At 40.6% G+C, this 288,358-nt stretch overlaps 1 protein-coding gene across 2 annotated transcripts; it reads left to right on the top strand.

The window, feature by feature from the left end:
• Nucleotides 1–63,983: 63,983 nt before the first annotated feature.
• On the top strand, nucleotides 63,984–267,279 carry lingo2 (leucine rich repeat and Ig domain containing 2). Of its 2 annotated transcripts, none has more exons than XM_070962111.1 (5): nucleotides 63,984–64,551; nucleotides 100,679–100,751; nucleotides 130,260–130,358; nucleotides 185,453–185,539; nucleotides 264,261–267,279. In XM_070962111.1, the coding sequence occupies exon 5, from the start codon at nucleotides 264,273–264,275 to the stop codon at nucleotides 266,112–266,114; it is 1,842 nt and encodes a 613-aa protein (XP_070818212.1). In that variant the 5' UTR covers nucleotides 63,984–64,551; nucleotides 100,679–100,751; nucleotides 130,260–130,358; nucleotides 185,453–185,539; nucleotides 264,261–264,272; the 3' UTR covers nucleotides 266,115–267,279. The 2 variants fall into 2 exon arrangements, with proteins under 2 accessions (XP_070818212.1, XP_070818211.1); XM_070962110.1 differs by having other exon boundaries at nucleotides 63,990–64,694; nucleotides 264,261–267,273.
• The last annotated feature ends 21,079 nt before the right edge of the window (nucleotides 267,280–288,358 follow it).

Here is a 288,358-nt window from a genome sequence, read left to right as displayed (position 1 = left end):
AAATGATTGAAAGTACTGTGTGCAAAAACAACAATTGTACCTTCACATCGATTTAAAACCATGATTGCAAACACCTCAGTGTTTGATGGGACTGTTTAAACCGTAACATTGTTTATTTGTTGTTTTGTTAATTACTTTTGTGTGTATTTATTCTCTTTTAAACTGTGCTCTTGGCGACTTTGGAAATGAGGGCATGCCCTCAATGATTTTTTGAGATTTCAAATAAAGGTTGAATGAATGGAAAAATAACCCTTTGCTGCTGCCCCCAATCAACAGCTGTATACTGCTTGCAGCGCCAAGGTAGCTCACCTGGTAGACATAGTGAGCCATGTCCCCAAATCTGTGTCCTTACAGCACCAGCCCAGGTTCAGTTCCAACCTGTGGCCCCCCTCTCTTTCTCTCCCCTGACTATTGATGAGTACCTCGTACAGCCCCACTTCAGATAATCTAAACTATCCCTTTAAGTAGTTATATGTTATGACAACATAGAAAAGTCTCTGTCTTTCTGTCTTGGTGATGCAAAATAATGACACACAGACACTCCATACTCAAATAGATGCAAAACACATTAGTCTCATAGTTTTACTGAACTGCTGTGGCTGAATTTGAAAGTGTAATTAAACATATTGTTTTGTGTTTTAGAGTAGAGCCTGCTTTCTGCATCATGATATAAGCTGCAGTGGACTGAGATAACCCGTCTGCACTCTGTACCTGAGCTTTAATGAGCGAGTGGCTCTTAACACCTCAGGTTGAACCAGCATCTTAGGAACATATTGCGTCACTTTAGTGTTGCATGTCAAGAGGACATAATGTGAATTAAGTGCAACTTAATTGCAACTTGCAAACTAATTAGCAGGCCATCAACATGTGGGCATATACAGTATATGGGCTTTGGGCATTTAAGTCATCCATAAATGGTCTTTGGGAGTAGAGGTCCCCAAACGGCCTGTGCAATTCTTCTCAGTATCTCTACAAGCCTGTGTTAAAAGAATTGTTCCTCAAGTTTAAAAGACACCGTTAAAAGAAGTGCTCATCAAGTTTTTTTAAGAAGCCTAAGGATTTGGGGCACTCACTAGAGAGCCATCAAGATAGAGCCTCAGTCTCCTTCCCTTTGAAAGTGCTGTATCTGTTTCACAGGTACAACAATTAAATTGCAGCTGTCAGCAGTGGAGATATTAAACTCGTTCCGGTTCTGTCTGCCTTTCTGCTGACGTTGACCTTGGTGGAGAGACGGAGGCTGGCCGCCGAAGCCTCATGCTGGTTGAGAGGGTTTCGCTCGCTCTGTCTCGTGGAGAGCCAGCCATCTGGGAAAGGGATATTCATCACACTGAAACAGTACACACACAGCCACTGGCACAGACACTATCATCATCATCACCACCATCATCATCATCAACACTCGCCAGCATCATCACATGTTCCCGGGCTCTGTGAAAATCCTGGACCGCCAGCCCTGCTGTCTCACGAACTGATGTCATGCAATGTCATCTAATCACCCAAGGTGATAAACTGGCTGACTGCCAGGATTATCTTTAGCAGTTGTTTTTTTTGTTTTTTTTTTAATTGAAAACGGGAAAGAGAAACACTGCTCATGAATATACGCTCAATGGCTGCTCGAGGTTTTGTGTCAAACTACAGACCAGTGACCAGGTTTTAATATCAAGAGCCAAAGATTAAAGACCTCATACATTTATTTATCATATAATCTCATAAATGTTGCCTATTGGTCTGCTAACTTCGCAGCCATTACCTTTGTGTAGAGAAATGGGGAAATGAGGACTCTCAGAAATCTACATCTGGGCTGCATGAGCCAGAAAAACTAATGTCCCCTCACCCTTGGCCATGTACAGTATACAGATTTCCAAATGCTTGCTATTGACCTAATTTAAATGGTCAGCACCAAAGTCTCTTGATTCATTAAAGTATCTGCGCTTTGTTTGCCTGTGCTCTCTTTTCGGTTTAAATTCTTCTCTGATCTTCCACCCATGTGACTAAGGTATGCTTAGATTTAGGTAACTCAACTGCTTGGGTTAGGGAAGGCTTGACTTCACAATATAAAGAAACTAACACTGACTGATGCAGATTGCTGTTTCCAGTGTTGGAGTCTCACATATTTTTCATCCAAGCCTTCTTTTCATGCTTATAAATTAAAACCATCCTCTAGCCTTGACTACATCTGCTCATTGAGCGTTTCATACGTCAGTTTATTGTTGTTGCAACAGTCGTTATAGATTTGTTGTGTTTTGGGCTGTTTTCGCCCCCCTGAGTGTGTTTGTGAGGCCAGTAATTATTGATTGACATTTGTCAGGTGTGTGGGTCCCTGATTGACTGGGTGACACTTGGCAATTGGTCCATTAGCTGGAGGCACTGGCAGCCAATTGGTTGCCCAGACAACATCAGGCTATATACAGAGCCGGGCTGATTTGTGATGCTGGGGAAGCGCTCAGTCTTCCTCACCTCTTGACCTGGTTTCACTGCAGGTATAACATGTCTATAATGTTGTCTTTGTTTTCTCATATTAGTTTGGTTGGTCAGAAACAGTTATTTGGTTTGCTTTGTTTTTTTGCTCTTTCTCTGCACTGTGCCTTGGCTTTATCTACCCTAAAATTGAATTCTCCCCCCTCCAAATGTGTAAAAAAAAAAAAAACTGTAAACAAACAAGCAAATCATTGTGTTCCAGCTACTCTGTTGTGGTGTCCTTTTGGGAATTGAACAAAAAGAGTCGCTTTCATGTTGAGCGTGAGCCTCCCCCAGACGGTGAACAATGATCATATCATTACGAAATGCTAATAGTTCATGAATCAAATGCTATTTTGTGAAAAAATAAGTGAGTGCACTCAAAGTGCAGTGAGAATTATACAAAGCATTTTATAAACTATAATTTATGCTCGAAATATCAAAGTATGACAGCATGCACAACAAGGGAAACGGTAAAGATGGTTATAAATAGATATGTCATCAGATTTTGGTGCTGTTCTTCCATGCGCTTTCAGCTCACACTTATGAAGGCAAATGTTTGTACATTATTTCTCTGAAGAATGCACAGTAACACGTCATAGCACAGTCTGCAATGTACAATGTCATTCTTCCAAGGTAATTACAGCAAAGCAGAACAGTAACGGTATGTAGCGAAGGAACAAGATGAGAAGTTGTGGAAAAAGGGAGTCTCTAGGTATGTTTTAACGTATGCTTATTCTAGTACAGTATGAGCTAGTGCACAACAATCCGGCATTTGGAAGGACTGCTTCAGTTTGAGTGGGGAGTTCATGTTCTCCCCGTGCCTGCATGAGTTTTATCCGGGTGCTCCGGTTTCTTCCCACACTCTTCATGCAGGTTAATTGGCGGCTCTAAATGAATGTGTCACTGTGATTGACTGGCGGCCTGTCCGAGGCGTACCCCGCCTGTGGCCCAGCGTCTGCTGGGATCGACTCCAGCCCCCGATATCCTTCAAAGGATGAATGCAGAAGGCGCTTTGAGGGTGAATGCCACCCCCCTTTTTAGCAAAATGACTCAAATGTATCCCCCTCATTAACCTGCTATCCCCCCTCTTCATCTCCTAGCAGCAGAGAGTGAGGGAGCAGAGAGTTGTTTAGTTGAATACACAATATTCTGGTCTGCCTGACTCATTGATCCTTCATCTGACTGAGGTTCATGTAAGTTGGGGCCATAGATTAAGTTAGACTCTATGGCTCCGACCATGCCTCTGAAATATCAGCAGTCTAACTGTGCTGTGTATTGATAAATCCATGGTGCTGTCTGCGGTGCTGAAGCAGCAGATGGATTTGTAACTGTGCCTTTTTCTCTCAATCCTGCTCTCTGTCAGTTTGATCTTAGATCTATAACATTCTCTAAACAATAAACTGTAAATACTTGGTTCTATACTATTCTGCAGCCTAGATACTCTGTGGAGTCGAGTCACCTTCATGATCAAAGTGACAAGTAGCAACGTGTAGTCACAGCTTGTCCAGACAGAACAGAGATATTGGCAATAGGATGTTGATGAATTGTTATGGACGACACCAAGGTCTGATGACGCAAGTACCCGTGCTGTACAATGCACAAAGCGAGCATACAATGTCAGACAGGTTTCAGGTTCCAGAAGTAAGTTCTGAGGATGGTAGTTCATCTAAGGAAATGGACAGCAAAGCCCGGAAACAGGCTTCTTCAGAGAGACTGATGAAAGAAATGCTGAATGAGAGATTGCACTGAATTACAGTCGTTAGTGCAACAGTGGCGAGCCCGGATGTGACATCATGACCTGGGCTCTCTGTTGTCCTCAAGGGACAATTTGATGCTTGCAGCCAGTGTTGCGGCGCTGTGTGACATGATGAAAGCAGCACACTGATGTTTTCTGGGGAAAAAAAGAAACTGTCCATACATATTTCACTGACCCTTCTCTCCCGGTGAGCCCACTCTGTCTGCTTGACTGGGCGGCTCTGAAGGATGTTTACTGGTGAATGACAACGACTCCAAAGGAATGGCACCCTGAATCACATGCATTATTAAAAAAATGTCAGCTCTGGCTGTGTGTTTGCACCCCCAAACCCTGTGACAGCCTGAGCGCAGAGATGTACTTGTCATGCATGATCATGAGCTCGTTATGAAATGACCAGAGAAAGAAAGCCAGGGGAAGACAATTCCCTGAATAAAACATTCATCGAAATGGATATGTGCTTTTCAGTTGTCTGCCATGTTTTCAGCCTAAGCAGCAAATCTGTTTATTATAATTCCCTGGTCTGGATCTAATGTGTATTTGGCAGAATTAAATGTAATTTCATTTTGTCCTGATGTTTCTGCACTTCCACATTTAGAGCACATTATCTTTTGTCAGTGACATTTATAGGGAGTAATTGTTTGCTGGCCCACCAGCCGCAGATTGGTTTTAGTGGAGGAAGAGGTTGTGAGAAGAACTAATTCAAAGAAGTAAGTAGTATGTCTCGACCAACGCTGCTGAGTGATGGAGCCAAAGCAGAAATAGCATGTGACACTTTATGACCATGTGATGCAATCTCCCAAACAACTTGAGCTGAAATACAACAGGATAACTCAAAATGATGCTAGTGGCTGCAGTACTCATAAATACAAGGAGCGCAAAATCTTACACCAGAAGTTAGGCTCTCTACACGTGATCAGAAGCAGAATGGCTTTGTGTCGGTGTGATCCGTTACTTTTCAATGATGAGAGCAAAGACAGCAAATCTTGCAGCGGTGGTGCCTCGACTGCTACTCCCCTCTGTGATTTAATGTTTCACCGCTGCACTCAAATTACAACCATTCACAACCTTTATCTTGTTTGTCGTGACCTTTTAACGCTCAAACAATGAGCTGACATCTGTTTGTGACCTAACCACCGGGCGACTTAAAGAAGGGAAGGGGTGAAAAAAGGCTTCATGCCCTCAAACTGTTTTTAATTGTGGGTTAGACTCCTGCCTGTCTTATTCTGTGTTACACTGACATAGATTATACATACTGATAGGCCTGTTTTTCACATTTCCCAGCACTTTCCTGCTACCTGACACATGTCGGTGACGTATAACTATGCTGCACTTTGCTGTGCTGTCACTCTGCCATGATGTCTGCTGCTTGCAGGTTCCACCCAGGCTCCGCCACTCTGCCCGGATTTTGATTTTTCTGGTGCCAAACATCTGCCAAGTTAGCAGCGAGCGGGAAACCAAAACAGAGACATCACAGCATTCCCTCCGAAACCTTTAGGCCACAAAGCAGGCATCCATTTTATCTCTGCAGTCTGTGGGTGCTCCTCATATTTTCCAGTGGCACAGTGAGAGTATGAGCAGGTGATGCAGGCCTGCTCATAGCTTCTCAATGACAAATGTGTTTTAATACTGCAGAGCACTTACACCATTTCCCTGAATTTTGTCCATGTCGCGTGTGGTATATGGTATATTCTCCAAATGTATTAGAGTTTCTATTTTAAAGTTGTTGAAATTCATGGAGGATACTGATTTGTTGTGGAGCTCTGGGTGAGAGGTAATTTCTGAGATGCATGACTTTATTTGTCCATGCAGACATGTAGTGTGTGCTTCATTAATACAGGTGTCACACCTGAGGTGCAGTATGTCAGATGTTAACATTTATAGTAAATGACTTTATTTAGAATGGGAAGTTCTGCCGTGGCTGCACCTGGCTGCAGTCAGCAGTCTCTGGTGACATATTTCAAGATATGAAATCAGTCAGAGGATGATTCATGGAGATGATTGCTGTTGGATTCTTTTTAATTGGGTTCTCTTGCAAGTTTGTTGCATCATTGTGGCTAATCTGGATTGTTGAGAAATTCTGTAATTAGTGAAAATGTTTGTTATATCTTATGCAGACGGCCTGTCTGAGGGTCCCAGAAGCTTTGTACAGCTTTGATACAAACAACCAAACTGAGTTTGTTAATTTTCATGAACAAATCAGTTTAGTCACACATTGTGAATATTTTACATTGCAGTAAAGTTCAATTTCAGTATCCTCTTATTGCTCCATATCGCCGAAATATTTACACTGTTCTCCTGACTGAGCTAAAAGTTTGCATGGTCATTTAAAATTTGAGTCACTTTTGTAACCTTTTGACCCTTACATCCTGTGACTGTGCGTGTATTTTAAAGCACACATGAAAGGTGATTTTCACCTGGGAACTGTGTTGCATTGTCTATGATTCCCTGATTACCATGATCAGTAATCCCCTATTTGATTGTGCTGCAGCTAACTATTATGATCAGTTGTGCATTGTACTCCGTAGCAAGCTCTGTTGAATGATGGATTATTAAGCCATACTATAGTGTATCAGTCAGAAACTGTGTTCTGTGATCTTGCACACTGAAATGAATGCTGGGGTTTTGTGTGTGAGAGCAAGAGGAAATCAGTAAACTCAAACAAAATATACGCTTCATCATGTGAGAAAGGAGTGAACATTAAATGTCTTTGTATATGATATGAGTCACTGATTTTGTTTACAGCCTGATGCCATTGATTGATGGCGTTATACATACTTGGTGTTAAACAACACATCTGGTGAAATTCTAAATTCTCTTATAATGAACAACTAACAGACTCTAAGAGCCATACGAGCAGCTCTGTGAGACTGTAATTATACACAGGGGCGCTTTGAGCAAAATGCTAACGTCAGCATGCCGAGATGCATGTTCACCATCTTAGTTTGTTGTGTTAGCATGCTAAAACACATTACTGCACAGTAAACAGAGGGTACGTCTGGGCCTGATGAGATATTTATGTTTTTAGAAACCAAAGTCTTGGACAAACTGAAATTTTGATCTGATGATGATGATGATGAAGAGGAAAAGTCTGTCTACTTCTGCTCAGTTTCTTCTGTTCATCAGACAGCCTTTCCATATACAATTTGGAATTAGCATCATGGATATTGCACAGTAAGCTACACTTAAACTCATATAAATAAGAATAAGTTGATTTGTTTGCTGCCTGACATCGTTTGATTGTCGAGTATTAAGAGCAGGTGTGAGTCACACTGTGTTGTTTCTATATTTCGCATGAAAATCATATCATCTTTCATGGAAAAAGACTGAAAGCTACAGACAAACACTCATTAACATTTTGTTTTTCTGACATCTGTGGAGAAGATTGGCACTGTACTGTAAGCCACTTGTTTCCTTTAGAGAAGAGAAGGCTCTACAGCACAAACACACCTAATAACAGGGGCACTCAGAGGCTCTCCTGCCATGATGTTGGAAAAATATTCTACTTGAGTGCCCACACTGCTCTTGCTCTCAAACCCCCCCATCTGTCCAGTGCACTTTCCTTGCTCCATTCTCTCTCCATTTCCTGTGTCACTGCTTCCCCAGCTTCTCTTTCTCTCTCCCCCCTCTGACACCCCATCTTCATTTCCTCTCTTTCCTTCATCTCTCTCTGCCGTCTCTCTCTGTCTCTGTCCAAACTTCTGCCTCGCTCTCTCAGAAGGATGCTTTGAACTTACATCGTATGTGGGTGAGCGACCCCTAAAAGCAAAGGTCTCCTCTTGCCACAGGTGAATCACTTTGCCTTGCTTTTATCTGGCTGCCATCGAGTCCCACTAAGTCAGACATTTGTGCATGAGCAGGAGCAGAGGGTTTCGGATGTCCACGCTGTATAGCCAAACAGCGATGAAGAATGAAGCAGAGGTGAGACATAAGAGGTAAACGCAAAGAGGAGACGTTCAACACGCACTTTCCAACAGGTTTTCAACCAGAAATACATGTTTTTACAGGTTATTAAACCTCCAGTGTGTAGCATTTATGAGGCTCTTTTGGCAGAAATTCATAATTATGTTCTCAGTGTATAATCACCCGAAAATAAGAATCACTGTGTCTTAATTTTGTTAAGATGAGCTTCCAGAGGCAGCAGGTCCTCTTCCACAGTCTGTCATGTTCTGCTGCCATGTTTATACAGTAGTCCAGAAAGGATAAGTTAAACGCTGGCACCTTTCATATTTCTTGAGCCACTGTAGGTTCTCCTGCACTGGGGGCCATCAGCTACATTTATCCAAGGGCAGGAGTTTTTGCAAGCAGACAATGTGGGGGCCGGACTTTCAAATAAAAAATTACAATCATTTAGGTCTAATTTTCCCTAAAACACATCCTCTCAGACCTCCTCAGAGCTTAATACAAAACCCACAGTTAAACTACCACTGAATGAGTCCTTATCTCAACAAAAACACCTCTTCAGGATCCCAGGAAACAAAAATACTCAGTTTGAGACTCAATAGAAGTTGGCATAGTAGTTGGCCAATGAAAATAATACTAATAGACAACAGGCAGTTTGTTGGTGGATGTCCACAGAGCAGACAGTCCGGTTTCTTTGTTAGATGTGCACATTTTGTGAATTCATTAATATTCTTCAGAACTGGAAGCTTTTCAGCCCACAGGCCCCCAGTTGATGATCACTGTCCTACACGCTGGCACAGGGAGAGTGAGGTGAGGTGTTTTCCATTAGTTGCAATCTGCAACCACACTGCTGTATGCCCACTAAATCCTACACACTGGTCCTTTAAATAGTTAGTGAGGCTTTTTTTTAAATGTTGCTTGAACAAGACACACAGTACCAATAATGTACAGCGTGTTTCGAACAATTTGATCTTAAAACTACTGTGAATATTCATTGGATTACATGATGAAAAGTCATTTTGGAGCTGAGGGGCACATCATTTTTCTTCTGCTAAAGTGAAGATTCCATGGTGGCCTATTTAAGAATCCTATCCCAAATTCATTCACTCCCCAAAATTCTGATTCATCCCATCAACTTGCCCTGACACTTTTCTGATTTTAAAAAAAAAAAAAAATCCTGAGTCCCAGTGAGCTTCCAAACAGTAATACTTGCCTGCGATATTATGGGAGACATCTCAAGGTCTTCCAGAGCAGCTCTCTAGGGTTGCCTAGCTACCAGGCAATTGCATGTCTCACAGCTCCCACTCTTTTCTTGTGTCTTGTTCAACATTAACTGAATGTTTGCATCTCTACACAGAGACAGAGGCTAGCTGCCAAACACTACAAAGGCAGGCACATCAACACATGTTAATCATGCCCAAGAAAAATCCATAGTCCCGATCATACAAAAAGGAGCCTTTCACTAAATAATTAAAGGCTGACTGGGATTGATGAAGTCAGTATAATGTCAGTGCAGCCTTTAATAAAGTCTCATTTTCATGTTATGTAACTGAGTGGCTCAGCGGCACATGTCAGGGAGCATGATTGCTATTAAATCGACACAATGATTTTTAAAATGAAGCTGTCATTGTGTCATGTTATCTATGTACTGTATCTATCCATCTGGTGGCAACAGCCTCATGACTTCATAATAAATCATATTTAAAAATTCCTGCTTTGGTCAGTGCACCATACGTATGCTACAAAGCGATAACACGAAGTCAGCAGACTTTTAAAAGAAACAGCACTAAAAACAGGTTTTCTCACAGGATGTTTAAATAAGTAAAATAAGTAAAACGTGAGCTGCCATAATCCATATTTTCAGTATAAATAATGTATTATACAACAATAATGGTTTACATCAGTAGAGTCTTCAGCAGCAGCAGGCAGCTGTTTTCAGAAAAAAGAAAAAATCCTTTGTGTGCTAACCGCCCACCCCCAAACACAAGACAAACAAAGCTAGCAACTAGCAGGTGAACATAGTGGAGCATGTAGCAGCTTAAGAGACACATATTTCCTTCAGGAAGGTGGCGAGAACAAAATGGACTGATTACATTTATCATGTAACCAGAAAAATGAAATGAATGCTAATTTTACCGGCTGAGTGTGGACATCTACTCAATGTCCACCACTGTGGACAAAGCGTGCACTGGCCAGCCCAAGCGATCGAGCAGCTTAGAGAGACGCCATGTTCACACATTCAGTGAGAGAGAGAGTGGCGAGTGCAGCAGAGAGGCAGAGACAAACAGCCACAGTGACAGCAGTGCAAGAGATGACACAACTCTGACCCTTCATATCATCAACATCATCATATCATCAACCTGCAGCGTGACAATCAAAACCTCCTCACTGACAGCAAAACTTCTGGTGCTGAATGGACAGTTCCTGTAAAGTCCAAAGGAACTGTCTATTCAGCACCACAAATCCACAACACGAGGCAGAAGACCAGCAAAGAAATAGGCCAGCAGTTATAGTTTATATACTGTGGTCCAACATATAAATCACATCATTTGAGTTTTTGAAATTGTACTTTTTCCTGGCATTTAGCAGTAAAATCCCCCCAGTTTCAGTTCGTTTCTTTGGTCCAAACCTGTGTCATGAGACTAAAGACCCTCTCATAGTATGCATTAGATTCAAGGAGTGCAAATGAAACCCATATTTTAATATGTGAGCTTCCATTTGTAAGTGCTTCAAAATCTTCCATCTCTGAACAATGCAATCTTGCGTTTTTACCTCTGAAAATTCTTGTGCAACAACACAGTGCACATCACACAAACTTTCCATGCTGATGCCTGTTTGTTGCAGAGCACCAGCAAGGCTCTCGAGTTCAGGACACGTCACAGGCGCTCCAAGTGACAGAACTGACAAAGCTTCAAAAAAATGAACCATCATAGTCTCACAGCTTCTCTAAACAGGTAATGCATTATCACTGTGGCTGCTGCTTCCTGCTGGGGGACTCTTTCTGAGAGTTGTGTTGGCATCATTCCCATGAAACTCATCCTGTTTCCTTCTGATGGGTTTGGAGCGAAGGTCAACCATGACAGAATGTAATTCTTTCCAACTTCAAGACTGTTGTTAGGAACAAACACGTCAAGCTGTGCAGAAAATACACGTAACATAAAGGCAGTGAGTCAGCTGCCTTCAGTGAGCAGGCTCGTGACAACACCTTCCTGCACTGCTCTTCTCCTTCTGAGGGGATGTGGGAGCGAAGAGCAGGCCAGCTGTGCATGATGAGCTCAACAGCTGGCAAAAGTGACAGCCAAACTGTGACAGCGTGCCTTAGCACTTTATAATCCATTTCCAGAAAATCAAAGAATGAAGCTTGGCTTGTCATATTGTTGGCCGACGATGAAATTTCACTGTAGGTTTTCATCACAAGTATTTCGACATCAAACCTCAAGGCTTTTTTTTTTTTTTTTTTAAATGCAGCTGTGAATGATGTCAAATTTGCATCCACGCTGTGTCAGCCTTGTGTTTGCCTGCTTTAATTTCTGGTAAAACAAATTATGCTTTCCAAAATTAACTGAATTATGTGCTACATACGGAGAGTCATTGTTCAGACCCAGACTATTGTTGCTCAGAATATCCGTGACGCACGCTTCAATCAACATCTGCTCGGAAAACCAAGTTTCACTGGCTCCAGTTTTAGACCTATCTGTATACTGCTACTGCTACTTTATACAAAAGCACAGCATGCTTATAGATTAGGGCACTCTATTAGCACTGCATTAGCCATCATAAATAAAACATAATGTGATAATTTGCTAAACCTTTTTGACAAATACTCAGCTGAAAAAAGCACAAAGACAATAAATTTAATGTTCGAGCTCATCAGTGTAAATATCTGCTTATTCTGAATTTGATGCAGCAACACATTGCAAAAAAAGTTGGGACAGGAGAAAGATGTGGAACGCTCCAAAAACACCTGTTTGGAACCTTACACAGGTAAACAGGTTCATTAGTAACAGGTGATAGCATCATGACTGGGTATGAAAGGGGCATCCTGGAAAGGCTCAGTCGTTCACAAGCCAAGATGGTTGACCACTTTGTGAACACATGATTGATAAAGGATATTATTGCATACTACTTCAGTATTCTTTGTGCCAAACTGCTGTTGCAGTGTTACATGAGAGAGTTACTTTGTTCCATTTTTCTCATCTTTTCGAGGCAAATTTTGAAGTTGGTGGGAAATTGCACTGATGGTAATAACTTTTTGTTGTTTTTCATTTAAACCTTCTGAGACTCAAGAGTTAAACATCAGTTCTGTTTTAAAACCAGCAGGAAACTAATTTACCTCGTAGCATAAGTGATAAATTTAGCTTCTTTTTTTTTTTTTTTTGAGACCTGTGCAAAAATGGCAACTTTGCCAGGACTGTAGGACAAGATTAAAGGTCATGGAGGATATTAAAAGTAAAGATTGTGTTTTAAAATAGCTCATTCTGTCCAACAAACAGTCCAAAACCAAAATATATATATTTACAATGATAAAAGACAGAGAAGGTTTGCCATTGGATGAGTTTTCCTCATAGTTTTACAAACTTACAAACATAGTTTTATAAGATTGTTATCCAATTCTCCATCTGTAGTACGTATTTTTTTAGATTATAACAGTCATACATACTTAGTCGGCTTCTTTCTTGACAAATTCAGTGTTTTCTTGACCCTGGCCTTTGTTCTATTAACTTAATTTGGTTGCTTTAACTGCATAGAGAGTGAATGCTATGTGAATTCAGCTTGTGTTCATGCCCGTATCCTGTGAGACTCGTTTATAAGTTTGTAACGTTCAAAATAACAATTGGATTTAGTTTAACAAAATGTCGAGATACAGGCCTGCTATGTATTTTGAAGGTTTCTTACACCCTTTAAAGTAAAGAAGGCCTCATGACCCCCTGTGCTGTTGTGGTGGCCACTAGTGGGGGATGGGTCCCCCAGGTTGGGAACCAGAGCATGAAATAACTACTTTTACAGTATAGGTGGGCTTATATATTGCACTTTTACTTTGTGTCTCAGAACAGCCAAATAAATAAAACACATTTTGAGTGCGTCACAGTCAACAGACCATCAGAAAAAGCTCAACTGTAAAACCTTCTAAAAGGCTGAAAAACTATAATCCACACAAATTACAACCCTCTGCAACCTCATGAAACACTCGCCTGCAGATCTTTGCTTCCTGCTCTGCCCTTTCATTTTTTGTGTTTGTTTTCACCTTGTGGCTGCTTCTGAATTCACCCTTTCATCAAAGGAATAAGATACACACCAGTGAAATTGCTTGAGATCACCCGACTCTATTTTCAGTGACTTCAGGTAACCCAGCTTGAAGATAATTTGTACTAAATGCAGCTATTGTGCTGCAAACCCCAGAGGAGTCCTGGCTACCAAGTGTTTAATGTCATCATCTAATTTCTTTGGTCATTTTGTCATGTTCTTGGTGTCAAGGTAATTTAAAGTTGACTGTGTTTGTGCTTCTTCTCCATTGGCGGTTTTAATGTCCTCCTTGATATATTTTAGGTAAACAGATTTTAAAACACTATTAAATAAAGATGTTTTGCAGCAAATAAAATAACTGCTATTTGAAATTGATTACTGTTCCCTGCTTCCAGATTCAAAGAGTTAAGAGTGCTGAATTTGTGCGTGTGTGCTCATTTGTGTGTGTGGTGTCAACACGATAAATTGCCACTATTTTCTGCACAATCTCCTTCTGAGCTTCCACCATTTAAAATCCACACAGGCATCCGGCTCTCTTCCATTTGTTTGTAGATCCGCCTTACCATTTGCAGATCATGTGACACAAATTGCTGTCACTATGATGGGCAGCCTCAAATTGCATGCTGGCAGTCACTCCTCACCTTCATTCTGTGGCAGGCTAAGTGGCCTTTTCAGTTCGAGTAAACATTTCCAAAGGGATACCCAATCATCTTAACGAATAATCCAGGGCAGCAAAGACCAATCAAGGGCCCTCCTTTGATAACATGGCTTTTAGCTGACTTTCACTTCCTCTGTCATCCACAAACTGTGAAAGACAGAAGCCTCAGAATAAATTGGAAATGGCAACAACTAATATTTTTACTGCCCTGCAGTCCAAAATGACCACAGTGTATTTCCAGGGGGTTCATAGAGTTATTAATCTATAACAGTGACTTGACAAATTGACCAGCAGCTGAGAATTGTTGGCTTTCAACAGACTCTCTAAACTGCAATCAGTTTGGAGAAAAAAAAGCATTCAATAGTGCTGGAGTTTCAAGATATTCCCAATCTGCAGTAGATCAACTGCTGAAAAAACAACAATAGAAGACATGTGAGGAAAGGCAGTTTTGGATTTTTGATTGTAAAGTAAAGTCAGACAAAAGCTTTGATTTCAGGGTTCATTATGGCCAAGAGACTGATGTTAAAGTTCAACTGAAACTCAATAGCATTTTTTGTCTGCTACAGCACACACATCTGCTCCGTGCTTGTATTGGGTTCTCATTCCAGAACAAACAAAAGGAAATCAGAAAGATATTGTATCTTTTGGTTTCATGATGGCGCCCCTTAGTTTTGCATTAATTCAGAGTACCATCAGGCATTCCCTACCTAGATGGAGACATGATCCAGCCAATCAAATCTTGCATAAAGCAGTAGCGTAAGGATAGACACAGCAGATGTATGAACATGCTCAAACATGCTCATGTTTTTGGTTACCTGGACGCATCTGTTGCAACTAATGGAAGCGAACATTTGAGTCATTAATTCCCACGAGAGTTAACAACACTCACTCACTGTTATACAGCAACCAGTGTGCCAGATGATGAAGTCATGGCCCACCCTACTCTGCCTCTGATTGGCTAGTACTCATTTCCTTCCATGGTTGGGTTCGTTAGGTTTAGGCATGAGAAGTGAGACTGGTTTGGATTGAAGGTATAATATCAGGGTGTCAATCAGAGGCTTATGACTTCACCATCCTAGGGAAAAAAAAAAGATGCACATGTAGACATGGTTAGTGCAACTAGCATTTCAGACATTTTTTCAGAAAAAAAAATTGCAATTTTTACACAAATTGCGAGCACCGGTCTGAAAAACAAGTCTGAACATTGGCCACAATGGCAATTATTTTAAATGACAAATTGAGATGACGCATCTAACGATTTTTGGGAAATATCTGTGAGGGAATGATGATCACAAGAAATCACAAATGAAGGGTAAGACCCCAAGCCAATAGAAACATTTTTACTCCAACCGAGTCAAACTCACAGCAGTTTGTAAAGGACCAGTTACCCTCATTTCCCAAGTAGACAAACTTCTAACTTATTAGACTACATTGTAGGAGATCGGCATCCTTTTCAGCTCATTCGTAACATGAACGTCAACTAGTTCATTTTTATCTGTGTGGACTGAACTTGGAGCTCGCTTTTGTGAAGAGTAAACTTGCAGAACAATGACAATAACTCACATCAGCTTTCCTGCTAAATTCTCCTTCTTATCTAAGCTGCAGTCACGAGCACGTGTCTAGCCCTGCACCTTTGCCTGTTGATTGAGCAACCAAACAAACATTCACAGGGGAATAGTGCACTGCTAACATCAGTTTGCAAGCTAGACATCTAATTAGGTGCTAAGCTTCAGCACATTAAACAGCATGTAAACGAACCTGCAGACGTCTCTGTGGTCCACTTAGATGCTGTTGTGGTCCTTACTCTTCAATACCATCTTTCATGGCAAGTAGGCTGCAGCGTGTTTACTTTGTGTGTCATTGCATTTGATGACTTTAATGTTTAAAACATGTGACTTAACCTCCCTAATAACCTCCTACCAAATAGGATCGCACTTTCTGTGTATATTCACATAGCAGCAGTCTCTTTTTATGTGCTTGTTTACCTGCTGTGTATTGTCATTTCTTTCTTTGTCTTTGTTTGCCATCCCGTCTCCTACAAGTTCTGTTTATATAACACTAATTTGTCTCTCCCAATTACATTGTGGTGACAAGTGTAACTGCTGCCTGGATTCTGTTCACACGCTGTATTTTTCAGAGTGAATGAAATGCTACATCCATGCGGTCTCATGGAAGTGTTTGGGGTGAATGGTGGGCGTACAAAGAACAGGACTTTAATACTGTATACCAGTGTTACAGTGTGGTTAATAAGCACAGCGTATCTTGTCTTTCAAGACACTGCAGGACTTTTTCTGTATTAAACTACAATCTTTCCCTCACCACAACCAAGTGCTACATATAACCATAAAACAGTTTATCCAGGCTGTGGTTGCTATGAGTGGACATTGTGTTGCTAGAGCAGATATTCTTGGAATACATTGTCAGTAAACATTTTCATGACACATTCAGTTTTAATGTTTTGTGACTTGGCATGAACATTAATTAACATCTCCACAAAAGCAATCCAAGAAGCATTATGTTTCCTTCTAATTTCTAAATGTATTTGCTGCTGCAAATTGGTAGTATGCGAACACAGTTTCTTGCAGGCAGAGTTGTTGTTTGCTAATTAGTGAAAACTCAACAAAAATCCTGAAGTGTGAAAGGTGTGCAAGATGTTTCAGTGACAAAGCAGCCGTCATGTAACACAGGTCTCAGGTTTTAATTAGCTATGCCTCTCAATCACCTGTACTTGTGAGAGGAGAGATGGACAAAACAACATTTTGCATCATGATGGATCTTTACAAGACACTTAGGCGTTGCTAAAGGAAATGTGCTGAAATCTTCTATTAATATTGCGTTGTTACAGTTCACAGAAAATGGTCAATAATGTAACTGAGTACAATAAATGTTTCACAAATCATCTCTGTGGCACTGATGCAAAGACACTTAAAAGATGTGCAGCACATTCAAGATACTGCATATGCATGATTCAAGTTTGATCTTCCAATTTAGAGACAGAGGCTGCAGCAAAGGCCACTATTATCAGTGGCACTGAAATTAATCTGGGTTTCTATCTGCTGCCAAAGTGATTTACTGGGACAGACTGTTTGCTCTGACTTACACATTAAATTAGATCTATTTTCCACCTTTTGTAAGCCCTCAGAGAACACACACAGAAGGCAGACATCATGGTTATGAGTGGATTTGAAAGGTACATCAAAAGAGTGTATTTAAATCCCTAAAAAATAACAATGAGATGCCTGAGATCCGTATAGCTTTGATGTGAAATGTGTTGATGTTCCCTCATATTTTTGTCTTGTAATGCAGAATATCTGCATAGTGAGAGACTGGTTAGATGGTGTATGCCTTTTGTCAACCTGTAATAATCTCAAACCTTAGCTCTTCGGTAATTTTGTGAAAATATGGCACCTGCTCATACTGGTGTTCATTATTAGCAGCAAAAAAATTAACTCCAACTTGTTCAACCTCAGGTAACAATCATGTTTAAAAACATATTCACAACAGATGGTGATCTGGTGACTGCTCAGCAGGCTTTAACAAACTTTTTTAAATTCTATCATATTAGAGTTTTTAATTGGGCACTTGATATAAAATCGTGAAATAAGGATATAAATATTTATTAACCACCCATCTCCCATCCCTAAACGTACACAGTGGAAATGAGATTTGAATGATTAATCAATCAAACAGATCTTGATGGAGAAGAAATGGTTTGGTAGTGAAGATAATATCATTGAGTCATTATAAGCTCATGAATTGATAATGGAGCAGGCCAGTTTTCAGCTGAAGATTTTCTCACTTCCAATAAACCCGTGGAATGACCTTGGTCACACACTCAAGATAATTATCTCCCAAAATCAATGGTGGGGCCTTTGACAAATGTGATCATCAAGACAACTCAGTGGGCTTGAGTACCACTTCCTATTTCAATCACATCTTTATCACATCTCTATAGTTTTAACACAAGGCCAAAATAGTCAGTGTGTTGTACTTTTTAGCTTGGCTGTTAAAGGAATTCTGCTCCTGAAAAGATGACAATAAAAATAATCATATTAATAACAATAATACATTTTATTTATGTAGCAGTGTTCTTAACAATGTTACAAAGTGCTCCACAAAATAAAAACAAAACCAAATAAAGCAGATAGAACGCTAAAAAGGCCAAGGACATGCGCACAGAGGAAATAAAGACGATAAAATGAAGTTAATAAGATCAAATAAATAGGTCTAAAAACAGTATAAACATATATCAAACATTTCCAAGAGCTTTCACAGAAAAAAAAAAAAAAATTAACATGTGATTTACGAGAACCCAGAGACTTAATGTGTCTGAGTTCAGTGGGCAGACAGTTCATAGTGTGTCGGCTCTAATAGCAAAATCCCTCAGTCACAAACCGTGACCTGGCAGTAACCAGCAGGGCTCCATCCGAGGATCTTAATGGTCCAGAGGGCCCATACCAGGTCAACAGAAGAAATGTTTTAGGGGCAAGACCATTTCAGGCTTTAAAAGTAAGCAATAAAATTTTAAAATCAATTTGAAATCTAACACGGAGCCAATGTAGGGATGCAAGCACAGGGGTGATGCGGTCATGCCTCTTTGTTCCAGTAATGAGTTGAGCAGCAACATTTTGGCGGCGAGGGAGTCCTGGCTGATGCCTGAGTAAAAGTGCTGAACAATTGATGAAAATGAACTAATTTTAGAGATTAACTTGAGCTGGAAAAAAAAAGCAGTGAACAGCATTTTTGAAAACAGAGCTTAGCATCAAATATTTCTTCTAGCAGCCTGTATAATGTTACATGAGAGACCAAAAATATTAGCATCAAACTGAATTTGGGGGACCAAACAGAATGTGTGCAGACTTATCATCATTAAATGTATAGGAATTTTAGGACATCTGGGATTTGATGTCAGAGATGCAGGTTGTGAGATTAGCGAGGCTGACAGGACCTGTGGGTTTTAACTGCATGTATAAGTGAGTGTCATCTGCATAAAAATGAGAGACTGTTAGGATTACAGAGAGAAAGATTGGTAGAAAATGGGACAAAAGATGCAGATATACACATACTGTATGATCCCCTCATCTGTCATTTTTACTGGAGGTTCATGTTAATTGATTATCTTTTTTACCCCATGCAACCAAGAATTTGATTGGATGACATTCCTATAAACACAATATAATTAGTCTCACAGTCCATTCAATGCACATGAATTTCCACATTCAATCCCTGCATTACGCTGTTGCTTTGAGCAGAGATGATAAGAGCCGGTGTTCTTTACAACTGGAACGGCATGACTTGAGGTGTTATGTCTCCCGATGGCATGTTGAAGGTTTAAGATCACCCACACTGAGAGGCGCACTTGAGACTTAGACCACTTTGTACCCAACAAAAAGCTATTTTATCAAACCTCTTACCTGTTAAATGAAAGGAAGAATAACATGGAAGGTGTTACACAGCTGCAGTAAAATCAAGCCTCGCAAGCCTAACAGTCTCTCCACTGCTTCACAGTCACTTTATTACACAAAGCTATGCACTGTTATGGTCTGGCCCTAATATCGGAAGTCACAGCGTTCAGATGTTGCAGTTAGGCTGAAGCAGTTTCTTGCTGCCTCTGGGAAAAGCTGTGATCCTCTCCTACGAAGTGTAAACTGACAGTAGAAATCGTAAGGGAAGTAAGCTCTCTCACAAGTGAACATAAAGTGTGTGTGACACATCTCAACCAAACGACAGTGTGATTAACAGGTAGCTTTAATTCACCAGCTGCTACAAACAGTGTGAGCCCAAAGAGCATCCTGGTAAGCTTCTTGTTTTCAGTGTGTGTTTCTATTCTTAATTATGGTGTACGTGCGCTTATTTCAGTCAGTAAATAAGCATTTAAAACCACTGCATCAAAGCTGTGGCGCTCTGGAGGCCATTTTTTGAGGATAACTAAAGGTACTTCAGTACGACTGTGTCTTTTACATAGTCACATCACCATTGTAGTCGTAATGTCAGCAAAGACTGCCCTCCAAGGTACAGTATTGTTGCTGTAATCTGCAGTACTCAGCATGTGACGGAGCCAACACACTGTAAGGGCCACATTCTGCCCTTAATCATCTACAAGGCTTTTAACATTTCTGTGGTTGTTGTGACTGATGTTGCTCCTTCTGACCATTCCTGTTTCCTTTGAGATGACTATCTCGGTTGCGCACAAATGTTCAAACAAAAGTAGTCACAAAACGGTATCCCACAGTATTCACCAACACATTCTCCACTCAGGCTTTCTCTTCTGCACCTGATGTTATTGATATCAATGCCCCCACTAAGGTAAAGGTTGTTTCCAGTAAGGAAAGAACACCATGGAGAAAAGGAGCATGAACACAGGTGGTGAAAAACAAATCTGCCACCTCAGGCCTGAAATCTGATTGGCCACCCGAAGTGCCACCCCATTATTCTTAAGTATGACTGGCTGTTTGCTCAGCGAGAGGCAGAAAATTACTTTGAACCAAGTGTTTGATGAGTATTTTTGAATGTGCATTGCTTTCTTTAGCCTGCTTTTAGAGGTACACTTTCTTTATGAGCACTAAAATGATAAAGTATGGAAGCTTTATATTATATTTATAAGGTGCTCCTCTGTTGTATTGTGACAGGAAGGACTTTTTATCTTTTGAATGAAAAAATTTAACCACCAGAAACTGTAAGTTACTAGTTAAAATACATATGAGAAATGGTAAGTTAATGCCATTCCAACATGAGTGTGTGTGCACATACAACATCCCTGCATAAGTCAGTGCCCCACTTGGACCAAAAAAGTCCACTGACACTGCCACCAAGTCATGCAACGCATTTGCTTCCTTTCTCACTGACAAAATGCAGAGCTAAGACTGGGAGAGTGGATCACATCACTCCATTTCTCAGATCTGTACACTGGCTTCCTGTGTATCAAATAATTGCCTTAAAAATACCTCTGTTAGTTTAGAAAGCATTCATCTGATCTGCTGCTGAGTTTATGAACCATCTAGACTTCACTGATCAAAACTAACCGCGGAGAAGCAGCATTTAGTTTTTATGCCCCACACATCACAAACTTGAGATCTGCTCCAACTCTCGATTTTTTTAAATCAGGACTTGAGACTTTCATGTTTGCCACTGGGACTACTTATTCAAATCTTGCACTGTGCTGTAGCTGCACTGTAATGTCAGTCTATTTTTATCTTCGATTTCATTTCACTTTTTTAAATCCCATTTAAATGTGATCTTTTTACATTGCCTTGCATGTCTTATGTAAAGCACTTTGAATTGCCATGTTTTTGAAAGTTGCTATGCAAATAAATGTGCCTGGGCTTAACATGGATGAATTCTGAGTTATTAACATTAATAAGTGTCTGAAATCTGTGTTTAGTTGTAAATAAAAACAAGGAGGGTTACTTACAAAAAAAAAGGAAGCGCAGCTCATCTGTGAGGTTCCATGTCTGTTTTTCAGGACTGAGCGAGACAATAGTTCCCCTAAAAAGAATGAATTTTATAACTCCTTTTATTGGCAGCACTTTCGTTTTTATTGTTTTGTTACTGAAGTATCTTTACAGCTTGAGAAAATGCAATCAACCGTCCAATCCAATTACTGTCATCATTATGATATATTAAAGGCAATTCTGTGTGCTTGGCTTATTACAGAGGATTTTAAGGGTCATTTGCTGCTTAATTGACTCACCAAAGAACAGGAAACCACATAGCCGAAGGGTTTTCTCGCTGTTTACGTTTCCCCTGTGGCAGTCTTGCTGTTGATCATGGCAGCAGGTGCATATCACAGTATTACTTTCAGGTGATATGGATTGCCCTGGGAAAGTGGGGAAGAAATGGGCTTTGAGAGAACAAGGAGTAACTGTGCAGTTAAGTCGACAGAGGAGTGAGAGAGCAGCGAGGAGTCCTGTGCTTTGCTTAGCAGGGTCAAGTAGAAAATGCTGAAATAGCTCAGTGACAGTCGGAAGTAATTTACTGCGAGTGGCAAAGTTGTTGTAGTAAGTGATAGGATTTTGAGAGAATGCAATTGGTGTGCAGGAAATTACAAAGGTTGGTATAGCTAGTCTTGCAAGATTTAAGGACAATTTAAATTAACCATGATTCAAACGTCAGGTAATGAATTCCGGCCAGTAATAGTGTTTGTAGCAATAAAGATTTTGAAGTTGACAAGGCTGCATATTGAACAGTGACTTAACAGGCTTTAACAGTCGGCTGGATTTTGGAGGATATGTGGCAAGAAAGCGTCAGTTTATGAAACCTAAAAATGACCATCTTTCCTTGAGAAGCTATTTGCAATGCAAATAGAAGGACTGCCAAGTGTGGAAATATTGACTGTTTATCAGGTTAACAATTCTATCCTCAGTGTAATTGTTGCGTAATGCCTCTTAGGATATCTGAACAGTATCTGATGCTGTTTTTCGTGGGAGAGAAATTAATTACAAAGAGGATGAGATATCAACCAGTGGGACGCTCCACACAAACTCTGGGGTCCTCCAGAAGCCTAATCACATTACTTAAAACATCTTCAGATAAGATTTTTAATGAACTTCTGAGAATCACTCCAGAAAACCCTACTGGCTTCATGTTATGGTTTTCAGTCAAGTATCACTGATGCCTCCAAGGGGAGTATTGTCAAAGGCAGTGAGAGTGAGAATCTTCAGACAGAAAACAGGACCATGCAATACAAACAACAGGGTACTACCTTTTTCAATTAGCGTGTGACTCTGCTCCCTCATTGCATTTCTACTCTGGCGCCGTGATGTGCATTTTCTGTCTTACCAAGCTGCGTGGGCAACAGTTGAATACAGTAAGCTTAAGCTGAAAATACAGTTCCAGTACGTACAGTAGCTTTAAGAAAGAAAACGTTTCAGTTTAAAGAAAAACATTTCAGTTGAGAGCAAAGAGAAAAAGCAAAGGGGAAATTACCCCTTGTGATGAGACATGGATGCAGCTGGCTTTGCATTCGTTTTCCCTCTGGGAGTAGCTCTTACATCCTCAGACAGGCCAAGATCCACTCAGCACTGAGCATACTGAGCTGTGCTGAGTGATCTTATCTAAGACTATAAGCCTTATAAGCAGCACTGAATTGGGATGCTACCCTGCCAAATGGAAAGAAAAAACAAATTCCACCTTGAATCCTATATATGTTACTAAAATATTTGGATATTGCTTTGAAAAAATAACAAGTGCTGCATTGCTAATCCTTATGCAAAACACGGAAGAGGGAAAATTCAAAAGGAATGGTTTGAATAATAAATGCCCACAGCTGGAGAAAAAAAATGGAGGAAAAAAAGAGGAAGAGGACTGCATCAGCAGATCTGGGACAAACAAGTAGGACAGGGGGGCTTGGCACAGGCTGCAAATTTTGACTAGTCACCCTGTTTTCCTACAGGCTATATGAGCAACTGGAAAACAAAGAACTCAGCACTCGACTTGTACCGCTGAAGCCCCCTCAGACTAATTTGCACTCTGCTTACTGCATCATATTCATGTGCTCTCTCTCCACGCCAAGAGCCGCCCCTCTCCTATCACTTCCTGTGTCTTTACCTCACTCTCTCCGGCTTCCAGTCCTTCAGAGCCACTTGAGAGGCAGCTTACACTAGCCCTGTCCCAGTTGTCCCAGATAAATGTGTTTGTACCTCATAAATCTCTGCCTGCTTGTCGCTTTTGTTCACAGGCAGGAAAGCACAAGTGACGCTGTTTGCTGTTGGCCCCACTGCTGTTCCCTCCCGCACATTGCAAAGGGACGTGCAAAACATCTGCAAATCCAAAGCTATGCACTGCGAGGAACAGCTGTGGACCTCAAACAAGAAGAAGGATTAAAAAGCCACCATGCAGATCAGAGCTGCCATGATCAATGGGTGATGTTTGTTATTTTTAGAAAAATTATAAAGACTGTAACACCAGGTGCCAGTATGGATAGAATTGTGTTCAGAGGTAATGTGTAATTGCATGAATATTTACCCATTCCTATGCGACTGTTTTATCTCCATTTGGAGGTCAACTGGACAATCAAAGGGATTCCAACTCTATTTTCTTTTTCAGACAGTAATGTATGTAAGTGTTCAAAGCAGCATGTGCTAATATAGCAGGGGTGGGGGACCCCAAGGCAATTCATAAATATAAAAAAGCAGTTGCTTTATTTTTTTTTTCCTCAGCGATATACAAAATCACATAAAAATGAAAAATTTCACATTTTTTCAAGCGGTCCCTGAACGCACCACAAACGTAGCCGCTGATATCACGTTGATGTATCATGGCGCCAATCAACACAATGGAAGTTGATGCAGAATGTCATGCTTTCGAATAAAAATTGACAAACAACTGTTATTGTTATTATTGTAATTATGCTAACGATTATTTTTATGATGATGATTTGCTGAAGTATAGGTAAACCAGTGTTTGAGTTAGTTTGTGGGGACGAGCTCGCAGTGATGAAAAAGGCTTATCACGAACGTCATTACAGCTGCAAACTAAACTGGATGAGCTACAGGGACAAATGTGTTTGGATGAAGTTAATGCTGGAGTTTGGATGCCAAATAAGAAGTTTTCAAAAGATTCCATTCTGACAGAGACAGTGGTGTGCAGGGAAGTTTTGTGGTGAGTGAGCTAACAGTTAAGAAGCTAAAACCTCATTCAGGAGGAGAATTTGTGAAGTTGTGCCTTGTTGCTGCTGCAGAGCTGCTGACACCAGGCAAATGAAATTGTTCCAGAGTGTCAGTTTGTCTGGAAGAATTCATAGAGATGAAGGAAGACATGACATGGACACTCTGTGATGGCACGTGTCTCTGTGGTTTGGCCTCCATGGTGCCTCCTCAAGCTCCAGCAGCTTCTCAGCTCTCTGCTTTCAAATGTGAAATCATTGAAGCAATTAAAGCTGTGGCGAGGCCAACTGAAAAGAGGAATCTCTGCATTTTCCTGCTCTGCAGGAACAAAAGCTGCTGTGACGTCTGAATCTGCTGCTGACGTGAAAACCCCTTCAGACTTTTGATGAGAGGTTTCAGGACATGAAAAGTAAACAAAGGGAACTGAACATATTTGCTTCAGCATTTAATGTGGAACCTGCTGATGTGCCTGACAACCTACAACATGAAATCACTGAGCTGCAAAGGAACGGTCGACCACTCTGAGTTCTTTTCAAAACTGGCTCTTGCAAAGCTTCAGTTCCTCTCAATACTGACAGACCCAAAACTGGAAAACCAGCAGTGAGTATCGTCACCCTCATCAGATGCCTCACCAAAGAGAAGCAGTTCCAGTCATCACAGAGGTTAGTGTCATATTGCATATGCATAATAAGCTTCTCAGGTGGCAATCCATCCAGTAGTTGCTGAGATATTTCAGTCTAGACCAGAGTGATGGGCCAGCTGACGGACTGATATTACCACCCCTGGAGCCACGTTGCCAGCATGGCAAAACACAAACTAAACAGAGAGCTTTTGCAGTAAAGTTGTGCGGACAGATATGTTAAGTGTTTGCTTCTACTGTATGTGACTGACAGATTGGTAGTTTTTGTGGAAAGTGAACTACTTTACATTGTGCTCTCTGAATTGGCATGTTTGTCAGTGTTCAGAATGAATGCCGAGACAGAGAGGCATGCAGGCAATAACAGCAACAGTTTTCCAGCAAATGATGCCAGTCAGACTTGTGGAGTGGCAGGCCACTTGTATGCAGTAGAAAAACTGACAATAGACACTCACAAATAAATAAATAAATAACAAAAGCCTAAAAGAAGGATGATGCAGAGCCACTCATTCCCTTTGAATGCCCCTACATTGACTCTTTTTCACCATGTTTATATTCATGCTGACCACTGCGTTTAGTGTGGATTCAGGCCCTCAAAGTGCTTCAGAAGACTCCACTCTCCATTGAATTCCTCAGCTAACCAGTATCTGGCTCTACTAGCACTCAATCAAATACTTTAAACAAATTTACAGATAATTGTCCAATGAATGGTTCAATTTGATGATTTTCATTAAAATCATCATTTTACCCCTCTGCTCTGGGCCACACTTAGCTAATAGTCATTAGATGGGCGTCATTAATTACATCTTTCCGCCAGACTGAAAACCATTTGCAGCTGGTAGGCTTCCTGCCAATGGACCATGTTTTTTAAAGAGCTGCTAAGTCTTCCTTCAGTCTGAATAAAATTGCTTGAGTAATGGAAAGGTTCATGATAGTCCAAAGCCTAACTTGGTCCAATGCAATCCCTCCTTTGTCTTTTAATCACATTGGTGCTTTCCATTCTCCATCTGGAAAGGCGAGAGGATTTTGAGGGTTTAAGACAAGGCCACCGAGCCACCAGTTGAATACGCTAAAAATAATTATAACTGTTTGCCTGTGGGATTTTGAAAATCCTACACTACTAATTTGAATCAGTCTTGAGTTTGATCCTCCTTCAGTGATTTCCATAATGACAGTGAGTGGCCAACCAAAGAGAACAAGTAGAAATCTGCAGTCTTGTACAGCTTGGATAAGCAATACATTTTGTTAAGTTACTATAATTTAATTGTGTGTACACATCATCTTGAGCAAGTTGCTGTTTAGTATTGCACTCTCTCCTCTTATGAAATATATAAAATAAATTCACCAGCAACAATCTACTAATCACAGGCTGGATGAAAACTTCTGTCTCCAAGGAAATTCAACAAAGTGTGTCTTTATGATTAATGAGTACAAGGCAGCTATCATCAAAGCGTTGACCTTAATAGACGTGGGTTAGAGGAATATCCCCCGTTAAAATTAAAAATGATAGTGATAAACAGCAGCCACCTGTGTGAAGCTTCACACTACTTTTTACTCTCATGTCAACGTCAGACATGGATTGAATCTTTGCTGTGCTGCTGCTGTGCATACCACTTACTTCCCATCATTCACAGTCCACACATTCTCATCCCAGGTTGTGTCTCGCAGTCCTCAGCAACTCTTACAGACACACAAGGTACTCTTGACAAGCAAAACCTTTCTAACATGTGGTTAATGTAGCGAAACGGTCACAGATTTGAAACGCTTGTAGTTCAGTGAGGTTTAGGCACCAAGATTACTTTAGGTTTTAGGAAAAGATCTTTAACCTTTGGTCAGATGCAGAAGGGCACCTTGTGTGTCTGTATGAGACGCAGAGGGGTGTGAGAAAACATTGGTGTTTGACACCCTGGGAATATGACTGAGCTCTCACAGCTGGAAAAGCAAACTTTATAGTCTGATTCACACCGTGAGAATCAAGGACAACAATGAGAGAAAATCTTAATTTATCACACAGTAACCACTGCATACTCACAGTAAACCTGACAATGAAAATGAGTGGACTTGCACCAAATATAGTCTGACATATGTTTGACATATTCATTATCTTTGGAGACTTTGCCATCACAAACAACATTTAAAAAATGGGTCTATTTATGGATGGCATGATGTTCATGGGTCTTAAATGGCTGCAAAGATAAATGAGAATTATTCAAAAAAACATCTTATAGGACTCAGCTTTGACTGGTGTGTCATGCATTAAACAGCCAGTATATTGCTGAATACTTCATGTTGTTTGCAGTTTGTATGTGTGTTGTTCTCATTTGTTCACTTTCACTAACAGGGTTCAGACCTGGAGGATTTGTCTTGGAGATGGAGTACTTCATACACAGTGTTTTATGTTGACAGTTTTGCTCGGCAACATCAGTGTATTATTCAAATCTGGTAAATATTAAATGACAACTCACCCCTTGCAGAGTGAGCATGTTTCTGAGCCAGTTTCTGTCCATAAGCTTATTAGCAGTGAGAGGAGACACAAGTTTGTTTATGTTATTTTTTTATTTTATTTTTTTTAACCAAGCTTGTGGTTCCTCTTGTTTTGATTTCTGTGAAGAAACAGCAGATTAAACATATCAAGCCAGTTAAATAAAATGTTTTTTGATTGTAAGGTCACTGGTTCAAACCAGACACCTGATTGTAAAACCAGTGAAAGAGAAGAAGAAATATTCTCTGCTAATCAGCTGCCAGTGATGAGTCCCTGAACATGGCACAGAAACCAAAGCTGCTCAGTGGTCTCTCACTACAGTAGATGTCAGTGATTGCTCATAGCAGCTCACATGTATACGTTTGTTAACCTGGACACTATAAAATGTTTTGAAATATTTCAACTGCAACCACAAAAAATACTTTGAGGGAAGCAGCAGAGACCGAGATATCTGTAAATGTGTCGTTCCTAGATGTTGGGTAACATCATCATTGATTCATGCTCGACCTTCTGATCTGCACTTGGCCCTCTGTTCATCCCCTTGAGAACAAGATAGTACTCCTCATTAAGAGTCGGCTGATCTTTAAGTGTAAAACTCCCCCTTTAAGAAATCCTTTATAAAAATCCAACTGTATATAATGCGTTTGGATATAAATCTACTAAAGATCAAATTATTCCTTTTTTAGATTTTTTTTACAGCCTCCTTCGTGGAGCAGCAAATCTTAAATACAAAATATGTCACTACATCAGCAATTAACCACCTTATGAGGGTTTTCTGATCTGTTGTGGTCATGGAAGTCAATACTGACAGTCGGCACCGGTGTCCTGCATCAAAGTCTGATGTTTGGTTGATTCATCTACCCTGACCTCCTTCCTTTGGTGGACTTCGTGGCTCTATAACATTACACTAACCATTTGCTGAAACGACTGATGATGTTGTTTTTCTCGGTCTGGTGGAAGCTAAATGTATCTGGAAATGTTTCATGTGGTAATCTATTTTCTAAAGTACAATTTCACCTACTAAAGTATGACTGGTGCTAAAAACCAAGTGGCTTACATGCAGTCTCAGCGGGAAAAGATTTTTATTTTCGTTCTGGACTGACATGCTACTTTAAGCACAGGTATAATCATGTTCGGTGTGTTTAAGCAGTGTAATTTCCCCTGGAAACTCTTGGAACTTGAAATGAACTTTGAGGGAGGGGGTTTGTTTTTTAAATTTATTACTGTCATTACACGACCAGCAGCACGCTACGATAAGACTTGATTGAGTGACCGAGAAATGCTGATAACAGGAGAATTAGGTGGCTTCGTTCTGTATCTCTCGCCATGCAAATCAATGATACCCAGCTGTGAGACACAACAACCCCATAACAAAGAGAAGCTGCAAAATAAAAGACATTCCCCATGTAGTATTTCATCAGGAGCACAGCAAACAGGCTCAAGCAACACCGCATTCACTGTTGCTTTGCATTGCAGATGTAATTGCATCCTTAAAAAACATAATGATTCAAGGAGGAAGAGAATGAGTATGCATATTGTTGGAGGTCTGAGGATAAGTGGAATACAATTAGACATTTGAGTAGAGTGGCACACTGAGAAACATCTAGTGCCTTATCTGTATAACAACATGTAGAAATGTCTTGATAAATATCAATTATCTGAACCCACTGCCTCACCTTACCAAACCGATGTGACTGTGAAGCATTGGAAATGCCATTCTCTGTTTTCTAAAAGTGAGAGCAATACTTTCATCTCCCCGAAAAGGATAATGACACAATTTGAAACAAGCTGCAGTTTGGCACAGAAGATAAGTCTGAGGTTGTTTTGTTTGGTCGTTCTGATGCGTCTGCTGCAATTCATGAAAATCTTTCCAAGCTAACAGCTGATAGTCTATCAAGCCAGCCGCCACCAATCTGACAGTTATTTCTGAGTCTGGAGTGAAATTTGAGGAGTCAAAAGTACTGGACGTTCAACTCATGTGAAGTTTTCATTATTTCACTTTTTTATTTTCTTTCATCCATCAGCCTCTACCTAACGCTAACTCTACTGACACAACCCTGTCTCCCTAAAATATATTAAAATGTTTTATTGAACACATCCTTAATTGTGTTTTTATCAAACCTTTCTGCAAAGTCACTGTCAGTTGTGATAGGATCTGTGACCTGTCTGTTTCTGATGTTTTCCTTTTCCCCTTTTTCTCCTGGTGTCTGTCTGTCTGTCTGTCTGTCTGTCTGTCTGTCTGTCTGTCTGTCTGTCTGTCTGTCTGTCTGTCTGTCTGTCTGTCTGTCTGTCTGTCTGTCTGTCTAGGCTGGGTGGCTGGCTGGCTTCACCTACAGTAATCAGCTGCGCACCTGTGGCACATCAGGCTGATTAGGTATGGAGTATTTAAGGAAGACTCTCGGCTCTACTGGTTGCTGAATTATCCCAATCTCTTCTGTGAGTTTTGAGAGTAGTCTTGTTGCCAGTATCTTCTTCATGTGCTTTAGTTTATGTGGGGACATAAATCTGTTTAAACAGTCACATTGTGGGGACTCACCATCCTTATGGGGACAAAATGCAAGTCCCCATAATGTAAATCACTAGATTTAGGGTGAAGACTGGGGTTGAGGTTAGGGTTACGGTTAGGGTTAGCCAAGCAGTGGTTATGGTTATGGTTAGAGTCCAGGATATGAATGTAAGTCTATGTAATGTTCCAAAGTTAGCTTACAGTGAAACCCAACTGTGACATGAAGTATTTCAGACACAGACAGACACATGTAGTGCTTTTGCCATTTTTTTTCCCTTTATGGTTTAATGTCACCTCCTGGATCATTCTGCAAATGGATCTTGCGAGGCTTTACCCTCACAGACGTAATTGAGTGTCATTTCAACAGCTCGCCTCATACAACTGGAAGTGTCCTGTAGCTTGACCTGTTTAGTGCCTCCTGTGCCAGACCTGGCAGGGTTGGGGTGTGTTAGTCAGGGTTAGGGGTGGGGAGATTGCTCAGTGGTGTGTGGAAATTGACATTTTGTGAAGCCGTATTTAAAGCCATTTGCACCCTGTTGATGGTGCGGTCACCCGCTGGTTGCTGTGGCTCGAGTGATTTGATGGCTTGTCAGCAGTTGCTCCATTCGTGACTGATTGACCGCAGAGGTGGTGCACGAAAATCCAACTGCTGTCATATTAAGGTATTAGCGCAAATACTAACCTGACCTAACCTTTAATCGAGGCAAATTTTAAAATTATTGAATATCATCATACAGAGATGATGGTGCTACAGTGCATTTAACTTCACATAATCACATCTGTCACTCACAGCCTTTTGAAGCAAGTCAATCAATACCAGTCACATTTCTGAGAGACATAATTTTTTTGATAATGTATAAATTACTGTTTGTTTAGTATTTACTATCTTGTTCCTTTAATGTTGTATACAAAGCTTATTATCAGGCTGACAAAATGCCTAATTTTCCTCCTCACTGATTAATAATGCTGGTAATGAATGTAATGAATCTGTCTGACAAATTGGCTGTGATTTTGTCTTCTTTTTTCTCCACACAAGGATTATGTCAGACTATAGTAATGGTACAATCTATAAAGGAGCATATTCAATGTATTTTTAGCCAAAGTTCCCATTTAACTAAATCAGGAAACGAGTATTCATGAAGTCTTTACATTATAATCTAGTTAAAAACTTGACAATGCACTGGAAACATAGAGGATACAGCATATGAAATCATCAGTGAGCATTACGTCTGCCACTGTTTGGTCATGTAATGGTCAAGCTGACCACCACCAGCGAAACATTTAAAAGAAAGAAAAACACAAAAGAAGGGATGTAAGTGCACTTTCAAGACCGAACTGTTGAGTCATATTTTTCTTTGGGGTTTGAGTGAGCACCCAACCGGGTTTTAGTATGATCAGCCAAACTTGCTTTACATTCTTCACCACAATCACCCTTTTCTCCCCTTGCAAGATTCAATACTTGGACCTCTTAACATAAAACACAGAAAAATCCAATTTAACAATGGGATTGCCATTCCTGCTCTCTGTAATAAATCTATTTTCACATTGACAGAGCAGCAATTTTAGCAGCAAACCTCCAAACTATAATTATCAACTATTACAAGGTGACAAAAGAGACACCCACATAACTTGAGATTGGGCATGCCTTTATAACTTTAAACCTTTTCAGAAATGCTTTTTTCTTTCTGTAACTGTTTCTGTTTTGACAGAAATAGTTCAGCAGCTACACTATTGGTCTACAGCTATGATCATCAACTGGCAGCCTCATGCGGCACACACACTAAAGCTTCCCACCCAGCCTGCAGAATATTAATAAATTCATGAAATACATACATCGAACATTACTCATCACTGGAAGAGGCCCAGTCCTTACAAAGAGTGATCATTGATTATCTTGCTAATGCCTGGAAACAAGGCAAAAAGTCCATATTCTTAGTTCACCTTTTACAGAATCAGATTATTTTCAAACTCCATCCTCTCTGCTCTGTGGACCCACTACCCAGCCTCTCAGCTCCCAGGCTGGATGTTCCCTGGAGCCGACAGCAGCGAGGGACGTAACAAGACCTCAGATTGGCTTAGGCCTGGTTCAGACTACACAAGTTTTTGGTCTTAAACACTTGTCACCATGGCAGATTTAACAATCACACTACCAGAAACCCGTGCCGTGTCATGGTCGGATGAATGGCCAGACTACATGAATGACCCAAACTGATCACTAATCATGGTCATGCACGACATCAGATGTCATCGGGGAGGCAGGTGAAGTAACTGTCAATCAAACTGACAGAAGCATTGTGTGTTGTGTGTGTCTTGTGTACAAAAAAGAAAATAAAAGAAATAATAAACAGCTGTGGATTTGCTATGACATTTAAAGCAAATGCAAGAGGTGTGGTGTCCCATACGGTCATTATTTATACATCTACTGTGTTGCATCCAGATAGCAATTAGAAACTCTGAGCTAGCACATCTGTGGACTTGCACTGGTCACAGACATTTTACTCAAAACCACAAATATCAAGCACCAGAGGGAAAGCATAGGGTTAAATAAGTCATTGTCATCGAACTATGGATATCTCTGTAAAATGCTGTGCTAATCCATTCAGTAGATGTTGACACATTTAGCTGGATAATTGAAAATTTGGACCTGCTGGTGGCACCAGAGAATGATTCAAGGGAACACAAAGACACCAGGATTCATCTCTTCTGGGAACCATGAATGTCTCTACAATATCTCATGACAGTCTATTCAATATTTACTGGGATGTTTTAGTCATACTGACATTGGTTTCTCTAGACACAGCTAGCATGGCAACTTTCACAGTTTACAAAGGTTGTTAATCTCAACCAAAAGTGAAAATCAGAGCATCAGGAGTTTACACATTTCAGGCAGAAAAGTAGGTAGATAATCTGCTCTATGTACCAGGGGTCCTACCTTACCTGATCACTTGCCAACAGAAACTATTACGTTCATACCCCTCGCTAAGTAAATTATCTGTTCTGTCGGCTGTTAATGTGTCATTATGAAAATCTCCATTGGCAGACAGCCTCAGCTACAGGGCATGTGGAGTGTGGGTTTTCATGAAGAGTGGCTATTTAAAGGAGTTTAAAAAACACATATACTGTAGCTCTCCCAAGGGACTATGCAAATGAGATTACAGAGTTTTACTCATCCAATAACAAGATATTTTTTCAACCAAATATTTACTGTCTTTCCCTGAAGGTTGTTGCATGTGTTTGAGCTAATATGCTCAATTGGGCCTCCTTCCTGGACTGCTGAATATGCATTTTCAAGCTGTCACATGAGCCTGTTAGGTCTGAGATGGATGGGGATCTGAGATCTTATGTTTCAATGTGCAGTCAGACATAAAGGTCAGTATGATTGGTCTGAACCACAATTGAATAGTTAATGGTTCATATGCATATTTGGGGGGTTAATGATCACTGCGACAAATTATAAAGGACCATTCTTTGCAAGGCTGTCAAACAAAAGTCACATTACCTCTTAGGTAGCTCATGTATTGATCTGAGTTGGAGGTTTGCAGTTTCAGACATGTTGAAACCATTATTTGATGAACTCCCCACTTTAAAGGCTATTGTTCTGAATATAGCTCCAAACGAGATTGATGTTTATTGGCACACTTCGTAACCCCATACATGGTTCTAGATAAGCATTGGACCATACCAAGGGCTGATTATAGATTGGAAAATGAAACAAATTGAATGAAATTAATTAAACAATGCATATAACCAACAGAAGCCTCAAAATGGTGGTGATTGGTGTTAAACCTGCCATTCCTAGATTTGGCCACTTGGGGCTGGTACAAGGATCTGTAAGCTTAACAGAAAACATATCACCTTTTGAAGTTGTTCAGGCAAACATGTTCAGAAACAGTTGACTATTTACACATTCATCGGACACATTAAAATTCATCTGGAGTCATGTTTGTTTGAAATATTCACTCCTCTTTTAGCTCTGCTTTGGTCTCCACCAACTTCTGAGAAAAGTCTGGTCCTTTAGCTGTTAAATCTTCCACTTTCTTCCTCAGTTAGCTCCTAACTTTGTCTGTCTGCCATTTTGTGCTGAGCAGGTAACATAATGTGGGTTTGTCAGAGCTTTGTCATGGAAAGTAGCTGCCAGCTGCAACTGTCATTAGAGACTAAACCAAAAAAAGTAAAGTTGTGAGCCTTCAGTTTTATAAAAGATGCTTTAAAAAAAAAAGCTAAATAGAGCTGAGGGGAACTGAAGAGTTGGGTAATACTCCATCACTACAAGTGACCCCTTTCACATACACGCTGTCTTTTGGCTCATTGTTAATATAAAACGAGTGATTAAAGAAGTTCAAGTTGTTTTTTCTAAAGTGGTTGGCAATTTGCAACTTGAATCTGTCTTGAATCGAGGTTTTTGTGATTCGAGCTATTTTAGGTCGTTTGAGCTGTCAGCGGTGTTGAGCCACAGTGTCGCTTGTTTTCAGGCGGACAGTCCACTGGAGCTTTTTTTTTTTTTTTTCATTAAGATGGCAGGAAGCCTAAGAGGCCTAAACAGTGTAAACAAGACACAGGACACTGTGATGCGAAACAGTAAATACAAAGCCAGCGCTGTACCAGCAGCGTGATAATTTGAAGCTGGTTTGATAAATCAGACATTTATTTACCCGCTCACAATTACCTCAGCTGTGTACTCCGTACTGCCTGAGAGTCATTTAGAGAGCACTAACAGCTAAATCCATGACGACACCAAAATAAAAATGTGGAAAGTACATCTGACAATAAGACTCAAAGGCATGGATGATCTTCATTTGTTCCTGACTTTTAGAAGTCATTCTACATGATTTTCAAAATGAGAAATAATGTTAATCCACACATTCACCTTTGATTCCCTATTATAAGGAACCAGGGAGAAGTGACAGATATATAAAGATACTGAGATGACACAATCGCCCATGAATTCACTGGGAACAAATTTTCTTCCAACATTCAGTCCCACTATGAATTTGTACAAATCACAGCAAATTCCACTTTGTGTCATCAGCAGTCAAAGAACATGTACAAGACTGTATGCCAGCACATGTTAAGCCAAATCATATTACCAGTACATTTTGGAAGAAAAGGAAAAGGCAGATGGAAAAGCATTTTGTGTACTTCTTATAATTCATGATTTCTGGTACTCAAGGAACATCCAATTCGCATCCCCCACTGAGTATTTCATCCATTGTGCACAGCAGCAAATCTCTGCCCCACTTGTCTGGAAGTGATTCAGCTTACAAAGACTTTTCAGAGTGGTAGGGTTTTCCTGGGGGTAGTGCTCCGTACATGCGGATAGGGCTGAATAGGAGACTAGGAAGCATAGCCAGAGATTTCTTCTTCTTCTTTTTTTTTTGTCTGTGAGAGCATTTGAAGTGTCTGTGTGGTAGCCAGAACATATATAACAAATATAATCTAACCTAAAAGATTTGAGACCTTACATTTAAGCCAACAATTATTCTGGATAATTCCTTGAGAAAGCACTTTGCCAGTCCCTCATCCCTCACCAACACAATGCTTAACAGGATATATGATACTAGAAAACCAAGCAGAACTTTATTTATACAGGAAAATACACTGCACTCCACAGAGAAAAAAATTACTAATGTCATCGATCCTGGGGCCCATCATAGGGCCATAGGGCCCATCCGAAATTCATTACTATGCTCAATATGTGTGCTATCATTCGAGATACTTTTGTGTAGATAAATAGTAATCCCTTATCCAGAGGTAATCATAATGGTTAAAGTAAGTTTATGGCAATCATGTGTTCAACGATTTCTCTTGTCGTCAATGCTGCATTGCATACCTTTGTCGTGAGGTGGTGACCTCTAGTGGCTGTAGTAATTAAGATGGAAGTCAGGTGACTTCATAGTATAAAGAACAAAGAAATTCCACATCTGGAGGGAGGTGAAGTGGATGGATGAGTCAAACAAACACAGGACTTAGAGCACTGTTCATGTCCTGTGTGAAACCAAAAATCAGTATTGACCCACCTTTCTCATTGGCTTGTATGTTGTTTTGGGAGACACTGGCAATCGATCTATTCAGTCGTTTATGTTGATGTTCAAGTTCCCTTGTAAAATCAAGAAGGAAGGACAGAAAAGAAGCAATCTCTTGCACACAGACACATACACACAGAGACTGGTTGACGTCCCTGTTCTGCATCACCTGTTTCCAAAACCTTGAGTGACGAGTGTCCTAGCATGAAGCGCTGACAGCAGACAGACTCAGAGATCCACCAAAGTGACATGCTTTAGTGTATTATGATCAGACAATAGTTTGAGAAAAGCTATTGTATGTGGTGGTGAGGCTTCAGCCTTGGATCAAAGCCACAAAAGGAAAAATAACACTGGGGTGGGTTATTGTACTGCTGTCATGAGAAAAATCTGAAAAATTCTGATGTCTTTTACTTTCTTGGATGGAATTTTTCATTATGTGCAAATACAAAGCTTTCATCCTTAGCTCTGTCTGTCTATCTATCTATCTATCTATCTATCTATCTATCTATCTATCTATCTATCTATCTATCTATCTATCTATCTATCTATCTATCTACTTGACTTTGCAGTATTTTCTTTATCTAGAGCACTGGATGCTTCCTGTTCAAAAATGTAATCAGCATTTAACAGGACCCATTTAACCTTTAGTTGCAGTTCAATACTCCGTGCTGATATAAACAAAAATTGCCACTATGACTCTTCATATATCTACTTAATACTATGTGGTTGCTGGTTACGGATGTGTTCCAGGTTTAGATATGAATTGTCGTCCTCCACAAAATAAGACCAGTATTGCAAATTTCAGTTTTGATTTATTCAGCCGAGTGCGCTGTGGGAGGGTTTTTACACTGTCAGATGGTAAAATCACTGACTTGAAAAATAACCTATATTGTGATGAACACAATGAAGTCCACAGACAGGCAGGAGGTTCAATATCTAGTAGGAGGTAATTTAATTGCATCCCCAACCCCCAACCCCCATATCTAATGGATCTTTTAAAACATAAGCATTATTAGAATCCTAATCATTTTTAATGATAATGTAAGTGTCAGAAAACGCTACGGGGGAGTCCATGTGCTGTGTTTTTTTTTTTCAAGATGACCATCGACCTGAGCTGAATTAATGAGGAGAGGTTGCAGGAAAACTTGGCACGCCAGCTGTCAGCATCAGGGTGCAGCACTGTTACGTTTATCCCTGTCAGAACAGGTCACTGTTTCAGAGACCAATATGCGACCGAAATTGTCAAAAGATCTGCAAATGGCAGAACGTGGTCCCCTGCAGTCAGGATATATAAGGCCTTATTAGCATTGATGACTTTGTTTAATGGTACTGCATTCACAATTTGTGTGCATAATATATGTAATGTAAGCCATGTTTCACGGTTAGATTACAGTTGGTGGTTACTCACAAGAAAAATAGATAAGAAATGTACAATTTTGGGACAAGACAACTATATTCCTTTTTTTGTTTAAAACCATTCAAAGTGCAAGAAAATGACATAAAATGTATATACTGTGGGTGCTTGTGAGCAGTCTTGATATCTGTCAGTCGAGGCTTATCCTCATTCAAAACACATTTTGGTACGTGAGTGGGTGTTTCTTCCTGGATAAAACATAATGTGAGGCTTGTACGTACATCTCTGCTGTATGTAAGATAACCCTCTCTTTCAATGTCAGTTCGGTGAAAGGCAGGAGATAGAACAGCATGCAAGTCATAACATCTTTATATTTGTAATTTTGTCCAATTTCTGGCACTGATGATGACTTTTAACAGTAAATCCAGCAATTCTATATGATCATCTGTTGAAGCAATGTAATGATTACAAAATTTACACAAAAGAAGTGAGAAATGTGCAACCAATTACTGCCTCTGTGCTTAAGATAAGAAGCGATCATAATGCCTGTACATATGTAACATCTTATTTTAAAAGCAGCTATAGCTGCAGCTGCCAAACACAGTGGAGCTAAAAGTACAGTATTTGCACACCTTTTCATCATCACATATCAGCTCTGATAAGATTTTCATAGTTAAGTATTTAAGTGGAGAATTCACTTAGTTGCATTTTGTGCAGCAAGATTTATATTAAAATCACACCTAAGGACAATTTCTCTGATTTTCAGGAATCTCTATCCATATTTCTGTAGCGAGCATGACTGATCTTAAATACATTTTAGGTTTAATTCTGGGTTAGCAGCCTGACTGTCTTTGACATATTCTAATGCAGTTTCCACTATATGCAGGAGGGCTCACTGGGTTGCCTGAAATCTAAGAAAGTCTACTACTATTATTATTATGTTTAGTGAGGATGTCCTACCTGCAGTACAAATCTAAACAGAAGAAGAATATCAACACAGTAAATGTCCGTTTTGTGAATTAGTGAATTGTGAAGAGGCCACTATAAAGCTGCCTGAATAAATATTAAAGTTCTCTCGACTGCAACAGATTCTAAATAAAAAGTAGGTTGAGAAACCTTCACTGTTAAAAGTTAGCTCACCATTAGTCAACTATGTGTGATGCCTTTTTCCATTCTGTCAAAGAGAAGGTGACCTTTTCGCAGGCAGATACTGAAAGACAGCCAACAAATGAAGATGCCCCACACAAAGGTCATGTGCTTCTTTAAAAAGGACATCAGAGGAAAACATCTGACTGCAGTCATGAAAAAAGGGGTTTGGGACTGACTAAAACCAGTTTTTCTGTGGCAAACCGGTTTCACAAGCGTGATAAGTATTATTTAGGGCTGAATGCCAGACAGATGCTGACAAAAATGGTGACGATGCCTCAGTCTTTTTTTATTTATTTTTTATTTTTTGCAAGAAGGGACTGTGTGTCTGTGTCTGTTTGCATGTGTGTGTGTGGATGTGCAATCTTGATATGATTTAGTGTGACAAGTGACAGTGATGCTTTACTACTCCAACAACCCACAACAGTGCTTGAATAATAAATTTTGAAAGGGTTGTATGGGAATTTCTGGAAGAAATCTTTAGCACTAGTCTCCCGACCATGTGATCCTGCCATCTGGCTCTTGAAATAACTTACATGGCTGCATGGTTTTGGAAGCATCCATCTTTCCTTCCTACTGTCTTTTAGTCAAAAGCTACTGTTTTCTAAAGTGATGAGAGTGCATCCAGCCTGGAGGGGGACCGGAGGGCTCTCATGAGGAGCCATCATGTTGATCTGCTGAATTGGAGCGACTGTGAGTGACAAGGGTGCCTTCTTAGCATAGACAGAAAGCGAAGGTCTTCACACCAAACTTAGCTTTCCACCGAGGGGGCCACAGAGAGCAGGGAACGTCATGTTTGATTTGGATTTGCTCAACCCAGGTACTGTTTGTTTATGACATAATGCTTATATAGAGGTAGTGCATATATATATATATATTCAACCGCTATGTACCAACATATAGTGATTTAAATATGAAAAGCTAAGCAATGCGTGTTAAATAGAGGGGGAAGCATGCTGTGCCAATTGCAGTTTTCTCACTGAAATTAGTCTTCGCATTTAGCAGGTGTTTATATTCAACACAAGTGAAATGTATATTCACTTCTAAGAAAAGAAATAGAACTCAGTTGAAGCATATTCGCTGTTCATTCGCTATCACATAAACTCTATATGAACCTGTCCGCTCTTTTGTGAAGATTTACGTGCATAGAGATTGGCAACCATTGTCAAGAATGCACCATTAAATTAGTCCTCTATAATTTCTGAAAAAGAGCTGCTATGTCCAATTTAATCAGTAAGTTTGGGAGTGTTGCCAATTCAAATTTACTATAAGCTGGAGAGCGATTATGCAAATGCCATTTGAGAAAATTGAAGAAAATGCTATACTGTCACTAAATGGAGTTTATGTGGAGCACATACTGTATATTTCAAGGTGTCTTGTGTGTGGGCATGTTGGGCAGCAGTCCATGTTGTTTGAATATATAGATTAACAAATGGAGAAGTTAATTTAAGCTTTATTTGGATGTTTAAACTGATATCTACTGAAGGAAGATACATATTATCCGTAAACGTTAAGGAAGATTAAAAAGAATAATGCTTTCTTGAAGGGATCTGGCCTCCATTTTGGCTCCAGTTTATCTGAGACAGTTCCCGCTTGCATCGTGAATTCTTGGCAGGGTCATCCTGTACAGGTCTGGCTTGAAACGGATTTTTAAGTGTTGTACTCAGCATCTGCAGTGCTGAGGTTCTCTGCTGACCTTGGCAGAGTTTTGCATGAAATCTGTGATCTCTCCTTGCAACTCTCACCACATCAGACTGACCTCTTTCAGACTGTCAGTCCAAGGAGGCCTCATTAAAATGGGTGGTGTGGCGAGGTTAGATGCAAAGCCCCCACCTCTCAGTCCCATTGTCTCAACATCAAAACCTGTCATCAGATATAGACTAAATAACATAACATCTTGTCAGTGCTGCTCATCTACGGATGAAATGTATGTGCTTTGACTCAAGATCTTCTATAAACACATGAAATTTTATGTCAGGAAGCATAATGGTGCACAGCAGCCCACACGGAAATGTTTTTTATGAAACATCATAAAGGACTTTTATTATAGGCTCTATGGCACTTTGGATCAAAGCATACAGTAATTAGAATATTTGATATAGTGGAATCTTATCAATTTTTGTGCAACGCTGAGCTGATTTATCAGCACAGAATTAACTGAAGGGCATCAGTCAATTAGCCTGTTGATGCCTTTGGAATCAAAGCAACTTTGTACAAAAAGGAGGACTTCCTGAGGAGAACCTGGACACGTGTTGATTCTCACATCCAAAGCTGTCAACTTAGCATTACATGCCCTACATTAGCCAGCAATACTCTATAGGACGGTTTGCCATGTACGCGTTTCCTGGAAGTTAAATTTGTATGCAGCTAATTTGCAAATGCAAATATGTTTGAAGGACACATGATGTCGACCGGATTATGGTTTCTATTAGCATAATGATGAAATGTTGTTAATTAACATATCCGGCAAGTCGAAAAAATGTTCAAACTGAATGTGTCATAAATTGTTCACTGATAATGTTCTTCACTTGTTTCCTGCCTGAATATTGAATCTCAGTGTCAGTTTGTAGCGATGACAGGATTATTATACTTGCTCTGGGAGCATTTGGTTATGGTTACAGAAAGCTCTCGGTCTGGTTTAAAACAGTAAAACAGTGACATAAAACATGTGTTTATTTTTTTTGGTGCCTAAATCAAACCACAGGCAGGACACAGGATGTAAAATCCAGACGCTGAGGTCAAAGTCCACTTTGACCACCCCCTGTGACTCCATTATGGTAGATAAAAATAGCGATCATGAGCATAGTCCAGGCAGTGATTATGTTTCCCAGCACAACAGATTTTAGAAAAACAAGTTAGTACTATATGAAAATCTAGGAGAAAAGATTGGAAGCCAACAAAGGTTATGAGATTTTATGGACATACCAGTACATTGATGTAAATGTGAGTCTAATAATACAGCAACTGTGATATGTAATTTGAACTCCCCAGTCTTGTCGTATTACTTTGCATCAAGGCAAATGAAGTTATTTCACACTATGTTTAGCCTTTCATCACAAAGCTTTTCTCCAAGGACTGTGCCAGTAAACAATCAGCAGGCAAAACAACAAAGTGACGCAATACAGAATGAAAAACCAAAGCACAAGACATAAAACGGTGACAAGACAGTGTGATGAGGTTGAAACTCTGAGCTGAGAATTTTTTTCATTACTAATGTTTTCTCATTCATTATTGCACACGACCATCATCAAATATTAAGGTAATTTCTGCGGAGAGGTTGTTCAAAAGACATAAAAGCCCATTCTAATTAGTCTAGTTGATGTCCCCAGCCACTAGTGAAGACAAGGAATATAAATTAAGGTAATTAAAGTTATATATACAATTTTAACGCTCAACTTTAGGAGTATTAAAAGTGTAAGTAAAACTTTCACAGTCCCAAATCACAAAATACCTATAATATACGGTATCTGCAGGGATTTGATCAAATTGTCAAAATATCAGTGCTCAACGTACTTTGCCAGTGTCTGGGATTTCTGGCTTTCAAAGGGCTCATTTTAAAAGTGCATGAAATTACAGTCACTGGTACTTTCTGCAACCATGCGTGTGCACTGTGGGGACAGCTCAATCTGAATGTGTCTTTTGAATATCACAGTCCTCAAGGTATTATTGAGAACAGAGAGATGTGTTTAAAATTCATATACCTAAAAAGGAACAAAACCAAACTTGGTATCAGTATCAAAACTTTGCGGTATAAAAGGTGTGCAGTGTAATCCCTGCTTTCATGTCCCACTCTACAAGTCTGTTCCAATCCATTTCCCTAACTTTAGAAATAAGCCTCTCTCATTGGAGCATGAGCGCCAGTGATTGGCTGCTTCATATGTTTGTTTGTTGTTTGCTTTGACCAGAGAGACACTCTTTGAGTACCTTTGATGTGAGGACCGTCTGTGATTTGAAATGGGAGCATAGGCACTGGTGAATGTCCCAGCTGACTTATCCCTTCTTCAGTGTTATTGGAGGCTCATCCTATCAAACAGTAGGAAACAAAATCATAATTAAGGACATTTGTAGTGGGGATTCAACTTTCATTATAGCACAAGCCAGCAAAAAGCCCCCAAGCCTGGTACATGCTCAGCCAACAATGTCATAAAGGACAATATGGCTGCTGTAAGGTCCACAGTGACAAGACCAAATGACTCTCTAGCCAGAGATAATCAGCTTTGTATGTCATGTTGACATGAACAGAGTGTTAAGGCATATTGCACTTTGATGCTGGCAACGCCGGCACAAAGCTGATTTCGAAAAATGCAATAGGACAACACAATGGGAGACATTCCCGCAGTGCCTAACTGGCATCTGCATTAAACAACAATCAGGGAGCATAAGCTGGTTAGGAGTGGCTTGGTGCATTAGGACTTAAATGAGTGAGGGCACTTAGCGTCCATCCTGCAAAGCTCCAGGCTGATACTGCATCCAATCAAGGAGTTCTGCCTTCTGGCTCATGCCTCTAGAAAGGTAGACAAATGGCTGGCATGGTTACCAAGAAATGAGAAGCACTTATGTACTCCTCCACAAGTCACCAAATGAACAGCAGCTAATTTTGAGAACAGCCAGGGCCCAGGCACTGGTTGTTCTCAACATAAGCAATGTTTAATAGGTGGTATTTGGGGCATTTCTTTTCTTTATGGGGAGCAAGTACAGAGTGGAAAGAAGGGGAAATCACATGCAGCCAAGGTTTTGAGTCAGATTTTATCCACTTTGTCATGAGCATATGATGTAGTATACACTCCAGCCTCCTGAGCCACAAGAGTAGGGTTTGAGAATTGTTTTGGTAGCAATGATAATGAGACAGAAACCTTAACATTTTCAGTAGTTTTTAAAGAAAAATGACAAAGCCACCTCACATAGCAGTAGTGGTTAATCTATTCCACCCACAGACTGCTGAGGAATGTATTATACAACCTGTAGTTGACGCTCTGGGTTCAAAGCAGTGTTTCAAAAATTGCCTGAACCAACCTTGACTGCATTCTTTATTCTAGGACTGTATTTGAAACCAAGACAACACATATTAATATTGTATGTGCACATATATATCTGCACAGACTCGCACATAAACCCTCGGCACCCAGCTGCACAAATCAATATCAAGACCCAGTTTCTTAATTTCAGCAGTCATTTGACAAATGAGGGGATGGGGTAACAGGAACATGCAGCGGGGAGAAAAAAAATCACAGAGAATATCAGAACACACTGCAGGAAATGGAACTGTTATCTTGGGAGGACCTGAACGGGGCAATGGGTCATTAAATTATCGGTGAACAGAATGTGATTTCCTGCGGGCAGGCTTGTAAAATGTGATTATCATCTTCTCTTTGCCTCATACATAAATTTGTCTTACCTCCAGAGATGATGAAGTGTGGGATAGTTGCTGATAAATGTTCATTGATTCAACATGTGCTCTAAGTTTGCATTTTCTTTCCAGGCTGAGGGGAAAACACTGAGGGGCGACACTGGAAAGTCTGGAGAGCACAGCGATGTTGACAAAGCATCAGTTTTAAATCTGTCATAAGTCTCTTTACATAATGATGAGAGCGACCATATTATGAAATCATAATTTAAAATAAACTCTTGATAACATTTCCATAGATAGCTGAGAACCCCACCTCTCTTCCCCTCCTCATGAGGCACAAACAGAGGGCGAAGTAATGTCTGATAGGCGGCGTTTAATTCCAATCCATTATTAAGAGCAGGTATGTATATGATCCTGCAGCACAGCAGCCCACACTTTGTATTCAAAACCGTTTTCTGGCCCCATGCAGTTGTATTACTTTCAGTTACAGCTCATGAATAACATCAAACAGACCATGAAGTGCATAGAAATAGAAAATGTGATAACTACGAGGGTGTATCCAGCCACTGTTTGAAGTACCTTTGAGCCTCCGGATCTTGAAATGTGGTTACAAGGAAATGCACATTGCTGTAGTGCTGTGTTATAAAAATCACTGGGTAAATTGGTTGATTAGAAGATTATGGACATAGTATGAGAGAAGAAATAGCCAAAGGCATTATAATAATAAAATCAGAGGCTGCAGCTTTCTAATGTTGGCTCTAAACCAATATTTATTCAAAACCCACATCAGCTTGCCTTCTGCCTTTCTGAGGATCTTAGAAAAGAGATTTTAACATTTAGTGTATTTCATTATCTATCTCCACCACTTATGTGAGGCGCACATGCTTGTAAGTGTGATTTGGAATTCCTGCATTTGGAGCAGATTATCTATTGTACACCTACCACTGAAGCATGCCAAAAGGTTGTAGAAATGCAAATGAGTGTTTTGTAAAGACCATATTCTGCATTTCAGCAAAGGCGCCATCAAGCTCATCCCTGAACACAAAGTAGAGGGCTTGCTCATCAAATTCTTTGAGCTCTGTGAGGTTAAATTCATTACATATTCAAGGATAACAAAGCACTTAGCTGTATGGTCGGACTAACTATTCCCTGTCAAACATGGATTGGGAAGGCTTACCCTCAGTGAAAAAAATTAATCATGACTGTGGAATTCAACTCCAAATTCATGGTGACAGTTATAATTCTATTAATGTGAAAAACACTGTTTTGACCCCCTGAATGGCAGCAGGTGGACATGCATTCAAAGGGGTGTATTTTTAAACATATTCATTCAGAGATCTCACATGCTTGTTATAGCTCCAATCGCAGCAGTTCAGTAGTTAATCCACCCACTTTACCCTTAGGGCCATGCAACTTCCACTACATACATATAAGCCAATTAAAATGCTTCTACAGGAAAACAAGAAAAGGAACGAATGTGGGCACCTCATGCTGATTTCGGTTTCCTACATTTTATATCTTTTGTGTTTCTGCCATTGCAGTTTCAAATATGTTTTTAATTGAAGAAGATCCTCTGATAAAGTGAAATGAATTTGAGTCGCTGCAATATACAGTAATAGCTGTTCAGTCGATCTTTGATGATGTTGAGAAACACAGATTCTTAATCGTTTAAAATGAAAGCGAATATCTAGATTAAACTTGACAGGATTTAGTCATGCATTTAACTAAATGCGTTGTATACTTGAGGCTGCTCAAATTGATGTTTTAGAAAAACAATGGATCAAATGATAAAGCTTGTCTGACAGGGGTTGCGTGCAGTACAGAAAATAGACCCAGAAAATAAGCACCTGACTCTGCAGTACCCTTTTGAACTTTGGTTTTACCCGCACAGTTTAGGTTCACTCTGACTGCTCTCAGTAGCATCGTTTGCTGTGGTTCTAAAAACCAACTGTGTGTTATCTTTCCAGCACCAAATGAGACACAGCCAAAGTTAGCAATTAGCTGGTAAAGATAGTGGAGGACTGAGCAGCTACAGAGCCAAATACAGTAATTTATTCAGGACTTGGTGCAGAACAAATCAAAGCTTACACACAAGCGGTAACTGGGCTTACATTAGCCAGGTGAGCAGACACACAACACCATATGAATGCCAATGTTGCTCCATGTGGATTAGGTTAGGTTAGGTTAGGTTAGGTTAGGTTAGGTTAGGTTAGGTTAGGTTAGGTTAGGTTAGGTTAGGTTAGGTTTCAGCTTGGTCTCCAAGTGGCCAAAACAGTTGTTGATGCAAGAGTTAAATTTGACCTTGGGAAGTGTAGTGCAGCAAAATAATCACAAAGGGCTACTTATTAGCTTTTAGCATGTTTCAAACTTTCAAACTTCACAGTTTTCTTCAATGAACAGACCCAGGTGGGCTTCACTGCAGGATAGAACTCTGAAATATATGAATATAGGTAACACCTTACATTGTTTTACTTCATTTTGGCCAATATTTCATTCAAACTGAGCACATCTGGTGTAGGCTTTCAGCTGTGGTCAATGTGAGGGTTTATAATTTATAGAGAGATGATACATATATGAGCTTCAATGGAATCACAGCAACATATAACATTTCATGAAATTTATTTGCAGATTTCTTCTGCACTGAATAAAGCATTAGAGAAGCCCACCGTTTCATCTTTGCAAAGAATTATCATAAAGCATTGCAGTGATAGGGGTTTAACATCATCTGGCTCTATCGGAACCTCGGTCTAAAGCTTGGAAGCTGGATCTGATGGAGAAAATCTCCATTGAAGACTGGAGGGCTCAAACATTGAATAGTAAGTTACAGCTACTTCAGTACAACTGGATGATGCAGGCTTATGCAACTCCTGTTAGACTTTCCTGACATTTGTTTAAAATGTAAAGAGTGACATGGTAGTCTTAGTCATTGTTTGTGTGGGGTGTCCTAAAATACAAGTGTTTTGGCAGGAAGTTATTAAAATGATCTCAAAAATCTGATTTGTAAATATCCCTTTAGAATATTTTTATTTTACTTAAACCTCCTGGATCTTATTTTGAGGCCAAAAGAGTATGCATTTATAGATATGCACAAGCAAAGCTACTTATTGCTCTGAGCTGGGGAAAAAAAAGTGATAAGCCAAATATTGACATCTGGGTTAAAAATACAGCTCATTGTATGGGGTTAGTAAGCTGGGTGTATATGAAGGAATCTGTAAAAGCAGTCAGTCTTTATTTAAGATGCCTGGAAACTCCTCATGAACTATTGGGTCATGTTTTCATGTCAATGTTAAGGTATACCTTATACTTTTATGTTGTTGTTTGTAGAGAATTGTTGACAATCCCCTTTTAATATAAATTATTTAGGTGAGTGTATAAAGAGAGAAACACAGGAAGAAAGTGAGGAAAACAGGAGAAAAGGGTATTTGTTATGCAAGTAGTCTCTTTTTTCTTTTTTTTTTTGCCACATTCTATTTATATGCTGTTTAAAAATATATGAGAGGTGTAGATCTTAACCCTATCACGCTAAAATAATGATCTTGTCTAATATAAATGCCTCCTCGATCAATGTGTGGAGAAAAATCCCAGAGGTCATTCACATCCAATGCCATTCAAATCCTTGAGCCAGGATAGGGTTATGATCTCCCCTTTCGTATCCCTGTTATCATGTGTGTGAAGCTCCACACTCATGTAACAACACCTGAGCCCCTTCCATCCACTGAAAAAGAAAATGAAAAAACACAGGTGGCCCTTTGAGTCACAAACTGTATGGTGTCTTTGATTGTAAACTACTGTAGTCTGTAGGAAATTTCTGTATATTTGTGCTGTTTTGCTCTTGTTTTTAGGACAGACAGAATTAAAGTCAACATGCAGGATGTGCCATTACGTGTGACCGATAAACAGATTGTCACTCTGTATTCCATAACCTCTCATTCATCCCCACAGGTTGGATAACGGTATGTGTACTTTGTTTAATCCAGTAATTTGACAGAAAATAATTTCTTCCCTTCTATGTTTAACACCCGCTCTCCCAGAGAGGTTTGAGAATACAGACTGCGTGAAGAACGAATATGTTTTTCCACCGCTTCAGAAAATATTTAAGCTATTAAAAATGAGAGCAGAATAGAACTTGCGTGCTGTACTTCTTATAATTTATTATTTATTATAATTCAGCTTTTATGTTTATCTCTCCAGAGTCAAGACTGAACTTGTGTTGACTGAACTCGTATCAGCCTTGCAGGTCTTCACTCTTGCTATGTCAGCTCTGATCCAAACAAAAGCCGTCTCTGACTAATCACTACACCCCGGCACTAATACAGATCAAATAAGGGCTGAAGGTGAGCCTGATTCAAATGCAATTTTTCTTCACTTCACAGAGTGGTGAGGCACACTCTGTATTCAACAAACACTGACACATTTAATATGAAGCACTTTCACAGCCACTTTTTCTTATTGAACGCATTCCGACTTGGCAGGCGTGCGGTTATTAAGCCATAATAAATAACGGCAGGCGTCTCCCATAGCCTGTCCTGAGTGCCACCGGTGATGAGAATGAAGTGGAAATGAGAATGTATGTGGAAGTAATGTAAAATTGCACATAAAGAAAACCCCAATATTGTTATATTTTCATTTTTGGCATATGCTATGTGTGGGTTCCTGTGGGCTACTGAACCACACAGAAGATTCAAAGGTAAAGACTGAATTCGCTGCCTCTGATCCACAGATACCTTGCCACACCGGTCTCATTTTTCATTGTATAACCTCACTCTGACAAATGAGCCTCAATGATAGCTGGGAATTTGTGCAAGGCAATTGATCATCCCATGGAGCTGTGCTGAACCCGCATGAAAACCTTGATCTATTGGCTCAAGTGGTGTGAGGAGAGCAGTTAATGTTTGAGGCAGTAATTGGTGATCTAAATCTTCATTATTCACTTGTTTAGCAGACAACAGTTTATGACACCGCTTGATCCTGTTTGTGCAATCAAAGGCATGAACACCAGTTGCAAGATGCCTGCTCATTCATTTGGCCGTTCAGACAAAATAAACGAAATGAGTAATAGAGGCACCTTTGAGCACTGCACCACTTTAGCTTCCGTAATTGTGGTCATAACTTATTTCAGGCATTTCAACCCACACAAGCAGCCTACCTGATGGCACATTTCTTAATCGCTCTGCTTGAGACACGCTAAGCCATGTGCACTCATATTGCATGTTACCTGAGTGCCCATAGTGGCCAGATGCTTAAGGTACAGTATATGCTTAATTCATATGCATAGTCTACAGTATTGTGTAACCTGCTCTGACACTGCTGTGCATGTGTGGTGGCTCAGCTGTCCCTGTTCTGTATGTGTCTTGTGCGTCGCAAGGCAACTTGTTCTGCATATTGGAAATATCAAACAGCATATACCTGCTCTCGTAAGTCTGATTCAGATTACATTCTCAAATGCGGTGAAGTCACAGGATACGTATAGAATCTTAATGTGGTAATGTAACATTTTTACCACAGTGCTGCACTTTCTCCAAATGTATATAGCTCTCTAGATTAAAAAAATAGTGAAAAATCAAATGTACATTTTGCAGTGTAGCTGTAATTGGAGGATGTGGTGTTGAATGTGTGGGTGGAGAAGCTGTTTGAATTCTGCCGCTTGACAAGAATTGAAATAGCCAACATACAGAATCCACTTTCCCTGATTACGTGGCATTGTTCCTGCCATAGACACAGATCATGTCTGCATTAATATTTATAAGATAGGGTTAACCATACATCTGTAAGCTTGTGTAATTGAATACCTTTCCCTGTATGTGTGGCTTTTTTCATTGCTTGTTTTGGGGTAACGTGTTCAAGTGACACATTTATGCATTATGCTCCTAATAAATCTCTGTCACAAAGAGCAATTTTGCATCAGTGCCCTTTTGATTATTCTGTGCACTGTGCACAAATTAACTATGTGCCAAATCTGCAGCTGTACTCAGGTGTGATACATAAAGATTCTGCTCAGTGTTTTGCTGTTATACCAATGTGAACCTGTTACACTTTGAGTTCACCACAGTGAGCCTTGGTTTGCTGTTGTTTTTCTAGTGAATGCTCTTGATTTCATCATGATCACCATGCTGATTAATATCCATGTCAGCGACAGCAACAAGTGAAAGAGGGCGGGAGGGAGGGAGGGAGCTCTCCACGAAAACAGACACTCACCCTTGTCCTGATGATGAAGAAGTGGCATTTGTAAAGCTGCTGGGCATCTCTCCATCACTGCAGGGGTGCAGGGCTGAGCTCCCGTGAAAGCATCATGTTTCCATTGATATTCTTTAAGAACATGGTACAAGTGTTGGATTCCATTCAATCTCAGATGAGTGTGCCAAGCGATTGCAGATGCCAGGGAACCAAAGTTCGCTTTTTATGATGTCAAACTTTTTTAAAATCACACCTGCTGTCAAATGTATTTGCCTTAAAAGAATTCTGCTGCTCTTGTAAATTTATTTTTCTTCTTTTCAGTTTGCTTTTTCCAGCTTCTTTGACAAATCTCACTTGTGCTGGTGCTCTGCTATCTTAAGCAAGTCTGTTTCGGTTTTCCCTGGGTCTCCATTAAAAGTTATTACAACCAGGTTATTTCTAGCTGCATCCTTGCCATTTCTAAAACTAATGTAACAGTTTTCTTTCAAGAACAGTTATACAGTTATATAAATATACTTCCAACATGGATAACAATGTGTCTGCTGAGTTTTCAGATTGAGATGGCGCACAGGGAACAGTAACACATTTTGATAAGCTCATTCATTATCGGGCAAAAGTGATAAACTCTGACAAAAAGTGAGTGAAAAAAAAAAGCAACAGAATAGAATTTCGACTCAATTTTATGTCCACATACAATCAAATGTTTTTTTCATCATGTTTTTGATGCTGAAGTGAAGGGAACAGTAACATTAATGTAATGGGAAATGCAAAAGGAAAATATATGATGATGTAAACATTCCTATTTCTGAAGAAACTGGGATTTATATCAATACTAGACACACACTAGGTTGACCAGCACATATCTTGTTATAGCTGCAGTAAAGTAAAGGTAACAGCAGGAGGAAAGCTTCTCTGCAAACAGGACAATAGGCGTTGTTTTTAGTTGTGAGCTGCCATTCCCAATTCTCCAGCCATTCTTAAGTGACTGCGAAAGTGTTGCAGTAAAAGCTCCCATGATGATTGCTGAATTTTGATCTTCTTCTTCTCATTATTATTATTATTATTATTATTATTATTATTATTATTATTATTATTATTATTATTATTATTAGCGATACAGAAAATAACATACACTGCGACGTTTTTCCGAGCGGCCCTGAACGCACCATACGCGTAGCAGTTGATACCACGTCGACGCATAATGGCGCCAGTCAACGACACGGAAGCAAGTTCGGAGTGTTGCGCTTTCCAAGAAAAATGGACAAACGAGTATTTTTATTTTTTGGTGAAGTAAAAGAGTGTGTCTAAGTTAGTTTGTGAAGACGAGCTGGCAGTGATAAAAAAAAGGCTAATCACGAGCGCCATTACGGTTACCGACATGCTAAACTGGACGCGCTACAGGGACAAATGAGTTCGGATGAAGTTAACGCTCCTCCGTGGAGTTTGGATACCTAGCAAGCAGCTTCCGAAAGACCGCATTCTGACACAGACAGTGGTATGCAGGCAAGTCCTGTGGTGAGTGAGCTAACACTTAAGAAGCTAAAGCCGCATTCAGAAGGAGAATTTGTGAAGTTGTGCCTTATTGTTGCTGTGGAGCTGCTAGCATGGTACGACGTAAAATCGTTCCAGAATGTCAGTTTGCCCGGTATAATTCATAGAGATGAAGGAAAACCTGACATGGTGATAGCACGTCTTTGTGATTTGGCCTTCATGGTGGACATTATCAAGAACCTTTCTGAGCTGAACCTCAAGCTCTAGCAGCTTCTCAGCTCTCTGGTTTCTAAGGTGAAATAATTGAAGCTAAATTAAAGCTGCGGCGAGTCCAACTGAAAAGAGGAAACTGAATTTTCCTGCTCTGGAGGAACAAAAGCTGCTGTGACGCCTGAATCTGCTGCTGACATGAAAACTCCCTCAGACTTTTGGTGAGAAGTGTAAAGAAACAAAAGAAACAGAAAATATTTGCGTCATCACTTAATGTGGGACCTGCTGATGACAACCTACAGCATGAAATCACTGAGCTGCAAAGGAACAGTTGACTACTGTGAGTAGCTCTTCTCAAAACTGAGTCTTCCTGAGGCTCAATTCCTCTTAAGACTGACTCACCCACATCTGGGAAACCAGGTGCGAGTACCATCACCATCATCATCACTACCATCCGACATGAAATGCCTCATCAAAGAGAAGCAGTTCCAGCCGTCGCATTAGAGGTTAGTGTGATAAATGATCAATTATTTAGCATGGCCAGGGGCACCACCCTGATATAGCTGCTGACCCCCAAGTGAGCCCCCTCCTCCCTACCATTGCATATGCATAATGAGCTTCTCAGGTGCTGCCCCAATCACCAGAGACACCACCCCCCCACCCCAGAAGGACGTTCTATAAAAAATGTAAATAATGACAGGAAAAAGGTTCCTCCCCTGTCTTAAACCAACACAGTAAGATCCAGATCACCACAGGGATGATTCTGTGCAGGGTTGGATAACAATATAATACACATCAGATTGAATCAAATAAGCAATACAAATAAATAGAAATGGAACGGACAACGTGATAACGGTCCGTATGTAAAACCCCGGAACTGTCAGACAAGAATCTTATTATATTTTGTATTGGACTCAGATTACTTCACTCATCTTAAAACCACTTGAAGATGATAAATATGTTGTAATATTTTCCCTCACTGGTTGCTGGCTCATTACAAAACGCAAATGAAAAGACTTTTATTTTTGACAAATAATGTGAGCTATGTTACTTTTTTATTTTTCCTGACATTAACACACAGACAGAAACAGTCTTTGTCCCTCCTCTCACCATTAGATTATGTTTGATGCCTCTCATGTCTCATTAAACCATACCACTGTTTGATTCTATGGAAGGTACACCTTATACCACCTAAAGTAATAAACTATACCTCATAAAAGATATATGTATACCTTCTTGTAATATCCTTGTGGTCAGTGAATGAAGATTTAATCTCCTTTCTCTGTACACTTATACAATTCACTCTTAATGGTCCCGCATACGGTTCAGATGAGTTTAGATGTATTATACAGATTGATGTTGAAATTACCTTGTTCTCGTTTACAGTTAAACGTCATGTTTTCCAAGAGTTACATTCATATCTAGCTATTCAGCCTTCTTATATTCGACTGCAGAGCTCAGTGTCAAAGTTGTAAGCAGTGTGTCTTTCATAAAGTGCAGTGCAAAGTATGAGTGAGGCCACGGCAGTGGGTGGGTTTTATAAAAAGTTGCATGTTATCGCACATCTTTAGTGAGTGTATGAGTTCAGTATCTGTGGGAAACAATTAAAATGAATTAACCCTATATTTAATTAGAACTTGGACTTCTGCGTTTCCCATGTACAGTCAGGAAAAACTCCTGTATTAGTAGTGTTGGACAGGTTACTTTCAAAACATATTACATTTCATATTATTGGTTACTTTTATTTTCAAGTGATAAGTTTCTTTACAATATTACTGTCTATGTAGAGTGCACGCACAGGCCTCTTTTGCAAGTTTGTTGAAAGCTGGAGCAATGGCGACCTCCAACATTTCCCATCATGCCATGCTGGACTGAGTAGTTTGCTGCGTTTTCTGTTCCAAAATGCAAATATTAACTCCATGTTTGTCAGTGTTTGTAATGTGTGTGTTCAGGACTTGGTGGTTTATGTTGGTAATTGTCATTTTTGTAGCCATCATTGAGCTGGCTGTTACATTTCAAGCTGATTAAGTTTATTTATTATTCTTCACTCGAACATTATCAAAGAGATGGTTACTTTGTTACCGCTGAAAGTAATATATTACTGTTAACACTGCCCATTAACTCGATCTCCTTCTTGAGAGGTTATGTTTTCTCAAGTACCAACTTGCAAAATATCAAATTAATTAATTATAGTCACGGCACAGCATCAGTGTCAGTTAACTGCTCCAATATTAGTGCAAATGACTGCACACCAAGATATCTTGTTAGGTGAAGGATGGATTATAAGCACAACACTTCCTCTCAGTATCAGTTTTCCACGTACTGTATATTCTGCATTATCTCTGAGTCATGCAGTTGCTAATAAACCCAATACAGAATTGAAAGTCAGTAATAGTCTTCATTCTGGCAATAAAGGGACTTTGCTATCACAATTCTTAGGTGAATTTATGCATACTACTAATACACTGTGTGTATTAAATGGCAAAAAGTCAGAGAGGATTATTGCAGTATTATGTGTGCCTGTGAGCAGACAGCAGGGAGTTGTGAAGGACAGGACAGTCTTCAGGGCTTACTTGTCCATTCACTTGTAATTTTAAATGTTTAATCCTTAATGACCACCACATTATATTCGTTTTATTATCTATGAAGCCATTATCTCCCTGGATAAGTCTTGATTAAAGAAACATACTTAGAAACATCAAAGCACCCAGGGCTTCAGTATACACTTATTCAGCAATTGTTGACAGCCTAACACAGCACTTCAGGCAGAATCTTATACACAAGAGAGCAGGACAACCTCTTTCAAGGTTTGAGAGATAATTATAGATTATTATATAGTAAGTCGGTGAGTTGGGTGGGATCCAGCCAGTGCCAGGTGGTTAATGCTGGGGTCACATTGGGGTCAGGTTGACTGAGCGCCAAGGCTGTGCAGGATGACTTTTAAATATTACACTCTTTGAATATTCAGCACATACTCTTCACTGATGGCTCAGGGCTTTGTATGCATTTTAGCTATGGTGCGACAGAATGACCGATGTCTTGTAACAGTTGTTCTGGAGCACTAGAATGCTAATTTAATTAATAACAGCAATGCATGTACAGGTCCAGTATGGAGACAGCTTAATGGAAAATAACTTGCTGTAGCAGAGTGTTATTGCATTTGTGGCATCTGCTGTTACAGTTCAAAGTTGCATTGGGTGCAGATGACGCACAAGAGTTAAAAATGTAATGTTACAGATTTACAGAAAAAACATTTCATTATAATTTCACAATGTGGTTTACTGTTGAATTTTTGCACAAATTGGATGTACAGTCATCGTATGCTAAAAACTTTTCCATTGCAGGTAGACAGTGCTGGACAGGTAATCCGACATACAGTGCGTGTTCCCAGTGGACTGATGCACCTTGTGGCCAATAGTATTTAAAATTTCAACTTTAAATATTAACAAAAATATGTGTAGCTAAAAACAGGCCCATAAAGCTGGACCACGGGCACATTGGTTGATTTTCTTTAATGACACTCAGCTGTAGGTCTGGGCCAAAAATGCCAGCCCTGCTGTTGAACTAATATTCACAGGTAACATTTTTGTCTAAGGACATGTCTTTATCTGATTCACTGCTGTGCACCTTAGGTTTAGATTCCTGTCTGCATGTGTATTTCCCTGACCTTCATGACAGAATAGAAACCTTGCTAACATTCTTGTGAATTTTCCCCAATTTTGAGATGATTTTGCTGTGGCCAAAGAATTACCAGCCTTGTGGCTGATTATGAACGACAATCAGCTGTCTATACCCGTGTAGTTTCACGCGCCCCACAACACCCTCAAAAGTCTAGCATGTCCGAATTTTTTGTCTTGATATGCCTAGTATGACATCTCCCACGACATGTTCCTTAGCCTTGACCAATCAGGGGCTCACCATGATGCTTCACCCACCCCCTCAATGACCTCTGAACTTGTGCGTGATTGTGAAATAAGACATGCTGTGATTGGTCAGGGTAAAACGTGTAATTCTGCCCGTCACGCAACCAGGACATGGCAAGAGTTTATGGCACTTTGATCGTTAGATCTGACGTGGTGACAATCGTCAAAGACAAGAATATCGTACACTCTGACCCAGAGTTAGACATTATCTTTCAACATCCAGTGTATCTGTGCTGACAAAGAACCATTCCAGCATCATTCAAGAGCTCATTAGCTCATTGCTTACACCTTTACTGTTTGTATGGTAAGGCAAAAGTTATTAAGAACATATATATCATCTATGTGAATCACAAGATCTTTATTTAACTTAACTGACATATCTCAGTCACCATGTGAAAATACTCATTTCTCCACAGCTTGTGGCATTTTCACTTTGTTTCCAGAGGTAATACATTCAGTTGTCTGTCAGTGAAGCAGTGGGGGAAAAAAAACATTGTTTGCATAAAACAAGCCTCAAAAGAACACAGAAAATAAGAACAAGCTTATCAGAGAGAAAAGTTTCCTGAGACGAGTCTACATTTTACTGTGTGCTCAGGATGTCTAACTTTACGCTCTCCTTTTCATCAAGTAAATGAAACACCAGTCTTCTCTCTCTCTTTCTCTCTCTCTATCTGTCTCTCTCTTTCTCTCTCTCTCACACACACACACACACACACACACACTCACACACACTCACACACACACACGGAAAGAAAGGTCATTCATCACTCCAAGTTTCTTTGTCACACCTATCACAGTCACTGGTAAGAAGGTGTGCCAGTTCGAACACCTGCTATCTATTTTGCATTAAAATATTGCCTCACTGTTTTTTATTTATTTATTTTTTTATCCACTTGCCCTCATTTTTGCATTCATCAAACCTCTGAAAGCAAAGCATCTGAAATATATTTTAATCGCTTATTTCCAGCATCTCAGTCATAAGTGCATTTATGTTTTTGCTCAGCCCCAAAATGTTTTCCACGTTCACCTCAAACATTAAAACCAAGAGGGAACGAAAAGATCATGCTGCAAAAAAACACACAGTCAAACCGAAGAAATTTTTCTAGATATGTGAATATTTATAACAAAATACAGTAAAGGAGCACCAATCACCTACATGTCCCTTACAAGCACATAAATGTACTGTACATTTATTCCCAACTGTAGAATATATGCAGTTTGTAAATACATAAAGGACTGTTAAATTAATTATTGTTATCCATTTAATAATGCACATTGCATTCTTTTCTAATATTACTGACACCATACATACTGCATCTACGTATATGAAAAGTAGCATCATTTGTAAATATTGTTTTGCTGCTTCATTGCTACCTACAAGGATACAACTTAACATAGTGACTGGAAAACTGACAGTGCATCGTTGATATTTGACTATACTTAATCATGCTGGGTAAACTGCAGTATGTGTGTGGCTAAACTTGATGCACAGTAATGATTGCAGTTGTTCTTGACAGCGTTTTACAACACATGAATTCCAGCAGGTAAAACAAACCTGCAACAGAGCAGATGTTCTGACAATAGCAATCCAGTCAGTTTAGACTTATGGCTACTTTAACTGACTGGTATTGACTGCAAAGGTATGTGAAGCTTATGTACAACAAATTCATTAGCAGCTGTATTCAATCGGAAACATATTAGCTGATCAGTAATGAATTTCTGTATGATATAAACACACATGAATGGAGTCAAGTCCAACAATAGCTTGCTGTTATTGACCTTTCTGGTCACAGTGGGAGACCATAGTTGAGTGGGCCAGTATATCACACGAGATAGAGTCATTAAGCTGGTACCAGAAAACATGAATCAAATGACTATTTTTTACAAGAACAGATTGAGAAAAAATATATTTTAATGCTGTTGCTGTTCTGCCAAGTATGATTGGCTCAACAAGCTGTATTTGCACCAAAGCACCATCTCTAAAAGCATTTTTGTGTTTAAATTACAAACAGTAAGCCTCCGTACCAATCAGTAATGCCAGAATAAATGAGTTGAGGGTAAATTGAGCAGGATTTCATGGACAAATAATTTCTCTCTAGGTGGTACAGGTTAAACCCACGTGAACCTTTAGACCCCTCAGGAACGTTCAAATGTCCCAATTATTATTCACATTTGCTCCGCTGAGTATGTCACAGATGTGCTGAAAGGCTGATAGAAATGCTTGGACATGGCAGGCAGAAAGCTCAACTCAAGAGCTAAAGTTAAAATCAACATGATTACATAACCTTAGGTTGGAGCTTAGGCCACTCCACTGGAGATGCTACTTGAGTTACATCAGTGTCCAAATCTGTGGAGGACTGGACACTGGACAGCCCATTCTCCTCTCAATCTCCCTTATTATTGTAGATATAGAGGAGTAACATTCAGATTCATTTACACGTCAGTTATATTTTTCTTTCTTGTTGGGAATCACACTTACATGTCTGAACCACTGACATACTCCATATGAGCTGAACTGATTTTAATTTATGACATCAAACACCAACATACTGTATGTAGGATGATGTTGTACATAATATTAGCACATTTTACATGTGCTCATTCCCTGAGTGCAGTTCAGTGTATGGGGGACTTGAAATAGTCCAGACTGTGCATTGCATCTGAGATATTTTCTTTTTTACATTGTTTGCTTAATTTTAAAACTTTTTTTTTTTAAATCAGGAAAATCGCTCATTCTGTTTTTAATTTTTCAAAATCCTGAAATTATTTTCCTGCCAGTACACCAATCTTTCCCTCTTACTATGCTAACCATGAAAGCAATTCAAATTAACATTTTTATTCATCTACTCCAATTCTTCATTGAGAATAAAGCATAAAGTTTGTCCCTACCTGTTGAGGTATACCTGAGCACATACTGTGACGCCCCTGTTGCCAGAGAGTGAGGAGAATTTCCTGCTCGGAAGTCGTGTTAAGTGAAGTGAAAATAGAGACGTGTATCTCAGAATCAATTAGACTGGGTATTTATTATCATATAATGGGGCAGATAAAACTTCTGGATCACAGGAATGTGCTGGGTGTCTTTCTGATCTTTATTTTAATGAGGCTTAATGAGGTATGCCCCTCTAATTAGTTCTCCCTTAACATGTCAGAGTTTCAATTCCACTGTTGATCAATGGGGTGGAGACGAGCCATTTCATTTACCTCAAGGCTAAAAGTGTCAGACAACATTTTGTGGGAATCCCAAGCTTTAATGATTCCAAATGCTAAGGCTGACTGTGCATCCAGAGCCACTAGACCCACAGTCAACAAACAGCTAGAAAAGAGGCCATGCTGCTAATAATACATGAATGAGTGGCCAGGCAGGTTCACAAATGCCTTTTCACTAATGGTGTCAGACTTAAGGCTGTGGATGTGAGGGTTACAGACGCTACCTATGTACACCGAGATCACCTGATCACAGAGAGAGGCCTGGCAGAGTGTCTTTCGTCTAACATGTTGGACTGTAAACAGATGAAACATTCCCAGGGGCATCTTGGACTGACATACAGAGATTGGAAAAATCCGTGCTCTCTAGGATCAGCACATAAGATGGTGAGGCTGGTTCATCTTTGGACTGCAAAAGAGGATGATAATCGCAGGGTGTTTTCAGAGCTCAGCTCCACTAAAGGCATGAGATCTGTGGGGAAAGCACAAATTTTGTGTTGGAAAGTAACACACATTTACTGAAATACTGCAGTGACTTTGCACAGTTTTGAAAATTGCAGGAGATGATTTATTAGCGAAATTAAGGGCAATAATTGCCTAATCAAGGTGTCATAGACTGTGACAGAGCAAATGTTGCCTTATTGACTTTGAATAATGATAATGATAATAATAATAATAAGAAGAAGAAGAAGAAGAAGAAAATAATATTCAAATGTTCTGTTTGATTGTGAGGGTTCATAGCCAGAACAGTCCGAAAATAATGTTTCCAACGTTCTTGTAAGTGTGTAAGATTTTATCTATTTAATGGGATGAATGTGTGGAATTCATGACTCAACCACACCGCTGTGGTGTGACTCAGAGAAACACACTCGTAAAATAATGATGCTACAGAAAAAGTCCATGTCAAAGTGCAGCAGCGACTGGAGCAGCAAGCTTTGATTGAGCTCACTGAAGCCTGGGCACTTCAAACCAAAATACACTGACTGCCTCATCATAGCTGTACATAACACGTTGCTTCAGTAATATTAATGATGATGATTATAATGATGATAATTATCTTTATTGTAGCAGCTTACATATCCCTGCAACTAAATATGTTGGATAGTAGCATTTTTCTTTGGGTATTTTGCTTAAGCCTGTTCACTTTGTTATTTTACAGTGAAAGTTAAGCTAATGGTAACTTGCATACTAGCTTTCCAGCTAATGCTAACTGTTATTTCAGTTAAGCAATTTTGGTATTTAAAGTTATGTTGAAATGACATTTGTGAACATGTCCAGTGTCCAGAGAAGTACTGGTCATTTTAGAGACATAAAAACAGCATTTCAGACACATTTTTACAGTTAATGGTATACAGAAGTTTAGTTAGATGGGGTTTATAAAAGATTAAAGGATGCAGCTTAGCAAAATGTGGAAAAAACAGTCAACACACATTCAGACATGTTAATCTACATGAGCTCTATGGTTTAACGTTCACATTCCCATATACAGTACATGCAGTGGGCAACGTTTAAAATGTAATACAGATTTTTTTTTTCCCTCTTTTGTTTGAAACTGGATATGCCAAAGAGATTGCCAGTTTAGTTTCTCTCATTGTTTAAGGTTCTGTAAGAAAAACTTTGCTTTGTGAAAAAAATTTAAGTGTGCTATGTTTTTTTTTTTTTTTTTTTTTCTTTTTCTGTCTTTAATTGTAAATTATGGTAGTAAGGAGGGAAACACTGTTGCCAGTCAGTGTTGGTCAAATTGTATCACTATCACTAAATGTAGGTTTGCCTGGATTACTAATTTTGCAGTTGGTTTTTGGTGATACATACATGTTAAAAGCGACAAAAAGGATAAACAAGGGGATACATCATTTGTATAACTTTTGGTAGTCTTTCTGAAGTTACGAAGAAGTCTAGTTTATGGTAGCAGTGGAACGGCAAATGACTTGTAGTTGCTGACTGGTTTGGAACACACGCCTGTGGACAGTTGGTTGGAAACTGTGCTACCTCGACAATGAGATTCAGGGAGGGCCGTGCTGGCGCCTCAGCCATAGGGCTTACCCAGGCTTATCTGCAAGCTGTACCACAAAGGGAGAGAGCGGGAGAAAAGGAGAGAGGGCTATTTAAGTAGAGACGCTTGCCTTTCACATTAAACACTTGTGATGAATATTGAGGGTTGCTTTAAGTCCTAGAACATTCCTGCTGTGTATCTGACAAGCATTCAGCCACACATTGTTCCATCTGGCAGTCGTCATGCACCAGCCACCATTTAAAAACAGCAGTGAGAAGATGAGGTGCATGTGTTTTGTCAGTAGTTTTCTTTTAAAAGGTGATCCTCTCATGTTAAGGGTGGAATATTCTTCTATGACCTGTGGCTGTGACACAAGCAGCTGCGGGAGCTGCTCCACAGCTCTGGTGACTTCTGAATGCAGATGGAAAAAAAATTCACAATGTTTCAAATTTTGATTTCAGCCATCTCAGTGGGTAATAAATCCAATTACTTGTTATGGCATTGGACACTCAGAATAGGAATATTTTAGTATGGAATGAAGATCAGTTATTAAATGAACGTCCCCTGCGGTTAGAACATGAAAAAATTAACAATGTTTAAAATTTTGAATCCCCTCCATGCCTCCCTCTCTACCACCCTGACAAACTGACTTACATTTTGATGTACATATTTTAGTTTCACACGTGTGTGTGATAATTGGAATAATGAAGTCCATTCAAACTAGTTTTGTAGCACATTTTTGACACTTACGGTCTACATAGTATTCGGTAATTCTTGAGAAATATGGAAAGGGACAAACTTAAGAACTGACATGGCTGTTTTTTACTAACTTGACCATCTTGGAAGTCATCCTTGGAAACCTTTCTTAAAATACCTGGCTGATGAATGGATGTCTATCACCATCTGTCACAGGGTCACTTCAACAATTCACATCAACAGACCTTATGACATGTGACAAACTCTTGCCAAAGCCAGTTGGAGAAGAGCGAAAACATCTTCTCCATCAAAAACAGCCCTCAGTATCATTCTTTGCTCTTCTTTCCTTGAAGAATCACATCTACCTTAACCTCTTCAGGAGTTGCCATGGTTGATTTGTAATGAGCAGTTGCTTCTCACTGTCACACCTAAACCACACCTGTAGCTGCCAGTAATTCCTTAATGGGACTCTAATTGGGCCAAATGACTTTGGTTTGGCACAGATACGAAGTGCTCAGAGGTTTCATGACAAAACACCTTCAACATTGTCAAAGCTGTAACTCATCCCAGATCATACGGAGATGATTTGTGGGCTTATAATTAGTTTAATGATGCCAGTTTTGCTCCAGTAATACATATGCACACATTTGAAATATGGGAGTAACAGCCAGAGGTCTTGTAGAAGCACATAGATATAACAAACTGGCCACGTCACAAAGCATCGCATCAATAGATGCCTGTCCAGACAGAAGCAGTCAAGCTAAAGTAGCAGAGATTTGCCATTCAGGCAGCAACAAATGCTCATTTTCTGGAGAGTTAAGGTGCTAATTGGGCCGAACGAATGTTGATGTTGGGAAATATGACAGTGGCTTCTTGTCACATGGTGACACGTGACAATTCATGATGACGCAGATTATATACCATTGTGGTGCGCTGATCTTTAGACTTTAGTTTTTGAGGAAAAGGAAAAACTAGACAATACCCCTGCGTGAGATGATTTGTTTCTAAAACTGCACTTTTTCTCTGGTGAGGAAACATAATGACATTGTTGACATGACTACCCAAGATAGACGCACATGATGGATGGGACATAGTAGGCAAGTGACACTGCCAGAGGCCCTTTAACATTTGGCTCAGAGCTTTGGTGACAAGGTGCTGATGAGATGCGACCTTGCTTTGATAATATCAAGGTCAGCATCATCTTATCAAGACCAAGTGCAAATGGAACCAATATGTAATCAATATACTCTTTGTGTCCTGTTGCAGTTATGTATGACTGACAGGTTTAATTCTGATTCTGTGGGAGATTCTAATTGATGAGCTTGTGGTTAAGTCCAGCCTAATATTGCCCAGCTTTAGTAATGTTGGTTGTTTATAGTCGGTGTGTGAAAACAGCATGTATTGTTGACATCAGCTCTTAGTACATGACAAATTGAGTGTGCCATGAATGGTCTCTCAGTAAATACATGTGGGGAGGTGAGATACTATATATATGTGTGGGAGGCTTTTCCAGAAACGTTTCAGAATTTTATTTTGCTTCCAATTGTTCATCACGTTGTTTGTTATTGTGCTATACCTCTGGGCTAGTAATCACTGTGTATGTATACACAATGATAACAGAATTTCTGGCAGTTTGTTTAGGTGGCTAATTATATAATTATGCAGCTGCTACTGCACATGTATTGTCCTTGTTTCTGTGCAGTGTGTTGCTCTCTTGCTTGCTATTTTTGTCTTCCTCGTCAGTCACTCTTGACAGTTGGCCAGCATCAACCACAGAACAGACTTCATGAAACGAAAAAGTTATGACTAAAAAGAGATGGAAAACAGAGCAAACTCTAGGGATATTTAGTAATCAGGTAACAAGGGTGAAGAAAGGAGATTAGATTGCCACTTGGCTCAGTGCTCTTTTTCATGCTGCTGCTCCCTTTCTTCATATCTATTTAACTTTACATATTTATCGAGCATTATTTGTTTCTCTGAGGAGTATGGGCGGTGAACCTTTCTGTCTGACATGGCTGGCAATGGCACAGCAGTAATTGTGAAAAGCCAGAGCTAGAGAGGTGCATATCTCTGTGTGTATGAGAGGAAAGGAGAGGAGGAGAGAGAAAACGAAAGGGTGGGGAGGTGCAGTGAGAAGCAGGGAGGGGGCATGTAGGAGGGAGGGTGAAGGCGAGAGAGAGGGAGAGAGAGAGGGAGAGACGGAGCGGGAGAACAAGCGGCTCGCCTCATTCCGCTTCTTTCTCAGCATCCATTCTGTGAGACCCTATTCCGGAGCAGAGACAGCTACATAACAGGCAAATTGGAGAAGGAAAAGGAGGAAAAATCCATTGAGGAGGGAGGATATCGAGGAAAATAACACATAATCAGGGCTTACTGGCATCCACTATCACCTCTTCTAGCTTTGGGAGAGGTGTCTGAAAGTTTTCATCCGGGGGGGAAACCCTCCCCTTGTTGCGGGGATGAACAGCGGATGCTGAATTTCATTCCTGAAGGCAGGAGGAGATCTGTGAAGACTGGCTGGATTCACTTTCAGTGGAGCTGGTAGTGCGCACCAGAAGAGATCCTACAGTGCCTCTTTCCCTCTCTCGCTCAGTCTCTCACACACACATTTTCCAGTAGAATACATAACACTGTTTCACTGTGCCAAGGTGGAATATCAGGGGAAAGCATCCCAAAAGAAATTCTCCTGAACCACGGAACGGATTATGTACAGAATCAATGAAGGACATCCTGTTCACAAAAAGTAAGTTCTAACCTGGAAAGGCTTTGAATTTGGTTCTGATTCTGAGAGAGTTGGAGGATTTTTGCCCTTTTTCTGTTGTGGAGCAGCACCGAGCTTCAGCCAGCTTGTCTTGTGGACTGTAGGTTTCTGGATGTTATTTCAAGGTAAGGACGCATCCACGGGCTCTCGCACATTAATGGCACCCTCCAGGTTTTTGAGAAAAGGGCAGATTAGAGACCCGAAAAGCTCAGCATGAAAGATACTGTGACATGGGAAGGAGAACGGAAGATGGAAAAGGTGTGTGAGTCTTATCCTAGAACGTATTTAGTCAGTTTTATAGAAAGTATGAAGTTGAGCTAAATATCTGAATAATACAATAAAATATCAGAGGGCTTACAGAGAAAATCATTGTTTTTTTCCACGGCTATTGGATCAATACTCCCCTCTGCAGAGAAGAATGTTTCCATGTGTATCTGCATACTTGTGCATGTGTGTTTGCTGAGAGGGGAGATGCCTGTCTGCAAAGCAATTCATCTCTTTGCTTCCTCGCTACATAGCAGTTATCACCAGGGGAGGCTGCTAGTGGAAGGGGCATAATTGCGGTGGCTGTTTGTCCTCGTCTTTGCAACAGCTAGTATCTGAGAGCGCAGGGAATTACTTTTGTACAGTAGCCACATTTTATTCATAATGGTGAGTGCCTCTGCATTTTAACAGCTACGCTGTCCCTTTTATCTCTGCTTGCAGAGAACTGATTGTGTCCAGTATTACACTACTAAGACAGCCTACATTATACCCTCACCTTCAGTTTCTGTGTATAAGTTTGTCGGTATGATTGTGGTACAGCAATGCATCTCTTTCATGTCTCTTTATCTCTCTTTTTTTTTCGTGCTCTTCCTCTCCAAGTGAGAAAGTGATGATACAGTAATTTCTTTGTATCTTCTGCTTGTCAAGGTCCTTTCCTGATGGAAAGACTGTTTTAGGAGACAGTGCAGACGAACAGACAGAAGGATAAGGGTGTACTATTGTGCTCTTTTGTGGGAAGAGTGAATATGCTGCCCTCTTGATCAATACCAGACAAGTGCAAGGCTACCTCCTTTTGTAAGACGGTTGAAATATTAATGATTGCATGAGCATCCTGTTGGTCCCCTGAAATATTTAAAATAATTGAATAATAAATAGCCTGTCTAAGCTGTCAAAGCCCAACTTTGTCCTGGGCAGATGATTATAATGCCACCTCCTCATGTAACATGCAAAGCAGTGACCATTAAATGCCTTTGCCTCTGGATATAAAAATTTCAAAAGAAGTGTCTCTCCTCTTGCAGAACATCCACTGGGGGGAAGTGGAGCCTGATGGGAAGTTGATGACAGCTCCTGTGTATCTGGTGTTGACTGGCTATAGGTGGCTCAAATCGCCAATTGTGCCCCTGCATACATAGATTGATTGCAAGAAGCTGCTGTGCACAAATGTTCTATTGAAATCACATTTTGCATTCAAGAGACATAGTATGCAATTGCTTCCTCTTGAAAGAGATGCAAAGCTCTCATCTGCTCTTCCTGCTGTATTCGTTTAATCTAATGAGCTACATCCAGAGTATGTATATGTTAAATATGTGCATGCGTGTACATACGTGCATATGTGTTTGTGAGAGCGTGTGAGAGTGAAGGGGAGTTTCTGAGTGTATCTGGTATCTGCGTGGGTGTGTATTTGTCCAGAGCTCTGAGCTTCATCCCTTTTGATGTTTTATTGAGTGTTAACCATGGTTGGACTGACGCATTGCCTCTGATATGGAGTGGCATGGTTAAAGGAAAGCACTAAGACGGACTTGGCTCTTCCTTGTAGTTCTTTTAACTCTGAATTAGCAATGCTGTGTCTGCCTCTTTCAGCCCTTTGGATTTGGTAAATGATTTGGTTCAGCACTGTATATGTGCATCAGTGCAAGACTGTGTGTGCGCTTGTATACATCTGTCTATGTGTATAATCAAGAGGGGTAGATGTGCACTGTGGCCATGCATACAGGATGTGTGTGTGCTCAGGTCTATGTATGCAGGCCTGACTGTGTGTGTATAATCTCCTTCTCTCTGTGTAAAAGGGGATATACAGTATACAGCCTGTTTTTCTCCCATTTCTGGTGTCAGCAGAGCAGTCAAAGACAAGGCCCTCCATTTTCAGTGATATTATGCATCCTATGAATCACCGTATGGACGGAACAGAGGGAAGGAGCCCTCTTCTACCTCGTGATTATTCAGCGTCATGGACAGCATGTTCACATGCGGCAGAAATCAGAGGAAACGACTTTGATGGCAGAAATGTTGTGGTTTTGATTTATTAGTCAGAATCGGAGTTTGAATCAGTCTGCGTGCATGCCAGTAGGCAGCTGAAATCTGACACACCTGCTTCCAAATATGATATATCATTTGCAATCATGTGTGTCTTTTTGGTTGGTATCAGCAAAATATGAGGCAATTATAGGAGTTGTAAATCAGACCTAGTATTTTAATATCAGATTTTTATATTGCAAGTGGTACTATGATGCTCAACATTGTTGTGTAAGGGATCATTGATATGACTATTCCATGGATATCATCAGTTGTTATAGCTTTTCTAAAAATGTCCAACCTTATCACATGGTTAGCTTTCAGAGAGTGGCGTACTGTTACAAAGTCACAGCACATGTGAGATATCATTGCTTTGGTTGTTGTAAAGGTAAATGTAAACTAAATATTCTCTTGTTGTATGTCAGTGAGGTGTCAAATTATCTCTGTTAATGGAAGAAATGAAACAGAGCAGACACATATACTGGAATTTTTCAGAAAGATAAAAAGTGTGTGGGGGCAGTCCCAACTTCCCTCTGCCTAGATTAAAGAGTTATCTGCTATTAAGTTTGAGTTTGTCAAGATTTGCAAATGTCTTATTTCATTGCATGAATATTACCTATCTATTGAAAGAAAAAGGCGACATGTCTGCACGCACAATGGCAGAAATCCAGTATATTTGATCTTAATATGCATTTAAAGCTGTGAAAAGTGAAGATGAGATTGAAATTAAATGTAATTTGATCCAGAGTTCAAAGATCAGCTGTATTTTAGCACAGCCATTTAAATACCTTTCAGGCTCTTATTGCTGCAGAATATATATGAAAATCATTTGAAATGACTAAGACTGTTTCTTTATTGATCCCAATTTGGGAAATGATTCCATTGAAATAGTTTGTGTAACATATAACATTTGTATATCATGAAAATAGTAAAACCACATTCCTGTTGTTTGAGGACAGAGAGCTCTGTCAAAAACGAGCCCTGTACCAGAAGCAGAACAGCGTATTTTTAGCCTGTCCATTAAGGACATGGAAGAAAAATCAATGATCACAGACTGAAACACTGGGTTTCAAATTTAAGTTTTTTTTTTCTTCTGTGACCTTTGGATACAGTTGGGATTGTGTACTTTGTAAATATCAGGTTCTGACATGGTCAATGAAAGTCCCATAAATGTAAATGAAACAAGGTTTTTGTCTCATTTGTTAATATGATTTATATATTTAAACTTAATATATTAGGTAACTAATACATTCATAGATTTATTTCTCACTAGCGTCTTATCAGAAGCAGTACTTTATTCCCATTTCTGTCACACAGTGTGGCTTCATCACATTCCTTTTACAGGCTTCATATGTTTAACTCTTTTTTTACTTTAAAACACATTAACACACTCAAGCTAGCAATCATCAGCCACACATCTGTAACATATACTGTACATCACCAGCTGGCTGGCACAAACAAAAGACCTTATTTTAAAAGGAGGTCTGGTCAGCTGGAGACCAAGCCGTGAACGGATTTGGCTGATCTGTTGTCAGCCCCTTTGAATCCCTGATGAGGCGAAACACAATATGCTCGAACAGCTGTGTCATTTATGGAATATGCTTACTCATCATGGCTGACTGTCGCTGAAAGGGGTAAAGAATTCTGTTTTGATAGAGCATACTTCACAGAAGAAAAATTCATTGAAGCTTATTTATTAATTTGCTAAACAAATGTAGCTCTTTCTTAAAAGACATGTGTGGGAAGACCTTTGGATAAACTGGACAGCTGCTGCACTCACCATAAATAAAAATCACATGAACAAAAACATTGGACAAGTATAATAAGGGCATACTGTATGTGTGTTTCATTGTGTAGCTCTTGTTTTGTGTGTGTATTTGAGGCAGGCAGCTGACAGCATCACTGAAAATAACTTAGACTGAAATGAATTGGAAGTATGGCCACAGTTTCTTTTATTTACAAAGAGAAACACTTGGCGAAAGAGATGAGGAAAAGAAGCACAAAGGATTTCTGTCTGGTGTCTGTTGTAAATGTGATGTGCTAAATGACTGCTGGTGGCAGTGTAGTCCTTCTGGGATACAGTAAGCAGGAAGTGGCTGTCTGGGGCATGAGGACTGATCTACTGATCTACTAGCTTCTATTGACAGTGACCTTGCTGTCTGTGTCACTTTGCAGTGTGACCTTGCCGGGCAAGCTACCGAGGGCAATAAGTGTCGTACCACCTTTGGAAAAGTCCCTTTCCATGTGTGTCGACAAGGAGCATTAGTAAGGGTCAGGGGTGAGGTAGCTGACGAAGAATCGGGGGCAGAGGGTGTCGCACCATGTGACAGTTGAGATAGAACAAGAGGAAAAGAGAAAAAAATAGGTCTTTTGGGCTAGTTCTCCTGAAAAAAACACAAAAGAAAGATCAAATGCCGTCAAGTAGTGTCCACAGTTTAAATGAACCTTGATCTCAACTTTTGCTTCACTTAGTACATCTTTTTACACCCATAAACCTAGCAAGTGCATAGTGCAGAACACATGCATACAGCCTGCGAGCTGTTTCTTCCTTGATTATGATGGGAGACATCAGAGAATGTATCACTACTACAAGCTCAGCTGTTGGAAATCTGAATGAAATTATATATTAGATCTGAGATTTGGTGGTTTTCCCCTTTGAGCAAAATTACTCTTTGTCAGTGAAACTAATTTTAAATGGAAAAGGGACCCAAAACCAAAACATGATTCATGGGTGATGTGCTTTCCTGTCACTGTAGTTGTTGTATTCTGTATTCAGAAGGAACTATGAAGCTTTCTTGGACTTACCTGAGTCACCAAGTGCCACCTGGAAAAGGCCCAAAAGTGAATTGAAAGCATCTGAATTTCACTTGCAAAACTTTCATATTCCAGCATTTTGCAGATATAATAAAGTTTTTTTCAATGAAACAAATCCCCTGTTGTGATAGGTCGTGTTGTTTTACCCGTGCAAGGTTTTGCCTTAATGGCTTATTACCACCAGTGTATATGTAAATATGCTGACATCCAGTTCACTTGCAGTTGCTTGTATGAACAGAGGCCTTGCAGTGAAGTACAAATGTGACATGTGCTGTCACATCCTTGGCCGTGATGTTGTACAAAGCCCCTTTGCTGTATGTAAAGGGACACTGTGTCCTGTGTGGCCCTGTGCTATGCATGTTTTCTTAAACTATGTAATTCAGTCAGTATTCATCAATTGACCAACTACTCATTTGAGCCAAAAACAAGCAAATGCAACAACCAAACCACTTATATGGTACTACTGACCTGTCCTGTTTTAAAACCTAATTAAGGATCATTAAATATTCACACAGTAGAATAACCTGCCTATATCTTAATAGCAAGCAGTGATTGATACTGGTTCTTTTTTTAGCGAGGCCAATTTTGGGGCCATCCATTTTGTGTTTTGCCTCCATCAGCCTCTTCAGGGTGTCCTTACAGCGACTTTGCCACCTGCATCCTCTGTCTGCACCCTTAGTTTTCAGCTGTGAAACAGGGTATTTAGAGTATTGACCGCTTTGCTCTTTAGATGATAACAGAAATGCTGCGTCTCTTGTATCAAGGTGAGTGCCTACTTACATATTCATCTCTTTGTTGCGTGCATTGTTTTGTTTATCTTTATCTATAGTCCCATTAAATGATGGGTATTTGTAGAGCAGATCAAGGGCTGAATATCAAGGGTATCGAAATGATTTATTCAGCATGTGCACTTTTGGAAAACGTAAAATGAATTTAATCCAAGATTCATACTAAAGCATAAGTGTGTGCATGGATTTGACAAGAACAAAATTTGCTTGTGTTGCTTTTAGCAAAAAATTGTCACTTAAAGAGATCATACTAATGGCATTAGACAGGCAGCAGTTTAAAATGTATTCTTGAGCTGTGAGCGGACAGGCTGGTGTCCAGAAAGGTTTGGTCGTTATGTACATAACAGTATCCCCTCTAATGCTTCACAGGTAGATCTGGATGTGTCAGAGTGTCAGATGTGCCTTTTCATTTCAACAATAGAGGAAATGTCAGTACATGGATAGTTCCTCTGCCTCTGAGGGGACTCTGACTCTCCAACAGCACTTGTGCCTCTTGCATTGGACAAGCTCCCATAACCCCACTTCTACCAGACTATGAAAGGCTCTCAGCAGGACACTGGCCTTGCACTTGTTAGTGCAGGTCACTGATCCTGGCCTCCTCTGGGTTTACTGCTCATATGGGCTGAAGTACAGCTTGGATGTTTGTTAGTTGCTTATGTCTTAACGAGTCAGTGGGGAGGAGTAAGAATGCCGACACACCTTAAAACCCCTGTAACAGCACAGGACTTGAGGTTGTTTTGGGAGAGTGAAGTGGCTCGTCTGGACAGGTGTCGAAGGTTCACACGACGCTGTGCCGCGGCTTGTTGAGGAGGTTTAATCTCCTGGTGGAAAAAGATCCTTGTAGAAAGCAGTGTGTTCCAAAGAGCGCCTAAAGAGTGAAGCAAGTCATGAATGAATAAAGGAGGACTAGTATATGTAGTAGTTAGGCTCAGGATTCCTGTAATTGGTGGTCCTGCTTTTTATTGGGTTTCAGAGCCTAAATGTCAATCCTAACTTTTCTATTGGTGCACAAGAAGAAGATGACATGAGATTCATTTCTGTATGAGAACAAAAAGTTCCTTTTGTATCTGCAGCACTCTTTTAAGACAGTGACAGTTGGCTGCTCTCCAGTAAGCACAACCAGCCCAGTTTCATAACAGCACTGCTCCTGAGCTCACATATACTGCAGTCACCTCCTGCTCTATATCAGGCTTCTGCATAAACTGCCAATAAATTGGGAGGAGGGGTTGTGATTCAGCGTTAGCCTTTTAATTTATTGCCTGATTCTTTCTTATATTTGTATAATCTCAGATTATACTGGATGGGAGACTCATTAGAACCTTTGTCATGCCGTTGCTCCTGGGCTGGGGAGCATACTGAGTAGATAAGAACTCGTCCTCCCAGCTTCTCTCCCGCTCTCCTTATCACTCAGGCTCGCTCCTTTCCTCTTCTCAGCTTGCTCAGTATGTTACCAGAGGTTTGACTGTCAAGTGGAAGCTCTAGACATTTTGGAGTCTTTCAGGGAGGCGATGGAGGTTCTGACGGCGGCACATAATCTTCTGCCTGCTGCGGTCTTACTCCTGTTCGCCTTTTGGTTGCAGAGGGATGTTGTCTGATGATTCAGTTGTTTGTCTGGAGCAAATGTGGGCTATTGTGTGTGTGTGTGTGTGTGTGTGTGTGTGTGTGTGTGTGTGTGTGTGTGTGTGTGTGTGTGTGTGTGTGTGTGTGTGTGTGTGTGTGTGTGTGTGTGTGTGCGCGAGAGACTATGAGTTTGCTGGTTTATGCATAGCTACTGGGTACATGGAGAGAAAAAAGGTTTGAAGGGATTCACAGTGTAAGAACTCATCAGATTTCAGGACTTGTTACAATGTCTCCTTTAATCAGTTGTAAATAAATAATGTGCAAAAAATCCAAACATTATTTTTGTTTTTTAATTTATCACTTCACTAATAATTGCATCGGCTGTTGCAGGGTTTAAACTCTTACAATAATAACACAGACTAATTATGTTATTAGCTGATGACTTACTTTAGATTAGTCAGTAAATAGATTTCCGAAAGATCTTATTACCACATTACTTAAAATATGTCACTGTAAACCCATCTGTAGTAGTAATTGCATTTTAGATTTTAGAGTTTATTACATTACCATGAATTTTTTAAGAAGGTTTTATCATGTTTTTTGCCCATTCAGATTGGTATTAATAATCTTTTTCATTATGAACATACCCTCAGTTACTGCAGGATTTACTAACATGAGAGAAAAGTAGAATGTTTATTCTCACTTACATTTGTAATCTGTTATTACTGTTTGACATTTTGTCATCATGAAAATACTGCTTGCCCACGAGGGGCTTTGTTTACTTAGTGACTCATCGGATTGAAGACCTGAGTTCACTCTGATATTTGTTTGTGCTGCTGACATTTTTACAAATGAGTCTGTATGTCACGACAATATTTGTGGATGTAGTAAAGGATTTAAATTGGCATTATATCGAAACAATGAAGTGAAATAGAAAGTAGTGTTAAGCTACACTGTGGAGTACTTTGTAGTTTGTTGACTTTGTAGTTTATGTTGGGACACGAAGGCACAGATACTTATCAAAACACTGAGAGATGACACCATCACGCTGTAACATTATCAAAACGATGATGATTATTCTATGTGCCTCTGCAGGCAGTCCATGATGGAACACCCTGCCTGCCATGGTTAGCCGACCCATTCCACTTAGTATTTTTGCTTTATAAATATATGTATTCATTCACAGAACTGTAAGCCACACTTTATAAAGGTCACTAAATGGCACATGCCGGCTGCATTACAAATGGGTCTGTATATACACAAACATGCAGGCTATGGGATATAAATTACATCACATGCCTTTTTGAATAAAACTGTGGATGATAGCACCACAACAAGTAGCTCCCCCCGCTACCCTTATAATGTGGGCAATGCATGACAAAGATTAAATATACATGTCCTCAGAAATACTCACACGTAGTGCGAATTCAGCTCGACTGCCACATTAGATATTGCAGGCCTGTATTGCCCACTCCTATTTGATGAGCCGGGAATTAAACCTCCAAATTTAAACATTGACCTTTACTTCCAAGTATACAAGTGCCACTGCTATTGTCAACATGTGTAATTCCCAGTCCTGGATGCCGGCATGCTCACTGTGAATTATAAATCAATGAGCATGTATTAGTGTAAAATCCTCCAGCACTTGGGGCTTTGCATGTGAAGGAGGAATGAATAGGAGGGAAACGGGGCCTCCTCAGGGGATGCCAGGCTGTCCAACTCTGGGTCTGCTGGTCACAGCCTGGAGCTCATCCATACAGATGCACAGAGACAGGGGGCTCATATAGCACTGGCTCTGAAAAGTCTGTTTCTTTGTGTGTCTGTGTGAGTGTGTTTTGATTAGCTTCAGGGAGCTTCAGTTACAGCCTATGTATTGAACAAAGGAAAAGGTACTGTTGCATGATACATAATATTGAACAAAAAATCCCCATGATTTTATATATGTCTATGTTTGTGACACTAGCGATTCTACCCGTGGATTCACATTCACTGAAATTCATTTGGTTCTGTTTGGCAGCAGCAACAGCGGTGTGGAGTCATAGCAGGAGGAGCTGGCTTGGTTGAGCAGACACTGTAAAGCTCATCAGCTTCAAAAACCTCAGACTCCATCTACAAAAGAGAGAAATACATCACAGTGCTGGAAATGGGCCTACCACTTGATCAAGATGTGATCTGTGTGATGTGCAATGCAAATACATTGCAGAAATGGGTGCTTAGCAACAAAGATGCTGCCCCTGCCAAGAAAGGGGAATAAGGCTGTTTAACACCAAGTTTTTACTTTGATAGACTGCTTAATCAGTGAGCATGAGAAATGTTTGTAGAAAAGCTTTGGTGTGGATATGACCCACACTTTCTGTATCGTAGCAGTTCATGGGCCTTGAACAGCCATAATGCGTTTGGTCCTGTCTGTCTTCAGTAAAACAGAGGAGATAGTGTGGGAGTTACAGAGAGAAAGAGGCCTTGAGTGAGAACATTCCGTTAACTTGGTTTACCTATGTCCGTATGAAGTGCTTCAGACCTTCTTAGAAATGTTGCACATGTTAATTAATATTAATATTTCCAGCAATGCACTGTATTATTGGTATGAACTCCGCTGTGTCTTAAAGCGGTGGAGTGACTTATTTAAGACATATGTGTACCCTAAAGGCATCCCACAAACACCCACGCCAACACAGCACACACGTGCATAAACACTTGGACACAAAGAAATTTGAATAATTTAGATGGTATGAACATGTTAAGATGCATTATTTCTAAAAGCATTCAGCAGAAAGTAATGGGATTATTTTACATGACTGCATCAGGAAGCCTGTTCAACATGTTACTTAAGAAAAGGAGAGCACTTTGCTCCGTTCAGCTAATTAGCAACTTAATGACCTGAGACACTAAAAATGCTAAAACAAAATCACCGCATTTATTGTTTTATCTTTTGCAATTTATATGGTTACACGATGAAAGCACGACCACATAAACGTTCCACATGAGGTAAACTGAGAGGCAGATTGCACAGCTGATGATCACACAGTTACTTATTTGCCCCGCAGGAAGAAAAAGAAATGACTTTTAACAGCTTACTGCAGGGGTATATGATTAGCTCATCGAGGTTTAAGAGGTTGTTTAAAGCATTTTCAGAGCCCATGCTAATGATGACATGGGACCCTGTATACAGAGAGGTTGAGAAGTACATTATCTTGACAATTACTGTTCTGTTGGGAGATGAAAGCCTTCTAACATGCTGTTCTGTGGCCGCTGCCTTTAGTCCACTGCGTTGCCCATACACTCTGCGGCCTTGGTGTCCTCTCTTCCGGTGCATCACCCATCTAATCCGGTTACTGTTTGTGACTCACTACTTTCAACTGTCGGGAGAAAAAAAAAAGTGCATAAATAATGTATTCCTTGGGTGTATCCACCCCCGGATCAATGGCAATACAAAGACCATCTACAAAGACGGTTGGCTCAAGGCCATATTTGATCACTTCCACCACGCACGATCACTGCTCCCTTTTTTGTCAGCCCGCTGAGACTCAATTATTTCCAAGTGTTTGTAAGCTATTGTTGAAAGAACACGAAGTGAATATTTAAAGTTGGTGAGGGGAAGAAAAATCTTTGATGAGACATGAAAACAGCAGATGGATGGTAATAGTGAACTGTTAAACAGAGAGAGAGGAGGTGAAAGAAAGAGGAGAAAAGAAAATGATGTGATGCAGCATCCTTTTCCTCACAGGGATTCTGGGAAATGTTGCATGCATGGCAGCAGGCTAGTCTCTGCTGTGTTCACACAATATGACAGAGGAAAAAAGACTTGCTGTAGAACACTTGATCATTTGAAAGCAGCTGATAGAGCAGGTCATACCATTTAACCGAAACTGGAGCGCACCTCCATCCCCTACCTACAGAGGACATAACGTTTCGCGAGCTAGTCTACTTTAACATCTAAAGCACTGGTCAGTGCTTTTCTTCGGGTGAACCAGAACAGGAAACAACCAAAGCCACATCGCAGATTTTAGAAATGAAGTCATAAACGTCCACACGATCCAGAAGGTGAGATCATTATGTGCAGCTTTGTGGTCCAAGCAACAAGTGACAGCAAACTTCTTGCCACAGAAGCACAGATTTATTTTCCCCTCATATTCCTTGCTGGGTTTGTTCCTCCCCAACCCAGATGGCTGGGCTCATAGCCCAAGATTTTCATCATGAAAAAAAAAAATCTATTTTTTTTTTTCATTTCCTACAGCACAAAATCTTCACGACTTCAGCAAGAATTGATGGTACATCTGATTGGCAATGTACCACCAGTCCGGCTGTGCCATGGATAATGAGTATTTCTGTGAAGGGCAAGGCACACACTAAAATTAGATCAAAGGTTTGAACTCTATAGGCATCAAACGATGGGCCGAAGTCATGCTCCGGCAAGGGTAGTGCCATGCCTGTTCAGTCACTCAGATGTCACACCACTGGTAATGACAGGATCCGCTTAAGAAGATGTCTTTTGATGTGCAGTTCTTGAGTGAGCATATCTTGGTTTCATCAGTGTAATTTACATTCCAGACAATATTTGAGGGATTAAAACTGTGTAGCTAATCAGGGAACTGTTGCAGTGTGACTCTGCAATCATTGATCAGTGTTCTCTGTACAGTGGCACAGGACAAGACTCCACCTGCTACAAGAGTCCTTAGTCACACTTGAGTTTTTATTTTTTTATTTAGCTTACATTACATCCGCGAACTAAATGTATGGAATAAGGAGGGAATGATAGCACCTGGGCCATGGAGACTGAGAACGTTGAGCAGAATGAGAATGTGAGAAAGGCCCTTGCTCACCCATTGTTTTAAATTCCATGCATTTCATATTGTAGGAGGAGTAAAACAGATCACCATTTTTTTTTTACAGAAAAGCAGATTTGTACAATGTGCTGTCTGACTGATGTAGAAGATGAGTTCATTTTGTTTTGCAACCTCTTTTTTGCTGGGAACTGTGCAATACTTTGTACGGTGAGAAAAACAGATATTGGAATATATCGCTGTCTTTTAATCTCATGTGGGATGAACCAGATGTTTGGCATAATGCAGATATAATAACTAAACTAAAACTGCTACATTTAGCCCATACCACCTTTTCTTAAGCTACATGGCTCTCAGCTATTCTATGATACGACAAATCAAAGACAGTCTAAATTATATAATAAATGCATGCTCTTCATTTGATAAAGGATGATATAAATGCAATTTGGGTGTCGGATCATTCACATAAAAACACAAAGATGAGGCGTAGCCTTGAAAAGTTAACAGAAGCTTTGGGTTGTGCATGAAAATGTAAAATAGGGAGCCATATGATGACTCATTGTTCCAACAGTGTACGGTTTCAGAAGCTGAGGTAATGACTGCTGTGTTTTAGAATATAATTTTTATCACTTTGCTTTGCCATCCACTTGACTTACACCTCACTGTCAACCACAGAAAAAAATCAATCCGTATAATCAGTGAAAATGTGGCCCAGATTGTGAGTTGATAAGCATGAGGCTGGCTTGTCTCATCGAGGATTTGGGTGGAAAAGACTGTGACGTTGGCAGGAGAGTCTCCTCTTGTCACTGCAGTCTGATTAAGTGGAGTTAACACCTTAGTAATGGAGTCAACCTTTCAGCATGTTGAACTGGCAGTGTGTCATGGGATCCGCGCTCACCACCCACTGTATACGAGTGGGTCATCGTCTTTTAATCTTTCTAAAATGGAAAATGTGGATTGAATGCTATTAACAGGTGATGAATTCATTCATTATCTGGTCAACCAAAGTGAAAATAAAGGCATCTACATCATGCGTGAGGAAAACAGGTAAGATTTTAAGTGGGAGCCCTGCTGATAAACGGGCAAAAGGGTTCGCTTTGTTTTCATCTTGTTGTCTCGATCAAGCATGATAAAATGCCACTAATCTGATTGTTGCAGTATACTTCACTGAAAACGTGGTGCCTTACAGGCTTATCTGCTTTTGGAAAATGTTCAAAACGACTTCTTGTTGACACTGAGCTCAGGTAACCTTGTGTGTACTACTTTGATGAGAGAGGGGGGTGAACTTTCATTAGAGTTTAAGTAGGTCACTGTCTGTGCGGGAGCAAGATACAGTAGATTATATGCCTGCTAGCAGGGAGCACACCTGGGAGACAGGGCTTGGCCTTGGAAGTAGAGCACAAGCTTTATGTTCGATTATATTTAAGACATTAATCTAGGCCAGTGTTATTACCTTGGCTTGATTATTTTTCAGAAGGTTATAAGATTCAGCATTCTTGTGCTGCTAGTTGTTGCGATGGGTACAACACTGAGGAACACTCCAGATTTTAGGTTAGGTTATACAGCCTGATTAACTGCTGTCTAATGGCGCATTTCCATTACACAGTTCCAGCTCTACTCGACTCGGTTCTACTCTACTCTACTTGGTTTGGTTGAGTTTCCATTACAATTGAGTACTTCATAGTACCTCCTCAACGTAGGCGGGGTCGTCATACCACGGCTGCGCGAAACTGCCATGACGTCAATTTGTACGCGACGCAAACAGAGCCGACAAACAATGGAGGACATCGAGGCGATGTTATATTCTTTCATCTGCCACCAAACCCAGAAAAGTCTGGACCTCGTCGACGGACCACGGTGATATTTTACGAGCAGCCATTTCCCTCAAGTGAGAAAAAAGAATAAAGCCAGCGGTTGCTGTTGCCTGGCGTTACAATGGAGGGGGCAGGATTGTTTTTCCGGTGTTGGACGTCGCAGACCAGTGACGACACTCTCCGGCCAATCAGTGGCCAACAGGCTGTTAACGTCACACATATAGTATCGCTTCTACTCGCTTGGAACCTCGCCAGAGCAGGTACTAAAAATAGTACCAGGTACCAGGTACTATCCCTAATGGAAACACAAAACGACCGAGTAGAGTAGAGTCGAGTCGAGCCGCGCTAGTGGAAATGTGGCATAAATGTTGGTGTGGGCAGTCCAGACTGTAGAGTATTGTAGAAAATAGTGGAGTATTGTTCTTAAAACATGAAAATCTTTGTGGATAAGTCTCAACAATTGATATCGAGCTGAAACTAAAGGGGTGGTACCCCAAGTTTTTAATGTAACTGACTTGTTTGTTGGCAGTTTGTAGTAAATTATTTTAATGTCTACCCCTTCTGTGCCTTTGGAAATGAACATTCAGCTTCCATCTGGGTTTATTTTTACCAGCATACTCCAAGAGAGAGGCTGTAATCTCACTGATATTGAGTCATACTTACAGTAGGTACTTAATGTGTGTCTATACTCACTTATTCCAATAAGATTACACCTTGAGTCTTTCCTCATTGGGTTGACCATCAGTGTGGTGTACTGTAGAACTAACACATGCACAGACAAACACTTATTGTCACATCAACTGAGAGTTTCAGTTTATTTGAACTTAATATCCTTGGACTGTGGGAGGAAACTTGGGGAGAACTTGCCCACAGAAAGTACCCAGATTAAGGTCTGAGCACAGGGATTGTCAGGTCAGGTGACAGTTCCAGTGTGTAGGCTGGAGCACTGAGTTATAGCCCTTAGGGTTCAGGAGCTTACTCCATAGATCCTTTGTGGGTTGTATCAGACTGTCTGACCCTCTAAAGCAAGAACTTTGATCTCTCAGCCACTCTGGGAGGTGGTGGCATTTGGCTAGCTTTGACCTTTCAACGCAGATTTTTGTTTCTGAAATTAGAATTAGAGGAAAAAGTATACAGTGTCTGAGGATTGGTCATATAGTAACTTTATCCAAGTGTCCATTAGCTTTGTAACATGTAAACAGTCTTTTACAATAGCAACACAGGGATGCAATAAATTACATTTACTTATCAAACTTGTTTGAGGGCTTTCAGAGCAGAAGCTTATGAAATGTAATATGTGAATTGATTTTGGTTGAAATAAGATTACAAGTGTACGTCAGCAGATGTTGTGGCAGTTAATGAAATTTGAAGTTGCTTTTAAAAATTCTTTTTATGTGTAATTCCCATAACAAAGCTGCAGTGTGCTGCTGTGTTATCTTTGTTGCATATATTGCCTCTTTGTCCTCTTTAACTGTATATATAGAATTTTGATCGAAATAAGGTAACACTTGTGCACAGCAGACCTGCAACACAAGGCACAAGGATTTGTATCTTTTTTTGATAAGCCTGGTAGAGGTAATGCTGTTTCCAAGAGACAACACCTTCATGCTGACTTTCTGGAATTGAGTACATAATGTACTGCACTTATAATTAAACAAACAAGTGTCAGTTCAGTTGTTCAGTTCATTTCATATAATCAGGAAAAGACTTTGTACTACCAGACTGCAATATGCTCTGCATCCAATTAACCAAAGTATTTCCTCCATTGATTACAGAAACGAGCAGGAGGATGATAATTTGATTTGTCGATGAAAGGGCAACGTTTGAAATGGAATTGTTTGAGAGGAGTGGCTGTTTTTTCCTTCTGAATGGTCATCTGAGCTGAGATCTGAGCTGTGGTTATTTACCAGAAATGAATCAGCTAATGTAACCATTTCCTTTACTTTAGAAATGGATTGGCATTAAGAAGCTGCTGAGTGCTTGTAAAGTCGGCCATGATGGGAGAGATCTAAAACTTTGCAACTACTTCAGTCATATACATTTATCAGAGGCAGTATGGATGTGTTCAACATCCAAAGAATGGAGCGCTGTGACCAAACAAACCAGCCCAATTAGAGAGTTAGTCCAAATTACAGCCAGCAGTTTAATGAAGATATTCAAATTAACAGTGAGCTTTAATGAGAAAAAGAGGTGAAAAATCCCACTTTCAGTAAAAAACAATTGAAGTTTTTTTCAGAAGTTTTTGCAGATGTATCCTGGAGCTAAAGTGCTGCTGTTGTTTAAAAAGCTCATTTGAACTGAAAAGTGTTTTGTTCATGCTATGAATGAAAAATAAGTTCCTGTCACAACACTCAGTTTTATACTTTTATACTGAGCACAAAGCAGTATAGGACAGTAATGATTAAGCTTAAAAGACTAAACATGTATATTCAATAATGTATGTAAAGGGGATAAGGATTGTGAAACTTTTCTAATGTGCTCTGTTGTGCTTTCAGAACCGTAATAAAGCTTTGTTATGCCATTTATTTGGCATGCACAAAGACTGTTATTAAGGACATATTGTGAGGGTTTCCTTAAGTGGAAAGTACAGTTCTCTAAATACCTTTCAAGTACTGGGAATGACAAGGAATTATCTCTCACTCGTGGCGAAAGCTGTTTGAGCATCGCAATAGGCAGTAATTGAGATCAAATTATTTGTTAACTTATAGATTTTGGATGTTTTCCCTTACATCCTTAACCCCAGACCACAATCCTCACCTCTGTTTTTGTTCTGTGGGGAGCATACTGGCCTTCAGAACTCAAAAAAGTGTTCAATCACTTTGGCTGGTGTTTGGATTTCCAGAGACTTGCACTCTTTGCCTGCTGCATGGAGGAGCAATTTCATCAGAGCCATATATGAAACTCTCCCATTTCATCAGTCATTTTTAAACATGTATGAAAATTTAAAAGAGCCACTCCGTGAACTCAACACTTAGTTCTTTTCACTCAGCGACTGTGTATCAGCATTTTTGTCTGAGTGTGCAAGCGTGCCGTTGTTTCTAACCATTTACTTAAAGGTTGAAAAATAATGCACCTGCCTTCCATTGTTGGCTTTTAAAATGCTTTGAAATCCAGGTTTTGATTTTTATCCTAATTCATTGTTGAAGGATTAATGTGAAGAAAATTACAGTTTACAGAACTCACAAAAGGATACATTTACCAGAGAGTCAGAAAGTAGTTGTGAATAATTGAAATCATACACTTATTGTAAAAGCTGCGGTGAATAGGATGTCAAATGTTGACCTATTAGAAGAATTTTAGCATGAAATTTCAGGGATAAGGTAACACAATGGAATAATGTGCTTTGTAAAGAAAGCAAATAATACTAAAATATGTCTGCTTTTATGCAAAACCTGTTCTCTACCTCAGACCACAGCATTCTTACACCAATAAAGCAAAATTCAAAACACCAGATTTACTTTTCAATATATGCTCATATCATTGTAATATGACACGATATTGACATGTGCAATGTTTAGTAGCTTATTTCAAAACAAACCATCTTCATGGGTGTAGCAGCGAGGAAAACAGGAATGCTTGAAAGGACTGGTTAGTGCTACCTGTCAGAGCTCCACACACAAGTCCACTTGGACATATCTGGCCTGTAGTGATGAAAGACATTAAGCGTCTTTGCGTGGGCATGAGTTTGCTAGCCAAGTCATTGACCTAGCCACTGTTATAATTGCATGCAAAGGATTTTTTTTTTCTGCCTCTGCTCATTTTATGATTTATTGCTGAACCACAGCTGTCAGAACTCTGGCTTCACTGATTGGCTTTTAAATAGGAATGTTATTAAAATGCAAGTGCAATGGCACTGAGCGGCCCAATGGTTAAACAGAGGCTCCCCGTGGTAAGCTGTAACCAGGGTTGAGCCAGACAGCTGTTTCTGCATGGTAAAACAGGGTGTTAATGAGTAGAATAGGTCGCAGATGAGGATCACGACACTGTGACATGTTGTTTCTTCACCTGAGACAGCTATGCATCATCTCCAAAAATGATTGCTCAATCCACTGTTGTGGGCTAAGTTATAAATACGTTCTAATGTGATTTTTACAGGGCCGTGTCCTCTCCACTTGGATCAACATATGATTGTCTATAGATATAGCACACAGCTGCACAGTTGTGGCTTTTCTATAGCTGAGATCGAGGTACACCAAGAATACAGATCCCAAATGTCTGCTATTTTAAATCCATTGTGGAAAAAGTTGCCTTTTCCTTTTGTCTGGAGTGCAACATTTTTTCTTTTGCACAATGCAGACATCCAAAGCTTCTGTACGCTATCAGCAAATTAATTCCAAGTTCAGCATCAGCATGAAATTTCAACCTATGCCTGATCTGGCCAATCCCAGTCCAAACTTAAAGCCAAGGTACTTAGATTTCCCTCTCTCTTTCGTACACACATACAGTAGAAAACTACAAACAAATGCTGATACACTGCTATCCATCATGATTAAGTAAACAGACTATAAATATTAAGATATAAATAGTAGTAATGTAGCTCTCATTCAGGATTAGTCAGCCAACACTCACGCACAGACAAAATCTATAGACCTCTCCCCACACATAAATCACACACTAAAAGAACAAGAATGATAAAGCAGCGAGCGACTACATAACAAATCAGAAATTTGCTTTCATGTCGGAAGAACGGTTTCACAGTTGTTCTCCAAAATTTTGCCTTCTGGATGAGTCCACCAGGAATGTTTGTGTGTTTGTTTTTGTGAGAGGTGAATGGATGGTGCATTCCCTTTCTACTTGGTACTTATGGTCTATCCTGCACTTGAAAATCATGTCCCTGGCTGTGTACAGTGCATTCATAAATAACATTACAAAACCCAGTCAAAATGTTTAGCTAGCTGGTAAATCAAAACCTGCTGGCACCAATCTTCACTCCTGTTGCTGTGAAGCAGGATGGAGAGCAGACCGATTGTGTGAGGAAGTGAGACAAGGGCAAAATTGTTAGTCTGGATGTCAGTGTATTGTTGTGATTTGAATGTCTGCAGAAATCATAGGTTTCAGTCTCATCTGCTCTAGTTACCAGTGCTAGTTCCTGTGTATGTGAAATTCTTGCCAATGGCAGGAATATACAGTGGCAAGCACTTCTGCTTTCCATAGCCAAATGCATGTTGAGCTTGCTCAGATTCAGATTTTATTTTTCACATACATACAATGCATTGAATTGTTGCAGTCGCCTCCATGCCTCCATCCAAGTAAAAACACAACGGACACAGAAACAACCCACGAAGACAGTAACAGACAAGAAAACAATACATTCAAGATGTCAGGAGGTTATTGCGGATAGGGGAAAGTGGTGAACTCCATCCATCCATCCATCCATTGTCTATACGCGACTCCCTTCTCAGGGTTGCCCAGCTGTCAACAGGCGAGAGGCAGGGTACACCCTGAACCGGTTGCCAGTCAATCGCAGGGCAATATATATAGACAGACAACCATTCATGCTCACACTCACACCTAAGGAGGCACCAATTAACCTAATGAGCATGTTTTTGGTCTGTGGGAGGAAGCCGGAGTGCCCGGAGAGAACCCAGGCATGCACAGGAAGAACATGCAAACTTCACACAGAAAGGCCCTGCCCAACCCGGGGAGCGAACCGGTGACCTTCTTGCTGTGAGGCACGCACACTACCTGCTGCCCCACCGTGCCACCAGTGGTGAACTCAAATACAATAAATACTTGTGCCTATTTTCCAAAAGTGCTTAATCAGTGCCATTCAGAAAGCAGACGGCTCGGAGGAAGAAACTCTTCCTGAGGCAGAGAGAACATACCATAGTCTGGGTGGCTGGGGTCTCTCAGGATTTTGGTGGTCTTGTCCTTGCACCGCTTGATAGTGATGTCCCCTAGGTTAGGGAGTTGCCCCCCTATGGTGCGTTCAGCTGGTGATTAGCAGCTTTAGGATCCTGTCTTTTACATGAATGCATGAACACAGTGACCATGGAATAAGGTGCCTGGCGTGCACTCGGTCATACAAACAAGCTAATACATGTACAGAAACAACAGAGCTCTAATTAGCTGCGCAACAGAGCAGCAGCTCAATAAATGCCTTCTGTTAGACTGGACAGCAGTTACAGCCAGAAACCTAATGGTTCATTGAGAATGAGTGATTACTAGACCTCGAGTCTTTGGCAGTTGGGACTCATTGAACCTTTATTGGAGAGGCATCTTGGAAACACAGTGCAGAGAAGAGAACATGAGTTACCATACCTGCCCACATTAAAGGTCCACTCCAGCTTCCCAAGGTTTAATTTTAAGAGATAATTGGTCTGGGTCGCTAACCCTACCTTGTGCTATGCATGACAGGAGTTAAAAGGGAAACTAGAAATGCTGCCAGTTGTATGCTGCTGCCAATCAGTCAAGGTTCAACTTTACATCCATGTCTGTCCAGAGCCATATATGTCGTGAGTACTTTGAAGGAATTCAATGAAAGATATTAAGTGTATTTTTTGGGCAAAATGGAAGTTACCACAATATTGATGTGTATTATTACAGTGAATAATTTCCTGTGAGAAACATGCTGTCTTCACTCAAAGACTATTTTTACAAAGGAGCACAGAAGATTGATAGAGAGCTTCATCACATGATGCAATGACAATCACCTGAAGCTCTATATCATTAAACCAATGAGCATGTGGTGGACTATGATGCTTCAAATGTGGATGTTACTGCAAAGAAGCTACACATTGTACATTGTGGATGCTTCATACACATCTTCAACCTGACAGTCACCACAGCTTCAAGGTGGACACCCAAGACATGTGTTACAAATTTAGTATTTGACCAAATGTGAAATATGGTCACAATCTGCCCTTCTGTTCCTGAGTTATGGCATTGAATAATGGCCAGAAAAGTGTTTCTGTAGAGCATTATGTTGCTATAGTGAAGTTGACCTTTTGGACATGAAATGTCATCACTTCAGCATTTTATACTATGAGACATGTGAAATTTTGTCATAAATAGCATATCAGTTCTTGAGTTAATGGCCAATGTGTGTTTTGTGCGCACATAGTGGCCTTTAACCAGCAAAATCTAATCAGTTATCATTGATCTAAGTCAATATCACGGTCTTCCTGAGATACCTTGTTCACAAGAATATGTACGTATGTGCATCCAAATGGACAAACAGTCAGAAAATGAATGCCTCCAGTCATGGCTTTCACCCATGCGGAGGCATAAAAATGTTAATGTGCATAAACTCAGTGGATGCTGTATTGCTGGTACTGTGGTGTTGGTTGAATAAGGCAGTGGTTTCCACCCCAGCATTTTAAAACCTCCTGGACATTTTAAAACCTCTAGAGAGAATAGGGCATTTGCATGGCTTGAGATGTTAAACATAAACACAGTTATTTCTGACTTTCCTTATGTTGGCTCTTCAGAGGTTATTCCTGGCAGTCAGCACTAGCAGTCGCAACCTTTTTCATCCCTCCATCCTCTGCTCAGATCTTTATCTTAGGGCAAACAGACACTGAAAACTCATAAGGGACTTAAGTCAGTGATTTCCAATGGCCCCTCAGCCATCAAGCTCCAGCCGTCTCTACTTTGTATGCAGCAGCATGTGTTTACCATCCTCTAGGTGAAACCCATGAGGTTATTTTATGGTAATTGGTTTTATGGTTAACCAAGCCTTGCACTAGACTTTGAAGGGGTTTTCTGGTTCCAAAGGTTTGTACCAGACATGGGAAATGTGACATCCTGGTTTTAGCTCTGCTCCTGACCTTGGTAGAAGGGCAATGCCCTCCTTAAATTTTACATTTTGCAAAGCCATCCAAGACCTGGAGTACAGCAGCAGTGGGGAGCAAGCACTAGCCATGGGATGTCATTGCACCTTTGTTGCAGTAGATGGGACTGGAGCTGAAGAATCTGACAGCTTGACAGCTACTTCAGCACAGGAGAAAATGGAGTCAGCCTTCCTTTGGATTTGCCTTTTCACATGATGACCATGATCTGCTTTTCAAAGAAAAGATTTTTCATGGCATTTTTAACCTGATTATAAAATATGAATAAGGAAATGAGCTAAGGGTGCATTTAAAACATGAGAATTAATAGCCCCAAAAGAAAATGATTAGTCATTTAATATGATTTTGTTCAGACGTCATGTAACCACTGAAGGGACGAGGAATTATACATCTTACTACATTTCAACAGCTCAATCAATAATTCTGTAAGCACAGACATTAACATATATAGATGTTTTTTCTCACAAATGTGCATCAGACTGCCCATGCGTGACCACTATGAAAGGAAGAACTGATAACTTCCACATGAACACATGTCAATATACGAGCCAACTCAGCAAGTCATCATTTCATCCTCACATAGAAATGTTAATCAGAGTGGAAGAGTAGGCAGGTTACTGTGCAGGGGAGGTGGCATGGCAGAGGTGACAGAAGGTTTCCTGTCTCTGACAAGGCCTTTCCATAATCTCTTGGCATTCATTGGGCGGCTTGGCTGTGGGCATAGTGTAGCTCCAGGCTACTTCTCTGTACTCCCGCAGTTTTGCATTCCATAAATAACAAGGGGCAGACGGAGGCAAAGACAATGAGCAAGTGAGGACAATGTGGCAAGGAGGCTGAGAGTCTGAATAAGAAACAGACAGTTGGTTGTCCTGAAGACAAAAAGAGCCAAACGGTGATTTGTTGTTCAGAACACAGGCAGATTGGGGATGAATAGTAGCATGACATTGGGAGAACAAAAAAAGAAAACACTGCAGGAGAGAGATAAGGCTCCCCATATAAAGGTATGGGGAGAATAAGACAAGATGCTCTTTCTCACCCTGAAAAAGGGTTTAAGCAAATTTACTTGCATTATTCTTGCCTATTTATGTGGTTACTGTGCAGGGGATGACTAAAAATACTGAAAAGTAGCAACATTTCTAAGCAGTAAACAATGCACCATATCAAATTATAGGAAACATTAATTAGCAAGTCCAAGAATGACAACATGGCGCAGAATAGAAGTGAAATAATGTTTATGCATGCTGCCAGTACACTTTTAATCAGAATATAGTATCTCCCTATTGTTAAATTAGCCACTGTAGTGTGGACTACTCAGAATTCTCTCTCTCTCTCTCTCTCTCTCTCTCTCTCTCCCTCTCTCTCTCTCTCTCTCTCTCTCTCTCTATATATATATATATATATATATATATAAAGGGAATACTGTCCCACCAGGGTAAAGTATGTTTAAGTTACACTCAATGCTGTAGGCCTGTGGAGTGTGGTAATGTTTAGCATCTTCTGTATTCTGTTGACATTTGAATTCTAAATGAGTATGTTTGTGAAGTAAAACCAAAAACAAACTGTAATGTAGCAGTTAGGTGAGAGAAAAAAATAGATTTGCATAGTTGAAGTGTGCAATGAAAGAACGCTTTTGGCACATACTGTATATGTGCATTCTAAATGTCTGCCGTCCCACTGGCTCGCTTACCGCAGGTTGTTTTCATAGTGGATGTTTGCATTTGGTGTTGAGATGTTTTAGCTTTAAATTCATTATTATTTAATTTGAATACGTCATTCATGTGGTGGAGCTCTGTGGAGATCTCATCAGGCACTCGTTTCTGCACTAAATCCCAGAATCAAAATAATGGTAACTCTGATTTATAGGAGGAAATAGTGCCACAGGAAACCATCAGGGGAGGGGAAGCTGCAGAGTTTGCATTGTGGAGTGAACCCTTTTGAATGACATGTTTTATTCATTCAAATATGTACACAGGGAGCATTAAGAGCATACATGCACTGCTACCTCCACACAGCCAACACTAGGACATTGCTAGTTTTGTTGGGTCAGTGAACAAACTGGGTCTGAGTATGATAGCTAAAGCAGGCGTACAGTGAATACAACACTTTTTGCTGTGCTAAAATGCCATTTAACTATGGTGATAGACTAATAAAGGCAAGAATTTTTCAACCCAATTTTCAGAAAAATAATCATCTTTTTGTGGTATGACTTTTTGCACAGTCACAATTTACAGAAAGGTGGAACTTCACCTTAATACATAAATTTTGTGACTCATATACAGAGGATGAACTGGTCTAAAAAAGGGTGATGCTGCAGCAGATACTGCAGTAGATTTGGATTTACTGGCATGTAAATTTCAGTAATTGATAGATGTGTTAAGACACTATTGTGTTATGCAATGACATTTAAAATGTCTTCTGTAAGGTCGGGAAAGAATATCACTGCAAACACAAGGTTCGGTGTGTGATGATGCTGAACTTGGGAAGTCCTGCACACTTATAGCCTGACGTAGTTGATCCTCTGTAAATATTGTACAAAACACCCTTTTGTGCAAAGGTTTTGATGATAAAAAAGATTAACTTTGCATTCAACAACTTGCACCAACATTGACAGGTGACAAAAGTCAATTAGCTTGAACATGTATCACACATGACCACCAAGTGGAGAGGTAATGGTATTGTACAGAACTTTCACTTGCTTTATGGCTTTTTAAAAAGTCTGTATTGTTTTGTGAATTACTGGATTAAAAAAATAATCATGGTACATGAAGGAATCAGTAACAAGCTCTCCAAGTTTTGAGGAAGGCATTCATGAATAAATCATGCTCGTTCAGCAGCATTAACCCAAGACTGTGCCATCCTAACTTTAACAGCTCAGTGCTCTAATAATCCATGCTCTATCATTCATTAAAGGTCCAATGTGTAACATTTAGGGGATCTATTAACAGAATAAATTAGAAATGGAATATAATATTCATGAGCATTCATTAATGTATAATCATCTGAAATTTAGAAATGTTGTTTCCATTACCTTTGAATGAACTCCTTACATCTGCAGAGAAGTCTTCTGTGGAGTCCACCAGTTACACCGGCACATTTCTGCAATAGCCCAGAACAGACAAACCAAACAGTAGCTTTTCAGGCCTCACTTGGATTGGGAGAGTGAGGCAAGGGGAACACAGTTGGTTGTGACCTGCAACCTCACCACTACACACTGGAAAAGTCTCATTGGCTATTTGGCCACATCATTTGGATAGGATCCAGTAAAAAACAAAGTCTGTATTATTTGTTTTTTACACTAAAACGTATCTAAAGTGGCTTATTAGTTCAGGGTGTATTGTGTGAATTACGTTTGTGGGTTACATCATTGAGCACACTTGTTATGTGAATATTGGCTGTCAGTTTGTGGCCACCGTGTTTGGTTTGCCGTTCCCTTTATTCCTTCCTTGTCTTCCAATGTTCACACCTAGTCGTGACGGTGCTTCGCTCTCTCTCCCTAGAGGCCATTTTCCAGGGCTTGGTCTTTAGATTCGCTCTACTGCCACAGCAGGCATCCTCAAGTTTCTGCACAAATATCTGCAGGCATACAAATCAGATTGCTGCCCTGCAAGGACTGCAATCATGAATGTTACTTTTGTAATTTCCCTATTCCTCTCGGGTGACCAGAGGCTCACAATTTTCATAATGAGACCCTCATTCTCTGAGTTGGACCTGAACATGGTCTTGCATGCACCCTGGGTAAAAGTGGCAAAAGTTGGTTCATTCAAATTGGCTTGTCCATGAAACCAGATTTCTATCAGCCATCAGTTCTGCCATAGATGTAGGTGAGCTTCACAGTGACTGATGATTTCCACATGGAGTGGAAGGCGCAGTCCACTTTCCTGGCTCTGGATTTCTTCCAAAACTCCTGTCTGAGTTCTATTTAACCCAGTCAGCTGAGCTGCAGTCACTCTCTTTCCTGAGGGAAAGTAGGAGATTGAGTAGCTGAGGTCTAATTGTGCCTTGTCAGGGCCCTAGCCCAGTACAATCAGCACTCTGAGGATTTGAGGCAAACTGATCAGTTGTCCATGTTTTTAAAATTCAGTCATTTGGACGGTTAAACTATGGCTGTGTGTCTGTGGAGACAGTTCAGCAGTATTACTAGTGTGTTTTACCCATTGGTGTTTCATGGCTCATGGCAGAGAACTGTTCTTTCTGACTTTTGGAGGGAAACCAGTCCACATTTTAGAGGCTCTTTGACTTGAATCCCACTTGTGGCTTAATCCTTTTCGTTTGTCTCCTGTAATTAGTTTGGCATACTGTGGTTGACCTGTTCATCCCTTTGGTCTCACAGGTGTGGTCTTCACATCTTGTGGGGATTTCACCTGTTCTTGACTTCAAGACTGTCTGCCAAATAATGCAGCAATATGGCAACAAAAGCACTTGTAAGCACTAGTAAATGTAAATGTGAAGTATGCAGGCTTTAAAATACTTTCAGCTTCATGTTTTGTGAGGAAGGAAATGCAATCAACATGCAAACAAAAAAACTTGCAATCTAAAATTCACTGCATTTCCTCATCAGGGTATTAAAAGCATTGATTATCCAGTTAGCGGCATACAACCTTCTCTAAGGCATCCTGCGAGCTAGCGTAGGATGGAAGCAAATTTATGAATTCTGGCAGAAACATAACTGTAGTTGAAAATTCTGTCAGAAATAGATATGTGCATAATTAGAAGAAGAGGTGGGAAGGGGAAACCAACAGTCACTTACTGCCATAAACATTGGGAGTGTGGTGATTCTCTCGGGACCATGCTTTTGACGATGTGACCTCATGGCAGGAGTGGGAAAGAAACACTGACTACACTAAAATAATGGCTCTCAGCATTAGTTTGAGGGTTCGTACACACATCAGGTGCAGGGATTGGAGTGCTATGTTGACATCGACCCCAATATCAGGAAACATGAGCGCAGAAGTCCTTTGCAGTCAATAACTGCCTGAAGCCTACAACCCATAGGCATCAGCAGATCCTTGATATCTTCTCTGATGACGATATCCTAGGTCTGTACTGCAGACATCTCTTTCTTCCTGCTTGTTTCAGCAGCTTTATGCCACTTGCTGCTCACACGTACATGTGCACCCCCACATGCAAACAAAGGCGACCCTTTGGAGACCCTTTGGAGACCCACTAGCAAAAAAATTGCTCCAGAGCGATACTGCTGGTCAACACCTTCACAGGAGAGAACGACACAGACTACAGTACAGAATAGTTTAATAAGGGCAGCCTTTATTGGTGGCAATAGAGGAAATTACTGGGAGCACAAAATGTACACAAAAAAATCACTTTTTACATAATAGACTCCAATTACAGTGAATTTCTTAACATTCAGGCTCTGTCAGAAACACAGAAATATGTTCTTTATAAATGGATGGACAAAACAATCACATAACCCAAGCTTTGTCTGAAGCCCCAATTAAAGAAAAGTATCGACTCTGCAGTGAATCTCAGAGCATTTTTAAGATATATTTATAGGGTGATGATTTCAGATATATTGTCCATTTGCTTTATTCATTCTTTTCTTTGATACAATACTGTCTGAAGTAATTAAAATGAGTCCAGTGGAAGTACTGTTCAGAAATTAATTAGACTTACACTCTGTCTGGAAGTTTGAAATGTTCTTCAGTTATTTTCATAAGTAATAGACGCAAGTTGATACAAGTGATGCATTTTTTGGAAGATCATAGTATATTTGAAATAATGTCCAACAAATCTCATCAAAATGAAAGATCTTCACAAAAGCAAACGGGAAACATAATCATTTACAGTGTGTTTTTCGCAGCATGTGATGATTCTGATTAGACTTTATGCTCTGATGGCTATGCAGATCTGTTGTATATTAATATTGCAATGGCAGTGTTGTGTTGAAATTACCATTTCAACACAGGCGCTTCTCAGACATTAACTTGCTTAATGTATACGTAGGCTGAATGATCATCTCATCTAGTACATCCAATTCATGCCGTATAAGAAAGGGATTTTAAATGCAAATGTTACAGTATTCTTGCTTCAGCTGGAAGCAGTTGGTAGTAGTTTGTAAAAAACTTTTCATTGATTACAGGAAGCCAACATAGGGCTGAGCAATAAAATGATGATTTCTGATCCAGACCTGAGTGGAAAACCTCTAAATCATCCATGACATATTCTTTGCTGGGCAGTACAATGTTGCTGTTGCAGCTTCTCCACCACCGTCTGGTTGCAGCACCTTTGCAGGTTTCTCCAGGGAAGCACACAGTGTGCTTCACCTCAACCCAACATACTGTTCTCTTTCCTGCCACCGGGAGTTACAAAGTGGCGTCCTCATGCCACTCTATTTGTATGTGATGAGGAGTCCCAAAGCAGTATCAGTGCTTTTGAATCGATGTATTTCATGTCATATAGGGGCTTTGCTTGATTAATAACCATAATCAGTTCCAAATCTATCTACTGGATCATGTTTAACACAGTGTGAGAAAATATTGTAGAAGTTAAAAGACAAATTCTATGTGGACATTCATTTTAAATGTTGATACTTCTTCGGTCATTAACCTGCATTTATGTTGACTTCATCAGCGTATTTCACGGTCATAAAATTTGGATTTGATGAGTAGCTTGCAAGCACTGCTGGTTAACAATAGCTGTTTACGAGCCATGACCACCTATTTTGATCTGCTTCTAAGTCACTCTGTTGTCTGACAACTGAAACACAAAAACACGTAAATAAGATCATCTTAACTGTGAATTAGGCTGAAATTCATGCACAGTATAGGTGACCACAGAGAGACAGATGGTGTCGCGATCATAAAATAATGATTCAATTACCACCATGATGCAGCATCTTAGGTGACATTTGAGCTGTGATTAAATCACAGGTTAGATTAGATTGAATTAGCCTTTATTATCTCCCTTACAAGAAATTTGTCCAGGGCATTTGAAAAACACAGTCGATGTACCAACCCACATGTACAGTCAAACAGTCAGAAAGGGTGAGATTTAATGTTTTAAAAAAAACAAAGAAAGAGAGAAAAATATAGCTGAACCAAATGATTTTGTGCACGCCTCTGCACGTAAAGGTGCGTCACCTTTGAGAAACAATATAGACCTGGGTCGTAATGCGTAATTATTAATGGTTGAATGTTATCTCTTCACAGAGCATAACCTTTTCTCACCTGCAGTAGCTCCATCTCCATTTTGCATCTTAACAGAAACTATATTAAAATATAAAATGTCCCATGAAGGGATCCTATGCTATAATTCAAATTCAGCGTCACAGCTTTTTCTACAAATGTATGAATTTAAATGAAACATGCTGACTGTGGCTGTTCACAGATTGGCATTTTAAAATGATCAGTTCAATAATGCAGCATGTGATCTGCAGTCACACATTGCAGGATTAAGCGTCATGTAACTGGTTTAGTTATAAAACATAAATATCAGGCTGTAACATCATCTGATCTAATTAATCTTCATACTTATTATTTGGAATCTAAGATGAGGCAACAAAAACTGCAAATACTAATTATACATTTGAACTCTGCAGCTCCCCTGTGCATATTTAACAGGCCTTTCTTTAAGCCCTTTAATAATCCTTTTATCATTTAACAAATACAAAATGGGATTTGGACAAGCACACAACTTCAGTAACCTCTAAATGCTGGTGCCTGTCGAAAGATATAAATAATGAATGTGTCCACGCTGTGCCAGCTGTGTATGTGGTTCGCTGGATTTTGGAGAGGTCTGAGGTCTGTGATCCTCTGTCAACGAGTCAGTCTGAGCAGCACGAATCACAGGTGAACATAATCCACTGAAAACATCGAGGGAGCTTCTGTCTGGGGTTAAGAGGACAACCCTCTGTGTCTCTCCAACTTCATCTGATTTTTATGTTGATTTTATCTGAAGCAGACATTATCAAATCATGATTTGCCGCAGCACAGCAGCAAGCTGTAACTAATTAGGACTGATTCTGAGTTGGATAAATGAGTAAGTTCTGTTCATTTCTGTGGAAATGTTTTGGCTAACTTTACCTCTGGTTTAGGCTACGTTGCAGAGAGTTCGAATGGAACATACAAGATGGGATTATTATTATTAGAAATGGAATCCTTAATGTGATGAAGCTTAATGACAATAATCATGAGCACATATCAGAGGAAAGCTGGATCTCCTTGACTTTCACATCAGATTTTGGGACGCTGAATATAGCCTTCATTTTGGACTTTTAAGCAGCTCATCTCAGTTTTGACTGAGTGTTGAACACAGTCAGTGTAAGTCAGTCACAGTCTGGAGCAACCAGACACCAAACCAAGAGATTAACAAAGTTTACTGTCCACATGGAGCCTTTACTTTATGGTTTTCATTTCCTGCTGAATTGGTGATTGTTTCTCATCTACCATGACACTCTGCCACTGTGGGAAGGACAGTCGACGTGGCCGGCTTTGCCTCTCTTTCCTCTCCACAGTACAGTATTTTTTTCATAGACTGGTGATGAAAAAGCTTATTAAACCAAGAATCAGAGCCTTTTCTGTGCGTCCATAGGCTGTTATAGGTTATAGGCTGCTTGATAGTGCCAGTGGTATGCTGAACAATCTCAATGCAGCGTGATATGCCATCACACCCCAAGTCTAACGTCTGTTTACCTATGTAAAGCTGTCTTTAAAATACGAGCTCCCTCTTGACATAATACTGTAAAACATGCCATGCACTTAAACATCCCCTCCAGCATGTTTTAAGGTGTATATATATGCTCTGCTTTGAATAATAATCTGTGTCCAGTGTTTTTTCTACGATAAAAGTTTTAGTAAAATCCTTAAAATAACATCTACTCCTTCTGCGTCATTTAAAATTCAAGAATCTATGAATGTGTGATTACTCCTCCAAATTTTAGCTGCTGGACACAAGGTGTCTTCACTGAAAAGTCACTTCTCAATGTATGTGTACTGGAGGCTTTAAGTTTGCACATCACACTTCAAAATTCAACCGCAAGAGCAAAAAGAAAAATGCATTTTTGAGTGGAGCATGACTTCGGTACCATTTAATCATTTATTTTCACTTTATTTTCCTCTTAACAAAGTGTAAGATTTGTTTAGCAGAATGTGTAAATGTTTGACTGCAACCCTGCACAGCCCTGCTGATACACTGGTCATATAGTTTGTATACATAATGTGTGACTTAAACATGAGCAAAATGGGAATGTTTCACTTTAAATGTAATTAAAACAGAATTATGAAGCCTGCTGCAAATGTAGCTGTAACACACAGGCGCCACTGCAGTCATTCTTTGCACAGACCTTCTGCTTTCCAGAACACCTGTGTCGTATATATGTTGCACTGTACAGCCCTGATTTCCACCATTTTCCCTCAGCAGTGTGCAGATCTCTCCAACACTGCCTGTCTGTGCTGTGACATTTAGAAACCTTGACGTGAATCTCGTGTTCACTTTGTCTTCTAAAACCTTTGTGCTGTGGCCTACATACTGATTCTTCAGATTTAAAACCTCCCAAAAGTACCTGCAAAGGTCCCAGTGGGAAAGGTGACACTGTTTACAAGACTGCTCCAGATGTTATATTGAATTATATGATTATCTCAATCAGGACTGGTTAAGCTTTTTTCAGGGCAAGATGCTTTAGAACTTATGAGGCCAACCGTGATTGAATGCTGTTTTAATGTGAATGTCAGCTATAAAAAAAACATTTCTTTGTCAGAACTTGGGACAGTTGAGTCTAGATTTCTAAATATGAAGAAGTTGTTGCCAAAGTTTGCAACACAAGAGCCACGCTCACGAGGACACACAGCTCGCAGCTACATGATTGATAATTAATGGAAGCCCAACTTGTACTCAGTTGTTTTTACGATGAGCTCCTGTCTCAGAACAGATTGTTTTGTAAAAGTAAAAGAGGAAGTAAAAAATACATAGTTTCACAAACCAGTCATTACACGCTATTGATGGACTTGTTCCAGCATGTTTGGGTTCTCTTGTTTCTTGTAGTTTTCCACCTCAAGGTGCATGCTATACAAATCATTATTTCAGAACTTTGCATGTTCTTAATGAAACTGTCAGTAGCACTCTTTGAAATTAGCCTTAACTATATCTCTATCTCTTCATTGTCTTGAAAAACCAAGCAAACCAGGCCTTTGATGTTTCTGCCTGCGAGGCTCCGTCATTGTAATGAAACTGTATTGCATTGTCTCAGCACCAAATGTTTGGCATGACAGAACACAATGCTAATTCTAACTGAGGCTTGCCTGCTTCCGCTGGTTTCAAAGCTGCTGGTGCTTTTTGTTTCCCAAGGGAGTTGCAGACACTCCCTCACAGAGCCAAACAGCTTTCAGGCCCATCAATTATTAAGCGCCTGTTGCCTTCAGGGAACTCCAGAGAAATTATGGTGATGAGTACAATCAGGCGACAGGAAATACAAAATTATGAATCTATATTTTTCATAGTAGTTTTAATATGCTTTGATCAAGAGTTAGAAGGCAGTGATTGATTGAAATGCTATGCTAAAATCAGACTGTTTTGCAGAACACCCTATCCGTATTAGCACAAAAAATGCACATCACAAAAAGCACTTCGGTAGTTAAGGGAGGCCTTTGAAAGGATTACAAAAGGCACTCTGTTTATGGTGGGTAAATACCCACAGTGATGTTGAAATGTTTCCCCTTTTCTCCCTGTCTGCACTGAGTCCTTTATTATGAATAAACATTAATGTTTTAAGACTGATAACTAGTTCAACATGCAGCCAAACAAGAACATTGTTTTTGTCTCTCATTGAAATTTTATAAGAGGACTAAAGGATGAGTCTTTAATGGACTATATGGATTATATTGAAACACTAAATAACCTTTTAGAGTACACTTTGGGACATTCCTTCCGGAGCATGACTGCAGTGTACAGCTTGGGAGTTTTCCTTGTGTTTACCACAAAATAAAAGGGAGACTCTGAAATGGCATGGATGAAGAAGGAACATGAGGGTCAGAAGTGCGTATCCTTTGCAGTTTTGCTAAAGGGAAGGAAGGTGGTAGCATAATGTGTGGGATGTGAGCTCCAAACCAACAGTATAACAAAGTGTTACCAAAATTATAGTGAGAATTCAGTCATAGAGAAAGGATTCGTGTCACTTCACAGTTGCATGAATCCTGGCATATACTGTCCGTACAGGCTGTCCTACCTGGCAGGGCTGGACTGGCATAATATTCCAGGCCAATGTTAGCTCGGGCCAGTCTTCCACTGCATTCACGACAAACCCCGTATACTCACTGTTTATGCCAGTAACAGATTTTTTACTTTTACTTTTCAAAAGCATCCTGTATAATTAGAAATAGCCAATTGTCTTCAGTTGTAAGAGTTAGTTAGTTGCACCATAATTAAGGCAACAGGAATAAATATTCATATATATCATTCTTGTGCGCTCTCTGGGTGTTTGTTTTGCACCTGGCATTTCCTCAGAGGTCTGACTGGATTTATGTTTATCATCATGAAGCTACGGTAGCTCTGAGGAACTGGAGATGCTTCCACCTGACAGAAAACAGTATACAGGTTTTTATTTCCCTGCATACACGTCTCCTGTTTTTTAAAAACATAATCTAGTCATTTCATAGTGTGATGGAAACTTTCTTTGCACTGTATATCCTGTCATTATCTAACTGTTTTCAGAAACACCCAGTTAATTCAGCAAACACAACATAAAACTTACCACTTGATCGGCAACACGGTAGAAAATATAAGTGATATTCACAAAAATAAATAGCAGTTGCAAGTGGGAGGGAGAATGTAATGTCCTCTGACGTGCAGCAGAAGGTGTAATTTTAGCTAAATGGAAGCTTATCTGGTTGGCAAAAGAAATGGGGAATATGCCAGTGTAGCAGTGCGTTAAATTCCGCATTAATCCAGCTTCTGTTAGAGACAAGCAATTGGTGAATGTATACAGGAGGTGAAAAAAAAGAAAAAAAGTGAGACCTGTATTTTATTTAGACTCTTTTTTTTGTCAGCGATGTTTGGTTAAAGCTTTTATGTGTGAAGCGTGTTATTGTGTAGAGCCAAGCTTCTCTTAAAAGCATTTGTTCAAAGTAGCCAAAGGAAAGGCATTTTGAAGTCAGCAGCGCTGATACTCGCTCGTGCTCTGGGTGAAATAAACAGCGCGACAAGCCCAGTTCACACCGTATGTGACCCCAACAGGTATGGAATCACCTGAGCTAAGTCGAACAAAGGCAGAAGAGTTTTAACAAGGTCCTGGCATGAGGGGGCTCGCCATCATATGAAAGCCTGAGTATTTTGGCATTCACAGAGAAGGATAGACCTCATCTCAATGCAGCGAGAGCCGGGGGGAAAGGTGAATGTCTCAAAATGACCAGAGACCACAGTAATAACGTGAGGGAGAGACAGAGAGAGTGTGTATGTTTGTCTGTGTAGGTGTACCGGCACATATAGGCGAGTGCGAGCCCAGTGGTAATTTAGCAGTTCTCAGCAGGTTGTCTTCAGGGAAGAGCTAATATGGGCAATGGGTTGCTGTGTGTCTGTGTGTGCGTGTGCGTGTATGTGTATGTGTGTGTTTGGCAGTGTTTCATTTCACAGCCTGTGTGAGTTCTGCTGACCTTGGCATACTCAAGATTTCATCCCAGCGGTGTCTCATCCCCCCTCCTCTCCTTCTCTTTCTCCTCATCCTCTCACCCTTACTCCACCCAAATCCGCTTCCAGGGCAGCACCATTCTTCTGCCTTTTGTGAAGAAGGGCCAGAATCACCCAGCACATCCAGGAAAAAAGGCGGCGGTGGCACTCTTTCACCTGAATAATCCTCACAAGGCTGTGATTAAAACAGACAGGACAGTGGTTAGACCTATAGAATGTGAAGACTACAGCCAATACTAAGCCCAGATGCAATCATTAAATGTTAAAAACTCTTGTGGCTGTTTGACTTTTCCTGTCATCCTCATTTCTGCTGCCTCATAGCTTTCAGGGTAAACCATGCCAGAGATCTCATTATTTCAAAACACTGCTGTCAGACAGGCAGAGATGCAGTCAATGGCAGATTGAGGTTTTTCTTTACTTGTTATTTTTCTCTTCCCTTCAAACACAATTTCATCAAATATAGCAGACATAATGAAACATATAAAAGTTAAAAATTTGATTATTAAGTCTTTGGAAACGATCATGCAAACCAAAAGCTGCGTCTCTGTTAGACTTGGAAAGCATTTTTCCGAACAAAAGTTCAACATTCCACAGTGAGCAGCAACTGTTTGCTGCTGCCACACGCAGGCATATTTCTTAGTGTTTAAAGTGCTTCAGGTTGACAGCAGTCGAAGCCAACCAGTGCTGCTGCTAGTCTTCCTATGGGAAAACAACTGGCAAAGCAACTCAATTGAAATGACAACAAGTGCTTTTTGTGTTGTTTGTAAAACACTTGACAGTCTGTGTACATGCGTACGCTGAATGTGTACAAAATATCCATGAGGCTTTCGTAAAAGGGATTGGTGACATAATTTCAGACGGGTTGGGCGTGATGGATACGATTTTTCAACGAGGTATATGTAATTTTCTCTCCTGATCCAGTGAATCAAATCAAGACATTTCAGCACATTGATGCAAAAATATGATAAATCCAATATTGCCCGTCCTGCTCATTGTTCTGTAATGCAATGTTCCAATGCAGCTGGAGACATGGCAGGTATTACACCTTATATTAACATTACAGCAAAATAAATCCAGATAGAGAAACTTTCATTGTCTCAGAATACATCATCATGTCACCCAACCAGCAATCCAGTTGAAGGGTATTTTTATGTAATAATTTCTCATAAAATCAATCACAAACCAAAAGATGTTGGAGCTGATGGGTTTCAAATGATTCGGAGGCTACAAACTGGGGTGTGACTGTGCTACACAGTATATCTCTGATTTTTCCACATTGAAAAGAGTGTGTGTCTAGGCTCATATAACAGGATGTTCAGCAGAATTGAGTCAAGGCCTTCCTGGAGTCCTGCAGGATATTGTCTCAATAAATATACAGACTCTTATGTTCTGCTGTACTATGTTAACAGTGTCCTCTCTTTGTTAATATACAGTACAGGGGAGCATGGATGGGAGTTACATAAAGTCTCAGATTTATATCTGTGTTTTAGACATCCAGCTGACGCTCTCACCCAATGTGACGTAGAGTACAATGAGTGGATGACACAAGCTTCCTGCGTGCTGACATCCCAAATGTTTTTGATGTGTCTGTCTCAGTGAATAACACAAGTCATTATTGCGTGTCCTTACAGAAGTCTTTTCTTTTTGTCTTCCAGAGTGAATCTGTGTAGGCACCTATCCACTCTCCTGGCAGAAAGTAGACATGTTCTTTGCCTCAGTTCCAGTATGGTAAGTTAATCTTTTGTGTCTGCATTAGCATGACTAAATGTGTTCCTCGGGGAAAAACAGCAGGGCTTCATGCATCACTTGCTAAAGATTTTGATAACCACATGTTGGCGATGAATATACTTAGTGTCATGAACGCACACAAGTCAAGGAGGGCCAGACACTACCTGCTTAACAGAAAAGCTGTTCCGAAAATACGAATGCCTTTCATTTAGGGAAATGGATGTGGAAAGCGAGATAGCAGTCAAAGATGATAACCTGACTCTTTCTTCCTTCTTCTTCCTGTTTATCTGTGCATATTTTATAAGGAAGAGAGGCAGTTTGGACACTGTGGGAGCTCTGACATGATTGAAAGAGCTTCTGGCATCTTTGCACTATGTCAGATTCCCTCTTGAAGATGGTAGTTATATACAAACTCACCCGCAGGTGCACTGATAGCGGGTGAATCCGTGGGTGGCGTTTCAAAATAGGCCAGCAGAACACACTGTTCTTTTCACATACAGCTTTTTTGAGTCTGCCGACAGTCAGTACAGATTAAAAGAATAACATTGCTTTTGACGTTTCTTTGTCAACTCAGCACCACAGAAAGATGCGATAAAGAGCTAATGATTGTTAGCACTGAATTTCTGACGCACTACTGTACACCCCTCTTGGAAGTTTTCAATCTGTAGTATTTAGAGCAGCCATATGCTATATGCCATCATTCTGTGGCATTGAAAATCTGATAGTAGTAGCAGTAATTCTGTACTGATATACAAAAGCTTGCAGGATTATGGCTGCATAAGCCGACTAGTTAGTACACTTGTAAGATATGATTGCCTCAGTAAAAATTAGTGACACGGTTTATAAATGTTACATTAAGGTGTTGCACAATGATACGACAGGTCTCTATTTGTTGTTCAAGAATGGTCTCAAAATGGAGGCACACACACTTGTGGCCTGAGGGCTAAACATGCATGTACAAGGTTTGGTTAGGGTGACTGCAGCTCAAGGGCACAAACCCAGAATCATTAAAGCCTTTCTCTTGTACCAATACCAGTCATTGTGCTTAACATGATAAGAGCAGCTCACAGGTCCATGCCAACGCTGTGCCCATTCAGCAGTCCCAGATTGGACTGGCTGCATTATAGGGGAGAGCGTGGCACAGTGGAACGGAAAGCACTGGAGCATGATGCAGCCAGTTATTGCATCTCTTGTTAATTATCTTTTTTCCCTTTTTTAAATAGTCTAAGTGGGAGCTACATGGATGCTGTTTGTATTAAAGATATGAACAGGTTGTTTCAGTTTAATTGCCAACACGACTAATCAAAGAGAGGGTGGAAATGTTGCCTGGGGTTTATGAGGATCTAGTAAAAACCTGATGGCTCTGGCGAGAGTGACGAAATGGAAGCAGGCGTTGGTGTTACTAGCCTGAAGTTACTGGTATTGTGACGACAATAAAAATGATCTATACGAACTGTAGCGTTTCAGGCAGCTTGTGAGTCTTCGAAGACGTATGAAATGCTGAGCGCGGAACACAGAATGGAGGTGCAACCGACAATTTATCGTCCGCCATCAAAAGAAAATCACATGTGGAATATTCGTGCTGTTGCTACTCTCTTGGAAATGGACATGTTAGATTAGTGAAACGCAAACAGCAGGCGTTAAAGTGGGTTTGATTGTGTGCAGTGAAAGAGGGAGGGAAGGGTCAACAGTGTGCCTGAAATTATCCAAAGAACCTCTTTTTTCGGTCTTCAAGAGAGACTATTATGTATCATTTCTTAGAAATGGAAAACAGACATTTCAAGTAATTGTACAGCTTGAAAAGTAATTGTAAGCGCATGCTGAGGGATTTACTGGGGGCGTGATGTTGCATGCATTAAGTCCTAATCAATGCCAAATAAAGCTAGTTTTGCTGTACACGTTCAAACCATTAATCTTTTAGTAGCTCAGCAAGTGTCACTTGATAACATAATGAATTTGAAAAGATGGTTCTCTAGATTTTATTTTTGGGTATCGACCTCAGGTTCATTTCCACAGACACCGACTGCCGCGTCAGGTTGTCACTTGAAGGCTATCAAGTGATGTTTGTTGCCAGCAGAGTTTGTTTTTTGATGGCAAAGTGGATATGGATCAAAAATAAAATAAATGGGATTTTATGCATTGACAGATAAAACTGGAACAAAGAACTGTTTATTTGATGATCTCACTGAAACCCTTCAGTGTTTGAGGATTCTATTAAAAGATTTCCTGAGGCGAAGGTGACTTCCCTTAAAGATGCAAATACCGCCCCAATTATCTGAGCCATACCCCTTATCTTTTGATATGCGCTTTTTAAAAAGAAATAAATCTTGCAGTTTGAGTCAGCAAAGTTTCTTTTAATGAAGGAATATAACATTTTTGTTATCTTTATCATTGAAGAAGCAGAAAACCGAGATATTACCAATATGCTAAAATGAACACAGGCCCGAAATGTTTAGCACTGTTTTGAAGCATTACTGAGTTTATTTATAGACGTCTCTGGCTTGACACAGTTTACGAGGTGCAACACAGATAGCTGATACGAGGAGGTTCTCTACATAACACTGTACATGACTCCTCAAACTGACAAATGACATAAAGAAACTGTGTATCATTTCTGTGAAGCTGCAGAGAAAATGTTTCCCTGGTTTCAGACCCTGGAATCACAACCCACATCTCAGATTTGCTCATTGATTCGAGTAGGTCTGGTGTTGTGCCCAGTGACTGTCATTTCTGCCAGCTGAAAGAGCAGTTTTTTGTAAGAGCTTTGTAGGTGGCATGAAAGATGCATTCAGACAGCGAGACAGCAGGCCACGTGCCACCACTGGCTACCTCCGATCCCACCAGCCTGTAGGCCACAGGCAGCTGCCTTCCACTGTCTGTAATCTCATCACGCAGCTAATTAGAGCGGGTTGCACTTCAAAATGGAGGAAATGGTTAGCAATATGACATGATTAATATGCAAGTTTTGCTAACTAGTATATAAACATGGTTTATTATCGCAGAAGTAATCAGAATAAAGATGATTTAAAGATAATTTCTCTCCAAAACCATTTCTCCTCATTGCTTGCTCTCTGCTGATGTAAATGTGTGTGACTGTGGGAACTCAGATGCAGAAAAATCAGCTCATGTGTTGTTTCCCTCGCTGGTGTATCTCAGTTGCTTTGGTCATATGGGAAGCAAGTACAAGCTGAACCCTCATGAACTGTAAATGCCCCCCCTCCAAAAAAAGCTCTTTCTTGTAAACTGTGTGTTTCTTTCCAAATGCATTGTTCATCGCTCATTTTTTTGGACACACAATAAATTAATGGGCCAACTGTTGAAACGTGTTTATCACATAGAAGATCGAGTGAAATTTGGTGAAATGTGGTGATTTTTTTTTTAAGGTTTTGTAGTATTTACATACTGTATGTCAGTTACTTGGATTAACCTTGAATTTAGATGAACCTGACATCGAAAGTGACAGCCAGAGGCTCTGGAATTAAGAGGTACTTCTTTAAATTGCTAATCCTGCTTCACTGATTCACCATCCTGAACACCTGCAGTGTAATATTTGGTAAACAAATAAACTTTTGACAAATTTTTAATTGCAGTTGGTATTTAAACCCATGGTTGAAACAATGCAATATAATGATACTGGACATACTGCATGACATCCTGCATTCCTCTCTGATGAAAAATAAACCATATCCAACACATTGAGTTGCTTTGACGAATCGTAAATTTACACATAGACACACAATGTAAAAGAAACCACGGCTGCTGTTGAAAGCATTAACCATTTTCATATAAACCATCTGCTTTGCTGCTTTGATAGATGTAGCTCAATAAGCAGTACATGAGATATTAACATTGAATTGCTGTGTATTGATGTAATGTGAAAGGGTTTCTAACCATGCTAATGTGAGGCAACACCTTATTCTGCAGCTAATTTTTTTCCACTAGATCTTCCAGCTCATTGCTTTGGCTCTTGGCCCCACACATTACCTGTATGGTTGAGCATCACCCTGACTGCATACAGCATCTAGCAATTTTTTCAGGAAGTAAACAGCGACTCCATATTGGACTTAACATTTGTCAGGTGGCCAGGAATACCCATATTGCACATCTTTCTCTGTGCCATTAAAAAAGTCTTCAGAAAAAGGTCTTGATAAAATACTAAATATGCATTCCTCTACACCTTATATTACTTATCAGCCACCCATCTGCTTTCCTGCCTGTCGTCCATATGTATTTTCCACTGAATTCACCCTTACTCCTGTTTCTTGCTTTTTATTCAATTCATGCTATTCCCAGCACATACACCAGCAATACATTACCAACAAGACCTCAGGCCTCCTGCAATAATCCAAATCACAAATCAAACTGTGGGCTTCATATCACCATCACATCAGGTCACATGAGCAATTGAGTAGTCACACAAGTAGGGACCACTACCTGCAGTGGCTTCTGCCAGAGAACTATTGTTTTGCTGTTTTTGTTCAATCCCTAGCTTTGTGTGTCATGGTGGGTCTACTGTGTGTTTATTGACAATCAATATATTAACGTTGTCATCACATGTCACAAAAGTGGAAACCCAAAAAGGACAGCCTTAAAGGTTCAAAATCAACCTTTGACATGATGAGACGTTTTCCTTCCACCTTGTGTTTTCTCCTGAAGATCAGACATTATGTTACAGATATCCTCTTAAAGTAAATAATGACAGGCTGAAGTGGTACATTTTGAAAGCCCTGCATAATTTGTCTACCTTCTCTCATCAAGATCGAGTAGAAATTCAACTTGGTACGGCTGATTAGGTCCAGTTTAAGTACCTTTTTCAAGAGGAGGTGAGGTAATCAATACTGGCAATGGTTTCTAAATGGGTGATGTGTGATTCACATTGCAAAAAGACCCCACACCGTGCTTGGCCTGTCCCTATCCTAGAAGTACTTGTTTTACATTTCCTACAGCCTTCCATTTAAGTGTCCCTGTTGTTCCATGATGCACGATGCAGCTTGTTTTTCTGTCTCTGGATTGGCACACATGCCTTTGTGCACTCAATGAAGACTGAAGATCTTACATTTTTCTTTGAGATGGGTTTAATGAAGCCCTGGGCACAAGCAAAAAGGCAGCTGCAAGATACAGACAGGCCTGTCTGGAGTTGTAATCCTGTTGAAAGAAAACAAGTTTTTTTATCAAAGTGGATTTAGCATGTCTGCACTGCAGTGAAGACAATACAACAAAATACTTCACAGGAACATTCATGGTTCAGGTTTTGTCAAAAGATTAAAGTCAGGATTAGTTATAGCCATATTTTGCAATGTGCACATTCTCAACAGGCACACAGAACATGTTTCAGTACATCTAAAACCTTGGAGCCTACCTTGCCACCAGCTGCATACCTCCTGCTCATGCAGACCTGTGTGTTGCATTGGAGTCTCTCTCTCTCAATACGTCATCGTCACTTTTCAACCTCAGTCCCACCAGGTGCCCAGCAACATCTGTAGAGCCACACCAGACGCTTTTCCATAGAGCAGACATTCAGCACCATCCTGCCATAGGGTAAAGACTTGGCAGAGCATGAAATGCACTAGACTGTATACAGATCAGCAGATCAGAAACCTGAATAGGTTTAGACTTTATTTTACGTTGTCACCGAGCTGTAAGCAGCAGATCAAGACGATTGTGACATGAGCCAGAGAATCAAAAGACGCTATGCTCAGAAATGTCCATGTCAACATGCTCACCTTTAAAAAGTAGATTAGATATCTTTACTTCTCGCAGTTCAAGTTAACATTCACCTTTTTAATTATTATTTTGGGTTGTACCTCACGACCACCCAGTAACACTGTTTCCAAAAACAGTTTTAACACAAGAAAGGATAGTTTGTTGAGCACAAGTTGGAGCCATTGACAGTTGTTCTCAGCGGGGTGAATGTGAAAGACAAGTGATAATAGATCTCATCGATCTGACACGGTGGAATTTGCGCTGGTGCTTCTTGTTGTTTTCTCTCAGATGTTAGAGCTGCCGGTGCTGCGGTGTCGCTCTGTGCCGCTGACAGAGTATGGCAGAACCCTCTTGCCTGTTGGGTTAGACGTGAATGTGTAGATAGCAAGTAATGCATAAATTTGAGCTGAAGTGATAACAGAGTGGAGCCACGTTGTGACAATGCTGGGGCGTTGTGACAACATAATCAATCATTGCAGAGAGTTGCAGCGGACACAGAGATGATGCATGCTTTGTTGGAACTTTTCAAATCACCCACTGAGACACATTTCAACTGTATGTCTGTTATTACTGTATCACTCATCTGAGAATATATAACAGCTATTCATCAGATTGAGGCAGTCTTGCTCAACCTTTGCATCCTAGTGTTTTCAAACTGCATCAATTTTTGTTCAAATTGGAAATTGATAGATTGTAGGCCATTTGTCACAACTAATCTGTGGTGCTTTTATCACTGACTCGTTCGGCTATCTCCAAGTCCCTCCTCTGTCTTCCTAATGCCAGTTGATTTCTATTCCCAGCGCATTTGTTGTTTTTGTTGCCAGGGCAGTAAGGGGACTTTGACAGCAAGGACAGAATGGCTGGCGTTTGATTGACAGTGCAATGTTCCAGGAGAGCGGCAGGGAAATTATCTGAATATTCAACATAAGGATTAATCCTTCTCCCCGTGTCCTCCTGAGTGGCTTGAGCTGTGAACAAGGGATGGAAAAAGTGTTTAAACATTATTCTGGAAGTTGGAGTTAATTGAAGCACATTGTTGAGTATCTGTCAACAATGCTGACAGTCTGTCGAGGGCAGGTTTGAGTTTCTGTGAATTTTGGGCAAATTGAATACAGTTACTCACACACAACTGGCTTCACCAGCAGTGAACTCAAAGGTTATATCCTGTATTTATGTTGAGAAAGCTGCTTGTTAAAACACTGCAGTTGATGCTCATGTAGAACAGCCAAATGCATAGTTTTAATTTACATGGAAACATATGAGGTTTCTGCTGCTTAACAGCAGTTGCTGAAAACTGAAAGAAACGGACTGACTGGGAGTGAGAGATGCTTTGCTGAAGCAACAGTGCATGACACAGTGTTGGAGATCTTCAATGGTAGTATAAAAATATTTCGGGTTCATTATGAAACTGGCAGGACAAATAAGGCAGTGGCGGGCCGGTAATTAATGGAAAACACTGCATCCCGTTCAGTTCACTTCAGATGTTTTAACAAGAGATAGAGCAATTCACTCAATGAGCTCCACTGCACTGAGCAGCACCACCTTAAGTAAGATGTAAGGGCATCTCAGTCAGCCGTCTAACATCTCAGTCTCTGAAGCCATTGCTCTGTGTCTCATTTCCCAGAGTATTGATGTCTTTAAGTGAGCTTCCCAAGTGCCTAAAGGGAGTGGATCCTATATAGATTGCTTTCAGGATGTTGGGACACAGCCGACTGGCGTAGCTCAACAGTAGACCCATGGTCACTCTTTCATAAAGTAGAAAGATTTTTGGATGAGAGGGTCTTGGGGAAAAAAGAAAAGAGAAGCGAGCTTGTTCCTGGAGCAACACACAAGAAACAAAATACAAACTCATTTTCGCCCCTCGACTGAAGCTACATATTGTTAAGGTGATTTAGATATTTTTGTTTCTCTTTTACTTTACGGTATAATCCAAACAAGAACTGTGTGCAGGTAATGACTTTCAGGCATCGCTGGTGGATCTCTTTCATACAAACAAGATGAAAGCGCTGTTTCAATAAGATGAAAAAAAAGAAAGGTTGAGATGGAGAGATGGTTCACTATAAAGGAAAGTAAAAAAAATGGAAACATAAGAAGAATCAATACTATTGCTCTGCAGCATGGCCATGCGGGCAAGTGAATTAGATAGAGAACTTGGATGGATAGGTATAGAGTCCCTGGAACTAGGAACAAATTGTGTGATGCTGGTCCTCTCTTTTGAGCTGCAGCCCACTCCCAGACTGCCCCTTCCACTTCAGATAGGCAGTATTTCATCTTCAGACCTCTGCTGATTTCTGCTGAATAGTACTGAAAATGGGCTCCATATAATTGAAAACAGTAAAATTAGTATTCCTGTCTTCAACAGACCTCTCTCTGGCTAATGTGTATTTGTTGAAACTAATCAAATAATGGCTCTGACCTCAACCTTGTAGCCTATTAAGCAAAGAATTTCATTTGAATTAAGCGTCATGTTGAGGCAAGACGTATGAATGCCTTCATTTACTGTCAGCCATGTACACACTTCACAAAAACAGTGAATTAGTTTGACTTTCCAACATAAAGACAGACATTAATTCTGCAACCTCAATGGCTTTCTATGGTGTGTAAATGAGTCTTTCTTTATATCCCATTAAACTGATATTTTGGATTTTATCTTTTTAGTTGACTCATTATTTTTCAGTGGCAATTTAACAGAGGAACTGATGTTAGGTTAACTCAAAACTACATTTCTAAGCAGAAACACTCTGTAGGAGGCATGATCTCAACAAAACCCAATGGTCTTACCCAACTGGATAAGGACTGACGGTGATTGCAGAAGAGACTAGAAAAGAAGTGCTTGGATAGAGAAGCCGGGAGAGTGCTCAGGAGAGTGTAGGCAGCTGGACTGCAGTAATTAGTCAGTGCAGCTCTTTGTGGTTAAGGGGCAGCTGACCACTAGCCTTGCTTGCTGAAAAGAATGACAGAGTTCCTCTCTCTCTCAAATATGACTGTGATTAACATCAGCAATTACCTGCAGAAATTGCACCCCCTTTCTTCTTTTAGACAAAGAGAAGTGAATCGCCTGTGTAGATAGCCTCAATCTCAATGGGCTTTCTATGCTACAGTGTACTCAGGCCTACAATAAATGGATAACTATCTAACCGTAAAATGTATCATTGTGTGCTTGCTTATTTTATGCCACCTTTCCAGTCCCACAGGTTTCGCCCACGTTTTTAATCAATTAATCCTGCAGAGAAATAGTTATTCAAATTTGTGAAATTCACAACATTGACATGACTGCTACTTTACTTAACATTAATAAAACAAAAATACAGCAAAGCAGTGAGGCAGATCTGAACAGAGGCAAACCCATGTGGCATGAAGACACAATGGAGTTTTCAGTAGAGCAGGAAGCCTGTTTTCCACAGATCCAGATGAAGGAAAATCAAGATGACTTTTTCTTTTTGAGCATGAAGCAATTTATCCGTTTTTTTTTTTTTTTTTTTATGAAATGACAAGGTGAAGGTCTGAAAATGAGCTCTCTAATTTCTATTTTTATGTCTGTTGTCATTTATGGATGAGCTAATGAGCTAACCCCTCAACACCTTGAGAATTTGTTGATGTTTACCTCCTCAGAATTGGGAAAGGTGGGGGACAGGGGTGTAATATGCACATTAATGAGCATGTCACGCGGACAGCATCTAATTACAATGACGCATTTGGGGCCTCATTTGATGATGGTGTCAGCAGTAACAGCCTCCCGGCAAGTCCCTCTGCAAGTTCATCTTGTCTGAAAGTGTACGTGTCTGTCAGAGAATGGAGGCAGAAAAGCTTTACATTTGTTTTTTTTCCTCAACTTTGTACCAGAGAGAGTTGCTAGAGCATGTTCCTTTGAGGTGAGACAGAGAGGCTTTTATCAGCTCCTGTGTGGGCTAACCTGAGATTCGTGAGATCAAGCCAGTGTGTTGGAAGATCTAATAGTAATAGCATTGTTACCCACGGTTTTGTTGTTCCTTTAGTGGTGGTATTCTGTTGCAGATTACAAAGACCTCTATTGCTGCATTCATAGCAAAAGTAGAAATGGTAATGAAGTCACCTTTAATTTACGTCTACACATCTTGTTTACATGATGCTACGTGTGTTTTTCAAGGTTAGAAAAAGGCTCTTGTCGTGAAGTGACAATGCTCACCTCCACTGTCTTTCTGCCATTGTTGGAATTCCATTTTTTGCAGGGCTGTACGATAACTGCCCATAGCACTGAGAGACAGAGCAATAGATCGAGTTCTGTATTACAATACAGTACAATACATTACAATGTTCCTCAGCAATTCACGTCACAAAGTATACAAAAAGAGACATATGGCTAGCTAAGGATGTTAATGTTGCTTACAGGTACCATTCAGATCTTAACAAGAAATATTTTCTGACAAGCGTTTTCTTCATTTGCCCGTAATGGTAAATTATACGTACATAACAGCTCTTGCTCTACCAAATGTCCATCTGTTATGCTTTAGATGAACAGTACAGATTTCAGTCAGTTTATATCATCATATGTTCAGTGTCAAATATGTTGAATTCATATTGATCATACGGAATAAATCCAGGCCAAGGTTTGAAAATATCGAGCAATAATCATCCAGCTTTAGTTGTTAGTTTATTATTAGAATATGTAGCTGCCAACCCTGCTGATACTCAGGAGATTAGTGGTGGGTGGATTAATCAATCGGCTGATTAATTTGGTCGATATCTGACAATTTGAGATAATCTGTCAATACCTTCACTCACAAGACTAACGCCACAAAAAATGCCTGCAGACACAACAGGGATGATTAGCTTTTTTTTTCATTCATTCTGAATTCATATTTTTTTGTATTTAAGTTAATACTGCAGTGGTGTTAAATAAATGTTCACTGAGGCACAAAACAAAGAGATGCTGCTGGGTGCTGTTCTGTGCACCAACATTATTTATTATTGATTTATTTATGTAATTTCATAAATGTTTGTTTTTCTCAGGAAAAACAGGAAAATGCTGTTATCTGCTGATAAATACTGTTGTTCAATGCAGTAGAAATGTATTTTTCATTCATGTTTACTCAATTCAAGTTTTTTCATTAATGTGGACATTTCTTTAGTCATTAATTTTTCTAATTTAAATTATAGCACTGCAGACACTGCAGAGCTGCTTGAATGTGTTAAATAAATGCTGATTTAAGTTCAGCAATTATGTCTCATTTTTTATTATTATTGAATTGTGACTATTTTTTTTTATTTCATTTAGTCTTAATTTATTTCCAAGTTAAAAAAAATCACATCCTTGTAGCCACTTTACTCTGAGGCAAGAACAGTGACTTAAAATTTTGGCATTGAAAATAAATCAGCAATTAAAAAAAAAAATCTCTGCAGTATTATTCAGAAAATCATACAATTCTATCTGAAAAGAATAAAATGTATGCATACTACACATTAAATGTTTGAGATGAGTTTTCTTTCACTGTAGCCAATCAAATGCTCCAGCCCACCTCCTGACCATCCACCGATTGGTCACCCAATCAATGATAAGATCTGATAAATTGTTAACATTTTCGTGGTCCCCTGATTCTTACTTTAGCTGCAATAACATGTTCAGTTTCTTGAATACACAGGTTTATGACCACGTGTCTGCAAAGCTAAAAACATGACGTACAGCTGAGGCTACTGGGAATATGCAGGGCTAGTTAGCAAATGTTAGCTTGCTAAGAAACCAAACTCAGATGGTGAACAATATGAGATGGCAGACTTAATACCTGTTAAACATCAGCAAACAACTGGATGAAATGCAGAGATTTCCTTGTATATGTACCTTTGGGACTGACAGGCCGGCATAGACTGAGAGACAAATGTCTACTGAGGGTGCTAAATCTAGAATGCACATGAGAGAAACACACAATGTGAAAAAAGCTAACTGCAATTATGTGTAAAAAAAAAAAAAATGAAAGCTCTATGTGTCATAAATGTATCTGGGAGCACTGATACGCTGAAGCCTGCAGCTGTTTTTCTATGATTCACTCCCACCTTTTGCCTTATCCAAGCTGTTTGAATCAATGTTGCTGTATCTTAAATGTTAAGGCTGGCTTGGATCAGTGAATCGTCACACCATTATAACAAGTTGCCTAAAGCATTTCAGAAGATCTTTTTTTCACAGGTCATACAAATTCTGACAAGTTATTCATTAATATATGGAAAGTTCAGTTGTTAGAGGTTTCTAAAGCATTAGATCCTCGTGGCAGCTGTAGCATTAGTCATAAGTATTATGGACAATTTAGCTGACAAACACACTCCACCGATGAGTACAACCAGCAATAATTATGCTCCTTGGCTGGATAATGAGTTAAAATCCTTAATGGCAGAGTGAGAAAGTGAAATTGTTCATCTGGCAGCACCACACACTGATTTACAGATAGAAGTGGAAAACATACTCCTATTCATACTGTATGTTATCGGATTTGGGCTCGAAATTTCCAAGTATCTGTGGTCAGCAAATGTGGTTTAATACTACAGGTGACAAAGAAAGAAGTCAGGGAGTAATTGACCTTTTTCTATCAGTCTGTAGGCAACTGTGATCTGATTTTATGCTGCACGCGGCACAAGTCTGCAGACAGCAGGGCTCACTGGAACTGAAAGGAGTTTGTTACCTCAGCCTGTCGCCTGTAGCTCTTCATCTAACATCTCACTGTGGCTGCTCGTTCTTGTTCTGTTACTCCCTGTCAATTTCTAACTGATCTGCGGTCAAGAAATGACAAAAATGACCATTGTCTTGGTTAGTGCTTATGTCACTGACAAGCTTAGCATTTCCTGTGACTACTTACATAATAAAAGACAACTTGTGCTTTGCCATTTAAACGGTTTTAATGTGAAGCTGCAGCAGTAGGAAATGCTCGATTTGCATTAGCAGCAACTTAATAAAGCATTTCTTCCTGCAGTGTAGGACACCTAGTTTGTAATACTGCAAGTATATAAATATTTTAGCACTTTCATCAGTTGGCCATAGGATCAATCACCATTGTGTTAACTCATTTGGCGATGAATAGTCATAAAGCAATAAAAAGGAAACAAGCTGGTTTTTATCTTTTTACAGCTTGAACAGATTTGTTTGGTCATGTATTCATTGTCAGTTTTCAACATTAACATTAATGTTCCTCTAGGGTTTTTTTTTTAGTATTAATATAAAATTTACTCACACTGGCTGTGGTTATGTAGTTCACCATCCTGGTTTCTTTTTAATGATTTACTTACTTATCTATTTGGTCATTCAGGTACCACCTCACTGTTGTGTTTTTTGCCATTATTATAGAATTATTTTGGTAAATGCCATGTTCAGTGAAGTCAATAGGTGAAATCAAACGTTGCATAAAGTGGAAGAATCAATGCATTTCCTCCCTATTATTATGAGAACTGGAGTGAAGCCCCATTGGCTTTCAGTCATGCTTACTATTGATTGTGGGCCATAATTTACTTTTGTCCCAAAGCAAGCTTTTCAGCCCATTAAGCTCTGCTCATGGCCCTTTGGCCAGAGCCAGTCTTGGTCTCCATCATCATTAACACCTGTCTGGTCATTAAATTGAGCAGCCAGATAAAGGGACAGAGATTATAGATTCCATCATTGCTCTTCACATCACCTTGGCTAATGATTTTTGTAAAGGTCTAATGGTAAGCATGACAAAAGGCCAAACGGCACCAAAAAGTCACAAGCTACGGCACTGGAACAAGTGTTAATGTGTTGGATTGTTTTATACCTCCACCTTTGACATTCATTATAAAGCAGAGCCCCCAAGTGATCACTGAAGCCTGAGGTTGAATATGCAGTTCATTCTTTAAAACGATCCAGCTGAAGTAATGCAGGATGTGTTTACTCACCTGAAACACATCAAGATATCCTCAGTAACGACTCAACATATTTGATTAGCAGTTACCTTTAAAACGTACAGGTACCTCCTGGTGATTCAACTCATTTTGATGCCTTTTGGTAATTGCGTGTATATGTGTATATATTTATTTAAATTCATTTCATATTTGTATGTATTTTTGCCTCCATCTGCTTATTCCCCTGCAGCGGCATTTCCTTTCCTTGGCCCAAAGCACTTCTGATATTTTGCCATTTAGAGCCATCATTGAAATGGGCTTCCAAGCAAACCTTAAATAATTGTTAAAGTTGCTCTCATGGACTCGTGGAACTTTGGGATACAAAGGGGTTTGTCACTTGTCCATTTTTGGCCTTGATGTAGTTTTGTCCCTCATACAAACTGGGGTTGAAGCCCAGGAATTGCCAGTCCCATTATTTATTTCCATTTCTTGCCAGAATCCACCTCCTGTCACTGAGAAAAACAACTGTGGGAAACTGGAAAATTCAGCATGTGTGTCCACATTCATCTCTGTTTGTGCTGACTTCGATAGACATAATGTAGCTCTTTTAACTACCAGACAAAACCTTGTATATACAGATATTTTGTAACATCCTACACCTGTTTCTTCCAAATACTTTTCATGCTGAAGTGGTGTATTACAGTTCACCTGTTTTGAAATAAATTTGTTAGAATAAGCGTCACCAAATGAAAATGTAGGAGCTGTGAGGTAAGAATTTGCTTTTAACTCAACAAAATCCAACTATGTGTCTGGACCTCAAACCAATACCTCAAACCACAGAAACAACTGGATGCAGTTGTTGCCAGTAGGGTCACTGTTGATCTGCACTACAAAAAGACCATTCAACAGCTATGCACAATAATGGCTTGCACTGTTTTACATATTACAACATATAAATACTTTGGTTTTAAAGACTATTTTCAGTATTGTTGGTGCCGTTGTTTTTAATTCCTCAATGAACACCTTTGATATGTTCAGCTGGAGCACGCTAACACTTCAAATGACACCCTACAGAATTTTCTTACTCCAGAAATTATCTGATGGATTCAAAAATAGCAAAGGCTCAATCAATACATTTTGGTCTGCAAAACATCCCTGCAAAAATGGCAATGGATAGCCTGAAGACTAGAGCACTGACACCTCAGGAAATAAATTAGGCTCATCATCTAGATGGACTTAGCCCCATGTATCATTCAGGAGTTGGATATCACAATGAGTAGCTTGAGAAAAGGTCAAGCTTAGGAAGATTGCCACTTCTCACAGTCTAATCCCTGGCTAAATAAGTGCAACCTCTTGTCAAATGAAACCAAGTGGAATAAAAATGTATGTGTTTTAAAAGGACAAGGTGAAACCTAACAAAAGAAACAAAAGGAAGTTAGTCATGTAAAGAAGTAATCAGTTGGTAAATAGATTACATACACAGATAGTCCACTCCACCAGAAAAGAAGCACTGGAACAGGAGATTATAGATATTTATGGTTGCAGAAATGTTGTCGAGCTGCATAGATTCACAAATAATAAAGGTTAGAAAATTTGAAACGCTGTTCTGTCTGTAGCCTAAACCAGCTGCACAGGTTTGACTGCTCTAATTTTCAAGAGCGTGTGGACAAAGGGTGTTTCAGCAAGCCTTATTTTTCCCTACACAGTAATACTGAAGTGTGATTGAATGTGAGTAATTTTAAATATGGCAGTAGCCTCGCTGAACAGCTGCAAATGAGTAGTGTTCGTCAATACCAAGCGTCAGACTTGACAAAAAGACCATATAAACGCAGATTAAAAGGGACTTGTGGATCAGATGTACCCCAATGTTAGAGTATTTTTCTTCAAGACTGAGGTATTTGTATGTAGTGGAAGACAAAAAAAGAATGGAAACACAAAAAGCAGAATAACTGGATCTATCCCCAGTTACATAACAGTTGCCAGTCGTCGATTTAAGACGTAGCTGTTGCCGTAAAGATTCAATCCCCTATTGATCCACAAAGTGTCAAGTTCATGTCAAAGAGGCCTACACCATTTCCTGATGCATTGCCATGGCAGGGCAAAGAATAAGTCTGAGCAAAGCAGAGAAAAGAGGGGAAAGGGAGAGAGAGGCTGAAGTTACTGTCTGTGCATACTTTGTGTGTGGACGTGGGGAATGAAAGGAGGAAGTAATGTCACTAATATGCACTTGGTTGTGGAAGTAGTGTCATATTGTTTTCTCCCTAAAAGTTTTATGCACTGTTCACACATGTGCTGGAGGCTGACATCCATTGTAAATGAGACCTGGCATTGCAAGTAGAAGTTGAGATGGGCTAAACTTTGTGCAGATGTCCTCTGACACAATTCGAGTTTGGAGTTGATTCCTAATTTACTCCTACTACATTGACCACTTGGAGTTTGCTGCCAGCGTAGATACAGAACCGCAGCGTCAATCAGTCCAATCAGTTCTATTTCTTGCATTGAAAAGCACTGACAAACGGACTGTCCTGCCATCGAGGTATAACAACTTGTATTTAATGAGTGAAGAGTGGCGTAAAGATCAAACGAAACCAGTTTCAGACTGGGAATGAGAATGAGCAGTGAGGACACGCATAAAAGATGGATACTGTGGCTGTCTGCTGGTTTTTCTAAATATAACCCATCATCTGATACACTCCATGTTTTAACATCGTTTTTTTCTTCATAATGCACCCAATCACCTTAAGTTCACTGCACTTATTTGGCTCCCGTCTCTCACCACACTGAGAGATTAAGGCCCCTACTTCACCTTCACCTTCCTCTCTGACTCTGTTGTGCTTCAGTGGGAGCTTTATGCAAGCGCAGTTGATTAGCTGACTGAAGGCAGCTGTGCTCTTCCTCTCCAGGGTCAGGCTCAGATCTGCACAAATATAAAAAAAACATGGTTGGTATTGGATTTCACCTCAAACGCACCAACCAAACAGGTGTAAACATACCAAAAAGCTGTGGCAAAATGTTGTGCAGCAATACTAAATGCTTTCACGTGTCATGCAACCCAATATCTGCAGCATTTTTACTAGCAAACATCCCATGCTCTGTAAAAGGGGCATCCTATTCACTCATATGGAGCATATTCTACTCAACAGCAAATTGCTTAAAGAATTGAGTTATTTTTAAACTGTTTTTACAAAGAAATATATTGAATATATTTTCACACAAAAGAAAAACACTCAATACAATGGGACGTGCCATTTATCCATTTCCTGACACAGCATGTGTTATTGGCAAGTGGTCTGTTGATGACACAGCATGTGTTATTGGCAAGTAGCCTGTTGATGCTGTGTTCTCTGATGTTCTGTAAATATGAACTGCCTGCTACAATAACCGTACATGTCAATCTACTAGTGGTAGCTGCAAGTAGCACATGTAGGGGCTACTGATACCTTCCTACTGGCATCACAGATTTTTGAAGTGTGGCAGGACAAGCAGCGGTGTCATCAGTCCGAAGTATTGAAATCACAAGTAACAGATCACAATACTAGAGTTAACCACTCTCTCAAAAACTGAGAAGTATCAGTCTTAAAATCCTAGAAATCACTTGGGATGTTGGCATACATACAAATAAGTAAGTCACATAAAGAACACTTACAACTTAAAGAGGTATTTCAACGCTGGAAAGACAAGAAAAGGGGTTGTGTTGAGTTCCCTTTTGTTCAAAAGGTAGAAAGCCTACAACAACCAGAATGCACTGGGCACCCCAACACTCCCATTGGTAGGTGACATGGTGGTTTGGCGTTGCTGTCCTGGTCAGAAACACTGTCATATTACAGCTAAACAGTACACTGAAATGTCTGAAAACATTCGAGGCAATAAAAAGGCAATGCAGTAACACAGTCTTCAGGACTGCATAGTTTGAGTTTGCTGCTCCTCTTGAAGTTCTTTTTTATAGGATGGCTTTGGAAATGTCATGTTTGTTCATCCAATCATAGTGAACATTCGTTCTTGACGTCAAACCCAGGAAAGTTAAGGTTAGGGTAAGGAGCTGGGGTGAGCTGTGTTTGCTATGATTGGATTATTCTATCACCATCCCAGGAAAAAAAAACATTGTGCCCCTCGCTCTAGTCGGCTGTCCGCCCGTTGCCTGCACCCAGAGCTCCAAGTGAGGTATCAAAAGAGGAAAGGAGGGCTGTGTCAGAGTTTACAGGGGGAAAGACGTAAATAGACTTGATATCTTGACTTGACATAGATTTCTTTTTGTGTTGTGCTGTCTGCTCAAATATTTTTTATTTTAGTCTTATGTCATTGCATACTACTGTCTGTCTGTGTTGAATGGTTATTCTTGCCCCAGTTTCTTGCCCCAGACGTCAAGTATTGATGAAATATTTGATGAATACCTGTAAAAGGACAATGTGTAGAAAAAAAAAAAAAACGAAATAAAACATGACAGTCATGACAAGAAGTCACAGCAATCTGACATCAAACAGGACAACCTACCAACCTACCAATTATTGTCTGACAAATGAGAAAATAAGAAACGAAAATTCCCACAGTTTCTCCAGTTGGCAGGTCAACCTCTTCAGCCCATCACCTTACCTGATTCTGTGCCTTCTTCCACAAACTGCAATGACACAGAGGCTTTCGCAAACTGCAAACACTTTTAAATACAGTCAGAACAGTCGCAGGGACCAAACCACTTACTCTCAGCTTGCTTTACCCCAGCTGGGATTTTACACTTCTGCAAGGAAGACCATCATGCCATGTAAGTTATTGTCATTTATGCAAAGTCGGGAACAAGGAAGAACAACTCACACAAATGGTCCATAGTGTAGAAGATAATACAGACGGTGGAGATGAATGTACTGTTTTCTTATTGAAATGGAAGGAGATATTGTATTCTAACCTTTAACCACAGTGTAGTAAACAAGTAGTTGTTAGCAGTAAAAGGAAATAGCTATAATGATCACACAGTGAAATACATGATTACATATACTGAATGCTTATGATTGTGGCCACAAATATTTCATAGAACATGAAAAAACTAAACAAGCATACGACACACAACGTTTGTTATCCATACACACAATAACAACAATACTAACAACAATACTAACAGCAAGCAAAACACTTTTCTGGTGTGACGGCAAAAAGATAAAGCTCTAACCAACAGCAGATGAGGCAATTTAAAATCATTCTTTAGTGATTGTAAGCACACTGAAAAAAAAAGCGTCTTTTGTGCGATACTAAAGGAGTTACAGAAAGTAAACAATGAAATTACTTGCAGCTTCATCGTTGAGTATTTGTCTTATCACATCAGCCAAAAACAATCGGCATTGCTCCTGGTGATAAGCCAATTGATTTCCACCTAGGATAACAGAAATTAAAAAAATGCCAACATGTCTGTTTCACAGCAATATTAAATACATTAAATGTATTTAACAGACATGAATCAATGGACTCATTTTGTATCTTGTTGACTTGCGAATGCACAACTTGCGGCTGCCGTCAGTGGTAATAAGCAGAGTGGACTGAGAGAGTGGCAAAGAAATACCTGTCTAGATGGAAAACAGAGAGAAATCAATTAGAAAGGATGCAGATAACGCCTGACATTTCTGCTAACACCAAAGAGATTTTTATCTACGAGATGAATGCTTGAGCTGGTGCTGTTTGATTGGACTGTCCTCTTTGACAGCTGGGGCTGCAGAGAGGCCAGGTTATACATACATTCGTTGATAGAAAAGCTTCTTATAGGGCTTCTTTGTCATTAGTCAGTATGATTGTGTTGATTTAGCTTCTGTTTTTATGGTTGCCCATGCAGACACTGTCTACAAGTTATCTTTCTACTGTCTATTACATACATGTTTTAAATTATATGAAAGTGTAACCCCATATTGTTATGCTGTTTTTGTTTTACATTCAATTCAATTTCAATCACGAAACGTCATGATAACTTACTGCATGCAAACTGTATCATATAAGTATTTTTTCAAGTGTTTTCTAATGTGTTTTTCATTTACATTTAATCATCTAAACATGATTATATCTTCAGTTTTAAGAGCTTAATTGTCTATGTATAAAATGTAATAAGAATGGTTTCACTAATTTGAAAGTAGAGGAATGAAGCAATGAAACATGACATGCATTTACTGCGTGATGCACTTGTATTCCATTGCGTGACTCAAACTGTTCCTCTCATTTGTCGTTGAGGCAAAAGTACATATACTTAATTCATATGCCTGAGTCATTTTGTCAGACTTTGTCAGATGAAAGAAACATTCAGCAAGTTGAATAAAATAAAATAATGGTGGATTCCCGAGGGCACAGTGCCGCACAAATGGTTGGGATTTGCATGAAACAGATGAAATATGATAATAGTAGATATGTATAATTGTTCATGGGTCACACAGATGGGCAGAGTCGAAGCAGACATTTGCTAAGGCACTTAGATCAAGAATAACTCATCGTAGCACAGAGCACACTGTGGCACAGGCACACATGCAAAATGTCGTGCTGAATTTGTTGATTATTTGGGCAAAGCTAACTCCTTTTTTTTTGAGAAAGAAGCAGTTGTTTATATAAAACACTATCACACACTGTGCTAAGGGACAAATCGGGTTGTCACTTAGAGACAGATTTATTTGAGAAATAACATAATTCTAATTGTCCGGAAACCAGCATCCCATCAGTATCATCGTCACCCATGAAATTAAATTTTCACTAGACTAGCTCTGAGTTGATAGAAAATGCTTCAGGTACAAAGGAAGGAAAAAAGCTCTAGTTTGATTCCTTTTCACAGTGGTCAGGAGTTTTTTTTTTTTTTTTTTTCCGGGGGGGGGGGGGGGCTGCTGCAATCTTCAGATGATATTTAATATACATTTAACGTAAATTCTGTGTTTTTTCAACTTTCAGCTGCATGGTCCATAAGGGTAGTTGAGTCAGTGTGGACCACATTGCCTTGCTGCCCTTGCTGCCCTCACCCTTAATGTCAAGATAACAGCGATGGACTGGATGAAACTAATGTACCTCTAACCTCTAATTGACCCCTTCGATGCAGACCGACAAATAAAATAAATCCTGCCCTTTATTTCCAGGAGTAGCTCGAAACTGATTGCTTTGCGACGGCTGCTTCAGACCATTGATGTGCCCTCAGTTTGAACGTTGATATACTCTGTATGTGATCTACATGTCTGATACTGGAGATATTGAAAGGTAGTTTACCAATACTGAAGTCACTGAGTAATTAAATGTCTATTTTAGATTGATTTCCTGGTTGATTGATAGCCTCACATAGATAAACCAAAACTTTCCAATAAATTGTGGGCCTAATTAACACAATCATGTCTTGGAAGAAGCCGTCTGCTTCTTTATACAAATGATTCCAGTCTTAGATTCCAGTTTCTTTCAGGTCACCTTCTTCTGTGGATCTGTTTGTGTTTTCCATGCAGTTTGAAGGTGTAAGGACTCCAGTGAGTTGTACATGTACAGCTGTATATATATGTATGTATATATGTGTGTGTGTGTGTGTGTGTGTGTGTGTGTGTGTGTGTGTGTGTGTGTGTGTGTGTGTGTGTGTGTGTGTGTGTGTGTACACACACACACACACACACATATATGTATATATGTGTGTGTAGCTGATGGCAGCTGCTGATGGCAGCAGCGATGCCTCCTTTCACTGTTGGCCCTGTGAGGCAGGTGTGGAAAAATTAATAGGCACCATTGTGGGTGACAAAATAATGCTACCCTCACCTCCTCCAACCTTTAATTTGATACAAAATCTCATATCAGTATTGATGAGATTATGGCATACCTGGCTCATCACTGTTTAGTCAACATGTTATCCTAAATTACTGACACTGTATTCAGAGTTGATTCGTTAAAACCTGTCTGCTTTAACGTACATGGAAACAAATAGGAAACTAATTTGTAAAATACCACAGGCATATGCAGATTTTGTTCTGCAGGATCACAGTCTGAAGAGGTGTTTGTCATCTTGTCATCCGGTCGTACAAATGCCATCATTAAAAAAGACTGTATTATGCTCTTTCCAGGCTCATGCTTTCATTTGAAGTGTCTCAGCAGAGAGGTTTACATACTACATACATTTTTAAAAAACATTTTTTTCATGCTGTCTATTGCTGCAACGTTCTAGACCTCCTTAAGGCCCACCTCCCAAAAATCCCAGTCTGCTCTGCTCTTCCTTTGGCGTGGACTTTGGGCTTTGGACATTTCACATGCACAAACAAAAGCTATATAACACACTAAAGGAAAGTGGAAGAGCCAAAACATAACACAGCCTTTTTAATTACTAGCTTCCAAATTGTTTCATCATCATCAGAAAAAAAAAATCATGATCATCTTTGGCATCTTTGGCTTTCTGTAGAGGCATGTTCAAACTTTGATACAGCTTGCTGCCATCTTGGCCATCACCACAGGCAGAAATTCTGAATTTCAGCAGAGCTGCACCTGTGAAGTAATCTTACAGAGTGGAATATGTCAGATATTCACTTGCTTTTCGGCCCACAATGTTTGGAGACTCTTTGTTTCCCTTTGGCTTGCCTGATGTTTGACATTCTTCACCAGCAACTCCTTTACCTCAGCTGGAATTCATTTCTGGTGAGCTGGAGAGCTCTCTAAACCCTCACATCTTCCAGCAGTGAAACAACCACATGTGGACTGGCTCATGAAAATTGAGACATCGAGCACAATGCAGTGCTATATTTCCATAAGTCTTCTTTCTCTCAATCTGCTTCCATGAAATCCTTTTTGATCATGTGCAATCCCTCCTCAGTACCTGGCTGCTGACCATTTTCTACACACAAATGTCCATTTGGCACGAAGAATGCAGCAGACATGATTCTGCTTAACATTTCCAAGCCGGACAAATTGGGCTAAGATACCAGCTGTTAAGCATGGGAAGGCTAATCAGTTTAGCAGAATGCTGAGGATTATGCAGTCAAAGAAAAGTTGTTCTAAACACAATATACTGCAGAGGACAACACATCTGCTGTGGGTTTTGTTATCTGAGATATTTCCTCTTGTTCACTCTGGAAGCTCGTCTTTGCCTTGTTATTTGCTTGCTGCTGTTTACCACAGGCCTGTTGTGAAGAAAGTGTCCAATTAACTGTGGATTTGGTGGCATGTGCTATCACATCAGGGTTCCCAGAGTCTCGCGTCATATGCGCTTGTGTGGCAGGGTGTGAGGGCTTCAGGCCAGCAGTTTTAAATCACTTCCCTCAGCTAAATGTAGTGCATAAAGCATTGCATGTCTGCTTGTGATAAAAAGAAAGAGACACAGGGAGCGTTTCAGAGAGACTGTCAGTAAGACAGAGTTTATGTGCTCTGTATAAACTAAGCCTAACATTACAAAATGGTAACTACAATAATAAATATAGCAGCAAGCAGTGATTCAGATTTCAAGCCCTTCTGTGCTCAACAGAAGGAAGCAGCTCAGTGGGCAAAAATTAAAGCCATGAGCAGCAAAGAATGAGGCTCAGCCTTCACAAAGGTGAGTAAAGTCACTTCAGCTCGTCCGAGTCTGTTTAAAGAAGGAGTGAGACCAATCACACACTTATTCATCATCTTCAGGATTTCAATAATTGCACACTCAAAGTTCCTCCATTTGTCCCCCCTTTATCAGATTTGAACAAAACTAGGTGTGCATATTCAGGAGGTGGCGCAGGATGTCCCCAATGAATTCAGGCAGGATTGCTCAAAGCCATCTTGAGTTATGAGCAAATGCGTGATAGGCCACACCCCCTGGCACCAATCAATAAGGTACTTCAGATTTTGGTCAACACTTGCCCCATAGAATGGACTCCGGTTTTGAGGTAGATATTTTGGGTATTTGCGGCTCCCTTTCAGGTCAGGCTCAAAGTCCTTTGGTTAGCCTATGTCCAAACACAATTTTTTTTTTTTTTTTCTGGGGTGGGGGTGGGGGGGTTGTCAAAAAGTTCTATTCATATTACTGTTTTTACAAAAAATTCAAGATGGTGGAAAATCCATCATGGCAGACTTTTATGGTTGAAGAGGCTTTTTTGCAGTGCAGGTTGAGCTGGACCTGTGTGTCCAATTTCAAGTCAGTCAGACTTACGGTGTGAGGTGTGGGCCCTTTCCAAAGTTGGATTTTTGGGCCTTGATTGCAGCACCAACATCTGGCTGGTTGGGTTCGCATTTGCACATTATTTCCTGTTATTGGATTCCAGTCATGTTTCATATTTCTAGCTCATTCCACCTTGTGGCCATTTCAGCTGCAGCACAAGGCTACTGCAACTACTACTACTACTACTACTACCACTACTAAAATACAGAATTGGAAGGAATTAAGAAGCAGTCCTTGAAATCTCCGGTTTTGACACTTCCATAACTTTTGCACTGGGCATGAGAGGGTGGGGTAGGCTCCTTTTTTGGTTTTCTCTCTGCAAATTGTTCAAGACTGGCCTCATAAAACAAGGTCCCAAGGTTCAGACACTGTCGGAGTCTGACTCAGGCGCTGTGTGCTACAAGCAATGATGCAATAAACCTTTGTTTAGGGAAGTACTCACACAGCATTAGACTGTGGTGGTCACTGAGCTCTCAGCATGGGGCCAAAGGCACAAGTATTTCCATGCTCCAGCCTTTTTTAATCGTTTCCAAAAGGGACGTTTTTTGATGCAGTCTGGCAGGTGGGTTTGCCTTTATCTTCTCCTTCTGTTTATGTTTAAAGCGCTGACACTTTCATGACACTGTTTCCTTTTTTGTTTCATCTAAGGCGCATATAGATCTGCTTGCAAGGATATGCCTGTGACCCAAAAGTTTCTGTGCATTTCTTTGTGACATTTTAGCGACCTTTTGAACTAATAGTCTCCATGTTGCTATGCAGTCTGTTTTATTCACTTTTCCTTTGTGTGTAAAAATGTAAGAGAGCTGAATTTGCTTTTTGTCCATTCTGTTTTATTCTCTTTGAAGAGAGACAGTTGAAAAGAGGATGGGGGAGGTTGTTAGTACTTTTGATAAAGCTACTCCAAGCAATATGGTTTGGAGGCTGGTAGGGTGTCTACATGCAAATACTGAGCTATAGAGTCTAATTGGATGTCAGAATATGTGCTATGCTGTCATCTCCATCAACCACTTCACCAGTTAGTTGAAGATCCCATCATACTCTGGTGGTAATGTAAATTCAATGCATTGGAATGTAATTTAGCATGGAGCCAAAAGACATTTTGAAAAAAAATAGACCTATGTGTCACATCATCAGTTTGAACTGTAGAACACCCGATTTGTTAATTTTACAGGCTACTGTTCTCCTCTTTAAGATGTTGCAATGAGCTATGATCTACAAAGACACTAATAGGCACTTTAACAGCTCTGTATTTGAGACGCTGTGATGGAAGAGAAGCATTATATTATATTATTTGTAAAATAAAATGTGGGAATGGTTGTGAATAAGCTGTATCTACAGTAAATAGTACACATTTCCAAGAGATCTGCAAATCAGGATCACCCCTATATTCACTCAGCATGCAGCCATTAAGTAATTTATGACCTGCGCTAATGTGTAACTTGAAATTGTTAGTTCGGTCAGTGCAAGAACATACTTCGGGCACAATGTAGTGGCAGGACCAGAAGTTACTGTTGTTTGTGCTCCTTGCTGTGCATGTAATTTTATTGAGCTTTGGATCATTGCGACTGGGCCCAAAAGCCTCCTTTGGCATGTTTATGTCATCAATTGAATTGAATACACAAAGTTCGACTTTCCCTTCATGTCTTGCTCTATAATGAAATCGCTGCCTGGAGTGTGGGTTGAGTAACACTGTTGCAGATGATGACTCCAGCCCTGTTTTGAGTCTGGCTGAGTTCAGACCTTGAAACCCACAGAATTGAAATGTGAAATAATTCATGATAGAGGATGTAAAAGCTGGTCATAAATCCAGCAGAGAAATTGTGATGTGCTACAAAGGCTTAAGGAAACAAGCCAGTGATTGAAAGGATTTTATTGCACATTTGAAACCGTGTAGCCTGCAGGGCTGAAGAAAAACAACAACAAAAAGCAACTGAAAACTCCAGCTGCAGGGATATAAATTAGCTAAACTAATTTCAGTGATTGCCAATGTTACCTGGTCAGCTTTGGAAAGCAGGACATTCATAGTTTGTGGTATTTACATAACAAGGCAAAAAGAGAATGAATACGCAGTGAAGTGAGTTGAGCCTTGTTGACAGCGTGCCCTTTTGTTCCTGGTGAGGACAGTTGCTAGATTGAATTGATCTGACTTTAGAGCCTAACCATTTATCTTGGTCAGTCATATCTGATCTGTGGCTGTCAAGTGCAGACAGGCTCCTCTGAGAAATAAACTGCTTGGAGAGCTACTGAAGGATCTACTTTACCTCTCTACCATGGCAGTAGCATTTCCTTTACATGTCATGGGTGTTTGTTTCTCGGGAATGACCGAGTCTTTCAATAATAACATATTTTGATTTGAAACAGTTAGTCAATTAAGCGATTAGTCAATTAACTGTAAAATAAGTATCAATTATTATGAATTTTTATTATTATTAAATGTAGACTTTCGTATTTGATGGCAAACTGAATATTAGAAGCTTTCATACTGTTTTTATACTGTACGGATGATATTACACTGGGCTGCTACTCCCGTCCAGTTACACTTTTCACGGCTTTAATTTCACATTTGAAAGGGGAGAGCTGAGGAGTCGGTTGGAGCCTGACGTTCAGCTCTGAGAAGCACTTGGTAGAGGCACTCCTTCTCAAATTCTCCATCAGAATGAGGTTTTAGCTTCTTAGCTATTAGCTCGCTCACCACAAAACTTGCTTGCACATCACTGTCTCTGTCAGAATGTGGTCTTATGCAAGCTGCTTGTTGGGCATCCAGACTCCGCCAGAGAGTGTTAACTTTGTCCAAGCACATTTGTCCTTGCAGCTCACCCAGTTTAGCACGTTTGTAGCTGTATTAACGCTCGAGGCTTTTTTTTATTGCACGCTGGCATCTACTTTTCTTTTCTTGATAGTCGCCATGTTGTATGTCATCCATAACATGTAACCACTATGTGTGTTGCGTCCACCCTGACTGTGACCCGGACAGGCATATAGCTGGACGGATGTGTTGGTCTACTATTATGTGTTATGCTTTTATATCACAGAAAAAAAAATTATGAATGGCCTTGTGGGCTGAATCAAGCAGTCATGGAGGTTGCATATGGCCTGGAAACCAGATGTTCCCCATCCCTGATCCAGAACATAACTATCAGATTTAAAAAAGATAATGAAAAGAATTGTTAGTTGTAGTTGTAATAATGTTATGATAAAATAGCACAGATTTTATGATGACGTGTGATTTTGGTTCCGATTATAATGAAAAAAACTACTTAGCCAAAATAATTTCAGTAAAGTTTCATCGCAGTGATAACAGTAGTAACATTTGGTAGATGATGGGGTTAAAAAAGCCTTAATTTCCAATCAGTTTAGCAGAAACATCGTAACGTAAATAAGAGAATGCTCCATTACTTTGCTCCGGCTCTAGCAGAATGCTGTTGGTCCTGCAGCCATATTTTCCTTGGAGATTTTCACTTTAGTTCACTTCTCTCCAAGGACCCCACTGGTAAAAAAGCAAAAAATGATTCTATTGGCACAGTTGCAGCTCAGCACTGTCACTCCAATTTAGAAGGCTGTGAGCTGATCCTTTTGACCGTGTCTTCCGCTACCTGGGCCATTTCTAAGCCACAGATGATCATCCTCAAGGGACCCTCATTAAGTCTTTGCTCCAATTAAGCCACACTCATTTTGCCGCAGCACAATTGCTCTGTACCGCAGTGCACAAATCCTCCAACAGTGGATTAGGCTGATCAGTGGGTGGGATGAAAATAGCAGCATTGGTAAGTCGGTGGAAGATGTAGGCATTTCTCAGGTGTCAGCAGTCACTGCTCACACGTCCGGTGGTGTGCATCAAACAATTTGAGTTCAAGGAAGCCATATCAGATGTGGAATTATACTAAATTTGTAGCTACAGTAGATATGGCCTATTTAAGTGGCTCAAATGTGGCTTAGCGAGTGAAAGCACTGAGCAAGCTAGTACTGCTGAACTTTGATATAGTGAGTAAATTCCTGCAGGCATTAAGAGTTTGGGGGCCTAAATTTTTCTTATCCTTCACAGTTTTATAATCTGTTATGAATCCAGCTGCAGTACGCATGACAGTGGCTGGGTAAGTTGTCTTCAAGTCTTTTTTGTCTCAAGATAGAAGTATTGATTTGTAGTCATGACATTCATATAAACTATTATCATCAAGTAGGTAAACATTCGGTTGTGATGTTTATAGGTAATTTAAAAAATGGGAAATTCACATTTTGCGGTTTATTATTAAACTCTACTGTATATGTTTCCTGACACTGCTTCCCAACTGAAAGCGATGCAAATGAGTGAACGTCAAAATGTTTCAGTTTTTCACAAACAGCTCACAAAATAAAAATAAAATTCATCCCCTCCCAGGCTGCAATATCACTCATAGTATATCTGGAGAATTTTTCACAGTCCATCTGCTAGAGGTCAAGTACAGTGATGGAAAAAAATCAACACAGCAATGCACAAACAAGAACTAATAGAATATTTTACAGCGTCTTTAAGTTGATGCATTCACTCTCAGGGAATTTAAATAGGAAAAAATGAGTAGTTAACAAAAGAATATACATAGGTTTTATTATAAGGATGATGTTCAACAGAACTAATCCTGTGTGGGGGCACTTCAGAGTCCAGTGACATCAACACTATGCCCCCATTACACCCAGCACTACAAGTTTCTGCATCGTCATGTATTTTGAGTTGCCTAAAACTGCTGAACTCTACCAGTGAAAGGAATCGATTTTATTGGTAAGCTTTCAAACTCCAGTCAGCACATCATTTTGAACATCGATGGTGCTGGTATAACTTCTGACAGACCACGTTGTCAGTGACAGCACCCTGACAAGGTGATGACCAGTGGATCTGACTGCCAAATTTTAGCTGACAGCTGACTTACGCTGACTGAAATAACTTCCAGCCATCATTTGATTTGATTTGTCAGAATTCTTCACTAACTCCTCATAGTGCTACTTTTAAATTGGCACAGTCATTCCTATCCATATCATTACCTTCTTTCTGTTCAGCATGCTTTTACTATCAATGGTTTTTGGTTGATCACTAAACCGCTTTTAGAGCATTTCCTTGACTTGTTTATACACATGGTGGCTTGAATGTAGTTTTGGCATTGTAAGAGATCAGCCTAGTTTCACAGATCATGAGTGTAGCCTGTTTGGAAGACATACTGAATGACAAGAACAAGTAAACCAGTGTTTTATGGGGCAGATGCTTGGCAATCAGTTACCTGTTTAATTCTGGCTGCTTTATGGTCGACTGAACGTGTTGCTCTCTCTCAATCAATGAACAACGCTGTCAACCCAGACAAGCACAGCAAGCATGGGCGAATGCAGAGACATCAAGCAGCACTGGTGATTCATCAAGGGAAAGTAGCTAATGTTGCTCAATAAGTAGCTACATTTGTCACTATGCTTGTCTGGGGGAAAAAGTGTCTAAAAAGGTCTTAAAAGTCAGTTGGTTTTTAGGTGTGCTCCCTTGAGTTGCCTTTAGATCGCTCATGTGCATTTCAACAATGAGTCAGTAACGGACATTCGCTGTCCAAGTACACCACAGAGTTAAATGGCATGAGCCCCGCAAATGCTGCTCTCTTGTCTTCCCCACCTCAAATGTTGGTGTAATGAGCCATTCAGTGGCAGCTGTTTAAGCAGAAAAATGATTGTTGGCCAGGCAAGGAGAAAGATGCTGTGCAGATGTCATACAGGTATTTTCTTGCCTACTAAGCGGGTGTGGTTTAGCTAATGTTCTTACTTGGACTGACATTTTTTTTCAAGGATGTTTATCCTGGATCGCTGGGCATTTGTGGTGGCTGAGTTGGTTTGAGTCGTGAGCTCACTCCCCCATGTCTGCTCTGATTTGTGTTTCTTTTGTTTTCTTTCAGACCCTGGAGTAAGTGACCTGTGAATAGAGTCACAGTGGGGATAGGACTTCTTTGCTTCTACAACAGTGTATGGACATCTGACATTGGGAAGCCCAGCAGGTATGTCAAACTACATTCATATCTTCTGGTAATTGTGGATGTTTTTGACTTTTTTTGAGTTTTGAGTAAATCAGGTTTGGATTAAAAGGTCAGTCTTGAACAATAAAAATCCACACCAACCACGGCATGCTGATTCCAGCACGCACACAAGCTATATAGAGCATATCCAAACATAATTGCAAGGTGATTTACAAGATAAAAACTAATGCTTAAATGGTAGCATTTCCCACCATATTATAAAAAAATACAACCCAGGAGTGAGGGAGCATCAGCTGCAGGAGGCAGAGGGTCAGGGGACACAGGGGAGACTGACCACTGCTCAGTTGCTTGGACATCAACGTGTAGCTGGTAGTAAAAGCTAACCATCCATGAGAAGCTACTGTCTCTCTGCTGGAATGACAGGGAGTCTGATGGACCTTTGACAGCAAACTTATGATCCATTGAGAGAGTCCGTGTAGGTACCTGTGTTGCAGCTGGGTTAGCGGCTGTACTATGAGAGGCTGTCTGGTGTGTTAGTACATAGCTGCTACAAGCTCAATTCAGCTTTTTAGGTTTTTTGTTTTTTTTTAACACGAAGTCAGCATTGATTATGTGTATACAGAAAAAACAATAGTGTATCGCTCCTCTTTAACACCTTTAGCTTTGTTTGGCCCAGCAGCAGCAACGCATCGAAAGTGGTGCATCTCAAAGCAAAATTAAGCCCTGTTCTCACAACTGTCACCTTTCTCACCCAACTGGAGTTTGATGTCACTGTGCCATCTGCCTCAGTATTTAAGGTCCCCTGACAGTGACAGCCCAATTACCACTAGTTTACAATATATCACAGATAATTAACACATTTGTTATCCTCAACTTGAGCTTAGATTAGATTTTCGGCATTGCACGGCCTGAAATTTATCACATCGCATGTGTGGTGTTGAGTTAAATTGAGATTCTAGTAACTAAGCAATTAGAGTGGTGAGCAGTGTAGGGTATTACATGATACAGGTCAGATTTGTCCTCCATGTCCTCATTTTTGGAAAAAGCACCGCAGCAAGTGGAAAGGAAGGAAGAAATTTATGGGGCTGCTCACTGGGATTTTTCTATTTTTGGAAATTATAAACATAGATAGGCCTTTCTGTCTTTCCGGACACCTCTCTCAAATCGCATATCAGAGTGTTAAAACCTAATGCTGTCACACTTACAGGACAGCCACATTAAATGAATTTTGCCTATGATTTTTTTCCAATGTAGGCACCTTCTGCAGTTACGGAGGTTTGACATGATAGAGTTAAGGCTGGGTATCGTTCAGAAAAGTTTTGAAACTGGCCTTCATACTTTTTTCGCCACCAATAAATAAAATCATAATGAATATAAATAATAATGTTTGTTGGCCGTCCAAAATCAGCTTTGCCTCAGCTCCAGGTTATCCATCCCTGTGGTGATGAGGAGAGGATGGACAATGTGGTTCAAGGTCTTACTGACAAGCAGATAGAGGTTAGCTGCACAGGCTAGCTAACAAGCAGCACAGAGTTCAGTGAGTTATGTCATAAGCAAAAGTAATTAAAAAAACAAACAGTGAGCCCTTCTCTTGGTGTAATATAACACTTTGCCTGCGTGCATCTATGAAGAACGACATTAGACAGCCAATCACCAGCATTAGTAGATCTTGGTACAAGCATGCTGCATGGTTATTGGCTCTTTGACACTGATGAGATTCACTCGAGTATTGAAATTTGATATTGAACGAGAAGGTACTCTTTTATAATCGATAGTGTTGATGCACTACACAACCCCAAACACAGTAGAAGTCATAAGTGGTACTATGATTTAGGCAATTATATATTGAATCAAATTATTCGTCAAGTACCTTTTACCAAACAACTTGGAATTTGGAAGCAGATTTCCAATACAGCGAAAGACAAGAGATCAAAACAGGAAATGAGAAGCTCGTCCAAAATGGTATCACCTGCTTCATGAGCAGGCCTGTCCTGTTTCAACGCAGGTCTTACCTTCGTAGTTCTTTTGTCTTGAAAAAAAAAAAAAAAAAAAAAGGACAGAAGGAAAAAAATAGTTCATGTGACTCACTAGCCTCAACGTCGCTTCCCACCGCTTTGAGGCATCAAAGTGACATTTTCCTCCCAAAGGGCAGAGATGACACAGAATGAATTGGAGGGTGTCTGGCCAACATGCTTAAATCCCCATCCTTAGATGCCAGTGCTGCATGTTCAAACCTAATGGGTCTGGTTAAGTTTTCAACTATTTGCCTTTCATGTCACTTTTTCAATAAAAAGGCCCAGGCAAGATGTGGCAAGAAAGACTGGGACCGGTTGGAAATTAATGTGATCTCGTTGGGGAAGGGACTGTGCTGAACGATGTGTGGAAAGAAAATGTGTCCCTCTGAACTCCCTCGCTGCCGTGAGGCATAACACAATTAGACTTTAGATTGTTTTTTCCTCTCCCTCTGCCCATCTGATTTCTGCTCTTGCCAGGCTATTCTCTTTCATCTGCTTTATTCCTCTGTATTGTCATAATGTAGCAGACCCTGAGTGCTCTCACAGATCACTGGTACAGCTTATCAGTGAAGTGGTGCCGCTTCAAATTGGGTCCCTTAATTTAGTCTCTCTACATTCATTCTCAGGATTACACTTTCAGGGGAAAAGGCTGTCGTGGTGGAGAGGCAAGATAAACATACTTTAGGTAGAACATTCTAGAGTAGTACATGAAAATCTCATGTAGAGTTTAGAAACTGAGGGAAGAAAGAAACGTGTGTTTGCAGCTCTGAATGCTGAAGCGGGTCTTTGCTTTTGGAAACAACTGCCCTGATCAATCTTCAGCAGTGCTGGGGAGATAAGTGCAAGGTAGGTTGACATTGGGTAAAAAGTTAGGAAAAATTTTAACCCATCCCAGAAATATTTTCCGACTCTGTTATAGCTCGATTTATATGCTGCAGTATCTGGAACTCAGTAAAAAAAGAATGCAGTGCAGTTCAGCTGTAATCTCAACCAGCTTAACCTATAATATTTAAATGATCAGATTTACATTAATTAAAGAAATGATAATCACCCATTTTTGTACTGATTGTTCTGCGATCGTGCGTGCTAACACAGAGCATACTGACGTACGGAGTACAACAAGAAGTGCCTACAATACCTCAGGTGTTTCAGAGGAGCAGTGCAGGATGTACCATAGAGACAGACGTATACTGACTGTTCAAGGTTTTCACTACGAGCATAGTAGAATGGCATTCAGTATGGTTGCAGTTGTGAAGGGAGTCTAGCAGAGTCCTTAACCAGTGTGCCTGGTATTTTTACTGAATTTAATGGGTATGTTTACCTACTGTCTGGCTCATACATTAGGGTATGCTGCATTTTCTGACTTGTTGTGCGATGCTGATGTCATGAGCCGGTTTCAACGTAACCAGAGCAGCTGTCTCCAAATTTACATTTCACATTGTTTTGAGGCACTACTCTTGGATGTTAGAGTTGAAACAATATTCATCTGTGGCTGCACTTTACTGGAACGAATGTAAAGGCATGATTAAGCCATTAAGGCCACATCTGCCAGCCTAATTCCTTTTTAATTTGCAGAGAACTCTGCTGTATATTGCTACAGTGGATGTGACATTTTGATTAAGCAAGGGCTGTAAAACTGATTACCACGAAGTTGCAGAGGGCTACTGCTCACATCACTGTGGAGAATAGTAACCAGAGGTCCGCAGTGGCTACCACTGCCAAACCAGCACACCCCAGAAATCACACTGACCTCCTGACTCACATTAGAGCAACCTGTGGCACACACTGAACACAGAGAACAGTAGAGGCAGCCACAGTTTATTTGCCTCAAATATAGTGCTTTCATACCAGTAAAACCAGTGGGATTTTATGGAATGCTTGGACTCTACAGCTGAGCTTATTACATCAGTGTATTTAAATCTATTTTAAAGACTTTTTCCATGGTAAATCCCTCTTGAGAGTTTCCTTTTTTAATACTGCCTTTGGCATAAACACTGGGACTGGAAATAGAACTCTCAGATTAATTTGACACACAGAATGCCAACTTGAAACACTGAAGCGCAGACAGAAAGCATGGAGAATGCCAGTAAATACTGTACAGTATATATGTTCAACTAAATGATTTCTGGTTTGCATAGATAATTCCTAATTTATTGCAGCAGTAAAGCATAATCTAGATGTACAGGGGTTAAAGATATGGGACTGATGAGAGAAGAGTTTATTCCACAACCCTGATTCCTAAAAAAGCTGGGATGCCGTTCGTGAGTCTAAGCAGTGATATCCTTTATCCAATCATGTGTTCACAAAGTGGTGAACCTCGCTCCATCCTCGCTTGTGAACGACTGAGCCTTTCCAGGATGCCCCTTTCATACCCAATCATGACACTATCACCTGTTACCAATGAACCTGTTAACCTGTGGAAGGTTCCAAACAGGTGTTTTTGGAGCATTCCACATCTTTCCCAGTCTTTAGTTGCTCCTTTCTCAAATTGTTTGAAACATGTTGCTGCATCAAATTCTGAATAGGCAGATATTTACAAAACCAATGAGACTGATGAGGTCAAACATTAAATATATTGTCTTTGTACTGTTTTCAGTTGAGTACATGTCAGAAGGGATTAGCATATTACTTGAATTGAAAGAATGAATTGTTACATAACTCACTTGCTTAAGTTATATTAAGGCTGAAAGCCATGCATAATTACGGGCACGGCTGCTTTGAGTGACAGCTAGCCGCCAGGTTTCAGCGACGAGGCTTCATTTAACCAGCCTTAGCTCCACCCGCGCTTCACCACTTTGCCCATTTTTGGATTAGCTGGGAGTTTGGGGGAGTCAGGCACTGCCATTATGGCGTTACTGAGCAACACAGTGGCTCATCCCAGTTTTATACAGCCTATGGTTTTACACAGTCTTAACTTTTTTAGAATGAGCGTTGGAGGATGAATTGGACTCATCATCTGCACAGTTAATTTCCCATTAAAAGATACTGGGAGAGATCAACCTGTTGATATTTGTAAAATGACTATAGACATCAGAACATCAGCATGTGCATTTTGTGTGTTTCATGACCTTAAGCCTACTTGATATTGAGCTCTTTAAGCAGTAAAACATGAACAGGCAAAGAGGGTGAATAACTTGGGTGCTGGATCGGAAAAATGAATGATTTCCGCTCTCCTTTCAGCATCTGCTGTCAGCAGTGAGCTGTTCAGTAATATAAGGAGAAAGAGCGGGACTGTGCTCAGCTGCTCTCCAGCACACAATGTACAAAATTAGGCGCCCTGACTGTGTGATTTTGAAGGGCAACATTGCTGCAACACATTTAATATATAAATCATTATCCTTATGTAATGACAGAGTTTTAGCTTCAGAAGTCTAAGATCTTAAGGAGAATCGAGCGTATTTCCAGCTTTGTATTTACTTGTTGAAATTAAGTGAAGGTGATTTTCCCAACGCCAGGGTTTATGAATATATATTCAGAGCCGAGGAACTGCTTCGGTTAACAGTGTACTCTGAGTTTTCATGCTCAGCAGCACCTCAGCACATGATTTGACATTATAATGATACATTGTTACAATGTCATTGTAATGATACACATTTTTTTTTCCTGTTACATTCAACAAAATCTCATGAATTGGTTTGCTAAAATTTCTGTGTGCTGGAATGACGGAACTATCAGACACAATTCAGTCAGCAAAAGCGCCGAGCATCGGTAGCATGCAATTATAATCGACTGGAGGATTTTAGCATTTTTCAAAGCATTCTGCGCACATCCTTGTCAAAGCACAGTTTGACTGGTATAGTGAGTGGGATGTGGCAGACAAACAAAACAGGGTGAGGACTGTCTGAACGCGGTGATGTCTGCAGAGATGTCTGTTCTGACTAATTTTGCGAAGCCGAAGCAGAGAAAAGCAGTCAGCATTGTGGACAGCTCCCCTCTGTGTTGTCTTCTCCTCCACCTCGGGCAGCTTCCCAGGGATGCGACTACAGTCCTAGACAGTTCGTCCACAGTGTATCTACTGGGCAAAGACCTGTGCGTCTTCTCCTCTTTTTTCTTTTTCTTTTCAAGTGATCTGAGGCCCGTTTTAAGAGCAAGATTACCAGGTCAGTGAGCTAACTTTGTGCTTAACTCAGATCCATATGAGGTAACCATGGTAACCCAGCGCCAAACTGAGCAGAGAGCCTGGAAGTGGCTAGCAGCCAATCGTTTGCTCCATATGATGTGATATGTTCCATTCGGAGCCCAAAATGGCCAACACGGCATTCAAATTTGACTGACTGTTATAATGATCTGTAGATTTGATCCATTAATAGGGAGCAGTCACAGTTGCAAACTAACGGCACTTCCAAAAACAAAAAGCAGGTATCCCAAACAGTGACAGTGTAAATGAAGGCTTTCATTTTTCATTACTGCCACCCTGACAGGCATCAGGTCGCCATCATGAATAATAGTGTGATGGCACAGTGTTTCATCTTATCCCAAACTGCCTCATCCGGAGCAGTCCATGTTACATGCGACTGCGTGTTTGTCACAAATTACAGGCCTGGAATTTGAATGCAATCACACCTTGATTGGAACATTCATGAAGTTGTGAGAGCACAAAACAACTGCTTACCATAGATAACTTACGTTAACTTAACGATGCTGGCTGAAGCTTCGTGTGACAAGTTCCTGTATTATATTTGTGTTTTTCAGTTCGCCTTTAAGGCACAAAGGAAATTTAAATGTGAAGTTTCTATTTCAGAATGTGGTTATTGATGAATCAAAGAGTTCTGAGTGGCAGCATAAAGAATTCCATTGTGATGTTCTCGATTGATGAAAGTTTACGAGTACTTTTAGAATTGTGCAGGATAACACCTGTGTAATTTTTTCCCCTCTTGTCATTATATCCTGTGAAAGGTTTACATCCACCGACGTGCTTCCTCCCTTCAGATCCCATTGTTGTATTGCAGAAAACAGTCGGCTTTTATTCACAAACAAGGCAGTGAAGTCAATCAATAGACGTTTTAATCATGCACTTCATTTACTTGCTTAAATTGGGACTTATTTCTCTTCTCCCATCTCTGAGCAATGGGCATCACTTTTTGTGTGAGAAGAAGAAAAAGTGTGCTGAAGAATAGAACTGTTGTTGTTACAACTGTTGTAATAGCAGCATTATTATGATAGCCGTATATACAATGTTATATTACATTTGTTAAAGTGTCAGTATGTAGTTGCCAGCGGAAATCCTAAACGCTTAAAAAGCTAAATTCTCTCTCATCTCAAATGATATCGAGCCATACAGAAAATTTACTATGTCGAGGTTGCTGGGTAGACATGTTTTTTGTTTGTTTGCACAAACAGCACACTGGGCTAATTTCCTAATAAATGTGCAAGATGGCAGAATTATAAAGGTTGTCTTGCGTCCATGACAGAGTGTGCTGCTGGTTTATTATTAGTGTTCTTCCTCTTATGAGCTTGCCTTTTTCGCTGGACTTCAGTCATCACTTATCCAGAAAAACGGGTTCTTTGGTTCCGCTCTTTGAGACCGAACCAAGATTGATTCTGCCCCCAGAGCAGCCCTCCCCCTGAACATGTTTGTATAACTAAAATTCCAATTTGCCTCAGAACCCTTCAGTGTATAATAACTCTGAACTTTACGCAGTGCATCCAGCTGTTCCACTTTTTAGTCATTTTTTAATAACTTACATATGGAGGGCTTACAACTACATTTATCATACTTACACTTCACACTCTTCAGAAAGCATTCAGATTAATGACCAAACCATTTCTTTGAGTAACCTCCTTCCTGTCTGTATTAAGCACATTTAATAATCTTAAAAAGCAAGCTGTGATCTGTATTCCTGTCTGCACCTTCATGTTTATGGATGCTGAAAATGGTGGATGTGAGTTTCCATCATCCTGTGGCTGTAACACATCAAGCCATAACCCATCTAGTGGAGCCAGCATCACCCTGTTCTGCCTTCTTCATCTTCACTACAGAAGGCTGTTTTCACACCTGCCAGGCCTTTTTTTTCTCTCTCTCTCGTTTTTGCCTGAATGCGATTCGTGAACCCAGTTTTTTTTTTTTTTTTTTGACCTCTTCCCATTGTTGGATGTGTCTGTGAATTTCAGATGTGCTTAACCTGCCTTTTTGTAGCCTTTTTTGGGAAGTCGGCGCATTTAGGCTGCTATTACCTTGTGCCTGTGAGTGACTGGAGTGCCAGAGAGACCTTTCATTGCCTGCCTCTTCATTATAAGTTCATTTTAAGTCTCATCGAATGATTATGTAAGTTCACTACCTGACATCTTGTACAATGGTCTCTTAATTGAGGATGGCGTTGCTGCTGGAGGTTGAGCTTAAAAGCAGTGATTATGATTATTTTCATTCCAACATGATTATGTGTAAATTTCTTTTTTAAAACGCAGCTCATGCCGTATTTCTTTGACTGTTATGTGCTACTTTAGTGGACTAATTCATAAAATCTTCAATTCTTCATCTTTGTGAGAACTTAGCAAGAAAAGAACATTTGCACTGTCAAAATATGATTCAGCTGAGTAGATTTCCAGAATCCACACCAGTTCTCTAAATATCTAATTGGTATTCCAAACTGTCGCATATTGTTTCAAGTCAGAATCCAGTCAACCACCATGAACACTAAACGTGGAGATATTTGTCATTGTGACTTTGGTTGAAATAGGCACTGACAAGACTGTCACTGTTCATTGGAATTGTACAAGGTCAACAGGATGTAGCATTCAATGCAGAAAGATGGAGCAGCACATGATGAATAGGTGGCTATATGATACATTTCACTCCATATTTAAACTGGGCAAACAAGATAACTTCAGTATATAGACATCATGGTGCTGAGGCTGTACTTGAGTAATCCAATGACCGAAAATTATTTGAAAAAATTAGTTAGAAGCTGGTTTTCATAGCCATTCGTGACAATAAATGTAATACATTTGTGTTTTAGACTGCTGGTTTGAATAAAGCCATTCATCTGAAAAAGTTATCTTGGGCATTTTCTATCAACCAATGAATAGAGACAATAAAACACATCAAATGAACAATAATAATGGTAATGACAACATCATGCACTAATCTGCTCTCTTGATATATTTAACATTTTTTCCCAGCAGTATCTTCAGCTGATGCACCTGCAGTGTAAGACAGATGATTTGGCCTCTTTGGATGTTTCTGATGTGTAGAAATCTGAGTGCCAACTTTTCTTTATAGCTGACAAGCACTGCTAATTGGCATTTATCCAAATATGACCCAGCTTTGAACAAGTGTTTGTCATTGTGATGAAGGTAGTTTAATGCCCTATTTCATGAGGTGTGTACATTATTTAATGGGGCCCTGCATCAGTTTACTGCCAGGCTGATTAAAAATAAAATAATAAAAAGGGTACACATCAGAAACATTGTATTTTGGGAGTAAACTCTGGACTTAACATCATAACCTTCACATTCACGCATGCTTCTCTCCCCTACTGTGGCCCTTACACCGCAGGTTAATCAGTGCACTGCAGGCAGACAATGTTGAAGATGAGACGACCCCCTTGTAAAGAAAAAAACATTCAATCTCTTCTTGTTGTGACTCTTTTGAGCGCCCCTTTAGCGAGAGCTTATATCTTAAACTGTCTGCTCAATAACTCAATTCTACTCTTATCTCAGGCACAAGGAAGAGATTTAGAGTGAGGTGGGAGAGCTTTCTCTCATTCGCCGTAGGATGTCTCCCACAGGCCAGACTGTAAAGAAATACAGAGCACCCCCCATCGATGATGTCTTTGAGAGATTACCATGAAGATGGGTCCTAATAACATGACACAGCATGCGACAACCAATGGTTTATTGATAGGTGCCACAGAGGCATTTGGTGGTGACACATTGTTCCACAGATAGGACTGCATGGAGAGTTTATAAATGAAAGAGTTGGATCTATGTGCGACATTGATTTTCTTTGTGCTTTTTCTATAAATACAAGCCTGTTCTGGTTTCAGCAATTATAGTATTAAAGGAAAAGGGAGTGCAGGAGTATATATTGCTGTAATGTCAATAATACCCCCCAATAAAATCAAAACATTACTGTTTTTGTTTATTTTGTGGGTGGTATCTTAAAGCTACTGTAGCTAACAGTTATGGAATACTGATAATTTAGAAATAATTGAAATGTATCACAGTGTTTGATGGTAAAAGTCGTGTGAGATAATATGTCAGGACCAGAAACGTTGGCGGCCTGATTCCTCTGGTGTTCTCATATGGATGCAGAGTGCGTGGAAACCCATCTGTGCAATTAGACTGCTGAGGTAGAACGTGTGAACGTGTGACTCCATGTCAGCCACTGCCGGGGGGGTGCAGGGTGGAGCAGAGGGAAGTGTTTTGGGTGTTCAGACATGGACCTGTGCTTCCTCTGGTTCCATAAAATGTTATTTTTCAGTATCTTGTATCTTAGATGCAGAAGATGTTTCAAGCTGTTGTTTTTCGGGGTAACATGCAAACCAACACAAAAACAAATCAGCCAATGGGAATAATAATAACAGTAAAAAAAGAAATTGTCATGAGAGAATATTCACTTGTCATGTTGGCATCTTATTACACAGTCATTACATTTAGGATTACAGAAACATGTTTTTGGATATTGATATTGTGTCATACTTGTAATTGCATGTAGAAGAAAAAAATCTAATCAAAAATCAAATAATTTCAGCTCAAGAGGTTTTTTCTCTCATGAGCAAACAAAGCACCGCTCGAGACAGGACTCAATGGTCTGATTCAGTATTCTTGGGGAAAAAAGGATATATTTACTCCAATCCACATATTTGTGCTCAGATTTTCCTCAGTTCTTCCTTCAGTTGAGGTTTTTCTCTGTGCCTTGCCTTGTTCTCAATTTATTCCCCCCATTTATTTATTTATTTCCTCAATTTCCCTTCATTTATATGCCTGGAATTTTGTATGAGACACATTATTTGCATTAGTGGCGGTGTAGAATGAAGATTGAACTTCATTTTCTGGCTGGTGTGGCTCACCCTTGTTTGCTCCCTGCCCTTTATTTTTTTCGCTCCGTATTTGACATTATTTGGGCAACTTGTTTGTTGTCATACCCAGTTTGTTCGACTCTGTGTTTGCCCGCCTTTGTATTTGTCTTAATGTTTACAGAGAGCAAAGATGTATTTGTTCTCTCTTGTTTGCTTTTGCTGTTTAGTGAGGAGGTTTTGCTACTGCACTTTTAAACCAGACACCAGACCAGAGAGAGCAGCTGTGCATCCCCAACATGTTCACCTGCTCATATTTTCTATGGAGCTCCACTGAGAGGCCAATGTTTCCAGTGGAAAAATATTAACCCATAGCTCTTCTACAGCAGGTTGATGCAATAACCGCAGAAACCATTAAATACTACTTTCAATAAGCTTATATAGTTCAGTTTTTGACAGTGTTTATCCATCTCATCAGTTATGATCGTGTGATATTGAAATGCAGCATAATGCAGGGTAATACCTCGGTATAGAGGCAAGAAGGGCAAAATTTTCTTTTCTCCCACATCCTGTTAATTTATCTAAAACTTTTTGTGTCTTCAAGGCTGAAACAAATGATTTTTTTCATTATCAGTTATTTTTCCAATTCATTGATCTCTTGTTTAACATATAGGATATTAAAAAAGCCAAAGGTAACATTTTCATACTGAGTAACTTTGCACATTCAAACACTGTCTTATCTTAATTCTAATCTATTTTTATTCTATTTCTTTTCTCGTACCATAGTTTCTACTCTATCTACGTGTGTATATATTTGTAAAATAGTGTTTTTCTACATAACTCAGGTCAGCTCAGTGTAGCTTATGTGTGTTTTGTGATGTGTGAATTGCTGCTGCAACGCTGCAATTCCCCTCAGGGGATCAATAAAGTACTCTGTCTTTCTATCTATCTATGATACTAAACAGAGGAAAGAAAATCCTTACTGTGAAGATGCTGTATGTTTGGCACATGCCCGATAAAATAGCTGTTGATTCATTTTCTGTCAGCTAACTAATTCAATAAAATCCAACATTGTTTCAGCTGGAGGATTTATTTTTGCACCTTGTATATGTTCAGATGGAGAGTCATGGATGAGATATAATGGGATGTTTGTTTACCTTTTGGGTGTTTTGAGCTTTTCTCCACTCCTTGAGAGACTTAGAACCAACATATTACGACTCTAAAGTGATGTATGCATTAATATTTATGGATATATGCAATAAATATCTCAATACTTGTCCACAGGCCACAAATATTGTTTGTGCTTATATGTCCACCAGGAATATTCTCCCCACAATGTTATGAATCCAGTTATCAAATTACAAACTACATGAGAGGCCATAATGATTTGTATTAGGAGAGCTGTGTGTGCACACTGAGTTGTTTATGGTGTCCCAGCCCCCCGTGGAGCCACAAAGGTTGAGAGCATACTAAGCAAAATGTTGGCGTGCGAGCAATAAGACCAGAGAGGGCTTGTCCTCCTCTGAACCAACAAAGGGGTCATGTTTGTATAAAAACCTCCGTGTGTGTGTGTGTGTGTGTGTGTGTGTGTGTGTGTGTGTGTGTGTGTGTGTGTGTGTGTGTGTGTGTGTGTGTGTGTGTGTTGGTGTGTGTTGGTGTGTGTGCTGTGTGGGACTCATTGCCATCCCATGAAGACAGAAATGCCAGGCCTCTCTGGTAATAAGAGAAAGCTCTGAGGTGGCAATGACCAGTCTGACATCCACCATACTTCCCCGACCTTTGACTTTATGCAAGCTTTCCATGTTCAAGCAAACATTATCTGGGTCATGGAAATGCAAATGTCAAGTATTTCCGCATGAGAATAGTTGTGATTTGGACCCCTGGGGCCAAACGGGGCCCTGTCGGTTCTTTTTCTCTCTTCTCCCCCTTACTTTCTCATCCCTCATCCCCTCTTTTCCTCCTCATTCTCATGACTTCTTCTCTCCCCTCCTCCTCTACCTCCGCCTCCTTCTTTCTCTCCCCTTCCCTGTGTCTGCAGCGTGGCACACAGGACCTGTCCGCTTGCTTGTAGAGAGCGTTGCGGTAATGTTGTGTGGCAGTTGCTGAGGACAATGGCCTGCGGGTGTTTTGTGATGTAATGATCCCTGCCATAGCCTCTCACCCCCCTCCGGTCAGTGAAGGGAAGAAGGGGATGGAAGGTAACGGGGCAAGTACAAACACACATAAGGAGGAGCGCTGCTGGGAGACAGTATCCAAATGGAGCCAAGCTTGTGACTGGACAGTTGCCTGCTCAGATACTGTACAGGAAAATTAGTGGGTGAAGTGAAGGATACAGGCGCTGCCTTTTCTCAGCAGCTCCTGCTGAGGTGCGCTTGGACAAAGCCTCTAGATGCTCTGGTGAAGCTGCACAATGGTGAGCTACAAAAGACCGACATCTCTGTGCAGCTCTCATCTGTGACAGTGTTTAACCATACGACTGTGAACCTGTAGTGGAAAAGGGCATGCGTGCTCACCAAATGTTTTCTCCCTAATTAAATGTCACACTTTTAATCATTGAACAGTGATGCAGAAGAGAAATTAGACACAGCGTCGTTTCAGCGTTGCTTTTGCCTATAGGATGGTTTAAGATTTACATAAAGAAGGCAAACTCAGAAACAATTACCACACGCATGCTCACGTGACATGAGAGCGACAGTTGGTGGCGGCAATGCACCTGGAAGCTGGTTTGCCATCTGCTGCAGAAGAAGAGAGTGACAAGACAAGATGTCGGACTCAAAACCTGAAACACTTGATATTATTGTTCTCGTTTACAATATTAAAGATTCCATTTTGACAGAACATTTTACTGTTTTGATTCGTTTCTAAGCATTGTCTCCTGTGTTGCTTCCAACTAAAAGAAGGAAATAATCAAATGTGATGAGGTATGGTTGTTTTAAACCATTTCTATGTTGGATTTACAGAGCAGTCACTATATCTTGATATATACCTTTACCGGGATATAAAATTATATATCATGATAGAAGATTTTGGCCATATGGCCCAACCCTACCACCTACCAGCTTTCAACCCCATCTGGGTCTTCATCAGAGGTTGCTCAGTTGTCACTGACCATCACTGTCACATCGATCATGTGACATACAGTATGTACTGAACCTCTTTTAGTCGAGATGTGCTTTCGTGGGAGAGATTCATAGACCTCCCGATGTGTGGATGGAGAATAACACACAAGGCAAACTTGGTGACAGGAGGGTATTATAGGTGTCCAAACAATGCTCTCATTTTGTTTTCCCTCGCGGATGTCATTGTTTCCTTGAAGCAGTGGTAAACACCTCCATTTTGATAGCGATGACATTGCGCAAACATACCATGAATCGCAACAGCAATAAAGAAGTGTGAAAGCAGACCAGTGGGGTCAGAGGGGGATGTTTGACCTCAGGTTCAGACATAAACAAACAAACCCAGTGTGAAAGCAGTCAAAGAGGGTCTTTCTGGGTTGTTTGTGGTAGAGGATTCTGCTGCGTCTCAATAACTTAGTTGCCCAGTAGCCGATAGCTATTGATTCAAGTTGCATTTGGCTTTATTGTGTCTGTAATCCAGCATGTCTTCTATCATCTGCTCAAAGTATTGCACATAGGTAGTGAAGTTAGACGTGTGTTGTGCCAGAGGTTCATTTCAACTGCCAAGACAATAACGCCTTTGAAATAACTCAACTGGAATTGAAAAGCCTTAAAAACAAATGTGTAAATCAAATGTTTGTAAGCTGCCAGCGTGCACGTGCAAACAAAAATGTGTAGGCTGTCAGTCATGTCTTACCAGTTCAACTAAGTGCTGATTTAAATGATGCACCAGCAGATAATCTATAAAAGATGAAAAAAGAAACTGTGCAGCTTCTTTCCAGCTCTGCAACATGAATGCTGTCAGTCAGGGTTCCATCTTCAGTTCTCAGATAAAAGGACTGTAGATTTAAAGGCAGTAGACACTGGTAATGACTACAGAAGTGTGGGATCCATTTCTGTGGTGCAGCGAGATAGAATTGCTTTCTTAGTAGTCTCTGCATTTTGCAGCTGAAATTTGGTTTAGACTGGAAGAGGATGTTCTGAAAAACCCTCAAGCTGGAGAGCACAAAGACATCGTACAGCAACATGACAGAGAACAAGGCTTTGTGAACTGAGCCAGCATTGCAGTCATCTCTGGAGGACACAGCAGACCTACATATTCCAATCAAATCTGTTCAAACCGAAATACAACTAATAAGAGGAAAATTGTCAGTAATTAAAATGTACATCAGAACTTCTTGTTGAAAATACACCACAGGCTGCTCTTCCATCTGTTAATTACTCTATGAGTGGCTTGTTAAGTGAGTGCCGTTTGCAACATGCTCATTTCAAATGCATTCAGTTGATGAGCATTACCTTCAATGATGAGTTTTAGATTCATGCTTCAAATTTGGCGCATTTCTTCAAAAATATACCATCTCTCTCATTGGAGAATTACTATGTTTAATAAAATGTGTACAACACATAACAGCAGTTCTGTAATTGCCTCTTCTGTCCACTCGATCATTTGTCTTTTTTTTTCCCTTTTTGCTAAACAAGAGTTATTCATTTTCCTACACATTTGTTACTGTTTGAAAAAAACTTTTTCATGTGCGCATGATTGCGAAATTCCACTACATTCCCTCGCAGATCAGGTTTGCATAAATTTGTATTTCTCAGCCTGTTTGCTTCAATAAGGACTTAGAAAGATGTGTGATATCGCTGCTGTCAAAATATGCTGTTTGAGCAAATGTGACTCCATAGAACTCAACGTGTCAGAAAAAAATCTCATTGCAGTATTCGTCACTGCACAATCCTGAGTTTGGATTGATCACACAATGCTTTTTTTATATTAATTATCTAATCTTGACAACTATTGTCTTCGTGCTCCATCTCCGTGCTCGCTAAGGCAGACTTTTGAAAATCCTCATCCATCATAGTGCCAGCATGTTGCTGAGTCAAAGCTCCCAGAACAACATGTCATTGTTCCCGTTCCTGTCTCATTCCTGCATCATTTCGTAGAAAGATGTCATTCCAAATAATAAAAAAACGCTTTAATCGGTGTAAAAGTACAATCCTTGTAAACGTGCTGCAAAATTAGGCTATTCACTGGATCATAACAGAAATATGTCGAAGCTTATGAAAGGATAAAAAAGAGTCAAACAATATTATCAAACCTGAAAGGCTCATGTCAACAAACACGGGGTCATTCTTGTTAGCAGAAACTACATCCCCAGCTGTAAAATCTCACTTGGTTTCACTTATGGTGACACAGTGGAACAGTGGCAACACTGTCACCTCACAGCCAGAAGGTCCTGGGTTCGAATCCCATCTGGGCCGCTGTGGGCACTGGGGCGTGTCTTCCACCATGCCTTTGGTTTCTCGAGGAAAGGGGTCTGTGTGGAGTTTGCATGTTCTCCCCGTGTTCACCTGGGGTATCCTCCATAAAAAACCCGCACAAAAAACATGCAAGAAGATCACCACCTGACCAATGGTGACGAAAAGAACTGGGTCCCCGGGCGCTGGCAGCCCACCAACCCTGGTCTGCCGCTGAGGAAGGACTTACCAGGATGGGTCAAATGTGGAGAAATAATTACACAAGAAGCATGGCATGTGCATGTAGTGTGCATTGTGATGTGATGTGATGTGATAAATGAAGTATGTCTCTTCTCTTTTTCTCTTATAATAAAGCAGATATTCAATCTAGATTGGATTGTTGAGGAAAAGCTTATGACGACCACCATTTTTAAAAAGGTGCGGCCCCAAACCAGTTCTCATCTTTGTTGTATAGTCTCACAGAAACAACGTGTTAAAACAGCAGCCTCTTTTTCATACGTCAGCGGACTACTTTGCCCAATCTTTGTGGGTCTTTTGACAGCTGTGGAAAAGCAGACAACAGGCTGAAGGAACCTTTCACTTCTTGAAAAGTCGTTCTCGGGACTAAAAGTTCCAGGTACTTTGGGTGGAGACGCGGCCTAATTTCCAAATAAATCTTTCTATTGTCACGTAGATAGAATTATTCAGTAGTAGAGTAATGTGCATTAGCTTTTATATTCAGCCAGTCACTCACCAAAGAGCCTGATCTATGCCAACACTGAGAGCTTTGTAAAGCTTCTTTGGATGGACTGGCAGAGTCTGTGGTGAGGCGAGCCAAGCTCCAGCAGAGCAGAAGAAGAACTGCCTGTACTGAGCAGCTCCCAGATACCTGTACCTGTGTGGATCAGCATTAATAGTGTTAAAAGCTGCCTAAAATTTTGAAAAATCTAGTTCAGTGATATCTTCTTTTTGTGTTTTGTTTTGAATTGCGATGTCTTAGGTTGTAGTTATTAGGGTCAGAACACAGAGCACTCTGCCTTGAAGCCCCGGCATCTGCAAATCATCTCAAATAAGTATGCTCAGGTTACACAATCGTTCATTATAATGTTGAAGCTGAAGCCAATGGTGTGTTTTCCCATGAACCACGCCATCACAATGAATTCTGATTGCGATGATTCACCCTCAAAATTAGTCCTGTTTCTCTTCTTGCAAGGGACATGCTTCCAGCAACAAAGGCATGTTTGCGCACTTTCATCTGGCTATCCCTTGCTAAAGTGGGATCGCCCACACATTCCCCTCTTCACTGAAAAAGGATTTGATCACTGCTGGCAAGCGGAGTCAACACTGTGGAAATGTATTGCAAGGAGTGGGAGAGATCTGTGTGCAAGCTGACTCCGCTTGTGATGTCTTTATCAGGCCTATGCAAATAGCGGTATTGCCACATTCCAGCAATGAGTGGAATGCATTGAGGCAGTGTTATGATGCAAGATAACGATCCAGAACAGAAATGCTTTGTTTCATTGACTTCTCGACGTACTGTAAATACAGTGTGGTATTTGATTCATCAGTTTGGTCATTCAGTCGAAGTCAAACATGCTATTACACCATGCAGTTTCCATCAGTTGGCTCCGTGATGCTTTTTTATGTATGAACTGTAAGCGTTTGGTAAGTGATCATAGGGATTCTAGTGATCTGGAAGACATTTTATACTTATATTTATTCTGTGAGTGAAAATAATAATGAGCTTTGACAGCTAATGAGTCAGAATAAAACATAAATATAATATGTGCTCAAAACCCAGAGTCACCGAGGTGAGACTTCACTCTTCCTCTCCTGTGGCTTCCTTAAGACTTTCATAGCACCTCTCTGAAAGGCCTCATCTTTATTTTGGTCTATTTAAATTATTTAATGAAAAAAGAAGATATATCATTGTGAAATTTTAACTGTGTCTTTACACCTTAGCTGTGGCTTTTCACACACTCCCACAATCCTCTTAGCATAGTCAGGGAGAAATATTCTGTACATCATCCTGACAAAAGTACTGTGGCATTGGCACACGTTTCATGTTCTTTTTCTTCTTCTTTTTTTTTTTTACTTTTGACTCTGTCCCTTCTTACTTTTGAGTGTCTGTTCCACTGACAGGGAGCCCAAGAGGCATCAAGTCATACACCAGACAGCTCACCTTCACAGGAACCGTTGTCATTCATGTTTGCATGATTTCCCTCCGGGAGGCACGTTATAGACAGTAAACCTGAGGAGAGAGACCCACAATCACTATCATACACTTGGCATGCACACTCATGACAGTCCAGTGCTTGCTGAGACAAATTGCTTGCTGTTCCATGGTGAGAACCAGCAATCACAAGAGGCCTTTACATAATTTCATGCAAAGTTAGCATGTAGAAAACCAAACCTTGTGTGTACTTTGTAATGCAGATTGACAAATCAATGCCAGATTCCTCAAGCCTGAGCTCCAAGTTACATTTCACATCGCAGCCCTACTGAGTGACTTAAAACTGCAAAAAATACGTAAAATCAATATCAGTTCTTAATCTCAAACTTAATATTATTAGGTGGGTTTGTAAAGAGCTGTCCTCTCACTAAATCTTCTGCATGCATTTCTTTATTTTCTGTATTGATTTCTGCTGTTTGGTTAGGGCAGTGGCCAAGAATCTGACCCCCTCTGCAGGAAATGACTAAACAATACAAGCATCGCATTCATCGACGTGTTCTTCAATATACAGAAAATCTCACGGACACGCTCGTTCCAGTGTGCTGCCTACTGTTCACTGACATTCTTCCCATTGTCTCTGGGTATTTGCTTTGAAATGTTTCAATTGTTGCCTCTTAGTAGTGCTATTTGTAGCTGCCAATCTTTGCATGACTTGAAACTACTGAAGGTACAACTGAAACTACAGAAAGACTCTTTTTTTTTAACTGTTTTTTTTTTTTTTTGTTCCTTTGACATCCACCATAAACACAGGCACTGGAGAGACCCATGGGGTTGCTGTCATGACTGATGTGTCTGACATGGAATATGTACTCTGTCATATGAAGTCTCATAGGGGAATTGGTGATACCAGCCTACCTATGAGCAAGCCATCTATCTGCCTATATTTGAAGTTCCAATTTATCCTATCTATCTGCCGTGTGTAGCATGAGTGTCCATCTACTTCTGCCATGCCTCCAAGGCAATCATACATGAACCTAGTTCATATTTTTCTCTTCTTCCATCTCACCTCTTATTTATTTCTCTGCCTGTGACCCTCTTGGTCTTCTTCATTTATGTGCACAGATGCATGTAACACCAAATGTGTGATCATGTAATGAGTCAGAGCCCCTTGGTGCGTCTGAGGCAGCATGTATACAGCAGTTGTAAACACACAGATTTAATCTTGCCGTCTGGAGATTAATGGCAAGCAGTGCAGTTAACCAGATCTAATTGTCATTTAGTTAATTACAATTGGAATTGGCAGCAAAGAGCTTGAACTCCTGAAACCACAATTTATCAGCTCAAAGTCGACAGTCAGCTGGCTTGAAGTGTATGAAAGTATACAGTGACAATGTCGGGTGTGACTTTGAGCATTGAGGCATAGTGGGATTGAGAGCCACATCAAGTGTGTTAATGTACTGCTGTCTGCCCACCAAATGAAAAGCATTTTGCCGCTGTAATGGAAAATACTTGGTGCCTTGCTGCAATTTTGGTGCTTTACATTTTCACGCTGGTATCAAAAGTTTGAAAAGTTAGTCAAGCCTTCTAAAACCGACTGTCTCCTTCTTAAAGCAGCTTGTTTTCAACATGGTTTATGGGGCTGATGTAATAGAGATGTGCCAATTTGTTTTAACAAGTACACTCCACATATGAAGTGTGTGTGTGTGTGTGTGTGTGTGTGTGTGTGTGTGTGTGTGTGTGTGTGTGTGTGTGTGTGTGTGTGTGTATATAACATGTGATATACAATGTTCTACCGAGTCTAACCCAGTTTGCAAGTCGTATTACATTACTTCATTTAAAAGAGAATACTCTTTGTTGATGCTCAGGGATCAATTAGCCAAGTAAAGCTGCCTGAGCCTTGAAGAACTGGATTTAGCCATTTGCATCAGTCATAATGCTTTTGGCATTGTTATTTTGGGATTATCTTTCTTTTTGGTTCACTCTAATATGTTTTTAAAGCGCGCTTCATCAACTGAATCAATAGGACAAGACCCATGGGATGATTATTAAGCCCTTTCTTGATGTGGTTGTACACCATTGACAAGTGTTCACCTCCCCGTGTCAACATCAACAAATTGCAACGTTCGTTTGACAAGAAAGACTAATAGTGATAAATGTCTGCAGTTTGTCTCACCACAGTGTTAGATAATTAGGATGATTAGGGATTGTAGATTGTATAGCCTCTGAAAATGGCCTAAAATTAGAGATGTAACAGGAGTCATGAAGCTGTAGTTTAAAGAAGAAAAAGGCTTGCACAGGGGTTTTATGTCTGGGGCCTTGTGTGGGGCCGTGAGGTCATGTGCTGCTCGCCTGATGTGCTTTCTTAATTACCCTTATTGAATTCATTATTTATTTGCTCTGTTGAACCTGCTTAACCTTGCTGCCCTTCAGCAAAAAATGATTTAGGAGGCAATAGGGAGTTAGCAGAGACCTCGACCTGTGGGAGGACGTCCAAGTTCACTTCACCTCTTTGAAAAGTCATCAAGTGGAATTAATCAAATTTTTAAATATGAAGTATAAGATGAATTATTATTATCAACATGATTGAAATGCTATTGAAATAGACAGATTAATTATTAAAATATTTGCTGGAGCTGATATTTAAAAAAAAAAAAAAAAAAATTCCAAATCATTTTACTGTTTTGATTTAAGTGTTCAATTCTTTCTCTCCTCTGATATGCAAAACACCAAATCAAATCTCTGACAGCTTTTTCATCATGTCGCTGTTGAGGTCCTGGCTTGACATGTCTGTCTTGTAGTATCCTGGTACATATCAAAATAACTCTTCACACAGTTCATACATAGACGACAAGCGACATGGTTTTGGCAAAAACCCATTAAAATCTGATAGATGGAAAATTCGGTCCTCCAGTAGCGTTGAAATACATTATCTATTCATTAGTTGAAGGTCTGTAATAACTGAATGCAATAATTAGTTCATCACTTTGAGTCGTATGAAGGTTGACTTCACCTGCATAAATATAGTTTATTTATATTAAATGATCCCACATTGCTGTGAGATTATAACATGTCTGTGTGTAAAAGCATCTAGTGGCACCTTGAGGTTGCACATTACAACCAAATACCCTGTGCCTCACCCTCGCCTTCCAAGGAGAACCCTGGAGGAGAACCATAGTGGGCTGCTAAAAACAGAGAAAACATGATAGGTGCTCTCTGGAGCTAGTGTTTGGTGTGTCCTTTCTGTAGAAACTTGGTTGTACAACATGCCGACCTCCATGAAAGTGGACCCACTCCCTCTCTGGATATAAAGAGCTCATTCTAAGGTACAAAAAAAAATTTTCAGATAATTATTCACTAATCCAGAAACACCTTTTTGGCCATTATTCAGTGCCAGATTGTGACCACATTTCACATTTGGTCAGATACCAGTGTTGTGCCTGAACGCGTTCATTGAACGACAGTTCATTAATTCATTCATATTTTGGGCGAACGTGAACTGAATGTACTCTATTACTGTCCGATGAACGTTACTGTGAACTCGTTCATTCTGGTGCGCTCTCTCAGTTTAACTTTGTGCAATTTCTATACAGCCTTCCAGGCCAAAACCCGGCTAAAACAGGCCTTAATATGTAGCGGAAAAAAAGCCCAATCTGGCAACACCAGCCACCAGTGTGTCACATCGCCGCATGCGTCATCAAAACAAAAAGTAGCATGTAGGCGACAAAGCAGCAAAGAGGCGTCGTATGATCATTTAAACGAGTTTTATGACAAGATCAGTGAGGATGGGAAAAATCTTACATTTCTGTGCAGACTTTGCCCACCGGCTTTCAAAAAGAAAATCCGCACTTCAGTCACATGGGGTGAAAGCTGCAGCTGCTACTCGTGTGGACTGAATGGACACAGTAACAATGGGGAAATGCTGTCCCCTTAATGCTAATGTAAACCCTGGTTGAATAAGGATTCAAAATTGGACATGAAGATGAAATCTGACGCATAGTTACAGTGTTAACACTGATGAAATAATTGCTGACTGTGGTTCTATATGGGCTGTGGCAATAATTTTGAAAAATAGTAGCTCGCAGCAACAAATGGAAAAAGAACTATGAACTAGCTCATTTTTGGAACGGTGAACTTAGTTCAGAATTTTGAATTATGAAGATTTAATTTATGAAATTTTGAGAACTGAACTTTGAACTAGTTCATGTAGAACACTGTCAGATACTGAATTGGTAGCACTAACCTTGAAACTGTGCTGACTGTATAGACCTTCTGTGCTGCTGGGTTGAATGTGTGCAAAGACAACATGTTGAAATGATTCACTGGAATTATACATGTCTATATAGTCATAACTTTTATTTTGAAAAAATAGGCTTAATATCTTTTATTAAATTCCTCGAAATATTGCCTTACCTTGAATGCAAACGAATCTCAGTCGTCAGTCAGCTGGTAAAAGATATTCACTCTCCTCAGCCACAGTCTTTTTAAAATCATATGCACTCATGATTGTATAAAATGTCCCATCAATCTTGCAGTGTCTTAATATCAGAGAAAGTTCTTCTCTAATTATGTCAGATGGGAATTTTAGCTCAGATAACTCTCCAGAATAGTGTGTCACCCAAACTAGGAGAATGCAGAATGACACTGAGTTGCCAAAAAGAGGGGGGAAATGTGGAAGTGCATTGAAATGAGTTATGAACCCTGAACATGGAACACCTATCAGCTCCACTCCATTGGGCAAATGTGTCTGTTTACTCCAAGTCCTTGAAGGGCTGTGCTTTTGAGTTTGCCAGCTACTGGAACACATCTCATGGTCACATTTGCCTTCCGTTGCCATGGTGTTGCAGGCAGAACTCGCTTGATAGTAATGATCATTTCTGCACACCTTTAGCATCCAACTCACTCTTGGCAAAACGCATCGAGATACAGAGAGAGAGAAACAGCATGCACCAATTTGTCTGTCTGTCTGTCTGTCTGTCTGTCTGTCTGTCTGTCTGTCTGTCTGTCTGTCTGTCTGTCTCAAGGATTGAAGGACGCACAGCCCAGCAGTTTCAGGATTTTGCGAAAGAAAAAAGACAAAAAGAAAAATCACAATTTGCTAGATCCCCATACCCAAAGGCTTGGAATAGTGAGATTATTTATTCATGTGTTGATCCTGCTCCTTCATAGATGCTCTGTGAATGATTCATGAGTTAATTTATACAGTAAATAACAAAAGGTGAAACAGTTTGTCCATACATTGGGCCCACATGACGCTCAACCCCCTGTGGATAACCTCTGCATGGCGTGTTTGCTCAGAAAGAATTTGTGATGCACTTGAACAGACCTTCATTAAGCTTCAGAGGCAGAAGTTTTTGAAAGTTGTCATCTAATTTGAGGCAAAATTACTTTTTTTTTCTGTGTACATCATACATTTAAAGGCAAATTAGCATGAAGAAATTGGCTGCAAAAACTACCCTTTATATTTCGTGGTAAGGACTTTGACAGAGTTTCAGTCTTCCACTTCTCATTAGTACTGACTGTGATTCTGTGGCAAATCAGTGGGGTTTGCCGTGAAAGGCAAGAAAAATGTATTCAGATCAAACTGAATTATGAAGTAGCCCTGGAAAATTGGGGTCAGTGATGGATCCCTTTGATTTTTTTTTTCTTTCTAGCAGCTGTGTGTCCGTATAACTGAGGTCTGATTTGAAATCCAAATTCAGTGAAAGTAGTGCAGCACAAAACATCACGGTCATTTCAGGGAAAAAAATCTGCCAGTGAATTCAGGCTGAAGTCTGAAGGGTTGTTGTTTTTCAACATCAGGACCTGAAAACATATCTGCCACACACGGCAGGTTTTCTCGTTTTCTTTGTAAATACTTCTCATTTCAAGTTATCTTGTTACATTATGCAAGGTGAAAGGGTCATCTCGCAGATCGGCAGTGCCACTCTGCACCTAATAATGGCGGCGCATACTTATTGAGCAAACATGTAGGTCATTTCCTGTTGAATCAGGGTCAACAGTGTTACAGCAGAAACATCTGGAGAAATGGCTGTTTGGACTGTTCTCTGAGGCACTGTGATTGTTAGCTGGTGTTAAATTGTTCCCATTTGAGCATTTTAGATTTTAGCCCTTTATGTTTGAGGTACTTAAAATCAACACGTCACGTTTTTGTTGTTGTTTTTTTGTTTTTTAATCCATTTGTTTTAGTGTGTGATTAGATGAGACATGATATGATCCATTAAATCACCTACTTTCGTAAATTCATGGACAAATTTAAAAACAGTATCATGTCTGTTATTACACAAGCATGAGGTGGGGACTAGATCTCAGCGTTAATGTGGGATTAAATGGTTTGTATTCGTTACAAAGGAAGATAACTGTACTCATTTATCTGCCATTTCCAAAGTCACTTTGATAATTATGGTTTTGGTGGACTGTAATTGAGCTAAAACCACTTAGAGTATATTGTTTGAGGAAGGAAACTTTCAGCACAGGGATTTTTTGTATCCTTCTAGCACTCTGCAAACGGGACCTCATGTGGTGCCACGCAGGAGGTCTGGAACAATCTGGGCCTGTGACCTTACCTCAAAGAAAAACAGGCAGCGAGCACATCTGTAACAACTCTTTTGGCATCCTTGTGTGTGAAACAACAGCATTACAGCAGCAAAAGTCATCAGCCTCTTTTTCAAATAATCAGGAAATTGTGGATACATACATAACGACTTTGACACCCACCCTGCATGCCCATACTTCACAGTGAGCCCCCTTCAAAGGAGGAGCAAGAAAAGCGGGGCCATAATGGTTTCCGCTTCTACATCCAATTAACTGGGAGGCATTGTGTCACTATCCATTTGTAATCATTATGTATATTTGCATGAGTAATGAGAGAGAAATACAACAGGTGAGGCACATCCTCACTGTTGCAGATGATAAAGTTGCAGCGCGACATCACTGATTACAAACCATTAAATGGCAAAGGAGGCAGTTCGCAGTCAGTCGCATCCATCATTGCAAGAGAGCATGAAGTCCTTCCACAGGGATGGAGAAGGGGATGCTCCCTGTCTCTTACATCTGAATTATAACATATCACATTATGTGAGCATTGACATAGTCATCACATGCTGTATAATCTGCATTAATATAAATATGAACAGTAATACAAACATAAATGCAGTCAATTCCAGTTAAACAGTTAATTACTTAAAGATCTGTTGATGCTGTCTGAGCATTTGTTTTGCTTCTAGTCTTCTGAAGTATTCTTAATACATGTTGCATTGTTGTATAGAAAGCCACTGTGGGACAATTTAATAAGCAATATTATTTGAACTCATGAGAAAGCCTCAAGACATTAGGATGAGCGAGTATGGGAAGATTAATGGGAGAAAACTGCTGCTTTTCTTCTTATTCTCCTTCTGTTCTTCTGCACCTCAGTGGATGACAGGCACTAGCCCATCTTGTTTTCACTGATATACACAGCAACAAGCACCAAATCCAGATTTTGATCTATCAATGATTGTGATGTAACACAAAACAGAAGCGGTCCATCGTCATCGTTATGCTGCCAGATTCGTCTTTGCTCATTTAGAAAAAGTAATATTTCAGCAGTTATGATTAGTGCATCGAAAAGTGTTTCAAAGCTAACCTTGAATGAATACATGCATAGAGATCACATTATGCTCTAAATATAATCTACATCAATTCGTAACTGTTTTATCTTGATGCAAAATGCTTTAAAGGCTATTCGCAGTATTTGGTTTACACTTGTATCTAAAATAGTGCATAGCACCAGGGATGGATACATGATTGACCCATAATTAAACTCAAATTCTATGTTGAGAATGTGTTGAGGCTGTTGAGATTCACATAACCAGATAATGGTTAACAATAAAGCGCCTCGCCCATCAGAAAAAAGACAAACCAACAGAGCTTACTGAAGAAATTTACTGTAACTCACTCATGCAAGAAATTGGGGTGCAAATTGTGCTCCTGTATAACTCAGTAGGTGGAAATTAGGGGTTGATTTACAGCAGAGGTCAGCCATGTTATAAAAAATTGCACTGGTGGGGCTGTAAGGTTCTTTAAATGGAAGCATCCATCAAAGACCGTATGCTACTTTTGTTTTACACCAGTCTCACAGCTCTGGCACCACTAAATGCATCACTTTATGTTAATTCAGGTGAAAACATTGAACGTTTGTTGCCCACTTTCAACAGAATCGCTTCCAGATGTTAGAGCCCAGATGCACTGGCGTATGCTCTAGCTGCGAACGTCCCGCACCCCATTCAAAGGCGTTTCCAGGACACACCAGCTCTACCAAGATATGTGCTAATGTGTACGCATCTTTGTTTGCCTCACACAATAGCTATTGTGATGGCAAAACCATGCAATACTGCCAAAGTATGTGTGTGTTATCCCAGATACTATACCATCATCAAATATTTATTCAAATCTCTGCTGAGAAAAGCCAGCTGTTGTGCTGGCCTATTTAACTGCACTTCTGGTTGCTTTTGAATCCTTGAAGCAAGAACTTCTCCGCCCTAGGGGTCCTGGAAACTTCCCCTGCTCACTGGCATGAGGGATAATTGAATAACCTGTATGTGTCAAATATTTTTGATTAATCACACGGGGGCAGCAGGCATGTATAGCTGGGTGCTTAGCAGAACCATCTCCTGATTGGAATGTCACAGGTTTGATCCGAAATATAGCCATCTCTTATGAAATGCCCTTGAGCAAGAAGACTGAATCACGACCGTCTCCAGGTGTGCCGCTTCTGAGAGGCTACGTGCTCCGACTTGTCTGCTGATGTGCATACATTTGTGTCTTGGAGGGAAGGAAGTTTTAATTACCCTGTTTCAGCATTATGACTGAAGCGAAATGCCTCAGAAAAGCCACCATAGCTCTTCCATTCATGGGCTGCTACATATGGTGCCATGGTTAACAAACATAATAATCAGTTTATTCCTTTTGGACACATTATATGAATGTGCATGGGGCTCACAGTACATTGGCTATAAATGTAATGCATACAAAGTTACGGCTCTCGTGTACAAATATATGCGCAATAGGTGAAAGGGAGGCTAGATTTCAAAATGGATGACTGAAGCTGTTTGTTTCAAGGTCATACGCTGTTTTCAAAGTATGAATAGTTAATGCGTTGTGTTCATTCGAAGCAGTTTGTATGCATGTGTCATGAATGTGGAAAGGACATTACGCATTTTGTCTCCCAGCTTCCTTCCCATGTTAAGGTCAGAGGTCAAACAAAGGTGTTTTTGTCGAATTTGACAACACTGTAGTCATGCAGATGTGTTTGGTGATTACTTTGTCTCTCTGAGCACACATTTAGATATCAGTCATGTCTCTGGAAGTGAAAATGATATCGAGATTAATGCATGAATAGGATGCCTTGACCCTGAAACAGGCCTCACACATACAGATGAAGCCTTGGAAACATTGAGAATCTAAGTTTCTATTGTTAATTTGTTTGGTGGTTTTATTCTTCAGTTTACTTTACTTTATTAGAAATCTCTCCACTTTGACATCCAAGTCAGCGTGATCTTAGAAAGGAAAGTTACTGTCAACAGAAAATCCCCGTTTCCACACAGTGTTTTGATTTGCATTCAGCCCTGATTCATTATATAACTCAAACATAATACACATATATGCAGAGCTTTACAGTATAAACAGCATACGGCATCCTACAGCCCTCACTTTGATAAGGAAAACCCTTTAATGGGGGGAAAAAAGACTTAAGGGAGAGCAACATACACATACATATTCACACATATCACCTTTTATTCGTTTCTGCAGGGACTTATTTATCCTCTCAAAGCGTGACGGGCTTCTCATGTGAAAAAGCGAGGTTCAGATCTTTTATGCCTTGATTTGAAAAATATCCCTTCGTCTCCAAAATGATTGATTGCCAAATAATAAGCCCAAATATCCTGTATTTTCTAAAAGACCCATCATTTTTGTGACCTAAGCCCATGTCTCTTTGACGATATAATGAGAAACACAATGTCAGCGTTTTAAGTACGTCCTCATCAGAGACAAATTAAGTAATGCTTTCCCCATTAACATTGAAATGAGCCTGATGGATTGATGAGCACGTCACCGTGTACCCCGTGTAAAGTGTCTGTCTCCAACCTGCCATCTGGCGGGAAAATGAAATGAGAGCTAAAAGGCATGTGACCATTTATTTTATGAGGAGAAAAAAAAAGGAAAGAAGCCTTTACAAAAGAGTCCTCAGAGCTGGCCTGTGGAGAGACAGCAAACAGGAAGCTGGGGGGGTATTTTCACTCCGGTGAATAAATGTCAGCTGTGAACAACATGAAAACCATACATTTTAATCATAAATGAGGAGGAGGATTTATCTCTGTGGAACCAAGAGCTTGTTTTTATTCTGCTTGGTTTTATCCACCTGTTGAAAGAGTCGTAGGTTTGAATGTGCGCTTTATTGAGATATTGTTCTAGTGTTTTTTTATGGTGAGGAATCAATGAAAGGGGAGTGGAGAGGCAGGTATCCTCGTCTCCCTTCATGTCTTTTTCCACACTGGCTACATCCAGGGGGTCAGATGCAAGGGGCTGGGAGGGGTGTCTGCTAATTTTAGCCATGCAGGCTCTGAATACACCAAGAGAACGAGAGAGACACAAAGAAGGCATCAAGTGGAGGACGTCAGATTTTTGGCTTTTTAATTCTATTTCAAAGATTCACAAGTCAATTCTGTAATGTGTTTCTCATCATTTTACTGTAGAGTCTTAATTTGTGATAACACTGCCTCGACCAGTGATTTCAGGAAACTCCAAATGAATGACAGAAGAGCAACACCCATTAATTATTGCCACAGAACAAAAAAATACCAAACGGAGATGGATGTGATGATGCTGTTGAGGATATTTTGATTGCTGCTTTTATTTAGTGCTGCATTGTACTTCACTAAACTACTGTGGTACGCACAGCTGCACGCTTCACTGTTGTTAGCTTTTAGATGTTTCAAGTGTAACGTGACGCATCCTGTTTTGCACAAAAACATGGAAAAGTGATTTCTTTTTCATCTGCAAAAAGATGTGTTTACAGTGCATTCTGAATCTTAAGGCCACGATTCAACCCTCTCTAATCAAATATTTATAGGGCAATCATGCATACGCTGCAAATTATGGATAATGTAGTGCTTCTGTGGTCAAGGCAGTGAGTAAACAAAATGTAAACTGTTGCAGTATATGAGTTTTAGAAAGCACTTTCTTTAAATTATTAAGGAATGTGGCTAAATGGAGATGCAAATGAAACTTACTGGAGATGCTGTGATTTCAGCTTCGTTTTCTCATGTGACAGTAAAACCCAGATACCAACTGGTTTGAAATGTGTTGCTGCATCAAATTCAGAATAAGCAGACATTAACAAAAACCAATGAAGCTGATGGGGTCAGACATTGAATATATTGGCTTTGTCCTGTTTTTAAAAGGCAAAAAGGATTATCAAATTATCACATAATGTTTTATTCATGTTCTGGATTTCACTGCACGATTGTAAGAGAGAGTTTTAGTTGAGATAAACCCCATAAAAAAGAAAAATAACACAGATTTTTCTGAAATTATCTTTGATCACCAATATCACAAACAGGTCACTGTATGAAGCATGAAGATAAAACCAGGACAAGTAGTCTGGCAATAGATGTAAAGGTGCACTCATGTATCACAAGAGTAATGATCAAGAACTGCTTAGAAACTGATAAGGAAATGAGGAAAGGTGTCTTTTTTTTATTCCAAAGAAAAAAAGGATTTTCAAAGTGATCAGTGGGAGAGGTGGAAATCAGAGGTGGTGCAAATCAGGAGGAAATGGGAGGGTGAGAACATGAAGTGTCCCTTTTTTCCCAAAAAGGAGAGATGAGTTCCAGCTCACATCCTGCATTTCATCTGACATGGGCAAAGCTGATTGAGCTGAAACTGAGCTGACATTATCCTAGTGCCACATTATTGGCAATCTGATGTGCAGCAATATTTTCCCATTAATTTTCAGCCCCTCTCATTATGTTATGTGAATGCACTGTAAGAAGTTTGCATTACAAGCCTCCTATTCTATTACGAGTGTGAGATTTCTCTCAGTATTCATTTGCATTTTGAGGCATTTTAAGTTTCCAGGCTCTCTCGATGCAAACTTTATGTTCGATGATTTCAAAATTTCAGACAATATTCCAGTTTGAAGTGAAATCATGGCTTGCTGCTATTACAGCAATCATTACATGCGAGACAATCTTTATACGGTCCTAATATAGACTCTCTGTTATCCTGGCAGGTAGAACAAAATCTAAACCCCTGAAGTATCATTAGTATTCTATCTAAACAAAGTTAATGTCCTTGGAGTCTTATAGTGCGTGATGCTGCATGATACCCGGAAGAATTCTCATTAGTTTACACGATTTTATAATGTCTGCTAGATGAAGAACCGAGGCTCAAGAGGGATTGCTGTTAATAGTGAGACTGTCAAACTAAATGTCATGTATAGTGGGAATAAAAAACATGTATTACTCACTGTAGAATCACCAGAATCACTGTCCCTTTCATACACTTACTTCCCAGGTTCAAGTATGGTCTTTTATGCCCTTAAACCCATACGATCTAATTTTAACCATTACTCTCCAGCTTTATAGAGTGAAAGTAGCCGATTGTTTCCTGTTGTGTTCCAGTTACTAGAGTGTTAGTGCATTATGATTCACCAAAGCACATGGATGAACACCCATTTTCTGTGTCTAAGTGTGAGCCCTAGTTGATATGAGTGATGGCTAATAGCGGCATGATAATGAGGTGGAGAGGACATGGCATTCTTGTGAGCGAGTCTCACCCATTAAGAGATGCATCTCTGCCCAAGCAGAAGTGCACTGCTTAATTGGTTCATTTCATCATGGCCAAAAAGCTTTAATTGGGTGACATGCTGAAAGATGGATGGATCAGTTCTCCTGGGAAAAAAAAAAAAGTACTTTCTGAGGTGGATGGTTTTGTGTGGTTTGTGTGCTTCTTAGAATGTGTGTTAAAGAAAGACTTGAAAGAGATTATTTTAATAGAGCGCATTACATCCACAAAGAATTTTTTTGCATGACTATGGCTGCAATACACAAGAAAGTGTCTGCCTTTGTAAAAGCACTAGAGACTTAAAATACAAGAACGTGCTTGGCAGAGATGCGGGATGTGGGTGCTGAGCGTTCAGAGAGGCAGAGATACTGAGCAGCAGCCCACACATATTGTAGTGATTGATGGATGAGGACCAACCTAGCTAATGGAAATGATCTTGCTCATATTATAACCTGTAAGTGTATCAAGATGTCCATTTGCCACAGATTTCTCCATTTTAGCATCTACAAGGAAAATAATGGAATGCTAATTTATTCTATTCAAGCGTCACCTTTGTGTTCGACTGTGAAGAAGTGCTGTAGTTTGAGGGCCTTTTACCACAGTGTTTCAATTGCAAGCACCGGAAATCGCATATGACAGACCTCACTCACTGTTGCCATTGCAGTTTCCAGATTTCAACCAGCTGAGCACCCCTCGCCTCACCCTCCCCTACGGTGGCTGCTAAAACGTGAAAAACATGAACGGTGATTTCCAGAACCAGTGTTTGATTTGTCCGTTCTGGGCCACCGTAGAAACATGGTGGAAAACTATGGCGAACGTAAATTTGAAAGCACAATGATTCTTACTTTCAGGTGATTATACACTAGTCTAAACATACTTATAAGTGTTCTAATCCAGTTCTGCCAACAGACCCCCTGAATCCTCCACTCTGGACCTTTAAGTCAGAGGAAATACAGGTGATCTTGTCTGACAGAATTGGGCTTTTTTTGTGTGTGTGTGTGTGTGTGTGTGTGTGTGTGTGTGTGTGTGTGTGTGTGTGTGTGTGTGTGTGTGTGTGTGTGTGTGTGTGTGTCTGTGTGTCTGTGTGTCTGTGTGTCTGTGTGTTTGTTTCAGCTCATTTTGGTTCAGAATAATTGAAATGGCAAATCAGTGTGACGATAGGTATTCAGAACTGCTTCTCCAGTCAATTGTTTTGGAGATAAAAAAGGAATAATTATGTTTTTCCATTTTCATAAGTGAGGCCATTATCATGGCAGATGTTGAGGAGCGGTGTTAAACCTTCTATTCACGCGCCACCTATTACTTTAATGATGATATGTCTTCCCCAGTGACACTGTTTGATCTATTTTTATCTATTCATACTAAAACTTGCAGTCAAATGCTGAATTCAAATGACCAACTTTGGCAGCTGGCATAAATAGACTTTTGACAATTTCTCGAATGGCAATGCTGAACAGAACCTTCATATAGTTACTGAAATGCAAAAAGCGAAATATTAAAACCATACCAAATATTTACATTTAAACAACAGTGTTTTGCATAGGAAGCATGGAAGAACAACACCAATGTGTGTTTCTGGTGTAAAGACTTGTGTTTGAGAAAAAAATCTGACAAAATATGCTTCTAACTGCACTGTTGTCATTGATTTGTAGATTGTGGTAATCCAGTAGTTGCAAATATAATGCACAAGCCACATTACCTCAATCATAAGTTATTTTAGTTTAGCAGTTCTACCTGCTCACGTTTAAATGTCACAGAATGTATAGAAATGCACTAAATAACATGTAAATAGAAAATGAGGTTGTTTGTACAGTTCAGAGCTTAAAATAAATCATTACTTTCTTCATTTCAGTACAGACCTTTGACTCCAGCGTAATCTGCTTAGCGCATGAGTTTTTCCCGTACACATTTGCTTTGGAGTGTAAAAACATTCCACTCTGTTCCCTTTCACGACTCTCAAAGCAAGACTCACTCTTCGTGCTGCGCCTGGTGTTGTGTAAGGCTGTGTGCTCGTGCCGCTGCTTCAGCTCAGTTTATAGAAACTCTTCACAATGTGTGTGCAGCATTTCGCCTCTGTGGTTAAAGCCAGAAGCACATTGCTGTGTTTGTTGTGCTCCTTTGTGCGTCTCGTGTGCTTCGGTTGTGTTTTCCCGCTGGATGAAAATCTGCGTAATGCTCGTTTGTAAATTTCAACTTAATGTTGTCAGTTCCTTGTATTTTGTGTTTGGCACTGTTGTCCCTTGGGGCTTGCTGTATCTTTCTGCCTGTATGTCAGGCCTCAAGGGACAACAGTACCAAACACAGAACAAGAGGGACGTCACAACTTTACGCACAACTTAGAAAAGTATGTTACACGAGGTCTGCAGGTAACGTAGCCCATCAGTTCATTGTGTTGATGTAGGACATGACTTCTCTGAGCCTCCTGTTATCTCATGTTCCATGTTCTCTGCCTGTGGCTGCATGCTGTTTCTGCACAGCCCGTTTCAAAACATTTTTAAAAATCATCTGGTGCAGAAATTTGGAGGCAGCGTCACACAGCCGAGGAGGGAATGCAGCTTTAAGATAACTAAGCAGAAGTCAGGAAAAATAATGCCTCCATCACTATTCAGGCAAGACAGAAACCTTTAAACCTGCATTAACTGAAGCTGTGAACACAATACTGACATATTAATACAAGAAGAACAAGAAGAAGAAGCATTACATATACATGCACCACACCCATTACATGCACACGGCATGCTTTTTTTGTGAAATTAATTCTCCGCATTTGACCCATCCCCGGTCTGTCGATCCTCCACGCCAGACCAGGAGCGGTGGGCTGCCAGCTGCCTGCTGACAGTGTCACCATTGGTCAGGTGGTGATCTTCTTGCTTGTTTTTAGTGGGGGTTATATAAGGAGGAAACCCTGGATGAACACAGGGAGAACATGCAAACTCCACACAGAAAGGCCCCCTTTTTCCTCGAGCAGCAGGCACCGAAGGCATGGTGGAGGACACGGGATTTGAACTGGGGACCTTCTAGCTGTGAGGCAACAGTGTTACCACTTGTGCACAGCAGACACATCCAGCAGATGCTTGCAAACATTGGAGTTCCTTCTTTGTCCATTCGATGAATGAAAATCCAATATTCACTCTGCTGTTCACTTTGTTTTGTCTCCACCAACTCCTGAGGGAAATATCTGGCTCTGCAGACACTAAATGCTCCACGGCGTTCACCAACTAGTCGCCAACTTTGGTGGCCAGGTAGTGTGCTTTCTTTGTTGACAGCAGCTGCTTCCTGCTTCTTGAAATAACACTGGTGAGAGCAAGGAGAGTGACTCAAAACTGGGCCTGCGTGATACTGGAAAAAACTGACATTGTGATATTTGTTTTTTCTGCCATATATATTAAGAAAAAAATACAGGAATTTGAATACTTGAATTGCCCTATTTGGAAAGAATTAACAATTATAGAACTTTTTTGTGGCAAGTTGGACACTTTTGGGTGCCGGACAGAGTGACAAAATAGCTCCCTCAAGCCATACAAAACAAGTATGTTTTGTTTTCCCAACGACACCAAAAAGTTCAGTATAAATTCAGTTCACGACAGCAACAAAAAGACAACTCAAAAGTCTGAGTTCTTATTGTTATTGTTATTATTATTATTATTATTATATTACCATCACTGTTGACATGGGTACTAAGAAAGCTTGTGGGTTTTTCACACCTTTTTTCTGAGTGTCATACGTTATGTTATATGTTACGGCCTCGTGCCCTGAGCCTTGTTTTCCTTCCTACATTGTGAAGCCATAACAATACGCTCATGGTAACATTGATTAGTCAGTCAGTCTGTCTGTTTGCAGAGTCGGCCTTTGCTCTGCCAACTGGCAACTCCTGGAGAAACTCCGTCTAGGAAATACACACATCCACCTGATTATTCCTCCTCCTGACACAGACACTGTATGTTTTACCACAAGTTGGCTATATCGACGCAGACTTCACAATGTGATCTGATAGTCAGGATAAAACTGGCTTTCGTCTCCTCTACTGACCAAAAAACATCGAAGGCTCTGAGATGCACCGAAAGTTCGCTGTGCATGCCAAGCCTGAATGTGACTCCACTGTGTATCCAAGAACCATTAAAGCAGAGAAAATTACGTTGTATCAGACAGAAATTGGAACCATGCAAGTTTTCCTTTTGTATCAAGCAGCAAAAAAAGTTGTCTGACGTGTTACTTGACATTGCACACCCTTTAACACCGAAAGATGCTAAAATTCTCCCAGGAGCTGACCTGCAGAGTCAGCTGATGACTCTCTATGGCGACCTTCACGCACACATGTTCCGTCGAAGTCAGCGACTTTAGCCAGACCAAAAGAAAGTAAGGATTCAGCAGGTGGACGCAGGTGAACGTACGTACATTAAAAAGAATTTTTTTTTAGTTCTGCATTAACATGTTGCAGTGTGTAATTACAGTACATGACATAGATAGAAACAAACTGACACCTGTTATGCTCGTCATGGCAGAAAAAGAAAACACCCAGGTGCTCGGTTATGCTCTGTCTCTGTCCTCCCATTCTGTTTCTGTGTGTGTGTCAGTGAGTGTTTATGCAGAGGAAACGGTGTGTGTGTTCTAGCTATCCCAGTGGTGCCTTGCACCGGTTTTGCCTACAAGGTAGCGACCTATTTTTCTCGGCATTGAATGAAGTAGACATTTGAACAAAGAGAGAGGCAAAGACATTCTTGGGGGGGGTGCAGATCAGTTCCTCAGCTTTTATTCAGGCCTGTGGATTAATTACCCTGTACCTAAACCTGATCCCGTGCTGTGAGCGAGACACTTTGGCATCAGCCTGATCAATAATGCATTTTTCTGTCTCTCCATTTAATTTGCACGCAGGCCCCACACACTGGCATTACCATCTCCCTAGAAAAGTGCAGGAGACACCTGATACCCAAAGTGCAACACTCCACCGCCACCCCCATGCCATGCTCCATGACACCCCCTCCCCTCTCTGCTGCTCATTGACAAATTGATTGTCTCTTAATGTGCTGTATGGAAAAAAAATCCTCATGAGCAGTGTAACAAGATGCGTGGGATGTTGGAGCGGCTCGTGGGTTTGTACGAATTTGTTCCTATTTTGGTTTAAGTTGTGACATGCTCCATTCCGGGGGTCGGTTATGTAGCAATTTAGGGAAAGCTTAGGTCTGAGGAGCGAGACATTACAAAGTGGTATATAGCTACAACTCCCGAGAGAGGTAGTGTAGTTAGCGCGGCACTAAACAGCAGCCTTTGAAGAGGAGTAGCTGTTAGGAGCAAGGTCAAACTAACGGGGGAGTCAGGTAGGTCATCTGATCTTGTGTGATTTATCTGCTGTGTGTTTGGTCCTGCATTGAAAGGAGAGCTGCATGTCGGGACCTTAGACTCTGGCATTGTAAAGCTTGTGGTTTTCTTGTGTACCTAATCGGGTAGCCGCTCTCTAATGTTGAGCAGGAGTCTCCACACTTACTGACCTAGAGGGCCAGTTCTGCGCTCTCTGACAGTCTATGAGCACAGTAATTGTTTTCAGTCTTTACAGTGTGAGGGCAGGACAGATGCAGTCTACGCACTGCTGGACAGAAATACGCTGCAGCGAGTTTGAAATATTTGCCACTGTTTCATTTCTTTATGTGCTAATACTTTGATCCCAATAGCTTGAATAACATATTTTGTGTGATTTGCAAAGTTGTTCATGTTTGGAACATCTCAAAATATTTGGTCAATGATGTGTGTCATCAAACCATAATCCGACTTGAACTGGAATCCATTAAAGGGGCCCTGGAAGACAAACACAAATGTTGACATTCAGTGTTTCTCACCAAAATACATTATCTGTGTCTGTGAGGTCTAACAAACATGCATTTCCTTCCTCATAAAACATTTGCAAAATTGATTTTTTAAATATTTTAAATCTTCATTGTTTATGCCCACGCTTGCTTGCTAGCGGTCTTTTTTGCATTTGCATTTGTTGATGCATTGTCATGTTTGTTGCCACATTTCACCATGTTAAAATACAGTCATTTTAAACAGGCTTCACCAGGCCTAAAGAGGACATACAATGAAGTAGTAAATACACTGATGTGACCTCACAAATTCAGCATGTATGTATTACAATCACATACAGTCAGGTTAAGGCCTATTTAATTCTCATTTTTACCAGGTCAAATAATGCTGGTGCTTCATGTGAAGGAGTCACAGTGGAATAGATCCTAACGAATGCAGTGTGGTAATGGATTCAGAGTGACCCCCCCCTCATCCATGTTGGAATAGTGATGGGGTGGGCAGGTGAAGCAGTTGCTACCATACATGTAGAATCTCATGGGGAATCGGTGACGAGTGGGTGAGCTGTTGCTGACATGCATTGTTAGAATCTTTCTATAGATAATAAATGAGACTCTTGTGTTGTCAGTGCACACTTCTGTAATTGGTGGGCTAGCTGCTTTAACAAGCAGCAAAACAATGTATAATCCATGAGCTGGCCATGAAATTTGTGGGAATCCATACCGTATGTCCACAATAGCTGACCCTTTTCTAACAGCACACCATTGTACGGTGTGATATCATGCTTTCATGTATGTAGCATCCATCTTGTGTTTTGCTCCTTTGCACAGCATGCGGTCTTGTTGTCCTTGCGCCCTGTTTTTTCATTGGTTGTTGTGTAAGTTGTAATATGGGTAAACTGCTGCCACGAAGACGCACTACTAAACTGCACATTTTATTGCGCTAGTTAAGTGTTTCTGATTTGTCAGCGCTCACATGTACCTTTGTAGAGATCCAGACTGACATCATTAGTGCACTTAGTGCTTAGTGCTTCGGAGAATGCTGAGCCAATTAACCAGATGCCTGACTTCTGGCAATGCGGGGAACAAATAAACTCCTCTTTCCACTGCCTTCCCTCTGTGTACTTCGATATCTCCACTCAGTTAAGTGCAATGGAATATGATTTTAATCTTTTATTATGTTTAAGACAGAAGCTTAAAATTAATTGCTGATTAAATCAACGTTAACCTTCCGACACCATTTGCTGCTGAATAACACCACTGTGGCAAAGGAGGGAAATTAAAAAGGAGCTTTTTTTTTTTTTTTTTTGCCTCCTGCCATCTCCATGTTGTCTTTAATGTAAAGAGAGGAGGTGGGTGTAAAGACTACACTAGAAGCATATCTATGTGTTTGCTTCTTATATCACTGTAGAGTGAAAAGAGCGTTCAAAAGAATTGGAGCATTCAGCTCATCATCAGTTGATGTGGGAGGCCTAATCCCTCTCTTCTTGAAACTCTAAAGTAAATTAACTTGTTTTAAGGTTCCTGCACAGGAAAATGCACACATTGATTCTACCTTTTTAGGAAGACAGTGGGTTGATTGGACTACTTTCCCATTTGGACTTAAGACTAACGCCGTCCTGGGGACAACAGAAAATGTGTCTGGGACAAACAGAGATCTTCTTTGTATAACTTGGTAAAAGACAAACTGATATGAGTCCTGAATGCTGTTACTACTGTATAATCACTATCACATATTATTCTCGTCTTTTATGTCAGTCAGTCTGATTGTTGATGATGTCCATGATGTTTTGGTTAGCAGTGGTGTTGCTCAGTACATGCCCTGCAACTCTGAAAGGAGGCAATAAACCCTCTATCGCCTGGGGGGGCATCCTATTTTTTCCTCGATAATGCCACATTATGAACATATCTGTGTTAAAATCGGCAGGAGAGCTAGTTAGCTGTTAGCTGCCACATGGGTGGGAGTATGGCCAATGGAAGTAACAGCTAATTGAGCTCATAGTGCTAACAGAGCTAACAGCTAATAGAGCTAAAAGAGCTTAGAGGTAACGGCTAATGGAGCTGACACACAGCAGGACTGAGAGTTTCTGTCCAGAGGAACATGAAACCTTCACCAGTGAACTGCAGTCTAATGTTACTCACAGCAAGTTTACAGTAAATAATTTCAAAATAACCACACATATTTACGCCACTTCTGTACTGAAGTACACTGCTGAGCTACTTGTACTTTGATAACAAAAAGTGTGTATAGCTGTTATTGATAACAAAGTGTTCACTAATAGCTAACAATTATAGCTGATAATAACAAAGTAAAGAAACAATCTTTTGATTTTTAGGGACGGTTTACATTCACTTCGGGACTGCTAAAAGTGCTTTTCCAGGCGCTTACAGGAGCCCAGCTGGTTTTGCGCGGTCTTTGGTTCACATTCCAAAGTTATTGACTTGCTGCTAGACTGTTTACAGTACAAAATTCTATTTAAGTGGTTTATTTAATGCTGGCAAATGAAAACATAGAGGTAGTTATTGCATTGGATTGGGATCTACATCCCTGAGGGGACACTGTGCACTGTGGTCGTGAGTGTTTCCCGCTTACACCCTCCACTGTATTTGTCTCCATTACAGACAGAGTTAGCCATAAAATCCAGACAGATGTATAGTTTATAAAACATACCGCATTCCTGGTAAATCATATTTATGTGTGAGGCTCTGTGTTGTGTTCTTGGAGACAAAGCCGGCATATCCTTGCTGCTTTGTGACAAAAAAGAAAAGCCATTTTCAGCCAGATGTGGGGACATAAACCTCACAACCAGGGTAGCTCTGGGAGACAGTAATGTACCCTTGTAACTCAATCTCTGAGCAGACCGCCGAATGGAGTAATGTAGCTTCTTTGGCTCGCGCCATTCTCTCATTCCCTCGTTGTGACCTTTTTCAGTTCTCTTCTGCTCGGGGACTGCACTGATCCCGGAGCAGTCATTTGAGCAAGAGGAGAACAGTAAAGAGATAGCGGCATAATGTTTTTTCCTTCATTTACAGTCACAGCCTAGCAGTGGAAGTGGTTGTAGACAGTGGCTTTCAATAGATTATACCACAGCAAAGTAAACAAAGTGATACAGTAGAGCCTGTGCAGTTTGAGTTTAATGATATTTCATTACTATTTTATTCTTCACGCAAGATTATCACAAACAGCTATAAGCGTAGACAGAGCCAATCATCTTCCTTAAAGGTCACGTCTCATTGCTAAGTGTTGGTCTTGCCCTCTGAAAAATACAGCATGTTATCTTTTCTGCTGTAGCCACGTTATTGCTTCTTTGATCAGAAACCAGTTCAAATCTCTTTGATAACGTACCTGTTCGTGCAGATTTAGCCAAATTTTAACGACGCCTGAAGCACCGTAGCAAATGATTTGAAAGATCAACACATGATGTAGAAGCTTGTCAGTATTGTAGCCCCACAAAGTCACTTAGGAAATAAATAAGTTATACCAGAAATACCTCCAGCTTTCTTCGATGCAGTGCATGCATACTGAATGAGGGACTCTGAGTGGTGCAGGAGCTTCTCTTCCTCCTGGGTAATTGCTTCAGACATATTCTTTGACCTGTCCCATGCCTTAACATGCGTAACAGTCAAGTGATTGATCTCTCCAAAGTTCATAAGTGATGGTTTGATTATCTTCCACACGTTGACGATGAAATCATCTCCATATACTGTAGACAGATAGCGCGCACACACACACACACACACACACACGCGGTTTCATAAACCTGCCACCATGAACTTGTCAACAAGCGAGGGATTATGTGAAACACACACACACAGACAGATGCACACACACACTAGAAAAATTGTTGTCTTTGTTATTAACAGTTAGGCGTGTCTGCACATTTATGATTGATCTGTGCTGTGGCTTCAGTTAAAGACAGATTAATGATGAGTGTTGTCAGACCGATTTCTCTATTCTTTCTCTACAGTTAAAATTGTCTTTCATTACATTTTCTTTCTGTTCTGTCTGTAGAATGACTTTTCCTCCTCCTGTGTTTCTGCCGGGAACACTGTGTTTCCATTTGTTTCTGCGGTCAGGTGTTTCAGCCATGCATTGTCGCACCTTTGAAGGAGAGATGAGTGACAGAGAGTGCAAGGTGTTTCGCGAGATTGGATGTGGCATGACATTGCCTGGCAGTGATAAGAACCGCACTTTGCAGTTGTGTCATTTGTTAAAATAAGCTGTTGGCGGAAAAACAAGCATCAGTGTAGCATCTGTCATTGCCATGCTTGTTTTTTGACTGACACACCGCAATTAATGTTCTGTAAAACCTGCAGGCTTGGCTACTGAAATATGAAATTTATGAACATGCTTATCAGTTGACTTGTGTCCTGAGTATTAATCTTCTAATTGTTTGAAGAATGGGATGGAAATTGTTGCATGCATAATATGAAATATGCAAATCAAAACACTTCTTTTTTCTGATAGTTTGGACTTGGCCTAAATAACAAGCCCATGGAGACAATGAGTGGCACGTCTGTGGGTGGAAATGTGCTAACATAACGGGGGGTGAAAACAATCTATTTCTACCGTGGTGTGTTCAGTGCTACACATAAACCAAATGAAGCATTTCTATTGATTTTCACTTCTTGGATTCCACTGTTTGGGAAGGAGAAGGGGAGTCTCCTATCAGCTGACACGGCTCATTGTTCACCATGGACTAATAAAGAGCTTTACTGGTGCCATTATGCATTCTCTGTGGCTAGTGACAGGCTGACGACAAGCCTTAAAGATGGAAGCCATTTCACATTTAAACAATAACAGATGGAGGGCCTCACTCACTGAATTGGCTCAGCAGACTTAAACCTGCATGTTATATTGTTTCAAATAGCTCAGATATCATTATGTATCTTTGGCTTCCTTCCTTTCGTTATTAACCTGTTAACGCTAACAGGTTAATAACATATATATTTATTTATCGGTAGACATATTAAAGCTGAAGAGCAACGTGTTAGTAAGTTTGACCTTCCCTTAAGCTGAGGTAAAAGTGTAATTGAATGAATATAGATGTCTAACTGTGGGTTCCTTTGAATCAGACATTTTATACCAAAAATGTGCTCTCTGAAACCCCGAATTTGCAAACAACATCAGGGTCGTAACATAGCAAATGGCAGTCTCACAGAGAAAGTGAGCTGAGGTTTTGAGCCGTTGAATAAAGCACATGAGGTCAGCGGATGAGCACAACAGCTTCCACCGCCTTTCTCCCTACTGAATCATCAAAACAAGGAGTTTGTGGACTCAAGGGAGCCAGGTAGTAAGAGCACAGGTTCTTAGCTGAAAAGCCACAGATTCAGTCTCATGTCAGTGGCCTCGAGGAAGACACTGAGCTCTACCTGCCCGCCCACTGACAGGTTCTCAATACAAGTTTAATGGTCTGTAAATGAGAATTCTTAGCTCACGTTGACCCACTCTGCGGAGAGCAGGAACCAGCCCTGCAGATAAAACCTTGACCTCTCTGCTCCTCTTCTCTGTAGATAATTAGCCAATTGCTTCCTTTTAATCATAAACTCTTATAAGCATGAGAAAAAAGAAAATTGAGTCTGACCATTGCCATCGAAGGAAGGATTTCACGCTCTCTTCTTCCCTGTCGCCTTATTCGTGCATGCTTGCTGTCACATGTGATAGAAAATGCTTTTTTTGTGTCGCAAAATAGATGAAAATGTGTCACTTTAGATATTTTCAGTGAGTGAAAATGGGAAAAATTCAAGATTAAGCCACAAACTGTATAGCTGCTGGAGCTTATGTTGTATTCGCAGGTTGTCACTTTAGTCTCCTACATGTCAGCATAGTGTAGTTAGCTGCTGCATTACGAGTGGTTTAGAGATGCTGTCAGGAATCTCTCAGTGGTGACAAAGTTGCGTAAAGCTGATGAACGCAAAGAGAACACACTAATTATTTCACTGAATGTTGAAGTCGATGGGTTCTTTTGATATTACCTGGCAAGTTGCAGGTGGAACTGCATTTGTTAACAGACACATTAATTAGATCTTTAAAAAGTTAAACACATGTTGGCATGCAGAAAAATAATTCTTTCATGTGAATTTACCTGCAAATACATAAAAAATAGGAGAGGCAGGCAGATACACCGAGAGAAAGACAGAGCCTTTTTTTTCCCCACCACGTACAATTTCAGAACTCTTAAGTGATTCTCAATCCCAGCATGCCTCAGCCTGCCACTGCCATGACAGATGCTCCAAAATTGAATATAGATTTCAGTGAGCAAGGCAGGCGTGCCTGATGAATCTCAATTTGCTGCTGTCCATATTTCATAGTCACCACTATGGATAGCTCAAGGGGAGGCAGTGAGAGCACTTTGGCTGCACCTGCCAAACTGTCAGTTGGCTAGTGTCGAATGATGATCGGTACTTCATAAGAGCCCATATTTATCCCACACTAATTCATGCCCTACATCATTTTATCATCAAAATGTACATCCGTGAGTGAGGGGAAAGGAGTAGACATTGAAAAGACATGCTTCATTTCACAACTGCAGTGATCTTAAGAGAAAAAGAAGCCCACATGATGACAATTGCTCAGCAGTAGAAAATTGTAGAAGTGGTGTACAGTAGCTTCAGGGTGGAACAAATGTAGTGAGCTTCCCCAGGGGGGGTGGAGGTGCCTTGGCTGCTGTGTACCTAGCAGTCTATTTATAGCTTGGTTTGAAGTACTTAGAAAATGGCAGTGGATGCTATTGTTTTGCAACAGTGTTCTTGTGGAGGAATGCTGCCTTTCAAAATGATGACCGCTTGATCACTTGACTGTGTTAGAGCTGTCACTGCTTTGACTGCAATTTAAATGAAAATACCAAGGTATTTGCATATGTAATCCAGTTTATGAAACATCATGTGTACGTCACATTGCAGTTAACCATTTCCCAAAGAACATGCACAGCTTGTCAAGAATGCATTTTTCCCTCATCATCTGTATGGGTTCATTTCCATACCGCATGAAAATCAACCTGCTTAGAGCCCACTTTGAAAAGATCTTCACCACTAAATAATGCCCCAGAGAGACAACAGAAAGCAAGCCTGCTAAGATGTTACAGATCTGCAATCAGTCATACAGCTGAATGTTGCAGCACAGTATATCACAAGAAATGCAGCACATGATGCAACATAATGAGCAGAAGGAAATAAAACAAAGTAAAACAACATGGTGGAAATGCAATACTGTGTTTTTCTATTCATTTTCCATTTTACAACTCAGCCATGCCGAACTTTTGGACTTGTGCTTAGAATACAGCAGCTAGTGTACCAGACTGAAGTTGATGTCATTGTTTAGGATCATGGCCACTGATTGGATGCTACAGAGCCAGTGTGCAATACATTGCTGAGTGCGAGCTTACAGGTGAAACGCCGCTAAAGAAAATGAGCGGTGTAACACAAAGTCCAATTTGTATTACTTTGAAAACACATTTTTCAAATTTAGTTATGTATTTGTGACAAAGACAGAATAATGAAATGAATAGTAAATCGCACTTCTAATTAATATTTCACAAATTGTTTTATTAACAGCTTAATTGTGCATATTAAGTGTAAATGTGTTTAATTACAGTATTAATTATTTTTATGCATCTATAATTTAATCAACAATAATTAAACACTGAACCAATCTATAATAATTAAGATGACATAATAGAGGCTCCATACGACACAAGCAACTGAAGTAGGCTTAAGTGTTTCCATCCCATCCATCTTCCATTTCTGTTGTTACAAGCTGTGTGTGAATACATGAACCGACATGACCAGCAATTAAACTGCCACTCAAGAGGAGAAAATAGTGAAAGAAAATAGTTAAGTTATGTGCGTTAGCCGCATGTAGCAGGACTGAAGTTATCAGAGCGGTAATTTCAACCCTCGGTGGCAAAGGGCAGTTGGATATTTGTTATACGTTCTGAAAATATCACTTCTTGCAACTCTGAAGTGTCTGATGTTGGAATTTAATCTAGTCCCCCACAGTGAATGCATCAGACAGATGCTCTAAATGCCATCTAAGATGTAGATAAAGAGAGACACACAGTGTATCTGTCTCTCAAAGTATGTCATGTGGTAGCAGGAATCGAAGTATATGGAAATATCTGCAACTTACAGCTCAAATGCCACTTCTTAACCGCTGTTCCTGCTGTGTGCTCTGCTGCTGTTAGCCTCCTTTTATTTCTGCCATTGGACATGACAGACTTTTTTTAACCCCTTTAAAAACAACCCTTTGGACTGAATTGCACAATACCACCAATATAATTCTAGTGTAATTAGAGTCGACGTGCTACATGTGTCCTGTGTGTGTTGCCGCATCTCATTAAGGCGAGGTATGGGCTGCTGAGCCGGATAAGAGGAACAGATAGGGAGCATGTGGCGGTGCAGTTTCCCTCACCACAAACGCAGCCGCTCGACACTTTCTATTCCTTTCAGGAGTCGCGCTGAGGCCCCTAGAGCCAAGGCCAGTCAAAATGGTTCCACTTGATGTGAAGGCCTTAAGGAGCGCCCCTGTCAAAACGAACGCACACAGGCACAAAATACATTCTGAGTGTGTGTAAATGTACACAGCCTATCACATCAAGCCGCTGCGCACATACAGAATATGTGCAAATGCACAGGCATGCAGCGATGTTATTACAGCCAAATGGAATCTATGGAAGAAAATGGAACAGGCAAATTTCTCTAATAAAATATCGGAATGTCTGCATCTGTGAGTACACTGACAGGCATGCATGCAGATCACTCTGTGATGTGCTGACAACAAACATCCAGACAGCTATAACCTGGAACCTGTTTTCCTGATCTTTGCTATCATAGAAATATTGATTGTGTTACACATTAATTAATTCATCATGGACCATTTTGTTACTTTGCTACTCTCTTACACACATCAAGGCCAAAGCAAGCTTCAGTGGTTTCACCCACAAAGCGATGAAGATGCTCCTTTCAGCACAATAGTACACAGCATAAAATGCACGTCTTTAAAAAATTATAGTCAAACTATTATCTTAACTGCTCAGGTATATAAATCCATTTCATACTCTTTTTTTTTTAAACATTGCTTATCTTCTGCTGTATTTTCATGGCTGCCAGTCATCTTCTGTAGGTGAAGCAAAAGAGCACTGTGGCTTCAGGCTGAGCTATCACTTTTTTGAACGCCCACATTCATAATCTTTTGTAAAAGAGCTACTCAATTTCACTTTTAGATTTTTAACCCCCTGAACCGCTGCTTGAATTGACACATTTACGATTTCTGATGCCTGCCGGTAGATAACAGACCTATAAAAATCCCACAAATACTTGAAACTGTGCATGAAAGATTGATGTGAGGAGGTTTTTACAGAATATCTGATAGAGCTCAAAGTAAAAATAACATATAGAATCACAGTTTACACAAGTTTCAGCAAAGAGATAAATGGAAAATTGCATGTTGGCTGGTCTCTTTTCAGTGTGAGCATTACAGTATTGTGGTGAAACAATATGATGATGTTGGTTTTAGGCTACAGTTTGCTTTCACCTTTTAGGGAGGGAGGAGGTGTAAAGCAGTTTAGGAGAGCGCAAACACAATGAATGATGATGGAATAAGCCCTTGAAAAAAAAACAAAAAAAAACCTTTAAGTCCATTAACTCGACCGATAAAGATGCACCATAACTTTATATGGAGGGTCAAACAAAGGTGGGAGATTATGTTAAGTCTTGTAGTCCAATGTCAACTCCATAGTCAAGTTCATGAACTAAATTTTGAGTTTTACTTTTGGTTTTAAATTAATTTTAAGCGTTTAACCCCAGTAGTAATCTTCACAAATTGCTGTAATTATAATCTCTGCTGTGCACTGTTGGAGCCAAGAGAGAGAAAGAGAGAAGGGGGACAGAGACAGAGAGAGGGTCCCATTACAGTAACTTATGTCAGTGAAAACAGCAGTAACTCCAGGCTACCCTCTATCAGTTGGAGGTGTCTCATATTAGACATTGCTAATTTGTTATTGATTTTGTAAGATGATTTAGGCTGCCAGATCTTTGATGCAAAGATCCCCTCATCATACTGACTCATGTTAGCAAAGATACTCCACTCCTAGTTATCTTACAGCAAGAATTGAAACATCCATGCAAAAGTTAGCAAGTCAAAGTGAGGCTGCAAATGATTAGATTTAAGCCTTCATGTCCCAGGCTAGTCCCTGCTGTCACATTGAAGAAGTAAAATCATAGCGGAACATAATTTCTCATTCCTTATCTAGACTGTCTTGTATTCATTGTAAGGTGATTACTGGACGTTTTGTAATGCAAAAATCTGAACAACAGCACTCGCTGTTATTAATAGTATGTTAGGCAGTGATTAATATCCAAGTCCCCTCAACACTGAATGCATATTTGCAAAGGGAAAAAGTGTTATGTAACAAGAGGCCAATGGATTTAAATCTAAATATATAAACAGCACTTCAGTGCTAGCATGTGAAACCTCATTTGTGTGGAGGAGTGGGAGTGATGGATGTAATTTAAAGGCTCACATTAACTTCCTGGAGGGCCTCACTCTCACATCTTCACTTTTGTCGCTTTTTTTCCACCTTCACTGGAGCAGACCAACTTCTTAATTGGCATAATAATGTGATTAATTCCTTTCTTGTCATTGGGCCCACTGCGTTTTACACTGTAAAGAAGTATAAATCAGGCGTGTATTTACAAGCAATCAAATGCTCACGATCGAAAAAGGAACATATAAAAGATGCCCAGCTGTGCAAAGTAATTGGTTGTGCTTTATTAGCTGCGTATTATTAGTTGAACGGAAAGACGTTTGGATCAGGGGGATGAGTTATTTTGGCATGTAGTTTAATTTTCCTCATTTTCAGCAAAACATTAAAATCAAACCGTCTTTAAGACATTTTTTCTGCTGCAATGACATTAAATTTTGGGAGCTATAAGGCAGTCTTTCAGAAGGGCACCTGAAAGCTCTTCATTGTCATCTCTAGTTCAGATTGTCAGATTAACAACAGCGTGTTTCATTGAAATCCATCACAGCACTACCCAACAGGCTGATTAAGTATATAAAACATAGATTTATGTTGCCATGTTTATTGAAAAACACTGGTTTTGAGTGACTCAGTGATTTCATTTTAGAACAAATAATTCTTAAACATATTGTGATTATAAAACCGTCATGCATGCAGCCTCTCCACTGCTGAGGAAACCCTTTTATCTTTTGTCACTCTCAGCTGATCAGTGAAATAGGAGAGGAAAAAAAAAACATCCCATGTCCCAGTGTGTCCATCACCATTCGCCATTCTGCAAAATAAAGCACCAATTAGATGGGTTTGGGCTGCAGTAGTTAAAAACAAACGCTGATGAAGCTCTGATCTCCATAACAGCATCCAGGTGCTCTTGCATATTAAGACACTTTATGGTCACATAATTAAGGAGAGACACTATTGTCTTGATTGGTGTCCATATTGATTCCAGGTGGCAAATGGCATGCTATTGCATCTTTACGTATCAAGGCCAAGCTCGTGGTAGGCAGGGGAAATGATGGCAATGTTTCTGTGGCCAGAGTTTGACAGATTGTCAATTAAAGGTTATTAAATCCCATTATGTGCAATGATATACCATATTTCAATCTGACTCAGGATCAACTTTATTTTCCAAGCGCAATAAATACACATGCATGTGTCCCAACAGCACAGACACATACGATGTTAAAACAGTGCATTCTTGATCATGTTCATTTCGAACAACGGGACCTCACACCGTGCAAGGGGACAGTGACTGTCTCCATAAGAATATCATGAATGACAAGTCATATAATCTACAGCCATGCTCCAGTGGGCTCTGCGAGGCTCTGCTTAGACACTGCAGCGCTTTGAGGCAAATCCGAATGTCAGCAAGCATTGTGACCTGATACTGGTGCTAGATGAAAAGTCAGGGATTACCAGTGTTATTCCAGGTCATCCTGTGGGGGGCAGAATGTCTTTACCAAATTTCATGGCAATCCATGCAACAGTTGTTGCGCTTGAAGAGTCGACCTTATGGTGGTGCTAAGGGGAAAGCCGGGAGGATCAAAAGTTATGGCCAAAAGAAAATTCCCATATAAGTCAATGGAAGTTGACGGAAGTGCTATAGGTGAAAAGTGTGCCCCAGAAAGTGTTACGTGTACGTTTCAGAGCGTCCTGAGTCATTTTTCAAGGTTCAAAAATTTTAACCCTAGTTGGTACTAACCCCAGTTAGGTATAGATAACATGGTAAGTATGTAGGGGTACTAACACCAGGTAAGGCATGAATAACAAGGTAAGTATGCAGGGGTACGAACACCAGGTAAGGTATGGATAACAAGGCAAGTATGCAGGGATACTAACACCAGGTAAGGTATAGATAACAAGAAAAGTATGTAGAATGGACTCTTTGGTTGTGCCTCAATGATTGTAGGCACTTAAGCCCCCACGCCATGTCAAGGCAGAGTCCGTGTGTTTTTTTATTTTATTTTATTTTATTTTATTTTATTTTATTTTATTTTATTTATTTAATGCTCACTATATCTACATGCTACAACTATTCAGAGCTGTGTCATGGAACATTGAGGTTGTGGCTCCATGATTGTAGGAACTTAAGCCCCCATGCCACGTCAAGGCAGAGTTCTTGTGGGGGTTTTTCTTTTGTTTTTGTTTTTCTTTAAGACAGACTATAAGTATATACAACTATGTAATGGAAAAAAGGATAACAAAAAACAGGATGCCACCTAGTGGTCTTACACTGCCTGTATGGAAAAAAGGATAACAAAAAACAGGGTGCCACCTAGTGGTCTTACACTCCCTGTATGGAAAAACTTCCTCTCTAAGTTTTCTTTTCTTAGCGAAGGCCATCAAAGTTCTTGCTGGAATTCCAGCTTGCTGGCAGGCCTTCACATAGAGGCTGCAGTCCTCTCTTCTTTTCCCGTCCAGTCAGGGCCACTTCTTGCCCTGACCAGTTCCTTTTGATGTTGGCTGGCAACACCATAGCCCTGGAACTTTCAGGAGCCTGGTCCTCCTCATCCAGCAGCTGGATGTCCTCCGGCTCACTTTCTCCTGCCGGTGGGACCGTCTCTTTCAGTGGTGGCCCTGTTCTCGGGGGACCGACTTTGAAGTCTATGCCAGGACCCAAGCTGTAGAGCTGCATCCCTTTGATGTTGTGTGGGAGGGTGAAGTTCCCGAACACACGGGCCTGCCTCAATGTATTGATTGTGCAGGGGCAGGTCCAGTACAGTGTCAGGAGGGCCTCAAACTCAACAAACGTGCCGTTCTGGATAAGGGCAACAAAGCTGATGAAAGCCAGCAGTTTCAGTCTTTTGTCTTGTCTGAGGACCTCTGGTAGCCAGGGCATGCCCGGTAGCAGTCCATGTTGCTGTCAAACACCAACTCCCAATCCACAATGAACTGGATGATGGAGTTGAGAAGAGTGAGGGTCACGGGCATGGTCCTTTGAGCAGGATTTTCAAACAGTTCAACAAAGGAGTGTTTGTCCCAGTTGACCCTCCTGATCTTCCCCTCATAGAATCACAGCCTGGGGAACCATCTGATCTTCATGGATGCCAGTCCCTCATTGAGGAGAACGGAAAAGTCCATCCCCAAGTTGGTCAGCATGGCATGGGCCCTCTGCAAGACACATGGGAATCTGAAGTGGCCCATGCGGTCAGCCACCAATTTGGTGAAGTCTTTGTATAGCATTGCGTCAACCACCATCATTGGCTTGGCCTGGTCTTTGAGCATGTCAATGGGTATGTCCGTGTTCCTCCTGTACATGTCCTTGATTAGGATCATTACAAGCTCCTTCCCAATCACTGCTGGGCAGCGGACAATGAGTCAGCAAAGAGGAACATGCGTTCCACCCTATCCTGCTGCTTCATCTCCTTCATGAAGTGCCAAAGTGGCAGAGGGGCCATGCCAGCACTGGCACTGGAGTGTGGAGCCAGCCCAAGGAATCCCCGAGTCTTTGTCTTACTGTGTATGTTTGTCGAATTGGTACCCAGGCTCACGCTGTACTGCCTGGAGTTGGCACAGCGTGGCTGCCCGTGGAAGAACTCCTCCAGGGCGATCTCAGATTGAAATGCCATCCAGGCAGGATCATACCCACCTTTGTGAGCGTGGCAGATGTGCAGGTTACGCAGTAATCCTACGCATGATCCTCAGTTTTGATGACCCCAAGAAAAGGTGGTGTATTCCTGGGGAGATTGAGTAGAGGGACCTCATCTCATGGGTAGGGAAGATAAATGTTGGCACACACAAGGCACACTCCATCACAGCTTATCCCCTTCTGGGCCAGCCCTCTCACCCTGCTATACAACACACCAAAGAATTTTTGGTTACATATATGTATATACATATTCAAACCTGTCATGCATCAATTTGCGTTCTAAAAATAAAAATCCTCTGATCTGAGGTTAAACTCATATGAGACATTTTTGGATTGCGTCGCCCCCGCGAATCAGCCCCACCCCCCACCCAGAACCTGAAGTGTGTGGAAACAAACAGGCTGCACACATGAAATCCAGATATGATGTATTATCATTGATCACAGTACAATGTATATAATATATACATATAGTATACTCTTATGCAGGTTATAAAATAGTTTTACAAATGTTATACAATAAATACCACCCTGAGGGATGCTTGGTGAGAGAGCTCTGAGGCTAGAGAGGAAGGAAACCCCAAATATGAAATATATTAATAAATGAATGACCTTAGGGTCAGGTAAATATTATATTATGCAGAAATGAATAATGATTTTATTAGTTATAATAATTAGGATTAGGGCTATAGTGAGAATAGGGTAAAAATTATAAGGTTGGGGTCAGGGCCCATTTTCAAGGGTTAAGATTAGGAAAAGTATCTGGGCTGGGGTTAAAGAATACTGTGAATTCTTCCTCATAGTGCAGGTGGCTTTTCGCAGGAGAGCCTCTGCATGGTAGAATGAAGCCCCTGGATAACTGTCCACCTGCAAGTCCTGGTGCTGAAAAGGGGGAAATCTGGCCACACTAGAGTTACCAATGATTAAATGCTTTTTTCTCACACACAGACCCCAGTCATGAAGTTTTTTGGAAGTGTTAACATGCCTGGTTGGTCTGCGTGTGGGTGCGTGAGATTTTGAAAGTGATGTGGATTGCTGTGGGGGGACCACAGCTGGCTGCTTGGCCGAACATGTGGTGACCCTCAGGGCATGGAGCTCTGTGACCCCTTACGTGACAGAAGGAGCGTGGAAGTGGATGCTCTGGAAGATGAGCGGAGGCCCATGGGTGTCAGCCTGGGCACAATGGGCTCAGAGCTGGTGCTGGGATGAGGCTTGGAGGTCACAGGCTCCCCCTCTGAAAGCTCCTGGATACACTGGTCCCCCGGGAGAATGCACGGATAGCGTGGAGGAGGGAGAGAAGGAGCTGGAGGAGCCGCTGTGGGATCCCCGATGACATCATCGCCTCTGCCGCTGCTGGTTCTCAGCTGCCGCTGTGGTTTCAGGTCTGAGGAAGCCTCCTTCAGAAGTGTAGCAGACATGGCACTCCGAAAGAAAGGATGGATGGGAAGAGAAGGAGGAGGAGGAAGAGAGGTAAGAGGGGAGGAAGGGGGGGAGGAGGGATGAGGGGAAGAGGAGGGAGGGAGGGGAGTAGGGGAAGAGATGGAGAGAGAAGGAAGGGGAGGTGGGGAAGGAAGAGGAGAAGGAGGGTGAGGAGGAGAAGCAGAGAAGGGGGGAGGAGGGGGGGGAGAAGAAGGATGCTCTTCTGCAGGCTCAGGGAGAACGGGGGACCAATCACCTCCTCTCTGCTCCGTCATGGTGGAGATCGATGCAGACTTGGCTCGATGAGGAGGCGGAGGAGGGGGGAGTGGGTCAGGAATCGGGATCCCAGGAATCGGGGTTGGGAAAATTGGCCAGATTCTGGATTTCTGTGTCAATACTGTCCTCATAATGTTGCCGCAGTATGAGGACAGAAGTGAATTCCCAGTTTTTAGCGTTCCCCTCCAAAAGCATTTTAGTATTCTTATTAGGGGATGCTGGCTTAATAAAGCCTGCTAAATTCTGGGTCGTTTTTTGAATTATAGGAGGTGGGTCAGCCTCCGTGACATTTTTGAGATGGTGGGCTGCTTATTTTATGAATAACACAGACCTTGTTGGTAAAATTGGGGTCTTGAGACTGAACCGTGTTATGAGCAGGAGCGCTCTGCCGGCTGCCCGGTCCGCGGAAAGACTGCTGTCTCTGAGTCTGTCGCTGTTGGTTGCTGCCGTAATAGCGGTTGTCATACCTGCGGTGATAGTTTTCTGCAGGGCCGGGAAACCTCCGTTGAAAGCCGGCAGCGCGACCGTCATTACGCGGCTGCGGTGCCGCTGGAAGACTCGCCTCTGGTGCGCGCCCATAACGGGGTCTGCTGCTGTTAGTCGGGAGAGCTGAGTAGTCACGGTGGTAGTTGGAGTAGCCTCTGGTCACCGAGGCATATGACGGTCTCACCGGAGGAGGCTGGCGGCGGTCACGGTGGGAGTACGGGGATGCTCCTCGCGGCGGGCAGTTGAGGTGCCAGGGCTGCTCACTGTGCTGCTGAAGCCGGCCTCTCCGGTAGCTCGCCTGCGTCCACCCGTCCTTCTCGTCTGAATAGTGCATGGCGTGAGGAGTAGTGTGTGTGAAAAAGAGTAAAAAAAGCCACTAATTTGTGGCGTAAAAAACACTGGCTGTCTTAAGAGTGAAAGAGAAGCAGAAACTTCTTCAGAATAAACACTCGTAGTTTATTAAAAAATCACAAACTCAATGAAACAAGTTAATAAAAGCAATGTTTCGGTCCGGGCTGGACCTTCTTCAGGCTAACTTGTCTCAAAACGAGGTTAAGAGTGTCGGAGCTCAATATCTCTCCGCTGGCATCCTCAGCTGCGAGTGAGTAGAGAGTGGTGGGTTGCCGGTTAGAATTCACATTTTTGGAATGTCCCCTAACGTAGGGTTAGGGGACCATGAAAGCCTTAAATGAATTTCACGGAAGTCCGTCCAATGGTTGAAATTGCCATCCACTATCTAGTAACGCTAGCGTGGCTGAGACTTTGTGCTAAGAGTCAGTTAGTTCGAGTTAGGGCTTTTTAGTATGCACCATTTGTGTCTAATATTGTCATATTAGAATATTGAGAGAACTACATCAACATCAAGGAATTCATTTTTCAATCTGGAATGTCAAAAGCATTTGGCTCATCTGTAATATCAAGGGCAGACAAAAGGAAGATTATTAGAAATTCAACAAAATCACCCGTTCGCAACCCATCAATATTCTGTGGCCATTGTGTGGAACTGGGTTCAGGCTTAACGAGGGGATCCAACGGATAAATGATCAAAAACAGGACAGCTATTGTCCTTGAACTCTTAATGGCGTACTAATAGCGCAGGGTGTCAAGAGTGATTTTAACAAGAGTGTCCTGAGTCAGACTTTTTTTTAATCTCTCTGCCTTTGGACTTGGAGGAGATAACTGTCTCCTCTTTCGCTCGCTCTCTCTGTCTATCTTTTTCTCTCATCATCGCATTACCAACTCAGGCACGCCTTTTGCATAATCACCATCCTCTGTGTTTCCTCCTGCAGTCTGGATAAGGGGACTCATTATCGTGGAGAGTAGAAGACAGGGGCCAGTGTGCATTGCATAGGTCACACTGTTTGCTAGGAACTTGGAAATAAAGATCAGGAACTTCTGCTACAACGATCTTTAAACAAAAAATCTGAGCATATACTGACACTTCAAGGCTTGCTTCAGTTAAAATGAAATGTGTGTGTATATATATATATATATATATATGTATATATCTCTTGTGATTTACTTCATGTGGTTTGAAAACTTCTGCGCAGTCACTGTCCCTGCTTCGATTCCTCGTCTCTTCCACATCTATCTATTTCCAAGCGCTGTGTTCTCAAGATGTTTGAAATCGTAATCTTTATGTATTGATCCTCATTGTGGCTTTTAAGCTTACCCATAATTTCTCTTCTCATTTCTACTTCTTCCCTCTCCTCTCCCTTTAGATAAAAGAGCGAAAATAGGGACGACCACAGCAAAAGAAGAGAGAAAAGAATAGGCCATGGCTGAGGGGATGATTGCTTCTCAAAGTGGTAAGCATCAGACATTTACAGTCTCTTAGCTGTTTTGTTGCAGAGACTTGTGTGTTCATTTTGGACGATTTCATTACTTTTGCGTCAGTCCTGGTGCCTTTATGGTAGAGAGAAATGGACAAATAGCTTAAGCATGAAAAAAAGCCCTCTCTGTGGTCTCCGTGTGGTCAGGCTGACATGATTATATTACTCAATACCTGCAACCATCTTGAACGTCAGTGTGTGGTTCTCATTCAGCCATTTCTGCCTTTTTTTTCCAGCGTTGCACTTTTTTTTCTTCATTTGTGCTAAATGCAGACAGTGAGAAAAGTCTAACCATTACTTCTCCAATCAAGGACCCTTTTTGAACACATAAGTATGCCATTACCTTCTAAATCAATGGGATTAATTGTGAAGGCCTTTGTCAGACTCCACTTTTATCCAGATATACGCTTTTTGTGATGTGGTGCTAAACCTGCTCAGGTCTTCCAGATTCATTGGCTTTGTGTTCCAGGTGTCACAGAGTTGCAGTGTTGAGTCAGTGTCCTTTGTTGCAACCTCGCTGACACTCAAATCATTGTTGAATAATGATCTGATCCCCTATCAATGCAGCCGGGACAAGCAGGTCGTAACAGCGGGATGGGTGCCATCTAAGGACAATGTTTCACATTGTCACCCTGGATTTTCTTTCACACTGGAAGCATCCTTTCAATTTACAATGACTGCCAAGTACAGCAAGTGCTATGTATATAACTTGACGTGTTCCTTTCAGATTATAATAGAAGGCATTTGGGGGGTGTATATTTAACTGCTTATTCATGTGTATCACATAATTGAGTTTAAGATTTTTCCTGTAAGTTAAAGCTGTACTTACTGACATTCACCTCATGGTTTTTACTGCATATTAAGATCAAGTATGTGTGACATGTCAGAGATGCACATGTGTATTCTAAACCAAAGAACAAGATCACCTGCTCTTTTAATGGACTACCCTTTCCCTGTGAATCCAGGGCAAAGCTGATCCCTCATTAATCTCAGTTTTTAATGCCTCTTCAGATTTTAAGGTATGAGGAATAGCAGTTGAAGGGGGGAGGAAGCCATTGCAGATACATTTTAAACCCTGATAACATTAGGACATGAATCCTGCAAAGGTGGTTGCAGCTGGATATTTGTGGTGGTTGGTGGTTTTTGTAATTAGGATGAGCAGCTGGTGTGCGATTTTCTTGTGCTGATGTTCCCTGCACAACACATCACTGTAGATTGAAGGTAAATGCATGAAGGGCAGTGGCTGCCATCCGTATATGTCACATGTAATCTTATTTAAACCCTCTTGATGTCAGCCGCACTGTGCATTACACTGTGAAACATCACCAAACAATGCATCCTCTTCAGACACGTTTGTTTTACCAGGCATGTTGAGCGCAGATCCATCATTTCTTAAACCTATTCCAGCATTCGTGGAACATAAAGATCATCTTGACAAGAGTTTTAATTTACAAGTCAAACTCTAGTTGACTTCATCTGCCAGTAGCCAAGCTTTTGTCAGATTTTAAATTGCATGTGTGAGTGTCTACATTTCTAAGTGTGTGTGCATGTGTTTGTGCAGGCATCTGTGGTGAGCACACGCATACTCCTGTGTATGTTTGTGCGCCCAAACTTGAGCGCACGCATGACTGTGTAGGCGAGTGCGTCTGTGTTTGCGGGAGAGAAAGCGATAGGGAAGCAGCAGAGGTGATGTTGTGTGAAGAGACGGGAGGCTGCAGACAGTGTCATTCCCTCAGCATCACCATTAAATCTTAATCTCCTGGCCCCTCATGGGAGGAGCCAGCCGAGCATGGGATTGTGTTTTGCATCTAAATCAAGATGTTGTGTTCCTTCAGAGAGCACTTTATTGAGACAAAGTTTGATGTGTCTGTTCTCAACTTCACATACGTCTGGATGCACAAGCTGATCATCCAGCTGCTGTTGTTTGTGCTAAAGTCTTGTTAAATTCAATTGCCTCGTAACTATAACGTCTCTAGTCAATTAAAAAAAAGGAGAGGAAAGAAAACTCCAAAGAGAGTGTACTTATCAACCAGTGTGTGGAAGTTTCAGCAGGTTGCATCACGGTGCTGAGTTTCAGGGCCAGCCACTACCACCAGCTAAAGGATGTAATTACATGTACGTATTAAGAATGTTCTTTCTTCCTGTAATACTCAGGGATTGACAGTGTTGTTGATCAGTGACTCCAGTGGACTAAAAATCACACAAATATTGGTTCTTGGACTAATATTGTCTTGCATTCCTTATGTACTCGAATCATAGTAGTGAGACCCTGTTTCATCAACATGTTTTAGACTTGAGCTATTGCTCTAACAGCTCTGAAATAGTCGGTGTTGTTTAAATGCTTAATTTAAGAAGCAGTCTGCACTCACGATGAGGAAGACAAACATCAGTCCCACTGATGGTGCTCAGGACTAAGGCTGGCTCCCGTGCAGGATTGAATGTGTTTCTACTGTATGTAACCCGTCCATCGCCCTGTGAACATCCCCCCAGGTGTGATTAATTTACCCAGCGCAGTGCATCAGTCAAGGCACGTCGCATCCCATTAGCTTCACTTTGTTTTGACCTAAACATTCGTCATGTTCTACCGTCTTGCAGCCCTGATTGCAAAAATGGTGGGACGTTGTGTGAAATATAAATTAAACAGAATGTGATAAATTTAGAATCCTTTTTGACATGGACATGAGCTTCATTGATTTTTGTAAATATCTGCTTATTCTGAATTTGATGCAGCGACACGTTTCAAAGACTGGGAAAGATGTGGAATGCTCCGAAAACACCTGTTTGGAACCTTCCACAGGTAAACAGGTTCATTGGTAACACGTGATAGTGTCATGATTGGGTATGAAAGGGGCATCCTGGAAAGGCTCAGGCGTTCACACTTTGTGAACACATGACTGGATAGAGGATATTTCTACATGGGCTCAGGAACACTTTTTGTTTACAAATGGGTGCATTCTGTTTTTATTTACATTTTAAACAGCATCCCAACTTTTTTGGCATCAAGGCGGTAAATCAGTCCTTTCTCCTGCATTATTGTCTGTTTGTCATTTCTGGCAAATGTTCAGCTTCTTGGGAAGAGTCGAGATAAAAAGTAAACACCACCTAGCCCTTATCGCAATGAGGTGTGCTTCCTTCACATCCTCTATCAGCAGGAAATGGCGCGTACCTCTGCACCACCTTCTCATCTTCTCAGGGAGAAGAGGTGAGCGGCAGTCAGGGCACGTTGCATATCACAACGCCTCAGGGGTTACCCCTCAAAAGTCTCACCTGACACGCTTCATTCCCTGCGAGGGTACGCAGAAAAACTGTGACAGAGCTTTTAATTATGTTTCAGTAAAAAATACGAGTGTTTGTCCGGAGGGATTCGAGATTCTGATGCTGACATTTACATACAGAGGACGTTTGGGTTTTTTTTTTTTGTTTGTTTGTTGCTGTTGTTTTTTTCGACAATGAAGTGCTACGTTTTCCCCGACATCAATTGGGTATGGTATTATTAGATCTGGCTGCACACTTTCCGATATGAAAGGGGGAAATAATCTCTCTGAAAGAGGTAGACTCTGACAGCACACTGAGACGTAATGGAAAGCCTGGCTGCTGTTTCAAAGGGAGAACACAGTGAGAAGACTGGTTTAGAGAGCGAAACTTGCTCGCTGCAGAAAAACGACAGGGATAACCCAGCAAGGATGCTCAATTCATTGTGCTGTACCTATAGTTCTGATTTATTATGGATATGATTTCTTTCCATGCAGCTCTTTTCTTGTAGCTGGAAGGCAGAGACTCCCTCTTGATTCTAGGACAGATGTAATTTATTGAAGGATGCAGGGGAGATAATATATAGGAAGAGAAAAGAGTTCCATGCATGCTGTCTTGAAATTTTTACTGTGAAATGTCAGAAATTCTAATTATTGTCCCTGGGTTGATATTGCATGTGTTTTCCTTCATAATGAGACAGACAGTTAGTTTGCTTGTCATGGATGCATTTTTATTTTTTGAAAGACAAATTCATACTAATGGAAAGCACATTGCATTCATCTTGTCTATTATAATTTCTGTGCTGCCCACATGCCTCATTATTCTCAGTAATAGAGTCATATCTCCACAAAGTCTATTGATTCATCATTATTTTCTCAACCCTTCCTTCCAAACATATCATTTCAAGCCTGGCAGTTGCATCGTGAATGATGCCAAATGATGCTGTATTCATGTTGTGCGGATCTGGATTATATTCGCTTCTACCTAGGATGTTGTTATTTGAGGGACAGTATAACATGAATATGCTGCTGCTATTGCAGCAATTTTCTTAATTTGTTCCCAAAAGGTTGAACTTCTCATCAACTCTGAATAGCTGAAATGTTGACTACATTTCACCATATAGCACTATTTTAAAGCAGTATATTCAGTGTCCTGTATCTATATCTCCTTAATGTGCGTTGATTTTTGCACCACCAGCTTCTTCAGGGCAATCCTTTCAGAGGGATTTGTCATCGACACTCGTCATCTCTTATTGTTTCATATGGCTAACCTTCCATTATCCACTGACACTGTCCTCAAAATGCTATTACAGGCTGATTAGGGAAATGCCAGCAATGATCTGAATTTTTGGCCTTGATTAGAGAATATTCACCCCTTTTGTTACTGTCAAGAATGATCAAGAGGAGACAAGATTTGCTAAGTGAGTGAACGTGACTGGGAACGCCATCATCATCATCTCTGTAACACAGCGTCCCCCTCATCTCTGAAAGAACATATTAACATGCTGCCGCGCTGTCATCCCTGGTGCCCTACTTAGACCAGATGGGCCTCATTCAGGTCTTTCACAAAAACACAGGCGTGAAGGGATCTTAAATGTCAGTCTCAATATCACCAAAGCCATAATTAAGAACGAGCTAGCAGAAGGACGTGTGCTTTTGTGCCGCAGTTGTCTCATATCAGGAAGATCACAGGTTGAATTACCAAAACCTTGCATGAGTCCAGCACCAAAATGTTTCGCAAAAAGTCCGATTTGTGTTTTTAGCAAAGTGATTCCATGGCAAATGTCATCTTTACATATGTATGTATACATGTAAATATAATAATATCATGTCTTATAGTAGAAATTCTCCTGCCTAGCCGTCCTACCGACTGACTTTTGTTAATCATCATGTATTATTTCTTTTACAAGATTATAGCTTCTTATATGTGATTAATCAACAATAAATAAGGATATTGACTGATCAAATAATAGATCTGTCAATCATTTATTGTCTCAAAGTATCATAATCATGTTCTATCACTGTACAGACCTGCTCCTGCATCAGTGCTGTCATTTTCATGTGTGTTTTATTTTCATTCCTGGTGATTTCTGTGTTTGGACATTGTTTGCACACAGCTAACTGTCCACTGGGCCACTGACTAAGGTTACCGGGCAATTTGTGCTGCATCTGCACAGCCTCTATAAATGCTAACTGATGCATGATGTGTTGGGCAGGGGGCTTGTAAGGAGATGGTGGGGAGAGCTAACCTTTGAGGACACCAGAGGTGAATGAAAGAGGGTAGGAAGCAGGTGTTTATTAGATGTTCATGTTTAAGGCTTTGTCCTCTCATAAAGCCCACAATTATTGCAAACTGTAATAGCAGCGTGCATGCATTGTGGGAAATCAAAGGCTGTGCTCCCTGTGGCTTTCATCCCCTTGTGTTTGTTTGTTTGCTTTTTTCTGCTGTTTTCCATACAGGAAATGCGAGGCTTCTAATTAAGTCTTGGAGGGGGGAGAATGAGGCATCTTAGTCGGCCAACTGTGAGCGGCTATCGCAAACTCAACTTCGATGTTTAATTTATGTGTGCTCTATTATTTATGGATGCCGTGATCTGTGTGTATATGGGGCTTTATGCAGACTTTGTGTCTGTGCTGTGTTTGTGACTTCGAGAGAAGGAAAGAAAGAAGATTTCTAACATGTGAATCAGAGTATTGAGTGCACAGCCAGATTAAATAGAGTAGGGTCAATATAAATGTAGTCTGTCTGACAGTTCATTCAAAGTGTGTGTCCAAAGGTTGCATGTACAGGACACACACATACACTGCTCTGTCTCCTTTTCCTCCTACAAACATCCTCTAAAACCCTATCTCTACAACCTCTATCAGCAGCAGCAGATGATCGGGGCTGAGAAGGTGGATGGGGTAATAACACCCATGACATCGCTGCCTACAATGGCCAAGAGGACCCTGTTTATGTTCCCTCCACTTCAACCTTTAATGTGCAGCCATGCGGCTCTAACCCACTGAATATTATGCACTAGGCAGAGCCAACTGTGGGCTAAATCCACGCCTCAAAAAATGGCTTGGATCAGCAGGTGTGACTGGAAAGGATAGCCCGAATTTGAAAAGGGGGAATTGCAGGGAAAATAAATATTTCATGGAACATTCTCTCACAACACAGTTGAAAAGGAGTGGGGCCACAGATCAATAGTAGTAAGGGATCTGGCTATGCACAGATACCGTTACTGAGAGAGGGTAATGCAACTTCAAATAGCGAAGGTACTGGTTACATACTTGGGGTTAGGTTTAAAAAGTGTGTATAGAGTGCTGGCTTTTGGTGATAGAAGCATCTGGAATGCTTTGTTTTCCATAACCTTACTCTGTAAACTCTGCTAGTAGAAATGATGCTTACTATAAACATTTTTATGTATATTCCTGAAGAGCTGCAGATCAGTGATAAGCTCTCTGAAGGATATTCATGATGTTTGCATCTACAAAAGCAGAATAAAGACAAGAAGGTAATGAAAACATATCACTAAATTAGTTTATTTGTTGGTCTTTCTAGCCCTTTTATTGCAGGCCCAAATGTTGTTCCATCAGTTTGAAAAAAACCTCAAATCTATCATAAACGTGAAACCAAGAACCTGGCAAATAGTGATGGCGGTTAGTCCACTCATCTCGTCACAGCTGTCATTAGTTAACTCGCCTGCATGGCACAATTTCCCGGATAATATCGGCACAATGAATTAAAGAAGATTACAAGCATATCACAACAATTGATGCATGTTATGCAGCTGTTGACCCCAGAACACTTCCAGCCAAACACAAGCATCAGAGCAGAGCACGTCTTTAGCAGGAGGAGTGAAGCAATAATGCGGATTGAAGTGGACATGCTCGGTCAGCATATATAACGCTGACAACACAGTGAGTGATTTACATTTACAGCAGCACGTCGGAAAACACCAGCACTGTATTTTTTAATAGGATTTTATAAGAATAGACATGATGTTCACTCCAGCTACATGATGGGGTTTCACCCCCAAAAGAGATTCCCGCTGTAACTCTTATGTAAAGAAGCCCTGTGCTGGTGAATGCACTACGACTGGCTGGAAATGCTGATAGGTAAATGACCAGTGGAGCAACCGCAATGAAACAAATAAGCCTATGTCATGCAGGAAATTAGACTGAGAGGAGCAATACTGCACCTAACAAGCTTACAGCACTTTGAATGAGGTGATTGAGAGGGAGGCAGTTTCCTGAGCAGGAGCACTGGACCATCAACCTTCAGTCTCACATATCCTATGGCCCCTGTCCAAGAATCACACACACACACACACACACACACACACACACACACAACAGGTGAGAGGAGGCACTTCAGGGCCTCTGCTTCACTGGAGCTGCTCAGTATCTGACAGAAAAACTGTGGTTGCACTGCATACCAAACATTCAACATGGGATTGTGTGTTACTGGGTTTGCAAATGGTAGCATTCCTGAAAAGAGCCTTTAGTAATAGTAGTACTAAGTAGTTTTTACTTCTCACCACACTGCCACTGCCATATCATCGCAATTTGTGTCCTTGCATGCTTTTCACAAGCCGATCAAAGCACGAGTTCAGCTAGGAGTAATTCCCCTGGCTTGACAGCAGCATAGTTATTACTGTGAAGTTTAAAGATAAATATGATTTGGACGGCGTTTGCTTAATTGATATTTACCTCAGCCTGTCACACTCTGCCCTGGTAATTGCTTGTTCATCCCACCTCTTTCGCTTCATACAGGCTGTCTAGTTTTAGAATTTCTGCCTCAAAAATTAAGCAGTAAATTGAAATCCAAAGTAGGGCTGCAACCGGTGATTATTTTCATTATCTCTGAATTATAGTCCAAACCCAAAGATATTCTGTTTACTATCACGTAAGAAAGGAAGGAAAAGGAAAGGAAAAGCAGCAAATTCTCACATTTAAGAAGCTGGAACCATTAATGTTCAGCTTTTTTTTTTTCTTGCATAATTACATACATGATTATCAAAATTGATGCCAGTTCTATAGATTGAGTCAACAATGAACTGAATAGTAATTTTAGATCTAATCCAAACCAAAACTTTCCCCTAGCTATGAAATCCGTTTCACAAACTCCAGCATTACGGTATGAGGGATTCAACCCAACTACTACTTTCACCAGGCAGGAATGCCTAGAAGAAGACAGGCCGACCAGTAGCTGGTTTGATTCCTATCACTGAGAGAAGGGTATATTTGTGTGTTTTCAGCTAGAGGGTATTGCATCTATGATGCCATCATCCACAACCAAGTGCCTTTGAGCAAGTGACTGAACCCCCACAACTGCTCCAGGGGCACTGCACTCTGGCTGACCCTGTTCTCTGATGAAATGCATATCCATTCGTATGTTTAACCCAGGAAGGCTATGCAAAGAGATTGATCCTTGAACTACAACAAAGACAGAATTGATGAATACATTGTGGAGAAATGAGCCTACACACACTTCAGTCCTCTGCAAGCAGAGCTACCGACCTGCTTGCACCACGCCTCGCCGAGGTAAATGAGCCAATATTGGTACCTTATAATATAGCATCTTTAAAACAGAAGGAGGAGCCTCTTTATTCCACCACCCTGTTTTACATCATGAATCCTCTTCCTTTTTAGATGGACTCAGTCCTCACCCATTTACAGGGAAATATACGATGCAGGTAGCCCATAAGACTACATTTTATGTCTTCAATTGGGAGTCGGAATGGTCTTGAGTGATGGGATCGGTAAGGGAGTGGACTTCATTTTAACGCCTGACTGAAGGTGAACATGACCTCTCGTGTGGGCCGGAAGGACGGTAAAACTCCAAGCAGTGTAGCGTAAGCATACACAGCAAGTTCAGTGGCTCTGAGGGGTCATTACCCCAAGTAGATGTGCTAGGAAGACTGCCAGGCCGAGGCCATTATCAGTTTGTTGGTACAGGTGATTATGGTTTACTGTACCATAAAAACTGTGTAGTGCACTCATCCTAAACTATATTTAGTTCACCTGCTGTATTTACAGATATTGCATTTTTGTTTATGAGTCACTTTCCATTTATATTCAAAGGGACATTTCACCCAAATGACATAAAACATATTCTCTCTTCCCCTGAAAGGGACATACTGTATTCTGTTTGTTTTTAATAAATAGACATGTTGATGGACAGTGAAGAGTAATGAAATTTATCTCACCAATACTTTTAAGCCAGTAGCATAAATGAAAAAGAAAAATGGAACAAAAGAAGCCTCTTTGGGAATAAACAGGAACAAATGTGGCATTTAGAAACTAGACAGTAAATAAGGGAAGGCAGAGCATGCTTGGATGCAGAGGACTGTGAAGAAATTGGCCGTTTGTCAGCTCGGATAAGGTCACTATGTAACTTGCAAACGGTGCAGTAATTGACTGCAGTTGGGATGTTATAGCTAATAGTGGCTCAAATGAAAAGAGATGGAACTTCTAATGATGTTCCATGCTTATTATCTCATTTACCAACAAATGAATATCATCATCAGTGCCATCATCATAATTAAGACACCAGCCCTGGAAATGGCAGGGGAGGTGTCAAAGGGCAAATAAACTCCCCCAGACAATGCTGATAGGATTGCTCCATATACGTGCTGTTAAATTCTGGTGAGGAAGAGCTTAAGAGTTAATCACTGTGCATGGACTTAAAATGAACATGAGAGGATAATACAATATCAGTGTTTATGGGATGATAAGTGCTGTGTTTCTGGCCTAAGCCAGAGCTGAAAGGTTAAATTGTGGCATCTTACTGGCATGTGGCATATACGCTGTGGGTCGCCTTCTTAATTAAGTTTGCAATGCTTGGATGAATGCATTTGAGATAGAACCTAATTGCTTTTATACACACACATTTCATTCATATTGAGGAATGCATGGTGGGTGCTTGACTGCAGTAATAAAAAAAGGAATTGTATTAAAATCGTGATGCATGTCACATTAAGATTAAAGAAGTTTCAGAAAGTGACCACTGAGCTTATTTATATTCATCCTTACTGTGCGTGCTGCAGTATACGAGCCCTTGTCACCATTGTTTTCACAAACATGTAGGCGTGCCATAATGAGATGTGTCAGGAAGCAGGAGGGTTTTTTTGATGGGACAACAAACATCCCCACAGCTGCACAATGAAGATATTACCACATACTGTAAAGGAATTATTACCTGCTGTGTATGACCCTCCTGACAAGTAATACATGAAAGCTACTTCCACAGCTTGGAACTATCTCAGAGTCTGCAGGAAGAAAACAAATGATGAGTCATTGTTTGTAGAATTTTTATTGCCAACTGTTGTTAAGTACTCTAGTGTGTGTCATCCCTTGGAAAAATATCCACATCATCTTCTTTTTGACAGTGTGTCATTTTGCTGTTTGTTTTCAATTATAAACTTTGTAAATGTTGCAAAAAAGCAGTGGTTTTTACATGTGATCGAGGAAAATTAAGTGGATTTCTCCATGCAGCAAATTGAAAAAATCATTTACTCTGATGCAAGAAGCAAGTGACAAATTTTATTAAAACCATACATTCTGATTATTGTGGTCTGTCATATTAAGACAGGTGCCCACAGTCATGCCTATATGCCACATGTCAGTAAGATACAACCTCATCTTATAGCAGTGGTTTGGACCAGAAAGACAGTGCCTGACAGCCCAGAACTAATTACAGTGCACTACCTTCTGATATTAATTTTTAAGTCCATATATGGTGATTAACTCTTAATGTCCTCATCCATGTTTAACAGCATAGAACATCCACTTCACAGACAGCATTGTACAGTGCTTTTTGTCCCCTGTTTTGTCATGTAGGGATGGGATCGTGGGAGTTTTAACAACATTATATCTACATATACATCTTTCCACCAGCGGAAACACATTTTTTATATCCAGCATATAAAAACAGTCCATCACAAACTTGTAAGATTCATTTTGGAGCTGGTTGAGTCATCAGGCATAAATAACTCAAATAAAAAGACTTTCTGAGCCACAGGAAAAACTGATGACACCAGTGTTTTTTTTTATTTATTTACAGATATTGGTTCAGGAGGAAATAGAAGACAGTACTGTTAAAGATATTCTCCTCTTTCTCCGTCTACTCCATGCTGTTCTCCACTGCCAAACATATTCAAGTGGATGCAGATTATGCTAGAAGAAAGCAAAGTTTAACATCATAAACACACCAGCTTCATTTTCATTAAGATAACAATGCCAATGTGATGCCTAGATGATATTTAGACTTGCTGTTCCATTTCACCCAGTAGTTGTTGTTGTTGCTTTGCACTCTTGTTATATTTCCAGCATGCCCCAGGAATATCTTAAGAGGGAGGACATGTTCCTTCTGCATTCTCTGTGCAGTTCGACTGTTTGTGTTTTTGTTGCCCACTCCGTCGTAAAAAAAGTGAAACCCAAGAAGGTGAATTGTTCCTGCCTGTTTTTGTTAGTCTCACTGTTGTGATTGTGTCGTCCGTCTCAACGAGACTGCAGCTGTCAAACCGAGCTCCTATTTAATACTGTCACTTGGTAGACCATTCCTGGCCGCACGCTTGTCGCCCTCAAGGTCTTAATAACTAGCTTTAGCCACTACTGAGAAGGATGAATGGCGGTGGTGCCAGGCAGCCGACTCTCTGTGGCACCCTTATCTTTCAAGTTGTCTTTCCCAGTCTTGTTTTAATTAGATTAAAAGTTCTCTGCGCCTCTGGGGAGGAGCTGCAGGGCTGGGCCGCCTGAGCCATTGTGTGCAGAACTCTTTTTTTTTTAATGCTCAAAGGCTGCCAAGGTTTCTCTGCCAGGGTGCTTAGATTGCTCAAACTGTGCTTGGGTCAAACATCATGCAAACTTGTTGGCATTGGCAATGTTTAAGGTGACTCGGTGGCTGAAATGTGTCTATGAAGCAGCAGGTTTACCCTTGTTTGACTTTAACAATCATAAAGTGTCTTTTCTTCCCCAGATATGTCATATTCTTTGTATTTTCTGGATATCATTGACTTGTTGGCTTTGCCCTTGTTCCTCTCAGACTGATATTCCTTCTTTCCTGACTGAATTGACTGCATCCTTTTCCCACCCACCTGCTTCATTATAAATGATTTGATTAAACATGACGATTACACGTAATTAGCAAGCTTGAGTAAGTTTAAACTCCAATAAAGTACTCATGACAAATCACTGTGAGCAAAGAAGTGCCTGTCATGACACATCATGTCAAAAAACCACGTCAGTGGTTTTTGTTATTTGGCTGTTTATCACATGGCAGATGTACGCCAAGCATCTTCAGGGTACAAAGTATGAACTCAGTATGATCTCAACCTGCTGCCCATGAAACCTTTTTGTTTCAAATCTGCATGCAGTCACCCTGTTTTGATGGTCAGAACATTAAGGACTGGTAAGCAGCTAGCTGCGTTAAAGTGTAGGAAGACTTCTCTTTGATAAGGTTTGCATGTGTTTGTTTCTTTAAGAGAATGAGCACTTTAAGCTCTATAATCAAAATGAATCAAAGCTAAATTCTGCTTTGAATCATCATCATTATCATCACATCATGATCATTATCGTACAGACTCATGTTGCTTCACTCAGTCGTTCTCTGTAACAAGACAAAATTGGTTAGATTTATTGTCTGGACACATTTGCTGAAAACAAAGCCAGAACTACAAAATAACCACACTGCAGCTCCTTTTCTAAGATTTATATCTGATGGAAAGAAATACCTCTGCCAGCAGCTTGTCCCAGTGCATCTTCTCTTTGATGTGGGAGGAAACCAAAACATCTGAATGACTTCCCATCGATAGGGGTGGGAATCTTTGGCAATCTCACAAATTGATTACAACTCTTGGCATCATGATTTGCTTCAGAATCGATTCTCGATCAAAGTGATTCTCTGTTAAAACGAACGGGAGACTTTGAATTTTGGCTCTTACTCCAGTTCACTGTGTTCCATCCCACTGATTCCTGTCCATTACCCACTGAGCTCCGCATGAAACATTACTGACTGACGTTTCCTGACCAGCATCACTGGTTGAATGTTTTTTCATAAAGACAGAAGTTTGTGTGTGTTGTTGAATGAAGAAGGGCCAAAAAGTTCCTTCTTGGTGAAGTTTTGTCTCTCCGCTGCAATACTAGTACAGGTGAAAGCCATCGTTAACCACAGCACTCTATGGGCATGGGGCTTTTGAAATGAAAAGCAGATGAGATGCCAAGGTTTTTTCTTCTTCACCCCACCACGGTTGGATGAATTTTGTAAAGTGCTGCAGTGGGTGTTGGTCAGCCAGTCTAGTTTGTTAGTGCTGGAGTTTGGTGCTCTGCTCCGCTAGCATTACTCTGTAGATGATGGCTACAAAATGTTTACAAAATGCTACTTAAGTCTTTAAATCCCAGACACCAGCGGCTTACCTTTTTTAAAGATGAACACAGTTGGGATTGCGCTGCCATGTGCCTTACTGTTCAGTTTCGCTTTTGTTGTTCCATCAGCATACAGTTATTAACTAACATTATCACAAAAATACATTTCTGGCATTTGTGAATTGATTTGTGGAAGATTCTTATGTGAATCTATCCATCAACACAGGGAGAACATTTCAGTTCTCCCAATATAATTTCACCAGGCATTACACTGGTTCAAACCCTGGCCATGCTTATAGTACTACAACTGTGCTAATCATCAGAGACACAATGCTACATGATGTCTGCAGCTGGAAGTAGTTGTCAGGTGTGTTGGAGGGATGCCAGATGTGTGACAGTCCAAATGACTGTTTCTTGGTTGGATCCTGGAGCTGCATACTATTTCCATATGAATTGCTGTGAGGGTGATTCATTATCATGCAGATCAACCCAACTTTTATTCAAAGAACAACACACCCCTGAGCATCTCTTCAGGTGTAGAACCCCAAAGGAAATCATGCTGTGTTAGCTGGAAAGCTGCACTGACGTGAACTCAGGATATCTCCTTTAACTTCAGTTTGTTTTTCACATTTATTGAGGCTTAATTCCTGCAACATTGTAGAACAAAGTATGGTCACATCAGATGGTGTAAATTATCAGAATTAAAACTAGATGCACCTTTTTTGTTACTTATAAAGCTTGTTAAGAAAAGCATCAACTATAAATCTGCGACTGAGACGCCTTAATTTCACATTATGAAACCTTATAGTTGGTGAAGTGTGTTTTTATGGGATTTGGACAGAATAACGATAATGTTGATGATATGGCAATGTGATTTTGGTGGAATTGCTTTTAACTGAAAACAGGAGGGGTTGACAAGTAATTACATTGGGTGAAAAGTATTAAATAGAAGTAGTATTTTAAGATAAGTAGAGAAGTATGGTAGGAATTCTCACAGGCCAGCAGCACCGAATGGAGATTGCTCAACACACTTTCACATCCAACCCGATGATAAATATCTTGATAATGCGGCCTACCTGCTCGCCTCGCTCAGATATTGTGCTGACAGCAGGAAGACGTGTGTGTCAGTTAAAGTAGTTTGAACGAAGTTGGTGCCAAAGCAATATTTTATTTTATTTATCTTACTTCTGCTGCTATTCATTGCTGCTATTCATTACCCCTGTGACAGCTCAAGCCATGGCGTACATTGATATGTGGGGAAACAGGTTGTAAAGTGGAGGGGAATATTCCAAGCCAGACGTTTCCATTCATTGTAAAGAGAAATCCTTTCACAGGAAAAGTTCAGAAAAGGAAGACATAAAAGCCAAACATGTTTCATGTCCTGCTGTATTTATTCAAGAACAACAATAAGCAGATTTTCATTGTCTAAGTAAGCAACAGGCATGACAAGTAACATTTCAAATGCATTACATTATGATTCAGCAAAGTCTGGAGTTACCCACATCAAAGTGGAAGCAACGCAGTAATGAGTCTGAATTTCAGTGGCTATACTGTATATGCTGTTGAAATGAGATCATTTTTTAAAAGCAGATACCAAACAGCTTGAGATAAATTAACTTGCGCAGTTGTTTTGAAGGAAACATCCATTTATCTCGGCTGCTGTTTGTTTCTTACGCAGTGCAGTTGATTAAATTCTGACCCTCATCACTCCGTCAATAAACAGCGATTTATTTGAAGATAATCAATGCTTGCGAGTCACTCTCTGTCACTTGCACAGGGAACCATCACAAACTTGTATAGCTGATAATTACTGTATCCCATTTGCATAGATGTAAAGTGCGCTTGTCCCCCCTCGTGTGACTGACCTGTTAGTAAAACACGACCTCTAGTCAGAGATTAAACAACGCTCGCAAATGTGGCTTTTTGCTCCTTGTGACAAAGAGGACAAGATAATGAGTTCTCGGGGAGAGGCTTTTTGGCACTGTCGAGTGAAATCCCTTCCCCTGAAAATGAAGGCTTTTGGCAGCACATCTCAGCGTCTCTAACTGTATTTACGGGAGAGAAAAAAGGACATGGAAAATGGGGAACGAAGCCCAACTTGACCTCGTGCTGTGTCATTGCGACCGCTTGTTGTTTATCTTTGTGTGTTCGGCAGGATTGACTGCATTGTTTACTGGATTATCAGGCATCCACATGGACCAGCTATGAATGCAAACTGTGATCATGTTTCTGTCCAGCCAAAATAGAAGTGTAAAACCCTAACAGAAGAACAGTGACTGTGGCTGACTAGGGGTGCTGGCCATACAACAGTGAGACACCAAGTAAAGCCAAGCAATGACGAAAATAAAGCTCCCCCACCATTAAACGAGTCATTCCCAGTCAGTTTGAGCCGAAACACAGGGAGCAGCATTCGCTGACAAAACATAAAATTCTTTTCAAAAAACTTCTGCTCAGTCGGCACAGTTACAAGGCTACACTGTAGACAGGAAGTAATACAGGAGGAGGCCAAAACATAATTAGTCTACAGCACTGGTGTGTTTCCCACGTGTATCTGGGGTTTAAACATATGAGCGAGCATGGACGAGAGACGTAGAGAGAAGAAGAGGTGAGAGAACGACAGTGAATGCCGCCTTGCTTTGAACAAAGACATGGCCCTTTGCAGACAGCTTGTTAAAGCTGCAGAGGATGAGTCAGAGAGCAGTCCCCTTACAGGAGCCCTTGTTGTTCAGAGTCCAGTCTGGTTTCATCTTGTCAGCCTTGCTTAGGGCAAGTAAGAAAAAAAAGAAAAACTGCTGCACAGGAAGTCTTCTCCATGTCCTCATCTTGACATTTTCCTCTCCATTAAATCACCTGCAGGCTCCACCATAATTTCCTGTCCCGAGATAAAGTGAAACAATCGGTGTTAACTGAACTATCACCCAGATGACAAATTATTCTGCTTCTTCTAAAGATTTATTGTAATTCATGCAGAGCTGTGTGCATCATTTTAGAAATATACTTATATCTGCAATGCTTTTGATTGCTTAAACACAAACGTATAGATTCATTTGCACTCACGCCGACGTGGAGGATTCCAAGTGAAAATGTCGATAATGGCCATATGAGTAAAAGGTTTAAATGAAAGGAAATTTTGATTTACATTTGCTGTGAAAGCAGTGCGATGATCAGACGACAACAACAAAAACAACGACTTCATCATCTGTTTAGCCCAGAGCCTTATAGTTGTTACTGAAGCATGAACGTGGTTAGAGAGCCAGAGAGGCACTGCTTCATCGCCCCACACTCCAAAGCATATTGCTTTCTGTCCAGTACATTACAATTTAAATACCCTGACATTTTCAGCAAAACATTTATGGATCCCTTCAGAGTCATTTAAAAAAAAAAGAAAAATCACAACTGACATTCGGAAGGTAATGCATATGTAGAGAAGTCACTGCTCATTTTGAAATTTACTTCACTGTCATTAGTTTGATTAGTGTGCTCTTTCCTTCAACACATTAACATTAGATGGTTCTCGCTATTGTCCCTTTGTCTTGTCAGCAGATCAGAAAAGAGACTATAGAGATAATGATCACTGTTTTTATGAAGCTCTGCTCAGTGGACGCACATTGTTTTGGCCAAAGAGGAAAGCTGATGTGTGGCCAGTCTTTATCTCAATGCATCACACAACAGAGTTCCCTGCTCAAGAAACTCAATCAATTAGATACATTAAAATTGAGTAAACAAATAGTTGCGCTGACATGAATTTCATCTTCGATTTATTGGGTCTGTGTTGTGACGTACAGCATCCACTCTGACATGAAGTCAGCCAATGCCACGCCTTGTGTAGATCATGTGATGAGTGACAGGAAGTGACGCTGTCTTCATCTTCTGAAAAATGGTGATGGTAGAGACAATACAGCGGAGAAATTCCACGATTACAGATTCTAATGTAAAAACAAACATAACTCACAGAAATGCCTTCTGTCTGTCCGTGTTAGCTATTTTAAAGCTACCAGTTGATGAAGCTAACTCCCCTGATGTAGCTATTTTCAAGCTAACACTTGGATAAGCTAACATCACTGATATAAAGTTAGCTATTTTAATCCTAACACTTAATGGAGCTAATGCCCTTGATATAAAGTTAGCTATTTTATAGCTAACACTTAATGAAGCTAACAGCCCTGATATAAAATTCGCTATCTTAATGCTAATACTTAATGAAGATAACTCCTGATGTAAACTTAGCTATTGTAAAGCTAACACTTGATAAAGCCCCTGATATAATGCCAGCTATTTTAAAGCTATAATCGGATAATGCATTCATAATACATGGCAGGGCTTCCATTATGTGGTAATTACTGTTTTTTCTCGTCTTTTTCCCCTCGCTGTTTCTCTGAAGTCGACCCTCTTTCTCACCCATGTCCTGCTTTGTGAAATAAGACACCAGAGCTGGTGGTGATTGCTGGAACTGTGGAAAAACAAACCAAAAAGGTTTTGTTGAGTTTTATTTCGTTTCCGTAGAGTTTGAATGAAGTCTGTTTTACAGTGATAAAATTACTGTTTCTGTTAATGGAGTCTGGTGGCTTTGGCGAGAGTGATGTAGAGGCTGTTTCCATAATGTTGTCAGACATGTAGAATAATAATCTAACCCTGACAGCCAAACACTTTTAGTGGAAGTACTTTGACGGTGAACAGTCACCCGAAGGGAACACATTGCAGCACGTTTTGCGGCTGCTGGCTGCAGCACTCTCGTTCAATACTGGATCAATTTCAAAAATTGGTGTCCCCATTAGTCACTTACACACAAAAACATGAGAAAATGGGTTCCATGAACACGGATGGTATTGGCTTGGGGCTTTGAAATCTTCCAGGGCATGTAGACCAGCATGTGGACAGGCACCGAAAACCCAATTTGGTTACGGAATAATGTGATTAACAGTGTAAAATGGCCCTATGATATATGCATTTTTTTTGGATAGTGTTTAACCTCATAGATTAAACCGTGGTCAATTTTGACTGTCTTCTGAGTGTCTTCTTCGTTTTAGACTGATCGATTAGTCTAAGTTAAACTTCCCTAAAAAAAATGGTACTCGTCATTCTGTCATCTAAACTTGATATGATCCCTCAATCTATTTTGTTAAGTCATGCCAATTACATTAGAATTTACCTTCATTGTACTGTAGAAAACTATTGTGCTTTAAACTCTGTAGCTGATTCAGATTCACTTTGCATGCCATACACAGCATTTGCTGCATGTGCCCATGAACGCACCGCCACACAATTTGATCTATGCTGCAAGTATGGAATGATGTACAGCTTATATGGTAAACAACACAATCAGTAATGTATGTAAATGAAGTTGATTATGTCTATGAGTTATGATATATTTGTGTGAAGGAACAATACATTGAATATTTCATGTTGTGCATGTTGTACACAATATGCACATACAGTATGAAATGTACCATAGTATATAAATTAAATGAATGTGTACAGCAAGGCATTCCCACGCCAGGATGTCTACGTTTGTATCACATGTGGTTCAGTTGTGAGGCCCCGCCAAGGCTTCTCAGTACCCGTGTGTGTCACAGATTGCAGGAGGTTAATATTTCAGTGCAGTGGAGATGCATTTGGCGACAGCCATGAGTTGGGTCAGGTTAACAGGGCTGTTGCGTGCCAGTGCCCAAGAGAGTCTTCAATATTTGATTGCCTTTTTCTTCTTTAGCTTCCTCTTCTTTTAATGCACATTTGTAGTTCAGAAATAAGCCTACAGAGACCCAGGGTTAAATGGTGTTGCTGTTTCTTTACTCTGTGTTCTAGATATGTTCTGCTGAAATGGATTTATGTTGCGCTGCGGTATCACAAAGGTTAGAACACTCTCTGAAAGCTGTTGCAATCGTTGTGATTTTGAATTAATTACCAAAAAACTTGAACTTGAAATGCTACAAAATGCATGAACTAGTGTATATTTCATGACATCATTACTTTTATTATCTCAGGGCGTTATGTGAATGTTTTAAAGCTGCATTAGTCAACCTCGCACATGCCTGCTCTCATGACAGTTACAGGTACCAAAAGTTCAGCGTTCAGCTGTCAGGTAATGTAATCACAGTAAACTTCAAACAGCATCCTCCTGATTACAAACCTTTCCAATTCACTCTATCTGGCACTTCACTCGTGCCATATCAGTGCACACTGAACTGTACAATATCAATATTCTCTATGTGCAATAATGTCAACTCAACCATTGCCTTGTTTTACTTATTGTGCTGTTTACTTATTTATCATAATCTTGCTTGCTTGTTGTAAACTTCCTGTACTGTCTTTGAATTTTTCCAGAAAAAACAGACCTGACTGACAGTTTTTGTCTTTTTTAATCGTAAAAACTACATATTTAAAGCAGGAACAGTGTTTCCTTGTCATCTCTCCACACTTTAACATTAGCCACTGATCATCTGAAGTGGTAAAACCACAAAGTGTCAGCTTAGATCATTTGATGACCTTTAAGGCTGTTCAGACATAGCAGCTCCAAATGTGGAGACAAATAGTAGCTTTCAATTAGCTCTCAGCAGGCCAGTCGGGAGGACACGGGAGCCACAATTTTATAACATTTGCAGCCCACGGAGCTCTAGTTCAGTGACCACGGAGCAAACCAAGACTAAAATTCTGCAATTCTAAACAGAAATCCAATTTATGATGATTGCTTTGAAATGCCAGAAACCAAAAATGGTTCTCACAGTAAGGAAAAAAGGGCAGAAACTAAGATGTTCCCCTGCAATACCCTTGAATACCAAAACTTGGTATGCATCAAAATGAAATAAATCCATCCATACATGTCTGCTGAATTATTAAACACTGCACATGGTAATTTAATAATATGATCTGAGGTGCATCTGCCAAGAGTTGGAAGATGGTAAGCCATCACAAAGGCCATCAGTGTCACAGGAAATCTGACAAAGGGCTATGAGACAAGTTCGCCATGGAGCTGCTTCTGCTGCTGCTGTCAAGATGCTGTTAATATGCATACTGTCCATTATCCATTAATCCTACAGTACAGTTTTCCCGTCATTGACCTGTGACCTGCTGAATCAGCTGATCCATTAATCAGTGGTGACAGACCCTTCAAAGTAGAATAAATGCTTTGACAAGAGATTAAAATTGGGAGGAGAACAATATTTATTATGAACCTAGAATTTAGAAAAAGCTTCGGTGATACTACCTTAAAATATAGCACTTCTATAAAATGAAGAGGAGTATAGTGGTACAGTAGAGGAGTTAGTACAGGATGCCCCCTGGAGTATAGATCGTGGTGATGGTGGACAGACAGCAGGTGAATGATGGAACCTCATTCTCAGATAATTCTCACAGGACAGTCTGAAGATAATGGTGGTGATGGATTAGGAGGTGCGCCGTGCAATTTCTGCTCTGTAGAACAGAATGGCAGGTTCCACAGTGATATTTAAACATCAGCATCCACCAGCCAACTGCAGGTAGGAAGCTGGGCTGCTTCGACATGGTGGTTCGACACAATGACATTCAAAATGTGTGAATGAAAGATGGGTTTTTTCTTAGATCTGTGGCACTGGAAATGGTAGAAAATATGGTAGACATAGTAAAAAAGAGGTCATAGAAATTTTGAAAAGAGGCAAAAAAAAAAAAAAATCCACAAAAACATATTAACCTCCAGGAAATACAGTAATTACTACAATTTTCTTGCTTGATTTTAAAAGTCTAACCAGCTTTGGAAAGCTGATATGTGAAAGGAATTGTATTTTGATTCCAAAATTAAAGACATCTGTCAATTGGCTGCAGTTTCACCTCGTTGTAATGGTTTACATGATCAGAATTAAAACCTCTACTTCATGCTTTAGCCATGACCACTGCCGCAATAGCCGGGCTAATCAACTGAATCCTTTATGGCTCGAATGTGGAAGCTGGTTAATTCACCTGTTATATGAAATTGGGAACATTTAGAGACTTGCTTGCTTCCTGTGTCTGTGCATGTCATGAATGCAAAGGTTTGGATTTTAGCATTCATTACTATTGCTGTTATTTCTGTTGTACAGTTTGAAAAAATATACAGTATTCACCTGTCGCCTTTGAAAGCAACGCATGTGAATACAGAAAGGAAACATGGCATCCTCTAAGACTTACTGGTATGGAACATGTTTATCAGCAGACCTGTCTGAGTCCCATCAATTCCCTCCAAAGAGTCATTCGTCCTGGGCCTTCTTTGTTGTCCTATCAGAGCAGTGTCGCACAGCAAATTGTCTCCCAGGGTGCAGTCCGGGTGGTGGGAGATGAAGAAGAAGAAGAAGAAGGAAGTGACAAGACTGTTGCCCTAAATTGCTATCGATTCAGTTGTTTGAACCTTTTTCTCCAGGAGGTTAAGAATCCAGGAGGAGCAGAGGCTGAGTTTCAAAGGAAGGACCTGTCACCCAGTCTTTATTCAAAGTGATGTCTGTTGCAGCCTGTCATTCTTCTCCAATTGTCCAGTTAACGGGAAATTGAAAAGTGAAACATCCAGGGGATTCCTGCTAAATTGTCAAGCAACCGTCAACTCATCATCAGTTTTCGGGGGTTGCTGAGGAAAAAGCTGTTTATTTTCTACCTCTCATATCCCTTCATTATGCTCAAGCCCTTCAGGATTTCCTTTTTATGATACGTTTGTTTTCTAATAGTCCACACATGAGCTCAGTTGCTGGCAACAATGCAGGTCAGCTCAGCCTCGGAAATGTGAGTAATCCGGCTCGGGATAAAAGTTTAAAGCTATTGATTCCTCAACGATGTACTGTATAATGTTTTTCCACAAATATTGATACAAACACAACTTGAAGCTCACTACCTGTTATAAAAGTTATTGACTGAAATAACAAGTGAGCCTCTGCAATGCCTTCAGAAAGAAGACAATACCAAATAACCTATGATGGATCATGGCCCGGATCGATAAAGATGTGTGATAGCTTCAAACGTAAGAAGAAGAAGGAACTGTGGAGGGCGATGACACTTTGATTTATTTGTCACAACAAGCACTGGACAGCAGTTTGGATGGCTTTCAGGTCGTGTTAATATATCAACTTAAGCAAAAGTTTGTTTTGATGGCCCAAATGTATCTGCATTTTAAAAGAGTCTTTGGCTTTTAATTAATTCAAATTTGGAAAAGGAGGCTCAAAACTTTGCATTTTGTTGCCCAAAAATACACAATACCATATGTTTAACTGAAGCATATTAGCTGTAATACTATCACTTCCTCTGTTATTCCTCCCAAATTGCTTGCAGTCCAGTATATCACTACAAAGATAACAGTGTTCCAACGAGCACTGGAAACTGCGCTCACAGTTTGGGGGCTTTAAAAGCCAACCAGTGCTCACATGATTATTTTTTATTTTATATGACTGGGCATTTGTTCCAAAAATACAAGCTTCTAAAAGACATCAGAATGGTACCCTGCCTGAATGGGATATTATGGCTACAAAACGGCTTCTTTGAGCTCATTTAAAAGCACACACACGGTTGTACACAACATTTTTCATCCCTTGTTTAATAACAGTGGGAGAGAACAGCTGGTGTTATATTCTACAAGGCAAACTTTATATTCGTTTCACTCTTTCATGCCCCCGCTCCCCACCACCGCCCTCCTCTCCTTGCCTCTCTACCCCCTACCTGAATCTATCTCTCTGTGTCTTTTGCCTTTGCTGCATCAATAACATTTGAGGAATCACAAATATTTCATAGCCATGCCTGTGGAAGGTTTCCATCAACCTGAGTGGATTCCATCAACTTGAGGTGATTTGCATTTCTTAAACTAGACAAGCGAAATGCATTATGCAAGACCGGCAATGCATTCTGCATAAATCCAGTACTTGAGTACATATTTGAGAATCTAATATTTCATGGATTCCTTTTTCGGGGTATTTCAACCCCTTCTCATTCCCAGAGTTTTAAATACCACCATATGCCCCTCAGCATCGCGTACAGACACACAAGGTGAGACTTTGAACTAACTCCGTGCAAACTCACCCACGAAGCTCGGAGTAACTGCGACATCCAACACGTTTTCTTTCTGACACATGGTTAATGTTTTGATTAGGTTTACTCATTAAAATTGCTTGGTTACGTTTCCGCACCAAAACTACTTAGTTTCATGAACCCCAGCCTCTTGGGTAAAAGTCGTGTGTTTGTTTGACCATCTGTCCCCTCCACCCTCCTCTATTAGCGGACTTTCTTGCTCTTTATACTACATCACCCTGCTCTGAGCATCTAGTATTACCACAGATGGGTTCACACTGGAGTTAGTTGATAGTCTGTGTGAAGATTGCAGCAGTAAATATTTTCAGAAAACTTTAAATCTCTGGATGGGAATTAAAAAGAAGCACAGCTCGAATAAATTGCTGTGATTTCTCACAAAGCCATGAGCGACTGTGATAAAGACAGGCAGACCTAGCACACCATAGTGCACAGTGCTTTCTTCGACTTGGTGTTCAGTGTCCACCTGGTGTCTCTGCTTCAGCTTTCCCAACACATTTAAGTGGAAGACAGCATGCCGTGTTCTGCAAAGGGGACTCATTGGAGAATACTGATCAGGTTGTGCTCTCATGTCGGTACAAGTGAGTCAGGCGATTCAGCCTCCCTCGTTGCAGAAGCGAAAGTGCTCGGAGGATCATCTTTTTCAGCAGAAACCTGAAGTGCCATCACTGTTAAATGTAGCTGCTGTGTTCTCAGTGTCATCCCTGTAGCAGCTTGTGAACATGAAATAGGAGATGCTGCTGTAATAGCAGGTGACTGGTGGATTAGAATTGGACATAGAGATTAGTGTTCAGCATGAGTTAACTACAAGAACACTTCTGCAGTTTAACAGGACTGAGAGAAATCTGAAAAACGGCTTTATTAGGTTACGTCCGGTGTTTTAATTTACATTCCTTTAGCTGCTATTTCCCAAAAATATATATAGCACCCTAAAAACTAAGTGAATGCCCTCAATAAATCACAGCCTTGGGTTACAAACTTTAAGAAACCAGATTAATTGCGACATAATGAAAAATGACTTCAGTATGAAAATACCAGTAGGATCCAGCAGATGAATCACTCTGTCTCTGTCTGCACCCATAAAAGATACTTTAATTGCAACTAGTGTTAATGACAAAACCCTGAGAAGGCTGGCCTCCACTGACATGAATCTTCATCTATCTCCCTCTCTTCAGATCAAAGGCCTCGGTCATTAAAGAGTCCCAGGGTATTGATGCTTGTTTTATCACCAATCCTGGAGCCCATTACAGACCAGGAAGCTGCTTCTCTGTGTCCCCTGATAGACGTGACACTCTGCATCACTGATAGGGCAACTTTTGAACTGCTTCGACTGACCGTTCACCGCTCGCCAAAAGCACGGGGCAATTATTGGCACAGGCAGCTCCACTCACATGCATTCACTTACTATCTGACCCTTTCTGTTTAACTCTGGTTTTCATCTATCTACTCGCCACTGCACAAGCTCACTCTATCTCTCTTGCTCCCATTTAGCCAACAGTCCACTCTTAGTCAAGAGCAGAGAACCTTTTTGGATTTATTTATTGTCATGTAGCTGATGGAACAGTATGCTTTGTAAAGAACAGGATTTGTTTATTTGATGATAAACAGTTTTGGTTGCCCAGCATGTTGAGTTTATTGCAGTCTCTATCATATCAAGAGCACAGATAATGTGTTTGAAAGCACCGCCAGGAACTGAGTCTCTCACAAACACAATGTTCTCTATCCAGGAAGCATTTTTGTCGTGGGAACAATAAACCTTAAGATCCCAGAAAAGTAGATCTTTGTTAAATTTCCATCAGCTCAAAAGAGAATAAAAGATTTGCATATCTGCCTCGCCTTCTGTAGAACAGGTTGCATCTTGTGATGACGTCAGAATTCATCAGACATACTCCGTGTGTTCATTTGAACCATGTATAACACATTTCTCCCGGATATGGATCTGCAGTGTCAGATAAGACGTGACAGTGAAACCTCAAAAAGCTTCACACAGACACTCAGCAACAGGATCAGGTACGGCAAGAAGTTTAAAATAAGCATCATGGTTTGTCTGAAAAATCAGTTTAGTCTGGTGCCTGTATGTCTTCCATTCATGGAAATGCCATGCAGAGCATTGAATTTGTTTGTGGTGTATAGAAAATATGTTGAGCGCTGATAACCTGCGGCTTGTAGCTGTATCTTGCATAATATGTAGTCTTGACTTAAAGCAGTGTATTTCATGCACACAAATAGGGTTTTATGTAGACACACACACATACAGTAGCGTTGTAAATTTGTGGATGTAGCTTCTGGGTCTCCTAGTGAGGCTTTAAACCTGCATTCTTCCTTATGTCCAGCAGGGGTTTGTGTACGCTTATGAGAAAATGACTTCTCACTTGATTTATAATCTTGAGTTTATGGTCTCAATCACCAGTATCAAGTCTTCTTTAATACAGTGATTCAATAGCATGATTGACAAGTCGCCACCACAGTGAGACCATCGTCAGGTCATCGTAGGTCTGCAAACCAATCACAATGCGTATGTCCACTTAACCCTAACCCATAGACTGACGATGTGACAGCTAACCTCAGACACATTCTGCCTTCTGCATTTCATTTTCATCATCACACCCACATTTCACCTCAGTGCTTAATGTATCTGCTCATGAATTTTGATAAGTAGGTTCATTTTTAATGTAAATGTGGAATTCTTGATACATCTCTGGCTGTCAGTCAGGTTGGAATTTAAGAAAAGTCACAGTTAGGTGAGAAACACTGAGTGTAAAGGAACAGTAAGCATGTGATAGATATTTGAGTGTAAATATACAATAATTATATCAATATTTTCCTCATTTCAATTTCAGTTTAACCAGTTTCTTCACCTATCATTTACCTGATCATCTGTCATAATAATCACATTCAGTGGTGGTAAATGAATGTATTTTCCAACCAATCAGCCTAATGAAGACAGCTCCGTGTGCATATGAGCAGTGTGACATCCTCTCTGATTTATAATTCGGATTTTGTGAGATTAAAGAAACCAGAGAGAGGAGAAAAAAAAAAGTTTGGTAACTTTATTTTTAATTATTCATATGGATGGAATTACTCCTCTCATAATATTGTCAGTCTCTGGAGAAGCGTCATTCAAGTTTAATAGCAGAGCAAGAGATAACCATTTGGCTTAATTCAGTGTCTCAGTCTTTAGAGGATCAGGTTCTATTCTATGCCTTCATGTTTGTGTCAGTCGCACCTGGTTGGCCATGAGGGGCAGCTTCTGAATTTTAAGCCAGTGATTCTTTTTCTGTAAATGTGTTTGTTTTAAAATAATACAACACAGCAGTGATAATAAAAAGTAGTGTGTGCAGAAAACAGAAGAAGGTAATGAATTATATCCATGTTATCATTTTTTTATTATACTGGAAGCTGACTTAAAAAGAGAAGAACATTCATATGAAATGCTGAAAGCATGTCTGCCTTAACAAGTAACTTAAAAGCAGACTTGAAAGGTAGTTATCTTCCCCAGCACAAACTTATTTTCTTCCAATTCTCTCTTAAAAGTTGACCAGTGTTCAAACATGTGAGCGGTCTTTTGCTAACTGGTCACATGTTAAAATGCTGTACGCCAACCATTCCCATTGAGTTTTTTCGACACCTGCCTCCTAGAAATGACAGTTTGAACCATTTTACATGAGCATACCTGCAAAATCCAAGTTGCAAAACCTCTGTGTGGTACATAGCACTTTCTTGACTGAAAAAATGTTGCCAAAAAACATAATCTAGGCAGCAGCAATCAAGAGTCCCTCAAAACATTTCAGGCAAGGCAAATTCATTTATATTAACATACTTTCTAGAAGCCATGTTGCTTTTTATGATTACATTTAAAAACTGTACTTTGATTGTTATATGAACATAGAGAATGGGACAGCATTTAGCTGTAAATCTCTCACATAAGATGAAGAACAGAGGTGTAAAGACTGCTGACACATTTGGAGGACATAACAGTTAGTATAGTTTTATGTAAATCTTCACTTGGCAAGTGTTGCACTTTATTCAGCCTTGTTTGATCATTTGAGCTCTGCCTCCAACAGATGGCACTCCCTGGTCTGGTTCAGTCTAAAGGGAGACAGCCTTTCTCCCTTCTATCTTTCTTTAAGGACAAAAGGGACTTTTTACACTTCCCCAGGGCTGCAGCACGCTCCCCTGCCAATCAAGAATCGGTGATTGAATTAGTGCCAGGTCCGCTAGCTGGTGCTTCCGCTGAACGACAGACAGATCCAGAGTAGAGATTAGGCGAGTGTGAAGTTCACCCTCCTTCAGAACTCCTCACATGCATCTCTTTCTCCCAGGCTCTCAAAGGCACCTCAGTTGAAGAGAGCTCTTGCCTGACAGGCCCTGAATCGTCCAGCCTGTGTGGAATGCAAACTAGGCGGATGCCCATCTTTTCCTTCCCAGCTATCTAGGAAAGAAAAAAAAGGGGGAAAAAAGCCCATGGATGCTACGCTTAGGATGCAGCAGCAGTTCTCATGCAATTTCAAAAGAGCTTGAGGAGTTAAAATGAGTTTGCAAGATAAGGCTGCACAGGGTGTGGAATTTCATAGCACGAGCTGGCAGATAACAACATGTACCCTTTTTTTGTGTGTCTGTTTCAATTGTTGTATTTGCACTGACTCATAACTGATAGTAATATTAAGATGTCGGTTTAGCTTAATTAGAGATGGTTAAACAGATAATCCGTGTTGCTCCATGTGTGATGTTTGGGCCAGTGTTCATATGGGAACCTCCTGAACCTACAGAAAGCCCGTCCTCCTCCTCTCCAGGCTGAAGGAGATTTTGCAGATCTTTAAATCCAGTGAGTCCGATGTCATGCAGTGTGGAGTGCTGTGTAGATATCACGCTGGGAGAGCACAAGAGAAATGCTTTAGAGAGCAAACCAACAAAACACCCTCTGGCTTGACAAACAATTTAGCTAGTATCACTTCAATAATCCAGAATGCTTTCCCCGTCCATCGCCATTCCTCAAAACAAAAACAAAGGCTCGTCCTAAATGTCCAATAGTTCAGCAATGATTTAAGAAGAGAAAGCAAGCGCGATAAAGATGGCGTGTCACAGAACTAAAAGGCCTTGTGTAAGCTCTCTGGGGATAAGAGGTGCTTTGTTTGACTTTGTCTGGCCAGCTTTAAAACCCCCGCTCTGGTCAAGTTTATGTAAAATCACGATCACAGCAGTAGCTTAACACATCACAAGCGTCATTTCAAAGCCAATTTAGATATTTTCTCCAAATTAACTTTTTCATTTCACTGCAGGAAATGGGAGAAGATACTGACATCTAAGGAAGTTCTCAGTTTATCCCAACTAATGAGCTTAATGAAAAAGTCTTTTGATGCTTTTCAGATATGCCTCTACATCCACCGTCATTATGATACATGTCTTAGTATATGTGGTTGCGACTTAAACATCCTCGCCAATCAAACCGTGCGTTCATTCGCAGGCGGCGATGCAGCTGTTCGTTAAGTTCGAAGAGTTTCTAAAGCTGCGATTCCAATGTTCATTGGATTCATTTTACAATCATCACAGCCTTAATATGCTTTTGAAAGATGGGGCCCCGCTTCTTTTTCACCTCATTGGTTCCTGGATGCAACACAGTGGGACGAAACTGCTGTGAGATTAAAAACAAAAAGTCACTGAAGCAGGAATGGATGACTCTCGCCGAGGTGTTATTTTGTCGTTGCTGTTTTTGGAAGCGTTTTATTTAGTTTTTGGTGACGTGGGTGTGTGACACTTTTGTTTTTGTGTCCCACTGTTGCGGCTGCTGGTTCACTTGTGTACTGATCTTTGTGCTTAGCTTCTTTTTGTGCTGTTTTTGGCCGCACTATGGGACTTTTGATTGTTGTGTTTTTTATTGTTCTGGTGTTGCTCAGACCCCAGCGAGATTTGCAAGCACTTTGTGGAAGCTAACAGAGATCCGAGTTAAGGATAAAGATAGAAACTGCAGAAACAGAAACGTGGATCTTTTCTGTTTTGAAATTACATTGTTGTTGTTGATGTGAAGAGTTTTATTACGTTGTGGCTTTTTATTTTTCTTGTATTTTAGTGTTAGTGTCGATTAGAAATGACTGTTCAGTCAGTTAAGCAGAGAAGTCCTTCACCTTGTCATTAAGCTGCTGGGTGATATTTGGGCGAGCTGCAGTCAAATGCACAAGTAACTAATACCAAGTCAATCAAACTACACTTGACTATATGATGGCATTTGGTTGGAGTTATTTTCTATCCAGCACAAACTGTCCAGGATTAAAATATTTCTCCCCAAATACCACCGTGAGTCTGACAAAGTGAACGTGCCAGAATTTTTTTTCTAACTTTCAAAAATACAGACGGATGATAAAGCCATCCAACACGATGTTTCACGCTCTACATTACTAATGATAACACAGACAGCTGTACTGGCAGTGTTATCATTTGCTGTACAAAAAATGGCACATGATAATCACATTTTATGCCATCAGCTGTGGGTAATGTGATGCTGGCCAGGATCCCATTATCATCATAGTTATTATCGACCACCGCCGTGCAAACAGTACAGAGTCTTAGCGACTGCCTAAGAGTTGTACTCTGAGCCAGATGTATAGGGAGAAAAGAAAAAGGAGACGGAGAGAAGAATGCTGTGATTTCCCTGAAAGCCTTTTAGAGACTTGTAAATCATCCAAGACAAAGGGATGAAAAGATTTTGTATTTGCAAAAAAGAGAAAGATTTTATTAGACTTCTAAAAGTAGCATGGTGGCAAAATGAAGCACCTGCCTACCACTTGGGATGCAATCATGTGGAGTCACTGAGCTTGCCATTTTATTTGTTGGGAAGACAACACACAAGCAATGCTAACAAACAACACAGGTTCTCCAAACAGACACTGCCAGACGCACTGCACTGAAGAAAGGATCTTTTTCTATATGCTACATCCTCCTGCAGTACACAAGTGGTACACAGTGCTACAACGTGTCAGGATTTAGTACTTTGATTTTGACAGGAAATCAGCTGAATATTCAAATACTGTGACATGCTGGCATTGATCGTGACATTCAGTGTTTGTTAGAGCTTGTACCAGTTTCTGGTTTTGCTCTTGCTTTGTTTCAGTCTGAATGCTAATACTCTCTGCACAAGACACTTTGGAGGAATTCATCTTTTTAAAGCAATTCTTTGACAGCTATAATTGTAAGATGCTCATTAACACCAAATCTCTACTGACCTTCAACCGTTTCAGCAGAGTGATGCTTTGAATGTCTGAGATCAGGAAAAATGAAACGTACAGTTGAGCCCGCGATGATTGCAGGGGACTTGCTCAGAGGAGGAGAATAATCAGCTGAACTAATCCTTTTCTATAAGTGATATGAGGGAGTTGTACTCAGCTCACCTCCTGTGTAATATGAGCAGATATTATGACAGCTGCTGTGGGTCTGCCAGACTTGAGAATGCATACATTAAAAAAAAATCAATACATTAATGTTTGAATCTGTCTAAAGAGATAAGACATAATCTTTCAGTTTAGATGGAAAAAATGAATCATATAACATTTCTTCAGCTGTTTCTTCCTTTGTGTTTCTCTAGCCACTGGTAATTTATTCCAACTTAAGTGCTGATAATATAGAGTGACTGTGTTGCCAGTGCTGAGCTAATACTCAAACCATCAACAAGAAATCCATTTTCAGGCAGAGTTTCATGGGCTGCTCGGAGTCCTGAAAGAAACAGTTTTATTCCAGGCTAGATGTGTACTTTTATATGTGTGCACTGTTCCAGCCCTATCCTCCAACAATCAATTTCTTGGAGTGCTGGATGCACTTGAGTGATGGGAGCGCAAAAGTAGTGACACTCAGCCATCACGCAATGAGAGCATCAAATGATTGCCTCAGAGAAATTGCTGTATCTTCAAATGTCTTTGAGAATATCTTCCATCCCTGTCTGCTTTCCCTCTACTTGCTGCTCGCCAACACTTGAGGAGTTTCCTTTTGACTTATGTTATCAGTTTGTGGTTCAGTGCGGTGCACAGTCTTGTGAAATGGCTGTTTGGTCCTGCAGGATGCCCATAGTGGAAATTCCATTACCTTTCTTGAAGATCTTAGATTTACAGTTCCTCGACAGCTCTGAAGACCTAACAGCACTAACTCAGCGGAGTATTTTCTTTAGTTGTCAGGAAAAAGGACACTTGACTGAACTTTCCAACTAAATGCTGCAGCTGTCCAAAGTAGCTAAATTAGAACATTACTAAGACTAGCATAAACATTATCCCTCTTGAGAACCCAAACTAGGTTGTTCCCCAACTGTTAAATGACTGAAAGGAGGAGGCAAAATGTCTGGCAGACAATGAACTCATTCTCTCTTCAGGGGTTTTAGGGTTTTAGCGTTTTTCCATGTCCCTCAATTCTGACATCGAGTAAACCGGCCTGGGTGTCCTCTATCAAAGGACAACACACAAAGGATTCATTCCCCAGAAATAATGGTTTCTAAACCGCCTTCTGTCATGTGAGCGGTGGTAATTAGCAATAACAGAGACTATACGGAAGGAACTGAAGTCCTTGAGATCACTTTAGAGGATGGCAAAGCCGAAGGACTCAAATTGGAACCTTATTAGTATTTCATTAACACGCCTTTTACCTTGTTCTCCAGTGTTGCCTGAGTAATTAACGCTCTGTCGTGTTCTGTCTGAGACCACAGGAGGCTTTTTATGGAAGGCAGTTCCTCAGTTGAGCCACTGTTGTATTGCTGGAAACCACTGCAGTCTGCTCATATTATGATCACAGAGTCAATCCCAGCTAAATCATTTGGCCCTTGTATACTTTAGTTTTTGGCAAAGCTGTTTTACAAGTTTTAAAAGGGGGCAAATCACTTGCCATCATTTTATTATTATTGTTTTCCCTCATAGTGCAATAATGAATTGTGTATTGCCTCCCTGAGTAGCATGCTGTGTTTTATTGCCTTTCTTTAATGGAGAAGACCTGTAAAGTCAGCCACATCAAGAGCGGATGATTTGATATCAAATTAAAATAGAAACATTTGCTCATTTAGCGAGAAAACATATTTTTAAGAATGATTATAAACTGAACTCTTAGGGGTGTGATGTGGATTCAGATAAACGATTTTATTTAAATGCAAAAAAAGTGCAAATATCCAGGGCAAAGTGAGGGGAATGAGGTAGATAAAGCACCGAGTAGCACCAAGGGACTGTTGATTTTTCATTGAACTATTTGTATAGTTAGTTTGTTATGTGAATGCCTGTTAAGTTAGCCCCATTACTGTTCTTTCTTATTAAGATGCAGGACCCGCACACAATTAACGGCTGCTGCCGCCTTATACTATACAAAATAACTCTGCTGATTAATTGTTGTTATTGTTAGGTTATTGCCTATGATTGGTTTGATTGAATTTGCTTCTTGAGTCACATGCAAGGTGCTTATCAGCCATAAACCCACAAAATAATTACTCAAGCTTATCTTTATGACCTTTGAAGGTAATGTTCTGTGGCGTGCAGCCTGGCTCTGAGTTCTAGGAAAAGTAGCTAAGAAAATTCAATACAGCGCGTAATGAATAGCAATCAAGTCTCATCCCGGAAGAATGAATATCAGCACATGGCTCATGCAAGGTCCCAGTACCCCAAAGGAGGCACAGTGCAGAACCTCACCAATCCACCAACCACATACACACCTTCACACCGCCTTCACCCAATGTCTCCATTCCCTCTTTTCACACCCCATCGAAAAACTGCCCTCTGAATGATGTATGGGAGCGAACAGGTATGCGGATGTCATTTTTCACCCTATCCACTCACTTTTCTCTCCCCACCGTAGTTGCTGGCTGCCTGGCTGGGCTGAGATTCTATCACACTGTAAAATGTGATCCCCAGCATCTATATTTTTTAATGATTGAGAGTAAATCCACATGATGTATACGCTCCCTGCTGACCAGAGCTTTTTGAGACTGCTGTCGTATCATAGGGAGCCTGTCAATGGTTAGATTACTTACTTGAGGGCTTGAACCTAAAAAAAATGTATTTAGTCAATGTTTATCTTGAAAATGTGTCTTTTTCTCTTGAGATATCCTCCATGCATCCATCTTCAGATGGGTTTGGTCCATCATCAACAACATCGAATTAGGAGTCAACTCCCATAAGAGTGGTTAATTAACGTTTAACCAGAACTTCATCTGTGAGCTGTGCTGAAAGTCTTCCCACTGACAAAACCTTAATACTCCTTTTAGTTTTTTGTTGCATGAGGTGTTAATTCACACAGTGATAATGGGAACCTGAGTGCATCTGTGGTCATTCTGTGTCCATTTTGTGATGCCAAAATCATGTATTGTCCCTGTGGTGCTGCGGCATAAATTAACAAGTTAGCCTGGTGGAGACTTTGTTGACTCAAAGAAACATTAATGTGTATTTGTTGTGTTGTTAATGTTTTCCCGAGGGCTTTAATATCATTCTCTCCATTTTCCTCTTTTGTGCTGCCATTGATGTAGGTAAGTGTATTTGTTTTCTTATTATTTATGCGGCTGTACATACCAATGTATTCATCCACTCCATTTCATCCTAATTGCTCTCGGCAAAGAGGAAGCAGTTCTGCACACCGAAAACAAATAGCAGAAAAACTTTGAGACACCTTTGCTGGTTATGATATCTTTCTTTTGAAAACTTTTCTCATTTCCAGAGACTTTTTTATTTCATTGGTACAGGTCAATTTTCAAACAAATAAATGTGCATGTGAGTACCTCACAACAACAGCATGTGATCATGTGCCTGGGCTGTGTGGTGACTGTGGACGGCATCTCAGTTAAACCCTAATGAAAGAACTTCCTCCTGCGTGCTAACTCTCCGGCTCACCGCTGTTTGGCAGGAGAGGAAGAACAACTCGGTCTTCTGTTGCCATGGAGACTGTTGTATTTGTGCAGCCACAGTCAGTGTTTAGATCCCAAACAACTCTGATGTGCTGTTGTGTTTTTTGTATAAATAGGTTAATAGCTAAATAATTCACAAGGATGTGTGTCAAAAGAAGGCATAATTTCAATTTTTATGAACTGTTTTAAATAGTGACAGTATTAGTGATTTTACAGTCATGACATGCTTGAACCCGAAGAAGATGAATGACACAGAGCTGGTGTGCATGGAAAATCCAGCACACACACACACACACACACACACACACACACACACACACACACACACACACACACACACACACACACACACACACGCACCCTCCCTCCTTCAGTTTAATGTTGTATGAATCTGTTAGATGATGTGGAAAGATACTTGATTCCTGAAGGATGTGGCTCATGAGGAGTGCGAGGAAAGGATTTGCTCATTTGTAACTTAGATAAGTGCCTGAGTTTCCGTGGGATTCAGGCAAGTACAGCTCAGAGAGGTCATTAGGATTCCAGGCGGTTTAGATCTGGGAGCCCCCAGTGTTCTGGAGAGAAAGGTGGATGCTGGAGTTGTTCTCATGTTGTTCTATAAGCCCAGGTTGAGACCAGGCTTTTGAAGGATAGATGACAATATCGTTAAGTCACTCACCTGGTTCATTTTTCTTTTTATCTTGCAGCTTCCTCTCCCGCACAGTTCCTTATGATTGAGCAAGGCAGCACAGGAATATTATATACATTTATGGTTCGCTTGTAATTAAATTCTCCTCAGAAATGGACAGCACACGCTGTGCTTGCACCATGAAAGAGAAGCAGCTAAAACTGCTTGTATTCTACATGCAGTGCATTTATTTTCAAACTGTGGAAATAAGCTTAAGCCAGAAATGAGGGCTGGAGATCAAGTTTACAATTCGGCATCAATGCTTAACACCCACAGTGAGCATAATACGAGCAGAAAGCATATGTTAGCCGGTAATGAATTCAGACCCTTGCCCCATAGCCGTCTATCTAGGCCTAGAAACTGCTAGAAGGACTTATTTCCTATACCTGAATTTCTGTGGGTTTATCTGAAGCAATGTCTCCCCAAAGCAGGCCTAATCTGGGAGTCTGACCCATACTGCCCCAGGCTAGATCAAACTCAGGGCTGAAGCTATGGCTCTCCCACAGTCCCAGCTATGCCACCCTTTGATAGTCGAAGGCCCAAATCCTTTAAATGTCGGGCAGACTTTGAGAGACACTACAGCTCAGGAAAAGAGGCAGGCACTTGCTGGGAGCTTACATTCTCTGGGGAAAAGCAATGTCCCACTTTCAGAAAAGGGGGGAGAGTACCTTCACATCACTTTGGGCACCACTTGGAGGCGGTGGCAGCAGGTATGAGGACATTCACAGTCCCAATTGGTTTTGTGAATGCGGAGAAGTGGCCTCCATCTTACTTCCTCCTGTCTCATGCGTCACACTTATGAAGTGATGGAGGCGAAGGGTTGGCTCCAAAGGGACTTCAGTCCGCAATGCAAGGTGCTGCCTGGCTGACAGCCTGCGTTGTGTTACTCTTACAACATCAGTAGTACACACACGGCCACGCAGGCTATGTTTAATGAATCATCGTTTTTTGTTAGATTATGATTTGCATATATTTTGAATTTAACTGCGGGGGTTTTAGTCTTTCTATAATGTATTTTGTTCTTTGACAGTTGCTCAGTTGCACAATTTGTCTGCATTTCTTACATAAACATGACATTTCATTTAAAACCGCGGTCGGACACCTGCAGTTGAATAATGTTCTACAAGTGGTTTAGTGAACACAGTTATTCAGTGGATTAAACATCTGTAAGGTTTGCCAACATTAATGAAGACATATAGCTCCAATGTTTGCTTTAAAACTCCCAGTAGTCCCCAGAAAGTTAAGCTGGTTTTCTTCTAATTTTTTATACAATTCAGGCCTGAACATCTTAATATGTTAGTAATGGCATAAACAGCTAGAGGTTCAGTCCTCACTGGTATTACACACTCAAATTAGCTTTAGATTTTATCTTTGTTTTCGAATTTGCCTGCATTCTTAAGTTACTTGTTGCTATTTAGGGGACACACAAGACTGTACAAAGAGCTTGTGCAGAAGCCTTTGAAGGACAATTTGAGGGGGACCTCAGGGGGGAGACGTCTCAGAAGTGGATAAATGTTTCATTGCCATCAGGCGACAGGGAAAAAGAGATTTTCCTGGGTGTCGAAGTGGAAGAGAAAGCACTGGGCGGGTGAAAGAGATGAGGTGAAAGAAGATATGATGCATTGCAAACAGTCAGAGAAAAATGGAAATAGAGGATGATGCAAAGATAGCGGTGTGTGTGTGTGGGGGGGGGGGCAGAAATGAGAACTATGAAAGATGAAACCAAGAAAGGTGGGAAGGCAGGGATTATAGCGACCCTGACAAGCATACTGTGGAAAGGGAGATGAATGAAACTGAAAATGATTAATGTGCACACCAACACTTAAAGGTATAAAGACATGGAGAAAGGAAAAGAACCCTATTGCTCGGAGTGTTCAGGATGTTTCCTGCACCCACGTCAGGGATGTCTCCTCTGCGACTGGTATCATCTGATGATCCGACAGCGCGGTTGCAGACAACAGCAGAGGTATATTACACATGTCAGCAGGCTCAATTACACTGACAGCAGATTGATTTTAATTGACTTGATGATGTGCAAACAGGAGTTGGACTCCCTTGTCTTTTTGGGGCAATAAAATTGACGTATAGTCCTGGAATTGCTAATTAATGACAACAGCTCTGGAACAGATAGGTGCATTATAAAAGATGCTGCTGTCACATGTTCAGGGGAAATATAATGGTTTTTTCTATTCAATATAGAGTTGACCTGCTACTCATTTAGCTGTTTTCTTATTTAGATTTAGATGAGAGTGCCTTAAAATAGCGAGGAGGAGGAGGAGAGGAAGTTCTCTCAGCAGGCAGTCTTTTGCCAACATGGGTATATGTAGTTCATGAGGCAGGGATCCTAACCACAGCATCATCTTCGGGCATATTTTTCTCTTTGATTCTGCGTACACCTTGGGGAAACCGGAAGCAGGACTGAACTGAGCGGCCCAGCAGTTCCTCGTCTCTGCTCTCTGACGTCTTTTCTGCCTCTCGCTCGTCAGAGAGAAAATCTGAAGTAGGTTAGCACTCAGTGCTTGCACAGGGGAGGAAATTGAAATGCTGAAATAAGGAGTAGCTTGGGAGAAGATGGAGGAGCTATAACCGAGACAAAATTGCCCCGCCACGATGAGACGGAGAGACATATCTGCTCGGACACAGGGGAGTTCCTCCGCCGGCCAATCACTGAGGCGTGTTGCTGTCCTTTATTCTCCATTCCAATCTTGGTTTAGTGTCAACACCAGCCTTATGAATACTTCTTTATTTTCTTCTTTGCTTGTTGTATCCACATCCCCTCTAAAATTACATTGCCACGCTGGGGTATACTGGTTTGTGAGTGGAGGGATTTAATACACTTCAGAATGAAATGGGCATCCTCCTGCCTGTCCGCGCTCTGTTCTTATGAGAGATTACTCCAGGGACTTTGATCGAGCAACAAGAATTCAAGCTGCATCTTCATTGGCTCAGGCCTGTAAGCAGCACAACACACAAACACACACAAACACACTCTCGGCTCACCCATGCTGGCCTGAAACACGCTCACACAACCGTCTTATTGTAGTATTCTCAAGCTAAACCATATTCTCCACCTCTCTTCAGCAGTTCTTTTATTATAGTGCTCCCTTGTGGCATATCTTCTGTATTTGTTTTGTCACACTACATCACTTCCAGCCTACTCACCTTCAAACACTGTATCTATAGCACAATATGAGATTCCTCCCCCCCCCCCCCCAGTAATATTGATAATTCCAATTTTATACTGAGGTGTATTACACCCACTGCTCAAATTGGATAGCAAAAAACAATGAACACTTCCTAGGGAATCCACATCTCAAAACCCATTTGATCAGTGTTTGAAAGACACATGCTGAGATCTGTTGACAATGATGTTTACGCTCTGGCTGCGTAGCAAATAGCTTGTTATTTTATGAGAAAGTGAAAGAGACATGGGAGAGTGACACAGTCAATAACCCATAACATGTGGCAGCACTGTCTGACTCTTATCAGTGTGGTTTTTAAGGGTTGGCACTTTACTGAATATCTGATAGAAAGCCAGGCCTCTCTACTGTAAAATAGTCTCCCCAGCTGTGTTGCAAACAGTAGACTCTCCATTTTTCTCCTGGCTGCAAGGAAAACCTCTGCATTTGTAAGACCCTTCACTGGATACAACTAAAGTGCATACCAAACCAAGTCACATTTCCCTAACATCGAGTTTATTCACAATAGACTCTCTTACTACTAATCTAATCGCATTGATTTAATGACTCGTTATGTAAATATTGTACCTTATAAACCTAATTACAGTCATCTGGGATCTATTAAAAACAAAAACACAACCTATAATACAATAACAACCTTTAAAATCTGCTGCTGAGTCAGACTTGAGCTCTTGTCAAGATACACATTTGGTAAACAGTATGAAAACCTATGTGCAAACACAGAGGTTGGACAGTGCATGCCTCCCAACGTGCAGACCTGCGTGTTAAGCAAGCTGATTGGTTGATCCGACTCCTGGCGGCAAAAAATGGAGAGTAAAAAGTACTATATTCATAGTTTAAAGGAAACCTCTACACAAACAACTCTTCTTGTCCCTCACACGTTCACCTACATGCATCCCAGAGAAGCACGTTTCAGGCTTTAGAAATGAGTGCATCCAAACATGATGTGCCTTTGATGTTGGGTGTCTTTACTGTGAGAAGGTCACACAGGGCTCCAGACTGCCACGATTTAGCAGCATTTCGCAACCATTTTGGAGACAGTGTGACTAAATTTTATAACTAGGAGCACCAGTCCAGCATGCAAGCATGCCCCCCCGTTGTTGTTTTTTCTTTTATGCATTTGTTATTCTACCCGCAAGACCTGTCAGCTCTCCCACAAGGAGAGGAAGAGGGAGTGAGTCGGCGGCCAGATGAGGGCGAGAGAGCTGATCCATGACCAGATTATCAGAGTTTCTAAAAACGCAGCGTAGTGTGGATACAGCCATTTCTTACATGAGATGTGGCCCTAACAATGTGCAATCAGGCCGCGTTAGACCCGGTCATGTGAGTCACTCTGTCTGTAAGTGGAGAATCCAGTCTGCAGTGCAGTTCATACACTTAACTGATAAACCAGAGAATGGTGTCAACGGAGTCAAGTTGGTCAAGTTTTTGTATCCCTTCTACACTTCTGTGCATACACTCGCCTACACGTTCTCTACCTCCCTCCCCATGCTCAGGGAGTACAGTATATTTAAACATTATTAAATTAGCACTCTGACAGACCTCCATATTTGAGAGCAAGCTGTAGTTGCCAGATCTTTTTTTTATGATCAAGAGCTATAACCAAATCACACATCCTACTGGACAAATTGCCTGCAAGTGTCACGGTACGCTGGCAGCACTCAGTTACCTTATGAACTCTGTCCAGCCCCTTTAAAAAGTCATGGAAAATGGCTTTCTCTTGAAGTGCTACTTCACTAGAAAAAAATATGAATGTGATGCATTACATGTCGATGTAAATGCGCCTCTTAAATTTTGAGCTGGTGTGCCCAAAGGTTAATCTGGAGCCCTGTCACATAAGGGCAGGATTAGTGAATTTGCTCGACATCAAGTTCAGGTTCTTCCACTCTACTGCACAGACGCATGTAGACCATGCATTTTTTTAACAGTCTAAAGACTTTGCTGAAGAGATTATGATATTAATACTTAACTTTGTGTTTAAGCTCTAAGGAAATCTACAGGGTTTACACCAGCATGGCTAGACCCATCATCTTTGCATCTTTTTCACTCTAAAAGTTATATGGGCAGGCTAATCAGAGTTAGCTTCTCAGTAGTAAAGCGGGTAGCACTGACCCTATCCAATTTTCCTGAGCACTTCATCCAGACAGACAACTATTAGAGCTATGAGTGCCTTTGTCCCAGAACTCCCTCAGACTCTGCCCTGATCTGATCACCAGTGGGCCATGTCAGGTCAGAGTATTTTCAAAGAATTTCCCGTTTGGAGTCTCTCACAAAAGAGTGAGGAAAGTAATGATGGCTGGTCCAAACTCTGCCCCTCGCCTCTTTGCCCCTGTATGTGAACAACCACTGAACTCAGAGTGACTGCTGGACAATGATAATTAGACTTTGTCATCTGTCTGTGCAACAGAATAGTCTGCCTCTGTGATACTGTGGAGACCAGCTGTTAGTGAGGTAGGATGTGCCAGTGTTGATCAAATCAGCAGGCCCCGTCTTCTGAAGCCTGTAGAAAAGATTCTGTTAATGTTGAATCTGTGAATACATTAGAGCCCCCAATGCTCCGAGTAGCTACAACAGCGTTTGAGAACCCCGGAAGTTTGACTCAACCAGTCATTTTCGTAGAACAAGAGTTACAATACATAACCACTCTTTATTGTTTGAGATTACAAGTCACCAAAGACGTGTGGGCTGGTAGAAATGATGAACAAGGAAGGAAGAATAAATGAGAGTTTGAGGGTGTTTATTTGATCATGATGATTACTGCTGCTCTTCTGAGATTCCAGCCCTGCTCAGAAACAATCAAGTGAGGTTACACAGCACCATGGCCCTTGTTCCACACTATTTTCTTTTTACGAACGTATTTGCCCTGGTATGTTTTATGTTTTGCCTTTTTTATTGCTGTAACACACTGAGAAAACTCCACCTGTGGTTAAAGTGGATAAAGTTTAAGGAATGGCCTGTTAGAGAGGGGAGAAACCATTTTTAATGGACTGCACACAGCCTGCCTGTAAGAAGATTAAGCTTCTACCGACTTAGAGAAGGCTTGGTGTCCTTCCCTGCAGGATCAACACATAAAAGAGCTCATCTTCCCTGGGGCCATTCCACTGTTGAACAATATGTAAAGGCCACTGACCAATCATCACATTGTAGACCTCATCTGTTTACCGCAGCAGACCCATCATACCCTTATCAGTGGATGCTGGATGTTATACATATCTGTGCAGGCCTTGTTTTCCGTCATCATGTGTATTTTTTATGCTACATGGGTATTTATACATCTGGTTGTTGACCCACATATAGAGATGCATATTTACAGTTAGTCAAGCCACACAAGCAGAATCACACGGAAGGACTGAGCAAAGCAGATGGAAGAACTGTAATATGTATGTACTGTGGTTATACTGGACATGTACATATATGTGGGCGTGTATATATCTTATTCAGCACCTTGTTAGCAGCACAACAGCAGTATCTGTAGTTTTCTGTCACTATCTGCACCAAATCTGTTCATCCACAGTTCTGTTGTGCATTAAGGTTTTGTAAATGCTCACAGCCCAATGCACATTGCATGTACTTTAGCACAGAAGGCAGAAAAGTGCAGACTTAAAGCCTACAAACATGAATTCAGGTTGGAGTGGCATGCAAGTGAAGCATGAGTTCTTAAGAGGCCAGTTTACACGGCTGCATTGATTAACACTAAAGCACATTAGTTCCATCAGATGGACAGAAGAGAGAGGACTGAGAATGTGGCAGAATTGTGTCATATGTCGAGTGTTCAGGTAAACGATTGTATGTTCAAAAGGTTTTAGTCATGAATATTGTGAACACTGCCAGTGGCTGGGTTACAAAGAACCACAGCTTTTTAGTAAGACCGAAGTGTGATGGGAGATTGTGGGTCTGAGATCAAGGCAATAGCTGGTGGGATTGTGTCACCACTGGGGAATTGTTGCAGAGTGTTTAGACTGACCGTGGGGTATGGCTTTGCTGACGCAACAACAAGAATGTCTAGATTGTGCTTAAATTGTGTTCACCTTTCCCCAGAGTCCAGTGTTAGTGGAATTTCCGGATGTGGCTTTGGGTCATTGGGTTTAAAATCCTCTCCAGCAGCAGTTACACCTGCCACTTAATGCATCCCAGCATGATCAGATGACAACATTCACACTGAAAGTAGCAACAGCTGTAGTGTTGCTACACAAAAAAGGCAGGTGGTTAAGGCCCTGCACAGGCCACTGCTGGCTGCAGGGGTGCATGGGGAAACTGTCACTTGTGATGTACTGTTATATTTGCGTTGCTCTTTTCATACATTCTGTAGCAAAACACACACGCGCAAGTAATCAAAGTCTGCCGCAGAAAGTCATACACATTCCTTGCACATGCCTTACATAGTGCACATACGAGCTTACAAGCAAGAGCCATAGAGGGCAGCCATAAATGTATGCACCATCAGCACCATCATTACTTCCTCAGTCATTCACTCCAGCCACAGTCATGCATGCAAATATGCTCCCCAGCACACACACACAGTTATTGGCCGTGCTTACACAGTGTGAGACCCTTTATTACATGTAAGACAGACTGAGTGACGCCGGGCACCCAGTATTCACCCTCCTCTTGCTGGCAATCTATTCTTACCTAATTATTAGGGGAAGGGGGGCTTGAGACCTGCCTTAATTTGCCACTATGCAGTGCGCAATTAATCAAGGCCGTTGCTAACTGACAGCCTTAATGGACGCACTGAGCTCCTCTGTGATTGTCTGCTGGCTGCCTGTTCCTTCAGCGCGTAGCCTCAGAAACTCAGGCAAGCGTACCCTTCAAGAGCAGCTACACATACGAGGACACTTCCACTGAATTGAACGGTGGGGTGGAGTGCTGAATGAGTACATTCATCTTTGCTTACCAACACCCACCTCTCAGTTGCACTGTGGTAATAACTGTGTTAGAAATATCAGCCTTTCATTCTTCATGATACCGAAAGGCTCACACCCACCTGGAGCGTCTGTGGCGGGAATTCGTCTGGTGTTTAAATGACTCCTGTTTTTCTGTTTACTTTGTTTTCCCTTTGAGCAGAGGAATGAAGGGTCTATGATTACCTACAAGGAGGCGAGGCATGGGACAGAGAAACAAAGGCAAGCATGGGTGCTTTTAAGGTTTCCAAATAGTCCTGTGGCACTTAAGGTTTCTACTGCACTCTCACAGATGGAGAGAGAGTGGGGATGTTGCCTGAGGTGTAATGCAGTGACAGAGATGCGGCTGCATTTACACCTGGAAAAAAAACTTCTCAGAGAAAGCATACATTCTCCAGAGGCCTCACCTCCACAAGGATGCGGTGGAGAGTTCTATAAAGCAAACTTAAGGACACAGTTCAAGTACATTACACCTCCAGAGAAACCTTTTTATGTGGCATCTCTGGGTCAGATGTTGGGGATATAGGACTCATCATGGCTCTTAAGAATTGCAGCCACTTTAACCGTACACTACTTTTAAGTACTCTATTTTTGTATTTACTGCAACTGGCACAGTTTCATTTTATTTTATTATATCGCATATGGTCTGTTAACTAAGGAACCTTTCAGCTGTCCTATAGTTCCCTCCTCCACTCTCACTACGTGTCTGTTGAATCAGGTGGGACTGTAAATGTAGTTTGCAGTGTGTCTTTGGCACTTATGTTTGGTGAAATGATTTGTTAAAGCACTGAGCTATTTTTACCACGCAGCCTCTGTAAAAACAACTTGCAGCTCGGCTTCAGTCACCCACCAGCTTTGTAATGTATGTGGGAAAAGCACCTGTAGCTGTGCAACTTGAAGACTGACCCCGTTTTACACTTACACATCTTCTTCTGTCTTTTTCTGCTGTCATTACCCATCTTTAGCAGCGACATAAAGACTGCGGTGTTCTGATGGGTTAAGTGAGTCAATCTCATCTTAAATCCACCCCGAGACACTTGTCACATGGAAATTGACTCTCTTTCATTCTCGTGTCTTGTCCTCTACTAAAACAAAAAATCACAAAATAAACTTTAAAACAAAATGTCAGAAAAAACATTCAGCAAATTGCGTATGTGCATTCAATAGGAATGATGTTAAAACTGTCCCCGCAAGATTCATTCACTCATTTCCAAGCACAGTTTCAGTCAGAATTGCTTTAAGGATGAAACATCTTTTTATGTGCCTCAGTGCACAATGCTGTGGACCAAGATAGAATCCTAGCCATAGTTATCATTGTCTATTTCCATCATTGTTTCTGCTTTATGGCCCCATAGGCGGCCACGAATGGCAAATTACTGAGAGTACATGAAGATGAGTTGTTATAATGAAAGCAAAAACACTGCCAAAGATGAAAGATGGGTGGAGACAGAACTGCCAATGTGATGATACACCACAGAGCTGGGTGAAAAGAGGACGAAATTCCCGAAAGCTGCACCACTGATGTTGTTGCTTTTGACAGGAGTGCTGCGGAGTGCATCTCAACTTGCAATAAAAGTTTTTTTTTTACATGTGAAACCACCGCATGGCAGGGAGCCTAACTAGGTCCTCTAAGCATTGTACCGATCCCTCTCTCTCCTGTCAATCAATCTCTCCATCAGATTTACAGAGATGAGAGTCTGGATCTGTTTCCATGACCTGCCACAATTAAAATGGCATTATGTGTAACTGCAATTAATTTGAAGAACGTAACATGTCACTAATTTTTCAAACTTTACAAGCAATAGTTGGAAAAGATGCAGTGTGTTATCATGTGCGTGCACAGAATTTTTTCTTTTCCACTGTAAGTCCAGTCTTTATAAAGAAAAACTCAACAGTTAATAATCCCCCTCATGTTTTGCCAAGAGCAGTCATTTGCTCATGTGTTGAATGGACGTCCATGGGTAGTAATTATGTGAAATCATGTGAGTTATTTCTCAGGCTATTAAAATGTTCAGCGACTGTGTCATACTGTTATTGTTTCTTTGTTTATGAATAGGCAGCTTCTTGGCAATGAATAGCCAATGAGAGTTTAGCCTTGGAGGTATTGTGCACGACAGTAGTTGGCCAATAGAAGCAATGCGATTGCATGCCTATGCAATTTCTGCTACTGCTGAAGGCTATTGATGTTTACTGCAATGACTCACACACATGCTGTGTGAACCGCTTTTAAAAAGGACCTATCCTGTTCTTTAGTTCACCTTCTCTTACAGGTATTTCGAGTACCTATATATTGACCTTTCTGCCCCTCATATGAAGACATTGTGCAAATTTGAACTAAGCTTTAATGATAACCCTTAAATTGCATAAATAACCACCGATGCCACTGTGTCCGCTCATGTTACTGTGAGCAACTTTGGATGAAAATATGTACCAGATGGCATATGCTAACCCAACTGTGACAGCATTGCTTGAGATATCAGTGACCAGAAAAATTGCCACTCCCAACAATGTGTGCCTCAGCCTTTGTGGTGTCTCGCCCAGATGGAGAGTGTACATTGATGGAAAAGCTCCAGGGTTATGGTGATATGAATGGCCAAGTACTGACCTTTGACTCCTCTGCGCTTTACCCCCAACTGTGAATAAATGATTCTAAAGGGCCCCATCCCAGAGGATTAATGTGCTCAGCAAGGCTTCAAGCTGCTCACAGAGAGCAGACAGAGTGAAAAATGTGCCATTGACTGTACAGTACAGTGGTACAGTGACAGTAAATGTTGGAACAGCTGTGTTAGGAATCCTGTTCCTTTTGTCATTCAGGCGTCAACTCTGTGCTAAGGGCGATGGAGGCACCACATTTGGTGCCAAGGTGAGATAAAACATAATGTGCAGAACTGTGAAGTAATGAAACATATTAATCAAGTCAGATAATTGCCACCTGCACATTTTACTCAAGTCTAGGGAATAGTTCAGCTTAAAATTGATCGAGTAAATTAGTCGGTCACAAAAGGACATAATTATGAATTTATCCATGTTCTAAATTCTCCATTTGTCATGTGAAACATAAAATTATTTTACTTATATTGAGTTCTGTTGGCAGCAAAGGAAATTACAACTGGACAAGTTTGAACGGGCTGTACAGGTCCAAAATTTTGGAAGGCAGAAATCTCAAAACCTGATGAAATACTTAACATCTCTTACAGGAACAGGGGATATTTTGTGTAATGCATTTATTCACTTTCTCGCCAAGAGTTAGATGAGAATGTTGATGCCTCCTCTCTCACATCTGGACGGTAAATATGACGCTACAGCTAGGCTAACCCATCTGCTTAGCTTAGCTTAAATGGGGTTAAACAGCTAACGTGGCTCACTCCAGATGTAATAAAAAGAAAACTGGCATCTGTCTCCAGTTTTATGTTCACTCTACAGATATGAGAGCCAATCTTTTCACCTAACTCTTAGGTAGAAATGCATATATTCCCCAACTGTTGAACTACTCCTTTAGGTAATGTAAAGTGCCCCAAATATGATGATATTGATCACACATTTCATTTTTCAACTGTTTGAATCATAACAGCAATGACAGTTTTATACTATTAGGATTAAACATCACAGTATCTACTCAGCTGTCAGATTGCACTGCACTCACTACTTTTGTGTGTGTGTGTGTGTGTGTGTGTGTGTGTGTGTGTGTGTGTGTGTGTGTGTGTGTGTGTGTGTGTGTGTGTGTGTGTGTGTGTGTGTATGTTTGTTTATTTATTTATTTATTTATTTATTTATTTATTTTGTGCCATACTTGCGTAGATCTATCCAGGATTGTGAAAGCAGGTGAGTATTTCAGCACTGACTGTGTCTGCAGAGCAGCAGGTTAGAAAAGGTCAAGTCACAAATAATCACTTATCTTTTATCTGTGGAAAGAGCGGGTCATAAAATAAGAACTCTCTTTATGTTTGAATAGCACAGTTGATAAATTTGACGTCTGAAAATCGGTGATCCATAGGGCCAAGTATTTTTGACTGTTTGAGTCTGTGACGTATCTCTGACCGCAGTTATTTCAAGGCACATCAAACTTGAGAATTGCTTCTTCACAACTGAAATGTGAATAGCTGGAAGGAAACCAACCGGATATTAAACATGAAATAATTTTAGTGTGAAATTGCTATTTTCTGTTTTCTCCTACGTTTTGCCATCTATCATCTGCCCAATGTCTGCCTGTTATTGTCAGATTTGATTCCAAACAAAATGGATGCGGTTGATATGCTTTCATATTCTGATAAATTTTCCAGCAGGAAGATAAATAGTCCAGATATGTTTGTGCTTGTACAAGCGTTTTGCAGGGGAAGCACATTTGTCAAGCGCTGCTGACACTGTTGTGGAGGGGTCCTCATGGATCACTCGGTATCCAGGAAGAACGTAGACCAGAACAGACGGACGGAGTCATTTTAAATGGAGATGCCACTCTCACATGCCTTTAAATCAAGCATCAGACCACCCCTCGAGTACCCGTGTATTATCAGCCCCAATGTGTGCATGTGTGTCTGTTAGTTTCCACCCGTAAGTGCAACCACAGAGCATGCCTTTGGTGAATTATGGCGCATCAGCTGAGGTTTTTCTCCCAGTTTTATGTGAGTTGAATATGCATGCCCCTCTCTCTACTCTCCACCTTTTTTTGCTGGTAAAGAAAGACCCTCAGAAGCTGAGGGCTTTGTTTAACTGTAGGACCTAATTAAGCACAGGAGTGAGAATCAGAGAGGGAGCTCGGAGGAGGGAGGTTGGGGATACCAGACGAATGAAGGGTTGGATGTGGAGGGAAAACCTCGCCCCACAGACACAATCCCTACTGTGTTTCACAAGCCGTGGCGTCACGTTCACCAGCTTGTGATTCTGTTTTCCCTCAGCTTGAAGTCCTCGTTTGTATTCCTGCCCACTTCTTGATCAGAAACCCCCAATGGCTGGTCCTCTGCAGCCATCACTCCAGGACTAAGGCTGGTTGGAGTTAATTAAATCTGAGCTAAGTGATGCGGCAGAGTTGGGTGAGAGGTAATGGTCACCCATCTTCGGCTAGGACTGTGGAGTGTCCTGTCCAATGGGAAAGCAGAAGTGATGCACTGCCTCGAAACGGCACAGGCAAATAGTTAAGGAGGACGGGGGCAACATGCCGTTAAATTGAATGGGAAAGATCTTTAAGGCAGGACGCGGCACTCGGGCAGTGGGCAGAGCTGATAATTTCAACGTCTACTAATCACATAAATGCCACTGAGCGCTAACAGAACCTGAGCGTGACGCTTTTATACTGTTTTGTTATCTCGGCTGGTAATGTTTTGTTGTTTTGTTCTGCTTCCACAATCAATCATAAAACGCGTTATCAAACTGAAGTTCTGATTTAATGAGAAAGCACAGTACCCACTAATGCGGATAACTGAATTCATCTCTGATAGGTTGTATCATGTTTGTAATAGGTATGCTATCATTCATTCCCTGATTATGTATGATTACTTACTCAACCTGCATGTGTAAACACTCAGTCTACACGTGTTAGATTTTTATTCCAGTATTTAAATCATATATTGTCTCCCTGGATATTTCATATGCTGCCTTATAGCTGCATGGAGCTTGTTTCTCTGTTCATTCCAGTCACAGCAAACGTGCTATAGGATACACCTCTGACAGTTGCCTCTGAGAGCACCTACTGCAGCTCAGCTTCCACCTTTACTCACTTCCTCATACTATTGATTAAAAAAGAAATGTATATTTATACCTGTTTCATGTACAGGTGAAATAGGATTTGACGTCTCAACAGCATGCATGTTAGTGGGTGCTTTATGAAAGATCATAACATTATTATGCATGCAATCCATAGTTCACAGTCAGTCACTATGAAGTCTGGAAGAGTGCGTATTTTCTCAGCCCACTTGCATTATTATCCACGGTGCTCTTACACTAACTGTGATAAAGCAGTACTGATAGAGGAATTATTTCACAATTCATACTGCATTTGCATTTTGATTGTCAGCATTTAGCTCGTACATTCATCTGCTTACAATGCCTAATATTGATCCGACTGTTGGAATACTAATTTAGTCTGTCTGTGCATATGTGTGTTTTACTCCAAGTTCAAGACAAAAACTCTCTTTTCAATTCATGCAGAAGTTCAAAGTGTGTAGGCCGACCACCCTCTCGATCAATGGGATCTATCACCAAGTCTTTTCCACCTAACTGGGCATTGATTCATTTACTGAGCCTTTATGCAGTTCATCTCAATGTGGGAAAATGACCCACACTTTACTTTTGTATTCTCTCAGTACTATAAAGTAACAAAAAAGCTTTTCAGCAAGAGCTTTCACAACAAAACTCCTCAACATTCCAAGGTTTTTGAGCTTCATTCATGTTGCAGTGACATTATTGAGAAAGGTTGCGCGTGGATGAGTTCATATTTCAGTGCTGACCTAATCTCATCTCCAGGAGTGAATGTGGCACAATGTTCCCTGCCATAGCGGATGGAATCGCATTCAGCAGGGCCACAAAGACAGGCAAATGGAGGTTCATTTTATCTAAGTTTACATTACAATATGTTATGATCCCAAAGCTGTGAGGGGGGGAAAGAGAACTTGTCGCCTCAAAGAGTTCTGGAAAGGGTTTAGAAGTGCAAGGTGTGGTTACACAATAAAGAAAGGTGAGGCGTGCACCCATGCAGAAGTGCACTTTTCTCATTTAGGCCTCCTTTTGTTCAAACTCTTAATAAGCAGTTCACTCTAATCAGTGAGATCCTACATGAACATTTTCAGCTGCCATTCAAACAGTTTTGGTTGTTTCATGTTATACATTCCTCTGTTTTGTTTGCGATTTTATCCCTGGTTTAAAGTGGGCGTTGCTCAATCGGAGAAATGTGACTCATGCACACCTGAGCACCAATCAGAATTCAGAAATATTGTAATCAAAATCTGAGTCAGCCAAATCTGATCACAGTGCACCCACGCAGGCCAGCTAAAGCTGATTGTAAAACTCATAACATCATACCTGAGGATGACTCTCTGTTTTTGTTGCCTTTTCAATGATGCTTATTTAAGGTTGTAGAGAAATGCTCCAGATTTCTCCAGATTGGAATGCAGCATTCTGGATGATCTGTAAGGGCCACCGAGTCCATGCACAGATACTGAGACGAGCCTGGAGATGGTGATAGCTTATGAGGCCGGTTGTGATCCAAGCAATGATGTAGAGAACAAATTCCCAGCCTAGAATAGCAGCTAACATCTTATAGAACAGTTGGCGGTGAAAAATCACACAAACGTCTGTGCAGATAGGAAAGGTGTTACTGTGGTTTCATCTTACAGGTTTTCACAGAAAGGAAGAAAGTCATTTTGAACTTGTGCTTGTGGGAAAAATCCCCCTGGAAATGTCAGTTAGGCATGCAGAGATTTGTCCTTGAACCTGACTGTATGAGACATGATAACCAAGCCGCGGTATTACACCGTGAGAATAGGAGGAGGCTGAAGACTGAGCCCTGAAGCATGTTTTGCCTCTCATATGCCAGCGTTTCCGTATGTGTGTGTGTGTGTGCGTAAGCCAGTATTGTATATCAAGGCAATATTGACATCCGATATTAGTCTGTCAATGTGGCCCATGATGGAAATGAAGACATGATTTTCCTCAACAGCTTCTGGTGTCTGTATACTCTGCAGTGCACCCTGCCTCACCCTGCTTTTGGGAGCTGCTAAAGCGAGTACAAATTTCATTAGCGTACGTTTTAATGGAGGGTTTTTATTATTCCACGATGGTTTATTGTTTGCAAGCTTTTCTCACCTAGAAAGAATAATACTTCTGAAGTAAACACTCAGATCCTTTGAAATTCCTGGGTTTTCTTAGAAGCCAAAGTCTTGGATCAAACCTCTCGTCACATTCTTCTCACCGGATATGTAGACATGAAAGGACAAACTTTTGCTTTGCCACAAAGGTTATACCAGTTTTCTCTGGCTGCTCACAGGACTGTAATCACTCATGACGTGACTTGGGCCTGTGGATGGTGTTAAAGGTTATTTCTTGGCATGGCCTCTTGCTACAATTATTCATCACTGAATGATAATTTTTTGTTTTTCAGTATTTGGCTTTTTTCGACTGCAGCTTGCTTTAAAATCTGACAAACCTGTCTTTAGATTCTTCAAACGTTAGCTGATGAAGCTCCATGGTGGAATTAAGAAAAGCTCTGATTGATGTTGCACTTTAAAAGTAGTGAAAATGGTTTGCTGACTACAACCAACAGTCCCCCATGTCTCCATGGAGGCGCCTTTAAACTGTGCCAAAATGCAGAACAGAAACATTGGAAAGGCCTCTGAAGATTAGAGAAAACAAAGCTCAAAATGTACCTTTTTAGGCTCAGATTTGCCTCAAGTAGTTCTATTTTCATCATAAATCTTAAGGTGTTTCTTGTGATTGTTATTTTGAACTTTAAATTAACTCAGCACCTACATTTGCCTCCTTGTTTTGTTGCACATATCATTTCCTGTTTTAATTCCTGTTTTTTCAGTCAAGTGGTCAGTCATCATGGATTAAAATTAGCTATTCAAATACTGTGAAATGGTGTGACTGTTACTGTTCTTACATTGATATAGTAAGAATATTCGGATCTCAAATATGCAATAACATACAAAGTGTTAAAGCAAAGAAACATTTCACAAACACCTCTGCTGTCCCAGCACCAGTCACTTTATGGCTACGCACAATCTAGAGGGAAATTTACCAGGCCTGGGCATTCACAAGGGATCGAAACAACAACAACCTGAACTTTGGGTAGTTCTGCTCTTATCTTTTTTCATAGATATGAGATAGGCGGGTAATTTCTGGGGCAGCACAGAGATTAAAAAAAAAAGAAAGACATAGCTGCTTTTGCCCTCAAAATAAGAGATGACTAATATAATATCTGATGATTCACAGTGAGAACTTCCACATATAAAACATGGGATGGTCTGATAAACAATCAGTTGAAGCTATCAGATAGAAAATACATTTGTATTGTAGATAGTGTCCTGTTGGTATGATAGACCTATTAGTATTACACTGCAGTGAATAAATAGATACAGAGTCTCTATTGCCCCAGGAGGGAAATTTGTTTCCAAAGTCTGTACATGTTCATGTCTCACAGAAAAATGGTACAAAGCAGAGACAAGAAAAAGTTTTTATTTTTGAAAGAAAGTAATTTTTGAATTAAATGTTTCTTTGTAGGATTGTATGTTATGAAAGGAGTACATGCACTATGACTCAACAAATGAACAGAAAGAGGAGACTCAGACAGCAGCGCTGCGTCTGCAGTCCAGGATCCACGGGCTCTGCGAAAAGGAAAAGCACATTATTAAAGGATGAAATTGTAATATACAAATATAAAATCCAAAGCCAGGCACACGAGTGGACACGTTAACCTCTGGATGCTGTAAATATCCCATCCGCTCATCCGCTTGAGTGCCTGGTGTTGAGTTTTATATGTCACATCTAACCCATGATGGAGATATATGTTTTCTGAAACTGTCCTTGTAAAATATACGACAGCTCAAAAACTGCACCCCTGCTTTCAAGCAACAGAGACCTCTACTGTCCATAATTTTAACAGTTCAATGCTGCCATGGTTTGATCTAATGTAGAACTTTAATAACTCGCTGTTGTTTGCAGATGATTTCTCTTCCAGTCAGTCAGTGGGCCTCCATAATACTGGAACCCTGGCGCTCCCCTCCCCCCACCAAGAGTTGAAGGTCTTGAGAACTTGACTCCTCGCTCTCGCCATCCAAGCCTCATCATTTATCATTCAGGAACCTCACATCAGAAAATGGGCTTTTAATTATTTATTTTCTGGCTGTGTCCTGGGTAATTTGGGGGCAAGACCTTGTGGTGATTTACAAGAAGGCCTCGGCGGATGATAGATGGCCTGCCCTGGTGATATGATTAGAACCTTTACTGTCTTCTACCAGCTGCCTGTTCTTTTTAAGTGCACCTCAAGTTACCAAAAAATACTATTTTTGTTGCTCTCTTCCCCATTTACCAGTACAGGAGTTATACTTAAACATGGAGAAAAAGCTTTCATTATTCACCACATTTGAATGACTCCACCTCTTGCCATCTTATGTGTCACCACACAATCAAATTACAGAACCAAGTCGCCATCAAGATTTCTTTTAATGAACGCACGTTGTTATTTTTCTACTTCATCTTAACTTTTTCCTGAGTAATCAAGCTTTCATCGCAGGTGTAGTACAAGCATGCATGTGCAAAAAATACATTTCTGCATCGCATGCATTTCTTTGAGGCATTCACGAAATTTTGAATATTTAAAACACTTTTAACCAGATTTAAATGGGCCAGTGAGCATAAAATGGCCCAGTGATCCCTGAACACACAGTGTAAATAACGAAGTTAATGTTCCATTTGTGTAACTGTGAATTAAAGCAAAAAAAAAGTGCATTTTTTTAAGCCTCAACAGTGACATCCATGCTCATCACGTGAGAAGAAACACACTGTTTGGACAGATTACGCTCATAACGTCTGTACCATTAGATTAAATGGGAGAAGTGTTACATTACAACAGATTGCTAATGATCACATTCTGTGTTGAATGACAAACCATAGATCAGTTAAATGACTCTGGCTGCATTATGCTAACTCCTTTCTCTGTGAGCAACAAAACCATACAAGGTGAAGCACATAATCAAAGACAAAGCGTAATTCGCCACAATATATTGTGATTTCCTCCCATCATTTGGCAAAACAGTCTCCACAGAGAGCAGCGGAGCTAAAATGTCACAGAGGAGTTCAGATAAAAGGCCAAGAGACTGTGAGTTCACACACTTTTCTGCCTTTTCTCTCCTTCATCTCATGTGGAGGCACCATCATGTGTGCACTGTGGTTTGATTAAGAGCTCCCCAGGGTTTGGCAGAGGGAAGAGAATGTGTTTACTTCAACACTTTTACGCCATATACAATGTTCAGTTTGTGGTCTTGATTGAGCCCAGTAGGCCCATCGAGATTGCAGCCTCTGCTCTCTCTAAACCTCTGGGGGTTAATTAACCAGACTAGGTAACTAGCTAGCAGCCTCCGATTGCATTAGCAGACAAACAGACCTATTGAATCTTCTCTGTCTGTCCTGCTCAGATTACTGTTCACAAAGTTCACCAGGATTTGACTTGAAAATGCAAGATAACGAAGGATAGCAAAAGCAAAATTCTCCTGCATCTATGAATAATGTCCAGCCAGTCGCTTTCTGCAGCTGTGGTGCTCTGGAGAGGTTTCTTGTCTGAGACGGAGGCAAACACACACGACGAAGATGTGATTCTGTTTTCTAAGGGACTATTTTTGCCTCCGTTTGCTGTTCTCTGCAGCACAGTGGTATCAGCAGCCTCCTCGCTGAATGACTGTGGTAAGACAGCTTTACTTCACATCTGCATCAAAACTTAATTATTAAATGTGTGTTTCTCTTATCTGTCAAGATCATTAAGGTTAATTTATTTTTTTTTAAAAAGTATTTTCATTTGATATTTATATTGCAGCATTAGTCAGATCAGCACAATGCCTTGAATGGATTAATTTATGAATTGATCATCTCCAGCTGGAAGGGCGAAAAGAGGAAGCAGAGGGAGTCATATCTACATTCAGTTCTGAGTAATCCTCTCTAATTGATTAAGTTTAATGTATGCACTTTTTAACTGTTAAACATTCTGCAGCCTAATTTAGATGCGTTGGGTTGTATAATTCCTATTTTCTCTGTTTTGAATAACTTATAAAATATATGATACAGCTTTCATAATCTGTAATTCTTAAAGTGGGATTTTGGATTTATCCCCTTGCTGCCTGAGATCGTTGACGTGCCCCACACTGAGATGGTGTCTGCCGCCACACAAATGATTATTTTTGACTCTTACACAGATGGGACTAAATCCATGTCATCCCGTAAAATCAGTGCCAATGCCACCAAACTTTAGAGCAACATCATGATGGCAGATGCCCTTTGTGGAAAATCAAAACAGCTTCTGTATTTCTGAGCTGCCGTACTGAGCTGCATCCATCTTATAGCAGAACTTTTGTGTCTGCTACCCAGCCTGTTATCCTATTGCTCATCTGCTCCACGCGAGCAGATGAGTAACAGCATGCTGCAGCAGGGGAGGATGGTACAGTGAGTGATGAATGCATCTTTTTCTACATGACTCCCCAATTATAACATAAACACATGCCCTGTAACCTGCAATTCTTGTGTTACTATCATGTGTCAGAATCACACCGACTTACCATTTCACTCTTACGCACAGTGTGACAAAAGGAAAAATAAATGACTCTTATCTGGGATTCAGATAGGAGCTGCATGCTTTTAGAAATTAAAGCAGAACTCAGAAAGAGAATCACAGTCTCGCAGGGGCATCTTATGCACGGTACTTCCGACAGAGCCGTACTTGAGGCTTAATCTTCCTCCTGCTAAAATGGTGTGGAAATCTGAGCCATTATTGTTTTCAGCAGTGAGGTGTACGTGTAATGAGCATACAATGCTAGTCTGAGAGGTTTTGCCAAACTGCTGAGGCTTAAGGAAAAGAGGAGCATGATTCATCTTGTTTGTAAGGCGAGCCTTTATTAGGGGCAGAGTAAGAAAAAGGCCTTGGCTATAGCTCTTCCACCCAGAGGCTTTGTAATTGCTTTCGGCTGCACCTTGAGAATTTGATGAGTCAAGTCAAGACTTCTGTTTGAGTGACTGAGCAAAAAAGGATCTCTTACAGTGAAAGTGAATTATCACAGCATCACTGTGGAAACACAAAAATGAAGGCCATGGGGTGTGAGCAAACTTTAATCCATTAGACATCAGGACTCCTTAAATTTGTTCACATACATAATTGCTTTCATATGCTTGAATGCAAGTAGAAATACCTGAGCCTGCGGTTCATTTGTTTCTAAAATCAATGCACGCTCCACTCACATGAACTGAAAACAGTACAAATAGAATATATTTATGGGTATATTATATTTATAACATATGATTGTATAAAGGATATTACTGTTAAGTTGTAGCTGATTATCGGGTCTTAAAAGTAGAATTCTGACTCAGAGGCCATGTAAAAGTTCAACCAAGAGCAGTTTAATATAAGATTAGTTACTGGTGGAACTCCAGAGTGATGGAGGGAGGCTGGCTGGATTATTATTCCAGTGGGGAAAGACTATGACCCACAGAACGATCTGGCACAGAGTGGAGTGCATGACCGGGGGGTTACATACTGCAGGCTATAGGTGTATTGGTAGCAGGTGTGCAGGTGAGTAGGCAGGAGGAGGAAACTAGGTCAGCATGCCTGGTTTGAAACAGACACATCCAGACACACCAACAGACAAACAGGACACGCTGGAAAGGAAGGAATCCTGGTAGACCCAACAGTTCGTAAAACTTGTCATTTGCAAATTATGGCATTCTGTTTTTGTTTACGTTTTACACAGCGTGCCAACTTTTTTGCTGTTATAGCAGCTCTTTTGAAGTGTTGCATTTTCATTTCCAAAAATGTGTTTCTTTTATCCAGATTAATGTTTCATTTCAGTCACATGCAGCTTAAATAAATATCGTCCTCACATAGAAGGCAGGGATGTCAGTTTCTGTTCATTTTGCTTTGGATAGTCTGGCAGCTTTTAGCCAGTAACTAACCAGTTAATTTTGTGCTGAGGAGCACGCTGCAATGCATCTCCAAATCAGCCGTGTCCTGGAAGATTTCAATGTCCCAGACAAATGGGAGAAAGTCAGGTCAAATATTGTCTGTGTTTATGGACCTTTTTTCCCATGTTTTTGTGTCTGAGTGACTAATCTAGTATTGAGTGAGAGCGCTGCAGCTGGCAGCCACAAAATATACAGAGAAGCAGCAAAAACAGCTTGTAGAGCTGGAATATTTTCACATCCAAAGCAGCAATTATTTTCACCAGACATTATGACTGGAGAGACATAAATATCTTGGACTGCAACAGATTTCCCCATTAAAGACGTTATTACCAAATAAGTCAGCACTGATGAAGTTACAGGTAGTTGATGTCTTTGCTTCCATTTGTGAGCTCGCTTGTATGGCCTGGATAACTTAACTTTCAGCTCATCCTTCTTCTCCTCAAAGTTTTTTCAATGCATTAAGTCACTGCAGCTATTGATGGCACAATGTCTCTGGGTTGATGTACCAAACTCTCACCCTCAGCTACACTGATTGGCAGCATTTGGGTCTCAATCATACAGCACACCAACTGGTTGATGGCCTAGGACTGCCGTGTATCACCTTAGACCGATGTGCATAAGTAGTCAAAAATATTCTTGATGGTTAACCGTTGACATCCCTAATAGAGGCCTCACCTCATATTTTGACTGCTGATATGTCTTGAGTTTGTTTAGAAAGCTGTCATTTAACGAGGGGTTACAGTAATTTGAAAACTCATTTATGCTGTTCTTTGTAAGACACAACTTAGTGACATCTTTTAGTCTCCAGTGATGATTGTCATGTTTCTACCCCATGGTATTTTCAAATCAACATAGTAGTCCTAAGCAGTTTTGTTGAAGAAATAAAATATCCTCTGCTGTACCAGGCCAAATGTCCTCTTCTCCCATTGGTCTGCAACTACATAAGACACTGCTGAACAGTTCTGTGTGCTTCTGCCGAGTCATTACCATAACCCTAACACGCCCCCTGCACAAAATGTACCACATCAAAGCAAGTTGCCCTCATCATCGAGCAGTAAAATCCCTTTATGTTTCCCCTTTGTTATATTTACAGATGGTTGTTCTATCTCGCACCTCTGACTCTGTGATCACACAAGCACCATCACTGTGCTGTTTTGACTCTCTCCTCTTTAATTGCAACTAATTTCCATAATGCCCCCTCCCCCCCTTCCTCCTCTTCCACTGCTCTCCACACCCCTCTGAAAAGGGCACCCCACACTCTCCAACTTGATGCTACCAACTCGTCAAAATAGACTTGTGGATGAGAAGATACAGCAAGCCCTTTTCTCTTATTAAAGCAGATGGAGTGCTCTGTATCTGTCGAATGAGGATCGGTTTGACTTGTCTTCTCTGGACCCTTTAGATATCCTGGATCCTATAATGGGACCCATGGGCTTTGTCATACATGATATATATCAAATTAATTGTCACAAAGAAGAAACAGTGGCCAGCGGCCAGGAGAAAACCACACGTCATCTTCATATTGCTGGGAAAAGAAGTTGTCTGACTCCGTCTGAAGTGAAAGATGAAACTTCCTGTCGTCGACTGAAGTCCCCTTAATATTAGAGCACTATCAGTCAGCCCCTGTGCGCATTGAATTTGGTGGAGTTTGGTCATCATCGAGGGATGCCATCACAGAAGCATCTGCGATAGGGTTGAGATAAAAGGTAGACCGACGTTTGCTTTGAACAAGGTCATACAAAGTCAGGGAATTTCCCTGGAGAGGATGTGCGACAAACAAAATCAAATGTGACAGAGGCGGTGAAGTTCTGTTTCAAGGCGTAATCATCAAGACATACTGTATAGAAACAACAGTCTCTTTAAAAATCTGAGTTGTATGTGATCAGTCTCAATTAGTCCAGGATATGTTTGCTCATCCTTTTGGGAGGGATTCTGGCCAAGAGTAGCCTCAGCATTAAGTAATTAATTGTTGGAAGTCCTACCTATACAGACCATCTGGACTGTAATTAGGCCACAGTAGTGCCCTCTAGCTTTGAGTCCTCATGTTTCCTTTTTCCCCCCCCGCCAGATTGGAAGCAATAACCTTTTCCCCTGAACCTTTCTACCATCATGACACAGCGTCCTTAGAAGCAACCCTAAGGGGCACCTTGGGACAGGTAGTGGATTTTAGTTCTGTTTTTGGCAGTAATGTTTGTGGCCACTCACAGTGAAACCTTAATGAAAGCAGTAGGAAACGAGTCAGTAATGAAACCAAATAGCATTCAGGACCAATTTTGCAATCATAGAAGTGCATTATGTGGGTATATTGTTTAGCTAAAGGCCACTAAGTAGGATATATAGATGGCTCCACCTGATATGATAACTGAAAACTCCAAATTACCAATTGTATATCAGCTTCAAGTTGTGATATTAACCCAGCTATTGACCAATTTTCCCACATTGCCCCAATTCAGGCTTTTTTCACCGCCGGCCAATTATCTTGAGAGTTATTTTAAAATTATAATGGTGTCCTTGATTGCATTAGTGACCTTTTAACTCTTTAATGTCCTCATACTGTAGGTCTGTTAATTTAGGTCATTTGGCAGTTCCACAGTAAAAAAAAAAAACAAAAAAGCAAAAGGTGACCAAGGCTTTTGTTGTTCTGGTGACTCATATGAAACAGGCTCTCCTTTAGTACTGCATCAGCTGGAATTGTCTCTGTTCTTTAAACTTTCCCCCAAAAGCAGTTTTTACAAGATTTTGGCTCATTACTTGCATGTTAGTGTTCTGTCGCTGCACCAGGGGGCTGCCTTAGTAATGCTATTTTATTGCAGTCTTCACGTTTCATCCTTGACTCTGTCATAGTTATGTTCACAATGTTTTCATAATTCCACTGCCTCAATCCATTGTACCATTTCTTCTAATGTGCTGTGTCTTGCCATTGTACTATTACTATTGTTGTGTTGTTGCTGCTGCAGTTAGCATTAGCTAAACCAGGGCATTAGTTTGCAAATTAACTTCAGGCCAACTTCTGCGTCTCATGATGAAATCTGCCAGATGCCTGGAGTGATGAAGATCTGGGCCACCTTCAAATAAAAAATCAGTCACTTACACTTAATGCCTTCTGCCTACTTTCACATTTCATTCTTTTCATGCATGTGCAGTAAATTTAAAATGAAGTAAATATGATACATCGTGCTGAAAACAATATGCAACTCCTAATAGATTTGTAAATATTTGCTGTAATGTTATGAGATTTGGACGCACAGTGAGAGACAACTTTTCCTCATCTCAGGAACATTTCCCTTCAGCACTTGGCTTCAAATTGCAGAGAAAAAAAGATGCCAAATTCATCACTCTATTTGGTCTGTGACATATTCCTGGGCTGTTTGGAGGCTTGCTGGATTTGTTCATAGGTCAGTAACTGAAAATGCAGTGTCTTGAGTGTAACTCTGGGTACCGAATTGCTTTGATCCTATTGAGTTTAAAAAAATGGCTTGTCATTTTGAAACCTAATGAGTAAGTCTCATCAGCGTCAGTGAGCCGGTCAGCATGCAGCATGCTTGTTCCAAGTTCTAATAATGCTGCTAAATGGCTGTCTAACATTACACATATACACAGAAGTATTGTTCAGGAACCGGTTTCAAAGTTAAGGTGTCCGGTAAGGACACCCAGCCCCATTTGCTTCAAAATCTGTTTGAATCTTTTAATGTTGTGTGAATGAACGGGTGTAAGTGAGTGTGTGCAAGGGGAACACTGATATTGTCAGTAGACAGTAGCATATGGATGTGAGGTGCAGTAATTGTTGGCCAGACAGCGGCTTGCGGGTGTGGCAGCCTGTATAAAACAGCTGCTATGGCAGATAAACTCAGAGCTCAGGCTCCATGTCCTTCCTCAACAGCAGTTTACTCTAAATACTGCACGCATCCTTCAATTTCTAATGCATCTAAGTATTTGGCATAAATGCTTTTAAGATATTTCTTCACCACAAACACAGGGAATGAGATGCAAAGCCAAACATGTATTAGTATGCTGGTAAAAAATATAATAAGTGGCAGTGATTTAAGCGATGTAGGGTGGACAGCAGTTTGCAAAGTGAAAGCATCTCACTAATACCGCAGTGTTGTGAGAGGAGTATAATAAGATTTTGAAAGGCAGTCCATAGAGCAGCTGATTAATCCGAAGATTAATTTAATCTGTTTTCATAATAAAACATTATTAGCCGTTCCCTCCTCTAAGCGTTACCTTTCAGCCCTCTTAAAAGATTATACACTTCCCAATCACTTACCTGGAAGCAGTCAAGAAAGTCATTAAGTTAAGTAGACACTGTCAGCGTTCAGGGTGCTGAAAACGATGGGTGAAAGTGGTGAAGTGCCATGAGAAATGGTCATGTTAATGATTTCTTTGCAAAAGGGTCGCTCTGCAGTAGAGTTTCATTTGGGGCTTATCTTCAGCAAACAGACCCTTGATGAAACCTGCCCTAGGTCTCCAGGTGCCAACTAACTTTTAATGTGAAGAAGTGGTTGTGACAAGTCAAAACAAAATCCCCCACAAAGCATCTGCTGTATGAATCCAGGGTCGCTGAGGTGTACGTCTCCAAATCTGTTTGAATCATCTCTCCTTGGCTGGTAGATGAATGCAAAATGGCAGAAACAATAACAGAAACTGAGGCCAAAACTGATAAAAGTATTTGAGAATTTCCAATGGTATATCAGCCGATAGCAACTAAACTCGTAACATACACAAATAATCTCGCTCCTGATCCCTTAGATTGGTTTATCTTAAATTAATATCACCAAGACATGAACCAAGCAGCATTTTAATGTCAAATAAACCTGCCAGTGCTTTCTGGAGGACAAACTGTCATGATGACACTGTTTTTTAATTATTTCAGACATTGTTTCAGTGTGATTTCATGTTGCTTATCAGCAGTTCAAAAGTTACTACGCAGCTGTTTGAGAAATTTGAGAAATTTCAAATCAAGCTACCATTAACTTCAAAGCCACTCTAATGGTGTTTAACGTCTTTTAGTCTCAGGCGTCCCATGTTCACCTCCATGAGGCAGCAAAGTCCCAAACCACAAAAATACACCCAAATACTGTATGTGGAAAAACTCAATTACCATTGGATGCGTTTGACTGGTTTTGAACGTGACTGATCATTTTGCAGTGTTGAGTAATTAATCAATCAAAAAAACAAATGAACTTGTTGCTGCTGTGCCTTGTGTTTAAGTGTGCTTAATTTTCAGACGTACATATCGTCCCTGCAGCGATGTGACGGCCTCAGATATTTAATAAAATCATTTGTACATCTGTTGATTAAAGGTAATGGTAAATAACCACAGGATACAAGATACTGCAACAATTCTTTGTGCCTTCTTGTAATGTAGAGCATCAAATTTGCTTTCTTTATGTAGAAAAAATCTGCATGTTTCTCGGCTTCCTACTACACAGCTTACTTGATGCACAGTATGTTTCATGATATCAGATGTCGCTGTACTCTGCCTCCACTTGTCAGTCAAAATTTTGCAGTAAAGTGCATCATCCTGTAGGACCACCATTGCACAGTTAGTGGGGATCTAAGAGGCGTGCTGCGGTGATGATATCATGTTTGGTTGATTTTAAAGAGTTGTGTGTCTTTGCGTGATTAGATCAAATTGACATATTGACAGTATGAGGTAGAAGTACACATCACACATTCCAGTCACTGCAGCTGCCTCGAACACATCGCCTTGGTAGACTGTTAAAATATTAGCTTCCCACACCACCCCAGTGCTTAAACCAATCACCCAGGGCCATTGTTAGCTAAACTGCTGCTGTGTAGCGAGCTACAGAGTCCCTGGGTGGATCCGAATGCTTTCTCACTGCTCCTCCCTCAATAAGCAAGCAACCTCAAGGAGACATGGAGCAGAATGAGGTGGAGAGAAGGAGGAGGTGAGAGAAAGTGGAGGCCATTTTGGACTGTGTTTGATATACTGTATACAGTACATAATCGCACTAGCTGTAACATTAACAGTGAGTTACTCTGAGTTTTTGAGCTCTAAAGGGACTTTGAGTTAATAGATGAGACCATTTACATATTTGTTTAAAAGAAGTTTTTGTTGCAGATCATTCCCGGCGGAATTACAACTTTTTATTATGAGCCGTGACATCTTAATACAATCACAGATTTCTTTTTACAGCTGACTTGCACTTATTAAACACTTTTATTGCACACTAACAAAAAAATCCCATCTTTTATTTAAGACACATGACTGAAAATCCAGTCGTTTTGGCTGCTGCGGTCTCAAAAACACTGTGATCCTAGAGGGACTGAGTGTGGTTCAGTGATTAGTACTGAGGGTGTTCCCCTGCCTCATTCGCCCAACACCCAAGGGAGCCAGCGGAGCAGGAAATGTGTTTCAGTTCATAACAATGGCAGCCACCTGAGGAAGGCCATTTGTATAAAACCTGAGCTCAGATACTTTGAAACAAAAGTAATTTAATACAGCTGAGGGTTTTTTGTTTTTTGTTTTTTTACAGTATTACACTTCTATAAACTTCTCCAATTTGAATATTTCCAAAGTTTCTTGAACTGTGTCTGGTAATCTTATTCCACTGTTTGTACTGGAGGCCATCTGCAACGAAGAATGCAATTTAATTAAACTTGAACATGCTTATTTTGATTGAATTCTTACTACATTGTTTCATACTGTTTTCACGAGTCAACATTGTTTAAGCAGTGACATTACCTGAGCGCCCACTGGCAATGCAAACACAATCCTGCTCGCACGCGTTCGACTGAATGCAGCCTGTGGCTATTGCCTTTGACAAGCCGCGCCGACAGATCAGTATTCAAAGATCCCTACTTTTTGTTGTTTTGTTTTCATTTTACTCCCACCGCTTGCCTTCCCCACAGTGTTTCAAATGAGAGGTGTGTGGAAGATACACGGAGACCACCGAGGACTCTCCTCATGAATTATTCAAAGTGTAAGATGTGAAAGTATCATGGTAGGATAATTAATCTTACAACTAAATATAGATGAAGGCTATGTCTTGTTGCTCAAATTTGGCTTGTTTCTTGAAGGCAATACACGAAACTTACTTAATGAATCAGAGCTGGGGAAAATTAGAAAGTGTGTCAGCTGTAGTGGATTCAGTTGAATCTGTGACATAACATACTACAGAATGTATGTCACTTCCTAAATGCAGCTTGTAGAGGCATTTGCATGTGAATCGAGAGAAAAGCTGCTGTGATTGTTCTGGGGTTGCAGTTTCTCATCACTGAAAGGATAACATTGTTGCTTTCAGATGCCATTTATTTAATGATAATCTCCAAAACCAAGTTCTCATTTAGCTACAGGAAGCGGAGCACTAGGGTGGCCCAGAAAGTTTGGGATCCATCAGAAAATCAACTACTGACCCAATGAGGATGGTCTGAAACCTGTAAAACACTTTATTTTCAGTCTCAGTTGATGTGTTGATGATTTTCTTGATTAACTGCTGAATTGATGGGTCTATAAAAAGTTTCACAGAGCTCAAGGTGACATCTTTAGTTGTCTTGTTTGTCTGATCAACAGCCTAAACATATCCAGTTTACAATGGTATAAAACTGAGAAAAGCTACGAATCCTCATATCAGAGAGCTGGAACCTGAGAATTATTAGTTTTTGCTTGAGAAATCGATTATCAGATCAGCCGCGATCAATTAATTGACAGCTCTAATGTAAAATTTTAGGCTTTCCTCAAGTGAATCCCTGTCTCAACATGAAAGGAGAAAAAAAAAACTGTTCTCTTAGAGACTGTATCAGTATATCTATTGTTTATATCAGCAGCCAAACCAGCATGTACCCTGTTTCTGCTAAAGCACTGACGTGAAGCCGGTGTGGGCTTGGCTAACACTTCCCCTCCAGGGAAAAAAGTTGCAGCTGGAAGTGGTGTTGATGGTCCACTAGGGGGCAGTCTGAGATGCTGAGCCGAGATTCTGACTCACTGTAGGCATTAAAGATGTCATGGCACTTATCGCAAAGAGTTGGGGTTGGGGGTTCCCTCATGTCCTGGCCAAACTCCCAACCTGCCTCGCTCCATCTGGTCACCTAATCATCCCCCTGTGTAATTGACTAAACGCCCCCCCCCCCCCCCCCCCCCCAAAACTGGCATGTGGTGAGCGTTCTGGCACAAAATGGCCACCGTGCATCACCCAGGTGAATGCTGCACATTGGTGGTGGTTGAGGTGAGTTTCCCCCCCTCAGTGAAGCAATTTGAGTATCACAATAAGCAAAGTAAACATAATCCATTATTGTTAGTATTAATATTTTGAATTAACTATGTCTCAGATAAAGTCCCAACTATAGCCAGTTGATTCTGGATTATAACGGCTGATGACAGTGAGGAGGACTCAATAAAACATAAAGTAACTAAGCTGAGAATAGGGCTGTATCAATCAATGATAAATGCTAGCTGTTTACGAAAGTATTCATTATTTATTTGTTTTAATTGTGTATGGGAATGGAAATGAAATCATAGAATTACACAAATATATGATCAGGAGCAGAATCCACTTTATTGGCCAAGCATGTGCACACAGAAGGAGTGTGACTCCGGTGTAAACACTGCACTCAGTGTACTTGCATAGAAAAAAAACGACAGAAAAACAAAACATGTTTGCTCTGAATTGCTATGTTATTTTGAATTCACTCTTACGTACTACTCAATAAATAGTCATTTCTTTTGGAAAAAGAACAGTCAATTGGCACGGTGTTCTATCATTTACAGCTTGGGCCCTCTGTAGGCTTCTTTATAGCAGGAATGGATAAGGGAGGGAAATATGATGACACACAATTTCATTGATGTTCTGACCATGGTGCGAGCTTTAGGAAACCTACCCCGCAGTGTCTGAAGTGAACACGAACAGCATGAAGTGCCGTAAATGCAATATTGACTGAGGCATTCCAGACAAGAATCAGCAGGACGGTCATTTTGGACATTATCTTTAGCCACCTGCTGTATCTTTCATTTTAGTTTGTTGCTGTTGTTCTATGACAATTGAATCACGTGATCTGATCAATATCCAATAACGCTTTGTGATCCTTGTATGGACTGTAATCCCATGGGAGAGCCATATTGGACAGCTGATAACAGCAAGCTATAAAAACAGTCCAGTCACTCCAACGCTTGCTTCGATTTATCCCCGGACAGCTATTAACCCTTTGAAACCCCCTTCAGCCATAACTGCAGTCAGATTAGCCGTGTTGTGTGAATTCCCCTGGGTGGTGATCATACTATGAGGCCCCGAGGCGATGCTTTGTGCCCTTATGCATATGCACTTTTTTTTTTACTTGAATCAGCAGCAGTGTTGAAACTGTTGCTGTACCGAATTTGTATCGATAGTAGCGATATGCAATGTAGCACAACCTGGTCTGGACCCTCACATTTGAATTCATGCGACTTTTACGTCACTCGCTCATCTGAACTGTCTTTCAGTGAGAGTCTTGCCTCTGACTTCTTGAAATTTTTGATTAATTCTGTTTCCATGAAGCCATTCACATCACGATCCCACCACTCCTAGCTCCGACTCCGCATCCACACACCTCCATACAGACATACATATATCGTTAGCCTCATAGCATAATTGCCTAAGTCATATTTTAAGGTTTTTCGGGCGATAAGGCAGAATGAAGCAGCAGTGTCAGGAGAGTAGAGTTAGGCAGATATCTCAATTTGGCCAAAAAATGACTTAGGCAATTATGCTATGAGGCTAACGATATGTCTCCATACAGACATAAGAAGCCATAATTAAAAATTCGGCTCCTTTCTCTTTGTCCCCTTTAGTGTCTTCTCGTGAATTCCCTGGCTTCCACTGCGCCCCTGCTTCTAAAAGAAATCATAAACGCTGAACTTCAATGGCCTCCATGATTACTTCCATACAACAGCGTTCTGCATATGACATCATGTGACGTATTGTTGTTGTTTTGCGCAAGTGGGTCAGTTCAGGAGTCTGATATTGGCCACATTTCAAGAAAAATTGGGAATAGCCAGACAAAAAAAAATTGGATCTGAACAGTAAATCCTAATTGAGCATGAAGCTTTGCAGTGTGAACACAGCCTTATTTACAGAACTAGACACATCAGATCAGAGCCGGGAGTTAAGTGGGATCAACTATTATCGTCCCCAGCTTTTCATCTGTTCAATCAGCAGTGGTCGCCAAGCTTTCTGTCTGCATCTGCATATAAAAACATCTCCACATCTGCAGTGTTTTCTGCTATCTTACCATTTTTTTCTACCGTAAATCACATTTCTAAAGGTCGCAGATTGAATAACAGCATGGTAAATTAACAAAAGGCTGTATGCCCAGAAATCTTTTAAAAGTATACATTAAGTACTCTATTTTAGAAACCACTATGTATATTTTTGTAGTTTTTATTAAGCATCATGTGGTAAACTAGTTTAAATATGAGACTGTTTTAAGAGTGAAACCACTTTCATCTTTAAACCTTATAGGAAAAAAAGCCTCAGGAAGAACGTCAGAGAGGGGATTTCTCTTCCAAGATGGACACCACATGTCATTCATGTTGTACATACACAGTAGACAGGGCAATTTTTAGAATACAAGGATAAAATTACCTTTACCTTCATATTTTATGTGGGGATAAAGGATGAAAATGCATTAAGCTCCTACATTAAGACATGCCTGAACCAACATTGTATAATTTGTGAACCTTCGCTGATGTTTGTTTGTTCGAGAATTTGATTTGGGTGGACTATGAAATTCCATAGATCCACTGGAGTCAATCAATATGTCATTACCTTTCCCCTAACTGTGTTTGAGATACCGGTGCAAAGCTGAACAATAATAAATGTATCTTTAAAGCCTCAATATTTTTCTCTCCCATGAACGGCTCACATCAGAAGGTGATAGAGACTGTATGAGAGAGAAAAATACCCAAGCGGGTACCAAGGGCTGATATTAAGTCCTGCGTGAGGCTACATTGTCTTTTCCGAGGCGCTACAGGCTGCAGAATTGAAAGGAGTTTAATGACATTGAGCTGCAAGGTCAGAGGCCACATCTCCTGATTGGGTGAAGAGAGAGAAAACCAAAGAGAAGGGAGAGAGGGGAAGACAAAGACGGAGACTCAGAGGAACAAGCGTCACACAGGCAGAGAATAACAGCACAAGAGAAGGAGATTCAAAACAAGAAGTCGTGGATCCATTTTGATTTAAAGGAAGAGATGGAGAGATGTCTCGCAGATATTTGTACAAGATTTCCTGCCAAGTGTACTGAAACACTGCTGGGACATCACAGAGATGCATGGGTATGTTAGAGCTGCATGTGTTCCTCTTGGCTAAAGGCATGAATAATTTCTGTAACTTACCAAAGATTTAAATTCCATCTCTGCATTTGTTTGCCTGTTACTTTGGGCAGAAATTACATCTTGCCCAGTGGTCTGTCATGGCTGTGCTGAAGATACTGAGTGAAGAATGATGCTTAATGCACAAGTGACAACACTGGTCGCTTTGATAAACTCTTCCAGCTTTTGCGAAATGTGACAGTATCATGCTCCAAATGAATATGGAGTCATTTCTTATCAGTGTGACAATGACATGTTTGAAGTGTCTCGTTGTAATACTGAAAAGCATCCTCTCAGCGCACTGCTTGGTCTAAGCTGAAGCACTTTTGGCAATAGGAAGCATGACGCTTCCATTATGCTGCAGTAATACTGTTTGTTGTTTTCAGAATTCGCTACAGGCCTTTATGGAGTCAGCAGCACACGTCTTCCTTTATTATGGCTGATTGTTGGTATGGCTGCTTTGTTTTTTCACCCTGAACTTTTGTCTCAGGCTGGACATGCTATAGTTAGTTTTTCTGAAAACATTTAGATGTAAATATAGGCCTGAATGAGGTGTGTGGGTGTAGGGGTAAAGGGGTTTGCCAGCCACCTTTAGCTGTCCCTGTGCTTGACTCATCACACAGATGAAACACCCCCTGACTCAGACCTGATGTAGGCTGTCCAGACGTGGAGGGGTGGGGTGGGTTGGGGGTGCTGGGTGCAAGGAGCGAATCAACAAGGGCTCTCGTGAGCCCACACAATGTGTTAACGGCTGCCGCAGATGCATTTTAATCAGTCCACACAATTTATCTCACGAGGCTTTTCAGTTCAAAGCCAGAGAAGGAAGAAATTCACTCAAGGTTCTGCTTACCCTTTTAAAAATGCTCTTTAGACGTGAAGCTGAATAAAAATACAGTCTAGGTCAGTGAAGCTATGAGAGATCAGTGACAGAAATTGTCGCTGGTTATGCAAGTTTATGAGGAAGTCATTAAAGGAAAGAGAAGATTAAGGCAGGGAGACCAAAGGAGCTTCTTTTTTCATTTCCTTTTTTACCTGTTACTGGCAGCAGTCTGCCATGATTTAGAGAGCAGCTCTTTAATACCTGCAGCACTCAGGTTCAAGTCTCTTTGTCGGCATGCGTGTATACACCCTACTGGTTATACCCATGGGCAAGACACAGCATCCCCCACAGCTTCAGGGGGGCTGTTGTGGGCTAATCTCTCTGTGGAGGCAGCAGGTGGAAAAAAGAAAATCCCTCCAGGCATCGCTGACTTATCACTGTAGCATTGCCTGAAATACGAAATGTAAAATGTCAAACCTGAATCAGGATTTAGTTGTTAGTTGTAAACTGGAATATCGTAAAGCTGGTTATAGTTAAGTCCTAATCATTGGTGGTTTGTTATTAGAATAAATCAATAATCTGCCTGCACTCATCCATATGAATGTCGTCATAATGCTCGTATGACAGGGATTGTGTTCTCCAATGCACTTATTGATTTTTGCACTCAGTGTAGACAGAGTAGCCGAGTGAGCGACATGTTATATTTAGTGTGTGTGTGACAGAATATATGTTACATAGCACATATGTAGCATAGATTGTCAGTCTAAGTGGTGCTGAGGGTGCAGATGGTCAAAGATCTGTTTTCATTGGCTAAAGATATTGCTAGTTACTCAGATTGAGAGTGGAGTTTTGCTGTCCTTGCTGAAGTGGTTCTGGGTATTTAAAACAACACAGACATTTATCGTCTTTGTGTCATGTTACGTAACATATTTTACAGGCGAATGTGTTTGATTTCTCTCAAATAATGTAAGTTAGATACATGATTTTACGTCAGTGGCACAGCTGATGGTACAATTTGTGTTTTAATTCAGGATTTTTGAAGCCTGTAAAGATAGTGATAATGATGCTATCAGCCATAAACATACAAGTAAAGTAAACATTCAGGATGAATCATAAAAATACTGGAATGTTTTTATGTGTTTTAGTGGATTTTTTTTTCAATCAGAAACACCCATATTAGGCCTATACCAAGAACTGGCTAACACTGGGAAATAGGATTTAGATTTCAATGTGTCTTTAAAAGCTTCTCAGTGCTCTCTAACAGACAAACAGCATAATGGAGACACGCTGTCTTCCACAAACAACAACATGGCATCTCTGCTGTGCTCATTGGCTGATGTTATGCCAATCATACCTGCAGCGTGGCTGATTTATCGGCCATGTTTCTCCAGTCGAATCAAACACCAAGTGATTTCAGGCAGTTTTGGAAATGTAAAACACGACCACACAAGGGATCAGTTAAAAGTCAGCGCAGAGGAGTTGCTGGCAGTCTAAGTTGTGTCTGGCTTTGGATTTTTGTATCAGAAAAGAAGCCAGTCCAATGCTCCCCATTTTTTCAAAAAAAAAAAAACACATTTGTAATAACTCCTATGGGCCGTTCACACCTATTTAGACCATTTGGCCTTGTTAATGTGAGATTAAGTATCTGTCCTGAATGTCATAGTGAAGGAACACAGACTCCTCTCTGGAGAGTGTTCTGACCTGCTTAAGTGGTGCTAAGCAGCACAATGACGTCATCCCAATATCAATATAAAGGTGCATTAATGTTTATATTGTATGAGTCTCTTGGGAGTGGAGAGTGGGTGTCATTTTAGAAAAAAACACCACAGTAAAAGTCATAGCACATAACACATTGCTCCCTAATGAACTGACAAACTGGTTGATTTTTCTTTTCCACGTGTCACTTTGTAAATGTAGTGAAATGACAATGCTCTGTTCCCCCACTGTTGTACTTCTATGCCCACACATTTAATTACCAAGTTTTGTTACCTTCTTTTACAAGCTCCATCTTGCCTCCAAAGTTCAGAATTTTAATAGCTATTAAACAGAGGATCAACTTCTCTGAGAGGCTTTCCTTGTGGGATGTGTCGAGATCCGACTGTTTGATGCGGCCGTTTTGATTCTTTCCCAAACCAAGAGGTTATCAGAGGCAGAAAAGAGCAACTGACTCAATCTACCAAGTTTATCTCTAATTAACACGGATTAATTGAGCTTTGACTTTGCTCTGCAAGCCAAGCAGAAGGGCAATTTGTGCATGGAAGCCTATTATTGCCCCGAGGCTGTTGATCCTCACTGTTAAGGGCTCAAGGTCCCAAAACCCTCGACCATGTGACTGTGATCATGTTGCTCTCACAGTGCGTGTGTGTGTTAATGAATTATAGTTTGCCACATTGAATCCACTTCATGAACGGTTGTGAAAGCAGAACAGTTACCAATAAGGGTTTTAAGATTTCTCTCCCATCTCTGTGTTTGAAAAATAATCAATCATAAGTTGCTGCTGTTGCTCTTTTGTCTTTCTTCTTCTGCTGCTTCTACCGTTAGAAATACTGCTGTCTTCTCCTGTTAATTATTTACGTTTTGGAAAATTCATGGAGGCCGAGTTGTTTAATCATATCCAGTTCACATCCTGAGGAGGCATTGTGTTGCATGAGAAGTCAGATTGACGGCGCTTTATGAAAGAAGCACAGTGTCACTTTGCATGTTGGCAGAGACTCCCCTTAAAGCGTCACTGCCCTTTACAAAGATCCGTCCAATAATGGATCAGGCAAAGAGCATCGCAAGTCTCTTCCCTCTCATTATGATCTCAGCTGATTACTCGTCGATGCTCTTTTGAAAAGGTGGGTTAATTGCACACTCTGACTGACTCTGAACTAACCTGCAAGTTAATAACATCTTTCCTTCAGGGTAGCATCATTATAAGATATAAGCCTCATTAAAATAAAATGATGATTTAATAACTTTCCCTTACAATGACCCTTATGAGGATGTAGTGTTATTTTGTAGTAATCTGGGAAATGAAGACATCAAACACTGTGCTTTTTGCATGCTGTGTGCTGTTTTCAGAAAGCGAGACTTTGCAGTCTCGTGACCACAGAGGCTTTCATTGCGCTGTGAGAATAACACTGAGTGTATAGAGTGCTTACGCGAACCATGCCGAAGATGTGCGTATGTCGAAGTGGTGAAATGGTTTTATTTCTGACTTAAATGGATTCCTTTTTCTTTGCCACTTTCTGAAAGACTCGCCTTTCTTATTCGCTCCTCATTATAACCAATTACATTACGATGAGTTGGACCCGTTGACATGAGGGCAGCCATGTCAGATGCTAATGTACAAGAGGACTTGCAGTCTAACTGCTGCACCCAGTATGTAGCACATTCTCTCCCTGCATGATTACACATAATGTTGCTTTCATTATTGCTTTATTCCTCACACAGCCCCGTTCCTCTGCAGCTTTGCTCGAGCTCAGAGGGTTATTTTCCTCCTTTTCCTGCCTTTGGAAGGGGCTCTTCCTCCAGAGCAGTCTCCTAAGTCAAAATATCAAAATTTGATGCTTTGATTATGCTTTTTAAGGGGTGTTGATAATTGCAGGGTAAAGAAAGCAACTGTCTCCAACCATCTACCATAAACGCAGGGAGGCTTTTCTGTGTGAAGAGGAATCACATTATGTGCAATGATCAGTGCCTGGGGGCCACATCAAACACAGTCTGAAAACCTTTCCAGAGGAGATAGAGGCAGGCCAATTTCACAAGTGGCTTTTTATTGGTTGATTGCACAGAGGCCAAGTTGTTATCTAAATCCTCAAACTACTTGGGCAAAATAAGAAGTGCCTTGTGTGCGTTCAGGGTGTGCAAACTAACCCCTCAGATGAAAGCCAAAGCAAAATGTTTACAACCAATAGTTTGCCAGGATTACGGCTTAAGAGAAAGTGAAAGTGTAAGCAGAATGTAGCGGTTACAGTGTCGAGCAGTGACAAACAGTGTCGCTGCGAGTGCGGAAAAACCGCATCAAGCCAACTTTGATTTTCATGTTTTCACTTGACTTTGTATAATTTTTCAGTATATAAACGGGCTTCATGCGTTTTTAGCATTTAAAGATTACAAATGAATTAAAGGGTGAGATCATGTTGCAGCCTGACAAGCTGACCTCCTGCACAAGGAGCTTTACCATCGAGTGATTGAATTTATCGTTTTGCATAATTATATCTGCTCCATGTTGGAGCTGTTGGGCTAATTAGTTGGTAAATCATTTGAAATCAAACATGGATAGTGGGTGTCCACTCTGCCCATCAGGGGGAGAGACACTGATGAGCAAACTGACCCATGATTGCTTGATTCAATTTGCACCAATTGAGACAAAATCAGCTGCCATGTTTCCGTGGAGCTTCTGGCAACTGGAGCTCTGAGGAGCTTACAGGGAAGAGTTGCTGTGTTTTCTATGTGCTGTATCTAAAATCACCAGACATGCGTGTTAGTATGTGTCACTGTTATGCTGCGTGCACGGATGCATGTGTACTGTTCAAATGTGGCCGAGCAGAAGAACGCCGCAGGACAGGAACTCAACTTCAGATCTTTGTTGTTGATGTTTCCCATAAAAGAGAATCAATGAATAAATAACTGTCACGCTTTCCTTTTGAAATGACCTCATATTGTATATTTAACAAGCTTCATGTCCCCGGACTTTCCATCATTAGGTCATTATTTCTGGTCTGCTTTGTCACAACACAAAATGTCCCAAATAACCAACAGAGTCATCACACGAGATGTGGATCTCTTTGTCTGATTTTACTGTTTAGTGTTTTCAAATAGCAAATCATAAGATTTGAAGCGCTTATTACTTTTGTTTTTGTCATAAATGACCTTTACAAGTAAACAAATAATTACTTTTTAACAGTTGTGTTCTGATATTGTTTCGTTAGCTTAGCGCAGACCTGTACTCCCATTGAAAAATGGGTCTTAACAATGTTAATTGCCCACCTTTTTAAATAAAAATGTACTGACTTAATATTTACATTGCACATTTACTTGTTTGTCATTTGTTGTTGAAACAACAAATACTCAGACAAAATAGCACAAATCAGTTCAGGGAGATACTGCACAAATGCAGGAAGTTAGCAAGTGTGAGCAAAATGAAAGAGTCGTAGTGAGGTTATGTGAATCAAAGATACCGAGAAATTCAGCGATGGCCTGAGGAAGATATCTTTCGCCTGCCAGGGGAGCGATTACAATCTCCTGTAGACAGTGGCTCCACTCTCACCTGTGGATTTCCATCTGATAAATGCTCTTGTCATGTTCGCTCACCTAATCAAGAGTGCAGAGGTCAAAAGCTTCATTAGCCGGACAAGAGACGCAGCAAATATAATAGCATATAGGGGGAGTTTCAGGATGAAGTAATATAAGCCTGTTTTTGCACGGAAGGCATTTCAGAGACATGAGGACGACATGTTAGTGGAATCATGACTAACAGCGCATGCAGGGCCGTGTTATGCCTCTGGTAACGACAGACGTCATCCCTACTCATCCTCTTACTCGTTAGCCCCGGGCTGTGTTGAAAAGTAAAGAGCGGCATCATGGGATGGAAGGCCTGTTTCCAGCAATTCATATGGAGATTAGTTTGTGATGGGAATACAAAACTGCGTAGCTACGTAGCTGCGAGCTAAGACAAATATGCTTTCATATATTTGCCATAGTGGAGGACTAAATCCGAATTCAATGCTAGGGAGTGTTGAGTAAGTTTGAGATTCAGATCGGGCCCCTTGTATACATATGCTCGGGATGATGGCATTGCGCAGGCGACCTCAGCACCTCGGCGAAATGGCTGTTCACTGATTTATGCTGAGTCAGACACCATTAGCTGTTATCCTCTCCCTCTCAGGATCCAACCCTGCACTAATGTGGGTCAGGGGCCACATTACAGAAACACCTTCACTGTGCAGTCTTATTTCATAGTGCACTGCAGGATTTCAGTAACACGACTGTTACTGAATGTCACTGGAAGTTTCCAGATTATTGAGATATAAAAATGTTGAATAAATGGTTTAAAAAAAGGTATATTTTCTGATTTTCATTGTACTCAGGACCTATTTGTGACAGAGTTCAGAAATCCTTGCATTTGCCTGCATCATATTATGATTAGCTCTTTTTAGATGTAAGATATTATGATATTAACACTTTTTGTAGAGGTCCTGGTTGTCTTTGCTTGATCTTTGTGATTGGTGAACATCAATAGAAAATGGTCAATCCTGTAGTCTGTATATATATATGTGTGTGTGTGTGTGTGTGTGTGTGTGTGTGTGTGTGTGTGTGTGTGTGTGTGTGTGTGTGTGTGTGTGTGTATTTGTTTTCAGCCACCGGTCTTTACTTTGAAGTCACATTGTCTACATTGTTATTCATATCAGAAATGTATTCATGAATACAAGCTATTCATGAAAACAAAGCCAAAAAAACAAGGTAAAACCAAGCAATTTGACCTTTTTTTCCTCTATCTACTGAATATTGTTGGCCACAAAGTTTACCTACACTTTTTCTTTCCTCTTGAATGGCAGAAGCAGCAAACAGTCAGTGAGCAGATAGTTAGGATTTTATTTGCGGATGTTGCCCCGGGGCCTCTGCCTAATGCTGTGCAGCATTTGCTCCTGCACAGGACACACTTCAGCAGGTGCTGCTGATGATGCTCTTGCATTATGGTTCTCTCATTGAGCAGCGGCCCAGATGAGAGGGTCAGATCACAGGCTCGCTCTTGCTCTGATTACACCCTGTTATGAAGACATCCAATCATTATACTGATTAGATCCCCTCTTAGTAAACCATCGAATCATATGGTGCTGCAGTCCACGTGGTCTGTGTGTGTGCATAAGGCGGTTATTAGGTGGGAAGAATCTACAGAAACAAGAACACCAGAAAATCTCTCTGTACAGATGTGTGTCCATGTTCTGCCATGTTCAATAGAAACATTTGAACACTGTGATAAACATTCACTGATTCACTGACTTAATTTACTGATGATTGCATTGAATGCAAGATTTGTGTATTTACATGTTTATGATAACGTTGCCAGTGCATCACCAAAAGCAATGTTTTTTTTCATACCTGACCAAATAAAAGCGATATATTTAATATTTGCTTAACACAAACAGCTGTATAGAAACCATACTGCCTAAATGAAATATAAAAATGAACAGATCTGTTGATAAAACCAAGTATTGTCTTATCAGTGTCAGGTTTGGTACTGAACATTGATCAAGCCCTTCAAGATAAAACACAGTAATCTATGTAAACAAAAGAAAGCAATTAAAATGCATATTTTCCCATATTGGTCTCACAAAGTGAAACAAAGCAGTAACAGGAGCAATAACCAAGGTGTTTTGTGAAGACAGGCTGAGGCGATTTGCATGTTAGCATGAATGTTGAGCATAATATGGAAAGGATGCGCTTTTAATGCAGAGAGTAAGGATTTATCTTTACATTTCAGATAAACTATTAGAAAGCTGTTGAACACTTAAACAGGCCAGTGCACATTTGCAATGTTTTTCAAGTCAGCAGCAGCAGCGGAGAGCCAGCCATATGGTGCACACTAACTCCAGCAATAAAGCTTTATAGCAAACTGGAGGCAAGGAAAAGTAAAGAGATAAAAAAAAGACAAATCTATGAATATGACTGAGTAATAAATATTTACGAATTTTATTAAAACAAAACATAAAGCAGTGCACAATGACACACGTGAATACTGTATTAAACTACTGCACCACCGTTTAGATGCTGTATAACAGAAATAGAAGTAAATGGAAATATGTCCATGTTTGGTTAGTCAACATCTCACTGTGGTGCCTGCATGTGGTATGAAACAATGTTTTGAATCCTTAATGAAAACATTTATGTGTAGTTTTAGTGTTCACATTGTTGCACTTGATGTTGTGAGTGAAGTTTTGAATTGTGTCACTGACACATGAGAGTTTGGTCCTTTGCATTCGCAGCTTCAAATTTCCCTTATTTTGGCCGTTTGATGTCTTAGGTTTACATAATATTTCTCTTTAGATGGGTATGCCATCATATTATCTTTGCACCATAATCTGTTTGCATATAAAAAGCCTGGGGAGAAATTCAGATTATTCCTTTCATCGTTTAAATTTAGCACAGCCCATGACACACCAAATGAGGCAAGGATGGTTTGCAATCTATGCAACCTGTCACCCAGTCTGTTTGTGGCAAGCAGTGCATTCAGGTCATATATCTGCTTATCTTCATGTGCATGTGATATATATGAGTAGGTGCTTAAAAAAAAAAAAAAACGCATAACAAGTAGATTCAAGATGGACCAGGCTGTGTTTTAATGTAAATTTTTCAGAAGCTACATGAAAGGATACTGCATATATATGAGTCACATGTACAACAATGCCATATATTTCTCATCTAATTTATGTATGCACACATTTAAAGTAAAGTGGGTCAAGCGCAATCTTTTTGACCACGAAAGTACAGAAAGCAGAAAGAGGAATTGCCATTTTATTCATTTTTGCTGTATAGCAATCCTGCACAGTAACAGAAACAGTTAATGAAGTAGATGATAAATTGGATCGATAGCATAAGCATTACTATGTCATTAGCATAACAATGGAGTAAAATTATTGATTTGTCTGTGATTTTGAAATTATTTTTAACTGTAATATATGTATCTGTTAGGCGGACTCTCTTTATTTGAACACAGATGGTACATTTCACAGCATAACTGATTTAATACATCCACCATTTGTTTGCATGCTGTTTCAACAAATTGGATTAAAAGACACTAAATGTGAGAGCTTTGTTATTGGTTTCTGTGACCTTTCTAATCGCAATCACATTAGATCCTGTTCTACAAAACTGAATGATGCCGTCCAGCCATTTTTACTCGTTGATGGGTTTGATCACATTTATGTATCCATGATCTGCATAAAGGACCCAGCGTTTTTTTCATGATTGATTGCTTTTAATTTGCCACATTAGCCTATCTGGGTTTGGTTCTTTGAGGAAATACTGTTTTGATTTGCTTTTTTTGTTTTTTTATTTTGTAATGTTATTGGATAACAGCATATTTTGTATGTTTCCCCAATCTGTTTTTCTAACTTAGAATAGCAAGGAACACTATTAAAACTCTTGTCAAGGAAAACAAGCTTTATGGAATTATTAATACACAGGAAGTGGAGTGGGTGACACAATGGGCTGCAAAAGCTGCACTTTTTATTTATTTGGCAGTTAATTTGATTTTGGTGGAAATCAAATTAGCTGCCGACACTCACCAGGAAAGCATTTTAACCAGCACTGTTCTACTTTGATCAGTGTCCCATAGCTGAAAGGAAAACAAAGACAGCAGACAGACTAAAATGATGATGGAAAAGGGGAGAGAGAAAGAAATTAAATTCAAAATATTCAACTTGCCTTTATTTGAATAAGTAACTAGATGGGAATAGGACGGCAAGAATGAGACATCTGTGTTCAGTGAGGTTCATCCAGTCTGTTCTCATTCTACACAGTACTAGTTAAAGCACCTGAGGCTGTTTTTCTCCAAACGACTGAGTCCTTCTATGTTATTTGGAATATTAATTAATTCTACAGGAACATGGCTACCACAAAGTGCATCCTGAGTGATTAACAAACCTCTTTGTTTTTCTCTTTGTTCTCTCCCTCCCTTTGTTGCAGAACCGTGACAGAATGGTCGACTGTATGAGCAAAGTCATGCTGCACACGGTCGTCTCATGCTGGCAACCATTCCTGGGACTGGCCCTTGTGGCTGTCTTTGTGGGTTCTACCCTGGGATGTCCCTCGCGCTGCGAGTGTTCAGCGCAGAGCAAGGCAGTGGTCTGTCACCGCAAGCGCATGCCCACCATCCCGGACGGGGTCCCAACAGAGACCAGGATCTTGGACCTGAGTAAGAACAAACTGACAATGATCAACCCTGATGACTTTATTGCCTTTCCTGGGCTTGAGGAACTTGACCTCAGTGGAAATATTATCAGTTATGTTGAGCCTGGAGCTTTCAACGCCCTGTTTAACATGCACTCGCTCAGTCTCAAGAGCAACCGTATCAAACTCATACCTCTAGGCGTCTTCACAGGCTTAACAAATCTTACCCGACTGGATATAAGTGACAACAAGATCGTCATCCTCCTGGATTACATGTTCCAGGACCTGCACAATCTAAAGTTTTTGGAAGTAGGTGACAATGATCTGGTTTACATTTCTCACCGAGCTTTCAGTGGACTGTTAAGCCTGGAGATACTAACCTTAGAAAGGTGCAACCTTACAGTTGTACCCACTGAGGCCCTTTCCCACCTCCACAACCTCGTCAGCCTCCATCTACGATACCTCAGCATCAGCACCTTGCATCCATACTCATTCAAAAAGCTGTTCCGGCTGCGGCATTTAGAAATTGATAATTGGCCATCACTAGATCATGTGCCTGCCAATACCTTGCATGGCCTCAACCTGACCACTCTGTTCATAACCAACACCAACTTGTCCTCCTTCCCTTACCAAGCCTTGAAGCATCTGCCCTACCTGACACACCTCAACCTGTCCCACAACCGTATCAGGCACATTGAAGGGGGGATGCTGATGGAACTGGTTCGGCTTCAAGAGCTCCATCTTGTCAGTGCTCAACTAACCACCATTGAACCGTATGCCTTCCAGGGCCTACGGGGGCTCAAAGTCCTCAATGTGTCTCACAACCGCCTCGATACACTGGAGAAAGGTGTTTTTCAGTCTCCCGAGTCTCTGGAGGTTCTTCTGATTGACAACAACCCCCTGGTGTGTGACTGCCGCCTCATGTGGATTCTACAGAAAAGGCATTCCATCTTCTTTGGGGATTCGCAGCCAGAGTGCAGCACACCCGAAGGTATTCGTGGCAGGCCTTTTAAGGAATTTAAGGAGACTCTCCTATCTTATTACGTGACATGTACGAAGCCAAAAATCCGTGAGAATAAAACTCAGACTATCACTGTGGATGAGGGCCAGCAGGCTATGTTGCGCTGCAGTGCTGAGGGAACACCAAGACCCACTGTATCCTGGTTGTCCCCACGTCGACGAGTTTTGACAACGAGGAGCCATGGTCGAGTAACCGTCCACAACAATGGTACACTGGAGATCAAGTCAGCAGAGGTACAAGACGGCGGCGTGTACCTTTGTCTTGCCTCCAATACTGCTGGGAATGACACCCTGATGACTACATTGGCGGTGAAAAGTCTGGGATCGCTGTATGCCAACAGGACCCAGTACTACACAGATCCCAGCAATACCACTGCCAATGGGACAGCCAGCGTGACCCTCGGTTTAGACCTAAAGACTATTTTAGTGTCAACAGCTATGGGTTGTTTCACTTTCCTTGGAGTGGTCTTGTTTTGTTTCCTGCTCCTTTTCGTGTGGAGCAGAGGGAAAGGAAAACATAAAAACAACATAGATGTTGAATATGTGCCTCGGTCAAAGTCTAACGGAACTAACGTGGACTCGGCAGAGGGACAAGCTGGTCCTCGTCGTTTTAACATGAAAATGATGTGACTTGCTTCATAGATCCAAGATTCTGGATTGTGGAAATGCCCCAGGTACAATGTATTTTTTTGAAAACCGGACTACTGAACTTCCCACTGCTGTAGGGAGAATGGTAGTGAAAACATTTGGGGCATCATAACAAGATGAGCAGTACGTTAAATCACTGGATCTTGACATAATGCTTGGATACTGTGTTTCAAATAACGAAATCGTAGTAGGACATCCTCTTACATAATTGCCAGCAGGCAACTTCTTAAACGTGGATGAGGAGTGAAAACTGTTGCCATCACGAGGACCTGAAGGGAATAGGTGTCATTTATCAGCTTTTTGAAATTTATATTCCCAAAAAGAACGCTTCAGTTTTGGGTTGGATCTACAGACTCAGCTGAACCATGTACAGTACAAATTTGTATCTAAGCTATTAACCTTCTTTGTTTAGTCTTGCGCCATGCTTATTCACTGAAGAAATCAATGAAACAGACCATAATTTCCTATGTTCAGTACTTTGCATATGTGTACCTAATGCTTCATTATGTACATGTATGTACATATTCATTCAAAAGAACTATTCATAGCAATATTCATAGGATGCATTAGCCAAAATTGATATACCCCATATGTTCAGCAAGAACATTCTTCAGACTTTTGAAGTTTCCATGGATTCAGGAAGGGCTTCTATGGGTGATTATCTGTCCCTGCTCCCCCAATTGACTCCTAAATATTAATGAATATATATTATTTATCAATAAAAAATGAAGAGAAAAGATTTTATTTATGAAAAAATGTTGACTATTTTACAAAAATCAGTCCTCAAACACTGTTCAGGATCTGGCATAACACTTGGATCATCATAACGATGGCCCAGTCCTGGTCAAAGTACCTACATGAACCACCTTTTTGTCCTATTTTTGTCTATTTTTATTACTTTAACTGTACCTTTGCTGGTTGGCAAAATACATGTGTCAATTTTACTACAGTGACATTTGCATAATTTTCCCCAGTAGGAAATTTGAACTTTGTTGTGGTAGTTCCTCATTTTGTTGTTGAATCATTTAGATTGTGAAAACTTCAAAGTAAAAGTAAAAAAAAATGTATGTGAAATAAATGAAGATGTATTTGTACCAATGAGTCCCAGTAAATGGCTAAAACGTAACGAAATGTTCTCCTCAGCCTCACTGATGGACATCGCAGTCTTCTTTTATTCTGGTAACATTGCAACAAAGAAAAAAGGACTTATAAATGCAATTTCAATGCTACAGGAACACATGCGAAATGACATCCGTTTGATATGACATCGAAGTTGACAAAAATATGTGCTATGCTATTACTTACATATACCATACTTACTGATAGCAATATATTAATGGACACTAACATGGTACAGTGATGCACAGCTCCAATCCTCCACTATAAAGTTCATTCACATAGGCAGGTATACAAAACTATATTTCAGAAGTGTTACTCAACATTAATATTATGTTTTTTTAATAATGTGGACTGTCCAAAGATAGTAAATAACATACAATACAAAATAAATAACTAAACATTTACTGTTGTACTGTATACATGTATAGAATCCACAGCTGAATTACAAACATCTCACTCCAGTTACCATACATGTACTACAGTAGGCCTGGTCGTCATGGTTAACAGCCCCAGTAAAAGTGCATTTTGCAATATTCTCTCAAAAGGAAAAGTGTTACCCAAGTACAATTAAATTGTTTCGATGTGTGCTTAGACATTTCAGTCAGTGATGACCTCTCACAGACTCACACTCCTGCGCCTTATACTGACACAAATTGTTCAATTGTACCAACATTTTTCAGTGTATTACTCACATTTGCATTACAGTTTTCTCTAAAAATTTACTGTCAATAAATAACATTGTTCGCATATCCCTTAGAATTTTTCCAGTTCAGTCACTTTATGTCCATAAACAGTATGTTCTCTATCGTGAATATTAGTATTATAAAGTTAAACATTGTGCTTTGACCAGTTTCTGAAACAGCAGTTTGTTGTCTGGTGAAAGCACAACAAAAGTTAGGTGCTGGTCATGCTCCAAGCGCCAGTGACTCCTCATCACTCACATCACTGTTTCTTGTCTTGTTCCTCAAAATGAATTGTGCACGCACTGAATTGAAATATATCTTAAACTGCAGTGTGTAAATTGTTCTGCTTCAGCTGCTGATTAACAGATTATGATCCAAAGATGTAGTGTTAATACCTTCACAGACTGTAGTGACGATCTACAGTAATTGGCTTTCTGCTGACATTAACAACTGAATCTGCTTGTATGACACATCAGAAATTCTTGGCTTCATTTTCACTTTCTTTTCTTATTTTTTCCAAAGCATGTATCTGTTGTGCTGTGTCTCATTTGTGCACTCTCATTAAAATCCACAGAGTATCTTTGGTTTCTGAGCCTGCAGTCCCCAGGGCTGCTTCAGAAATCAGAGCACCAAATGCTACAGCTCCTCCAAAAATACAAAAGAAACAAGGTTAACTTTGTAGGTCAGCGATGCCCGCGTCCAGAGCGTTCATTTAGTAAAAATACATGAAAATTTTCCTTGCTGAACCTGTGAGAACAACCGCATTCTACAAATGAGGCCCTAAAAGTACAACCTCCTGTCTCTCTCTGCTTCTATACTCATATACATATAGGGTACATTGTTTGTCCCAAATAGTGCTAAAAGAAGTCTTCTGCCCACTATGATGGTACTTTTTCTTCTTTGGAAATCAAAATTTTTGCCTTTCATCTGAAATGATGGGAAAGAGTTAGAAAACTGCCACCCGTCACTGCAGAAAGACATACTGAGTATGTTTATATGCTCAGGTAATAAAGTGTTTTTGCTGCATATGTTTCAAAAGAAATCTGGCGGCTGGAAAAGGCTGTCCAGAGGTGTGTCTGCTGCGTTTTCATGGTGGTATTCGGAATAACTATTTTGTGTTATGCAGACCTCTGTATACTGATTGACTGCATTTTGATTGAACTGGTGGATTTGGATTACATCCCCCTTATCAGTTATTGACTGATCTGACCACTCTTATTTTCAGACTAATTAGCAGGGATCATTTTGCAGAACAGATGGGCGTCTCTCAGCCTAAAATAACTAATACACTTTTATTAAAATAGAACCGTTCTTGGCTCAAGCCACTCATATAAAATTTCAAATTGACACATCACTATCACCATCCTCAATCAGTCAAATTGATCATTTATACTTCAGTCATTAAAATTCAAATTTAAAATGACGTGCAGTTTCTGAAAGGTCAGACGATTCAAAACTGTAGTAATTTCCATTTATTAAGAAGTATTACTGCAAACTAATGCTGTTTTTTTTTGTGGTGAGTCATGGTAACTGTCCCCCCGCCCCTGGTTTAGGAACCTGTGGTTGATATTTTTTTCTAACAAAAATCAATATGAAAATAAAATCCAACTATGAAGAATAGACTAGCATACAACCACACTAGCAGCTCTGTGAGGCTGTACTTTACACAGCAGGGCTTTGAGCTAAATGCTAACATCAGCATGCTAACAAAAAGACAAAACTGACAATGCTAACAATAGAACAGCTTTACTGTATTCACCATCTTAGCTTCTGTTAGCATGCTAATCTCAGCTGATTAGCACTAAAGACAAGTGCAGCTGAGGTTGATGGTAATATTAGTTTTGATAGACAAATTAAAATACTGAACTGATGACAGCATGAGGGGAACATGAATGTGTGATTCCACATTTGTGTCAGCTCAACAACTACATGTGACTGTCTACAGAATTTCATGGCAGTCCATCTAATTTTGACTCTTAAAGATAACATTAAAGCTAGCTAGCATTAAAGCTAACCAAAGACACTTTCCCAAGAGCATGACTGCTAGAAGCACACATTATTTCCACAACAGCAGCTGCAGCAGCAGCAGTAGTAGTAATGGTAGTAGTAGTGTTGTACTGTAAATACTCCTTAGAAGCTTTCTTCAGTACCTTATAAAAAAGTCCTTTAAGCCTCCCCACACACCCACCATTCAAAATCCCATAGACGTGATAGATTGGCTGTGAATGAATTAATGAATAAGATAAAAATGCATATCTGCTTTGGATGAGGAGGGTTTAGGCTCATCTCTGTAGTCTGTGGACTGAAAACAACTCCAAAGAATGAGAAAAGTCTGCATTTACTGACTGACATTCCTGTAGTCTTGAAATAACACACCACGTTTTTTAATACATTTCCAAGACCCACAGGCTCTGGACCTCTTGCTGCACATGAAAGATCATATAGACCTGCAACTCAAGTGAGAAAAGGAAAGCCCGGCCAACGGGAGCTGTGTGGTTGTGCTTTGACGAGAGACTGGAGCTGGTTGTAGCTGAAGTCTGGGGCAGATGTTAGCCGGCAGGTTTTGGCTGTGTGTGCTTTCATTAGGTTTAGCTTTCATACACTCCCCGGTGACAGGCTGGTCTGCCAAATGAGCTCCCATGCGAGCCCGCTCCAGTTCCAATCCGACGTCCAAAAACTGTGGCTGGCTGCAAAAGAGGAAGACATGCATGTGCTGCTATGCATCCTCTTCACATATTCAAACACTCGCTAACATAAAATAAAACGCACGCTGCTGGTGATGACAGCACTACGCTGCAGTTCTGTGGCACATATTAGAAGGCATCCACACACGCCGCCTCATGCACGTCGCATCGTTGTTTATCTGCAGGTTAAGGCAGTTTCTTTTTTCTTTGCTCGCAAAACAAAGGTAGAGTGATGGGATTGAGAGAGAGTTATTCCCTTCTTTTTAAATATAAATCTCTCTCACAGTGCCAGGCTGCAGTGAAAAATGTCGCCCAGATAATGGAGGGGAAAACATTATTAGCAACAAAAACCCCTTCACAACTCACACCCAATGTTCTCCTGTAAGAAACGGTCGATGTTTCTTTGTTAGCGTGTTGCTGCATTCTGTAATTATGCTTTTGCCCTTTCTGGGAAACACAGCCATGAAAGAAGAAATGAGACGAGGGAAATTGAATTCATTGCCTATGTAATTGTTAAATGACGAATGGACCCATGAATTGGAGCAAAGTTTTACATTCCCCCTCTCCAGAAGTGAGAGCAATACTTCCTCTTGGGGACATACAATAAATATTTATTCAGCGTATTTTGATGAAGTGGCCCCCAAGTATGAATTTTATATGAAGCTTTTTATTACCATCAGTGTATTTTGATGATTTATTAAACAATGTGAGTACCTAAAATCACAGCTGAAGCAGAGCAGATCATATTTAGAGGTGTGTGCAGGCGTTGAGGATCTAAGTGTGATTTGAACTCTATCGAGCCCTCAAGAACCAGTCTCTCACATTCACCCTCATAAATGCTTAAATGTCACATAAGCATTGACCCACTGAAGTTTTCACAGGAAGGCAAAGTGTGGATAATTGGTCTTGCTTTAGTTCCTATGGTGCAGTTTGTCCAGCTGAGAGGCAGATCATGCTTTGAACACCTGCACAATGATTTAATTAGAACATGGAGTCAGCCAGACATTCTCTGCGCAACCAAGGTAATTAAAAAGAAGCCTTAAAAAGTCTGTGTTTCATGATATCACGCTTTAAGCTGATATGAAGCCTCAGGACCACCACACCGAGTAAATTGAAATTAGGGGGATAAAAACCTACAAGGAAAGAAGAAGAAAACCACACAGCACCAGAAAAAGGTGGCTTATCAATGTACAGGCTACTAACTAATTCTTGTTACTGTTAATTCATATGAAATTAATCACCAACGGGACAATCACATTCAGGACAAAGTATTTGTATCATACATATAAAGAAGATAAAGCTAATAAAGGCATGAAACATAAATAAACCTGTTAATGTTAACAGTCAGTCCTTACAGGTCAGTACTGTTCATGGTCATGTGCTGTGTAGACTAATATTCTCCCATCTAGTATCTGCATGGCTGTCCCGTCTCCTTGACCGCCTCTTGTCTTAGTCATGGACCGCCGTCATCTGACGCCATGCCAAACCATCCTCTCCTCATTCCCTGCCACAGTACGCCGCTGCTCTAACGAGCTTTCCTCATTAGTAACTGTACAGTTACTGACACTGCTGCCTTTCTTCTGTTTGCGTCTGCTGGTTTCTTACAGCAGGACATCAAGCTTCGCAGTGTGACGCTCTTCGTGTTTACTCCTGGAGACCTCACTCTTAAGAGGGTCTGCTCAATCGAACTCAGAACACTCAAAATAAGACAAGCTTAGAATAAGAAGATGAAAATGTTCTTGCCTGTGTTGCCGGCCTTATTCACTGGTTTTAAAAGAATTGCAAAAGCGTGTTTAGACTGAATCATATTTTTTTAATGATTTCACAAAAAGTCAGTACAGACAAGACAGAATTAGATGCAAACAGGCGTGTTTTTGCTCTGGGTTGTGCAAATTGAACTAAGTAGACATCAGTATGAGCAGGGCTGTAGCCACCACAGAGGACCCTGTGGGAAGGTTACGTTCTGCTCTTGTGGATATTTTACAGGTTGACTGACCAATTAATAAATAAAGCATTCATTATTTCCCCACCAGAGTTTTATTCCTGACAGTGGCAGAGTCAATGTGCAGCCATTAAACCACTTAAAATCCTATCGGATTATCTGAAAACTGCACTGTCCCATAGCTGAACACATGGCAGTTGCATGGTTTTTCCAAGAGACCTTCACGTCGGGAAATAAAATTTGCAAACATAACTGAATGGTTAACTGAATAAATTAAATGCTAAAGGGGCTCACAAGTGTTTTAGCATTGCACTTCCATGAAGTTGGGCCGAAATTAAAAAAGAATGGTCAATGTTGAATGCAGCAGGTCAGATAAGTGTTGCCTTCAAATGTACACGTCAGGGGAAGTCTTTTATACAATGCACTTGCGTTTCCAGTGGCTAATGAGAGCACTGCTGCTTGGCAACATTTCAACATCTAGAGGCGACCAATGCAGGCGCAACGACAGGAAAGAGATAACATCAGTATTTCCCTCAAACAAGTTCTAAAATTCCAAAGAAATTCCAGTATATTAACATCCACCAATTCTGAAAACATCAGTCACAACTTGTGAACTCACAAAATTCCCACTTACAGGGTTATTAATACCACAAGAGGGCGGCGATGATATAGACTCCTCTCATGAACCCAGTACACACCACGGGTCAACCTCCAACAGTGGAACCTTCAATGCAGCTCAATAGCCTCTTACATTAGACCGTCCCTGTCTCAGAACTATCCTCTTCCTTCATCACCCACACTACCCACAAGTTTTTGGTCATCGCATGGCCTTATGATGCCATTTCATAAATAATACACTCCACAGTTAGCTCAAGCTAACGCCCATACATGCAGCACCAGTGGGTGTTTGGGGTAAATAGGTTGCGAAAGAACTCACAATAACACAAGGTGAGCATTTGCTTTGTGCTCAGTTTGAACACATCTCAGTCTGAACCTTTTTCAGATGGAGCTGAACTATATCCTCTCATTTCCCTGCCGGTTTTTTGTCCTGCATAACATCTATTCCTCTTCTTAAACCCTTTCTGTCGCTCTGTCACATTCACCGTCCATTCAAGTCTCCAACCCGGCTGTCCTGCCTCCCTCATCAGGTATTGTCAAACTTTTGCTGGGCTGCCCTGTCCTCACTGAGCAGACGCTTTCTACATAGTCAGTTGCCCCCCGACCTCGAAGAATCCACCAACAATCTGCAGCAAAGTTCACAGTTAGACAGAAAAGAGATCTCCAAGACATCACAGCAACATTCTGGGATCCTTAAAGAAACTCAGCCTACTGAACATACGTCATCAACACCTTCACGTTGCACTCTGTCCCCTTCCCACACGCTATAGGGCCTCCGTCATCCGGTGGAATCAGGTTACCCCTCCGTGAAGCTCTTTTCTCATCCCTTACTTTCAGTGCGTGTTGGGATGTTGTTGATCCTGTCTTTCATCACTGCTTACAGCTTTTTGACTTCTCTTAAAGTGGATTCTAGTATTGTGATATCATTAGCGGACCATTATCGCTGCCCCAGCATCGTTCAAGATCTGCCTCTTTACAATTTAGCGTGTCAGCAAACTCAGTTATGTTCTCCTGTCTCTATATTAGTATTATTAGTCACTGTCAGATGTAATGGCTAGCACGCGTAAGATGATTTTAAACCTTTCGCTCTAAGGAGATAAGGTCATTTCATCCATTACATTACATTACACAATGTTTTTTCCTAAAGTGACTCACAATGACAGGAGCAAGAGTCAGATTTAGTCTCACAGTTTTTAAGGAAACAGGATGTTAGTAAGTGTGTGTAGGTGTTGTTTCTGAGATGGGAGGGAGTTTAAGCCTGCAGCAGTGAATGGGAAGTGATTCTGAATCTGCTTTTCTGACTTTAAGGTGGAGTTCATTCAACCGCTGTGTGGAGCCAGAGAGGAGGCATCGGAGCACAATGGTTGAGCTGCAGTGTAGAGCTTGGCTGTGGCTTCGAGGTACTGTAGGAAGGAACAGTTCCCTCCGGTGCCCTGTGGGCCGGCAGCAGAGTCTTGAGCTGAATGCAAACAGCAACGGGGAGCCAGTGCACTGAACAGAGGGGAGAATTAGTTTGGCAGAACTTGGGAAGGTTGGACATTCAGAGGGCTCTCACATGCTCACGCAGGGCTGTAGGGTTTGCGTGCTTTTAGATTAGTTTAATGTGTCAAAATCGGTAAGAGAGCAAATTATCTCGTTTTGCAAATCGCATCGCATGTGACAACTTGCCCCTGAATCACCAAACTCATGAGATTTCCACGTTGCCTGTGATGCCCCTGTTCTACCTGTGTCCCACATTACACTAAGCTAACGTCATCTCTGCTCCTCAGGGCCCCTGACTCTCTGGTTCAGGGGCCAGTCACACCAAATTTACAACATGCAACATGAGTTTATTTCCTCTCTTAAGCTTCATGTTGACTAATCAAACACTTATTTATATCATCTTACTTAGTTTATCTGAAAATTGTGAGTGAATAATCATCTCTGAAACATGACACTTTTATTTGCTTTGAAATGGTGCTTGCAAATTGCTTTTGTGAAACAGGCCCCAAATCCACGACAGTGAAGACGGTGCAAAGTCTTCAGCCCGTCCTCCATGTCCTCACCTCAAGCACCTCAACTATCAACAACTTTCTGTTTGCATTCAAGCAACTCCATCAGCCCCCTGACCTCCACCACTCCAAACCTCACACAGAGCTGTGCAGCGCTGCTTGACAGAACTGAAGTGATACACAAAGTGGAACATGATGGTCCTGATGCACAACATCAATGTGTGCAGCACGTGTAAAATGTTAGTTAGCTAGGTAGGTAGTAGTTTTACTGTGCAAAACGTACATAATCAGTAAGCTAAATAGGAGTTAGCATTGGGGCAAACGCCTAAGAATAGATAAGTAATGATGACTGAAAACACTGGACTGCACAAAGCTAACTTTACATTTCACTTGACAGTGTGATAGTGAGAAATGTTTACAGTTACTCATCCCATCTTCATCTGGGTCAAGTTATAGCTCAAAATGACAGAGTTCCTCATCAGGGTCAATCACTGGATCTGAGGAGCTGTCATCATCGTTCCAAATGCCCTCCGAGATGAGGCCTCGCACTTCAAGTGTTCCACAGCGTCTTCCCATTTCTCTGGACATCCTCCAAAATGCAAAGCATGACTCCAAATCAATCATGCTTGAAACCGCATGCCATTTTATCTTGTTCACGATGGGTGTTCTCCGGCGGTTTTGTTTGTTTTTCATTACGTTTATATAAAAAGAAAAACACATTGAGGTGTCTGTCAAGGCTTATATTATACACCAACGGGGGATGAAGCATTTAATCTATGTTCAAGATTAAACTGCAAGGGGGGGGTCTGTACTGCTGGCGATGCATCAGGGTTAAAAAAAGGTCGGAGTCTTATGTTCATGCTGTTGCAATGTTCAAAACACATTTGTCTGCTTTTCATTTACAGTGATAGACAATCAAATTGATTGTTCTCAGCAGCGTTTGGAACTGAATCAGAGCAAATGAGTCTGACACTGATATGAAAATATCTTCAGTTATGGCACTTTGATTCCAATGAAAGCTCTTGTCTGAGTTTGACAAGTGAAAACCCTCTTGATCTTTAAAAATACTGCTGCTACACAAGCTTTTTGTTTTAACTCATCGTGATGAAGTAAATGTTGATTGCACAACGTAATGCCGAGAGAATCGTGACACCATCAGTGTTTAGACTGGTTTCCCATAAGCCTCGCTGTCACTTTGCAAATCTGTCTGCCACCTGGGTACGATCCCCCGGGAAAATGAAGGCTAACTGGTGATGCTGCTGAAAAGTTGTACATTTTCACTTTTAGCTGATTGCTTTAAAAAAGCAGCTCACCATCATGGTACACAGATTTTCAGAGTTTTCTTGATCCAGCAGTTGTTGAGTTTATAGTTACTATGGAGCAAGATAACCTGAGGCTATTCCATGTACACACACACACACACACACACACACACACACACACACACAGGTAGCTTCAGCTGGAGAACCAGTGTTTTTCTTTCTCATTCTCCCTCCCACACACACACATACAGCACAGAGAGACTGCCAAAGAAATTGGCCAAGAGGAGTTTGAGCAAACAGCAGAATAAAACAGGCAAACAAATATATTTGTGATGTGTGTTCGCTGTAGAAAGGAGGTGTGTACGGGCTGCTCGAGCAACATTAATTCACAGAGGCTGTTGATGAGTGACAGACTGTGTCTTCATACAAAATAGATTTTGCGTTTAAAATTCAATGAAGAGGATTTATCATCATGGGACAATAAGGGCAGGTCATTTTTGACCTGAAGCACGAGCATCCATGAGCTGTGCACAGAATAGAAAGAGTTCATGATGGGAAAGGTGAAAAAAAATGAGATTAAAATAACAGTGGGTTCAATGTGCCGCTGAGAGCTATAGGTGTTGTGAAACATGCGTTGAGGCAATGAAGAGCAGGAATCAGGCTTGTTGATAAAAGTGTGCTCAGCGGGAAGGAGTGGTTGTGTAGTTTGCAGGGCAACAAGAATCCCGGCTCGACATATATCCAACCTGCTGACAAATAAATGAGACTGAACGTTCCAACTGTGGAAAATAAACCAGAATTTCTGCTGACATCTTGAATTGATTGCACTGAGAACGAGCTGACCCCACCTGTGCTGCGGAGAGATAAGAGATTTACAATGCACGCAAGTCCCTGTCAGCAGCACACGGCTCTTTTCCCATGTAAACTGAGCCCAACACCAAGGAAGAAAAACACAATTTTATGCGGTTGTTTCATCCTCTCGCTTTTCCAGATTCCAGAGGGACTTCAAGAGCTCCTTATTTAGTCTGAGAGATGAAGCTATTTTCACGTGCTATTGTGCAAAGGGCCACCTGACTTCATACACGCTGGAACAGGGAATGTCACAACTCTTAGCAAGAAGAGATCAAAGCCACACCTCTGGGCTTTATTATATATTGAGTTAACTTCCAGCGCTCATGATGCATCTCTCTCCCTCAGCCCTTTCCCCTTTTGGCAAAAGAGCGAATTAAACTCGACTTGTGTCATCATACGCAATCCATCTTCATTTGTTAATGCGTCAGGGCCGGTTGTTGCTGCATTGTGAGCTGGAACCAAGCAACACAGCTTGCTTCATGGCTCGTCATACCGCCAGGGCTGTCGCCTAGTTTTCAAGGTCTCTGACAACATCAGCTCTTTTCAGCGATGGATTTGTCGCGGTGGCAGAGGAGGAGAAAGCAAAGGAAGAGTCGAGTGCTGACGGGACGTGATGTGTGTCGATCCCTTTTTATCATAACCTGAAGGTCAGATTATTCCACATTTTAAGTTCTCTTTGATTAATTTAGCTGCTTGACATAAAGCAGTGAACTGAAAGGCAAAGATCCATAGTTTTCACATCTCTCTGTCCCTGTGTGTGTTTGTCTGTCTCAGATCTGTGTCTGGAGACCTGAAGTTGCTCCTGCGTCCACATTGTTCACATATATTTTATTATCTGTCAGACATTTTGCCACCATAATCTGAATACACTGCGATTTTATTGGTGTGGTCTATACATACAACATCTCTTGCATGTCTGTCTGTCGTGGGAGAGAAATCCATCCTCTGTGCTCCTCATGAGGTCTCCATCAATAAATATTGATATATAATAAATAAAAATAATACAAAGATTTGCACCTTCTAATGTAAAACTGGTGCTTTTCTGCTCATGATAATCATGAGTTCTATTTTCCAGGGAAATTGATGCATGTCTTAAATTTATTTGCACTGTTCTGATCAATAAATGAGTGTTAATTGAGCAAACAAACACGACCTCTGCATCAATGTCAGCGTATCAACTGCAGCAACCCAACATCATTAAAGTCTTCTGCTAATAATCATATGGAGCAATCAGGAGAAGAAAACATGTCATTTAAAGAGACATCACTAAATTGGATTCCACTATGGAAATATCTTAATACAAGCACAGAATAATGTGCAAAGGGGGAAGAAACAGTGATTCAAGGTCCTTCCTCAGGTGCTCTGACAAAGGTACTAAAACACAGGTGGAACACACCTGATATATGATGCCTTTACACCTGATGAAGTTTCGGTTAGTTTGAGCTCAAAATGTCTTTCACAGCACAGATATAAATAGACAAGCATGTGTTTCTATATTGTTTGTCTCAGTGGATTCAAGCCTGGACATTACGCACATGAAAGACCACAACATGCAGGATTATGTTGAGACTGAATGCTGGAAATGATCATCGTGGTGCAGTTACTGGTCATTATTTTTCCCTTTATCAGAACATAAACAGTCTTTGAACTCACCTGTGTTCACCTTGATTATTAAAAAAGTTAAAATGTTTAATCTATAACCTGCTAGAAAAACCAGCATAGACCAGCATCATTTCCATTTCCATTCATGGGATGCAGACCAGCATAACCAGCATGGAATGCTGGCCACCAGCATCCTGTACTGATTATGCTGGTCCAGCATCCCATGCTGGGTCACCAGCATCAAAACACAATATATGCTGGTATTGCTGGTATAACCAGCATACCCCATGCTGGTTTTGCTGGTGGCTAGCTTCACTGGTCTATGCTGGTTTTTCTAGCGGGGTAGAGCCAAAGAGTACAAATCTGAATTTAACAATATTTCTAATTTGCAGCACAAACACTGCACGCAGCAGTTTAACCGCCTATTGTTATTTTCACTTAGCGAGTTCCTGGTGCATAATCAGCAGCCCATTTGCGCTTTCTCACTTTTCTCCTCGTTTCTATCGACAGAAGCGTTTTCTGAATGATGAACCTTCCAGAGGACCTTGCTTACCGCAGTGACCAGCAGGAAGCTCTTTGGTGCGTGAGTGCAGAAAAAAAAACAAACAAGAAAAGCCAAGTTAAATCTGGCTCTTGAGGTGAGAATCAGTTAAAAATAATGAGCTTTATGTAAACTCACTGCTCCACTGATGGTCACACTCCGGCCTGGCAGTCACCAAGTCCCCTCTGAAGGTTTGTCCATTTTTATTAACATTAATATTATAACATGCAGACTCCACAGAGAAAGGCCCCTGCTCGAGGAAAAAAAGGGAGTTTGCATGTTCTCCCCGTGTTCACTTGGGGTCTCCTCCATAAAAATACCCCCACTAAAAACATGCAAGAAGATCACCACCTGACCAATGGTGACAAAGAGGAACTGGTCCCCGGGCGGCGGCGTTGGCTGGCAGCGCACCGCTCCTGCTCTGCCACGGAGGAAGACTTACTGGGACGGGTTAAATGTGGGGAAAATAATTTCACGAAGCATGGCGTGTGTGCAGTGATTAATAAAGTGAAATCTTGAATCTTAAATCTTATTAGTCCTTAAAACAGTCATCTTTCAGGTGGCACATAAACAAAATGAAGGTTAAACTTTTGTTTCTAACTTAAAGCTTGAAAGGCTGAAGGTGCCCTTCATTGTCTTTAGTCTCAGCCTCCTTGAATTGTCTTTGCATGGTCAGTATTGCAGCACAGGATTTGCAGTGCAGCTATTATATGCTGTTAAGTTCTTTTTGAAGTTCAAATGCTTGGCTTGTGCCCAAACAACCCTGAATCAGAATCCCTTTAATTGCCAATTATTATAATCACAAATGATCATGTGCAACTAATGCACAGAGTACCAGAGCTTTAGGTTTCACACCACATGCTGTGACACATTTGGACTCGTAGGATGCATGTCGACCCACATGCAGCACAGTGTACCACATAATGAAACTGATTTCCAATGCAGATTCTTCAGTTTTGGTTGTGGTTAGAAAGCTTAATTGGATTAAATCATGATTCATCAGTGGTGGAAGAAACATTGAGATCTCTTACTTATGTGAAATTACCAACACAATAATACTCAATAATAAATCTAAAAATACTCCATTTCAAGTCAAAGTCCTGCATGTTTTTGTTTTACCAGTATCATCAGCGAAATCAAAAGTGAAAGTACTTATTTCTGCAGAAGAACGTCCCCTGTGACTGATATTATTACAGGATTAGATTGCTAACATAGGTGCATTCATGTTTGTCTTTTTTACTTTTGCAGCTGATCAAGGTGCAGATAGTATTTATAACTACTTTATTTACATTTCAGTAGTTCCCAGCCTTGGCATCTGGCCCCTTCAAAAATTCTGAAGAAAAATGGTCATGAGATCATTAATAGGTCAGAAAATAAGAAGGTTCTGCTACACACATCTGTGTTCATTTGTCAGATGATCTTTGCTTTGTTGTGAACTATTTGGGCCTCAAATATTTATTTCAGTGAGAAGTTTAGAGGGAAAATTGTCTCATTGGTGAAACTGCTGACAACTCAGACAGAAAAGGAGCCCCAAGAAGACACTTCTCATCCAAAAACACTGGTTTAATTGTCAAAAATGTGTTGTATTTTTACAAGCTTCTTATGTTTTTTTAATGTAAAATCTTAATTTGAAAAGTAACTTGTGACTATAGCTGTCAGATAAATATACTGGTGGAGTAAAAAGGACATTATTCCCCTCTGAACTGTGGTGGAGTAGAAGCATTAAATGTAAACAATAAAGTACAGTGCAAGTATCAAGGATCTAAATCCATGCAGCAGAACTACTATTTAGCCTACATTACCCACGATGCAAATCAACAGATGGTGACATCACATGCAATCTGCCAGATTGTTGGCAGCCCCCTCTGCAGCCCCAGTTGTATCTATCCATTTTCTAACCCATCTGTTTCATCGTGAGAAATAGGGGAAGAGTGTGCGTCGATCGGGACACGCCGCCAGTCTTCACAGGGTAACGCACACAGACAGACGGACACATTCACACCCACGGGCAGTTTTGTGTGTCTCCATTTCACTTACGCTGCATGTCTCTGGACTGTGGGAGGAAACCCACGCAGGTGCACGGAGAACATGAAACCTGCCGGCTGCAAGGTGACAGAACTAAGCACACTCACATTTAACCTGAGCTGCTGTAGTTCAAAGTAAATGTATCTCTCCACCTGCCCTTTGTACCTCCACACACCCACTTTCCACTGTGCCATTTCAGTGTCAAACTGCTGCCTGAGCCTATTTGTCACCAGCACGTTTGAGGTGGAAGAACACGTTCCCCTCTCGTTGTTTTTTTTGTTTTTTTTTCCCACACAAAGGCATTTATTTGCATTTTAAAACACAGTGCTCATTTCAAAAAATGTGACCACACTGAAACTCTCAAAAAAAAAAAAAAATTACAGCCTACACATGCTGCAATGCACAGTCAAGAGTACTTTCTCCTGCATTTAAAATAAGTTTCTCACTCATCTGAATTTCCCAGTTATTTCTGCCAGCATTCAGAAATTCATGGGCTTTCACCAGGTTATAAATAGCATTTTTGTTTTCAGCAGCTGATGCCTGGCTGAGGTGACAGCTCATACGCTGTGAACTACACTCACACACGTGTGCAGTCGCCTCAGTTGACATTAAGTTATCACCTTCTTGTACTGGTGACCACAGAACAGCTGTTCTTACACCTTACACCCACATTTTTCCATCTGGCAGGAGATAAATATGGTACACGTTTAAAGGGGTTACATCAAGATCAGTTCATGCTTATCAAATCCTCATACTCCTTCCAGCAAGATATAAGGGAAAAGTGCAGTTTATTTCAACATATGATAAGAGTGTGCTCACCAAACTACACACTGAGAGCTGAGAACAGCAGCATCACAAAAAATAGGTCCAACACAGTCCGCCATTGTTGCTTCAGACACCTGCTCATTACGCAAAGCAACCACATGCATGCACCAATTTAGCACTTTGCGGTACATGGACACACAGGTCCTGTTTACGCCGTTCACACCTGTGTCTGTGGGTCAAAGGGCCGAGTGCACAGTTATTACGTGTTGCCATGTTTGTTTTATGGCGGCTAACAGCTAGTTAAGAAAACAAAGCTGTGTGAAGAGCTGATATACATGTGTGGACTGTAACCAAACCAGCCACCACGTCCTGCATTGATGAGGTACGCTCCTCTTTCGTCCTTGTCCGCGATGCATTAGCGTTTGTGCTACCAATGATTTGTGGTCATGTGTGTCCCAGACCACCTCAGCAAGCAGTTTGAGTGACTGGATAACAATGAGTTTTGGTCGTTGTTTACACTTGCATCTAAAAAAATCTCCATTTTAGTGACCTAAAACGCTGTTAGTGAGTGAACGAGAGGTCCAAACACAGAGTTCAATGTTCACTTTGTAAAATATCCGTATACGTGTGATAAAGGCCTGAGTCGGACGACACTTTTTTTTTTTTTTTTCTTTGAAGGGCTGCTGCTGTTTTATTTATTCAACCTTCAGTATATAAAGCAACAATGAAGTGGACGCTTTATACCGAGTTTAAGCATTTTATAGGACAAAGTTCCATCAGGATTAACTGAGGCTTGAATGTCATTGAAATAAACAGACGGTGGATTTTACTGTGACCGTTTCTTTGCTAGACATAAGCAGAAAGAGAATTAATGAACAGGAGCCAAAAGGTTTGATCAGTTAAAAAACATTTTAAGTGATCTTCCTGGCTGATGGTTTTTTTGTTGTTGTTGTTTTTATTTTGGTTTTTTGCTAATTTATGACAAGATTCACTGACAGTCCTGTAAATGTGTTTGAGTTCATTTAAAGTTACACAGGCAGGTCAGTGGTGCTTCAGTAGTCCAGTACACGTAGATGTTTTTGTACAGCCAGTTTCATAGAAGAGAAAAGTGCAGCAGTAATTAAAATCAGAAATATTAGCTTTTGATTAAATGTTTATTCCCCAAATGATTTGCATACACAGTAATCTGAGGTGATATTGAAACACGCTGTACAAATGTGCTTTTCTAAATGAAGGAAAAACACTTGATGCACAAAGAGCAGAACGTGTGAAAAGCTGTCGTCTGCTCATTCTGAACTTACGTTGTCTTTGATTTCTTGGTTTGAATGTTGCACAGTGAAAGGCTTAACAATTATTGTTCTCATTTTAAAAAACAAACTGTGCCACATGTAATTAGTTCCTCTGGGTAAAGTCATTCATAAGCTGTTCCTCTGCATTTCAAACGGTTTCCAGCAGAACTGAGTTCAGCTTCACCTTCATCTTTAATCCTTTAGCCCAATAAAAGCAAAACGATCGATTTAAAAAAATCTTTGTTGTCTCCCATTCCATCAAAGAGTAAAGAAATGTGATATTATTGATTCCTATAACAAAGTGATGGAAAGAGTTTTGGCTTCATCAGCAGCAATCTGATTTTTCCATTTTTTAACACTGATACATTAATTATTGTATTAAATAAATTACCATTAATGTATATACTGCTGGACGATAGGATAGGAGAGGCATGAATTAATTCTGAAATATCAACGCACATCTTGGAAACACTTGTTTAAGGCTGGAAGTAAAACGCTCTCGATGTAATCAAGCTGTGTGTGAACTGATACCTTGTCAGGCCTTGACCTCACGTATATGGATATTTTTTTAAAACAGATTCCCCCTCCATTAAAAAATATCCATCCTTGTAACCTTCATTAAGGTTTACATCAGCAATACATCAAATTCCAGATCAGCACAGCCTCATGTGTAAGTGAGCGGTTGTACCTTGAAAACACAAACAATAGTGGCTAATTATTTATTTATAGTTATTCAACACCTTTCTGGCACAAGGCCGAGCGGTGCTAATCAGATGTAAATTAACCTGCAGTCCACCATTGCTGTTGTTTCAGGTGTCTGCTCATGACACAGCGCATCAATGGTCATGCGCGAATGGATGTGAGGATGCCATCATTTCACACACTCTCCATTGTATATGGACACACACACACACAGAAACCAGAGTTTTGACAAATCTGTACTGTAGAAGCCATTAAATGCAAAATAGTGTTCGCACGTGAATGACGGGCCCAAACACAGAGGAAAATGTTTGTTTCTCGGAGTATCCGTGTTCGTGCGATCAAGGCCTCAGACTCAGACATTTAAAGCTGACACCAGAAGGCGAAGCATAAGCAGAGCAGCAATCAGTCCTCCACACGTGATGCGTTCAGGCACTGTGTTGAGCGTGGGTCACATGCATTTTAGCAGAGCCCTGCACACAGTCACGTTTAATGGAAGAACATAGGCTCAAAGCACAAACATACACTACAGGTATAGTATCGTGCAAATACAATGCAAGCCGTCATAGCCTGCGTAGATGCCTGTAGATCTCTGACACCTCTTGGTTGACATTTTACTTTCCTAAACCCAGCATTTCAAACAATTCTGCACCAGCTCAGTCCTAAATATTTGTGCATCACTTTTTTTACAAGGCCCTAAATGCTAATGCAAAGGCACTCAGAGCTTTTCCTCTTCGAATTGCTTGCTGTGGTTAATTTATAGTCCTGTGTTAAATATTTAGATGGGCGTCATCCTCTCAACTAAATGCAAAGGCCTTGGTGTTTAATAGCACAGTTGTGGAGGCTTCCAATCTGTGCGAGCGCTGAGCATCCAGGCAGAGCACTCTATTGTAATATTGAAGAAGACTGGTGCACTGTGTGGTGATTCATGAGGAGCAGTTAAATTCATCCATGTCAAGTTACGCACGCTGTGCTGTAAAACCGACTGATCTTATCCAGGGGGTTTTATCAGGGCAGAACAGTTCATTCATTAAAGGCGATGAATTATGAGGTCAGATCCATTTAAAATGCCCCCCCCCCCCCATTTTATTTAAGTGAATTTATGAGAACATGTGCTGTTTTAGAGGTGCCAAACGTCTGCCAAGATGTTTTTGAGTTTAAACTGCATCCGACATAATCTGCACCTGCAACCAAAGCACTAAGTATTTACCTCCAGACGATATTTATTTGACTCTGTGAATGTGTGTTTCTATGTTTGTGTGTCAGGGCATCAGTTGAATAAGGAATTACTGCCAAGTGAAAATCATGAATCTGTAGAATGGCTCTCAGGAACAGAGAAAAGAGGGATATTTTCTGATTGGTAATATTGCATCAAATGTTTCAGAGGCGATTGGGGACCATGTAAATGTCACTTCAAGAAACACAGACGCGTTGTATTTTTTGTCTGACTGCAGTGAAATGAAACACATTTTGAGGTATTTTGTGCAGAAAGTGTAAACGCTCCTTCAGGGATTTACTGTATATCAAAGTCGAATTGAGCAACATCTCGTCAATGTTAAGTGGAAGATACGAGTTTGCACCAAATTATTACACGCCATAAAAAAAATGAGCACTTTTGTTTGAACAGTCCAAGCTCGCGTGAAGAGAGTGCGAGCTACAGGTTGTGATGTATTTTGTGTTTTCACTGTGGTTTTCTGCTTTTTAAATCATCGCCTGTAACGTTGTGTGTTTTAATGATGACTCCAACCCTGTGTGTCCTCGGGAAGTCTGAGGTAGATCTTTTAATATAATGGTTTTATTTACCCAGGATTGTTCCTTTCACTTGATTACGTATGTTAATTCTTTGTTTCTGCAGGATATTTGCTGCTTTTTTACCCACCGCCCCTGTTTTTATTTATCAGATTGAACTGGACCATTTGTATTGTTTAAACCCAGCTTCTCTTTTTAATTTGATCTAGTTCCTGGTGAGGGATGTGGCTGATGTTGATCAGCTGATGGTGAACTTATGCATGTTCAAATAAGTGATAATTCTCTGTTTTTGGTTTGCAGTGAGTTAGCTGTTGCACAGACTGGGTCAGTGCTGGTCGGTATCTCCTTTAGTTGGTCCTCCTCACTAAGACTAGCCATTTTTATTGTTCTTTGGTTTTATAAATTCACCACTGGCCTTTTTAACTTTTATTTGTCTCTTTGTCTGGCCTCTTTACTGCTGGTTGAATGAGGTTTTTCTTTTGGGTGTGTGTTTGAGTTTGAGTTTTTTTGGCGCAGACTATGGCCACATAACTTTCTTTACGTCACAGGTGCACTCAGGTGAGGCACTGATGTGAATTCTCTAAATGAAATAAGTGAAGTTGACACCTATTCACACCTAGAGTGGCATGCAAAAGTGTGGGTAGCCCTGTTTAAATTGTCTGTTACTGTGAATAGTTAAGAGAGCAGAAGATGAGCTGATCTCCAAAAGGCATAAAGTTAAAGATGGAATGTTGACTTGAACATCTTAAGCAAGATTAGTTACTATTGTGTTGTTTGTTGTAAGGATGGGAAGGAGCAGCGCACAAAGTTTTGGCACCCCAAGAGATTTGAGCTGTCAGATAACTTTTACCAGTGGCTCACACCTTAATTAGCTTGTTAGGGCGATGGCTAGTTCACAGTCCTTGTTTGGAAAGGCCAAGTGATGCAAATTTAAAGCTTTATAAATACTCTGACTCATCCCGGCGCCAGAGGAAACTAACGGTTTGGATTTGACTGGCAGGCCCAGTCTCTTAAATGCAACTATGGATTCATGTTGAAGAGTTCAATGTTATGTAGGTTTATATGTTAAAAGACTACCATGAAATGATAGATTTATCCACTCAGAGGTCATCTGCAATTCCACTGACAAGACCACCGGTTCTGAGGCAACTGCTGGTGGCAAAACCGGCGACCCGGGCCCAGGTGGTGCCGGTGGAGGAGAGGAGGTGGCTGAAGAGATGGCACGATGGTGGCTGCTGCTGTCAAGTCTGCGGATGCTAGCGTGGCAGTCACATCAGCGTGAGTTCCTGTTTCATTAAATATACATGTATGCAGATAAGAGAGAGGCAGCAGCAGCAACCCATGGTGACATTTGTACTTTACCAACTCCAACAATAAACATCTGTGTGCAAAAATGTCTTTACCATCCAGTTTATTCACATAAATCAAACAGTTGTGTAATTTCTTGATAACTTTGTGTATAAATGACTCAACAGAGTTAGTTAATGTATAGAAAATTATAATATAACATCTTTTATGTGAGAATGATGACGATCTTACACAAAGAAGAATTATCGCCTTTTTTTTTTGTTATCCACAAAAAGGAGTTCGAGGTGATCAGTGATGAATGAGTTCACACAGCGTGAATTAGAGAAAGAACTCCTGACAGATTTGTAAGAAATGTATTCCCCAAAGACGCTGAATGTGTGAAAAGAAGGTTTTAATGATTTCCATCCTCCTGCTCTTGTTAGGATTAGTAATGCTCTCATTTTCCAGAAAAGAAAACCATCAAAAGAGGCTGCCAAACAAATACATGAAACCAGCCTGACTATTAGATTTATTCACACGGTGAACAATAGATGCAGGTATGTCACAGATTAAAATGCACTGCTGCAACATCTGCTTCAACGCTCACCTTACACATTCAAAAAAGCCTGCAGAGAAGTTCAAATATATATTTATTCCCCAGCGCCCTGAAACTGAAACAATTCTAACAGATTTTCATGTGAACTGTCAGTTTAATACACTACCCTGCATATAACTACTTCCATCCATCCATTTTCTATGCCGCTTATCCCTTTCGGGGTCGCGGGGGGGCCGGAGCCTATCTCGGCTGTCGACGGGCAGGAGGCGGGGTACACCCTGGACCAGTCGCCAGCAACCACTCACACTCACACTCACACCTAGGGGCAATTTAGAGTCACCAATCAACCTAATGAGCATGTTTTTGGTCTGTGGGAGGAAGCCGGAGTACCCGGGGAGAACCCATGCATGCACGGGAAGAACATGCAAACCAGGGAATTGAACCGGCGACCTTCTTGCTGTGAGGCACGCGCACTACCTGCTGCGCCACTGTGCAGCCCCATATAACTACTTGTCTACCATAATGAGAAAAGTGCAAAATATGTGTGAAAAGAATTCAGTAA

This window comes from Chaetodon trifascialis, chromosome 5, assembly GCF_039877785.1.
Source record: "Chaetodon trifascialis isolate fChaTrf1 chromosome 5, fChaTrf1.hap1, whole genome shotgun sequence".
Lineage (NCBI taxonomy): Eukaryota > Metazoa > Chordata > Actinopteri > Chaetodontiformes > Chaetodontidae > Chaetodon > Chaetodon trifascialis.
This window is presented reverse-complemented; position numbering and strand designations above follow the sequence as displayed.

Coding starts and splice junctions, on each gene's coding strand:
- lingo2 (XM_070962111.1), top strand. CDS start 264,273: ATGGTCGACTGTATGAGCAAAGTCATGCTGCACACGGTCGTCTCATGC.